The sequence below is a fragment of the Ruditapes philippinarum genome, unplaced genomic scaffold (assembly GCF_026571515.1).
Source record: "Ruditapes philippinarum isolate M1 unplaced genomic scaffold, ASM2657151v2 ctg753_1_1_1_1, whole genome shotgun sequence".
Taxonomy (NCBI): Eukaryota; Metazoa; Mollusca; class Bivalvia; order Venerida; family Veneridae; genus Ruditapes; species Ruditapes philippinarum.
In genome coordinates, this window is record NW_026854157.1 from 1,110 (window position 1) to 252,713 (window position 251,604).

General features: G+C 32.1%; 13 protein-coding genes across 28 annotated transcripts; 7 read left to right on the forward strand and 6 right to left on the reverse strand.

The window, feature by feature from the left end:
• Positions 1 to 782: 782 nt before the first annotated feature.
• LOC132739196 (zinc finger protein 227-like) lies at positions 783 to 1,211 on the reverse strand. Its single transcript, XM_060726864.1, has one exon. The coding sequence runs from the start codon at positions 1,209 to 1,211 to the stop codon at positions 783 to 785; it is 429 nt and encodes a 142-aa protein (XP_060582847.1).
• A 6,585-nt stretch (positions 1,212 to 7,796) lies between these two features.
• Positions 7,797 to 13,137, forward strand: LOC132739171 (uncharacterized). The gene is made up of 6 exons (XM_060726823.1): positions 7,797 to 7,942; positions 8,692 to 8,775; positions 9,481 to 9,535; positions 9,999 to 10,112; positions 10,705 to 10,737; positions 12,756 to 13,137. The coding sequence occupies exons 1-6, from the start codon at positions 7,901 to 7,903 to the stop codon at positions 13,025 to 13,027; spliced, it is 600 nt and encodes a 199-aa protein (XP_060582806.1). The 5' UTR covers positions 7,797 to 7,900; the 3' UTR covers positions 13,028 to 13,137.
• A 2,523-nt stretch (positions 13,138 to 15,660) lies between these two features.
• On the reverse strand, positions 15,661 to 20,379 carry LOC132739178 (uncharacterized). Its single transcript, XM_060726831.1, has 6 exons — positions 20,222 to 20,379; positions 18,178 to 18,249; positions 17,347 to 17,389; positions 16,997 to 17,113; positions 16,532 to 16,564; positions 15,661 to 16,030 (listed from the first exon to the last, which is right to left on the reverse strand). Exons 1-6 carry the CDS (start codon positions 20,252 to 20,254, stop codon positions 15,753 to 15,755), a joined length of 576 nt encoding a protein of 191 aa, XP_060582814.1. The 5' UTR covers positions 20,255 to 20,379; the 3' UTR covers positions 15,661 to 15,752.
• Positions 20,380 to 29,251: 8,872 nt separating this feature from the next.
• Positions 29,252 to 62,907, forward strand: LOC132739179 (prestin-like). 4 transcript variants are annotated; one of them, XM_060726832.1, is made up of 20 exons: positions 35,861 to 36,208; positions 39,449 to 39,586; positions 40,436 to 40,677; positions 41,894 to 42,004; positions 42,991 to 43,208; positions 45,701 to 45,865; positions 47,448 to 47,603; positions 48,092 to 48,174; positions 50,017 to 50,164; positions 51,320 to 51,433; positions 52,424 to 52,501; positions 53,015 to 53,110; positions 54,271 to 54,377; positions 54,757 to 54,826; positions 55,298 to 55,471; positions 55,825 to 56,043; positions 56,682 to 56,736; positions 57,233 to 57,363; positions 58,195 to 58,277; positions 60,721 to 62,907. In XM_060726832.1, exons 1-20 carry the CDS (start codon positions 36,162 to 36,164, stop codon positions 60,722 to 60,724), a joined length of 2,439 nt encoding a protein of 812 aa, XP_060582815.1. In that variant the 5' UTR covers positions 35,861 to 36,161; the 3' UTR covers positions 60,725 to 62,907. The 4 variants fall into 4 exon arrangements, with proteins under 4 accessions (XP_060582816.1, XP_060582815.1, XP_060582818.1 ...); XM_060726833.1 differs by lacking the exons at positions 35,861 to 36,208; positions 60,721 to 62,907 and adding an exon at positions 29,252 to 29,458 and having other exon boundaries at positions 58,195 to 59,420; XM_060726835.1 differs by lacking the exon at positions 58,195 to 58,277 and having other exon boundaries at positions 35,862 to 36,208.
• A 4,926-nt stretch (positions 62,908 to 67,833) lies between these two features.
• Positions 67,834 to 80,989, forward strand: LOC132739180 (prestin-like). Its single transcript, XM_060726837.1, has 18 exons — positions 67,834 to 67,966; positions 68,530 to 68,771; positions 69,067 to 69,177; positions 69,543 to 69,763; positions 70,265 to 70,429; positions 71,071 to 71,226; positions 71,627 to 71,709; positions 71,970 to 72,117; positions 72,723 to 72,836; positions 73,298 to 73,375; positions 73,707 to 73,802; positions 74,386 to 74,492; positions 74,999 to 75,068; positions 75,629 to 75,802; positions 77,632 to 77,814; positions 78,571 to 78,625; positions 80,270 to 80,394; positions 80,874 to 80,989. Exons 1-18 carry the CDS (start codon positions 67,851 to 67,853, stop codon positions 80,949 to 80,951), a joined length of 2,322 nt encoding a protein of 773 aa, XP_060582820.1. The 5' UTR covers positions 67,834 to 67,850; the 3' UTR covers positions 80,952 to 80,989.
• Positions 80,990 to 85,147: 4,158 nt separating this feature from the next.
• Positions 85,148 to 107,445, forward strand: LOC132739184 (prestin-like). Of its 3 annotated transcripts, XM_060726846.1 has the most exons (19): positions 85,148 to 85,361; positions 85,623 to 85,709; positions 94,574 to 94,880; positions 95,306 to 95,416; positions 95,780 to 95,997; positions 96,209 to 96,373; positions 96,936 to 97,091; positions 97,956 to 98,038; positions 99,318 to 99,465; positions 100,085 to 100,198; positions 100,399 to 100,476; positions 100,764 to 100,859; positions 101,299 to 101,405; positions 101,688 to 101,757; positions 102,354 to 102,569; positions 103,916 to 104,083; positions 104,628 to 104,682; positions 104,968 to 105,104; positions 107,318 to 107,445. In XM_060726846.1, the coding sequence occupies exons 2-19, from the start codon at positions 85,674 to 85,676 to the stop codon at positions 107,330 to 107,332; spliced, it is 2,280 nt and encodes a 759-aa protein (XP_060582829.1). In that variant the 5' UTR covers positions 85,148 to 85,361; positions 85,623 to 85,673; the 3' UTR covers positions 107,333 to 107,445. The 3 variants fall into 3 exon arrangements, with proteins under 3 accessions (XP_060582829.1, XP_060582830.1, XP_060582832.1); XM_060726847.1 differs by lacking the exon at positions 85,623 to 85,709 and having other exon boundaries at positions 85,150 to 85,361; XM_060726849.1 differs by lacking the exons at positions 85,148 to 85,361; positions 85,623 to 85,709 and adding an exon at positions 90,763 to 90,862.
• An 11,311-nt stretch (positions 107,446 to 118,756) lies between these two features.
• LOC132739181 (probable G-protein coupled receptor 139) lies at positions 118,757 to 123,398 on the reverse strand. The gene has a single exon (XM_060726838.1). It carries the CDS (start codon positions 122,946 to 122,948, stop codon positions 121,848 to 121,850), a length of 1,101 nt encoding a protein of 366 aa, XP_060582821.1. The 5' UTR covers positions 122,949 to 123,398; the 3' UTR covers positions 118,757 to 121,847.
• Positions 123,399 to 145,097: 21,699 nt separating this feature from the next.
• On the reverse strand, positions 145,098 to 170,917 carry LOC132739182 (prestin-like). Of its 7 annotated transcripts, none has more exons than XM_060726843.1 (19): positions 170,699 to 170,917; positions 168,097 to 168,209; positions 166,145 to 166,450; positions 165,648 to 165,758; positions 165,073 to 165,290; positions 164,475 to 164,639; positions 163,671 to 163,826; positions 161,553 to 161,635; positions 160,243 to 160,390; positions 157,442 to 157,555; positions 157,155 to 157,232; positions 156,721 to 156,816; positions 155,147 to 155,253; positions 154,437 to 154,506; positions 153,138 to 153,353; positions 152,199 to 152,366; positions 151,616 to 151,670; positions 147,114 to 147,254; positions 145,099 to 145,280 (listed from the first exon to the last, which is right to left on the reverse strand). In XM_060726843.1, the coding sequence occupies exons 3-19, from the start codon at positions 166,359 to 166,361 to the stop codon at positions 145,255 to 145,257; spliced, it is 2,169 nt and encodes a 722-aa protein (XP_060582826.1). In that variant the 5' UTR covers positions 166,362 to 166,450; positions 168,097 to 168,209; positions 170,699 to 170,917; the 3' UTR covers positions 145,099 to 145,254. The 7 variants fall into 7 exon arrangements, with proteins under 7 accessions (XP_060582827.1, XP_060582826.1, XP_060582823.1 ...); XM_060726840.1 differs by having other exon boundaries at positions 168,097 to 168,219; XM_060726839.1 differs by lacking the exon at positions 170,699 to 170,917 and adding an exon at positions 168,545 to 168,660 and having other exon boundaries at positions 168,097 to 168,219.
• A 3,031-nt stretch (positions 170,918 to 173,948) lies between these two features.
• On the forward strand, positions 173,949 to 185,374 carry LOC132739172 (probable G-protein coupled receptor 139). 3 transcript variants are annotated; one of them, XM_060726824.1, is made up of 2 exons: positions 173,949 to 174,081; positions 184,209 to 185,374. In XM_060726824.1, the coding sequence occupies exon 2, from the start codon at positions 184,265 to 184,267 to the stop codon at positions 185,282 to 185,284; it is 1,020 nt and encodes a 339-aa protein (XP_060582807.1). In that variant the 5' UTR covers positions 173,949 to 174,081; positions 184,209 to 184,264; the 3' UTR covers positions 185,285 to 185,374. The 3 variants fall into 3 exon arrangements, with proteins under 3 accessions (XP_060582807.1, XP_060582809.1, XP_060582808.1); XM_060726826.1 differs by lacking the exon at positions 173,949 to 174,081 and adding an exon at positions 183,896 to 183,978; XM_060726825.1 differs by lacking the exon at positions 173,949 to 174,081 and adding an exon at positions 183,905 to 183,987.
• An 11,514-nt stretch (positions 185,375 to 196,888) lies between these two features.
• Positions 196,889 to 201,303, forward strand: LOC132739173 (uncharacterized). Of its 2 annotated transcripts, XM_060726827.1 has the most exons (7): positions 196,889 to 197,170; positions 197,716 to 197,879; positions 198,002 to 198,215; positions 198,360 to 198,440; positions 198,867 to 198,956; positions 199,344 to 199,448; positions 200,063 to 201,303. In XM_060726827.1, the coding sequence occupies exons 3-7, from the start codon at positions 198,045 to 198,047 to the stop codon at positions 200,426 to 200,428; spliced, it is 813 nt and encodes a 270-aa protein (XP_060582810.1). In that variant the 5' UTR covers positions 196,889 to 197,170; positions 197,716 to 197,879; positions 198,002 to 198,044; the 3' UTR covers positions 200,429 to 201,303. The 2 variants fall into 2 exon arrangements, with proteins under 2 accessions (XP_060582810.1, XP_060582811.1); XM_060726828.1 differs by lacking the exon at positions 199,344 to 199,448.
• A 1,187-nt stretch (positions 201,304 to 202,490) lies between these two features.
• Positions 202,491 to 208,976, reverse strand: LOC132739185 (uveal autoantigen with coiled-coil domains and ankyrin repeats-like). Of its 2 annotated transcripts, none has more exons than XM_060726850.1 (8): positions 208,563 to 208,976; positions 207,939 to 208,149; positions 205,932 to 207,463; positions 205,404 to 205,602; positions 205,109 to 205,189; positions 204,779 to 204,868; positions 204,147 to 204,251; positions 202,491 to 203,816 (listed from the first exon to the last, which is right to left on the reverse strand). In XM_060726850.1, exons 2-8 carry the CDS (start codon positions 208,062 to 208,064, stop codon positions 203,622 to 203,624), a joined length of 2,328 nt encoding a protein of 775 aa, XP_060582833.1. In that variant the 5' UTR covers positions 208,065 to 208,149; positions 208,563 to 208,976; the 3' UTR covers positions 202,491 to 203,621. The 2 variants fall into 2 exon arrangements, with proteins under 2 accessions (XP_060582833.1, XP_060582834.1); XM_060726851.1 differs by lacking the exon at positions 208,563 to 208,976 and adding an exon at positions 208,435 to 208,532.
• A 4,835-nt stretch (positions 208,977 to 213,811) lies between these two features.
• LOC132739197 (putative leucine-rich repeat-containing protein DDB_G0290503) lies at positions 213,812 to 230,750 on the reverse strand. Its single transcript, XM_060726865.1, has 13 exons — positions 230,658 to 230,750; positions 228,813 to 229,605; positions 228,231 to 228,429; positions 227,888 to 227,968; positions 227,021 to 227,110; positions 226,596 to 226,700; positions 225,730 to 225,918; positions 217,686 to 219,589; positions 217,040 to 217,238; positions 216,691 to 216,771; positions 216,404 to 216,487; positions 215,837 to 215,941; positions 213,812 to 215,506 (listed from the first exon to the last, which is right to left on the reverse strand). The coding sequence occupies exons 1-13, from the start codon at positions 230,680 to 230,682 to the stop codon at positions 215,312 to 215,314; spliced, it is 4,050 nt and encodes a 1,349-aa protein (XP_060582848.1). The 5' UTR covers positions 230,683 to 230,750; the 3' UTR covers positions 213,812 to 215,311.
• A 2,572-nt stretch (positions 230,751 to 233,322) lies between these two features.
• LOC132739186 (putative leucine-rich repeat-containing protein DDB_G0290503) lies at positions 233,323 to 247,449 on the forward strand. Its single transcript, XM_060726852.1, has 9 exons — positions 233,323 to 233,607; positions 234,376 to 234,520; positions 236,120 to 236,263; positions 237,396 to 243,024; positions 243,198 to 243,396; positions 244,600 to 244,680; positions 245,042 to 245,131; positions 245,700 to 245,804; positions 246,222 to 247,449. Exons 4-9 carry the CDS (start codon positions 237,422 to 237,424, stop codon positions 246,405 to 246,407), a joined length of 6,264 nt encoding a protein of 2,087 aa, XP_060582835.1. The 5' UTR covers positions 233,323 to 233,607; positions 234,376 to 234,520; positions 236,120 to 236,263; positions 237,396 to 237,421; the 3' UTR covers positions 246,408 to 247,449.
• Positions 247,450 to 251,604: the final 4,155 nt, after the last annotated feature.

Sequence of the window (251,604 nt, forward strand, 5' to 3'; positions counted from 1 at the left end):
CAGTGTGTCATTTTACAACCTTAGTTTCACATTTACTACAAAATGAATAAAAAAGTCATGGTATTATTATCAAAATAGTTTATTATTATTTAGGATTATTAAAGACATTAGAAAATGGTCAAAATAAATAAATAAATGAATCACAGAAAATCAGATATGATCACAGTATTAAAATAATGTCGAGTGTACCTGCTCAGCAATAATAAAATAAAATAAAAATATAACAATAACTGTACATGTATATACACGATACAGAGATGAACTTTTATAAAAATAAGTTTAAACAGGCAATATCCAAGCTATATTTAAGTGTAACATTGATTGGTATGTTGTATCTTTTCAAATTCACATTGTCGTATTCTTAAATTGTCACAAATGTATATTTATATTGTGTACCCGAGTCCTACATGTATATTTAATATCAAAATGCAACTTCTATTTAAGATAAGTAATTATTAATCTTCACGATTGATGACCAAATATTTATTAAGTGAGTTCAGATGCCTAAAACACAACTTCTTGTTGTGTAAAATTCAAATGTCTAAAATAATTGTGATGATAATAACAAATAACACATTTATTAAAACCAGTAATGTATACGCCGGTAAAGAGATGCTATATGTTTTATATGCTCTTTGAAAATCAAAATAATTCTTCAATTGTGTGCAGTTTTCTTATGATGATTAAGGCCTGACATCCATTTATAACACTTGTCACACTTATCACATTGAAGCTTTCGGCCACAGTGAACGACTTTCTTGTGATCTTTGAGGTGACTTTTGTTAGTGGTGTTGCTCACATTCAGCGCAATCATATTTGACGTCATCATGTATAGTCTTTTTGTGGCGATCTAAACTGCTTTTATGTTTAAAAGTCAGGTTACATTTCTCACATTTCTGTTTGGTGTGTTTAACATGCGATGATACGTGTCCCTTATATGGAAGCAACTGGTTAAATCCTTTCTTGCAAATCTGGCATTCATATTTGAATTGTTTTAAATGCTCATTTTTTGTGTGCAAGGCCATTCCAAATTTAGACAAGAACTGCATTCCGCATACATCGCACATCAATGTAGTTTTACTTGCACTTTCGTCTGTATCAACATGAACCTTTATATGTCTTTCTAGATTGTATTTCTTCCCAGTGTCATACTCACATATTTCACACGTAAACTGCTTTCTGTCATCTTTCTTTTTACCATTCGTACACATATATGTGTCGCGTTAAATTACCTTTCTTGTCGGTGCAATAATCACAGATTGAACATTTATACTCTGGCATGATCGTCGTTTCAACTTCATTTTCTTGAAAGATTTCGTCAAGCCCGTTTAAAACCAACGTAAGATTTGTTGGTGAGAAGTTGTTCATAGATGGAGAAGAATATATTCCGGAAGTGAGTTCTCAACATTAGAAAGGTCAAGAAGAAGAACATTTAACCATCATATCATGGAACATTAACGGATTAAAGCGTAAATTAATAGATTGTGACTTTTTGGAATATATATCTGGATATGACATTATTTTTCTTAATGAAACATGGATATCAATGAATGACACTTCAAATTTAAATATAAATGATTATTGTGTAGAACATATCTTTGGTAATAAGTCCTCAAACACTAAAAAAGGGAGATTTAGCGGAGGTATTTCATTTTATTATAAATCAAATATCAAGAAATTTATTAAAGTAATAGAAAAAAATAATCATGGAATTATTTGGGTTAAGATAAGCGCTGGTTTGTTTAACTTTGAAGACGATGTTTATATATGTCATGTTTATATACCGCCTGTTGACTCAAAAGTATCAATGTATGTAAACTTTGATTTTTTCGAACAATTAGAAATAGACATCTTGAAATATAGCGATCTAGGTAAAGTCTTTGTCTGTGGTTGAAATCACTTTTCTCATCTGAAGGCATGCAACTTTAATATGATGATACATTAATTACATTCTATGAAAATGTTTAAAGATATAAAATATCTCATGACATGTTTGTTCATTTTACATTACACCTAGCTTTAATGCAGCAAACATAAAAAGTCTTCACAAAAAGTAGTATGCAATCGTACCTATATTACATACGAATGTATGTAATATTTTTCTTGTTTATTTGGTGCTACGATAATATATCTTCAACACTTAAGTGGATTTGGTCGTATATTACATGGTAAGCTTTAAAATCGTTGTTTGATGTCAACAAAAAGGGCATTTCTGGAAAATTTTGGTGAGAAATCGCATTTGTTAACGGAAAAAGATATTTTTACTGCAGGATATAGACTGGAAAAAAGTTCATATCATCTAACTCTTACTTACAAAAGTAGAATTTCTTCTCTGGTTATTCTGTATTGAAATATTGTACCTGTTTTTCTCTCTACGGTGGCGTTTACCGTGTACAGCTCGCTCGCAAGCGGAAGTTACAGCGGACGATGGAGTGTACGCTGTGACTTCAAATTAAGAGGATACCCCCCCCCCCCCCCCCCCCCCATTTCCATTGTTCAATATTCTGCTGCACAGGATGACATATACTCTTTATAAACTCACAAATTATCATAAATGCAGAAATGCCTTTAAATGGGTTCTTATCGCAAGCATACACACGGTGATACATGTACATGTAGGCTCCAGCAGCGCAGTTAGACTGACCCAATCGACGGTGATATATATGCCTTTAAGAACGTTCTTAATTATAGCGAATTCACCCACAGTGATAGCGTCACGTTTCTATGCTGTAGAAATATAGTTAAAGTACTGAAAATCTGTCATAAATTGCTTGAAACATTATTATCAGAATCTTTTAACTTTTCTTAAAATATTTTCATTATTTTATTTGATAAGGCAAACTTTGATAGAAATGTGTATACATTGTTTTGTTCTTTAATATTTGTACATGTTTTCTTAGTTTCATTTATGTCATTGCTTTTGTAATACTTTTTGTTTTGTAATTAACTTAATATTTTATGTTTTATTTTGTTTAATTTATGAAAATTATTTAACCTTGCAGAATTTACTAAAATTGCATATATATCAGCTTAACATTGCAACTTTTATTTTAAATTAAAAGAGCATGAAACATATTTTTGCTTTTAGTTTTCTGTTATACATTTCATTTAAGGGAAAGTTACTTAATAGAATGAGTTAAATTAAATTCGATCAAATCAGGATTAGCCAGAAAATATTTATGACGTGGTGAAACAAAAAAGATTAGGGGAATGATAAGATGAAGGTCAAAAAAATATCAGATTTAGGGCAGAAAAGGGTTAATATTTAGGTCGGAAAATGGTCAGATTGAGGTCGGAAAATGGTTAGAAACTGGTTAGATTTAGGTCGGAAAATGGTCAGATTGAGGTCGGAAAATGGTTAGAAACTGGTTAGATTTAGGTCGGAAAATGGTCAGATTGAGGTCGGAAAATGGTCAGATTGAGGTCGGAAAATGGTTAGATAATGGTCAGATTTTGGTCAGAAAAAGGTTACATAATGGTTAGATTCTGACGTCTACCTGACGTCAGATTATTACGTCAAAAAACTTTCAAATCCAACCGTTTTTCCGACCGTCATCCGACGTCAGAACCTGACTTAAATCTGACGTCAGTATGGCGTCTTGTGTTTGCTGGGATAGCGGTGATAGGAGTTTTAGAGGGCTCTTACCGCAAACTGATCTAATTAAGCTGATAGCTTCAGACAATGCAGTAAAAGTGACACAACCCGCGGTCATAATCCTTTTACAGGCTTCTTGACGCAAGTTGACTCACGGTGATAGCCTCAGTCAATGCAGTAAAGTTAAACAACACGATGATAACTTCAGGAAATGAAGTTAAGCTGACACACCTCGCGATGATATAGGCTTTCTAAAAAGTTCTTTTCGCAAAGTGACACACGGTGATAGCCTCAGGCAACGGAGTAGAGCTTTCATTACTCAAGGGTTTTATCGCAATTTGACACACTTTGATAGCCTCACAAAATGCTTTAACGGTGACACAACCCAATGCGATTAGCCTATTACAGAGTTTTTACCGCAAGTTGACCCAAGGTAATAGCCCAAGGTAATGCAGTAAAACACACACAACCCACGGGGATATTGCTTTTAAAGGGTTCGTATCGCAAGTTGACTCACGGTGATAGCCCCAGGAATTGCAGTACCGCTGACACAACCCGCGGCGATAGGCCTTTTATAGGGGTCTTAGCGCAAGAATTCCCACAGTGATGGGCTCAGACAATGCAGTAAAACACAGACGACCCACGGTAATAGGCCTTTTAGAGGAGACTTACAGCGAATTCATCCAAGGTATATAGCCTCAGGGAATGCTGCAAGGCTGACGTAATTCACGATTACAGGCCGTTTAAAAGGTTCTTATCGCCTCAAGAAATTCAGTAAGGCTGGCTGAATCCACGGTGATAGGCCTTTTAGAGGGTTCTTGTTGCAAACATTCCCACATTGAAAAACTTATGGAGTGCAGTTAAAATCACACGACCCACGGGGACGTCGACATGCCTTAAATTGTAGTGGGTTCTTCTAGCGAATTCACCAACGGTGCTAGTCTCAAGGAATGAAATAAGGCTTACCCAACCCACGGTAGTATGTCCTTATCGCAATCATATCTGCAGTGACAGACAATGCACTTAAGCTTACACGACCCACGGTGATAGGCCTTTTGAATGGTTTCTTATTGCGGATTCACCCACGGTGACATTCTAAACTAAGGGGAAAAAACTGAATCTTCAGTGGAGTCAGACAAATGGTGTATTAAAGTTCGCTATAGAAAGTTAGATTTTTTACCAAATTTCGATGACTTTATCTATTGAAAGAACTAATCGACGTTCCAAAAAGCGACAATGTTAAGCGGCCCTCTTGCTATCCTTTTCCTTGTGTCGTCAGAGGTTGTAGCCTTATATTGCTGTGAGGACGATCCTCTAGACTAATACAATCTACTTGATCATTACTTTTCTTCTCCTTAAAGTACGTATCATTCATTTTAATGTTTGTGCATGCCGTCAATTCATGTAAGAACGTGCTCTAAAGCGTGTTTTTGTCACACACCACTTAATAACTTTCTTATTATGTTGTGATGGATCAAAATTATGAAAAACGAAATTAAAGAAGGGCTCTGACGTGTCTATGACGTTGCTTTTGAAAATCTCAACCAATCTACGGTTATAGAGAAAACAGCAAATTGCCGGGCAAAAAACCGACCAAGCCACGAAAAGAATCAGACAAATGGTGCTTTATCTATTTGCTCTAGAAAATGGTGTTTTTTACGAGATTGATATAAAGAAAGAACAAAGCGCCGGTCCAAAAAACGACCATGCCACGCAGAAAACTTTCGGACATATAGCTTGTGTTAGGGCTTTGGTTCTCATATTGTGCAAAGAAGACCTTCCAAAGTTGTACAAAAACGAATCTGCAAAAGAATCAGACAAATGGTGTTTAACAGTTGCCTCTAGAATATGGTGTTTTTTTACGAGATTTATATACAGAAAGAACAAATTGCCGGTCCAAAAAACGACCATGCCACGCGCCAATCTCTCGGACATAATGTTTGTGTTACTGCTTTCGTCCTCATATTGTGCAATTAAGACCCTCCAAAGTTGTACAAAAACGAATCGTGTTTAGTACGAATTTTTTTTAACGTTATATATATAGAAGGAATAGAAAGCCGGTTATAAAATACGACGCTGCTACGCGGAAATCTCCCGGATATATAACTTGTGTTAACCATGTTGAGAGGCTCATTGAATGCAATAAGACTGACCCAGTCCACGGCCTTTTAGATGGTCTTTATCGCAAGAATATCCACTGTGATAGCCTTCGGCAACGCAGCCACGGTGATAACACATCAGGAATGACAACCCTTTAGAAGGCCTATCACCGTGGGGTTGTATATACCAAAGGTGAAAAGGTGAAACTTATCCTTTCATTAGCGAAGCATGTTAGTACATCCGGATCTATTGTACAGATATCTTTATCGTGTAAGGTTCTACATTACAACTAAATATGAAATTAAAACGAGTCGTCCAATCAGGATTGCTTGTAGAAAAGTCGGGATCTGGGATCGTATTATAGTAATATATAGGGAATTGACCACCGGCCATAGGTATCATTAATAAATTATCGATTACATCTAAGTCCTGCATTTTGTTACTGTAACAAATGTGTTTCGGTACGTAAGAATTTTTCAGAAAATTAGAAAATAGACTTTTTCTAACGAAGTTACTTCATGGTTTTCGCGTGTAAAAGATACCCGACCTAAAGTATTTGTACAAAACAATTTAAGACATGACGGTCATAGCGAAATACGTTATGAAATGAAATATTTTGTTTTAGTATTTAAAATAGATAATACATTTTGTCATAAATGGTAAGAAAAATTGAATCGTATTAGATATATAGAGATCCCGCTAATTACCTACTGTCATATAATGTTAAGAAAAGCCGGGGTAGTTTTTGAAATAGAGAGATTCCAGAAATAGACCATCACCATCTGCCACATGTTTCAAAAGGTTGTTTATCATTAACTTTGTTAGGCATGATATGTTATGATCTTAATTAAAAATAAATGATATTATATATAAAAAACATTAGCTGAAACTTAAGCTATATCGTGTATAAAACAAACTTATTTTAAAGGATAAATCTTTTGTAAGTGCATGTATTGTTATTCCCGCATTTCAAGTATAACTCTATCTTACGTTTAAATCTACTTTCGATATAATCAAATATTTTACGTTTCATCACCATTAATACCACAAATATCAACACAATACTGTGTACAGTAATTAGTTTATTATTTTTCCTTATAGAAAAGAATAGAACAAAATATTTACTTTTACTTAAGCATATACAGCTTATCATCAATCATGAAAATATAATACATGTACATTCAATCGCATGCAAATAATTTCCGGATCCCGGAATCCCGCACACCCACCCAACATTCGCTCCGTTCCGTAACTACTCGCCCCACATTAACAACAATTTGCACCACTTTATCAACAATCGCATGAAAGGCGTGTTCAAAAGTTTGCTATATTGTCGATTTGAACTTAGTAGTTTTTTATTTACGTTATTTCACTGTTAAATAATCGCTGGCATAATTTTAAATCCATTGCAACTTCTTGGCCGTTTCCGTCAAACTTCGGATTTGTTTGTTTGTTAAGCACACCGACACAGTATAGGTCATGTGGCGACGTTCCAGCTTTACTGGTGAAAGAAGACTTCAGGTGCCTTTGCGTGCACGAACAGGCACCTGAATAGAACCACCTAGCTTGATAGCTTCCTCATATGAAAGAATCCAAAGTCCATGTCGGTTTTCGAACCCTAAATGGTGAGGGGCAAGTAGTTCGAAGTTCGACCTTAACCACTCGGCCACGGACGCCCCCAAACATCCGATAAAAACGTTATTATTAGTAAAAAGCGTTAATGTTCTAACTATTCATCTTTTACGGGAATTTAGATAACATTATAGATCGGGGCTTATTAAACTTTATTTGTGGTTGTTGTTGTTGTTGTTGTTGATGACGACCAGCCCTACATGCAAATGCACATTCAAAACCAACAATAAAATTGACGTGTCTATTTTTGTATCTTTATTTTGATATCGATTATGTATACGTGCTAATATCTGTTCTGTTCTGTTAGATATTCATGCTAGAAATATGTTATTAAATTCAATCACGGTACCTAGACTTTATTTGACACTCCATGATTGATTTTTTAGAATATATTGTTTGTAATTAAAAGTTGTCAGATAGGAAATTAGATAAGAAACTTTTTGAAGTGAGAAGATGATTAAAATCATGTAACATATGTCATTGTGTATCGGCATGTAGCTTTCTATTTTAACATTTAACATGATCATTCTCTTGTAGGAAGTCTTTCAGGAAAGGTTGCATAAAATATAAGATATGCTTAGCATACACAAGCTCGATCTTCATGTCTTGGCAATAGTAAGTAACAAGTTTAACATTTGTTTTGTTTTGAAAACTTCTATTTTGTTAATGAAACAATTATGAATATAAATGTCATGTGATGATGATGATGATGATAATAGAATTTTTATTTACTTATTATAAAAGAGACAAAAAGTTGCTTGAGGGTTCGGTAATTTGATTGGTTGGTTTATTGGTTATTTTGAAGATGAACTGCTTTTCAATATTTATTATTAATTTTGCTTGGTTAATTGGTTTGTTAGTTTTCATATTAGTTATTGAACTGGTTTGTAGGTTAGTTTGCTAATTTGTGAACTTGTTATTTCGAAAGTTTGTTTAATGTTAGATTCTTTTTACTTGACTTGGATGACTTGTTCAGTTGGTTTTGGTTTGGTTGGATTAACGGGTTAGCCGGTAGGTTCGTGCATTGAGAAGTTATTTTTTTAGATAAGTTGTGTGGTTTAAACAAACGATAAACTTTTTTGAAATTCATTCCGTTCAGTAAATTCATTTTAAATCAATGAGCACATAAACAGGCAAAATAACAAACAATGTATGACAATAATTTTTTATATGTAAAAATAAAAACGATCTTGAGAAAATAAAGTTTGAATGATAAACAATTGAAATAAGGTTTCAGTTCAATCCACTTTATCATGATATTGTAAAAAATTTCTGTATGTTGTAATTGTATTGTAACATGATATAAATAGATATATTTAAACCAAATTACAATGTCACATTCACTTCATCATCTTTTCTTCCAGCTATTTCTAGTCTCGGTTGTTTTCATACAACAATCAAACGCAGAATGTCACAAACCAATACAAGCCTGTTCTTTGGATTCTGACGTAAGTTATTTCTTTTTAAAATAGTTCCTGATATTTAAGCCCGAAACCTGCTAATTTGTACCATGTATTTATCCTCGGTTTTGGATTTGGAACAGTCCATTAATGATGAAAAAATTTCAGCATCAGAATACAAAATGGTATACAGCTTGTCACAGACTGCACAGATGTTGATTGATATATGGCTTTATACTGGTGGCAAAGGCTATTCACTTTCGGTTCCAGATTGTTAAGGGCGACTGATATATTTTACTACTTTAAATGTTTCTGTAGCTGCTGCTGACGATGATGAAGATAACGATGATAGTTATGATTATGATGATGATAATGATGATGATGAAGAAGAAGAAGTAAAAGTTAATGATGACTGCAACGAAAAATATGATGATGATTGCTATGATGATGATGAATATGGCGGTGATGATGATGACGATGATGATGATGATGAAGTTGACGATGATTGTATTGATGATGATAATGATGGCTGTAATGATGATAATGATGATGATTATGATGATGATGATTATGATGATGATTGTTTTAATGATTATAATGACAGTGACGATGACCATGACGATCATGATGGTGATATTGAAACTGTTGATAATAATAATAATAATAATAATAATAATAAAAATATAATATTATGATAATGATTAATTATGATAACAAGTATTATATTGTTTAAATGAATAATTTACTTTTCAGTGTCCCGGAGCAAAATATTGTTTAGGACCTACGGGCGACAAAATATGCTTATATTGTAAGTACATATGCATGTAGCGGCTTGGGTTATAACTAATATGTTATTCAGGCTATATTCTGCAGTACATTATGTCACCAACTTATATATCTAAAAATATAAACGTTCGATATGAATTAAATTTTGCACGATTCACATAATTTTACGCATCCCATAGAAGGCTACTTTTCTGACACATCTTTGTAATCTCTGCATCTCTTTTCGCGTTGAACCTAACTTAACAAACATGTGTATGCTCCAGTATAGAATTCAGTAATTGCTTTAGCATGCTAGCTGGTACACACATAAGACCTGTGCAGGCCAAGATCTGCAGCCATATTAATGCTATCTGATCATGGTCTGCACTGTTCGATATTCTACCGGTACATATTTTTATTTTGCCCCCTAAAATAATGAATGGTTTAGTTCAAAAATGAATGATGGGCAAGTCCGTTAAAGATATTGTGTGTGTTACTTATTTCAGGCGCATGTAACCACAGGGACGAGTGCTACAGGGTCGGTAACAGTGCGGCCTGCAATTGCTCAAACTCGGCCGGCTACTATGGCGATTATTGTGAATGTGCACCTGAATCTACCGGTAATTTCTAACTTTCAAAATTAACAGTTTTACGAGTTTCTAAAAGAATGACTAAATGAATGAATGAATGAGTGATTTGATGAATGAATGAATGAATGAATGAATGATTGATTGAATAAATAAAATAAATAGAACTGAAACGTTGATTTAGTGTTTGATTGAATGAATAAAAAAGTTGAATCAATGATAAAATGATATAGAATTTGATTGATAGATTGATTGATTGAATGAATGAATGATTGAATGAATGATTGATTGATTGATTGATTGAATGAATGAATGAATGAATGGTTGAATGAATGAATGAATGAATGAATGAACGATTAATTGATTGGTTGATTAAATGAATGAACTATTGAATGAATAAATGAATGAATGAATGAATGAATGAATGAATGAATGAATGAATGAATGAATGAATGAATGAATGAATGAATGAATGAATGAATGAATGAATGAACGAACGAACGTTGACTGACTATTAAGATAACAGACTGATTGATTAATTGATTAAATAATCTAGTTTTCAAAATTGGCAAATCAAATAAACAACATGGTGTGTTAAAATGTGTGTTTTGCTTTAACTTTCAAGATTGTGGCGTTGACAATTGGGCGCTCTATAAAGGTGAGCATTTATTCATTTATTTATTTATCTTTTTAACTTCCAATAAATTTATTTCAAAATGTTTTTGGACAGGGACTGTACATAATGACTCGTGCGTTATATAAATTCACTAGCGATTCAGGCTCTAATAACGGCGGAAGATTTAAATTCTGTTTTTTTTTTTTAAATATTATTGTTGCTATGCGCTGAAATAATTTGACTTTTTACTTCGTCATTGATGTCAACGAAATATGACGCAGTACCAACTCCTCGCAGCTTTTAATGATTTCTTTTTTTATATAGAATTGTACATGTACGTTGTTTCCTGTTGAAAAGCACACAGCTTAAAACACAATCATAAAAGTGTTCTTGAATATAACCATGTGAACAATGTACATTTGATATTTTACATAATAATAATGATAATAATAATAATGAGTGAGCATGCGCACTTGCAAATATGTCTCATTGGCCTATTCGCTTACAGACCTACTGCGCATACAAGTGTTTTGTAAACAATTGTTGTCACGTTAACCTGTTTAATCGACTTTTTATATTAATCCGACTAGCACAGTTGTTTAAAATAAATGGCGAGTTAAGCATAATAAAGTTAGAGATAGCCGATCTATTCTTAAGTACGAGGAGCGTTCAATATTTAGTGACGGGCCTCATTTTTCTCTAAGTATATTTAGTGAATCACGTGCAAAGTTACATTATGATACGCTTCGACTTTTATCTTTCCAACGGTGTATCATACAGGTATCCCAATTCACACATGTTTTAAGAAAGTTAGTGTTGAATGTTGAATATTCGATCAACTGCGTATAAAAATGGCTGGAAAAGATTCAGTAAATAATGTTGAAATTCGAGCTTACATCAAAGCGCGTATGACATTTCGGTTAAGTGGTGCAGCCATTCATAAAGAACTTTGTCGTATTTATGGACCATCTGTGGCTAGTAAACGGACAATTCAAAGAAGGATTGTTAAGTTTAAAAGTGGAACGGAGTCACTAAACGATGCTAGTGGTAGGGGAAGAAAGCACACAGTGGTCACCAAAAACAACATTAAAAAAGTGCAAGGACTCGTTAACAAAGAAGCTCGATATACAGTTTCTGAAATAGCTAAGTATACTGACATTTCAACGGGAAGTACATTTACGATTCTAAAGAAGCACCTCAAAGTTAAGAAGATTACAGCCAGATGGATACCACATTTATTGACTGAAAAGCAAATGCAAGAGCGCGTAATATGTGCCAAGAAATTATTGAAAATGTTTCCCAAATATAACGATCGTAAATTTTCTAACATTGTAACTGGAGACGAAAGCTGGTTCCACTTTTTTGAGCCCACACGGAAGGTAAATAATAAGATATGGGCCACCAAACATACCCGTAGGCCCTGTTTAGCTAAAAGAATGACTAGCACAAAGAAGGTTATGTATGCCATGTTCTTTGGTATACATGGTGTAGTGACACAAGTTCCTATTCCAAAAGGTCGTACCGTTACTGCAAAGTTTTACAAACGAATAGTGTTAAACAAAGTTGACAAATATTATAGCAAACGTCGTCCAAACACTAGTATGAGAGGTCTGTTTCTACTCCAGGACAACGCTACTCCACACAAGGCATACATTGTAAAGAAATTCTTGGAGAGCAAATGTGTAACTGTGCTTAATCACCCACCATACTCGCCAGATTTGGCACCCTGCGATTTCTTCCTGTTTCCAAGATTAAAGAAATACCTTCAGGGTCGCCGTTACAGCACAAGAAATGGACCTGGTTCAGCATTACATCAGTTGTGTAGGGGTATACCTCAAAAAGACTATAAAAAAGCATTTCAAAATTGGATCAAACGTTTGAAACTCTGTATTTTGTTCAAATGCGATTACTTTGAAGGTTTAAAAAAATAAAAATGGTAGTTGCTTCAAAAGTTTTCATTTTACTATAGGCCCGACACTAATTATTGAATACTCCTCGTAACTTGTTTTCATCTGAAATTGCTATGTGACCTTAATTTTTGATAATTGAATTTGTTGCAGACTGCAGTGAATTCTACCAGAACGAGTTTGACACAATTGAAAATCTGGACGCCGTCGTCGGAAATGAGCTTGTGATTGCGTATAATATGGAAACCCAATATGACGATTGTAAAGGGCAATGTCAGGCGCGCAGCTGTCGATTCTTTTCGTTTGGAAATTACATGTGTAAAGTTTTTAGTGAAACTAGTGAATTTGATGCATCTTCGTTAATGAAAAATGTTAAATATGCCGCTGACGTTAATTTTTATATTAGGCAGTGTGCCGTGTGTTGAGTAACGAACGCGCACGTGACTTTAAAAAATGGAAACAAAGAATCGCAACAATTATGAAGAATATATTATGAGTACAATTACATAATATATTGAAAAATAAACTATTCAAATACATCTTTTACTTTTGTTAGATTTTTACCATTCCGTTCTCACCTCATCATATGTGACGTCTCAAGGCAGACGACAAAATTCAAATAATTTGAGACTCAACATTTAAACCGATAAATTTGATAATGTACGGGGCCGTGCCAGATAATTGTCTTGAGAATTTGCACAAGTTTTACAGACCTTTGAAAAACAAAAATGAATGAACTAAAAATAAACATTTAATTAATTAATTAATAAATAAATAAATAAAAAAAAAAAAATAAATAAATAAATAAGAAAAGAAATTCAATTATCCCATCACAAAAAAAACATCAAAAGAAAATATTTTTCAATTACCTGTATTTATTGAGTGAGACTAAAAAAGGATTGGAGCACCACACTAAATACCGTATTCCGGTATATACCGGACACGGCGCTTGAATGATAAAATGCTAAAATCTTGTTTTCTAACCCATCGGAATGAAAAAGGTCTAAAAAGGCTAATTCATCTTTTCACACCGATTTATGTATGATAATTATGAAAAATTTGAAAATCGGCGAAAATAAATTTGTCTATTTCTGATAATGATTTCTGCAAGCGTCTAGAGGTACTGCTCCAATCCTGTATTGAGTTAAATCCGTATTTATTTCTTAAGGTTTGCCGATATTTTTGTCAATGGCTGTTCATCAAGAACATATGGTATTTTGTAATAAAGTTCCATAAATGTCCCGATATTGATCACATAAGTTATGATAGATTATGCCATAAAAATTATTGAAGTCACTACAGTAACAATGCTTCAAGACACAAAACGCATATTAAGCTCCGATAACGGTAGTCAATTAATGTTTTTACTTTGTGTCCATTTACAGAAGCTCTCTATTTTTATTAAGATTTGTACATTGTACATATGCCATCTATAATACAATAATATTTACAAGCATAACGTCAATATAATGGTAATAGAAATCATTAATATTTGAGGCCCACATGGAAGATTGGGAAACCAAATGTGTAGCCTCAGTAAATAAAGACTTTACTTACTTATTTACAAACTTACTAACGTTCAACATTTAACAATTTGTTTCTCAAAGCAAGTGCTTCTTTAACAAATTTGGATAACTGAATTAATTCATATTTATACACTACACACAAAAATATCTTCTTTTGTATTGATAAAAATACGATCAAGTTTAAGCCAAATGATTGTATTATGGTGATCTTTTATAATTTGTATACCTTCTTTTAAATGCTCTTTAAAATACAAAAAAACCACCACTGCATCTTCGCGCACCCCTATTTTGAAATTTTCTATAAAAGTTAAATGAAATATACCATTTAAAGAAATATTACTACTAAACTTTGTCCAAGATTCATACAAAAACGTATATCTACAAAGTCTTTATGAGCCTTTTTGTCAGATGTTAACCCATGCACGTTTCATGACAAGATAGCTAGCTCACCTCCGGCGCACCCCTACTCCCGGACAGGTTTACCGTCGATGAACAGCCTATCATATGCAAGCCATGATCTTTCCACTTCTCCCTGACGGTCTTCATTCTACGTTTTTCGATCACCTCCCGTGGAAATTGCATTATTCTATGTATATAACAGAATTACATGTATTTTAATTTTGCAAAACATGAACGTTTCAGAAACGTTTTATATGCTTTTAATATTGGAGATATATTTCACACTCTTTGTCTGTGGGCATTTTTGCCAAAGTACAGAGCGTACTGTCCCAGGACGATAACTTGAGCCTTTGTTTGCATAAAGATTAATATAACAGTCGAACGCTAGGTAAGACAGACTGAATCCTAATAAATGAAACACAAAGTAAAACGTCATAATTATTTTCATGTGCCTTGATGCTTGAATTATTGTTAGAAGAACAAACTATATTCGAATAATCATACTAAAGACAAAGTAATATGCTTTTCCTTAAAAGATTTGAATGTTTTTTAAATTTGAGTAACGTCATCAGCCGTTCGATTCTATTTAATGATAACATCGACATACACTCATCAGCAAGAAGGAATAACGCTAAGAACCGTTCAGCGAAACAATTTTAAGGGTTTTTGTGCTATAGTAACTAGTAAAACTTTTTTGTTTATTTAGAATATAAATTAGAATTAACTTATGGTACTTTTTAATGGACATCATGCTTACGAAATCCATCTACGCTTCAATTCAAATGTGGTTTCTCTCACAATGAATTACATAATTTAAGCTCAATCGCTAATAAGGATCTTGTTCTGAAAAGTATACTTAAAGGATTCTTTTTCTTATTTCAGTATCGACGTTAGGAACAAATTACCTAATTCTATCAAACAATGTTCGACTTTACAAAGACATTTTGAAACAAAGTTATGACATCAACCGTCTCCAAAAGCTACATTATAATTGTGTCTTAATTAGTAAACATAAGCTCCCTTATAAATGGGATATAAATGTGGTAATCAGAATAGAAAAATTCGGTCAAATTCGTCCTAAAAAATGCTGAAAACCGCACAGGTCGGGAATATTCAAACAAGTCATAAACTGCTCACATAATGATACTTTATTAGATTTATTTTTAGAAATTTTTAAATCATCTACAGGCGTGCAACTTTAAGTCCATTCAGCTTCTTTTACAGTTTAGCAAACATTACATTCTCTAACATATATCGAATAATCGCCCGCCTCCCTAAATCTGAACATGATATGATCGAGCGGCATGGAGTGGTCCTTGTCAATAATCACGCAGTCGTCTGCCCCGTACACATGTAAATGGCAATCATATTGTAAACATAAATTTCTGCAATTGTCGTAGCTGGTTTCGTACCCGTCATACACGACCGGAAGTCCGTCTCCTGTTTCTATATGTAGTCTACGACCAGGTAGTTCCGTGAACGAACCAGAGAACTCTTGGCAAGCTATTATATAACAGAATAGACAAATGATTGCTTTACAGAAGAGACAATGTACAGTTGTAATACATGTATTTACTAAAGTATTTTTCTAATATTGTGGTGCTACCAAAACCTACACATGTAATGTATATTCTAACGATTTTTTTCTTTACATATAGATTAAAACTTAAAAACACAAAAGTGTTTTTTCATTCAATTTTTACATCTCTTAAATTATGTCCCAGGTTTCATCAAAATTTATGTGTCGTATGAGTTTTTTTCTAGCCAAACAATCTTTTCATTTAGTTAACAAACGTATTTTGGACAAAGATCGACAACGGAACCTACATTAATTTGTATCTTATAAAAAATGACAAACTTCTTTTAATTGCCAGGCAAAATTGCCCTCTATTTACAAAATATTCTTCAAAAATGACATCCGACTCCGTGCAGCGCTTACTACCAAGGTTTAAAACAAAAATAACAATAGACGGGTTTTGATAATTAATGTAATTTAATACGTACTACTGTACATAGAATATCTGTCTGTACATGGTTCTGAAATGAAAACAGAGGAAATGTTTTGGAAATGAATGATCGTATATCGATGTAGATTTATAAAACATACCTGTAAACTAATGAAAAGATACGCCGGATAACCTACCCTTGACACAACCCGAAATAACCAAAATATTTTGTGCAGAGTGCCAAGCTTTTGTAAAGTTGTAAGGATTTAAGTCACAGTTGCACTATGGTCAGTAAGTAAAGTATACACACGTCTTACTACTAGTTCCGGAAATGCGAATCCGCTGGTTACATGCGTATTATTATAATATTGATTATTTATAATTATTAAAAGTTACAGAACCGACAACATTTAGGTAAATTATAAACGTTAATTGTGGAAACTTTTATACGAGTATGGCCAATTCAAGTTATGACGCACTGTAAAAGAGTGACGCAATCAGAATGATATGTGCAAATATTTACCTGTGCTTTCAGGTGGACACTTACAGTCGGTTCCATAATAGCCACCTGTACCAGTACAGTTACATGCCCAGCTGTTGCCGTCAAGGTAGCATTGAGTTGCATTGTTCTGGCACCCACCTGTAATATTGAGGCTTTAATGCGAAGTCAAAGCATATGTCATTTACAGCATTTCGTGGTGTTAGGAATAGCTATATCTTTGATAAGATAATCAAGGAATTGAAAAATAAATTATCATTTTTGAAAGCTAAATCTATTTAATCAGTTATTTGGGGAACATCGTCAGTTTGAATTGCTTTCTTGCTTCAGACAGACCATAACAGACAGTGTGATCAAGCAAATTATGTACTTACATTTATAACAATAGCCACCAAGACAAGTCCACTTGGAAGGACACTGAAAAGATACATTGCCCTAGTGATTGCTTCATCAGTGTAAACGTTATGTGAAAATTAAGTTGATTTAATTAATTCTTACTGCAAAGCAAAATTTAACGGTCTGTTTGGATCTATTTTGGTAGGGACGGGTGTGTAATGGTTGGGTGTAGAGATTCAGGCGGAGTTGTTGCTGAAGTGCGGGTATGGTTGCCGACGTGATAAATTTGTCAAACAAGTGACCAACCTAAAATTGCACCATCTCCTTTGGCATCAGTTTATAATTGTGTATGTTTGTCATATATAATCATGTAGATATCTTTTTCTATACGATATCTTACGAGGTGTCACCGAATTTGCCTTTACCTTAAAGAAGGAGAGATTTCAGTTCGTTCAAAGGGATAAGAGGGTAGTTCAGAAAGGCCTCAATTTTCATTGAAAGCGTTATCACAACATGGTATGTAGGAGATAATATTTCAGTTAGTCAGTGCTGTAAAAATATTCTCAACGTTCTCTTTGAAGGGTTCTTTAAGTCAAACTTTTAATCATGTATCAATTGAAATAAATAAGATTGGTAATATAAAACTCATCTCAAAGAAAAACACGTTTGTAATGTGTTATAATATATAAATGAAACGATCAAAGACTTAATTAATCCTAATCTTTAATATGATATTAATTAGAATGATTAATTTGTTAATTATTTATCCATTATGTAACTCTCCAATGCTATTTATTTAAAATTATTAATTTCAAAAATACCTTTTGTTTTTGATAGTGGAAAAAATCCTATGATCCGAATGAACTTACTTGACTATCCGATGTACATGTTTTCCGGGGTCCACATCCATTGTCAGAAACAGCTACCGCCACAAACGTCATCTTTAAATAATTTGACAAAGGCTTAATCATAATCATATGAAATCATATGAAATCATACAACCAGATCAGACCAGACAGGCCAACCGAACCGGACCAGATCGGACAAGCCTAGTACAGGTCAGACATTACCAGTACAGAACAAAACTTAGAAGAACAGACTAGAGAGAACAGGAGAGCAAAGAACAGAACAAATTGGAACAGGCCTATCTGTTTATATTAAAGAATCATTTATCTTCTTGAAAACTAAAACTTGTTCACATTAAAAATTTTGTTAAAATTATGTCATGTATAAACAAATTTCACGTAATGTTATATACACAGAAATTACACATAATATTTCAAGAAAATCAAACTTGGTGAAGGAAGACCTCAGACGTAGTTCCGTGCATTATTTCAGGCACAAATTGGCACCTTAGTGGAACCACTGACGTTCAATGAGCTAGCTGGATAGCTCCTTGTCGGGATTGCGATGAGGGTCAACAACCTTTACCACTCGGCCAAGGACGCCCCTTAGTAGCTTTATTAATATACAATCTTTTAAACTAGGTCTTATACATATATTACACGCCAAGGGTGGCGAAAGGCCTAGCTGTTTTACGCGTAACTAGGGCCGACCGTTATTTTCTTGAGTAAGAAACTTTGCACTCATTGCTATAAGTACTGACTGGTTCTAAGTTCCAGGAACGGATTAAAGATTCAAAAGTCATTGTTTAAAAAAGCTTAAAACATCAAACTCAATCGAACTTAAATTCTGTACAAACTTAAACGAATTGAACAAATACAATTACATGTATATTTATTTAGAAACGGTTCATTCAGTTGTTTAAAGCATCTTCTGATGTTATATGAAAAAAGATTTCTGGTGAGTTCTACCTAAACATGTTGCATGTGAACCAATCAATTTACAGCTATAAGATTTATGACAATTCATTGTTTTTAAATATAAATACTTCAATGTGATGACATGTAAATGTTGTAAGTGATAGGAACTATTAAGGACATATGGTTTTGTTGTTTTGGGAATGCTCCATTAGTTTCTAGCTTGGCTCAGCAAAATTCGATATTTTATATGCATGATAGTTAATAGTTGGCTCAAACCGGTACCATGTTCAGAAATACATGTACTAGTTTATTGGTGAACTTTAATTCAATAGTTCATATAATTTGACATTAAAGTACTATTTACTTTTTGTACTTAATTTAAGGATAAACTATACGTACAATATCAAAGGATTAACATAATTTGGTGAGCAACAAAAATGACCGCGTGTTGACGCAGCTGACTTTTTAATTGCTAAGTAATTAAGTAATGTTTTTGTAGCTAAAAATATTTTTGTAGCTACGGAATACTAGACCCCAGAGTGTGAAGGGGAAAAAAAGATGTGCAAACACTAAGAACTGTAAACTGTTATTCAAAAACAGGTTCGTGAATTGCAAACTTAGTTTTGTAAACCGAGACTTGTAATTTGTTGACTTTGATAGAAGACTAAGGTAAGTAGACCGATCATTATAGGCAGTAAAGCGGTGTTCGTAGACCAAAAAGTTTATTACCATTTGACCAGTTAAACAAGAGAGCAGCGAAATTGGCAGACTCACGTGACCACATCACAGTCCGACTAGCCTTCAAATCCTTGAAATGTATTTACTAAACTAGACATTTGTCTACTAATAAACTGTTCCTAAGTTCAATACGCACAATAAACAATATCTTACCAGAACTACCTATTGTTGTTGGTCGAAATGTGAGGACATAAATTGATTAACAAAATGAGGACATGATTCGACTGAAAAGTGGGGACTTGTAACATTCAACAACAATAACGGTTATAAATATTCGATAAATATAACGATTTGCAACAAACAAGAATTTAAATTGATTTAAAATTATCAAAAACAGTTTCGAAATTATCAAGATAAGAATCATTAAGATATTTAAACCAAAAATTTCATTAGAAATAAAGAGTTTACTCACAATCGCCAACAAAGTCAAAAGTAATCTGTCCATTCTTTGCAGAGATTTATGTTGATCTTATCAAAGGAGATACAATTGTAACACTGTTTCACAAGAGCCGCTTTCATGCGAATCTTCTTAAATAACAAGCGAAATTGGTTTCCAGAATTAAAACTTGATATTTGTCATTGACAGATGTTACCATATTTGAAATACATTGAATATATCATAAAACAAGTTTTGGTCAGAAAGATTTTAATTACATATCACCTTTCTGTCAAGAATTTCAAATATATTTTTTGATATAATTACATGTATATGTTTATAGTCCATTAAAAAGAATTAAATTGTGAAAATGAGGCAGCGTTTTAGATGCTATTAATCTTAAAGAGACCACGTATTATGGTCTGACTGAAAGAAGCACATATGTGTTTGACATAATGTGTTATATGAGTCATGCGTTAAGTAATGGACTGGGGAAAAATGAAGAAAGCTAAAATGTTTACAAAAATGAACATCATTTCTATAGACATATTTTAATTAAGTAAATTTAGATACATCAAAACTTGGATGGCAGTTTTGGGAAATGAATATTGATGTCAAAATAACATACGTGACACGTTCAAAGATCAGCGGCAACAGACGGCTGTTAGCAAAACTTATGAATTTTGGCAGGAGTTGTCCTTCATGTTGTAATATTTGCGAAAACTGTCAAGAATGATTTCTTAAGTTATTTTTCTCAGTATAATCCTTGATTGTTAAAAGCACACACAAAATACCAGCTACCTTAAATAGATATTGAATCAAATAAAGATAAAGGAATAGAGACGTCTTTACAGCATATGCATTTAAAAATATAACATTTAAAACAAATACTTTTGTTTGCTTTTGAGGGACATCCATAACTAGTTTTGAAAGTACCATGTGTAGGTTGGGTGATCATGTGACATTTGTTTACGGTAACATTTGGTCACCGTTAATGATCACGCCCATTACTTACCAGCTCACCTGATGGAGCAAATATATGCATTCGAACCCTTTTGTAGGCTATTTCAACTTCACGAATTCCCGATTTCATCTTCATAAATTGACAATTTTAACTTCGTAAATTCACGTTTTCAACATTCGGAATTCACGATTTCAACTTCATAAATTCACGGTTTCAACTTCACAAACTCAACTTAGTGAATTCAGGATTTCAACATCCCAAATTCTCGATTTCAACTTCCTAAATTCCCGATTTTAACTTCAAGAATTTATGATTTTAACATCGCGAATTCACGATTTCAATTTCATTGATTCAACTTCGTGAATTTTCGTGAGGTTGAAGTTAAAATCGTGAATTCATGAAGTTGAAATCGTGAATTCGTGAAGTTGAAATCGTGAATTCACGAAGTTGAATTCGTGAAGTTTAAATCGTGAATTCGTGAAGTTGTAATCGTTAATTCATAAAGTTGAAATCGTGAATTCGTTAAGTTAAAATCGGGAATTCATGAAGATAAAATCGGGATTTCATGAAGTTGAAATGTCCCTACAGATCTTCCGTACTTTTGACGCCTCTCAGGATTATGTATAGGGTTAAACGGTGCTCGGGTCCGTAAGCCACAAGGGACTCGGTGTTTGAATAATTAACATATACATGTATCATGTTTCGGGAAAATGCGTTGGTCCTTGTATTTTGTCTGGAGAGGATATGGGATAAATGTTAAACCTGATAAATATTACTGTCAAAGAAAACTACTTGTCTATGTGTATTTATTAATGGCGTAATAGCGATAATGTCATTTATTGAAGAAAAGCATTGTTCTCAAAATGTTTAAAAAAGGGACTTTTAAAACGTCAGGTACTTTTTGGGTTAAAACTCCAGGATTTTTACCTGATGAAAATAAATATATAAACTGAAACAAATCGGTACCCCCCCCACCATTGAGCATTTGTAGATTTCCCTGTTTGCGTGAAAAAAATCACTCAAATGTTTTAGTTGGGGCGAGTGCATTGGTTGGGAAATTCTTAGATTCAATCTGGCCTATTTTTACTTTACAAATTGAAGAAAAAACCTTTTTACTTTTGGCCGACTTTTTTAGATTTGAAGATGCGTTTGGTGAAACTTGGTGACAATTTTTTTTTAAAGGGGGGGTAGGATCGGGAAATAAAAATTTTTGGTGGCCGAGTTAAGTTACAAAAACTTGTTAATTCCCAAATTTTAAAAAATTAAAGACCCAAACCCACAAAGTTCAATTCTTTGGTGTTTCCGTATGTTAATTAGTATCAAATAATACAGAAATATATCATGGCCTTAAATTTGTGAATGAATGAATAAATGAAAAAAAAATAAATGAATGAATGAATGAATGAATGAATGAATGAATGAATGAAAGTGAGTGAGTGAGTGAGTGAGTGAGTGAGTGAGTGATTGAGTGAGTGAGTGAGTGAGTGAGTGAGTGAGTGAGTGAGTGAGTGAGTGAGTGAGTGAGTGAATGAGAGAATGAATGAAAATGAATGAATGAAAGTGAGTCAGTGAATGAATGAATGAATGAATGAATGAATGAATGAATGAATGAATGAATGAATGAATGAATGAATAGTTGTCCAATTTAATTCCGTGATTAAATAACCAAGAACAGCTACTCTACTGACTTTTGTTTGTTGGCGATAAGACTTAGTGATCTCCCTTTGACACATTTGAACTCCCGTTATTCATTTTAAAGCAAGTCACTATTTAATTTGATAGATCCCTTCTCTAACCTTTAATTTGAATGACAATAGATTAAATTACACACATTGAATATACATCTTTTGTTAAGTGAGTAGAGTATTTTATCATAGTGTGTATGACTATTTACAAATAACGACAATAAATAATATAGGGTTAACGCACGTTTTTCCGTGTTATAACGTCTGCAGAGTCCCGAGGAACGGTTGGTGCCCGAGCCCGGTAGGGCGAGGGCTCCAACAGTTCCGAGGGACTCTGCAGACTTTATAACACGAAATAAACGTGCGTTGACGCTATTATAGCATAACATTTTCAAACAAATTCGTGATATATAGTTTAACAAAACACAATTACATTAAATTCTTGTGCTTGGACGGTATTTATCCAATTCTATGTTTTTACGTATCCGTTTCATTTTTCCGGGGCCAACAACTTGGAAAATTCTCGGAACCAAACGAAATTTTGAATTTTAATTGATTTAACAAAGCTTGGCCTTTGGAGATTTACGTTATCTCAAGAAGAAAATAAAACGTTACGTTACTCTACCCTCTACCCAAGACAAAACATGACCCTCAGAAATTCTTAGAATGATTTCAGATTGACGGTAGAAAAAAGATCAGTGACATCAGAATCGGGTTTTTTTTCAAGCAAACAAGTTTATAAAAAAAATCAGGCACTAAGCATTATTCTCTTAAAGAAATATAATGAGCATTTATCAACATTAACATAAATAAAAAACAGTTTCTCATATTAATTTTGTGTTATCTAGTTTTTTTTGTAAGTTAATCGGAGTGTTTAAACTGAATGACAGGTAGATTCTACTGTATTTGTTTACATTGACAACTAGAAAGGGCGACAACCAAGATTAGCACCTATGTCTATACGCGCGTTTTTCCGGCATAGTTACTTGAATATGCGACTGAGGCCCTCGAATCAATACATTTCAATATAACAAGAGCGGCAATGACTCTTTGGCAAAACAGGCCAAATCGTCATTTTTGTTTGTTTGTTTACTGGGCCCTGTATGTATTGCGCATAGATGAAACCGGGCTATAACAAGAGCGCGTGACTATGTTAACACATGGTTTTGGTCCCGTTATAACATGGGCAAAAGAGGGGAAAATAGCCGATTTTATGCTATAATATAACATAACACCCGGACCAATGGACCTATATACTAGTATATACAGAAATAATATTCTGAGGCAGACTCATGAAATTTTATTATACTCATCATCAATATTATGTTGTAAAAAAAACAAAAAAACAAAAAAAAAACAACAACAACAACAACAAATAATAATGTACCCGTACTTTGACTGGAATTTAAATCAAAATTTGAGTCTTTTGTACGTGACAGTATGAAACTATCTATCTGATCAGTCGTGATGATGAAACATGCCGGCATGTTGCTGATGAGACAAGCATGTTTTATGTCAATAAGCAGTTTTGTATAAATTTATGAACCGATATATAACATTTTCATTAGCATATAGTACTGTTTTGCAATAAACTTTATATGTTACTTATAAACAGGCCCTCAGCCTAGTAAATGTTTTGATAGATAATCTGAACTTTATTTCTTGACAGTATTACTTTTCACCTTTATCCAACCTGTAGTCTGACCGACCTAGCTGCAACTTAAACAAATTAAACAGGCGAAATGACCATATAAACACGAATCATTAATTTTATATAATTCATAACGTCCCTTTAACATTTCTTTCTTTTTCTTTTCATTTCTATCATTTAATCATTGTTGTATTAAGTGTCTTAAGTCTATACCGACGTTTAAAATGTGATATTGTTCTTACTTATAATTCTAAAACATTATTTTTATTCTTATTTTTATTCTTGTATCATTTGACATCTTAAATAAAACATTGCAAATGTTGATATAATAAACAAGAACTAAGCAGAAGACTGAAACAACGGCAGTCTCCAGGTGTCCAAGGTTTTTTACTAAAACACACTTTTGCTGTTAGACCAATCCACCAATGTTAGAACATGCTTTGCGTATAAGTTCAAAGAATATGATGAGACAACCGTTTGCCCTCCTTAACCCAAACCCCGCACCGAAGGATCGTGCTAGTCGTAGAAAGGTTTAATTGACATTAGCTGAAGATCTTCAGAACGTCGGGCGGATAAGTTTGTAGAAAACACATCTAACTTGTATGTTGATCTTCCACTCATCACTCAGCAATCCTAAATATCAGCTGCTGAAAAAAGCTAGGACTTCGAGAAAGGGAACTAGGGTGTGTGAGCTCCTAGTAAAAAGAAACAGATTAAAAGCTAGATAACTAGGTCATTAGCTGTAAGTATGACAGCTCTTATCTAGGACCTAACATTTACATTATTGTCACATGTGATTGTACGTTTTTGTTTCACAATATTAACCTGGTTACTGTATAGTGACCCTACATTTCGGTACGATATGCATTCCTGTGGAAATTATCACCACTTAACCATATACGGGCGCAATGACGACTCTTTGTACATTACTATTTGCAGCTGGACCTTCCTTAAGGTAAAACAAAATGCAAGTGGTATTGACATGTATGAAGGTCGAGTTATTATTATGAGATGGGTATTTGTGTTTCTTTGCAATGAAACTAAAAAGGGTGATATCAACAACATTTTTCTTTTATTTGTCTACTATGGGAATTGTATATTAAATAACTGTTAGTGGTAAATATCATTGTAGTTTTGATGCTTGACCTTACGGGGTCAATTTAAACTGCTCGGGGACATTTTATTATTTAATTAAAATTAAATGCGATAGTATTTCATAATAGTAATTTGTCATTGATAAAATGATAAAAGTAAATCATTTAACCATTTTAAGCTAGAGGCGAAATAGTATAGATGTAGATATTTTACAGGTTTACATGTATACATATTTAGAATTCTACATATTTATTTGTCCTTCTATGCTATAACTCCTATATATATAGAGACACATATACATTATTCCAAATCTTATATGTGCAGATAACTTTCCCGTCATTACCTATTTATACAGGTCTAATAGGCAATTTTTCATGCCAAAAATCTAACTTCTAGCCTTTGTAGACTTGGAGAACTCTAACCTATGTAGATTTGGATGGCAACCAGATTTCTGCATGGAATTAAACTCTTTATACAACTTAGGGAGAGCTTTATGCAAGGGAATTCCTGCAAAGTTTAGACAAGATTGGCCTTATGTGTATCAGATGATGTTGGTTTAAAGTAAATTGTTAACGACGACGGGCGTCGGAAAACTGCCCACCGCAATAGCTCACCATGAGCTAATAGGCGTCAGTACAAGTGTAAACATTTTCATCCGAATCTAAGGATTGTTGGTTGTGTGGGTTCAAGTCCTGTCAGGGGCATGTCAGGGGCATGGCATGTTTCATTAAGGCAGAAACTTTATACTCATAGCTTACATGTAGTTCCCGCTCGATATCCTATACGAAATATCCTTTTTTATTCAATGCTAGGTATATTGCTTTATATATTTCATACTTTTCCGTTTCAAATGCACAAACCGATCAATTTAAGATTGGCAGAGTCTATGTTTTTAGTCTTTTTCGACCTCACTGGAGCTCTTTTCAGCTGATGAAATAAACTCGACGCTCCGAAACGAAACTGCTATGAAATTCATCACAGAAAACTCCCCAAAGATGAATTTGATGAAACATTCATTTTGATTAAATTAACGACATGGCAAAATAACCACACATTAATGGCAATTGTCCTTGTCCTTATTTATTCATTTTCCGAGGACAATTTGGTCACCAGGTCACTATAATTTGTGTTCAAGGTCACTGCTACATTTATATAGACATAATTTATATAGAACAGATAGAGTACTAATTTTCCATGTATTCTTTCCTTTCTACGCAAATTCTAGTTTAATGGTGAAGTTTGAATGACGATTTATGTTTAAAATAACAAAATATGTAAGGAATTACTTGTACATTGTATAAGAAAATGAACTTGTTACAGTTTAATTCTGAAACAGTTTTTTAACATAACTCAGAAATTATTCCTTCACTAATAAATGCACATGGCATTTAATAATTAACCGATCGATCGATCGATCGATCGATCGATCGATCACTCAATCAATCAATCAATCAATCAATCAATCAATCAATCAATCAATCAACCAATCAATCAATCAATCAATCAATCCGCAAAACGCTCTTATTGCATTCCTTCTGAGCTTTCTATAGATACTATCTATCCGAAATTTGAGGATCAATTTCTACAATAAGCAGCTTGTTTGTATTTCAATATTGTAGTAAACTAAGTTCAGCTTCCAAGATATTCACAACTTCAAACTATATGTCCCCTCTTCTCGGTAAAAGATTAAATCATCCATTATACAGGACTGGTGTTCCGAATTTTGACGCCAGTGCATATTTGATTAAAAGAAAAAAGATTTTTGTAGGATTTTATTAAGGTTAAAAGATAGAACTATCGAAGTACGTGACTTTATATTTTAACAAACGAGTTAAAAAATGTTATCTTTCATGTTTCTTGTCAAGGTTAAAAAATAGGATAGAACTATCGAAGTTTGTGAACAGGCAATGTCACAATTAAATTTCGAATAATTGCATAAAATAAAACTTTAGAGTTGATTAAACTCAAATAAATTTTGAAATGTATGCAATGGAATAATTGGAAATGACTGATGGGCTCTATAGCCAATGTTATCAAACAATGTTTCTTTAATCAGAAATGTCCGTATGTAATAAGCAAAACATCCTAAATTTTATGCAAATTTACATCTCCCAATGTTATGCACTGTATGTAATTCAAGAAGTCACTTACTGGTATTTAAGGTATTTAAATTGTCTTTTATATGTCAGTGGTAACGTTAGTTCAAGAAAGAAAGAAACAGAAAATACGCAACATTTTCAATTATTTTCTTACTTATTTCAAATGTTCCGTTCTGAAATATCAAACTCTCTATAAAGAAAATTAGTCTTTCTTTTCCATTTTAAATACTTGCCGCTGACTATAAACTGCTAAACACATACAGACAAACAAGAAAAATGCTTAAAATTTATCTTAAAGAAATGACAATTTGACAATGCCAAAGGAGAAAGGAAATAGTTATTTTCTGCATCATATTCCCGTACACTATTTGAACCTTTCAACATTTTTCTTTTCTTTTAGAATTGCTGAATCAGCTTTTTGAAACATAAACAAACAATTCGTGAAGGGTTAAAAGGAAGGACACTGGCATAGTGTGAACCGAACATATCTTGTATTCATATACTGAACCTTTGAGTTAAAAGACAAATTTAACGAAGGCGTAGAAAGTTTGTTGACATTTGAAAAGTTCGGGTAACTTACGTAACGTCAATTGTTGAACGTATCAAAGGTACATTCGTAGGAGCATCTGGAACATTTCAATGATCAATAATTTTAATGTTCTTATCCGAAGTTCGACGGAAAAGGTCGAACATTTGCGACTGACGTGGGACCTTAAGTTTAATAATACTAAAGTTTACAAAAATAAAGATATCACAGTATTAACATTGTCAGTATTTCAATTTATGAACTAAACAAACATCTAGATACATCATGACTGTAAAAAGATAAAATAAATAAATTTATTAAATATCGACCCAATCTACATATGAGCCGCGTCACGACAAAACCAACATATTGGGTTTGCGACCAGCATGGATCCAGACCAGCCTGCGCATCCGCGCAGTCTGGTCAGGATCCATGCTGTTCGCTATCAGTTTCTCTACTTTTTATAGGGTTTGTAAGCGAACAGCATGGATGATCAGACTGCGCGGATGCGCAGGCTGGTCTGGATCCATGCTGGTCGCAAACGCATTATATATATGTTGGGTTTTGTCGTGACGCGGCTCATATATATGTATTTGTACATATAATGTTTTTTACCTACGTATGTATTTGCGTCTGTTCCACGCCCTATTGAATAACTTAATAGTGAAATAAACATAGTTTACTCGTTAGCATCTTAATCATGGAATAAAATAACGAACTATTGAATTTCTATAATTAGATCTACATGTAATTTCAGCGTTCTTATTTTTCATTCCAATCTATTACAATGCATGTTTTATCTATATCTCAACAGCAAACAGCAACAAAAATATGAATAAAACAAATGATTTTGACCCCATAAGGCAGCGGTTGATAATTAGATTCTATCAATATAATTAATTTTTGAAGATAAAGTACACAAATATAACCCCCAGGCCAGCTACGCATGTGCGTAAACAAATTACATGTATAGGAAATACCCAATAATGTTCTAAAAATAGAACTCTCCACGCAATATAAAATCCAATATAAGTACAAACATACACACAAAGTTAATAGGCCGATTTGCTCGTTCAATACACACAATAAAGAAAGAAAAATACATGTTTGTAACATGTGGCAAGGATTAAACTACCCATTGTAAGAATAATGCGATATATAAGATGATTTTGTGGATTTTACAATAAAATCGCGATAAATCTAAAATATACATTGAGTGCTTTGAAGTAAACGTGGATGATGGACCAATTGGGGTATGTATGGTTATGAATGCTGCATTTTGTCTATCTTTCTGTATTGTTTAGTATTAATATGTACAAGTTTCTGTTATTGACAATACTAAATGCCGGGTACCAGTTCATTCCGTGCAGTTAGATCATTTGTGAAACAAATGCCACGTATATAGGTATTTTATGTCTTAAAAGAATAACCAATATACTTTTTATGTGTACATGTATATAGAGACGAGGGTACTAAATTTACTAAGAATTGATATTATGTCGCGTTCTAGACCAAATTATTACCGAAATAGGTTAATGTGTTTTAATTACGATACACGTGTTCTCGTACTTTGCATGTATACTTTAATTAAGGTATAAAAGCTAGATATCATGAAATATTTCTGTAAAATGAATGAACAGTACAATTATGTTGTTTCCATTTATAAACTTACGATGGAGTCTCGAAAGAGAATGTAATGAACAAGACCTAACTTAATTCTAAGTCGTTAATGAATTCAGATGCCTACCCAGATAGCAGACAGTAGTTGGCCCAACGTTGGGCCAATTACATTTGCTTTGTTGGCCCAACACATAATGCCAACGTTGGCCCAATGTCAATTTGCTAATTGGGGCAACGTTGGGCCAACGGTTGGTATATGGTTGGCCCAACGACTGCTTTCCTACTCTTATTGTTGGCCCTCCATTGGCCCAATGACTGGTTTTCCTTCCTATCGTTGGCCCTCTGTTGGCCCAACAACTGATTTCCCTTCTTATTGTTGGCCCCCGTTGGCCCACTGACTGGTTTCCTATAATAAACATTGGCCCTTCGTTGGCCAATGCCTTATTTTCTACTATCTAAGTTGGCTCTCAGTTGGCCTATCACTTTGTTTCCTACTCTTATTGTTGGCCCTCCATTGGACCAATTACTTGTTTCTTACTACTAACGCTGGCCCTCAGATGACAAGACCAAAACAGCATGTCTGAGACCGTAAAATAAAAGAACATAAAATATTCTAATTAACTACAATTTATTTCTAAATGTTGTTCACATATCATTTTCATTTTCTCTCTTTGTTGTTGCAACTTTTTAGTCAGTCTCTTCCTCTCTGCCCGCCTCCCCTATTCTTTTGGCATATCTTAGCCACTCCTTCATTGTCTTCTCGATTTCTTTATGAGTAGACCCCTGTCTACTTCCTCTTACAGCATCTGAAATTTATACAGTTTACTGATTTTATTTAAATATACACTACTAATTAGAATTTACTAGTTTAAAGGCAAATAAAACTGAAAAACTGCAAACAGAGCTAATGGATAAGACTTTGATAGTAAAGCAATATTTTAAATTACAAGTCAAAAGATTTAATAGTAACAGAGATATTTGACATAATTAAAAATTTTAACCTAAAACTTTCAAGTTAAAAAGAGGCATAATTCTGTCAAAATGCAAAAAGAGTCATGATGATCATTTACAACACAAGAGTCATATCTTACACCCACGGTGTAAAATAAATTTTTTAGCACCGTGGTGAAATCAACTTTGAAAAAAGTAAAAATACAAACCTAATATGACTGTTTTAAGTCTAAGTTTTTCGAATGGTTTTTTCGAGCCTTTTCAAACCCAGTTGTATTCTAGGGCAACTTCCTGAGACAAAGTGTGAGACATAACACGGCGAACATTGCTCTCCACACTATCTCCTCCAATTAGACATAAATTTGCTGTCTGAAATGAAATAAAAACAATTTTGCAGTCGGGTAAAGTAATTTGTGTTTAATGCGAAGTTACACTTTAAATTAAAATTACACAAAGTTTCGTATACCACTACCAAACATATTAATATAAATCACCTATTTATTACTCAGAGCAGATTGTATGAGCTTAACAGTGCTAATTGTAGTACTAACTTGCAACTTAATCAAAGATTTTTTGCAGTTATCACAATAAATTCAGATGTAAAATTATGCACATATCATATTTTAAGCTGATTAACACTGATATAATTAAATGGTTTTAATTTCATTACAAAAATCAAATTCATTCTGGCTTGTTTACCTGAAAACAATTACCAATCCGCCATTTTGTATTAATCACATGACCTGGTCACGTGGAAAGTGTAACAGGTTTTAAAACACTAATTCCGTGCATGTTTAAATACATTAATATATTAGAAGGGTTTATTTTAAAGATTAAAGTAAAAAAAACTCTAGATCTACTTACATTTTTCAGTGTTGAGAAATTGCAGTCTAATTCAAATTTATTTAAATATATCTGTAAACACGTCCACGCAGAGGGAACGGATGGGTAGTGCCAAAATGATCCTATTTCAATTCATTACATAACCAGAGGTTAATTAGAGTTTAGAGTGGAAGATTCCGGAGGTTTATTGTAAACATTTAGGATGGTTAATCTGTTTCAGCACATGTATAATTGCCTTAGATTATACATCAGATCTTCAAGATTTTTATAGATACATCCCCTACTACTGCATATAGCCTGGGCTTTGGTCATTTCTAGACTCACAAAGTAATTATTTCTTACGTACATTTCTGATTTAAATTATATGAGTATTTCTTGAATGTGACAATATTGAAACATGGCTTCAAAAAAAAACTTTATAAATTTTAGTCTTTACTCATTGTAGTGTACTGTTTATATACAGTAAAATATCTACATGTATCTATATGTGTTTAAAAAAAAATTTGGGTCAGGTGCAGTAATATATTTGACGGAAATGTATCGTTGGTCAAACGTTGGCCCAACATCTGTTTTAAAGTACATATTTATCGTTATTGGGCCAATGCAGAAATGTCGCTGGCGTTAACTTATGGTTGGTTCGAAGTTGGGCCAACAACTGCATTTATAGTACATGTTAACTAGTGTTGGGCCAACCATGGCCCAACAACGATTTTCCTTTGACGATTTTCCGTGGTTGGCCCAACCACTGCATGTTTACAGGGTATTTGAACAGACCTGCATGTATAATTCAATCAATTCTTAAATCACGCCTGTTTTGAAGTAATTGGACCTGAACTTTACATTTTGTGCATTTTGATCGATATTCACTCGAGAAGAACGATACATACATTAGCTGTTAAATTACACTATTAACTATACTTAGTCTATATAATTATAAAGATTTGGTAATTAAATAATAAGCCTGGCCCATTTCAACTGTTTTATTAACACGTGCATTCATTTCTCAACTTAACTCTCACATTTGATATACTTTAATGTGCTTAAAAGATTCGAGCGTTATTTTAAAAATACAACATACAAACCTAATCGAAAACGCACATTTAAAACAGATATAATCTTTGTGTGGATGTAAATTTATAACCGAATCATATGTTATAAGTATAATGTGATTTTCACTGGAACGAACTTCAAAGTGAGTCTTAAATGCGAAAACAATTTACTTTTAAAAATATATATCAATATATGGGTTACGTGGAAGAATTTTGCTACTAATGGTTAACTCTACCCAACCATCCATGCAAAAACTCACATTCAGAAGAAATAGGATGGTGGCCCTCAAGTATTAAGCAAACATAAATTTGTGTCAATTATGATTCCCATACAGCATGCAAAATGAAGAAAATGTGTTCTTAAGTTTAAATTTTCTTCATTGTCTTTGAGAAACAAAAAGAAACTACTGGAGTATGACTTTTTAAGTTTTCTTTATGAAAATGTTGCTGTTATTTTTTTATAGTTTTACGCCGACAATTTTTTGTTGATACTGAAAGTAATGTTTTGGAAATAATTTTAAAGGCACATTAAGTCTTAGAATGATTTTTTTTTCATTCTGTAGAAAGAGCAAACGTGATTTTTATAACATTATTATAGTGGATTTAGATGTATGAAATGCTTAGAACTTGAAGAAAATAGTGCTGAAAGCAAACATATTTTTTTTATAAAGAAAGCAAAATGAAAACGTAGTGGTCTTTTAACTTCCAATCAAAATACTCAGTATTACTATATTAATTAAAAAAATAATAAAAAAATGCATCAGAAACAGACGATGGTTCAGCTATATACAGGTATATAATTAACGAGTAATCATTTTGAGACAGCAACAGGACACGTAAAATTATATAAAAAAAGCTTTTTTTTTAAGAAATAGAAATAATAATATTTTTAGGCTTTCTGGACCTGTATAACTAAGGAGGTTATCCTTTATTTTTCGTATATAATAGTGAGGAAATTTTATGAGGAAATATTTATTATAATTATTTTATTTTTTTATATTAGGTCTATAATTGAATCATCATATCTTATTCTTTGACTTGGCTCAAAATTACGGAGAAATTTACAAATTTGCACAATCACTATTTTCTAAACGGTCACACACGCAAGTAATATTCCCGTCGGGACTGTGTTTGGATCAGAAGAACTGTACATGAAACAAGTGAGGTAATTATGCTGCAATAATCAGACTTCACGTGAGCAAGAACAAATGTCATAAATCGGTCACTAATATAAACGATAAACTTATGTCATATAGCATTATTATTATATAATAATAAGTATAAATTTATGCGCATTATTGATATAAAATAAAAATGAATATAAACATCGCATTGATAACTTAACTGTGTAGCAGGAAATGCTATCCTGTTCTATATATGAGTATGACGCACCCCACCCCCTCCCCTCCCAATGAAAAAAAAATTACCCGGTGTAACAATCAAAATTATTTGCTATTGAATTGAATTGAATATAACAATAAATAAAAGATAAATGAAAACTACAACAACAAAAACATTGACCAGTGCCGTTGTATTATTGAAATGTGATTTATCTTTTTTTTCTGTTAAAACATTACGTTCAGTCGTTCACACACCATACCACGCGTTGGTCACCTATTACTATTGAAACAATAGTAATTAAATAAATGTTGTGTAAATATTACATCGAATTGGTATCCATCTTAATCAGCCCGCCGGCATTTTATCGACATATTTACTTTAAAGACCCTCGTCGACATATAATGAAAGTTTTCTGGAGGAGGTTAATCGCATTTATAACATGGTTCAATACTAAATGTTAAAAAAATTGGTTGAATTTTGATTTAAATACTAAGTTGAGCCTAAATACGTACTAAACTATACGAAAGTACCTCCTTAATTGTCAACGTAAAGAATTGTTATTGGACAACGCCACACCCCCGCCATCACCACCAAAAAATAATAAAATAAATAAATAAATAAATAAACAAAAAAACAAAATAACAACAACAACAGCAACATCAACAACATATATTATTACAATAAATTGGTTCTTACTTAGAGAATAAACGACTTTCTTTGAATTTCCAAACCATGATTTTGGCCCTTTATTTATTCCAATGAATATTTGTAGTTCAACTGAAAGAACAATGGAGCATAAAACTCCTACCAGTGACCTCAAATGTATAGGTTGTCAGTGTGACCACGTGACAATAAATAAATATTTAGTCCCTAAACAGATATATGATCAATACCGTTCACTAACACATGCAGTTCATTTACATTTTATTTAAATTATGGATGCTGATAATGCGTTTGTTGTTGATGATTATGTATATGATAATAATGTTGATGCTGATGATGATGCTGCTGCTGATGATGATGATAATGATGTTGGTTTTGTTGTTGTTGTTGTTGATGATGATGATGATGATGATGACTATGATGATGATGTTTTTATTGTGTGTTGTTGCTGTTATTAATGATGACGATGATATTGTTTTCGTTGTTGTTGTTGTTATTGTTGTTGTTATTGATGATGATGATGATGGTGATAATAATTTTACTGTTGATTTTGATATTGTTGCTGACTGCAACGACAGCGACCACGACGATAATGATGATAATAATGATGATAATAATAATGATAATGATAGTGACGATTAAAATACAGAAAAGAGAGAAGAAAAAACGGAATGGACAATGTTTACAATAGGCCTTTAACGGACCATCTTTAATTTTATTAATTCACGACAAATTCATGTAAATAGACAATCGCAATTTATTGCTTTTCGTTACGTATCTTGCAATGTATCATACATTAGAGAAAGCAACGTTCAGTTCAGATCGATAGAACAAAATGAAATGTTACGGAGAGAAAATATTAGATAGCTTTATACCAGCGAAAACATGCTACTGACAAAGTTGTGCAACAGATTGGTTTACTAACATCGTAATCTGCGTGTTGTGTTTTTTTTTCTTTTGGATATTTATGTGATATCATGGCTATGGTGTTGACAACAGCTTGTGGCTAGGATAATCTGAAATTCCATGGATCATGATTGTGTAATAGAATTGTGATAAGATTGACAAAGCACCGTTTGATTAAATGCGTAGTAGAATCTCTCTTGGAAAATGATGTTGCATGTGAACGATTTATAGAAAATTAAGTGGTGTTGCTGTCAGTATTTATTGTGTCTCCGTTCAGGAAAATGATTTTTATATTTACGCATATTAAATTTTTTTTTAATTGTATTTGATTGGACTAGTTTCAAATGTTCTTGGACGGTACCATTGGAATAAGGTCGATATGCGTATAAGTAACGGCGAAGTGAAATAACACGTAATTCGTGTGCATTATTGAGAAAAATGAAATGCACGAGTACTGCAAAACCTTGGATATTGAATTAATTAGCTGATATGTATCAAACTTTGACATTATTATCGGTTTTAAAGCTCTAAGTGACTATGGTATACTGGAGATGTGTGATCTGGAAATATCTCTACGTGAAACATGACAAAAAATATGTCTTTATTAATAAAAGAAGCATGGAAACGCCGGTAAGTGCCAGAATTCGGTTTGTGCGTCTGTGTGTGTCAAAGGGCGGGTTGGGGGTCGAGGTTAGGGTTGAATAAAGAGCGGACGAGTGGAAACGGGGATGGGGATTGTTTCGCTTTGATACTTTTTGTCTCACGAGGGCATCTCTCTACAGAGGTGCTTGTCTGAAGATTTATGTACAAAACTTTATGTTTTATATTATTTTATACTTTATTTAATAGTTTGACGAGCTGCGAAGTTGATACTTAAGTCTCTATATCTTGTAATGATAACCACACTCTGCGTATTGTTGTTACCTATTTTTTGTTTATCCTCAATATTTCAAAGGTATTTTACTTTTGATTATGATAACGTCAACGACAACGTAAACGTTTATTAGAAATGACGTAAGGGTACGTTGTATCATGTATACAACAATAATAACAACAACACCGTCACCATTTGATATGGTTAATAGTTTGACATGACATCCCACTTTTGTGAAAACCATTTTCGTAAACTTTTTTTTTCTTCTGTTCAATGTATGCGTCATAATTTAGAAAAGTTGTTTACCAAAAGGCTGCATGTTTACTAAAAACTACTGGTATTTGATATATGACCTGCAAATGTTCGAATCAGGTAACTTCTCATTTACAAAAACAGATTTACTTCAATTTTGTAAACAAGAGCAATGGAAAACAACGCATTTAATATTCATCTGTGCATTATATACGTAATGTTAATACATAAAATGATAAAATGTTGAATAATTAACTTAAAAAAGCTAAATAAATTTTTAAAACAAACTAAAAACCGAAATACGACAATTAACAAATAAACATTTTAAAAAAAAAAAAAAAAAAAAAAATATAAAAAAAAACTATTTCAATTATCAATAATTTAAGCGTATTTCTTAATTCTAAAAACTTAGTCTGAAATGAATTTACTGAATAACATTTCAGAGGTACCTTTATGGATATAGATATTAACAAAAAAATAAAATAAAAAATAAACCACAACTAAAGAAAAGAAAAAAGAAAAGAATAATTATGACGTTAAAGGCGCTGACATTATTTTTGATGCAATGACCGTTACTAGACCGCTCTGACCTTTGACCTCAAGGTTAATGTAGTCTGTACCATTCCTCGTTACCATTCTTCGCCGGCAAGGTCATTTTAAAACAAGGTTTACAGATACAGTATAATATATATATTGCTTAAGCGTATATTATTGTGATTTAAAGTGTTTTGAATAAAGAATGACTGTAACGGAAGGATTTCATGCGTAAGTGATCACCTCATATTATCATCATCATCAATCATCATCCTCATCATCACCATCCTCATATTCAACAGCAGCAGCAGCAGCAGCAGCAGCAGCAGAAGCAACAACAACAACAAATACAACAACAACAGTTTCATCATCATCATCATCATCAACATCAACATCAAAACAACAATATTTTTATTATCACATCATAACGATCAATCAATATTTCAATTCTGAGGTAGATTTTAAATAAAAGAACAAGAAATTAACAAATGGGACTAATAGTACTAGTATATGCTGAAAAATAGTCAAATTTCGAATGTTCTAAGAAGCGGTGTTTTTTAAATATCGCGTCCTCATCAGGATGTAAGCGGTCGTATTGTACTTCATCTCAGTCCTGTCTGGACCTTTCGGATAATACATGGTTGACATGATTTTGTTTATGAAATATATATCAATTCTGAGTGCATTGTTGTAGAATAATGCACGGTTTGAGTTCAAATGCGTAGTAATATAATCACGAAGGCCGAAAATTTGAACGTTGATAAAACTTTGTTTGTTTATTTTATTTCACTCTATAATTTTTCAAGCGAAATACAAATTATTAAAAATGAATTCTATCACTCCACGTCATTTTGTCACTATAGACAAAGAAGAAAAAAACCGGTGTTAAACTGCCAATAAACACTGGTTAGGGACTACTTGTATATGCGGCTTTTATGTTTTCACCCTCGATTATATAGTTTACAAAGCCTTTTAAAGCAACAATAAAAGCATTTTTATTTATATTTTCAGTTCTTACAATGTTTTCTTTTCATACAATACCGAAATAATATCTCACATACACTAATGCCACATATTTGATCCATATCAGTTAATAAATATTTTGACAAAACGGCGCCAATCCGTAAGCGGCGTAATGACGTCATCGTAAGTAAACAACTCATTCATAAACAAGCTGACGTTATTTCATACATACAAGAATGATAAATGGGGCACTGATGTAAACACAATACGACGTAAGTTTTTATTGTTGAAAACTTGATAAAATAACGTTTTTCCTTATTATTTATTTTGTTTAATAATTTCTATATCTTTGCAACATAGGGTGCGAAAATCGAACAGCGTTATACGAAAATCGGCACCGGAAGTTATTTCATCTTGAAAAAAATAACATTAGTGATCTTCCTTATTTTATCGTGATAGAATCGAAATAACATCGGCCTGAGAGGTGTATATCGGCTATTTAACACCGGTTTTGTCGTTTTGATGCGAAAAAATTAACCACTCAGGCCTACGGCCTTCGTGGTCAATTCCTACGCATCAAAACTCCAAACCGGTGTTAAATAGCCGATATACACCTCTCATGCCGATGTTATTTCTTAAATAAATGTAAAACTTAACTGTTTGCGATATTGAAATAGCGTACTTGAGTTGATTGTTTTGCACGTGCTGTTTGGCGCTACATTGTGACGTCACGTAAACAACAGTTTAAAAACGTCTGTACAGCGTTAACGACTGAATTAAAGATATTGGTGTTCGGATTCATTTTCTTACTAGTAAGACCATTTTCTTTCATTCTAGTTTTCACAACAAAATTCAACAAAAAATGTTTTTTATTTATCAGATTATCAAACAAAATGGCGCCCTCAATGTGAAAATACACAGGGAGATAATAAGAACGGCGAGTGCATTGTTGTAAAATAATGCACGCTTCGGGCCTTCTTTGTTTAACTCTTTTAATCTTTTGTATGCATTGGGTGAAATTTACTAAAATGGAATTTATTTGGAACTCAACAAGTTTGAGGCACTCCTCAAGTATCTGTGCATTTGTCATTTAAAATCTTGTTTGAATTAGAAACTGAACAGGGACAATATTGCTATCATTCCTTGATACCAAATGTTGTCATAGTAAAGAAAAGGTAACACAAAACGATACGGTTAACATAAAACATATTTTACATTACAATATTTTTAATCGTATTTTATTTCAGGCAAGAGAGGAACACAACACGTTCAAACATGAATCAAAACCCACATTTTCACGTGGTTCTTGACCTGGATGGTACCACGCCTCCAATAACAGTCGTCTCCGGGGCCGAGAGCGAGTATTATGATGCCATCAAAAACAGGTAACTATGATAAATAAATCGTGATGAGGATAACGTGATTGATAATGATGATGATGATAATGATGATAATGGTGATGATGATGATGATGATGATGATAATAATATTACTGTTATTGTTGCATGATGATGTTGTTGTTGTTGTGGGTATTGTTAATGAAGATGGTTGCGATTAATATAATGATGATAAAAATAATACATTGTATATAAAGTCTGCAAAATAAGGGCGTTACCATTAGATATGAATATTAAAAATGGAGCATAAAATTGTAAATTCAAAACGCTAAATGACATAATTGTGAATGAATCAAACCCAGTATAACTTTATTCTGCAAACGTAACAGAAACTCTGAGAAAGTAGATCAAGCATTGCTTGCTTATTGATATTTGCTATAATCTTTTACGCATATCTTTATTTTGATACATTTTCATATTTCTTAGACTTAAAAACCCTAGCAAGACCTGACCATTAAAGATACAATATCGTCGAATCATTCATTCGAAGTCTAGTTTGTAATTAAATATCTTGTGTATTTACAGTTCACATTTGTTTATTGATTGAATATTTCTTTTTTAAAATTATACTATGATAAGATCTTTATTAAAATTTTTGTTGAACTCTTGACGATTGTTTTGTACATCATGTACACAGAATCAATAATAACTGAATAATAATCTCACAGTTCAAATTGCATCCTTGCTTCACTGCTAACCGGATTTTTCCGTTAAAGTAACTGCCGTCTGCTTGAAATTATTTCCTCGTTTAATCCTGATGCATTTGAATGTCTAAACAAGAAATGATATCGATCGAATCGCTGTTACTTGACCGTCCCTGACCTCTTGTTATTGCAGATGCAAGAAAACTGTGGACTTCCGGAATGATTACAGACGCCCGGATGACCCATCTCTAAGTCTTCCAGCCGCTTGTAAGAAACAAATGAACAGCGTTTGTCCTTGTGACAAAAACTCGCAAAAGAAGTTTTTGACGAAAAGATTTCCAATTTGGAGAATTATGCGGAAGTATAAATGGAGGGATGACCTGCCAAATGATATAATATCTGGCCTGACTGTTGGTATAATGCAGCTTCCCCAAGGTATTTTGTTTTTTCCTTCAAGTTTCTTGAAAAAAAAAAGGCATAAATTATATAACTAATAGACTGTTACAATTAAGTGATATTTACGAACATCAGAATAACAATATGACCTTCCGTTATGCACCTGCTACTTAGGGACGGTGGTATTAATTTGCACTTGTCCGTCCGTCTGTCCGTCGCGCTGTTCGTCCGAAGACTTCCAGAAAAGTGGCTTGTTGGGGCATCCGTATCATTTGGACTTATTTTTAGTTTTTTTTTATTTACGAAACGAAATAGTGTCATTCATTTCTTGCATTTTTTACAAAAAAATGACGAATGTTTGGTTTGTGTTACATTCGACCACGCACGGTATGAAACTAAGGCAAGAACACTGTAATATTTTTAAGTCTTTCATGGATTCTGTTTGGAAGACTTACATATGTAATATTCAATGTATATCATCTCTAACCACTTGTTTATTAAATTCATAATCGTAGACTCGCTGCCAATTTCGCGATTATGAGTCATATTCGTTACCGAGGAAAAACAAAACAAACCTCAATGCCGTAAAAGATTAATAAAGCTCTATAATAGATGTTATTGTTTTAAGTGTATGGTGCCTCGGCATATGGTTCTTGATAGCTTTTCATTATCTAAACATTTTTATTCGTCTCTCCGGAGTAATAAAATCTCAAATAAATGTTGCATTATTCAAATATGGTACAAGCATATCAATCATAAAAAGCCTAACCTTTTATTGAAACACCTCAGCAAAAAAACAACAACAAAAAACAACAACAACAAGAGAAAAAACGATGGGAACATATTAAGAACAATTGCAGTATGAGTAATGGTGAGTTGTAATGGTTTTGCCATTGCTTTGAACAGGCCATTTAAAATTAAAGTGATTTCAATATCAGAGTACCAAAATGAGTTACCAACAGTGTACAGCCTGGCCAGACTGCACGTGTATGTGCCGTGGTTGCAAAGGGAAATCACTCCCCGTTCCGATCAAACACTTATCCGAAGACTGACGGAATGGGCCGAATAGTTTGCAACGGATTACGGGTTAATAAGGGGAATAATTCCAATTGTGGCTAGATAACGTATACATTCTTGGAATTCTTGAACAAAGGATGGGTCGTAACTTTGTGTGATGCAATGATCGGAATTTCGTCTTATCATTTTGTTTAAACAAATCTTGGCGTGGCCTTTAATGTATTAATTTTGTTTTCAGGCATGGCGTACTCACTTTTGGCAGAACTACCTCCGGTTGTAGGTCTCTACATGGCGTTCTTCCCGGTTCTTATCTACTTTATCTTCGGCACATCCAAACATATCTCTATGGGTAAGTTTCTACTCAACCTTTCGATATACAGTATAACCCCTGCAGAGCGGCCCTCTAGACAACATCTACCTCTTTAGAACAATGGAATTATTTATTCCTTAAGCAACACTTCGCAATAAATTTTACCTCTCTACAGCGACATCTCTCAGAAACAAGTAAAATCTCTGTCTCCCAAAAGCACGGACTGTACAACCGTTGAAGCTAAACAATCCAAGACAATTTGGGTACCAAATTCTTTGCCGATATAAATATTTATTATAAAATTACATTCTCTTTGCCCATCACAGTCAGTACACTATTTTGTTCACTTATGTTTGTAAATACCTTTGATACAATAAAATATAGATGTTCAAAAATGGGGCTTCATACTTAACTGGAAAATGGAAAATTGCTACATGCATTATTATTGCAAACGGCAAAAGTGTTTATTTTTATGTGTTTCGTTTATTCCCAACTCAAGGGCGTCCGTAGCCGGATGGTTAAGGTCAAGTTAACAACCTGCCCCTCACCGCTGTGGGTTCGTGTCCCCGATAGTGACTTTTGTTTCTTTTATGGGATAAAGCTATCCAGCCAGCTTTCAGAGCGTTGCTGGTTATACTCAGGTGCCCGTGCATGCCTGAAATAATGCACGAAAGCGCACTTGAGGTCTCCCTCCACCAGTAAAGCTGGAAAGTCGCCATATGACCTATACTGTAGTGGTTTAACAACAACAACAAAAACTCCCAATACATCATAAACATCAACATGTAATTTATTGTTTCCACTAAGCAGGCAGACGGTGTTTATTTTTTATAGCGTGTTGCTTTATTATATGTAGAAACATTTTGAGCTTACAGCATCTGTAGACTGATGAACATAGGTACTTTAATGGACTTTATTATCATTCTGATCATGCTATATTTACATTGTAAAATGCATGTATTACGTTATATATTGCCAAATATTATATATTGCCAAATGCGTTATTTTTCAATTTGGAAATTCAGGTACCGTGGCATTATGCAGTCTCCTCACAGGCTCAGTTATCTCCCGTTTCTACAACCCGGAATTAGCGAAATCTGTACTAGGACAAAATGTAACCAACGCCCTAGTGCAAGAAGCCAATTCCACTTTCGATCCCGTTGATCCAATAGAAATAGAGCTTCCTAATCACGTGAAAATTGCGATTGCGTCATCTTTGTGCCTTCTTGTCGGATTAGTTCAGGTTTGTCAGTAATTCTACTTTCATACTACCCACCAACATTTCGTGAACGTATAATATCCTTATTACTTACAATTATCCAGAAAGCGTTTGGAGACAGGATTTGCTTTGTTTTTCTCCGGGTCATATCGACGCTTATTTAATCTTTATATTCAACGGAAAATGCCGAATTGTACCGAGTATTTACGAACTTATTCCGACGTCTGCAATTAAATCATTTATGCCAATGAAAACACAAAAGTTTGATGATTTAATTTATTGTCTATGAATTGACGATACATTACAAGTAGTGTGCAAATACTACAGATTCATTTTAGCATTATATTACTATACCGATATGTCGGAATTATTGTGCGGAAGCTTTTCATTGGCCGTTGTTGTTCATTTATAATGTAATATAACCCGAACTGTTAAGCTTGTACATTAAAGGGACGACACTGAAGTTTTTTGACATGACGGGACTGGAAATATATTTTCCTGATTATTGTTTCATGGCTGTTCATTTAGATAGGACAATAATAGCACAAACATACATTTTTCGATTTATTTCTGAGTATATTTAAAATTACTATTGCAAATCCTTCTATTTAAGTGCTCCAGCATGTCCAGCTGATCTGTGTAATAAATTCAAACTTTATGTTTAAGAATGTTGGACGTCAGTGGAGTTCCTTTAAGATTAAGGCTATAGAAATGTTATTCTCCAGCCAAGTATTAATTAGATTAAATTAGACTTAATTTCTTAATTAAAGAACGTGATGACTTGTAAAATTTTCTTGTACTCAGATAAACATTTTAGTGCCAGTTATAGTGCAACCATTAGAAGAGAAATAGGCTTATGTTGTAAGGCCTAAAAATAGCACATAAATACGATTTTCAATTTATTTCTGTGTCTTTTTCTTATTTATATTTGCTTATACATGTATTTCTGTTTTAAGTATTGCAATTGATCTATAATATAAGAAAATCATATGTTAATATTTAAGCTTTTAGACCTCAGTCAAGTTCCTTTAAGAATTCAGAGTAAAGTACGCCTGCTTGATTTGTCTGCTTGATTTTGCTTTACGCATTTTTAGCTCGACTATTCGATAAGAATAAGTAGAGCTATTGCAGTCACCCGAGCGTCGGCGTCGGCGTCGGCGTAACCACTTATGTTAAAGTTTTTGTAATAGTTCAAATATTTTCAAAGTCCATTGACATATGGCTTTGAAACTTTGCACACTTGTTCACCATCATGACCCCAACCTGTAGACAGGAGGAGGTAACTCTATCAAGCATTTTGACAGAATTATGCCCCTTTTTCGACTTAGAATTTACGTTAAAGTTTTTGTAATAGTTCAAATATTTTCAAAGTCCATAGACATATGGCTTTGAAACTTTGCACACTTGTTCACCATCATGACCCCAACCTGTAGACAGGAGGAGGTAACTCTAACAAGCATTTTGACAGAATAATGCCCCTTTTTCGACTTAGAATTTACGTTAAAGCTTTTGTAATAGTTTCAAATATTTTCAAACTCCATAGACATATGGCTTTGAAACTTTGCACACTTGTTCACCATCATGACCCCAACCTGTAGACAGGAGGAGGTAACTCTATCAAGCATTTTGACAGAATTATGCCCCTTTTTCGACTTAGAATTTACGTTAAAGTTTTTGTAATAGTTCAAATATTTTCAAAGTCCATAGACATATGGCTTTGAAACTTTGCACACTTGTTCACCATCATGACCCCAACCTGTAGACAGGAGGAGGTAACTCTATCAAGCATTTTGACAGAATTATGCCCCTTTTTCGACTTAGAAATTACGTTAAAGTTTTTGTAATAGTTCAAATATTTTCAAAGTCCATAGACATATGGCTTTGAAACTTTGCACACTTGTTCACCATCATGACCCCAACCTGTAGACAGGAGGAGGTAACTCTATCAAGCATTTTGACAGAATTATGCCCCTTTTTCGACTTAGAATTTACGTTAAAGTTATGTAATAGTTCAAATATTTTCAAAGTTCATTGACATATGGCTTTGAAACTTTGCACACTTGTTCAACGTCATGACCCCAACCTGTAAACAAGAGGAGGTAACTCTATCAAGCATTTTGACAGAATTATGCCCCTTTTTCGACTTAGAATTTACTTTAAAGTTTATGTAATAGTTCAAATATTTTCAAAGTCCATTGACATATGGCTTTGAAACTTTGCACACTTGTTCACCATCATGACCCCAACCTGTAAACAGGAGGAGGTAACTGTATCAAGCATTTTTTTTTACTATCAAGCACTAAGAATAGTCGAGCGTTGCTGTCCTACCGACAGCTCTTGTTATCTTATTTTGTAAATATCAAATTCTTGGGTATTCACATACTAGGGCATACTTACATATTCTTACTTACGGACATGCTCTTTGAAACCATTGATAACGTTTTTAATAAATAAATAAAGGTGTTTTTTATGTACGTTATAATATTAATATTTTGATTTCATTTCGTGCTTTGTAGCTGGTAATGGGAGTGTTCCGTATGGGTTTTATCACCACGTATATGTCGGACCCTATGATTGGTGGATTCACAACCGGTGCTGCGGTGCATGTTGGGACCAGTCAAGTAAAATATGTGTTCGGACTTCACATTCCTCGATCTGACGGTTTATTTCAGATTATTAAGGTATGATTACAAATTCTATTAATATGGGACATTTTTAACTCTCAGTGACATAATTTTGGAGTTATTGCTCTTTGTAATTGTTCCTTCTTACTAACTAAACAGTATGAAATATATCAATTTATTACATGCTTTTCGGTGGTTTATAGAAATATATCAGTGATATAAAACTGGTAATTTCACTGTTTGAAACAGTGAAATTACCACTTTGATAATTTCACTGTTTTGAATTTAAGCCCCTTACGTTGTTTCAGTGAAATACCAGCGTGCACAGTACTGGGTACCAACTTAATGACGTGACGTCGTAAATGACGTCACATTGTATTATTATTTGGCGCGTTTTTCATTCAGTATTAGGTTTAAATGTCTTTTTACAACGTTTTTGCATATAATAAAAAGAAAATTTGTTTAGTTAAGTGTAAGATTGAAATATATTTCACCTTGTGAACACCAAAAGCTCATATTTCACTCGTGGCTGCGCCACTCGTGAAATATACCTTTTGGTGCTCACTCGGTGAAATATATCCCGATCTTACACTGAACTAAACAAATATCCTCTATTTAAACTTCACAGATGAAAAGATCACAATGAGGACAAGTGCAGTGTACAAGGACAATAACTTTCTTTTCCATAATTTGTATCTGTTTACTTATTTTGTCTATTTGGCATTGAATGAAATATGTCAAAATGATATTTTAGTAGTATCTAAAGATAAAACATATGATTGCCCCAAAAGGACACCATAGATTTCCTTTAAAACACGGGAATTGTCGGTGTTGACAAAGCGATGTAATCTATTATTTGTCTAGTCACAATGCACAGGAAAATAGAGAAACATATTAATTTCGCTGCTAAAGCTTTTACTGTTTGGACAATGCCAATATTGAACGAAAATTAAACAAGTATGGGAAATGATGGCATTGTATGTAGACGAAAATATTGCTCAAATATAGTAGTTTTATGATTGTGATATAATATGTTGCTTCTAAGGGCTATAAATGTCGAATTCCCTTACATTCCTTTCTCTTAAACAGCTTCATACAGATATACCATCTTCATTGTGTTTTATTATTTGGCGAGGTGTCTGTTGGTGTCTGTTAATTAATTGGCGAGGTGTATGTTAATTAATTGGTGAGGTGTATGTTAATTAATTGGCGAGGTGTATGTTAATTAATTGGCGAGGTGTATGTTAATTAATTGACGAGGAGTCTGAATGGCCCAACTGGTATAACGTTCTTATACACTTTAGTTTGTGGTATTTTAGCCCTGACAAGTTTCTAACTAGAAAAAAAATATTTAAAGACCCGTTTTCACTTTTATTTGGCTTACGTTAGAATTTTGATGTAACATGACGTAAAATTGATGACGTCATCACATTGACCAAAGACATTTGGTCGCGAGTCCGAGCATGACTTTTTACTTATTTCCAACTTAAAACAATCGGTACATGGTGATAGATGTTTATGTAACTTTCATTGATAGTCAAAAGTAGACCACCAATCTGAAACCACGTGGTTGTTCCACTGATCAGTTTGCAAACTATAAATTGACATGTACATAAATTTCATTTGCTTTTGTTTGCAGACGTACGCGCTAATAGTGCACCATATAGCGGAGACGAATTACCCGACCCTGATAATGTCAGTGATATGTATGACAATTATTTATATTGTTAAAGTACAGATCAACATGAGGTTCAAAGCCAAAATGAAGTTTCCAGTTCCAATAGAATTATTTGTTGTGAGTATATATATTATGTTTTGTATTTTCTTCCTTTGGAACAAAACAATATTGGTGAAATGCATGTATGAGGAATTAGACCCAATATATCTCGAATCCAATACACATGGGTTAGAGACACACACCTTTATCTCTTGGCCACCGGTTGTGCGTTTGGTAGTTTTCCCGCCGGATCACAGCAGTAACCCACTTTGAGTTCACCGAGCACAGTTCAGTCTCGCATCATTCCTGGGCATGCTGATAAGCCGTTGAGCTGTATAAGATTCCTTCAATTTAACAATAAACTGTTATTACTTTTGGTACATGACAAAAAAGATCCGTAATTAAAAAACACAAAGAAAACAACAACAACAACAACAAAAAAACAAAAACAAGGAAAGAAACACAAGATCAACAAAAACAGACAACCAAAAACTCTCAGTTACACTCAGTTTAGACGATCTTGCCATGGAAGATTTTATTAATGTTTTTAACGGTTCTATTTTTAGGTCGTGGCCGGAACAATGCTGTCATACTTCCTGAAATTCTCCGAGAAATACAAGATGACCATTGTAGGAGAAATACCGGCTGGGTGAGAACATTTTTTTTCTTTATTAAGTTAGTAGACATAATAATTATATATTTTTATGTGATTTGTTCACAATGACATTTCGAAAACATTTTATCACAAATCGCTGATCTATTAAAGGCAGTATGCTTTATGTGTTATGGAATATACAGGTTTTATTTTGTGGTCATTCCTACTATTTTATCAACAAGCAATTAACAACTGTCCAACTACTTGCCTCTGAGGATTCAAGTACATTTGTGACACTGAAGAAATTAAACAGAAGAAAGTATCTCTTTATGACACTGAATCCCGCTATCCAGCTATCTTACAGGGACGGTGCTTCTACCCGGCTGCCACTTATGAATAACACGATGTACAGAGGGGCATCTGAGATCTTCATCCATCTTTAAAGATGGAAAGTCGCTATTAAACCTTTAAAGTGCCGGTGAGACTTAATCATATGGTTGGTTGCCTTATTATGTTTACAATGGCGACGATATTTAAAATCTACAATCACTAGAGTTGGAATCTGCAGTCCACTACCTAAAGTTGTATAGTTTCAATCACCTTGGCTTATTGATATTCCCGAATTGTCAGTCGGCCAACCAATCACAACATTCCGGCCCTTATTGGCGATCTCCGGATAAGGACTGTATATTAAGCGAATTGTTCCGAATGGTCAATCGGTCAACTTTTCGGTTTGTTTTCATTTTCGTTGTTGTTTATTGTAGAGGTGTCTGAATGGGCAAATGGGCATAATGTTGTTATACACTTTACCTCGTAGTCTATCTGTCAACTGTAGGAAGCTTTTATCGACATGATGTGCCATTATAATAATAAGTACTATCTGTAAGAATTCGTCACGCAAGTTACTAATTTGTAATCACAGACCACTTTCTCCGATGGAATCAGGCGTTATTCGATATGTTCACAGAATCATTATAGCATTTATCCGGCCAGACATTTCATTTAAAAGCAAAAAAGTATATAATCTTAGACCGAGCATAATAGTATCGCTTGGTGACATTTAAAGGTTGAAAAACCCAGAAATATTTTACATTTATTTAACTTATACACATACATCACCATTTACTATGATATTGAATTTTCGCTTTGATATAATTTTAACAAAGAGAGTGCTAATTAACAAGAACATGTTCGTATTAATTTTTTTGTAATGCCATTAATAAGCGTGTATAGACAATATTTTAAAGGAAAATAAATATAAAAAGGACTCTACTCAACATTATTTGGCACAATGGTTTGGCATTAACGGAATTTTAGGGTAAATTCGATTTGTTCGTCTGGTTCAGTAATGTTCTGATTGAACCAACATGCTTATGGTTTATTACGGAAAGAAATAGGAGAAGTACAGAGGCCTTGTTTTAGTCATACATTGTAAATATACATGTATATGAATTAAAATTCTGTAAATCTTTGAAGCGACAAACTCTCTTTTTATATTATGATATTATACATTATGTGTCCAATTTATGCAACTCGTTACAAATATAGTTTGTCTATTTATCGTTCTATACATAGTTTATCTATTTTTGTTAGGCCTTTAGTCACACCAAAACTTTTAAAGCGATTATGTTGACTTAAAAAGTTTCACTCGTGTAGGAAGATATCCGGTGATCGTCCGTACACCTGTACATGTACAGTCGGGCATCCGAATAGAAACATCGACCTTCAGTGAACTACCCTAATAACTTTCTCACATAAATTCATCTATATTTCCTTGTGGGATTCGGATCCACAGTGATAATGAGCAACCGGTTCAACGTCAGCGACTTAACCCACAAGAGGCACCATCTATAAATTTGATATGATTGAAGTTAAAAAAGCGTATTTCCTTTTCAGGTTACCTCAGCCGTCAATCCCTAGTTTGCCTTCTACCAGTGTTTATACAGCAGATGTGTTTATTATAGCTATAGTGGCCTTCTCTCAATGTGTAGGTCTAGCTGCACTGATGGCGAAAAAACATGGCTACAGTTATGATGCTAATCAGGTATGATAACTTTTTTCCGTCTTACGTGAGTGACAGGTACGATTTATCTCCCTTGAATATCATATAGACATTATGTCAAGCAGATTTTGTAAGGAGTCAATCAAAATTAAACAAAACAGTCTTAGTTATGACTACCTGTTTAAAACAACCTTCAATAAATAACCGCATTGCAACAGATATTAAATATGAAGATTTGTAAATAAAGATCATATGTATGCAAAATTATTCAAGATAAATTATTATTTTTTATGGTAACATGCTTGATTCTACGGAAGCGTCCTGGTGCCAATTTAACATGTTCCATAAAAAAAGATAACTCCTACGTAGGACTTTGCAACTCCTACGTAGGACTTTATAAGTCCTACGTAGGACTTTATAAATCCTACGTAGGAGCTAAAAAGCCTAATTAGGAGTTTATAACTCCTACGTAGGACTTTATAAGTGTTCCTCTAAGTAGGAGTTTTAAAGTCCTACGTAGGAGTTATAAACTCCTAATTAGGCTTTTTTATCTCCTACGTAGGAGTTATAAAGTCCTACGTAGGACTTATAAAGTCCTACGTAGGAGTTATAAAGTCCTACGTAGGACTTATAAAGTCCTACGTAGGAGTTATAAACTCCTAATTAGGCTTTTTTAACTCCTACGTAGGAGTTTTAAAGTCCTGCGTAGGAGTTTGTAAGTCCTACGTAGGACTTTAAAACTCCTGATTAGGTTTTAATATCTCCTACGTAGGAGTTATAAAGTCCTACGTATGACTAATAAAGTCATACGTAGGACTTACAAACTCCTACGTAGGAGTTATAAACTCCTAATTAGGCTTTTTATCTCCTACGTAGGAGTTATAAAGTCCTACGTAGGAGTTGCAAAGTCCTACGTAGGAGATATCTTTTTTTATAGAACATGTTAAATTGGCATCAGGACGCTTCCGTATGATTCTTATTTTAACCGCATTTAAAATTATTTACTTATCACCTTTTTAGCAATTTGTACATGATGTAAACTACAAAAGTTAAAAATGCTAAAACTAATTTTAAAAGAAAAAATAAAAACGAAAAGATTACCCCTTCTGAAGTTATTTGTACCTTATACTACCTAGTGAAAGACCATTTTATGCAAAAAAAATTTACAATGCTTTTTTTTACCCAATTGTACAACAGGAGTTGATTGCTTATGGAGCTGGTAATATTTTTGGCTCGTTTTTCTCGTGCTACCCATACGCCGCCTCGGTATCGAGAAGTTCCGTGCAGGAATCGGCTGGCGGGAGAACGCAGGTTTGTAACTTTGTCTAATCTTTGTCTATTGCTTGTGAACTATGTTCAGATTAAAAATGTACTTAAAGGTCCAATTTGCCCCGAAATGTTATTGTTTTCGTTTATTCAAATTTTTGAGTTTTGGTGAACTGTTACAAATTACAGAATAAGTATTCATTGGACATATAGATGAACGTTTACTGTTTGGAAGTTAGTACGTGCACGGTTTGTAGTGGATAAGTATTTTGTATAGGAGTCAAAATATCACTTTGTTTACAGTTTGCTACTTTTATGACCAATTATTTAACATTTTCAGCGCTTCTTACTTCCGGTGATGAGCCTCGTATATACATTGTATGTCAAAGCTTTTAAACACACGTTTGTACTTTCTAAAAAAAAAGAATTATTTCTGTGGCATAATGTGCCTTTAATTCCAATCCTTAGTCTGATTGCCTATTTTATAGGTTTGTGGGGATATTTTATCTATTATTATTATTTCATTAATTAGACCACTGAAATATAACCATCATCAAATACGTGTTCGGTAGATAAAGCAAAAACAGAAGGTGTAACCTGAAAGCAGGAAACTTCCTTAAAACACTAATAATCACAATCATTTTACTTGGCTTAAATCAAATGGCATTTCATTAAAAAAAATAGATGTTTCTCTTTTTCTGTCAGGAAAAGAAAATAATTAGTTTTTGATAAGTTCAAACCATTTTACTGGTATTCGAGCATAAAAGAAGTAATTTTAAAGGATAAATTTGCCGTCTGCGTTAATAGATAAGTTTGTCACTATAATCACGTAGGCGCTTTATTTTACAATTACACAAATTTTCCGGCTTCGTGATTAGTTTTTGCTTTTAGCAGACGTGAGATATGATATTCTTGAGATTATATCATTTCCAGGAATAGGCAAAAAATGGATGTTCAACTGATACTGTTTTTAAAAAAGATTTTAGATTGCTTTTTATTAGAGCTAACGTAAAAAAAAGACATTTGTATTTTCAGCTTGCCAGTGTGTTTTCAGCTATTTTGGTGCTCATCGTCATCGTCTCCATTGGTCCATTATTCCAGTCATTACCAAATGTAAGTTAATTAGTCATTGCCCCTCGAATTCAGGGGAAATAATCCAATATATGGATAAATTGATAGTATAACACCAGTTACCCATCTTGATTTCACTCCGTATGTTATTTATGGGACAATAACACGTGCTGATTGCAGTAATATTTGTAATCGAAATGTAACTATCCATTTTAAGTAATTGATGTATTCTATGCATTGATGGCTCGCATAATTATAATCGGACATCTTCGCCATTTTCCGTATGTAGTTAATGATAATTTAATACAGATACATTAAGTTCAATTTAATTTATTTTCTGGTTATGATATTAGAATATAATAAACCAAGAACTTTTAAAACACTAATGTTTGACCTTTGTTATTGCTGTAATTCATCAAATTGAATGTTTCTTGCTCAATCATTAAAAGATGAATGGCAGTCGGAATATTTCGGCTCTTTCTGTTATAATTCGGTGAAGTATTCCGAATGGTATAGGGAAATGCTTTATATATGTATATATTGTTTTTATTTCAGTGTGTTCTTGCCTCTATCATCATGGTTGCCTTACGAAGTTTATTTCTACAGTTTCTTGAACTGCCAAAAATATTTAGAACTTCATCCTATGATTTTGTAAGTGGATTTTCTTTCTAAATACAATTGACTTCTACGCTGGTCTCGTGTCTACTTCGTCTCAAGTTAAAGTGAAGTAAGCGCATACTATTATGCAATGTTTTTTTAATAGTTTAACGTTGTTGAATCCTTTTTTACAAGCAATGCACAATTTTACTGCGTCTGTTCACCTCAAAGACTTCCGGTAGGATATTCTCCGGTAAACCGTACCTGACCGTACCTAGTGCAAAGTCACTATATCTGAATGAGGAATGTCGCCTTCTTATGATGGTTGATATATAGGTTTATCCTTGAAAAGCGATATCGCATACCTTATTAAACAGCTCATTGTTTTATTATTGTAATGTTTGTTTATTATGTTGTCACGTTCTCTTGCATCGGTTCTGTGTCATTCATTTTCTCACCTGCATATTGTCGGCTGCTTGTTATTAAAATTCTTGAGTTGAAAGGGACGATGTTTTTGTCCAATGTATTTACATAATGTAAAATTAAGAATATAAAGTGCATTTAACGATACTGGCCGGTATAGAGTTTAATTATTATCCTGAATTATTAGCGGAATATTATGTTATACCGAATTTATTTTAATTTCAATTGTGTTGGAAACTATAAACTTATTGAATCACTCTCGAATCCATGGATACAAAGCGATGAGTATAAAGCTTTGTGGTCATTGGAACAACGGCTTGCCACTCACAGGTTTAAACCCACACGGCCAGCAAAAATTAGGACTCGTTCACACTGACAATGCTGAACTTATACAAAATGGTCTCTCCCTGTTTTACTTTGAGAGGTTTGTCTGTAAACTTGGGTCGCTGGTTTGATCCTCAGGAGATCCAAAATTTCTCTCAAATTGATGCCGTACATTGACATTGGGTCTAATGCTTTTTGGCCTAGCATCGCTGATTCAGAAATCCTGTGGTTTTTGTAGCCGGTGACTTGCCGAAAAAACTAGTTAGCTATCCAGAAAGCATGTTAAATGGACCGACTCGCCAGAAAAAAAAACCACATTAAACATGTTCAAATCGGCGTAAAAACTAGATAAACTTCTTGACTGCTTTATATAGAACATTAAAACTGATCAGACAGTCACTATACTTTGCCGGACCGCTTATGTCATCTTGAATAGGTATAATATAATGTTTGGCTTTTTATTTCAGTTTATTTGGATCGTTACATTCCTGTCGGTGGTCATCCTTCACGTGGACTACGGAATCTTGTTGGGAATTCTTTTCTCTTTCTTCACCGTCGTTATTCGCTCACAAAGGTACGTTCATCACTTCCTTAGAAGCATGTAAGCGCTGATTAACACAAAAATGAATTCATATGGAGCTGTTTATGACTTTTGACCGAAATAGTACGCCATAGTTTATGTCTCTTTAAATTCTTTGGATAATGATTGTGTTTAACCTGATACCCTCTACATGTCTGAACCGCCCCGTATATGGTTCACATTTTCAGCTTTGTTTCAGCGTTTAGCGGCTTTTTAATGAAAGATTCTAAATTTCTTTTTTTCTTTGTGCATTTTAACCTGTAACTGCTCAGTTATTTGTTATTTTTGTCCGTATGTAATATTACAGCACGATGAAATATGTACTTAGGTTTATTTAGATAAATAATAACATTTAACCGTAATTTTCTTACAGGACCAAAGCAGAAAATTTACAGAAAATAAATGCTGTCCACTTGTACGAAAATAGCTCACAATATAGACAGGTATGTTCCCTATAGTGACTTAACAAAAGTCAATCTTGTTTTTAATCCTGTACGCATATTTTATTAACCTTTAAATAGAAAAACCTTTCAAACTGGTATAAAACTTTTGGTCATGGTCTATTTCTAAATGTGAAGTTACTTGATAAATTACAAATTGTTTCACTTAAACAACTGTACATGAATAAAAAGTAAGATGACGTCATTGTAAATCATATGTTACTGAAGGCCAATATGAATAAAATGATTCAGACATATGAAAAAAGACGAAGTAATTAAACATATAAAGAAAATAATGCTTACATTTCACATGTATGTCCTGGCTCTGTAACCGAGCAGTGGGTTCGAATCACTGCCATCGTTTCGGACCTTTCGTTTAAAGTAGCTACTTTGCAAATTAACAAACGAAACTTCTTTGATTTCATCCCCTGTCTTGTTTGAACTTACTGTAACCTGTTTCTCACTCTCTTGCAGACTGAATCGTTATCCGGAATCAAGGTGATCGGATATTCCTCTCCATTGTATTACGCCAATGGCTCACTATTTGTTAAACAAGTGTACACTCTATCAGGAGTGATTCCGGAGAAACGAAAAAAGCTTATGAAGAGAATGCAGAAAGCTCATAAAAAGACAGCAGGTGTTCAAAATGTAAGATATTGACATATTAGCTGTATGCTTTGATGTGTAAAAACATGAACATGATCTTTTGATTATAGACCATAATGAGCTTGATGCGTGCCGCCATATTGATATTCTCTCAAATAGTGACGTCATAGAGGAAAACACCCTCTCACATGACAAAATTGTAGATTTAACGAAAACTGTCGAAAAAAATACATGTATGAGAGCAGATTCGGGTTAACTATACCAGACTGATATGTGTGCTTGAATAACTGATATTCTGTACCTATTTGATTACTCTTGTCAAAAGTTCCACATTAAGTTTTGCATGAACTAGATTAAAACAGAATTGTTGCATTACCTCTGTTCTTCTCTTTCAGAGCACGATGCAACTTGTTACCGAGTCTAATGAAATGGGGTCCACGCCTAGTTTAAACTTTTCGTCCGACGCTTATGATCAAGTTAGTAAATGGAATGGAACCAGTAAACAAGCTAATATACTGACCGCATTGGGAGACGGGAACCAGTTACAACATATCATCCTTGACCTTTCTGGTGTCATCTTCATCGACTCCGTTGGCGCGAAAATCTTAAGACAGGTAAGGACTTTTTAACTTTCAATCTTATATACGATAACTTTGCTAGAAGCGAAACTGTTCAGCCTTTGCCACCAGTATAGAGCCAAGCCTGCCTGTAGTTGGACTAGGCCTTTGATTGATGACAACCCAATTTTTGTATTTTGAAAGCAGATCTTGTATATACCTCCGTGTATTGCTATTTAAGCTGGTTGGATAGCCTTTTCCCCCGCACTAATTAATCTTTAAAGTACATTGTACATGTTCTAGTATTAAAAATCATATAGAAAGGTAAAAATTAGTATTTGGATGACATATTATCAGTTTTAAAAATTTTGATAGGTTATATGGCCCGGCTGTTTGTAAATATTATTCGATACGCTAGGCAAGGATTTAATTTTAAAAAAAAAAGACTTTGTATATACGGCTGTATAAACTGTCAAAAATCTTTAAAACGAATTTACATTACAAAACCTTTTTCTATAGGAAAACATGAACTACTTTATAATTTCACAGATATGTAGATTATATAAACATCACTGTCATTCAATGAAAAGTGTGAATTACAAACGTGCAGTGTAATAAATTTATTTATGCAAGTCCAAACCAGGGAATAATCAGTCAGTTTAACATTGAAAATACATTGTATTATTCTATTCCAGCTTGTTGAAGATTATGACGCTGTTGAAATTAAAGTTTGGCTTTGCAACGTCAACGGTAATTCTATATTAATTTAGATCCTTAAAAACCTATTTATGAAACGTCGTTTAAAAAATGTGTGTGCAAATTTGTGTTACTTCATACAATCTATCTGAAACCTATTAATTGCATGCTATTAATGTAATATGTTTTCATATGTAAAGGATCGTGGGTTCGAGCCCTATTGGAGTAACATCTGTTATTTCTCACATGGAACTAGTACCAGTCAGTTTCTTTAGTACCTAGAGATCTATTTTACTCACCCAGGCGTCGGCGTTACATTTTAGTTAAGTTTTTGTTTTTTCGTGCAAGTTGGACTCTCCAAAATGATTGACGGGGAAGGGTTTTAACTTCACACCCTTGTTCACTTTGATTATTTAACACAATGGGCGCAGGTACCATAACTCTAATTTACCTTATGTACAGAGTTATGCTCTTTTATTTTAATGACAAGCACTGCTCAAGAATAACCTGAATTCAGCTGTTCTTAATGTTCATTTCTTTCTTCTTCAAGACGAGGTGTGGAGAGTTTTAGAACAAACAAAGTTTCTGAAGACATACACGGACCGGCTGTATCTGACAGTTGACGACGCCGTCCACGCAATACACATTAAAACGCAGATAAAACAAGCAGCCGACTTAAAGGTAATCATGTCATATATCTGTTCGTAACATTCGTTAAGTACTACAGTCAAACCTGTGAACAAAGGCAATCCAAGGGAGAACCAAACACATGGTCTTAAAGACAAGTGATCTTTATTTAGAGGTTACTCTATTCCAATTAATGAAAATTGGCGTTAATTAACTGGGTTATTTTGATTCCCATGTGGTCTTTAACACAGGTTTGATGGTATTTAATTAATAGTTAAAAATATTTTTATTGCAATCCATTTTGTTTACTTTACTATTTCACTCATGCAGTTTATTACAACAAGTACTAGTAATTCCTCAGAATTTCACTCATTTACTTTGATTGATTATGATGCAGGTATACAAACTGCGTCATTGTAAAATATCTAAGGAAAGTTACGGCGTCGGCGACCTTTTTGATGGGTTTTACGTCGCACCAACACTGTAAAGGTAATATGGAAACTTCCAAGATTTACTGGTGGAGGAAGACCTCATGTGCCTCTCCATGCATTATTTTAGGCAGGAACGAACATCTGAGTTTAATTGTTATTACATTTATATGATAATTCGGGATCAATGTATCCAATATATTTAATGGTAAAGAGTGTAGACTTAAATACTGCATAAGACGGTGATAGGGGGGGGGGGTGGCATGGTATAATTTCCTTTTTCCGTTATCTCTCATGAACAGACTCTCAATAAAACCGAGTCGGTGGTTTTTCAACTACTTTGTGTGCATTGCTGTCGGGGGATACTAGTATACCTTTTCCAGAATTTTTTAATTATTTTTTTTTATAAATTTGTCAAGAATAATTTTATTAATAACCCATTTCGGATTATTGTTAGTACCCTCAAAGAATGATGTATCGAGAAAACAACAATCCGGACGCCGCCGAGGATGAGGCTTTACTGACTTTAGAGTCATCTTTGTGAGTCTTATGTGGCACCCCCATGCTGTACACCTCTTTGTTGTCAATTCCCTTGCCTTTGCACTGCTTGCTATTGCACTCATTGTTTTGCTTCTTTTATTTTTTACCACTACTAGTATATTTTACCATTGTTTTCTACAACTGCTTTACGCTCACTAGCTAAGGCTTTGGCACATCATGTATGGTACTTTAGTTCTAGGCCTCTCCCAGTTCACATTTTGTATTACACTTAGTCTTATTACAAATCGTTTGCCTGTTTTCCTTTTATATCAACTCTTTCATGATTCAGTATTTTCTTTTTAGTTTACTTTCATTATTCACTGTTTTCCCTAACTGTATTTATCAAGCATAACTTTTCTTAAGTTTCGGTTTAAATTAAGCCAAAACAACATCGCAAAATAGTGCATTGCACATAGAAGGTTTAATTTAACACATGACTGTATGTTTGTACTTTTTGGGGCTTCTGAATAATTGTATATATGCTTTGCAGTTTATTTCATTCATTGTTTGCTAATCTGCTATATGTTAAGTTAGGATACCTCTTTAAGCTTAATGTATGATCTGTACTTGAGTCCGTCCTAGAACTATCCAGTATTGATGTCAGTATAAGAAAATATGGTCATGACTGCAGTGTTGCTCCTTAACACCGCACTTTGGGGTCATTGAAACCTTGTAACACCACGCTTTGGAGACAAACAACATAATTAATATGTAAGATTTCATTGATTCAGAAAATAAAATGTCCCGTGTTGAACATGAACGTTAACATTGAACTTCCATCGTGTCATTCTATTTTTAGTCTCAAGATGGCGTCCAAAATGGACACAAATTGAAAATTAGTAATTGCTGGTATATTAATGTATTATTAAGCATACTTTAGATTTGCTTTTATAACTACATATTCAGTAGCAATTCCCTTTGTTTATTTATATGAGCAGTTTGAAATGTTTTACTATACCATTTTCAGATACTTTTCCTTTATATTTCCGCATGATTTTCAGATTAGCAATACATTTGGTGTAATGTGCCTTTGTCACTTTTACAATTGTGCAAAATACATGTGCATAGACACATTGCCATAGTGTGACAGTTTAACAGTTTATTAACTCTAGTTTTTGATGCAGTGCAAGAAAATTAGCTCTATTGCTTATTTATGTAGATACAAAGTTTCACACTCTTTTCTTTTTTCTTCTTCTTAATAACAATAATTTGTAGAATTCTTTTTCTAACCTTGTTGTTTTAATCTAAATAACTTCACATGTTAGCATTTTTAGGATTATTTAACTAAACAACTTTGTTGGTTAGGATTTTTTTGCCTTGTTATTTTTATTTGAACAACATTTTTATGTTAGAACTTTTTAATATAATTTATCTTAACAACTTCAAAGGTTAGCATTTTCTTTACTTTGTTATTTGTATTTGAACAGCTTCACACGTTAGCACTTCTCTCATCTTATTATCTTTAAAACTGCACATTTTCATTATTATTATTCTGAACAGCAAACATTTACTAGAATCACTTTATAATTCTATAATCTTGTTGTTGCAGGTGCGCTTATGGCATTATAATTAAAATGCTATTCCTGCATACATTTTAAAATTCATGCGCACTACATTAAAGCAACTATTTTTTTGTCATAGTAATTTTGTTATAGTTTGTTGTTGTTGTCTCAGATAGTTTTATCAAAGCATAAATTGAATATTCATATTCAACGATCTGATTTGTTTTTATTTCAAAATATGCATAATGTTTCATTTAACGCAGCTTACGTACGCGTTAACGCTTCTTGCGTAAGCGTTTTCATTTTCAATTCATCATTTATGTAAATTAAAAGTAATACGTCAATATTATAAGAAAATGCAATTACGTTAATACATTTAATTTACTTTGTGTGAAATTGAGTATATAAAAAATTCTACTATTATATTACCTCTTTTTAGCGATTCATTTCAATTGAAATGAATTATTTTCTCAAAATATGACATAATTATGAGAATTTGTCATAAAAATACGGAAAAAACAAAAATATTTTAATGAATCTAAATTTCGCTTAATATGTATATTTAGTGATAAAGTGGTGTTTCAAAACCGCATGCATTATTTTAAACATTATTTTAAGTAATGCGTTTTTGTTTTGTTTTTTTACTTCATTTAAGTAACTAAGCCTTCTACTTTAGCTCAAAACTTTTAGGCGTCAATCATTTTATGAAATAAATAATGATATATATAATATATGTTAGAGGTTTTTCATTATTTTCGTTTGTTATTACATGCATGTCTTTAAAAAGCAATTTGAAGATAACTGTGACGCAGCTCTGTCGTAAATATCATAATATTATATGATACTCTATTAAATTATTTGCTATGTTATTTATTTTGTTATACCGTTTTGGCTATCATAATACTTTCTGCATTATAATTTTTATTTTATTTCTTTTTTAGTTGATACACATGTGACTTAACATGTGACCTGTCTTGTGACCTATCACGTGACCCAAGATACAGATTGACAGACGAATCAATATACACTAGTCAACGCGGATATACGCCGTTCCTACAATACCGACGAAACGAACTCTTCACTTAAATATTGGGCATTGTTGTATATTTGTACATGCACTTGTGTTTTTATTTATTATCTATGTTATAATATATTCAATCATATGTTATGTTCTAATAAGCAATACTTAGGCTTTACTGTAATTGTTCTACAAAATGTGATCTTTTTGATTGAATCTCTTAAAAATCCATTTGAGGATATACTTTACAAAATTGATTACCTGTATATTTTTCTTTCTTTCGTCACAAATATGAAAAAATCGGTTTCAGGCGACAGTTAATTGATTATCATTATTATTTCATCGAAAAGTAGTTCCTACGCACACGCTTTCCTTTCTCATAATTGTGATACGGTTTTAAAAAGCTCGGATATGGCTGGTTTGAACGCTGAATTTATATTCGGGACTTCTCGCCCGATAATCTGAAGTTTTACGGAAATAACCGGAATGTTTCGATTAGGAGATAAAGACGAAATTAACATATATTCATTTCGTTTTTGATAATAAATGAAGGCAAAATCTATCATGAAGTCTTAGTTTTGGAAGATTTGAAACTGCTGTTGTAAAAAGGGTGTTTCTATGCAGAGGGTCGCTCTGCAGAGGTTGATGTACTTGACAAAATATTATGACAAGAAAAAACGCAGCCAGTTGTTATCAATTTGTACATGACAAACAGAGAAGCCAACAAGGAATGTTGACTGAACTTTGCCAGTGTTTTGGTTTCTGTTTAATTAATGGCTTAAATCTATTAAAAGGGAAGGGATTCCGGTCTTAGTGAATACAATCTGTAATTTTCTTTAAAATTATGTTCATGTTTGAAATCATTTGTCATTAATATTTGTACATATTCATACAGGTTCAGACATTATTTATTGCCTACGAAGTGCTTATTTACATATTTGTGTCTTCACTATAGATTTTTACAACCTATTACAATGTATATACATTTCATATCTTTCTGTACATGAGACATACCTGTGTGTTTATAGAAAGCCTATCTTGCTGATTGATTACAAATTATGACAATTTTAAAAACCATTTACAGTACAGATGTAAAAGCACTGACATTTACGTTTATGCTCTTTTGTATTAATGTATGCTTTACGGTTGTTTAGCTCATTTAGGTACATTTTTTTGATCCCCAAATTTTTCAATTGGAACGTTATCGGCTATTATCTATAATAACCTTAACCGAAGATTTATGGCCGAAAAGTTGCGATTGCAAATTTGGGGGAATTTGTTATATTTGATAAAAGCATTGCTGTACATAGTTGTCAGATTTTTTTATCGTTACTTAACGCCCAAAATACAATGACTTTCATAACGTGTAAGTAGACCTTCAGTAAAAGATTAAAATATCTGCATATTTGGATATTAAAGGCATAAATTAACGCACGAGTTAACAAAAATCGGAATTCTGTTTTAATGGATTTTAAAGCGATATTAATATCAATGGACTACTTTAAAAAAAACGATTGTTTGAAGATAGTATATCTAAATCAATATAATGAACATAATGAAGAAACAAAAAGGGACCCCTGCGACTGAAATATAAAACTATGTACATGTATATATAAAGTCTGGAGATGACTTGATATAGCCTTTGTTCTGAAAGCATGTATATGAAATATATGTACCTTTAGTAAATGCCGTCACACGCCGTCTTAAAAGGGACGGTTTAAGACGTTGCTTATTTATTCTAGTTTATTCAATTCTAGTATGATGCGGCCGACGAGCTTGGCAATAGTTAAATTGACAATAGACACTATTCTATTTGAAACTGACTTTAACTTTGTCTACATATATTTGAAAATTGACTTTAATTAGATATAGGTTGTATGGCCACGTTGACACGGGAGCTGCCTGTATCGACGGCGATTGAAAAATTCTGTGAATTATTTCCGTGTCTGTTATTACTTCTATTATATTGTTATAAAAAGTAAATGAAATTTTATTTTGTTATTTTTGTAAATTATTTGATCTGTAAATGAAATTATGTTTCATGTTATTGTTATATAAACACTATGAGGACCAAAGGGTACTGTAATAATAAATAAAACTAATACGTAAATGTTTGTTCATTCATTTATTTTTGATACACTACTCTTACCCCTAAGTCTTTAAATTTGAACATTTTATAAGTTGGATTGTTCAAGAAAAAATCTTTCCGCTTAATTTAAACTCTCCCGAGTCCGCTTTCTGGAACTTTTCATTTATCAGTATTGATTTTATATGAGAAAACTTAGTCCTGTCCCAGTACGGCTCGGACCAGTAATGTTGATTAGAAGACCGATAAACCACATTCTCACCACTACCCAACAATAGTCTTTCATACCCAGAGTTCCAAACTAATTGTCCACCATTTTAAATCTGTTTTCACTGCAAGTTCAAATATCTGAATTATGAGAATTTATATATTATATGGAGACTGCCACACAGTCTGAGCTGTAAAGCGGAGCTTTGTAACACCGCACTTTGGGGTCAAACGCACTTTGGGGTCCAATTTTGACCCCAAAGTGAGTTAAACAGGTACATATGCATTTTTTAACATCAGACAAGCAACCGTACTTTGGGGTCATAAAAATTCAATCAATAAAATGAATTCTCATGGTGTTTCAAATAATATATTGCAGTCAAAGCCAATGGTAAACAAAAATCTAGGTATTGAATAAAGCAAAACATGTGTCCTGAATTATAGTAGAATCAATAGGGATTTTAAAAGAGTGAAGAACTTTCATCAAATAAAGAATTTGTAACAATTAATATGCTGAAATATATTTTTCTCACATTTTACATTTATTTCAAAAGAATTTCAAAAGAATGTACATGTACATGTATGCCTTAAGCATTTTCCTGTATACGTTTATTTTTATATACTATAATTCATCTTGCAGGGCACCGAGATGCAGCGACTGCGTTTAGATTTTTTACTGTAACAGTTTGAGTTTGATACATACGGACTTTTGCATGACCAGAGTTGCATCAAAAATTATTTATGTTATTTTTTCATGACAGCCACACTTTATCCTTGCATATCGTGGCTTAAAAAGACACTTAAAAAATAGTTGCCTCGATGGGATTTGAAACCCAGACCACTCGCACCTTGAGCATGTCACCCCTGCACCATGGGGAAGTTATACGAAGAAAACTGAATATATAGAATTTTAGGGTTTGTAATCCTTATTAATTTCGAGGTATTTTGTTCACGATAAACCTGTTGTTTAACACTGATGTAAATAATTTAGCAAAAATCTTCTCGCCAAACCAGTCTGGCATGTATATATTCCACTACTCGACAGACGGGATGGTGGGGTCCCGATCTTTTTCATCTGTTGCTTTTTGGCAATGAGTACAGTTATAGTGAATTAGTATTTTATATGGAAGTCAAATACTACATTGTTTACATTTTGCTACTTTTATGACAATTCTTTTCACATTTATCGCTACTTTATTCAAGTAACAAGTATCTTAAATTTTCTGATACTATTATTTAAACATTAAAAAATCATGTTTGCCATTTCTAAAGAAGTATGTAAGATTTCCCATTGAAAAGCCTGAGGAGAACGGTTGTTACGGAGCTTACAAAAAACTTAAGTTTGTTGATAAACTTAATAACGTATTTGTAAAAATCACTATTCATAGTCTGATCTAGAAACTGGATATTCCACCAGAACATTGCAATAGAGTATTTTATAGTTTTTAGGAAAAATATTAACTGCATTTTATTTCATCCCCATCATATTTAAAATGGGGCTTAATATGGCACAAAAAATTATCAAGTAAATGACTGACAGCTCATGATATTTTTTTCGCAGCATCTTTAATTTTAGGATACATTAATAATTTTTATCACACACCCATGCCGATTTTGCGACTCCGTAAATATGGTATTGCACGGCCGTGCATATATTTTGACGTGACGTCATTAGCGTTAAACAAACATAGTGTAAAGACGCGCTAAATGTTAGCGTTATCCTAAAGACGCGTCAATGAAAAATGACTCTTATTTCACTTTAAACGGTCTTTATTTTGGGTATGTGATAAATAGAATATTAAATTCGTGTAAGTTCATTACTGAATTTATTGCACTCGTTGAATAAAATAATATTATGCTCGCCAGAGGCTCGCATAATATAATTTTATTCAACTCGTGCAATAAATTCAGTATTGAACTTACACTCATTCAATATCCTCTATATGTACTAGAGTACTTCGTTATATGGACACAATTTTAGATATGTCAAGTGGTAAAATTAATGAAAATTTTATCACTTAAGCATCAAACCACCATCTTGAACTCCACCTCAAATATTTCAATGTCGCAGATCGAAAATAAGTCAGAACTCAGTATTTAAGCAGAACTCAGTTGACACCTTCAGAACTTTTGGACCTAAAGTGCGTTGATATGTAGCATAATCACGCACTTTGGGGTCAACTTCTCGATTTTGACCCCAAAGTGCGTTGGACCCCAAAGTGCGTTTGACCCCAAAGTGCGGTGTTACAGAGCTTGCAAGACGTTGGAAGAGTCGAACTGAGTTCGCAATGAAATCATTTCAATAATAATTATTGGCGTTTTGCTTCGGGCGAAAGATAATGTATTTTGCTATGCACGTAATTACAAGAAGTATTAAATATATAGAACAAAAATATATACACTTTCGTTCATACATAGCGTATATTGTAGAAAAAGGGCTCGATGAATTGCTTCAAGCCTTCTATATAGGGCAATGTAAGTCATTTGAGCCTGACCCTGCCTATAAGAGTCCGTGGCCGAGTGCTTCTGGTCGTTGACTTCTAACCTCTTCCCCCTCACCTCTTTGGGTTTGAATCCCGCCAGAGACAGACATTGGATTCTTTCATATTAGGAAACTATCAAGTTAGCGGAACGTCGGTGGTTCTACTCAGGTGCCCACCTAAAATAATGATTTCTCCCTCCACCAGTTACTGTCTTGGTGCGACAAAAACAATAAAAAAATGAACAGGCTTTACAATAAATTTAACACGTTTATGTTGGAACTATTTTTATATTGAAACCAAACTATTACTTCACTAATCACCGACAACCAGTTACAATGACTTTATACTATTTTAATACTACAAATTTATCTATGAGAATTTTAACGCGTTGACAGTATTATATTGCGATTAAACACACATACACACATACTATAGTCACTACCCAAGATAACTCCTTGATCACACAGGTATGTACTTGAGTATTGTTACATCTCTAGGACACTATAGTAGCACTGTAATTTATCATAGTAATTTTAAATCATGTAAAAATTAGGAACGGTTATGAAAAGAAGGAATGTATACAGTCAAAATTCCTATAAAAAGCGTTTTCATTATCATAAATTACAGATGCATATGAATCTTTTCTAAACTGCGGTTGTAAGTTCGAATTCCGTCGGTGATGTTTTATTCGTTCACGTGAGGAAATTATCCAGCAATGTTATAAAAGTTTAGTGGTTGTACTCACAGGCGTTTGCCAAGTTTGTCTTGCCAATAATGGTCGAATCATCTTTAATATCATCATGAACAACATTACTATCTAGCACCCGTTTACTATATACAGTATATATTATGTATTGTAAACCGGTGCCTGATAGTTATTTTGTTCATGATGAACAAGGGGGACGATACATATTATAATTATTTAGCCATTATTGACGAGACAAATGACTCGAACCCCTGTGGTTCTACTCCATTTTACATAGAAAAGATTTAAAAAATCGGCATAATATTGCCAGTGTGACCTGATATATATGCAGTAATTTGAAGAAAAAAAAGCAACAACAAAAAAAAGCAATAAAAAACGTTCAACGTTAAAAGAATTTAAAAAATCTTGTTTTGACTTTCTTTTTTTTTTAACTTGTGAAATATATAACTGTCATATATGGGATACTATCGATTAAAACATTCATTAAACCATTAATGTAAATGTTCAGTATCATACTTTTATAAATGAATCATTCTTTTAAACAAATTGTTTTCAATAATTTTATTAACCAACCCTCTAACATCCCTCATTACTATGTTGCCAGACAGGCACGTACTAATATACCCTGCATACTATCATAGGCTTAGTCTGTTAGTACTTGGCCTTACTGATATAATTTTGGAGTGGCCTTTTTAAGTATTCTAGGCCCAAAAAATAATTTCAGTTTCTTATGACATTAATATAAAAAGTGAAATAACAATATAAAGTTGTAAACTTGATATTTTTAAATGATTTTAAGCAATGCTGTGTTTTAAATATTGTTACAATCTCATTTTATTGAAAATAAGCAGTCTCATTCAAATTTATACGTAAATTTTTCATATCTCGAGTCCTTTTTAAATGGCCTAACATTTCTACAGAAACAAACATGGAACTATTTAGCCTTAAAGATTTAGGGCGACCTATATATTGAATAATATCTCATCATTTATTCCAATTTATAATTATCATGAATTTTGGTAAGTCATATAATCAGGAATAACACAACATCCAACACTAACAGGATGTCTAATCTACTGAAGGATGCTCTAAACAAAAGGTAAGACATTTTGTTTTTATTTATTCTCAAATCAAACTAAATGTCGCAAAAATCCTCTAAGGGTCAAAATAATCAGTGTCGCAAAATTCTATTTCGGGTAAAAATAGAGCGCAAAAATTCTGTTTTTAAATTACATAAAACATACAATACCACGGTATTGCAAAATTTTATATCGGATAAAAAAGTGTCGCAAAATTCTTTTACGGGTAAGCAAAAGTATTACATTGTCCTTAACGGTTTTAAAAACATTTGCTCTACATTGTTTAGGGAGGAGTCTATTTCACGAAAAAGAACATGAATTACCGTGTTGAACGGCTATTCCTGTCAATTTAAGAAATGCTAATTCTAGTATTTTTTTATCTTCCTATTGAAATCCTTTTGACTTCGGACAGATTATTTCAAATTGCCCCTAAAATGTCAGCAGATTAAGGTATTGTTAACTTTATACAGGAGGGAACAGAAAGAGTCCCGAATGAACGCATTCCAAGAACCGAAGTTTACTTTGGTATTAGACCATGACTGTACTACATCGCCGGTCACCTTGGTTACAGGAACGGAAAGAGAATGTCAACGTGTCATTAAAGAAAGGTATGATGTTTTAAACAGGTATAGGTATATTAGGATGTTTTATTCTTTATAATCTTCGGTTGTGTCCTAATACCATAACAAAGGTAGCTAAATTGAAAAAGAATGCTGCGCGAAATGAATACCAAACCTCCAAAAATAGCATTTGAATATTTTATTATTCTAATTGCGGTAATAACTTATGTCAGTAGAAACAAAAAGACAAATTAGCTGGACTCTTATAAAGAGTCTATCATATGAGTACAGTAACCGTTGTTTTAATGCAATGCTCGCTAGGTATAGATTAATATCCAAGGTTTGCCTGAAATTGTGGCCTTAACAGACATTTGGGATAGGATACCGTGGTCTTCTTACTTTGCAACCACTCCGTTAATAGGCCTGTCCACAAATATATAGTACAATAAATTCAAAACAGGATAGAAGATTGTACCGTATATTCTTAAACACACAATTTTGACAATAATCATTAAATAAGTACACTACTTTCGTTATTATATAAATTCTATAGATACTCCCGGGTTGCAATCTACCTAAAGAAGATAAAATATTTCTATTTGGTATTTCAGTGTTAATAAGACGGCAGATTTCAGAAGTATATACAGACGACCGGACAAACCGTCACCTGGTATATCAGAGACAATTAAAGAACAAATGCATAATATGTGTCCATGTGACGCTCGATCTCTAAAGAAAAGTTTGACAAAACGATTTCCGGTCTGGAAGATAATGAAAAAATACAAATGGAGAACCGATCTGCCAAGTGATATTGTGTCGGGTTTGACCGTCGGTATCATGCAGCTTCCGCAAGGTAAAATAACACTTCTCCATGCTTTCCACGGTTTTCATATAGTCTTTTGTGCATTTTGTTTAACATTGTAAACGACATGTAAGTTTGTCCGATTTGTAAGACTTAAACTATAAAAGAAATTTGACATGAATTTAAACAGTAGCCAATGTAATGCAGTGGATGAGTCATTTGTTTCTTGGACTGCGAATTGTGAATAACATTCATTTTAAAGAGAAAGTCTAGTACAGACCTTACAGTAAAATATATCAATTCTTTTTGCAATACTTGTTTATGTCATGTTTTGTGTCTGTATCAGGTATGGCGTACGCTCTTTTAGCAGAACTACCACCAGTTGTCGGTCTGTACATGGCGTTCTTCCCCGTCCTTGTTTACTTCATCTTCGGCACCTCCAAACATATTTCTATGGGTATGTTAATAGTTGTGTTTGTTTCTTTACAAATTGTACACAATAACACAGAGACATCGTGACAAAGTTTGTTCATAAATGCTAACCTTTCGCATAACATTTCAACTTTGGTTATACAGAATTTATTAAGTTTGATTGTGTAGGAAATTATAAGCTTATAGACACTTCCTGGAACCAACCAGCACTGAGTAATGAGTGTATAGTTTCTTGCTCAAGGAAACAACGGTTTGTCTCTAATGGGATTTGATCCATGCGGCCGGCGATCGTTACTAGTCCGACGCGTTAGACTCTCGTCCATGATGGCACTAACTTTGTAAACTGCAATTCCTATTCAAATTGTCATGTTGATTACATCCATGTTTTAGGAACTGTTGCCATATGCAGTCTGCTGACAGGCTCTGTGATATCAAGATTCTATGACCCGGCCCTAGCGTCCACAGTTTTGGGTGTGAACCTCACTAATACTTTGTCAGAAGAAGAGAAAAATATAAGTACGGACCCTAGTGATCCGATAGAAGTAGAACTACCGAACCATGTGAAATTTGACATAGCAGCATCGGTCTGTCTCCTAGTCGGTTTTGCACAGGTAAAGTATATTAAAAACACGATAAAATTACATTTGATGGACGTATTCAATATACACGGGGAGAGATGAAAATTACCATTTTTGACGAGTGTTCCTTTATTATAAACAACAGTTTTCCGTCGAACTCCGAAACAGTTATCACAAGAACTCCTGACAAGTTATCATTAAATCTCCTTCCCTCGTGTAATAGTTCCTCGCCGTGATATAAGGATTTTAGAGCAAAAAAGGTAGATGGCTGATTTTTCTATAACTGAAATTATCATCGTCTTAGTTTTGTATCTTAAATTGTTTTCATTGTACTTTGCTGATATAAATGAAAAAGATCTACACATGAATTATTAAACAATTCATATTATGTACAACAATAATACTCGTATATGATATATATGACAATGATTAAACCTCTCAATACAAAAAAAAGTATAAAATTTTACCAATAACTGACTAACTAAATGTACATTAATTCAACAGTTATATGCATTTCAATGGTGATTTTCTCAGCTTTTTATGGGCATGTTCCGAATGGGGTTCATTACCACATATATGTCGGACCCGCTGATTGGTGGTTTTACAACCGGTTGTGCAGTACATGTTGGTACAAGTCAGGTCAAATATGTGTTTGGTCTTCATATACCACGGTCTGACGGGATCTTTCAAATCATAAAGGTAAGTAAATAAATCAATTTGTCGTACATGACTGTATGTATCAAAATGTATTATTTGATACCAATGCAAACGGTAGGGTTCACTTTATATTATTGATGCTATAAGCTGCACAGGTTTGTGTGGTCGAACACGTTAAGCTAGCTTGCATTTGAGCTAATTCTTTGTGAGAGGCTGTGAAAAGGATAATGCGCATAATATGTTGTTCACTGTATATTTAGCATATTTGATAAAATCGAATCAGTCCTACTAACTATTCGTAAAATAGGAAAAACAAACGGGCCTTGTAATAATTGTTTTAAGATTTCCATTTTATAATACTCAGTCAAAGAGGGTTCTGTGTTAGATACTTCACGCCTGTTTATAATAAAGTATGTCAGTTATTTGTTGTCACATGGAATCAAACAAATGACATAGTTTAAACATGGCGCCAGAGCAGATCCAGAGCAACCTACCCATCACTTTTCTACTGGTAGTCTGACATAACCTCTTGCTGTTAGGAAATGTGGACTACTCGATATGGTAACTTTTTATTCTGAAATACCTAAAACTTGTAATGGAAAGCTCCAGTTTCAAAGCTGGTTTCGTCTATTACAAAGATTTGGTAGGTTAGGACTAATATTTTCACTTATTTTCAATTTCAGACATACGTCCTGATATTTCATCATATAGGAGAAACGAATGTGCCTACTTTGATCATGTCTCTGGTGTGTATGGTGTTTATTTACATCATAAAAGTACAGATAAATATCAGGTTCAAAGACAGACTCAAGTTTCCGGTTCCAGTCGAACTTATCGTGGTAAGCATGGTTTTGAAAGACATGAAACTGATAATTTATGTTCATTATTAAACTTTTACGAACTATATGAAATGGTTCTTACGTTTAATTCCAGTATCATTAGTTATTCTATTTAGTAGGTATACATGTTTTCATATTATCTTAGATTAAATCCTAAAATTCTTTAAAATTTGATAATCCTACAATGTGTTTTTCATTGTAATGAGGGTTCGTTATAGAACCCAAATCAGACGAAAGTAATGATCTATCAATACATGTAAATGCTTGTTATTCTTTCAATGAAATTTAATTAGAATTGTAAAATTTTAATTTCATTATTCTGTACAATTTGTGTGCAATAAAATCACACACTTATAAAAAAGCAGACGACATTTAAATTTACGGTAAATCATTTTTGCAGGTTGTCGTCGGTACGATGACGTCATATTTTCTGAATTTCTCCGAGAAGTATGGGATGAAAATTGTCGGTGAAATACCGAGAGGGTAACTGAAAAGAAAAGTATTTGCTATACAAAAACACATTTCAGCAAAATAAAATAAATTGTTGTACTCTTTTGGTCAATTATTTATTTAAAAGAAGTATGCTTTATGAAATATTCTTTATCTCCTTTATTCACTTTAAAACAAGGCTAAATTTATTTGAAAACAAGGTCTTCTTATTAATTTTCTTCAAAACGTATGGTTTTTGCTTATATAAAAAAGGATGAAAAATTTACTCTGTAATTTCCATTTGCATGTTTCAGTTTACCCGAGCCGTCTTTCCCAAGTTTGCCTTCTACCAGTGTATATACAGCAGATGTGTTTATTATAGCGATAGTGGCCTTCTCACAATGTGTAGGTCTAGCTGCGCTGATGGCGAAAAAACATGGCTACAGTTATGATGCAAATCAGGTTCGACATATATCTTTAAATAAAAAAGAAACAGAAATTTGGTAAATGAACTGGTATCACAGCGATCCTTTCGGGCCATCGTATGTGGTTTCGTCATATGAATACGTCATGTATGGAGAAAGACAAAAAATCGAAGATTCAAAAGATTGATAAATACACACGAAATAGCGAAAAGTTTATGCTATTGAGTGAAAAGTTGACGATAGATGGCTACATAACATTTGCAACCTTCTTTCTCGTTTTGGCATTGTTGTAATTGGCCTTCAATAATGTCATAGTAAATGAAAACTTGTGATAAAAGAACAACAAAAGCAACAACAAAGAAAAACAACAAAAATAACAGCAAATTTTTAATTCTGCGAAAGTACAATATTCATAACACTTTCGCGCGTTGCAATCTTTCTCTTACACACAGATTTTCGCATTATTGCAATTTATCTTATCCATCCTAATTAAAACACAGAAACAACAATAGATCGATGGCTCTAACGGAACACTATATGATTAATAAGTCTAATAAGAATTTTACAATGATAATTAACGTTTTCTCAGAACTCAATGGGCTGAAGGTTTGTTTTGTTTTATTGTTTATTTCACACCAACAGGAGTTGATAGCGTATGGTGCTGGTAATATTTTTGGCTCGTGTTTCTCGTGCTACCCTTACGCCGCCTCGGTATCGAGAAGTTCCGTGCAGGAATCGGCTGGTGGTAAAACGCAGGTAAATATTTGAACGACTATAATTTTTAGAAACAGATTCAAAGCACAAAGTATTGATTATGAAATAAAATGACATGAAGGTAGCAAAATGTAAACAAAGTTATAGTTTAACTTACATTCAAAATACCAAATCACTATCATACTAACAATATAAAAGATTGTTCAGCTGTATGGTTAATGACTTTGATTTTGACACAAAATTTAAAAATATTATTTTATAGAGAAAAGAGAAAAGGCAATTTTAGACCTCCTGGATGGTCCTTTAAAATAGAAGATTTATGTAATTGAATATCAGAGCAATACATTACAACGGAATAAAATTGTCAAAATATTTATTATATACATTTACTTGCACAAGCTTTCATTTACTTTTAGTTTAACATAGAATTGTGTAATAAAACGTAATCATGCATTCATTGTATTATTAGTCTATGTCATATGGCGTTTATTTTTATATTTTAGCTGGCCAGTGTATTTTCGGCAATACTGGTTCTTATTGTAATTGTTTCCATTGGACCATTGTTTCAAACTTTACCTAACGTAAGTTCTTTAGTGTCTAATCTAAGAGTTTTAGTCCACTTTTTATATTTAGTTGAAATATAACTCCTTTATATACTAGTTCACGTTGATCATTTTATCTCCATCTTTAACTTCAGCAATTGCCATCATATTATTTATTCATAATTCTTAGTATGTCTTTATCCTTTGAACGATCTTTTATTTAAGGGTATTTTTCATTCATTTTTCCCCAAAATAATTCACCTTTATCATGGAATTTCTTAATAGTGTGTCCCTGAATTTATTTTTGTAATATTCTCAAAGCTTTTATTTGCTTGTTATTAGTTATTGGTTTTTTGGTGTTTCTTTTCAGTGCGTTCTTGCGTCTATCATCACAGTAGCCTTACGAAGTTTATTTCTACAATTTCTAGACCTTCCAAAAATTTACAGAACGTCTGTTTACGACTGTGTATGTATATATCAAAATATGTTCTTTTCTTTTATTTTTAGGTACTCGAGGTTTCATTATATGATGTATTCTATAGCTTAGTGATAAAATCCTTGACCGCTATGACGTAAACAAGCAACAACAATGAACAACATGTGATAAAAAATAAACAAATATATAGCCTTTCAAATCTTTATACATATCCTTATCACTCTAGATATCTTGAATGGACTTGTCCATCTTTCAATAATGACAAAACCATTGATCATTTTGAGGGGATATTTCAAAATATGTTCTGGCTGAATAGGCAAAAGTCCGTGTCATGATTAGATGGCCTGGATGTGCTGGCTGATCTTGGTCTGCATTGGTCGGATGGGTAGAATCGGTTTAGAATTACCAAAGGACTAGTTCTTCTTTCTGAACAAGAAAATCATTAATTATCTTTGCATATCCACCAAAATGACTATATTTATGAATGCTTGATAAACCGCCAATCATTGTTTCACCTTTGGTGACTAAGATGCAAAAAAGGCTATCTTTAACTTGTATGAAGATAGAAATTGTATATGTTTGGTCATTCTTACTTGTGTTTACTGTATTACAGATGATCTGGATTGTGACGTTCCTGGCAGTTGTTGTTTTACATGTAGATTATGGTATTTTACTTGGCATGCTCTTTTCGTTCTTTACCGTCGTAATTCGCTCACAGAGGTATAGCCTCTTTCTTTTAAACAATTTACCCAAAAACTTTCGTACTTTTGTTATTACGCGCTTTCGCCCCATTACACGAAAGGAAGGAAGTACAATGTGCAACATGAAAAACATGGAAGCCTTGCCTCATTTCCGTTTATCTGGCTTTAGACTTCTCGTTTCATCGCAAAGCAAATTCACCAAAACTACTAAAAATAGAAAGGCGAAGGTACGAAAAACGCATTGACGATGAATCTGTAGCAATTTCGTACTTCGTCAATACGACCACTCATTCATCTAATTGGCTTATAAGTTAAAAAGTATCTATTAATATTTTTTCTCTTGATAATTGTTTTACAGTTACTGTAATTCAACTTAATATCATCAATAAATTTGAAATGATATCAAAATGCATTTGCTTCAGGTGTAAAGAAAAAATATATTAATTATTGCATAGTCACTAACTTACATAATTACTTACATAATTTAGGTCGAAACTAGAGTAATTCTATAGCGTCATATTTTAGGGCAAAAGTGAATAACCTGGAGAGGATTGAGGCCGTCCAACTTTATCAAGACAGTACGAAATACGTTCAGGTATGTTTAAAATCTTATAAGCACAATGTATTTAATTAGCGTTATAACTGTTTTCGAGTAGCAAATTGTCCCTTTCCTGTCATTTGATGATCATGATGAAGATGATGATGGTGATAATGATAGTGGTTATGCTGGTGGTGGTGATGATGAGAATGATGATGATGATAGTTGTGGTGGTGGTGGTGGTGGTGGTGATGATGATTATGATGGTGATGATGATAATAATGATGACGATGATGATAATAATATGATGATGATGATGATGATGATGATAAAAATGATGATGATGATAATGATGATGATAATTGTGATGATGATAATAATGATGATGATGAGGATTATGAGGATAATGAAACGCACAGACCTCCAAGGATCTTGGGTTCAAATCCATTTGAGGGTCATATCCAAGCTTTCTTGTTTGTTTAAAGTACAGTCTAATTCCAGCTAGCTGTAACAAAAAATGTTCAAAATTGGCTCTCAATTTTCTATCACCAGCGAGCTTAAATAATATAAATAAATATAAATAAATAAATAAATACATGCAGTTATTTCTGTTTTAGACAGGGTCGGTTTCAGGAGTAGCTATAGTTGGGTATACGTCGCCGCTGTATTACGCCAATGGTTCGTTATTTGTAAAGCAAGTCTATGCATTAACTGGTGTGGTACCGGAGAAAAAGAAGCGGCAAGTTAAGAGACAATTAAAAGCGGAAAGAATAAGGATGAGTCAGAAAAATGTAAGTTAATTGTTTGTTAGTCTGTTTTTACGCCGATTTCAGCGCATTTTGGTCTCATCTCAGCGAGTGGTTCACCAAACCGGCTTTCCTGGATAATCAACCAGTAATCATCAGTTTCTTCCAAGGCGACCTATGACTTATGTACAATCGATTTTCATTGACTTATTGTGGCGCTCATATTATCAACCTACATCGATGTTGCAAACTTTTTTATATGCCCCCAGGTTAATATTTGAAAACAAAGTGTGAAATATATCATATTTAATTACAACGTTTATGTTTTGCAAAATTAAAACAATTTCCTAAAATGCATAGAATGAAAAGTAGAAGAAAACTTATCTCATATTTTTTCCAAGAAATTATTTATGACATTTTTTTTTAAATTTCATAGCTGACTTGAAAGGACATAAACTGATACCCCGCTTGTTTACCTTACTATTGTTGCATATAGAACATCTGGTAAGCCTCCTTATCAGTGACAATAAGGTATGGCATACCTTTGAAGTCTATACTTAATGGTATAAAAGGACAGACAGCAATTCGTCCCTTTCTCATACGAATCCTATGATGCGTATATGTGGTATGTGTATTAATTTCCTTTCATGTCCTCAATATGTATGTGGTCGCATTGTCGAAAATCTCTTAAAAAATGACGAGGTTTTCAAAAGCGTATTGGAACGGAACCTTTTGGTGCTAAATTTTAATGTTCTTAAAACACTGTTGGAATCGTAAAAAAGGAGTTTAAAAGCAATTGAAACATAAAAAAATCCTTGTTTAAAACTACTTAGGACTATACATGTCAAAGAATATTAAAAGAAATATTAAAAGTTAAAGTTAAAGTTAAAAATTAAAAGAAATATTCGACCATGCGACCACATACATGCATCGAGGACATATTAGGAAAGTGACCCTGCGACCACATACACGCATCACAGAATTCCCTTTCTCGTTCGAGAAAGGGACAAAGAATTGTCCGCCCCCTTTAAGAGGCAGACTTTGAAATTTCCCATATTCCTATCGTAAATGACAAGTAGGGTAAATTTAACAAAAATGTCTAAAACTGGTTTATATACGACAAAAGTAACGCAAACCAAGCGGGTTTCGGGTAACGTCCTTTTTAGTTCGCTTTGAAATTTTAGAAAGAGCATATTTAATTTCTTGGAAAATTTTGAGTTTAAAGTTTTTTTCTACTTTTCATTTTATGTATATGACAGAATTATTCTAATTTTGCAAAACATGAACGTTTCAAAAACGTTTTATATGCATCAGATATTGGAGATAAATTTCACACTTTATTTTCAAATATTAACGGTTTAACCCGGGGGCATATTTGCAAGTATGCAAGTAATTATTCTGTTTGTTATAGGAAAGGAAACGTAAAAAAATAGATGGAACTTGAGCAGCCGACAATTCTGATACTGGTAACAATGGGTCATATAACCTGTTAAACAATAGGGCTAATTAACAAACACTCTCTATATATGTATTCTTACCAAATAAAACTAATAATTGGCTTACAAATGATTTAATTGAAAGCCATATTCTCAAGATTTGTTTTAATACGTTGGCCAAATTATGTCACATTCATGTTTTCATTTTTATGTGTAGCTATGTGCAATTAAAATGTGTACAATATAAATTGATAAACAAAATGAAGTATTTTGTAATGTATTTGTAACTTAATTGTTACTGAGATTAAAGAAAAGTGGGGTTTTCGGTGTTCCAACTACTAAAATGTTTTGTTTCTGATTTAAAGGTTATTTTCGTCTATTGTCATAATCAAGGTGTCAAGGAATTAAGTTATCTAATTTTTTTATTCTCTTATTAAGAGTTCTGCGGCTCTTCTTCCAAACATGATGGCAATGGATGATAGCAGTACGGATCCTGGTGACCTAATAAGACAAACGATTGCGTGTGCATCTCTGATGGAAGACAATATGTTACACCACATCATACTTGACCTTTCAGGCGTGGCGTTCATTGATTCTGTTGGCGCGAAAGTTTTAAGACAGGTAAGTCATGTCAAGAGAAACGTGCTGGATAAGCTATCAAAACTATGATGTATGTTTGTCTGGTTTTATGGTGCACCAACACAGTATAAGGCCCATAGCGCGCCGAAACAGGAAATATTATTTTGACTAACCTCGGATGTTACAAACTTAAAAGCAACACCAAGGGTCAAAACCACCTCATTGCTGGAGGTGAGACTCCAGTTATTCGAACCAATTCAGTCGGCTCTTACGATCACGCAGGGATAAACGGTGGATTCTGTAATTAAAAACAACCCCTCAGCCACAAGGGGCAATATGTTGGTAGAGGTTTTATTTTCGTATGACGGGCAAAAAGAAAGCAAGAAAACGTTGCCGTTTGGCGAGTTTTCAATCTTTACATTTTTCCCCATCCATTGTAAAACCTTTCAAAGGAAGCATTATTGTACGGCCCAAATATATCACACAATACAACAATATTATTTGAATGTTCCAAAACCACGAATAAGTAATACAGTACGAAGTACAATATTAAGAGTCTCGTTTGGTAAGTATGTCACTCGAGTATATTAAGATACATGTCACGCAAACATTTATAGATCGAAAGCAATAACAACACATGATATGTATATAAACAACGCTCATAAAAAGCTATTAATGAAGTCCTTACTATAATTGTACTAAAAAAAATGAAAACAACTTTTTTGCAATTATTTATACAGTGCATGTTTGTGACTTTTATTGTGTCATATTGACCTATATGTTAAATATTATTTACAGCTTGTAGAGGACTACCAGTCTGTCGATGTCGAAGTTTTGTTCAGTAATATTAACGGTCAGTATTAAAGTTATAAAAAAGTATGATAACATGATGTGATAAAAATATAAACATTATAAAATATAATAAATGTCATATATTTTTTATAAAATTTAACATATAATGGTACCACAGAATTATAACATAAAATGTGTTTATTAAATAATAACAATAAATGAGCACAGCATTATCAATAACATAATTTGATTATAAAATATGATAATGTAGCATGATAACATAGCATGATAACATATTATGATATCATAGAATGGTAATTTAGTATGATAACATAGAATGATACAATAGAATGATAATCTAGAGTGATAATACAGAATGATAATATAGTATAACCACATAATGATAACATATTATGATAACATAGAATGATAACATATTATGATAACATAGAATGATAACATATTATGATAACATAGAATGATAACATATTATGATAACATAGAATGGTAACATAGAATGATAACGTAGAATGATACCATAGTATTTTCACATAATGCTAACATAATATGATAGAAAAGAATGATAACTTAGTTCGATAACATAAAATGGTAACATAGAATGATAACATATAATGATAACATAGTATAACCACATAATGATAATATATAATGATAGCATAAAACGATAACTTAGTATGATAACATAAAATGATAGCATAGAAAGATTAGATATAATGATAGCATAGTATAACAATATATAATGAACAAAGTATGAAAGCACGGTATGATAAGGTAAACATAGAAACATAAAATGGTAGCAGAGTATGATTACATTGAATGATAACATAGCATTATAACTTAGCATGATATCATACTCTATGTTTGATAATATAGTATGATAACATAGTATTGTTGTCGTTTCATGATATTTAACTACATGAAAGTAATGTGTTTGATCCTGACACGAAATAAGGATTTTAACATATTTAATTATCTCAGACTGTTTTCTTTTTTCGGAATTTGTTTTCTTTATTTTTTTTTTTGTTTTACAGACTCATGGAGCTGATCTTTTGAATGATATCATTCGTCATAATGTGTCCGTTATGCTTACGTTCAACTAGCCACTCGTTTCAAGATATTGAAATTAATGTAGTAGCCACTTTAAACATGAATAATGATCGCTACAATACAACAACAACAGTAACAACAACATCATCAAACCACCAGCAGTCAAACATATTTAGTTTGACTGTATTTCATTATTAAGAATAACGTAAATGTGATACCATATCATCCTGTTACGACGGCATACTATCATCTGATTTCTTTCATAATAATGATATGCATATTTTTCTGAGATCAAACCATGACCTTTTCTGAATCAATCTACCGTTGTAAACAACATTCTAAATGAGTATATGCGTATGTATAAAATGTAATAAATGTACACGTATATCTAAACTCATCAGGAACACATTTTTAAGATAAAGTATGGAGGGTAACGGGGACAATATATTTTATTAAGTATATTTCAAATAAGTATGGAGGGTAATGAAAACAAAATATTTTATTAACTTAAAGGGTATTTCAGATAAAGCTCGGAGGGTAATGGAGACAAATATTTCTATAAAAAAGTATATGTCTGATGTAGTATGGAGGGTAATGGAGACAAAAGATTTAAACTTATTAATAATGTATATTTCAGATGAAGTATGGAGGGTAATGGAGACAACAGATTTTATCAAGTCATATGAAGAACGAATGTATTTGACAACTGACGACGCCCTCGATGCCATAAATCGGAAGATGCAGCGAGCAAATGAACTAGGGGTATTAGTTATCTATGTTTTAATCGAAGTCATATTAACCGTGCTTACTAAATATAGTAATTAGATATTGAAATCAGGAGCAAGATCAAACATAAAGTTTTTTTAAAAATATTTTCTTTGGCATATACATGTATATAAGAATACTTCACTATCAGTTATTATAAGTAAATAAAAATGAAAATAATAACGGAATAAATTTGTCTCACCTTAAAATAGTCAAGACAATGTTCATTTTCAACTGATTTCAAATGTGCGGTATCCATTGACCTAAATAAAGTGCTTTTTAAACATATTTAAAAAAAAACATTTTTCTTCACCCAGTCTGTTAAAAATACCCGAATCGTAATTGTTATACTTTCAATCAAATTTTATATGAAGAAAATGAAAAGTCTTTTCAATGACCCTTAAACGCGACGGACGACATAACAAATGGCACGATAAGGACACCGTATGAAACACTTTGACTTATACTTTTTTCAGCAAATTTTAAACAGAGGCAGACGCAACCGGGACGAGGATGACGACGAATTATTGACAAACAGAGTGTCTGTAATCTAAATTACATATTAAATAGAAGTGTAAGTTGAAAATATAACAGTTATAAAAAGTTAAAAATATTACAGTAACGTAAGTTACAATAAAAATATTACTGTACTAGTAACGTAAGTTACAAATATTAGAATAAAACATGCTACAAACATTACCTTAATGCATGTTTTGTAAACGTTACCGTAACGTAGATTACAAATGTTTCAAAGATATACACTACCGATACACTACGATGCACAACCGGAATATTTTTGGTTGCAGATGTAGCCTAAATATAGAATGTCATAATATGTTACATCAATATATACTGTAATTGGATAGTATCATAAATACAAATGCATCTTAAAGTATATTGGAAACGTTACTATATTGTATATTACAAGCGTAACTGTAATGTAATTTGCAAACGTTACCCTTTTTGTAAGTTATAAAAGTCATCATATAGTATGGTGCTGATATATAAGTATCGTGAATTGCGAACGTTACCTTAAAGTAAATTGGTCTACATGTATAATGGAATGTCTGTAATACAATAAATAATTACGTTGATATTATTAAGCATCAGACATACAACAAACCATGAAAGATTTATACATGGATGTTGTTGGCAATTATTAGACGCAAGATGCGATATTGCATGTATTTGTATAGCAGATAATAAAATGTTCTAGAACAAAATAATATTATTCATCATATAAATGTCATACTCAATCACTTAAGAGTTTTATTAACGTTTTGCTTTTCAAGCAATTTTCATAAGAATATAAAAGTATACATTTCTAATGTTTCATATCATCCTACGGAAAAAGTGGCCATTGTTGACCACTCCACTTTAATGTATGCTATCAAACGGTAACGAAATGTAAGTTACAAATGTTAACTGTAAGTTACGAGCGTAACCGTAAGGCATGTTACAAATGTTACGGTTATTTATGTTACATTTGTCCGTAGTGTACGTTACACACTTTAAAAGTAACATGTTTATGAACAAATGTAAACCTAGGTGTTTTATATATATATTTACTTTTGCAGATTAGATGTCAAAAGTTACGTACTTGCGGCTTACTTTGTGATCGTTATCATGAAATTTGAAGAACAAAACAACGTTGCAAGAAATAACACGGACAAAAGGAACATAGCGAATTTTCCTACCACAAAATCGTTTCTAATTAATAAACTAACTAGGATACGTGGTTTACTTCACGAAAGAGACTTTGAATCCAGCGTTTTTGTTTTCTGTTTAAACCATTTACGTATAGTTACGTGGTTTTAAATACAGCGTTTCACCATAGACCGGAAAATTTTGTGCTTTTAAAACCATTACTCTGCTATGGTTTTCTTCGGATCAAACTATTTAGAAGCATATAAAAATTAATCAGTTTTAGAGAAAAGTGATAAACCTGTAAGACATACTCAGATATTCAGAGCACCAAGTGCATTTTAGATGTATTATTTTTATATTATATACATGTACTTATTTGAAAAATAAATAAAATGTGCTTGTTTAAATGTATACTAGTCATAAGGCAGTTATTCAATCTTTATGTCATTTCTATTTTTATCATCTATAGCTGTTATTTCATGAGGTGAGCATACATAGTACGTACTTTGTTTTAGAAAGTGCCATCTCTGCAGATCAATACCTTTTTATTTAAAACAATTTAAATTCTCCCCGAAGAATGACTTTTCGAAAAATTTAATCCTAAAAGAGCAATTAGCCTATCAGCCTCAACCAAAACATTTTGCTTCGAAAGGGTGTTTCTCTGCTGAGATTGTACTGTAACCTATATTTACATCGACTATGCCATAAACGTGCATGCACCGGTAGTGTTAAGTGTTTGCCGTCACTATATAGAGCCAGGATAGCAATCAGACCAGGGTTTTATACTGTTAGTACACGTTCATTTATTTTAACTTTAATACCAAATTGAAATCCCTTTATTTTGCAATTGAACTTTTTCTAATTTAAGGACTGGCAAATCAGTAACAGAGATTTAGATTTTAGATTGCCACGGATCAGCTATACGAAATATACATTATTTGTTTTGCTAGTCTTTATTTTCATCCGTGTTTGACTGAATCATCTTCATATGAAGACGAGCGCGACCACAAAATAACCTTTTAGCGAAAAGTACACACATAACGTCACCGCGAATGTGTGTTTTAACCGCAAGTAACAAGAAGAAAATCAGAACGGGAAAGAAATTACCATGTAAACAAATTTAAGGTTGTTTTAAGGAAAGCAAACCTAAGCAAAAAAAAAAAAAATGAATTTGTGACCTTCGTGTTCATTTCTCTGACCCTTTATCGACCTTACTTACATGTTTTGCGAAGGTCATCGGGGGTGTTTTTTAGTTCTACGTTTAGCCAAAATTAACGATCATTATTATTCTGGTGACATTCCGCTTCATCAAAGCTTGAAAATCGCCGAAATGATACCTTATATTTATTTGAAATATCACTTCTCTCCGAAACAACAGGTATAACAATAAATATAAGATTTTACTTTTATGTACAAAGTTCAAGCGCTGTACATGTTATAAATAGATTCGAAATACAAATCTACATGTATGTTTAGGTGCTTTCGTTAAGAGTTCGATTTTGTTAAGATAAAGTTGAAAGGAAGTTTAGGTTTAATCACAGCGGCAATGGCGATGTGCTCCGAATAACTATTTTTGATCGATATTGTTAAAAAGCTTGAAACTTATTCTAAATTACACAGTACATGTATATATTTTACCATCTGAAAAGCCCACTGGGTAAGGGATTTTTACAATCATTGTTATAACTTACCCCCTGTGTTGCATCCGTGGGTTATAAAAATGAATGGTGTCTATGTACTTAGAATTAAAGAAAGAAACAGATATGTGTTTAGTTAATTACACTATACAAAACACACAATCAACGATAAAGATTAATATTTTTCTCCTGTTCTTCCTATTCCAACATTTTTTAAAATTTAATTTAATTAATTCTTAAAAAAGTTTTGATTATTTAAGATATTATATCTATGTTTTAAGTAATAAGAATGACCAAAAACTGTCATTTTAGTAAAAAAACATTGCGTTCTTAAAACCGCAGACATTTTGTATATTTAATAAAATCATGTGGAAGTTTCATTATAACTATGACAAAATATTGATGTTTTGACAGCATTAATTTAAACGAAGTTTAAGCCTATTTTACACCTAAGACAATTAAATTGTATAAGCCGAGGGTGTTGTTAACCGCAAGTTTAAAAATCAGTCAATGATTCACGTTTAATACCCACGGGGTCGGATGAGTAATTTCCGGTATCTTGTAACAGTATCTAAATAATCGATGTTATATTTATTTTTAGTTCTTTTATTTTAAGTGCTTGATAATTTTATGTGGATTTGCATACGGAATAAATAAATATTCAAAGTGAAGAACTGATTTTGGTTTAAACAAAATTTGAATATTTTTGTTAATGTACATAAATGAGAAAATGATGAAAAAGTCTTTAAAAATGAAAATAAAGTTTGATTATGATGGATGTAAATTTTGGTTTATTGACTGAACTTGATTAATGAAATTAGTGACGACAGTGTACTATCGAGTATTTCATCCAGATACTGCAAGTTTCATAGTCTTTTTTTCTGGGTAAATCGTTACATACATGAGTGTAGAGTTACGAAACAACAACTGTTTGCGACTCACACCCGTAACCACTTCTTTAAACAATCGTCTGTTTGAATCTGTTGGTCTAAAGAGAGTTGACGCGGCAAAAAATGGCAGGGAATGGTTTCTGTATACGTATAATGCTTAATATATAAATTATAATTATCATATAATCACCTTTATAGCATGGCCAATTTTAGTAACTTACATATTTTTATTGATGTATCATTACAGTAATATACAGTGCAAAGGAATATCGTATACGTGATATAAATTACAAACATATTAGAAAATAATCAACAGTTTTGTCTTTAAATCATACTATACTATTTGTCTAAATATACAGCTAGATAAGGCAGCGTTTCATAATCTATATCTTTTCATAATCACTCGCAGAATTAATCATGTGACCAAACAAACCTTAAGTAGCAAGATAAATTTTTGCGAACTTTTATAAAAACAAATAGTTTTCAAACTGTCTGTAAGTTTATCCATAGGAAAAAACATTGCACACTATTATGTTCTGAAGTATTGAAATGTTACTAATCCTTGAATCTATATTTAATCATCGCGTCGAAAATGAATCACCGCCGCGAAAAATCCCCTTTCTAAACCCTAAGCCATTTAACACCTAATATTGTAGTCTGTTGTGCTACGGACAACATTTGACGGACGGTTACACGTGGAACAAGACGTTTTTCGACAGTGTTGTGAAACTTGATACCCAAATCGTGCCCCCGATGACGTCTAAGCCGTCTTCACAAACAAGTTAAAAAGGTAAACAACATTTAATTGCTACAATAAAAAAGAAATAACAGAATGGCCTTATTCAATAATCTTCTTCACGTTGTGTTGAGTATCTGTAGTTGTTTGTCTTCATCCTTTAAAAAGGCAACAATAAATCAAACGCTTTTACTGGTTGCATGCATAAAGGATATTTTTAAACACATTTATAAATGAAATACAAAAAAAAAAAAAAATAAGTTTAATAAACAAATTGGAAAATACATTGATTGCTGTGCATTTTTATGGAATAAGAGAAAATCCTGTGTAGCTGGCGCCTGGAATAAAGAAAACAATTGAAAAGATATGAAGTTTATGCCATTGTTTGGGAAAATGTATAAGGTAGGTGCAACTTATATAAATGCTTGATTTATTCATTCTTAAACACAATGCAGCAGTTTTGGATAGCTTTAAATCTAATTTATGCTCAGGTACGATAAAAGAGACATTATTTTTCATTAAATACATCTTAGATCATTCGTTACTTAATAGAAAGTTCGTCCGTTTAGCTCACTAAGGAGATCATCAAATGCTGGTTCGAAACTCTAGCGAGGCGTAGTTTCTCCGCGATGATTGATCTCGGACTATCGGTCTAATGGTTATAGTGGCTCTTACAGCTAATTCAAACCCGCCCGGTTAGCTCAATATAGGTAAAACGTTGGACTTTGAATCGGGCCACCTCAGGTTCGATTCCCGGACGGCGCAGGTCACTTTCGTTGATAATTCCTGGTTAGTTATCCAGGAAAGCCGGTTAGGTTGTCCGATCGCCGACTGATGTCCAAATATGTGTTAAAATTGGCATTAAACAAAACTGATAAATAATTTAGGAAAGATAAAGTACAGAGCGAGCGATGAGCCTGTCATGTGCTTATGTTAAAAAAGAAAAAGTTTTTTTTCCAGAAATTATATTGATCTGGATTTGTTAAAACCACTTAGCTATATATTTAAGTTTAAAAATTCAAACTTTAATCATTTGCTTCAGTTTCAATTAATTTTATTGAAAATGAGTAAATTTGATAAAACTATTTTATACTTTAATTTTTTCTATCATACATTACATGACTGAACTTTGTGCAAATGTATTGATTTTATTGGAATATTAAAATGCTTGATAAAATTAATATCAGTAAAATTGTAGAGACATTTAAAGCTGCATGCCTTTCGATGAGCGAAAAAAAATCAGGAAAATTCACTTTGAGAAAAATATACTATAATTTTAAGTAAATACATTCACAATTCAAGTAATGATTTACATAATTATTATGTGCAATGAATTTTTTTGTTTTGTAGTATGAATCACCATATTTCTACTGCGTGACTAATGCAGTAAAGACTATTTTTGCATATTTTGACCATTATTTTTTTAATTTACGGGATTAAAAGTCCCTTTGAAAAGTATTTTCTTGCTTAAAATATTTTATTTAAATTTTTTCCCCAAAAAATTTTTGATGAAATTTAAGAAAAAAAATCGGGGACGTATATTGTTAAGCCCAAAAACCTTTGATTTCGAAAGTAAAAGTCCTAACAGCCTCCCATAAAGAAACGTGTTATGCAAATTTTACACATTTAAAAACATAGGCCATACAAAAAATTATGAACAGTTTTTTCTAATATTTCATGTTTTTTTTATAAAAGGGAAAATTGAAAAACCTTTTTAAACATTTTGGGTCAGAAGGGCGGTTTAAATTCATTTTATCTTGTATGCAGATCTTTATCTGTGTTTTATAAACCTTAAGGGTAACGTTTTATAACAATTAAAATTTGAATTAATTAAAACTGTCATTTAATGTTACAACGACAAATTATCGAGAGTGTAAATGCATGTTTGATGTCATTTTGATGTAATTAATTTTTGCTTTCATTCAGCTATTTGATAACTTTCAACTCAAGATAAATTTTTGGGACTGCCGTAAGAAACGTATATTTCATTTTAAGAATTATTTATAAGACGATCGCATATATTTTAGCGCAATATTTTACTGGAATTGAAACACGTGACTTACGGACTGTTTTGGAACATATATAACATCATTTTAAAAACGATGGACATTTTCTCACTACGTATACATTGGTCAAAAATACTTGAAAACATTTGTGTAAGAAGGTTGCGAAACGGTAATAGTTTAAGGTCGCTCAACGCGCAAATGACTTAGTTTTACTAAACCTGTTCATGGAGGACAGTATATAGCAAAATAGGGCAATGCCTCCCTTCGCCACCCCCGCTGCTAACACACATACTCGTACACGCAATCAAAAACATTTGAAAATAGAAAGCTATAAATTGGTATTATTAAAACTTTACTAAACACCCGCAGTAAATATGTCCAACGCAACACAATTCATGTTTAACTTAAGTGATTAGAAGCGTATTTATTTCAAACAAAATACAGCTTCAGAATTCCTAAAAAAAAAAATAATTAAAAAATCAATTTTCGGCATAAAAAAACCAATTAAAAAATCAACAACAACAAAAACAACGCATTTTGTCAAAATCAGCAAGTGCTGGTTTGCTTACCGAGGCTCAGTAATATGTACTTGATGATCTACATTTGGTCTGCATGTCAAAAGTTAGGCATGAGGGTTGTCCATTAACCAACGTGTAATATTTCTACATTCGGATATAAATTCTGCAACCGCTATTCATTAAAATACTTTTTACATAATAATTCGACAATGGTTCACTTTGGTCTATTATATAACTATTTTACATACACCGTATGAAAGTTTAAGTGAGTTCAATGAAAGATATTCCTGGAAGGAAACAACAAAATATGTAAAGAAATCTCTAGCACAGACTTTTTAGTTAAAGATCCTCATTTTAAAGAAGTTTTCATTCAAAATTAAAACAGTCCAATAGAATCTTTTTCAGGTTGGTATACAGAAATGTTTTAAGGTAGTACACCCCTAATGGGCACTATAAGGAACTGTAAAATTGACAACAAAGGACAGTTATATGCCTTAAATGTCACCTGTGTGCAAAATTTAAACAAAATTTACCGTGTGGTTTATGATTTATGGACATTTTTCTGAACTAAAACTTTGCCATTAGAAGGGCTTTTTTCAGAAATGAGGAAACTCTAAATAATCTGTAATATCATCATTATGAAAAATGTTTTCCTATTTCTAATTGTTAAGAAACAAATAATGACATTTAGGTAACAAATTAAACAAGCAAAATGATTGTTTTTAAACAAAATCTTTTTTAATATGTATAAAAATGTAACCCTACCCCACCCACTTTTAACACTTTTTTGACCATTTCCATGTGTAAAAAGCCTTTTTTAAAGTATCCCTAAAATTTTCCACAATGAGGGGCTGTTTTCAAAGTTTGCCTAAATTTTCTTAAATGTATATAGGTTGGTCTTGCAAAATATAAAATACTTTTACCGTGTAGTCTTTATTTTATTAAACTTTGAAAATCTCTGGTATCATATTTGCTATTAAATTTGGCATTATTTAGTAAATAAATACCTACAAAAATTATATAATTGAAATGAAACAATTTTTACTTCCATTAGGGATCTTAGAGATTAATAAAAAATGTTAAAAAGAAAAAAAAAGAAAGAAAAAAAAAGTTGCCCCTTGTGGGGTTTGAACCCACGCCCCTCAGTTTCAATACACTTTACAGTGATTCTAGCCTATTTGAATACTTTTCAAGGTGGAGATAGTGCATTAGGGGTGTACTACCTTAAGCGAATACTATAATTATATGAAAATTCTTGAAAACGTCTTCAATAGATTTTGATGCATGGATTATACAAAGGTTGTTTGAAATGGTTTATGTAACCAGAAAATATGATCAAGAAAGTTTTTTTTTCAGTATTGCGATCAGTTTTTTCCGCTGCTATTTTTGGAAGAACAATAGTTTTGGATTTACCAGACTGCGCATCTTGCAAATTAACTAAAAATAACTTTTTCACGTTGAATATTAAATGAAATAATTAACATTGCTATAATTTACATGATTTTTAAGATAACCACAAGATTGTTCGCTCATAACAATTTAACTCGAGATGTTAAATTATTACCAAACTACTTTTACATGAAACAACTATTAAAGGACCCTTTTTATTGGTCCTTATTCCAATGGACTTTTTCATGGTGTAATATTATCGAGGAATTTCTTTGCTCCGACCACTAAGCGTCTCAATTGTTGGTAAATAATTGTCTTGCATTATTTACTGAACGACCCTCATTAGATACCGTTAACTAATTTTGATAACTTTATTAACTTTTTTTCTGCCGTGGGTGTTTTAGAGCTTCCATGAATTCTTTTCGCACCAATTACTGTCAGCAATATCCACTTATATTGATACTACAAATTTTTTATTTTACGATTATAATTGTCAGTTTTTTGTCAATTTTATTGCCAGATGTACATGCATTGTCATGTGCAATTTCTTCAATCGCTTGCCATAAATATGCCTTGACCCATGTATATTTGTCATTTAAATGATTTAAATGATCTGTCAGAGGCAGTTTGGTGTCACGTGGTCAAATAAATGATATTTTTTACATTGTTTACTAATTAGCACAACGTGAATTAAGTAGACACAAGCTATTTTCATTCAACGGAGCTGACTTTCTTATCATCTAACATTTTGCTATTCCCCCTTCTCTTTAGTTAGGATATGGGGCGTCCGTGAGCGACTGGTTAAGGCCGTTGACTTCAAACCACTTGTCCGTCATCGCAATGGGTTCGAATTCCGTCATGGAATTTGATTTTCCTCATGTGAGGAAGCAAAAACGACAGTGGTTCTATTTAGATTCCAGTTCGTGACTAAAATAATTCACCTGAGGTCTTCTTCCACAAGAAAAGTTTGAACGTCGCCATATAACCTACACTGAGTTGGTGCAACGTAAAACCAAACAAAAACAAAAGTTATATTATACTAATAACAAGAAATTCTTTTTGGGAACTTAAATAGATCGAAAGATAAATAAATAAATAATTTTCTTTTATAAAAGTGTATGCAATTAATTTAATGATGCGCTGCATCAATTGAACCTTAGTGTGAATTATTAAAACACATACGAGCTAGACCTAAAAGTTAACCGAATTCTGTTGAAGAATATAGCACGCAGTACCCACTGTTTGCCAACATTTTGACATCCTTTTACGCATAAATTATTTTTTTAATACCATTTTTATTTCATTAAATAATTACTATCACACGACATTGCGTCGGTAACGAAAACGATACCCCTTAAAATTCACCCCTCTGTCAAACAAAAACTATTTTTGGGACATTTTTATTAATATTTTATTTTTGTGCATATGCCATGCATGTCAATAGCTCTTAGGATCAACTGGAGCATTTTTTATCATCCCCTGGGGTTTTGCTTACGTGAATGTATAAAAAATGTAAAACATGATAAATGATATGATTTCTATTTGGGAACGTTTTAACGGCTTAACGAAAAGCTACATATGAACGTAACGTTGTTAACGTTAACGTCAGTTTTGGAGCTACCGTCAGGCGGAGTAATACGAGGTAACATACTCAAGATATCATTTTTGTATCGAAGTTAAACATAGATATCTATAGTGCTAATAAAAAAAAAACATGAATATTTGTGGTTTGCTTGTTCGTGCAAAAAAAAATAATAAATAAAAAAATCGATTTTAAATTTATGTTCATGTTTTGAAAAAAAGGACAAAGTGCATTTTATTATTTAAACAAATCCATCCTGTGTTGGTCGAAGAAATTGTTATTGAATTAACAAGATATATTTTCAATAAATAAAATGTAACAAAATTTTAAAACGAAATATCTTTATAGCTTGTATAACAAAAATTTAAGATATGAAAATTTCCACTCGTCTATATCAAAATAATGGCAACTGTGATTTTTTTCAATTAAAAAAAAGAAGAAGAAAAAAATGAATAAAAAAGATACAAAACACTTACTTTTTTCTTCATTCATTTACCAAATAAATTCTACAATAATACCAAATTTAATATGTATTTTTCAAAATTTGATTTCTGATTACATTTTTCAGTGCACCTGAATGATAAACAGGTGCATATTATACATTGTAAGTAATCAATAACTTTTACAAAAGTTGGACAAGATATAAAAGTGTAATCCTTTTATTTATTGCCCTTTAGTTTTTTCAAGAAAGGAAAAAAAATCAGTAAACATATATTCAAAATATATAATTGTAACTATAAAATAAGTTAATACAAGAATATGCTTATTCGTGAAAATATAAATCACCAGGATTTTCGGAATACTGATATTAATCGGCAAAAGCTGAAATTGCTGGTATTAGAACCATTAATTCTCTTTTCTTTAAGTCAACTTTTCTTTTTCTTTTTAAAAAACAAAAGTTGCTACGGCTATTATTGCATTCATTTTTATTTTATGTTATTCTAGTTTTTTATCCAGGCATTATTCAATACAATGCATCAATGGAAAAACAATCGTGAATGCATCTTGAATTTATTGTTGTTTAAATTTTTGCTACATGTGTTTCGTACAAATCGTTTTCATAATAAAACATTTCGTAAGCGACGTGTAGGTATGAGCATATCTTCACCGTCCTTTATATTTTATGTAGATAGAAACGTTTTAATTTACGCAGGCTTTTCTGTTTTGCTTGCGATGTTTTGAACCGAATCGTGTTCGATTAAAAAAACAGAACAACCAAAACGTTGGATCTGAATTTAAATTTAATTAGTAACCTTTTGTGTATTTATTTTTGTATAGGGTTAGATTTTGGCTCTTTCCGCGAAAAAGGGTGCTTTTAGTAAATGATTATTATTTTATTGCTTTATTCAAATATATTCAGTAAACCAGTAACCCGTCTTCACGATTGTTTTGCTATTACTGTGATACTATATTTATTTTATATATTATATGTATAACACCGTGAACGCATAAACGTATACCTACTATGGAAGACCGTTGGTACATGATTTTTTTTAATTTAAGACTTCTCGGCAATCGTAAAGTCGTGACATCGTAAAATTGAATATGTTAAAGAGACACCACTGAGTTTTTTTGACATGACGGGACTAGAAATATGTTTTCATATACCATTTGAAGTTGGTGGGAACCGCGATAACTTGTGTGCAAATTTTCAGATCATTTCCTCACTATTTTTTTCAGAATCATCACTTTTATTGTGCAAAATTATCCTGTAACGAAAAGCGTTGCTTCATTTTTCATTTAAATCGGACTAAAATTGCAACAAAAGTCGGTTTAATATAATTCTGAGCACATTCCGTAGTTATCCTTAAAAACATATTTTGGAGTTTTCATTGGTGTATCGCGATATCCCCAAAGGTTCTTTTTATTAATTATTCGTTCTGTTAAACAGATAGCTGTCTAATTTCGTCTCCAAGTCAAAATGAAATGTTGCCCATCAAAAATTTACCAAACATATGCAAACTGTACAATACGCATATAGATGTTTCAAACAAAATGAATTAGAAAACAAGTTTGATTTTAAAGTGATTTTATCGTCACTTAAGTGTGCCGGGTCGACAATAAAATGGGGCGAGTCATAATGGGGGCGAATCATCAGAGGGGCCATCCTTTATATTGACAACACGGTGCCTCACTTTGTACTGTTTTCAAGAAAAGACATTTTAGTACAAAATCATGTCCTTTATGAAAAATATAGACACTTGGAGTGTTTCCCAAATTATAAAATTTCGCTCGTTGACTTTTGTTTCTGTATAGTTGTTTTTGTCGTTACGATGTGGTTAAAGGTATAATTATTTATCAAGGGTAATGATAGGGAAACATATGGTATGTTTATAAATCCATTCCCTCATTAATTGCATTTTAACAAATTATTATTATTTTTTGTCTTTAATGCATATTAAAGATATAATATCAAATATATTCATAATTATGACAGATTTTCAAAATTCTTTATTGTGATATAGAAGAATGAACCATATTAATATTAATAATTATAATGGATTGCGTTGTTGTTTTTTTTAATGAAAAGAGCAAATTGCAGAAATTGAGATTATTTAAATTTGTATGATATAATATCTTTTTTTTCGCATCAATTAAAGAAATTAAACTATTTAGTAGGATATGATACTAGATTCATTACAGTTATGATGAATTTTAAACGATTAAATAATAAATCCGTAATTCATCATTTATTTTGTCACGTATGATTATTTCACGTTTTATATATGACAATGCATCATAAATATTTTGTCATAAAGCAGAAATAATAAAAAAGATAATTGTTCATTAGGTTTATAGCTCAAGGCTTTTGACTTTTTTTTCAAGGTCATCTGCACCTTTTGATTTAAATTTAACTTCCTAGAACCGATTTGTGATTGGACTGTATCACCATTTAAGAGCTCAATCTGCAAATCCGGGCAGTTTGACCACGCGCTTCACTGTACAATTTGATTGCAGTCCGTTTTTTTTTTCAAATAAATTTTTAATTTTCATACTGTAAATATTTTAACTTTAATGAGAATGATTGAGCTTCAAAGCTGGGTAAATTCATGTCACTTCCAGCATGTTTAATGTTATTTGAACTGATCACCAAGAAAGATTTACTAGAGGTAGAATTTACAACTGAAATTTGAAACAGCAAACAAAAATATCTTGAACAAACATATACTTGACTATATGGGTTTATGCGTGATTATATGGATCTACCTATGCTTGACTAACAGAGTATATCCTTGACTTTATGGATTTATGCTTGACTATCTGGGTATATGCTTGACTATCTGGGTATTTGCTTGTCTATTTGGGTTTATGCTTGTCTTTATGGGTCTATGCTTCATTATCAGGGTCTATGCTTGAATATATGGTTCTATGCTTGACTAACTGGGTATATCCTTGACTTTTTTGATTAATGCTTGCCTATCAGGGTTTATGCTTGACTCTATTGGTCTATGCATGACTATCTGGGTATAGGCTGGTCTATAGGGTTCTATGCTTGACTATTTGGGTATAGGCTGGTCTATAGGGGTATATGATTGACTATCTGGGTATAGGCTGGTCTTTAGTGTTCTATGCTTGACTATCTGGGTATAGGCTGGTCTATAGGGGTCTTTGCTTGACTATCTGGGTATATGCTTGGATACATGGGTCTATGCCTCACTATCTGGGTATATGTTTGGATATCTGGATATATGCCTGACGATCTGGGTCTTTGCTTGACTATCTGAGTATATGCTTCATTTTATATACATTTTTTTTATTGTCTATTTCCAGCCAATACCCACCCGCCAAGGTAGAAGAACTCGCCGAACACCATTCGGGCATTGTCGTCAATCTTCCTTGAGAATGACGACGAACTGTGAATGCCGAAAACTGTCGGATTTCCGCGAACAGTTCCGAAAATTAGAAAAGGACGAAACTGCAAAGAAACCATGCTGCGTCTGCGACAAACAAAGTGCCAAAGCGAGGTTAAATCGCCTCGTTCCTATGATCAGGATAATGAAAAAATACAATTGGAAAACAGACTTTATTGCCGACATGATATGCGGTCTGACTGTCGGAATCATGCAGCTACCTCAAGGTATGGTATATCTAAAAAAGGAACATCAACACAAAATGATTCAAACCGAAAACCATTCATATTTATATAAGATTTGGTCACATGTGGTTTTCCTCAATTATGAAGTTATTACTTTAGTTCTTTCCGAATAATACCGGTATACTGACAACGTTTCTTGGTCTGTTTCCTGCTTTTGATCATTTCGATGAATATAACAAAAATGAAAAATAATGGTAGTGAATCGAACTTAGGATCCACTCAAAAAAGTTAAGAAAAAAGTTAACTACCAAGCCTTCTTGAACAGTTTTATGTATCTATTTCGGACTGCATTCGGATAGATTAGCCAATTTGAACATCAATCTTACAAATCGCATTATTATTTAGCGATACAGTTGTCTCCCCTGTATTCATTTCGCTGTACAGTTATCTAAATTGTTTTATTACAGGAATGGCGTACGCTATGTTGGCTGAAATGCCGCCGGTTGTCGGCCTTTACATGTCTTTCTTCCCTGTTCTAATATACTTTATATTTGGCTCGTCTAAACACATCTCAATGGGTTAGTATACGGCAATGTAACAATTTTCCTAATTTTATTTTGAAATTAGCAAAGATGGACATAGAAGATGGATTTCTTTTTTTTTGTACAAGTAATATTAAAAAAATGTTTCATAAATAATTATGTGTGATAGGGAATTTTCACATTCCGAGGTTCTCAGATATGACAAAACGTTATTTTTTTCAGACATGTATCAAATAAGTTATTCTTAGTATACAATATAAGACGGAATTGCACAATCGGAACGTCCTAGGCTATTATTCATAAAAAGCTTATCCGAAGACTGACGGAAAGGGCCGGAAAGTTGCGGTTGGGAATTTCAATATAACATTGTCGAATAAATGATATCATATACTATTACAGGAACTGTTGCGGTGGTTAGTCTTTTGACCGGTTCAGTAGTAGCAAAGTTTTACGTGGATGATAACGGAGGTAACAAGAACACGTTGCCTGGCAACTCGAGTCTCATCGGTAACGGCACATCAGATCCGTTTGAAGACTCAAACTCTGAACCCTTCCTGCCGGTCTCGACAAAACTAGGGATAGTGATGACGATCTCGCTGCTTGTTGGATTTACACAGGTCTGCACATTAATTAGTTTGATTTGCATTTTTTCACTGTAAATCCCCCCCCCCAAAAAAAAATGATAAAATGGACAAAAGACGTCATTTTACGATGCAGTGGATAGACCGTGCTCTGGTAAATTCAATGTGGCTTACTGCTGTGATCCGCAGTGAAAACTACCACAGCCACCATTTTAATTTTAAGATTAAAGTTTGTGTTGTATTTCAGATAATCATGGGTGTATTAAGGCTAGGATTTGTCACCACATACATGTCTGATCCTCTTATTGCCGGGTTCACAACTGGAACAGCTGTTCATGTGGGTACCAGTCAAGTCAAATATATTCTCGGTCTTAAAATCCCTCGTACAGACGGACTCTTTCAAGTTGTCAAGGTATGTAGAAAAATCAAAATCGAACAATGTAAAGTATTTAAAAAACAACAAAAAAAAATAGAAAAACACAACACAACAAAAAAAAAAAAAACAAGTTGAAGATAACTAATACCTGCACTCCATTAAACGCACTGTGCATGTCATGTATATTTATACGATTTAACTGTGACACATTTTCAACAGAAAGGTGCCCAAGCTATAACACAATTAATACTATGATTACAGGGAAAGGGATAACGAAATTCATATTCAGATGCTCGTACATTTGTTTTTATTTTCTCTAGGGTGTGATGACAGGGAATGTGATTTTAATTTTGCCAATGATACAAAAGAGAAGGAACATCAAAACACTCGGCAATCTGGCATCGCTCTCTCGCACAAACCAGATAGTCCTGTGTTTCGGTGCTCTTTCTATAATTATAACTAGTATATTAAAACTGATTAATATTACGTTTATTATATCTAATGTATGTTTTTGTTGTTTACATATTGTTAATAATTCATCAAATGCAAATAACGTTTCGTTTCAACTAACTGAAAAGTATTATGTTCTTTTTACAAGACATACAAGTTTATCTTTGAGAGGATCACACACACGAATGTGGCGACCCTGATAGTCTCGTTAATCTGTATTGTCATCCTATACCTGGTGAAAGTCCAGATAAACCAGAGGTTCAAGGCCAAACTGAAGATACCTGTACCCATTGAACTATTTGTGGTGAGTTACTTTTATATATTGTCATTCATAATTTAAACAATTTTTGGCTATAGATACCTGTCCCCAATTGAGGACTGTTAATAAGAAATCTGTCCTAACTAAACTGATCGTAGTAAGGTAACCAACACCTAAAAATTTACAATTCAAAGGACTGTTAACATACTGAACCGTTTTTAGTGAACTGATTTTACATTAAGTCTTTAAAATTGGTGGTCCCGTACTTCACTTCAGTGTTGTTATATTTTTCTGGTCCTTGCCAGCACTATAAAGTGTTGAGAATTGAGTACCGCTCAAGCCGGTGCTAGGGAGCGTGAGGGATGTTGCACGTATTCATTATCCCTCATGTACAGACTCAATCAAACCGAGTCTGCAATTCTCTTGTAATTTTGTTGTGATTAATGCTTCCGAGGGATCACATTGTTTCCAGATTTTTATATATTCGTTACCATCTGATTGCTTATTTCTTTAGTCAGTAAAACAATACACTGGACAGTCAGTCCTGTTATCAGGTGAGTGACTTGTTTACTGGAAGTTTTGTCGTGGTTACGTCGTCCTGGCCAAGTATTGTTGAAGCTGGCCATAGATAATTGTCTTAGACCATTTCAAAGTCGCATCAGCTCTCTGCAAAGTGTGTGACGCCGTGGATTATATTTCCAACACGTCATAATCAACGTCATCGTTTATACAGACGTACATTATATTCGTTCTTAATTCTTGCGATAAACATTTACAATCAAATTTTACTTCTTCCATTGCCTCGCATGGGAAATTTTATACGACGATACTAATATTGGTAAGATGCACTAAAGTATGTATATATACATGTATACGTACGTTAATGGTGTTTTCAATATTGTGTTCCAGGTAATAATCGGAACTGTGACATCATACTTTTCCCATTTTCATGAAAACTACCATATCAAGGTCGTTGGCAATGTGCCAGCAGGGTAAGACATTTCTAAATTTAGTTACATAAGATGTGCGAGATTAATTAATTGATTCTTAATACAATATGTTTTTACGACTGTTTATCAGAAGACATAAACCGGTTTCACTTCTTTCAGGCAGGATTCTCATGAAAATACATTTATGTATCAAGTATAATTATTACTTGTGTAAGTTTTTTTTCTCACAGGAACTTGAAATTCTATCAAATAACCAATATTAATGACAATATCCAAAATATTATCAACAAAAACTTATACTATATAGAGTGTATATTTTGGAAATTATCATTAATATTGGTTATTTGATAGAATTTAAGTTCCTGTATGTGGTGTTTTTCTATGTTTGTGACATAAACGGTTTTGCTTTGCGCAGATAAAAGCAGCGAAAGAAAAAACTGCAAAGACCTTACAAAACCCCAATCAAATAAACAAACAAACCAACAAACAAACAAGGAGCGAATGAAGGAAAGAAACGAAAACATTCATGTCAAATATAGTAAAAAAAAAAATACAAAAAATACCTGCACGTAGGGCAACTCGTACCAGTTACCACCACGAAAACAATGCCATTAATTAAAATGATAATGAGATCTGTTTTTTGTGCGACCAAAGGTCACAAGACACCTAGGTCAATATAGTAATACCTTAACACGTTAATGTTTTTTGTTTCAAATTTGTCACAGAAACCGCGACATTAAGACAAGTTTAAACCCAATATGATTAACATAAACTTTCAGACGACTTTGATACCTCTATCAAATACAACTTTCTAATGGCGTGTCATATGTGACCTGTGTACATAACTTGTTACAATGTCACCTGAACAATGTGTAAACACAGTGTACAATACAAAGGTTATCTTATGTAATGAAAATAAATAAAAAATGTAATGGCTTAATAAGCTGTAATTAATTGCATTTTTGTCTGAGTATACTTTGGTATGTTATTATTTTAGTCTCTGCCCTGAATGATGATATTTGATACGTATGACTCCCATTAAATTGTTTATGTGCCAATACATACAAAGCAGTGTGCGCAAAATATATTTTATAAATATAAAGTAATATAAATGAATATGAATGAAAACATTATTTTTTGTTTGAAAACTGTTGTATTATTGTAAATAAAACTCTGATAGTTTTGCCAAAATTTTACTTTGTTTGAAAATAAATTTAATTGACACTCTCTTGTTGGCATTCGTGCCTTCATCTATTCCATATTCCGCATCTGCCCGTATAGCTTGATCACCTATCCCAAAATGCTCACGATTTTCTTTTAGACTTCCAGAACCTGCGCTGCCATCATTTGAAGGTGTGGATAAATATATTGCCGATATTCCAATCATCGCTATCATCTCCTTTGCTCAATCTGTGTCGCTGGCTGCGATGATGGCGAAGAAAAATAAATATGCCATCGATGCAAACCAGGTGAGGGTCTCTCGCAACACTTAAATGAAATGACATTATGCTCATTATTTCACTGTTAAAGTATAATTAGTAATATATTTCAAAAGTTTGGCTATGATACTAGTGATTGATCAATAATTGGTAATGAAAAATTCTGATAATGCAATATAAAACTACCTATATTATAAAAAAAACACCCGCTTTTTTTAGGAATTGAACGATATTGATACATTCTGAATGATATTTAAAGACATTTTTGTTGGTTACGAGGATACATGCTTTTTTGTCATTGTAAAATATGAAACTGAACACAATTATGACAAAATATTATTTTTATGTTAACTTGTTCAATGACCATTAACACTTGCATGGGCATAACGTCACTTTGAATTACGAGTATTCTTTATGATATCATAGAGTGTTGATTTCCGATTTACCTTTTAAACCAGGCATGTGAGCTTGTTTTGAAAAACTGGAAGACCTTGCTAAAAGCAGAAATATATTGTATAGCTATAACTTTCAATGCATACATGTGTCTATATCTCTGTTAAGTCAAAACACATATGACTGATAAAGTTATGAAAAAAACTATATTTTACATTTGTTTTATCATTTAATATGTTTATTAATATTGTTCCAGGAGTTGATAGCGTACGGGGCTGGAAATGTATTCGGATCATTTTTCTCGTGCTACCCTTACGCTGCCTCCGTGTCGAGAAGTTCCGTGCAGGATTCTGCCGGTGGTAAATCTCAGGTTCGTTCCATTACTACAATGTTTGAACCCCTTTCTCCACAGTAAAAGTTTGAGAACTTTACTTTGATGTTGATATGTGATATCAGAAAATGAGTAGATTTGATTATCGTCTTTAACCGTACATTGATTTATGTCGTCATAATCAACGTCATCTTTTATGCAAATGTATATCATAATTAAATCTTTTTTGTTTGTTTCAGATTGCAAGTTTATTTTCCGCCAGTATGGTACTCATCGTGATACTCTGGCTTGGACCTTTGTTTGAATCTCTACCGAATGTGAGTATGGATGGAATGAAGTTAAATATACGCCCACAAAGCCAAACATGTCCTTTCCGTTACAAGGAAAAAGTAACCGTGATGTTTTCAGTAAAGTTTCTATCAGAGCTTATTATTTTAGAGCTAAAGTGATAAATATTGACGTCATCTCTTCAGAAGGATAGTATTTATGTACTAGGTCTAAATTTAATGATTAACCTTAATTTAATTCAAATACATATGATTCAATGCCTCGGCTATGACATCAATGTAAACGTCAGTTACATTTTATTATATAATTATTTCAGTGCGTTTTGTCCGCGATTATTGTGGTTGCATTACGTAGCCTTATCCTGCAAGTGCTGGAATTACCCAAAATATGGAGAACTTCGAAATATGACTTTGTGAGTATTATTTCAAGACCATTTTTAAAACCGACGAATGAAGCATAACCATAATATACGAAGTTCGCCAAGAAGCAGACCAAATATGACGGCAAGAATGCTTCGAAAATTATTTTATCATAGATTTTATGTTACAGCACAATTTCTTTTAAACAAAAAAGAAAGAAAGACTTGTAGTTCAGCATAGGAGTTCAATTTTGGTTAAAACACTACGTAAAGGTACATGTTACAATGAAAACACATATCTTTCGATTGTTAGTTGAATTTATATCGATAGACTATTAGTCTTATTAACAATGTTTCTATTCATATTTACCGCTTTAAAATATATTGTAGAAAACGGCTTATTCCATATTATCGTGTGTTAATAGAATATTATATAGAAAACCGAAACAGTTCTCATTTCTAATACACTTTTTTCTATCTTTATCTCTGTCAGTACATTTGGGTGGTCACATGTCTAAGTGCTACGCTATTACACGTGGATTACGGGCTAATGATTGGACTCGTGTTTTCTTTCTTCACAGTGGTGCTACGGACACAAATGTAAGTTCACAATAAATGCTCGTTTTTTCATAATATGGACAAGAGCAAAGCATTTCTTCAAGATTGCAACTGTTGACGCTTTTATCATTCTGTTTGTAAGAAGGAACATATTAATACAAATATTATGATACTCTTAAATTAAAAGTCGACACGTTTTAAATACATGTAATATAAATTATATCATGTATGGCATATTTGATTAAACTAGGAACATTTAGTTAAGTAATTGAACATATAAATACCATGTTTATAACACAAAGGATATTTTATTTAATATTTTAGGGCAAGACCAACCAGACTGGGTAAGATTACCGACCAGAACGTGTATAAAGATCCAAAGAAGTACTTGAAGGTATAAGATTTTATGTATAATATACATGCATATTGGTATGTTCTTTGAATGCATGTTTAAAGTAAATCATTATTGTTTATCATCTATGAAGAAAGCTGTCAAATAATAAAAATTAAGGTATGTATTACTTCAAGGTAACTTGAGAAAACATAGAGGATATTAATATTAATTCAGCTTTCGTTTTTAGATAAGTAAAATTATGAAAACGAGCCTCTTTAAATATAACATTTAGTTAATTGGTAAGTATATTTTGACTACAAATTACTTTTTGCAATACAGTCACTTGATTATAATACAGTTTTCGAAGTTGGAATACAATCACATAGATTGAATACAATATCGTAATTAGAATACAGTTATGTGGTTGGAATGCTATATCATGGCTGGATTACAATCACTTGATTGGAACACAATCTCGTGTTTGAAAACAAACACAGAGATGAGGTCTTTGGAACACATCCTAGTTTTTTGAATTCATCTTTGGCGTTTACAACTACGAGTATACTCACTATATGTGATGATTCAAATTACACGTGAAAGTCAATTCTCTTAATTTCGCACGATCCATCCATGAATTATTTTTTTAACATTTCCAGACCTCTCAGTTAACCAATGAAATCAAGGTGATTGGTTACAACTACCCAATATACTTTGCCAATGGAGACCTCTTTGTCCGAGAGGTGTATCGCCTAGCAACCATCAAACCGGAAGTGCTCAGAAAGCAAATTCGTAGGGCGTCTCAAATGAGTGAGAGTTTAGGACGCAGTACGACGTCAATGAGCACCATGGGGACCGACATGGGGAGTAACAATGTACGTATAATTGTATAGATTAATGTGGAGTAAATATATTTGATACATGTAAGAAAGAACTAGGTATTCTATTTTTATTTTGCAACAAAGGGGTAATAGACTGTAAAGCTTTCTTCAAGTTTTACAGAGATTTACTTAATGATTAGTATTAAATAAGAAGAGGTTCTACCTGGTATTTTTTTTATAAAATTGTAAATTCTTGGTTTCAAATTTTCTCGTTGCATTTTCTCGTTGTATTCTAAAATATCAATTTTGATAATGACAAATATTGCGAACACGTGCTTTTACCCATTGTTGATTTAAGTTTGTATCACAAAACAATTTTATGAGATAAATACTTCCGATTGTAAAGCAGTATTGTTGCCGAAGACCTTGCTCTGTAAGGAATCTATTTATTACTATGCTGTATTTGAATTATTTATAAATCTCAATACGCATTAAACCATCTTACACACCGAGACGATTGCAAAAAATCTAGATCCTCGAAACGCTTAATCATACATTATTTTTGTATTGGTAGCACTCCACACTAAATTTCAAGTTTCTGCCGTTAATGTCCTACAAGCAATATGTCTGATAAATCTGATCCCAAACTACACAACCTGGAAAGAGAAAACACATTTTGTTAAGAACATATATGTCATACCATTGCAAATCTGTAATGAAATCATCCCATGTGCAACAGTCAGGCAGTTCAAAAATTCCAATTCATTCCGTTAAAGCCAAAAATCTATAGTGGTCCGAGACCCAAAACAACATTTTTCGTCCCTCCGGCAAAAAATACCTGCAAATATACGGTCTACAAAAACTCTGTCACTGCTTTAGCAACTCCCTGTGCATGCAAAATATCACAAAGAAATAGGTGCTTGGCCTTGTAGATTTTTTGCTATTGCTGAAAGTTTGTACCCCCCTGTAAAATTACTTTTTTTCACCGAGCATGCTGTTTAAAGGCAATGTTTACAAACAATGGCGACCTTGACATCAATAATTATCAGCATGTGATTTATAACCATGTTTTCGAATTTGTCAATGATCATATTACATGTCACAAAAACAAATTTCATGCTGAAAATGCATTTTAAAGACAACCAGTCATTTAAATCCACAATAGTCACTATATCCATGAAATCCCTGGCCATTCGAAGCTGCGGCTTCATTTAGTGTGGTGTGCTGCCATTGGAAATAAAAATACTCATGACAATACACTTGTTGATTGTATCTGTGCAACCAGAAAAATAATGATGATATAATAATATAATAATAATAAACATACAGGGTTCTTGTGATTTTTATTCTAATCTTATTCCTATAAACGCCTGTTTTCAACCAAACACTTTTATATACAGACGATTGTTAAGATGCAGAGACAGGACAGTATAGCGTCGACAAATGGTCAATTACCCGAGATATATGATATCAACCCATTCGAATTTGAGATACCTGTCACCCATATCATCATAGATTTCTCTGCAGTGTCTTTTGTTGATAGTGTAGGCTGCAAAGTGATCAAAACTGTAAGTACAGATGAATATTTATACTAGTGTCGCGAAAATTGATATCAAATAATATAAAAAAAATTTATATAATAATCGCCGTGGGCGAATTAAATAAATTAAACAAAACTGGAGTAAGTTTTGATGTGCACTTTAGTTGACTTCATATCCAGGGGCTAAGAGTTCAATTAATACCTACTTTAACGAAAAGAAAGAGAGAAGAATCTTATTTATGATCATAAGGATGAGACTCTTGACCGACTTATATACAATAAAACGCCCATATGGGTTTTCTACGGAAATTATGAATTAGAGTTTACCTCACAAATGTAATCGTGCGTCAATGTTTGCTGCATTTTTTATGCCAAAATATCACTTTGTTTGATGATTTAAATATAAAGAGAACCATAAATATTCTTACGGATCATATTATTTAGTATTTTAGTATTAAAGCATATCATTTTCATCATTTTTAAACGATTGTTTTAGCCATATTTTAGGTAGTATACGAGTAGTAGTATACATTTAAGTTTGATTCATAGATGGAACTGTCTATAACTTTCAGCTGATTCAAGATTACGAGAATGTACACGTGAGGGTATACCTAACTAACATTTCAGGTATGTCAAACTTTGACAATGATAATGCACAAAAAGTGCCTTTGAATACAGATATTAAAAAGCCATTCAAATTGTAATGGTCTTTAAAGTCAGAAATCAAAGTTCATAAAACAAAAAATATGCTCATGTAAGAAATTGAAATATAGACTTTACATTATAACTCAAAAGCTAAGAGCATTCTAATATGTGTTACCACTTTGCGTTTTGATGTTCTTTTATAATATTAAAACAAGTTACTTCCCTTAATACCAATAATAACGAACGGATCGGTATTTCTTTTTTCAGATGAAATCTGGAATGTATTTGAAGCGACAGAAATCATTCCGGCGCGGAAGGATATCATGTTTGTATCCCTGGATGACGCTATAGAAGCTGCCAGAACCGACAGTAAACCGGATATAAGAGAAAACGGATTAAGTAAGGTAGGTAATCAAGTTGACTTAAGAAATATTGTCTAAACACAGTACGTTCCCTTGAAGTTGTAAGGCACTGCTATTATTTCTTACTTATGCATAGAAATAATCATCATCATCATCATCATCGACAACAACAACAACATCTTCATCATCATCACCTAACAGCAACAACATCTACATCATCATTATCATCTTTATCATAATCATCTTTATCATCATTATCGTTGTCGTCATCATCATCAACAAAATCATCATCATCATCACAACAACAACAACAACAACATCATCATCATGATCATCATCAGCAACAACAACAACAACATCATCATCATCATAAAAACAACAACAACAACAATCACCACAACAACAGCAACATCATTATCATCATCATCATCAACAACAGCACTAATATCATCATCATCATCATCGTCATCATCATCATCAACAACATCAACAACAACATTATCATCTTTATAAAAAACAACAACAACAACCACCACAACAACAGCAATATCATTATTATCATCATCATCATCATCATCATCATCAATTTAACCAAAAACAACAACAAAGTTCAACAAGTTATAAAAAGTAACGAACTTTTCTTTAATTATTATAAACTTTGCAGACAGAATTTTTATTTTTGAACTTTTATGACAAAATAGGTACTCTATTCATGAATAGAATAACAACAGTTTATTTAATCTAAAGTTGAGGGGAAAAGTCAGTTCTTCTTGTATTGTACATGGATGATCTCAAAGATTAAATGAAGATCATATGTTTTGTGAATATATATATATTATAATATCCAGTTAAGAGCTTGTGCAAGAAATGTTAATACATTATCAAATCTTTTATTTAGAAGATCAATGATAAAACAAATAACGCCTCTACCTAGGAAACTCTCAAGTTAAACGTAGAGAATGTTTTAGATCAGAAATATTTTACAAACATTTAGAATAACATGCATATGAAAAAAGAAAATACTTTTGTAGCACATACATAGTACTTTTGAAACCATAAACGAGGAGGAGACAGTCACGTGATTGGAGCATATAAAAAGGATATACCATTGTGAGCTGGTTTGATATCACCCATATTGACCTGTCCTCTGTTAGACTATAGTGTAGTAACATTAGTATCGAACTTGCTTTTGTAAAGTTTTGTAAATTTGTTGCGTACGTTGTTGTTAAATCTTTATTCTTTAAAAGGTTAAGTTAAACCAAATATTTGAAAACAGAACTGATCGACAGTACCCCTTAATATCGCCAACGCGAACAACACAAAAACAGGTTAGCACTAGTAAAATCAAGTGTCAATTGTGCAAAAACTTAACTTCTGACCGATGTGCGATTGATTTTTTTGTTCAAATTTGCGCTATGCTTTTACATGGTGAAATAATGGCACAAAGTAGAGTAATACTGTGTTCCCCCCCCCCCCCCCCACTTGCATGTCCAAAGAACACTTTTATTTTTCCAATCGTTCTCGTTTTAATTTAAATATTGACCTCTTTAATACAAATATTGACCTCTTTAATACAACATAAATGTTTGATAAAATTATGTTTGATATGTGATAATATCCATTCGGATGTTTAGTTTTGTATTATTCTTTATATGCCCATTGTATCTTAGAACAGAGATGTAACACTAGATGTTATATAAGACTTCATCGTCGGATACCCACGGCCGAACCATAACATTTTATGTGACATGTTTATCAATCGTGGGTATCCGACGATGATAAGACTTCAGTGTTTGCATGCTTTTAATTTGGCTGGACAATGTATAGACAAAATCATCATAGTAAATAAAGCACGCTTTTATTGTTCATGTACAAAGTTTCATTTAGCATAATAGGGGCCATATTCAATAACATATTAGAGTTTGAAATTTAAGCTTTGATTTATAAATATTATGTTTGCTTTTTATCTAGTGAATATGCTGATCTTTTAAACAATTATCTGTACATGTACTCATGACTTCTTACCTTTACCGCCAAACAACTTTTTAAATCTTTTATTGACTCCTATTTGATCATAACATTCAAGAAGGAATGATAAGTTTTGCATTAAATTTATGGATCTTTGACTATGTGGTAAAGTGCCCGTATTATTTACAGTGGTCCAGCAAACCAGGTACTCTCTGAGTTTGGATGCTAAACATATCTGTGTTCTTAACTGAAAGTCAGAAGTTGACATGAAATTATTTTCTTTTCAGATCTCGTTCATGTAAAGCAGACATGATAATAACATGTAATCGTTTCGTAGATGATTAACATGCAATTCAACCGGTGACTGTGCGACCAGAACTTACAGAACATTTTTTATACGATACATTTTTCCCGCATGGAATTTCTTTTTTAGGAATTTTAATTTCCCTTAAAAAACTTTTAAAAAAAAAACAATCTGAAACTTTCATTTTGTAAAAAAAAAAAAAACCAAATTACTTGAAATTTTAACGGGGCCTTTATTTTTCCCTTGGAAAAAAAAAAACAGAAAGGTTTATTCCGAAAACTCAAAATTATTTTAAACGTTGGTTTAATGTAAAAAACCCTCTCTATTTCTGAAAATAAACCTGGAGGTTTTTTAAAAGGCATTTTTTAAAGTTTGGTTCCATAATTTTATAAACAGTTTTTTTTAAAATTTTACATTTCAATTTACCAAAAACCAAGGGTTATTAAAAAATTCTTGTTAAAACAAAATCTAAATAAAAATTGTTTGTTTTCAATTATTTTGAAAAAAAACCAAAAGCTGCCTTAAAATTGCCCCTATAAAAATTGGACCTCCTTTTACATTAATTATTTTTTGACCGATTAAAAAAGAGTTTTGATAATTTATAAAAACCCTAATTATTTTTTAACATCTTTGGGCAAAATAAAAAAAAATTATAGGGGAGATTTGCGGCCCCCCTTAAAAAAAATTTTGCATTGCTTATTTTAAACTTTATTGTTTCGAAAATCGATGGGATTTTGATTATGGACCATGGTAAAAAATGTTTCTAAAGGAAATTTTCGCTAATTTTTTTTTTGCGAGTGTTCGGGCGAATTACGGCATGATTGATAATTTAAATTTTTTTCATTTTAAATTCATTAAATAATTATTTTTTCTTTGTATTTTTGAACCACCAGGAAAAAACATATTATTTTTTCATAATTTTTTTATTGTTTTTAAATGGTTTTTACAAATGTATGGTATATATATTTTAAATTCATTTAAATTTCATTTGGTGGAATATTCATAAAAGGCGTTTTTTTGCTTGGTTTTTTAAATTTCACTTTTAAAGCAAAAAAAAATTTTTTTTTATTTTCCCCTTAATTTCCAAAAAATTTTTATTTTAAAAAATTTAAAAAATTTCAAATTTTTTTGTTGTTTTAATTTTCCCAAAACAAAAAAAAATGTTTTCCCCCGTTATTAAAATTTGGGTGAAATTTTTGGGAAAGCCTTTCTTTCCCCCTCCGCGGAGGGGACCGGAGAAAAAAACCAATTTTCCCCTTGGTTTTTTTAAAGGAATTTTTTTTACGGGTTTTTGTTTTTTAAATGTACGAAAGAACTTTTTTTATCCAATTTCGTTTTTAAACTTTTTTTCAAAGGGAGTGAAAAAAAGGGCCAAAAACAACCCCCAAAATTTACCCTTTTCATGAAAAAAGTAGTTAAAATTTTCAACGTATACACAAATTTTTTTAAAAAAAATTTTTTTCAAAAATTTTCAAAAAGGGGGGAATTTTTTACTATTTAAAAACAAAATTTTTTTATTGAAAAAAAGGGTCTGTTTTAGGGGTTTTTTTTTTCGTTTTTTTTGGGGGGGTTTTTTGTTTTTGGTTTTTTTTTACGTTTTGCAAAACCGTTGGGTTTAAATGGGCAATTTTTTGGGGGACTTTTTTCCAAAACTTTTAAATTTATGGAAAAAAAGGGGGCCTCGGGTGCCCCCCGGTTTCCCTTTTAAAGGTAGGGGAAAAAAATTTTGGCCCCCAACGAGTTTAAAAAAACCACTGTCCCTTTTTTTTGGGGGGCTTTGCGCTGGAATAAGGGTTTTTTAAAAAAGGTTTTGGCCCGGGGGTTTGGGGGGTTTTTTAAAAAAAAAACCCCGCCAAAGGGGTTTTTTGGGAAATCAAATGATTTTTTAAAACCACTAAGGGGGGCGGGGGCGCCCCCCCAAAAATTAAATTTAAAAAAGGGTTTTGGGTTTTTAAACTTTGGGGAAATTTTTTTTAAAAAAAGTTTCAAAAAAATTATGGGAAAAAACAATTTTCCCCAAATTTTTCAAAAAAAAAGTTTTTTTCCGAAAAACCCAAAATTTTTTTTAAAAATTTTGGGAAAAAAAAAAAAAAACTTTCTTTTTTGGGGCTTTTTTTTTTATTTTGTTTAAAAAAATCTTTTGTCTGGGGGTTCCGTTTTTGGTTTTTTTGTTTAAAAAAATTTTTTGCTGTTTGCCCAAAATTAAATTTTTTTTCGACGTTTGGATTAAACCCAAAGGAAAAAAAAGGGGGGTTTAAGGGGAAAAAAAATTTTCTCCCCCTCAAAAAATTTCAAACCATTTTTTCAAAAAAAAGGTTGGGTTTTTTTTGGGGGGTTTTTAAAAAAAAATTTTAAAATTTTTTTAAAAAATAAAAAAATTTACTTTTCCCCCGTTTTTGAAAAAATTTCCCTGAATTCGAAAGTTTTCAAAGGAAAATTTCCTTTTTTGGGAAATTTTTGGGAAAAAAACTTAAAAAAGAAGAATTTTTTCAAAGTAAACAGGGAAAAAATTTTTTCGTTTTAAATTCATCAAAAAACAGTTTGAAAAAAAATTTTTTGGGGTTTGGGTTTTTTTTTAAAAAAAAAAAAGTTTTTGGGGCCTTTCCCCCCCGGTTTTTTCTTCAATTAAAAAAAAAAAGGTTTTTTTACTTGCCCCCACTTAAAATTAAAAAAAAATTAAAAAAAACAAAATTTCAAATTTTTTAAAAAATCTTTAAAATTTCCCTTTTAAAAAAATTCATTAAAAAACAAGGGGGAAAAGGGGGGTTTGGGAAAAAGCTGCAAAAAAAAAATTTTTCATTTTAAAAATTTTTTACTCGGGCAACATTTTTTTAAAAAAAAACTTTTTTTAACCGGGTTTTTTACCCCCCCCTTGTCATGTTTTTTTTTTCCCAAAACCCCGGGGTTTTTTTTAAAAAACCCCGCTTTTTTTAAATTTTTCCCCCCAAAAACACAAACTTTTTTATTTGCGGAGGAAAAAAAGAAATTGATGTCATAACCCCTTTTAATTAAAAAAAAACCCCATTTTTTTCCATTTTCAGGGGCTTTTTTTTCCAATCTTTTTAAATTTTTTAAAATTTTTTATCCCCCCTTTTCCCCTTTTTTTATTTAGTTTTTTTATAGGGGAGTGGGTTAAAAAAATTTTCGAGAAAAAAAAATTTTCCCCCCTTTTTTACCCTTTCCCAACTTTTTTTTGGGCGGCTTTTCCTTGTTTAAAAAATTAAATTCCTTTTCTTTTTCCCGGGAAAAAAAATTGGGTTTTTCTTTTCCTGTAAAAAAACAAAAAAACCTATTTTTTCCCGGGGGGCCAAAAATTCCCATTCCTTTTTCCCGGGTTTCCCTTTAAATTTTTTTAATTTAAAATTTTTCCCGTTCCCCAATATTTTATGAAACCCCCTTTGCCCAAAAAATTGTTTAAATTTTCCTTTTTCCCCGGAATTCTTTTTCCCTTTTTCCAGTTTTAAAAAATTTGAAAAACCCCCCGTTTTTTCCTTTTTTTAAGGGGGCCCGGGGCCCCTTTTTTTTCAAAAAAATTGATATTTTTCCCCTTTAAAGGCAAAAATTTTTTTTTCCCAAAATTAATTTTTCTTTTTTTTCCCTTTTTTAAACCCCTTTTTTGCCAAAAAAATTTAGGCTTACTTTTTTTAAAATTTTGGAGGGTTTTCCCATTTTTTTTCCGGGGAAAAAAAAAAAACTTTTTTCTTTTAAATTTTTTTTCTTTTTATGTTTTTGCAAAAAAAAAAATTTTCCCAAAGGTTGTTTTTTGTTTAGGGGACAAAAAAAAAAAAAAACCGTTTTCCGTTTTGGTTGATTTTTTGTTTTGGGGAACCCCCTCGCCAAAAAAAAAAATTTCCCCCCGTGAAAAAATTTTTTGGGCCTGAAAGAAAACCAAAAAAACCAATTTTTTTCCCAATTTTCCCCCCCAAAATTTTTTGGGAAACCCCAAACCCATTTTTAAAAGTTTAAAGAAAAAAAAATTTCCCCCGGGGCTTTAAGTTCACATTACACCAAAAAAATATTTTTTTACGATAAGGCCCAAAAAAAAAACCAAAGGGGATGCTTTAAATTTTTTTGCTACAAAAAAACCTTCTTTTTATTTCTTGTTAAAGGGAAAAAAAACCAAACCTGGGCCACCCGAGTGGTAATATTTGCCAATTAAAATAATGTAAAAACAGTTTTAATTTTTGGGCAAAAAAAAAAAAACAAACCCATATTGGGGAACAAAAAAAAAAAAACGGGCACTAAAGTTTGTATAAAAAAAACTAACAAAAAGCGGTTAAAGGGGAAAAATATAGCGGGAAAAAATTTTGTGGTCTTTTGGGGGCCGGAAAACTTCTCGGGGCTATATTCCGGGGCAAAAAACTCTTTTTCACGTCGCCAAAATTGTTCTTTGCTTTATTTGGCGTTTAACTTCGTATAAGCATTTAAAAATTTTAGGGGGGAGGCATTTTGCCGACTATTGAGGAAACAAAATGGGCATAAGAAACAAACAATGAAAGATCAATCCAGGGCCATATCCTATCTATGAAATAGATATAACTTGCACTGAAACCTGGCTGACATGTTGTAATTGTTGAATTGGAGTCTTTTAGGACGTTTACTGTGCTTAGTTCAAAACCAACTAACATATGTAAATTTATTAAAATACACGTTAATACTGTCACAATAGTAACAATTAAAGCCACTTTGTTACTTCTTCCAATGCGCATTTTTATTGGCAACCAAACACAAACTACACGTTCAACAGTTACTCCAACTATAAGCCATGATGAAATATGTGTTGATGTGTAAACTATAAACACATGTAGCTTACACACCACCGTGCTTATGTCACGAATGTCTACTTTTAGATATCCAGATATTATAACTCTCAAAAGTCCACTCCATAGTGCTATGAAATCTACTATTGTCAAAGCAATAAAAAACACGGCCGTAGATAAGCACCTTGTCTTAGGCCGTGTAAGCACACAAAGTGACAAGATATTGCCAATTGTACCAACACACAGAATAACAATAGGCACAGTTTTCTGCAAATTTTCCGTAATTTCACGTATATTCTCAGCCATTCTTTGTTTATTTTAGCCACTCATTCATTTTATAAAAAAAATGTCACATCTATTTATCAATATTTTAATACTACCCCCTTTGCCATTTTACAGTGAATATTTTTGTTATACATTATTTCAATCTTTTGTCGGATAATTAGTACGAAAGGCCTTGGGGGGAAAACAATTCGATGATAACAGGAGATACCATCGTAACATCAAATTAATTTTTCTTAACTAATAACACATACTAATTAGGTGAGTCGGTAAATTAGAATCTTAGTCATTATAGGTATGTCTATATATTTCAACAAATCCTAGATATTTTCTTTAAATTAAATTGAAATTTCATTCACAATTTGATCGATAAATACATATATATATATTCTTACCATTTTACAAAATGAGTTGAAAATATCACCGAGCAGGGTTTAGTCTTCACTTATGTTGCAAGAACTTGACACCCAATCATTTTTTGGTGAATTCTTATTATTTCTAAATATTTGATTTAACCTTTAGAGAGCTTGTGGGATTTGGTTCGTTCCATGTGAACCAGTGCAGGCCAAATGCGGCCGGGATATCCTTGATGACTGAATAAAGTATTACACTGTTTGCTGTTCAATCATAATTTAGACACCTTTTCAAACAATGATGAATGGTTTTGGTCAGATTGAACGAAAAACATGTCTGTTTAGATATATAAGGTTTATTGTGACAGTATGTTTCTAAACCATTTATCTTTCTCTTGTGTTTGAGTAAGGGAGATCTGAAATTTTCTGAAAAAATATTGAAAACTGTACTACTTGATATTTTCGATAACGCTATAAGAGGTACAAAAATTTAAAATATAAATAAATAGATAAATAAATAAATAAATAAATAATAATTATAATAATGATAATAATAATAATAATAATAATAATAATAATAATAATAATAATAATAATAATAATAATAATAATAATGATTATAATAATATTTCTAATAAAAATAAACAAAATCGTAAACGTATTCTTCTCCAGTGTAACACTTTCATATGCAGTCAAACTTGCTTTAAACTAGGGCTATAGAAATGGCGTTATCTGTAAAGCTAAGGTGTATGTGCGTATTTGGTAAAAATATACTTTATTTGTATTCGAGAGGAGATGGATTTTTTTATATTAAATAATTAAGATATTTTTATCTTTTTCTTATTAAATGATACGCTAGTATCATATTTCATGAAAGGTGTCGTTGAACATGCATTTACTATCAGGAATATGGTTATGCTTTTTATTTGTAAGATATTCCTTCAACCTACAGTATATCTATTTAAGATCACGCACACTCAATGTAATCGCTGCGTCAGTAGGCGTAAAATTTCATTTTTTTTAGAATTATTATAAATTTTAAGCTGGGCTTGAAAGCAGGGTCATGAAAATAATATATGAATGCGATTTGTATTACAACATGTTTAAAATTTCACATCGCAAAATAATGTCACAACATAAATGATATGAAATAAATGATTTAGAAAATACAACAATACTGTTTCAATTATAAAGGATCAATAACCGCACAGTTCTGAATTAAAAGTTTGCTCTCCCAAGATAAAACAAATGGTTGCAAGAGGTAATTTTCAATAAAAGTATTTGTCCATTTCCCATTATTCAATTCAATATTGGCATTATAAAACAATTGTTATTTAATATTCATGTTTTGTTTGCAGATCAAACCTTTTTTATGTTATGTTTTTTTTAATCAGTGCAAAGAAATAGTAGTCTTTAACTGCCTGTTAATACCGTACTTAAAGAAAATCAAACATGTTAAAGAAATGAGATGCTGTATGGTTTTCTCGGTGACATGAGTTTCCTCTGATTTTCCGCCCGTCATGTGGGGTCATGGCATTTGCTTTACAGAACATTTGACTCGATTTTGTTTGTGTAAAATCTTAATGATGCCGAATAAAAACACTTAAACATGGATTGCAGTCCATGTCCAATATTTATATATATGAAATCTTCATGGTCGCTTATTACTACACAGCCAAATGATTCATATAAATATTATAAACATGCTCTTATCTATAAATAAATTAGATGAACATTAAAACCACATAGCAAAAGCATAGCATCATTCTTATTATGTCTAAAATAAAAAAAATAAAAACACCCCCCCCCCCCAGAAAAAAAAGAAAAAAAGAAAAAAGATAAAACAACAAGAAAAACAACAAAACAAAAAACAGAACAAAAAACAAACAAACAAGAAAAAAAGAACAACAACAACAACAAAAAAAAATCAAACATCAAACAAACAAAACGAAACAAAACAGAACCTGTAGGATCCTCATTTTCGTATAGTATTATGATATTACAATTTGTTTACAATTTTTGTAAATCCTTTTTCTCGTTTACTTCCAAAGGTAATGTGTTATATTATATCATATAGTATATACATTCCACCTTTAAGGTGCATAAACTTCTCCACGCTGAGTATCAAATTTACGAATACTCTTTAACGCTGTAAAGAATTCAACGTTATTAAAGAACTCGACACCATCAAATACCGAAGATTGTATCTTTCATCATCAGATATTGTATCATAGTATCTTACAAAAAGTCATGCACTATGAAGATTTAAGTTAAAAGATATATAAAAGCGGTATCTATTAACAATTTTTATTTGACTTAACTTTATTTGATTGCCTGTGTTTAAAATGATTTGAATAAATGTGTATAATATACGCTAGTGGTAAAGATAATCTGATGATATTCATTATTATGTAGTTATCAAAATTAAGTAAAATTCGTTCTATTATTTGTTGTTTATTTTACTTGTCAGGATCCTTTTGATAAACAGTCTGAAATATTCGTAAATTACGGTTAGAATTCAGAGATGTCAAATGTTTGAGACAAAACTTATTCTGGTACTGGCCATAAAATGAATAAGATTGAAACAGCACCGTTTTCACATGAACATGATTATAACAGCATACTTTTAACATCGATATGCTTGTAACTGCACAATTTTAACAAGAACATGATTGTAACAGCACAATCTTAACAAGAACATGATTGTAACAGCACAATTTTAACAAGAACATGATTGTTACAGCACAATCTTAACAAGAACATGATTGTAACAGCACAATTTTAACAAGAACATGATTGCAACAGCACATTCTTTACATGGATATGATTGTAACAGCACAATCTTTAATTGGATATGATTGTTACAGCACACTCTTTACATGGATATGACTATAACAGCACAATCGTTGCATGGATATGATTGTAACGGCACAATCTTTAATTGGATATGATTGTTACAGCACACTCTTTACATGGATATGACTATAACAGCACAATCTTTACATGGATATGAATGTAACAGAACAATCTTTACATGAATAAAATTTTAACAGCACAATCTTTAGATAGATATGCTTGTAACAGCACAATTTTTACATGGATATGATTTGACAGCACAATCTTTATATTGATATGATTTTAACAGCACAATCTTAATATTGATATGATAATTGTAACAGCACCATCTTAATTTTGATATGATATTTGTAACAGCACAATCTTTACATGGATATGATTGTAAAAACACCTTTTTCACAAGGTTTTATTTAATCTTTATTGAAATTATATTAACACTTAGGAATTCGTTCGTGGCTGGATCAGTTTTTTTTTATATACATTGAAGTATACACGTATCTAAATAAGAATTGTATTTGTCAGGTTGTCGCTGCATCATTAAACTTAACTTCAAATATGAAGTATATTCCCTTTCAGATGGCATCAATGAAATAAAAGTATGTCGACGATTGAATTGTTAATAACTGATTTAGAGCATCCACATACTTTTATCATATAAATAGACTTGTAACAACTGTTTTTAATTTCCATATTTTCAAAAATGAAAAAAAAAAAAAAAAAAAAAAAAAAAAAAAAATAAAAATGGTTCTTAAATGTGCCTTCGATAAACAATGTAAATGCAATAATGTAACAGCGGCGAGTAATGACGTTGAAAAATGAAAATTCGTAAATCGAAAAATAAATGGATCAACGTTGTGTATCAGCAGTTTTCTAGTTATAATCACCTTTCAATAATAAATGTTGCCACAATTTTAGATTACCCGTAACGTCATTTGTGTGTAACAGAATACGTTTATTAACCTTTACAAAAGGCAAGCTGTCACAAAATATCACAGAACAATCTGCTCTTCAAACAGCAGCACTGTTCCTTATTTTATCTTCTATATATGTATGTAATATCTAAACATGCGTGTCATATTCGTTATCGCAATCATACCTTTATGTCACGAAAGCAGGATCAATTGTGATTTTTTTATTTCTATGTAACAACAGTTCTATCATTAAATGAGGCATTCATTTATCAGGGTAACGGAACATATTTCAGATAAATCTTACATATATTATCATTAAATAAATCAACAAAAATAGGTGTTTTTTTCACCGAATCAACCCTATTAAGGGCTTTCCAGCTTTACTTGTGTAAAACGACCTTAGGTACTTACCCATCCGTTATTGCTGGTACGAACTGGCACCTGGATAGAATCACTGACGTGCCGATCAGTGGTTGAATAGCCTCATCACATGTCAATGACGTGACCATAAAATTGTCTTATGAACAAACTTATGAATAAGCCTTGTTTCATTAGAAGATGTGGACACATGTGAAAGAAGCTAGGATCTTTTATTCATATATTTAGCATTTATTTACCCTTAGTTTTACCTAAGGCCTTAACTTAAAAGTTATTGCTTGGAGGTTTCTTTTATGTTCTGAGATGTCTTCACGGACATTCTTTCGGGAAAGATTGATATACTTCACTGACATGAAGGTCCAAGGATATAATGCAATACATAGTCCATATATTGCTCGAATGACCAAGTCATCAAACAGGGGTATGAAAGCAAGTTTCGTATATTTGGTTATGATTCTAACTTCCATTAATTGTATTATTATCCATTTCGTCACGGTTATATTGTAATTTAAACAGTATATTTGGCATTTATTTACCCTTAGTTTTACTTAAGACATTAACTTAAAAGTTATTGCTTGGAAGTTTCTTTTATGTTCTGACATGTCTTCAAGGACAGTTTTTCATGCGGAAATGTTAAAATACTTCGCTCCCATGAAGGTCCAAGGATATAATGCCATACATAGTCCATGTATTCAGCAAACAGGGGTATGAAAGTAAGTTTCGTATATTTGTTATGTTTCTAACTTCCATTAATAGTATTATTATCCATTTCATCACTGTTATGTTGTAATTTAAAACATGTGTTAGACATTATGAATTTACAGATTATCTTTAATTGCAAAATATCACGATACACCAAAAGGTACATTTTTTAAAGTAGATTTTTAAAAGTTAGGTTGAAGATAACTTATAGTAATTTTACAGTAAGATTATCAAATACAATGTTTATGTCCATGTGTACTTAAAAACCATGTGTTGTAATTAGCAATATTGAATATTCAACATTGACAGGCATAAACAGTGCAAAGTTTTAGTACATTGTAACATATCAACACACATTGTGCGTTTTTACGTAATCATGTTGAAGAATCATGCTCTGGGTGATACCTATTTACATATTCATTAAATGTGTTAAATGAAAGCATGAATTACGCATTCCCCATAGTGCTGATCACGGACAAAGTTTTTTGATTTATGCTAATTGCATGCGGTATCAGACTTTGTTTTATTGTGGGCTTGTTTTTTCTATGACAATTAAATATGCTTCATTATCAGTGCTAAATAATATCGTTCTGGGACAGTTAATTTTCAGCATTTTACTTCAAACGTTTTTATAGTGTTTTGTTACTTCTAGTAATCAAATATATTAGGCAAGAAAAAGAAGAAAAGTAAAGGAAATTTTCAAAAATGCGAAAAGGGCAATTGACAAAATAGAAGAAATATATTATATAAAGCCTTTCTTGTACTAGGAGACAGTTTGAGTCAGCAACGCATACCGTTGTATATTATACAAAAATGAATGGACTTTTTAGCTGGTTAATATGATGTGATATGTAATGGAAGAAATATTGACCTATGTTTTTGATAAATAAATAATATACTTGTAAGCAAATCATAAAAACGCATTTTTTATATAATATAGTACATTATTATACAATAATCTGAACTCATGGTAGCTTTAGCAAAATGTATTAATTTTGATTAACCTTCAAAATGACATACTGTAAATTTATTATTTTTGCTATTGATTTTCCCACAAGATGCCGATCATTCGAAGTGAAAATGAGTTACATTTAAATGGTTCGCTAAAAATAATGGCTACCTCAAAAACTTTTTGTTATTTAACTTTTAGATGGAAAAAATATTGATAACATAAGTGTCGTGGATGTAAATAACTTTATTAATGTAGTACAATAAGATACAGGAGTGACAGCTTGAATTAAAAAACAACAACAACATATTGGTGCCGTCTCGCCTTCAAAGCTTATGCATGCCATGTTGCTATGCTTACAAGTATTCAGAACCGATAATCTATTATATCAAGTCTAAGAAATAAAAATGTACTCTTATTCGAGTAAATGTACGGACAGAGAATAAAATGAAGGTTTAGTTACTATGCTAAATAATAGTAAGATCAGCTTCCAAAATTGTTGCATGGTGATCTGTCAACAATAGATTATGGAAAACCTTTGCTGACTGAAAAGGAAACTAATAGGGCAGGATGTAAAATACCTGTCAAGTCTCAAGGTCAAATAAGTGAAATGTTAAGTAAAGGGGTCAGGTCTGCCAAATCTGACACTAACACTTCACATGAATGTCTAACAGGTTCGTTCAATAATTAAAAGATAGTCATATCTGCTTGAACAAAAATAAAGATAGCTCACACACAAACCTTGATAAACCATCAACAAGCACCAAACAATCAGACAAAAAAACTGAGCGTAATATTGTAATACTCATTTTTCATAATGGCATGACAGATTATAGTTTTAACATTTGTTTTGATTTCGAGACATATTGCCCATTTATTCTCCGGAATGTAAACAAAAAAACACTGCCTGAAAATTGTGCATGTCATTGCAAAACTTCTATAGTCTCATCAGATTTGTTGATCACTATATAGCTACCATTCATTTATATTTAACTTAATATTTAGATACTGCTGATCAGAATATCGCACTTAATACTTTGTTAAATTTTGCTTTCCTTTTCAATTTACACATATCATTAAAATATATTTATTTGCTATAAAATGATTCAAAGATAATGTACAATCCAATCCGTTGTAAAACCATGACATATTTCTCCAATATATTTTTATCTGTACGCACGTAAATAAAAGAAAAAAAATATTTGTTTTAAATTCAGGTTTGTCTATTAGCATCGCATGTATGTCGCCCGTATTTGTGGAGAAACAATAAACACTTTAAAGTTGTTTGTGAATAATTCAATTGCACAGTAATTACAGTCTTACAGGATAACCTTGACCTCGTATATCATATATTGTCCCGTTTTGATCGGTGCTCTGCATGTTATTACTATGTAAGTATGTATCAGTTTGACATAACGAGAGCATTGTGTATTTAAATGTTCAAGTAAAAACGCATAAAATTCTCAAATGGATGCTGTAATTTACAGTTCAGAAACAATAAAAGAAAAATAGTTCAGTTATAAATCTATACCTTAAGGGCTTTAGCAAGATCTTTTTTCATCATGAATTTTGTTTGTTTTGCTTTACCGGATATCACTTTGATATTTTACATTTAAATATTTTTTAAATTAGTATATTTGTTCGTTGGAATCCTACCAACTTCAATCACGATCAAATATTTTAGCCTGAAGATCAGCGAATAAAATGCTGGATATTATCAGTGATGAAAACGGTTTCTTAAGTAGTTTACATTAACATATACTTTGGCATCAACTTGGCAGATATTAATAAAATCAACTAATTTAAAGTATCTTGTAAACATTGTTTCTTCTTTTTTAGTTACAATTTATCTTTTGGAATAAAAATAACCGACAGTTACAGGATGTAAAGCTATATCTCATTAATATTGTTCATTTGATATAAAAACGGTGAATAATCCAGTTTCCGATTTAAGTAAGTGTTATTATATAGAACGTTACTATTATGTAACAGACATGAAAATTGTACGTTATCAATATAAAATATGTAGTAGGATTATTACCGTTTAGCTATACTTTGCGCCTTTTCTACAGTTACTTTTCAAATATTCTGTTACGAAATTCAAACTGAAGGCAGCAAAGATAACATCTTACACTTTAATGTTTGTCCTTTGAAGATGCAACCATGCGATATAAAGTCCCCGCCCTTTAAAATAGCCCATACAATAATAATATAAAATAACTTTATACAACCATTGTGTTTAGCACAATTTTCATAAAATGACAACGAATGTAGTATTCTCTATATAGAGTCAGCAAACGTACAAAAAGAAGACAAAATTACAGTTAGACGAATCATTTTTATATAAGTGATATCAGGAAATAATGACTATGTTACATTGAGAGCAAACAAATTATTAGACTAAGCTTACATAAGACGATATCTTTGGTCACTTCGCTTAATACTGGCCATACATATGTATGTATTATTTTCTATTTTTTCTTCATTTTTCTCATTCTTCACAGTTTTCCATTATATATGTTTGTATCTTCTTAATTAAGTAATTACTGTGTACAATGGGATATCTAATTTGTTGAATTTTTAAGTTTTTAGTACACTTTAAGCAGGACTTACATGTAAAGCATGGAAAAATGTATGAATAAGCCATGAACTGTAATGCATATTAACTTATTGGCGTAATTGCCATTCACATGATACTGAAACAAAAAGAAACGAAATGAATTAATTATAACATTTTGTAAATAAAACACTCCCCTTACAATTACAATTACACATGATCAATAAGCACTCATTTCTGAACAAAGAGTAATGAAAGGTGATAGGATAAATCAAACTTAAACTCATGGTAACATGAGGTAAATTTCAATAAAACCTTTGTTCTTTTCAGTCGTTACGCTATTCAACATTGGTGGTAAAAATAATTGTCATATAATATTCATGATTTGTTTGCAGAACATTCCCTTTTTTGCTTTGCTTTTCGAAATCAATACATACAGAAAACAGTCTTTGAACTAGCTTCTGACACTAACGGTCATGTTTTTAAAAGTATCAAACGTTTTATAAGGTAGGACATATCAGTCAATCCTGAATCTGTAAAACAGGACCAACACTAAAAAATTCAGTCCAAAACTATTATTTGCCAAGTATTTAACAAGCACTGGCTTTTTGTAGATTGTTCAGTTAGAATACCCAACACGCTGAAATTGAAATATGTTAATATTCATATAAACGTGCATTAAAAATGTCATTTTGGAAAAAATGTTATTATAGACGTTCTCATTATTTCATTTATTAACCAAACAATATGCACATTGCATTTGCGTTATAATCGCATGAACGTCTCTCCTTCAGAACTTACGGTGCTCACAGATTGTGTATGAAAGTTCCGCGTATTATGCATTGATTCTGAGATAGTTCTTCTCCGCTTGCAGAAAAGGTTCTTCAAATCTCTACGAAACTTTGATCCACAAAAGATATATAGCACAAAATTAATTGCACTGTTTGTATGCAACAACATCAGAAATATTGTCCCAGTAAGCATCAAGTTTGCAATGCGTTCTGGTGTTATTGTTTCCACTGGAAACCAATATGGCTGTCCTATTGCGAAGATGGAAAAGGGAGAGACCAAGGAGGAGAATGTTATGTTTAAAACGACTGCTGTACTTGTGAAATGAGACGCCGTACGGTTTTCACGGCGATATAAGTGGCCTCTAAGTTCCTGTCCGCTATGCGTAGTCACTGTACTTGCTTTTCGGAAATTTTGACTCGATTGTAATGTGTGTATAACCATTACGTTGCCACAAAGAAGCACACTAAATGGAACAGCGAATGCAAGAACAAAGTCAATCCAAGTCCAGTATTTAAACATGAAATCTTCATGCTTGCTAATCACCATGCAGTCAAGTGATTGATATAAATCATTATATACATGTTCATATCCATAAATAAGATGAGCATTCAAACCAGCTATAACTAAGACAAGGACGAGTAGGCTCAGAATAACCTTCCTTCTTGTAAAAACATCCCTCACTCTATGCGGATATCTCACACTGAACACCCGCTCGACTGTTACAAGCACAAGAATCCACGGCGACAGTTGAAACAGAAAATATGACATGAAAACATGAAATTTGCACGCACCATTTGAAGAAGTCCTTAAATTTATCTCAAACATATGACTGAGCCATTTCACCAGTACGGAATTCATGAGAATCAATGTGTCGGTAACTGTGAGGAATATCAACATAAAACCTGTCGAAGTTTTTCTAGTACTTGCCTGTGCCAAAACGATCACAGATAAAATGTTTCCTGTAAGTCCAATGCTTAATAATATCGGTGGGTATATTGTCAGTATTTTATCAATAATTTCAAACTTTAAATCCTCCGACATAATTGCCAAAAAGCAAAACAAAATTGTTAACATTAAACAGCAAATTATTACCACATAATAATAAATACGCGGCTGATAAACTGAAGAAAATTATGAACGTTTTTGATAGCACACACGATACAAGTTATTGTAATAAATATTAATTAAAATATTAACGCCAAATAATTTTCATTGCACTTATCCTGTTTGTACAACTTTATCATTTACAGCCAACAAATAGACCTGTACGATGTGCAATTTTGTAAACATCTATCACAAGAAGATCGCAAGTTGTTTATCAATTTTGTAAATCCTTGTTATTAAGCTTGCAGTGTGTTATATTAAAATGTACAACATCTAGGATACACGGATAGTTTTTATCTCTGCTCTCAGTCCCTTTTATACTCGCTGTATCGAATTTACGATTGCTTACAAATGGCTTTTTTATTCAGCGCTATTCAACAGTACGACACTTTAAAACTTCGTATAATAATAACTAACGCAAACCTATTTATTTTGAAATTTTGAATATACGCTTATTTATATCTAGAGAAAACTTAAAAAAGTGAAAAGCCTAGTATGCTTTAAAAATAACCAAATGTGTTAAGTATTTGAGAAATAGTGACAGCAATGAGGGTCTCACTGTATTAAATTAGTCAGCTCACAAACATCTAACAGGCAGAAAATGGAAAGACTCACAACACATTTCTAGAATGTGATGGTAAATGTTCAACGCTCAGGCCCTAATTTGTTTTTATCTGATCGCTGACGTCTTCGCAGATATTTAATTATCCTGATATCAACTAATACTAATATAAATAGAGAAGGAAGGCTTTTATTTTAGTTAATCATTGGATAAGCATAATTGATTAATTATCACAATCAAGTAAAATGTATTCAATTTTATTGTTGTTTATCATACTTGTTTGGGTTCTTCAATTATACAGTCTGAAACATTTGTTATGTAATATCAAATGATTTGGATAAAACGTTTTTTTCTCGCATTGTAGATAAAATAACCATTATTGTAACAAAACCTTTCCGACTGATTGTGATGTAATTTTATTGCAAATTTTAGCAATCTGCCTGTAATATTTCGTGTCCTCCTCTCTTGAATATCAATTCATGAAATAAACTATTATATTCATTTCGTCAGTAAATTATTAATTTAAGTATAAAACAGGTCTTTCAAGATATGAGTGTAGAATGTTTAAGAAGATTTTAGGTTTACAAACATTTCGTTGATTGTGTGAACGTGATTATTTGTAAATATAACAATTTGTTGAATAGTACAGTCTCATTTTTTATCGATCATGTTAAACATTATATTCTGAGTAGGAAGTTTGCTACTTATTCAGTTGATAAAATAAAATATGTACGTATTCAGGACGAGCTAAATAACCTCAGCTCCCCCAAAACATCAAAATGTCATTTTAGTTAGTTCCGTCCATTGTTTTCTCGTTTATTTGGTGATTCCAGGAATTACCCTACAGTGTTACATTGAAGGTTTCAGTACCGTATATGAACAGGCCCAATCAAACCGATTCTGCAACATTTTCAATTTTGCTGTGTTGGGCTTTGGTTTAAACAGTATTTATTTCATATAATACAAACATATGCAATTATGAGACAACAATATTGTATTATTAAACAGTATTAAAAAGGAAGTCAAAGACTTATGTAGAATTTTTTCCTGTAAATTGTAAAAAATAAAGCAAATCATAATGTAACAACATGTACTTGGGTTTTCTTTAGGGATTCTGGCCGATTTGGCTTTCTTTAGGGATTCTGGCCGGTGAAACAGAGCCTGCAACATTTTCAATTTTGCTGTGTTGGGCTTTCTTTTTTAGGGATTCTGGCCAATCAAACCGAGCCTGCAACATTTTAAATTTTGATATGTTGCGCTGTCTTTGGGGATTCTGTTTTTCTCTATTTTGTATGCATATCTAAAATACATCCACACAAAGATACAACGGAAACATTTCAATCGCCATTTCTTCAAAGATCTTGTTGAACATTATACTTATCTTCTGTTAAATTGAATTTTCTTATTGACTTTTTAACCCTACAGTAAGGATTTTAAATGTGCATGTATTAACTAAGTGCTCTGTTTATTTAATTTAATATATATCTTATAAAGAAATGGCAATGCACAATTATGGTTGCCGCTGCATCACTTAACAAAATGAAATATAATTCAGATGCAATCAGTGCATTTTATAGATGAGTAATGAAAAATGATTTTTTTGAAGAATACATTGACTGATTTAGAACATTGACGATATAAACAGCACCAGTATTTCCAAAAATGCTTGAATTGGCCCCCTCAGTGGTATAAAACGTAAAAGGTTTCATTTAACTCTCTTTATCCCCCATCCCTCTCCAAGGATGTTTAAGTATTGTATACAGCGTTTTCATAAATATGGTTGCATGTATTAGTGAAAAATGTAATGTTACAATATCTAAATGTTTGCATATTGATCAGACAGAATATGAAATATATCTCTAGAAAATGCAAGCTGTGACAAAATGTTTTATTATTTAGTAATAAAATTTGTAAGATATCACACCCTATCAAACCATACCTATGTTTACCATTTGTATACTCGGTCTATTAACAAACGTGTCGTTTGCAAGATCTATATCAATACAACTAATATGTAAGGATATATGATTTGCTATAAATAAAAAACCAAATTCGGCATAAGATACTACATAAACGACATATCATAATTTATTATACTTGATTATTGGTCTTATTCTCACATTCGGTAGGCGTCAACACGAGTTGATATTTGATAAAATTTCTAGTTCATTTTGAAGATATTGTTTTCATCTTTAGAAAACAATAAATAATCAATCAAAGCAGCATGACATTAATGTTTTATCAACCTTTCCCCCACGAGCATATTGCAAAAAATGGCCATTTTCATTGAAAAGCCTCCTGTTACAAATTCAAACAGCTATGCAACTATGAAAACTGCTTCCATACTGATGAAACTTGGCACAATTGTTGACCAGACCAAAGTCTCTGTAAAAGCATGCTCAATCGTAAATTTCCTTTTACCGTGGCAACGGGGGCTATCTCAAAATTGCCAAAAAACACTATCTTGCATTGTTTTTTCCATCAACACTGATTTCAAAGTGCTGCAACTTCTCAATGAATTGAGATGGAGTAAAAGGCTTTACTAGTTACCTTTAAAATCGACCTGAGGTCATTTTAAGCCTGTCATATATCCAAAATTTTCTTGGCGATAGGGGGACTGCCGCCCCTTAAACCCCCCCCCATATCAGTAGGGACACCACTCCCTTCTGGCCACCTGATTTAACATTTGGATGGGGGACGGCGCCGAAACATTTCTCAAACGAAGAACAGTTTTTGGGGCCTAAATATGGCATTTTTCACTGTTTGATGCCTCTAAAGGGGGGGGGGGGGGTGGGGAACGCAAAAAGCCGTCAAAACACGCTTATGTGAGGGAAAAGGTTAACAAAAATGATGAGAAACCTTGAAATTACCCAAAAACTATTTTTTCCATGTCAACACGTTCCCTTACACCTAATTTTGGTGAAAATTGTTGTTTTTTGACATTTTTTTATTTTTTTAATTAACCTTTTACCCAATGAGCATATTGCGAAAAATGGCCGTTTTCATTGAAAAGCCTCCTGTAACAAGTTCAAACTGCTATGAAACTATGAAAAATGCTTCAATACTGATGAAACTTGGCACAAATGTTGACTAGACCATACCCACTGTAACAGCATGCTCAATCGTAAATTTTCTGTTACATGTTCCATGGCAACGATAGACGTCTCAAATTTGCCAAAAATCACTATTTTGCATTGTCTTTTTCCCATTAAAACTTATGATAAAGTGCTGCAACTTCTCTCAATTCCAGTAAAAGACTTTTCAGCATTGGTTACTAGTTACCCTAACATCGACTTGAGGCCAATTTAGCCTGTCACATGTCGAAAATTTATTGGCGATAAGAGGGACTGCCGCCCCCTTCAAACCCCGAACAGAAGGGAGCACAATCCCCTTCTGGCCATCCCTTGATGTAACATTTGGATTGGGGACGGCGCCGAAAAAGTGGTCACTGTTTTAATAACATTTCTCAAACGAAGAACAGTGTTTGGGGCCTAAATAGAGCATTTTTTTCACTGTTTGATGCCTCAAAAAATGGGAGGGGGCAAAAGTCTTTAAAACACGCTAATTTGAGGGAGAAGGTTAATGAATGTTTTATATTCATGCCTGGATATAAGGCCCCTTTTACCAAGCCTTTATATAGGTCAAACTGAACATTGACTGTTAATGGCATATTATTGAACTTTGCTAAAATTTGGCATAATTGTTGTTTTCAATTATGGATGAATTTGTTTCGTGAAAAACACGTAACATAAAACTCTTATGTTTGGTAAAATACTTTGACCTTAAATTTAAATTACCTTTACCATTTAAGGGAAATTGTTGATGTTTTCTTAAACTGATCGTTATTGTGTAATTAACAAACTGAATTAATTCAAACTTAGATAAACAACTTTTAGTATTTATCCTCATGTTGAGGGACCCAAGCTTGACCTTGACCGTAAAACACCATTGACCTGATAGGATCTTTTTAAAAACTGACTAAAACTTTGAATATTAGACATAACAACCCTTTTCAATAACTTAAAGTAGGTCAAACTGAATTTGTCCAAATATAATTATAATTCAGCCCCATTTACATGCTGAAGAAGAGTGCCTTCACTATACTTAATGTTGGACCGCTGACGTGATACTAACAGTATTCTAAGATCAGCTAATACTTATACATGTATAAATGAAGAAGGAATACATTTATGTAAGGTATAATACATGTTTACGTAATTTGTTAAGTAAGTTTGAAGATAAGAATTATTGTAAAATTATCACAATCAAGTAAAATACTTTCTATTTTATTGTTGTTATCATACTTGTGTTGGTTCTATAGAGTCTGAAACATTTGGATAAGTCATAACAAATGCTTTAGATAAAAATTGTTTTTTGCATTGCAAATAACATTACCATTATTGTAACAACAACCTTTCTGATTGATTGTGAAGTTATTTTATTGCAAATTTAAGCAATATGCAGTAAATATTTCGTGTGTTTCTCTCTTGAATAAACAAAAGCCTTATCATATCTTTTTGTCAGTAATTTATTGAATATAAAACATGTCTATCATGATATGAGTGTGGAATGTTCTAGTTATATGATTGTAAATTCTATGATAACCAACATTTCGCTGATTGTGTGAACGCGATTATTGGTAAATATTACCGGACAACTAAAGTTTGACATTGACCTTTAAATCACATGTCAAGTTATATACCTGAAATTGGCCATAACATTGTTATTCTTGGATATTTTGTATTCGTTATTGAGCATAACAACTTTTTTTGTAAATACTCTCAAGTAGGTAAAGTTCTTGACCTTTATCTATTAACTAGCGCAAACGGTTAACTTCAACTATTATTGTTTAACAAGTTTATTTAACAAACGCTCAATTAATTTTAATACACAGTTAGATAGACGCTGTTGAAGACATAATTAGATAGTAATATAATCATCCAAGAGTTGTCACCTAAAATATACTACCGATAAGAAAATCAGTTTGCTTTTGTCTTAACTATTCGGTATAAGTTTACCTTTGTTTACGATTATTTCAGGTTGTATAATTATCAACATAAACTAACACACACGCACACACGCACCATCGCACACACGCACACACGCACACACACACACACACACACACTGTCTGATAGTAACTAATGAATTATAGGACTCCTTTTCTCAAGAGATCTTTTATATTTAGAGAACGTAGATGCTTTATTCAATACGGAATTACGGAAAAGTTAACAACTAGTATATTTGTCATTTGAAATACATTTTGAATTAATGGCCCTTTTTTACAAACCCTTAGCTTAATTATATTTCCTACATTATAACACCTTGATGATTTTTTTTCTTCGAAATATGACCAGAAGAGTCAGCAACAGTCATTGTAAGGCATTCATTCATAAAATGGAGAGCATAATATTTGGATTGTTCTGCAAACACACCATTATTAAATTGATTGTCATTTTCATTTCTATCACACTTGGAAATAATGGATAATCGACCTCAAAAGATAAACAATTATTTGAAAACATTAATGCTGAGCTCATATTCTCATTTGTTCTATGTAAGAATTCATATATACTTTTTGTTAAGAGTTAAGTGATAATTGATCATTTGGAAAGAGAATTGATGGCGATTGTAAACCAAGTAAAAACTTTAATCTAACGTAACTGTTTTGTGTTTTTCGAACACTCGTAAAAGTCATTAGTAATATTTATACTCAAAAAAATGCTTCATTTCAACTCAACATTTTATCCGCTTTTAAATAGAACGTTAAAAATATCGGTACATATTTAAGTTGTACAAAAAGAGTTGTACATTTGGACAAATATAGGGGTTCTTTATAAAACTGTCGGACCGCTTAAAAATTAATTGTCAAAAAGGTATTTTATTCAAAGGTCTGCTTTTAGTTATTTTAAAGCATCGTATCTTAGTATAGCCCCTTTGTCAGTCATTGAGGGAAGCTGATAATCCCCTGATAATTAAGTTATTCCCTGAGAGCTTGAGAAGGAATGGTATTCGAGTATATTTTGTTTTGAAATATTACGAGTGGTGTATCTAGATAAAATGCATCGGCCTTAAAAAAAGATTGGATGGGGTTCATCTTGACTAATGAATTTTTAATAATGTAATTGAGAGACAACTGCATGATTTAAGAGAACTTTCCTGAATGGAAGCTTCCCTTAAAACTGCCCCTACTGTAGGAGGTAAAAGATCCTAGGTGCCTAAAATATCTATGCATGGCACCTGAATTCTTTCTCCTTCTCCATCAGTTGTATAGTCGCCATTTTACTTTTATAGTGTTGGTGCAACTGACACAATTCCTCTCCCACTTCACTTCTTCGGCTATTCCTTTATAAAAATGATCACATTTGTATTGTGATATATCATTAAAGATTCTCAAGAGATACGTAAACAATTAACTAATGCAAGGCAGTAACTAAAACTGGACAGTGTACATTAACACACAAAAACCAATTCTAGAAAAAGCTCGAAAAGTATATTAACTGAATTTCAAAATATTCATTCTGTTTCACTATCGCCCATTACATTTAATGCACTTCAAAATACTTGTAACATAAACTTTAACTAATGGACAAACCTGGTTTGAATTTGAATAAACTGTAATATAATAGAATGCTGTCAATTAAAAAAAAGTAAGTGAAATAAGTGAAGTGGTGTCATTAACTGGGTCCGACAATACGAAATGTTACACACACCTTCGTGACAGCTATTTTTTTCTGATATCAAACTGGCAATTTGATTAAGTAACCAAGTGAAAACTCTAAATTGCTATGTATATAGCCGTTTTGCTTAGACATTCAACCTTAAAGTTTGCATATTTACTAATTATTGGACAGGTATATTTTACTGGCAAATATCAAAATTCATTTAAACGTAAGGGATACGTATACCTGAAACTTCTAAACACTATCATTTTCTTTAGAAAAAAAAATCGGAAATACGCTGCTCCAGAAACTATATTATTCAGCCTTCATAGTAACAAACATCGTCTAATACCACATGCAATTCAAATAATATTATACTTAATGTCTATGACCATCTGCAGTATTGTCAAAATAGATCGTGCTTACATTAAAACATTAGGTAAAAAGGTGAATAATTAGCACTCTCAAAAGCCATTTTCTTCTCTTTTTTACATTGCGTAACAAACGTTCTGTTTAATTCATGTGCTACGAGAGAAATAAATGCACTGTCGATACCTGTTGGTATTAAAATGATAGATCATTGCAAATTGCGGCATTTAGATATAATTAGAAAAATAAAATCATTTTTACTAGTTCGGTGCTTCTATGTAGGCGAACAGCTTTTGTATTATTATGTTTTTATTGTAGATTTTCATTGAGTTCACACAAAGTAGAACAACACATTTTTACAAATAGTTAAATACACCATCCCGAAAAAAGGAATTTGAAAACAAGATGTGTCATTGGAAGTAAGGAGCTAATTTTATTAAGTTAATAGTATTACCTTGTACAAATAAATGAGATTTTTAAAATACGTTATGTAGAATTTATGTTTTATTTATATTTTTTGTCTAATTAATTAATAAAATTGAACGATACTGATCTAGAATATGACACGCTTCTTTATAAGAATGCAATTAGTCTAGTATAATTAAATTACAAAGCTGTTGATTTTTACACCGATATTGTTGGTATAAAAATGTGATATACATGTTCTTACGTTTGCAAGTTGTTATCTGTATTGACAATTTGAAAATATTGAAATAATGAAACGCTGTTTCGATCAAAACCTGCATGACATGTATTGATATATTTAATATCTAATTAAGAATTGCTTTAAAGTTGTAGATCAGGGGAGATAAAGTGAGGGCAACAGAACATTATGGTATAAAGGAGAAAATTGCAGACTCATGTTAAATATGTGGGGGATAATGAACATCGCAAAATATCCCATGTCTGTCTCCCAACCCCGGCTTCAGCTTAAACAGAAATGAATTATTGGGGCAACTATTACAGCTGCCACCAGCACATGTTTCTGATAAATGTAGAACCCTCGGGATAGTGGATAACAAATATTTTAAAGTAAGATATTTATTTCATGCTTTCCAGTGTTTTATTGTAATATATCAGATGATTATATTCTGATAAACCACTAGTGAAATTTATAAAATATAATTTTCACTGTAGCCGGACTACATCTGAATGCGGATGAAAAGAAAATCATAACTAAATGGAATAACAGGCAGAAATTAATGCCGTCGTGCGTAAATTTTGCTTCTTTAGGAAAAGAAAGTCGATGTCATCATCATACATCATGTTAAAAACGTAACAAAATTAAAGAAATTTAACAGACCTATATTTCAAAATTGATTATGTGACGTCATGATGTGATGACGTCACAGAGGAGAATGCGTGACGTTACGCGGCAAAACCAGTAAAAAAATACTTAAAATCACTTAAAAAGCATGAAATAAAAAGAAAATTTATTTGTTTTACATATAAGATTGAAAAATATTTCATTCGTGAACACCAGCTATTATATTTTCACTCGTGGCTACGCCACTCGTGAAAATATTGCTTCTGGTGTTCACTCAGTGAAATTATATTTCAATCTTACATGCAAAACAAACAAATATCCTCTATGTATCTAAAAAAAATAACAGAAAATTACCAAGAATATAATTATGCACGTCATAAATTTGATGGAGAAAAAAAGTACATTAAAGGGGAAAAAAGCTTCAATACTGTACGTCCTCGATGAATCAGACCATGCGGTCTTAAGTTTAGAAACAGTGGGTTATCGGTGGTCAATTATGAAATGTTACAAACCGAAATATGATGTTTACCTTAAACATTTCAAAATTTGTAATTATGTTTCATGTTTTAGGTATCAACAATTATGCTGGATAAAATGCTAATAATGTTATATGTAAATAATGTAATTTTGTTGCATAACTCTATAGCTTTATAATAGCTTTGTTTATTGTATGAAAAGCACATCCGTAAGCGCTCGTGAATTCAATACAGAGTGTATAAAAGGGATGGAGTGAACAGGCAAATATTAATCGTGCAACCTAGATGCTGAACGTTATATAAATGTCACAACACACTACAAGTTATAAATGGCTTATATTCAAACAATGGATTTTCAGAACTGACTTTGAGTATACGAATACAAAAGGGAAGATAATACAGTTTTTATTGTTGTTATAAGCGTCATTTGAATTCTTTTTCTCTCAATTCTTAAATTTCATGTTCACGTTTAGAAGCAACAACTGGAATATTTATGACAAACAAAAGTAGTTCTTTCAATTATGACGGAGGAATTTAAGCTCAACATCGTTGATAAGATACTAACAATATACCCGCCGATATTATTAAGCGTTGGACTTACAGGAAACATTTTATCCGTGATCGTTTTAGCACAGGCAAGCACTAGAAAAACTTCGACTGGTTTTATGTTGATATTCCTGACAGTTACCGACACATTGATTCTCATATATTCTGTTCTTGCACGATGGCTGAACCATATGTTTGAGATAAATTTAAAGACATCATCAAATGGTGCGTGCAAATTTCATATGTTTATTTCATATTTTCTGTTTCAACTGTCACCGTGGATTCTTGTGCTTGTAACAGTCGAACGAGTGTTCAGTGTGAAATATCCGCACAGAGTGAGGGATGTTTTTACAAGAAGAAGGGTAATAATTAGTCTGTTCATCCTTGTTTTGGTTCTTGGTAGTGTGAATGCTCATCTTATTTATGGATATGAACATGTTTATAAAGATAAATATGAAGCATACTACTGTACAGCGAGTAGCAATTATGAAAATTTCATGTTTAAATACTGGACATGGATTGATTTTGTCCTTGCATTCGTCATTCCATTTTGCGTGCTTCTTTGTGGTAACATAATGGTTATAACACAAGCTCAAATTGAGTGAGAGGTTTTCAAAAAGCAAGCCACGATTACAACACAAAAGCGGACAAGGAACTCAGAGGCAACTTAAATCGGCGAGGAAAACAATACGGCGTCTAATTTCACAATAACCGCAGTCATATTGAATATAACATTCTCATGTTTTGGTCTCCCCTTTTCAATCTTTTGCAATAGGACAGCCATATTGGTTTCCACAAGAAACACTATCATCAGAAGAAATCGTAAATTTAACACTTATTGGGACAATATTACTTATGTTACTACATACAAATAGTGCAATTAATTTTGTACTCTACATTTTTTGTGGGTCAAAGTTTAGGAGTGATTTTATAAATTTATTTTGTAAGCGACAAAGATCAATGTCTGAAACTATGTTGAGCACGCAGAGCTTTCGCTCGCAATCTCTGAGCACAATAAACTATTAAAGCGTGGCATTCCTTCGATAACGATAACACACAATTTAATGCTCTCTTTATATTTGAAATATCAATAACTAAAACAATCTGATAATTTCATAAATGTGCTAAAATTTATGAATATCTTTTATTTTGGCTTGTTGAACGTTCTAACTATTCAATGAAGAAGGTGAGGACTTGAGAGTCTGATACCTACTACAATTCAAGGACGCAATGGAAATATAAAGACTTAATATTTCACGGTTTTTGAATCACACAAAGACTTGAGACAACGAAGACTTAAATTTGAGGCCTGTTTAGTTGGATTTGTTGATGTTTCCTACCTTATAACAACCGGTATTCCTTTCAAAAAGTAATCAAATGAGTTTATAGCCATATCAAAGACATTTCCTATACGTATAAATATCATATGGTATCTCTCGAGTTATTATTGCAGAGGAAGACCTAAGAACAGTATTCCAGGCACAAGTCGGCATCTAAGTAAAAACACCGACCTTCTGTAATATAGCTAGTTGGCTTTATAGCTAGGGATCACTTTGTTTCCAGAATTCTTAACCAAAAAGAATCCAAAATCAGTGATGTAATTTGAAGCCACATTTTCTAATTTTGTAACGCATTGTACTTGAACAAAATGGAAAGATTTTTTCGGGAACCATTTTGCTATAAAAATTCAAGTACATGTATATTGTAAACAGTAACATTTATAGTAATTATCTTGTATATTGTATGTTTAATAAAATTATCTTCAAGGTTACGCACCGCTTTATTTTAGTTGTCGTAAAAAATAGTGCATTAAGTGTATTGTAGGACTGCTTCATCGTGAACATTTTATTTTCTTAATGCCAGCTGAGAATCATTTTATCAATTATAAAGCTTTACGGAAAGTTTTATTTCTGGTAAAGAAAGTCAGTTTTTATTTCTAATTTGGAGGATGAGGTGGGTTATGGTGAATATTCCATTTTACTTCTTTGAAATGTTCTTGTTTTTTTGACTTTGTAATCTTTGTCTTATAAGTATGAGAGTATTAATATAACTCACCAAACTTTGTTGAATTTTATAAACGAATGCTTTTACTTCTTGCCTGATAAATATGTTTGAGCTGTTATCATTTTTTACACTTGAAGGAACTTGAAGTATGCCACCCAAGAAACGCATAATAGAGTGTGTTAAGGAATTCTTCAAAATGTTTAGTGGTTTTAAATGTTCTAAAATAAAATAATGAATTTATACTGTTTCGTGCTACTTGATTTAATTGTAATTTCATTTTTAAACATATTCAAATGCATTGGACTTTCAACAAAATATAAAATAACTAAAACGCAGCTTTTTCTTTTGTATATCATGTCCCTCCCCTACGTTTATAACGGACCTCAATGACAACACATAATTTTTAAAAAAGTGTGAGAAATATTATTCAATTACCTTTGGAGTTTTTCTTTTAGGGCATGTAGTGTTTGCGGAAGGGGTCCATTATTTTGAGCACATCATTACAGCTCCGCATAGACATTCCATATAACTATTTGAGTATTTTCATTGCTGTAAAATATTTATATTTAATGCAAAACTTATAGCAAAGGAGCTTCTGATCATGCATACAATTGTCTTACAATTAAATAATTAAATGGAATACTAAAAGAACGCCATAAAATGCAAAATTGAAAATGTTTCAAACTTGCGTATAGTGGGCCTGTTGATTAAGTCATGCTGCGAGAGAAAACCTAATCAAAAGGTGAATAATTGTCATTCGGAGCAGTCATGTTGATTTCCTTTATCACAAGTTTGTTATTTAAGCATTCTGTATTATATTGATCCTATACTATAATAAAACGCACTATCCGTTAATACTGAATATTCATCACAAATTAATGCAATTAGGAAAATAGAAACACTCGCGCGGAAAATTATTAAGATTGCAAGTGTGACAGCTTTGCTGTTGTTTATTTGATATTCAAAACATGGTAATTTCCCCTAAACAACAAGGCACCGAGGAAATATCGATGAGCATTGGTTGAAATACGAGTATGTTACATAACATACTGTTATTATTTTAATATGCCCCACTTCAATGTTGCTCCTTTATGTAATCAATGACACGGGCCTCATAGGTCACATGTAGGTTCACGATAGGTATACCTGGAATTCTAAAATAATTTGCCAAACGGATTGCAACGTAATTACTGGTAGAATAAACTGAATTTCGCTCTTCAGTAGTTAAAAGAAAGAGATATACAAAACGTAAATAATCTAAAGCTTGTATCATTTTTTACCAATCTGCTGGAAACAAAATTAATGCAATTACCTCCAGTACAGTACCTGATTAGATAACACCTTCATGCAGTCTGATCAGGATCTCTGCTGTTTGCAGGGCAAGTTCCGTATTCATCAATTTTCTAAATTTACATTTCAAAAGCTTTTGCAGGACAAACTTCTAAACTCATTTATTAGGGTGTGGGTAAAACCAAAGAAAGATGTCATCAAAGATAACATGATTGCAGAAAACTGTGAGCCATGTAAAAGTAAAGGAACCTTTTTCTATTGTGGGACATAAATTCACTATACAAATATATTCACCGGAGTAATTTTATTCAAAATTAGACATTACACAATTCGTAGACAGTTTATAGCTGATAGTCTAAATCCTTAAATTTAGATAAATAAAAGCGAAACACAATACAATACAATAAAATGCAATGCAAAATTGAAAATAAAACTTGACTAAACTTGACATTGTCCGTGACAAAAATTCATCTCGGAAAATAAGTCTAATGGTTATTTGTCTCTCACCGCTGACTATGAAGTCTATTTGGATAACATGTCGATCGGAGTAAATGGTTTCTGTAAATGGAACACATCTGCGGATGTTTCTAAATTCAAAATTTTACCATTTCATGTTTAAATGTTGAATTCTGCTTAAGCCGGTGCTAGGGGGCGTGGACGGTAGTTTGCACATTACAGTACCGTCCATGAACAGGCTTAATCAAACCGAGCCTGCAACATTTTCAATTATGTTGTGTTGGACTTTCTTGAGGGATTCTTATTTTCTCTATATTATCGCCACATCAGCGTTGTTTGTGCCGTGTGGAGGCTGTAAAAAGTCGCCCCGTACATTCAATCAGAGATGTTATATTTTCGATCCTTAAAGATCGTTAAGCACGACATTTTTGTTGTGCTTGTGGTATTTTTAGTTTTAACCTTCGGCATTTTCTAGTTGGATGGTTCCAATATTTCTACTTGAATAATGTTGAATCCCCCTTAGAATATGTGGCCTGCTTTTCAAATTTGTCTTGTGACGTCTTATCTGTGATATGCAGGCTTCATAACCTCTGATCCCCTTTCAAAATTCTATTTTATTTAGTTCCGCCCATTGTTTTCTCGTTTAGGGCACACGCTTTTTATTACTAGGGGACAATACGCCGCTTTTCATGGAATAGCACGCAAGTGTCACGTTGAAGGTTCCATGAAAACCGCCGTATGAACACATCTGCGGATGTTTCTGAATTCAAAATTTTACCATTTCATGTTTAAATGTTGAATTCTGCTTAAGCCGGTTCAAGGGAACGTGAACGGTAGTTTGCACATTACAGTACCGTCCATGAACAGGCTTAATCAAACCGAGCATGCAACATTTCAATTATGTTGTGTTGGGCATTCTTAAGGGATTCTTATTTTCTCTATTCTACTGGTGATGTATCATGGAACACTTTTAAGGCTGAATCACCGACGAGATATTTTTTACTGGTAATGTATCATGTAACACTGTAAAGGCTGATTCACCGATGAGATATTTTCTACTGGTAATGTATCATGGAACACTTTTAAGGTTGATTCACCGACGAGATATTTTCTACTGGTAATGGATCATGAAACACTTTTAATGCTGATTCACCGACGAGATATTTTCTTCTTGTAATGTATCATGGAACACTTTTAATGTTGATTCACCGACGAGATGTCTTCTACTGGTAATGTATCATGGAACACATTTAAGGATGATTCACCGACGAGATATGACTAAAACGTATGTCCAAATCGGAGTGAAAACAAGACAAACAAACAAATATTAATTGAAAACTGAGTACGGCCAAACACGTTGCACGGGGGGATCCCTAATGTAAAGATTCAATCAAACCGAGTCTGCAATTTTCATGTAATTTTGTCGTGATTAATGCTTCCGATGGATCCCCCTTAATCCAGATTTTAATATTAAGTCAATAAATATATCAAGTTAACCATAAACTATGAAAAACTTTCGATCATTGGGCTCTTTTAATGATAAAGTTCTTGTCATATTTTCATTAATGCAATTCGAATAACCATTAATTCAAACCTAAAGTAAAAACATGTTTTAAATTACTACTTTACGTTATTAAACACTTCATCCATTACGAGTGATGTGAACTTTTAAATTGTACGGAATTATAATAAATGCATTGATACAAATCGTTTAAAGAAATGTGATACTAAATTTGACACAAGACAAATTTAAAAAAAAACAACAAACAGAAAACAAATTTCATTACAAATGTTTCAGTGGTTGTTTGGCAATAATGACTGATCCGAGATAGTATAATAGATCGCCTATAATAAAACAGATTTGTACAAATAAATGAGAGTTTTCTAATACGTTATTTGAGTTAACGTTATTTGAGTTAATGTTTTATGTGTTGTTGTTTTTCTAAAATGTTAATGCTATAATAAATGATAATGATCTCGAATATGACCCGGCACCTAATAGAATAAGTGATTAAGACTATTAGACAAGTACCATTTAATGACACAACTTATGTTATGTTATATGCATTTTATTCATTGTATTATGTCCTTGCAAACAAATGTTAGTTATATCGATCTAGGCAAAAAGATTGGTCTTTTTAGTGAATGGTTGTTTATGTGAACAGATCTATTAACAAATGGTTTGATAGCATTGCTGTGTTTTACAAAGAAGAAGAACAAAATATGTCTATGATAAAAGGATAGTTCGTCACAGCTTGTCTTTCATAATGATCCATTTGCAAATTCTGTATCAACAATATGCATACACGTAAATGGCATAACATTATTAATTAAAAGACAATTACTGAAAAGCTGTTTGAATTGTTATAATTCCCCTTTGCGGCTAAGGTCCTGTCTTTAAGGGTTAGTGCACCAGAAATGGAGTCGCCGTTAGTCCCTACGTGACAGTTCATATAACATTAGTAATAATGTCCGTTCACCCAACAGCTGCTACACAGTCATCCATACGAAGGCTATTAGAAACATGGCTTATAGGATAGGTGCTTAAAGTGAGCTGCTTTCACGCCAAATAGGTAAAAAAAAGCAGAAAGGTGAGTTACTTTCACTTTAATAGTTCCATGCACTTTCTGAAAATCTACTATTTATTTGATAGCGGACTTTATGATTCTAGCATTCAGTTCAATAGGATTGCAATGGACTATTTATGCCTTGTTATCATAAGGTAAAAATCACAAACTAACACAGTTTGTAAAAACATATTCGCTTCAATTAGCTCCATTAATTGACATGCCATAAATTATAAATATGAATTTAATGCAAGTTGAAAAAAAAATAAGTGGTATTGAATAAACTATTCACGATGCATGCATGAATAATAATAGTGGTGTATTATTCTGATAATCGCATGGACACATTTTACAATATCAACTTAAATTCAGTTAATCTCTTATCTATGACAAAAGTTACTTTTAGCAAATCAGCCAATCCATTGTAGGAATAAATAATTGAATGGAATTTCAAGATTTTATTTGATCTAGGTTATAAATAATGCAGCGAAATATGATAGGCTACCTCCTCGGAAATACATGCGTATCCCTTACGTATATAAATGTAGTTCAAGGAAATCAGTACACGTTGGTTCCGACGGTGGATAGAGTAACAAACAGTTTTAATATAATTATGACAATGGAATGCTTATTCAAAGATGAAATAACCATTACCTGTAAAATCAATTTTTTTTTTCATTTGCTTCCCAGTGTTCTTTTTTGTGAGAAGGATACACAGTCGAGTTATCTCTTCTGTGAAGGTACTGTTAACTATGGTTGCTGATTTGTGCTATTCGTGTTTTCGCCCCGCGACCCCGCCAAGCGAAAAGTCGAAAATAAACAAGTTAAATTGGCGGGGCGCGGGGCGAAAACACGTTTATTATCGAGGGCGCAGTGAGAAGTTTAATAAATAAAACTTCGCCCGCGGGGGGCGCGGAGCGAAATCTAAGAAATGAAACGGTGGGGTCGCGGGACGAAAACACGCTAATTAGCGGGGGCGCGGGGCGAAGTTTAATAAATAAAGTTAACCCCGCCAAGCGAAATGTCGATAATTAACTAGTTAAAATAGCCGAGGTGCTGAGCGAAAACATGCTTTTTAGCGGGGGCGCGCGGTGAAGTTTAATTACTTAAATCTCGCTCCGCACCCCCGCGGGACGAAGTTTTATTTATTAAACTTCGCCCCACGCACCCGCTTATTAGCGTGTTTTCGTCCCGCGACCCCGCGTTTTTAACTTGTTAATTCTCGAGTTTTCTTTCGCTTGGCGGGGTCGCGGAGCGAAAACACGAATGGCACAAATCAGCCACCATAGTTAACACTGAAATTATCGCATCTTTTTAGACAATCTAGAACAATATTTAATCTTTGAATATCATATTAAAGGAGCATCACTGATGTCCAAAAGCCTAAAACTATAGAAATTTAAAATCTTACATATATCAAACGGGGCACATAAAACGGAAATATATGAAATGGTAGTATAGAAATTTAATATATACTAATGAATGAAATATCAAGAAATATTGATGAAATAAAATGCGTATTTCTTTCTCCGTATTTTCACTGTAAAATGTTGTTTTTTTACTAAAGTCCATCATATCTTATGTATTTTCACTTTTGTCTATCTGGACTACAGTTTAAATTCAGTCAAAACACAAATTTAAAAGGTTCAAATCATAAGATACAAAAAGAGAAAAGCATATAATGAACAGAAAATTCAAGTTTTTTGTTATTTTTTGAATCCTTGTGGTATGAAAATGATCATATTCATTTTCATACCACACGCGAACGATGAAAATAAATCCTGTATTCATCGAAACAAACTTGAATATCCACTATTACGAGTATGTGTTAATATCAGTTTACTAAATTACAAATCTGAAATGTATGTGTGTCTCTCATATGGTTACCGCAAACATGTTTTAAATTACTAAAACATTTCAATTTACAAAGATCTTGTAATTCTATCAAACTGGTATTTAAAAGATACCCTGGAAAACGTCAAATTGAATCAAAACAGGACGGACAATGAACGCGGTTAAAGCGATCCTGCAAAAGCTTTAAAAGTGTAATGTAATTTCTGAAAATTTGATCAGTTTATAAACGGCTATGAAGTTTATTTAGAATCTGTAATTTAATATTGATGCTTATTGATAAACTTGATTTATCTGAAAAAGACATGTCGTGATTAAAATAAATAATTTGTTATTTCATGACATGCTTACAATCATTCAACGAATCGCAGAATTTTTGTTTTCATTTTACATTAAAGAGACATTTTAAATGTTGGTGATTGGATAGTAACAAAATAAATACTTCATTGATACGGTAAAGCTTTAAAAGAATACATGACAAATGTATGGTATATGTTTTTCAAGCAGTTGCTGAGTAGGATTTAAGATGAATTCTTTCCGCAGCTCCAACACTGTCAATGTGAAATGATTTATTGTAAATGTTAGAATTTGAACTGATTATGATTTAGTTATTTTAATCAATGTGTAAGTAATAATTGTTGATGTTTAACTGATGTTTATTGTAGACACAACAGAGGAGAAGGTATTGTTAAACCATCCAATATATGTTTCGACTGATTTCGTCCTATTGAATAATAAAGCGAACGCAACTTTCTTGTATCTTTTGTAGTTTGTTTTCCCTTCTCAGAAATAGTTGCTGTACTGTCGAAATGTCTATCGGAATATTTGCAATGTACATTTAATGTAAACATTGACCGCCATATTCCTTTTTGTGATTTTATAAAGTAATATAGGCGGCACAACTCCGGAGAAGCAAACTATAAACAAACAAAAAATCAATTAAATTTCTAAGTGTAAAAACAAATTTAATTTGGGAATATTAATTTTCAGAAGAAAACACGTTTGAACATGCGGGCTGTTTTAGCGCATTTTCGCATTGCTTGTCCTAATTCTAACTGTTCTAAGATGATGTTAACTTGCGAAACGAAACGGTTATGCCTGTTAAAACTCATGAAACAAGTCATTAAAGCTGTTTCAAATTTCGGTTTCGGTAACCGTTTGACATTGAGGGTGATTTCATAACTTTGTATATGTAAACATTTTCCCAGATGAATCAAAGCTTTAATTTAATATTAGGGGCGCCGTGGCCGCCTAGTGGTTAAGATCGTTGACTTCAAACCATCCGCCCCTAACATGTGGGTTTGAAAGCCACTCCGGGTCTTTTGAAGCTATGCAGCAAGCTACGGTCGGTGGTTCTACTCAAGTGCCAGATCCTACCTAAAATATTGCACGGAGAGCACCCCGAGGTCTTCTTCCATTAAATGAAGCTGGAATGTTGTCATATGTTATTGACCTCTATTGGGTTGATACGAGTAAAACCCAACACAAAGAGCCAAATAAAACAAAAATCTACAGACAGTTTCAATGTATTTTGATGCCTTATTTGAATTTGTATGATTTATAATTGTGTACGTGTACTTAACTATCTTCTAATGTATATTGTGCTGTCTTTATTTCACCACAGTGATAAAGCAATACGTATGTCATTCAGATGTCATCGTACAATGAATATAATTATGTATATAATCGTTGAAAACATGGGAAGTAGTGGTGACTTGATCTTATTATAGTATGTTCACCATGCGACTCGGGGAGCGAAAATATGACAAAATGTTGACTTTATCGTATTTTATTTTTCGTCCGGTGCTCCGCGAATCAAAAGTACGACATGGCACTAATCATCCACCATAATATCTGGTCCACTATTTATTTGCTACAATATGAAAACAAACAATGTAGGCTATGTCTTCATAATATTTTATATAATATTGAATAACGGTATAATAAAATGTATTGACATAAAGTACAAGAGCACAAAACGTGCATGATATTCGCCGATGAAAAAAAAAGAATTGTATACATACACTGTAACCATTCAATCATAAAATATGAAGATAATATATTTCTTAAGTGCAATACAAAGCAAAGTTAGCGGTACCTTGCGAAAGTGAGAGATATTGTTACTGTTTAACTGCTTGGCCGACTGTCCAGGAACGGTACGGTGGCTGAACTGTGCTCTGGTATGTATATTCAAGTTGGCTTACTGTCATAGTCATCAGGGTAAATCATAAATACCACCATCAGTCTCTCATTAGCCAGCGTGCAGAGCTGAATCGGTTAAATCGCTATGCTTGTAATCTCGACATTGTGGTTTCGATTCCCTGGATGACCAACTGAAATTACAAGGAATCTTTCGGACATGACTTTCAAGCAAAGTCTCGTGTATAAGTGCTTAAACACTTGGATAGGTAAAGAAGAAGGAGAAGATTGTTTGGTGTACTGCTTGGCTCCTTGACGGTGGTCATCTAGTGTTGCTGGATAGTGTCGTTGTTGCGTTCATTGAACGCCGCCTTCCTTTTTTATCTTGTTTATTTTATATTTTTCTGAAATTATGGCATCTTGCTATCTGTATCTTGCGCTGTTCTCCAAAATCTAAAACGACTAATACTCTTCTGGAGGTCTCGCCTATACGGGCAACCTATGGCGAGTATTAAGAAACTCAGTTACACACACATATTCTCTCAGTTATCACACACGTCAGAGGTTCCTTAAAGTTTCAAAGTTTCATTTACAATCTTTATGGAAAACTTTGATTTCAGAGTGTAATATACTATCCAAAACAGAACACCAAGAAGGGGTGGGGGGGGGAATCAGAGGGGAAAGAGGCAATGAAAAATGCACACAAAAGTGGGCCTGTGAATAACGGCCCAAAAATGGGATAGCATGCCATACGAAATACCGTCCGACAGCCGACCAGATATCGGACATATACTTTACCGTCACCATAATACGATTGTTGCAAACAGGCCAGATAACGGAAGGCAATTGGACATTTATCGTACGGTAGTCTGCCGGTTACCTTTAGAATATCGACCGGTGTCCAGAAAGAACTGCCAAGGGTTTTCACTGGATGACCGGGCGAGTACCCTTCGGAAACCGTCCGAATACCTATGGACAACATAAGGGAAATGACCGCCAACTTCTTCCCGCACATGATTGAAATGTTTCTCTCCGAATCTCAAATTATCAAAGGTGTCCCATCGATCCCTCTATATCGGCCGGTCCCCGCTTGTAATGTGACGTAGGCATAAGTAAACAACTCATTCATAAACAAGCTGACGTTATTTCATACATACAAGACTGATAAATGGGGCACTGATGTAAACGCAATACGATGTAAGTTTTTATTGTTGAAAACTTGATAAAATAAAATAATAATTTCTATATCTTCGCAACAGTAGGGTGCGAAAATCGGCCAGCGTTATACGAAAATCGGCACCGGAAGTAATTTTCGCTTGGAAAAATAACAATAATGATCTTCCTTATTTTATCGTGTTAGAATCGAAATAATATCGGTCTATTTAACACCGGTTTTGTCGTTTTGATGCGAAAGAATTAACCACTCAGGCCTACTGTCTTCGTGGTCAATTTATACGCATCAAAACTCCAAACCGGTGTTAAATAGCCGATAAACACCGCTAAGACCGATATTCTTTCTTAAATGAGAATCTATAGCATCAATTCGTTATTCGATTCTCTAAAAAAAAAAAAAATTTTTTAGCGAAAACCTAATGTCAGTCCATCGATTCGAAAGTAACATGCAAAATATTATAAAGGTCGCAACTCATCTAGTTAATGCCAATTGATATAATACATGTTATAAATTATGTTCAAGGCAGCTGAACACGTTATTTTAGATTTAGTTAGAAGAATTTATAACTAGTTTGTATTGAATGAAATTAGGAATAACTGTTATTTATTATGAACCACGTAAACATGCTTAAAATCCCGAGGTATTTCAGATAGAGAGGTTACATTACCTACGTTTGGTAATGAAGTTCGAATAAACTTTCTGTTTCAAAGGAATACAGCGTAAATTGTTAAAAAAAAGTATTGTTTTACAAATGAAGTTCACATATTTTATAGTTTTGGAGAATAAAATCTAAAATAGAATTCCCGACGGGAAAAAAATGTATCGTAAAAAAATGTTCTGTAAGGTCTGGTCGCACAGTCACAGGTTGAATTGCATGTGAATCATCTACGTAATGATTACAGTCATGTTATTATTACTTCGGCTTTACATGAACGAGATCTGAAAAGGAAAAAATATTGTTTTTATTGACATTGATCATAAATTCAAACAAAATACAAAAAACTGTGATTATGTTTAATGTTATCTTCAGTTTATGTCAACTTCTCACAGTAAGTAAAGAACACGGATATGTTCAGCAAAGAATAATAAATTTTATAGATACTGTTCTCAAATAAAAGATAATGAAATGTGTTTAAGTAGTCAAAGCTAAAATTTCAGATTCAAATATGTTCTTGAATATGGCTCCTAGTATTCTAAATTCTACATAATGCAATAAAAGCGTGTTTCATTCACTGAGATGACCCTGTACATATACCTTGTAACCCTAATAAAATTTTAAGTTTATATATTATTAGTCCATATTTTTCACATGAATCAGTAGCCCCATTTAATGAGCAAATTTTCATTTAAATACACAAGGTTTAACAATCATTTTCATGTTATATTTGGTTGACATGGATTTAAATTAAAGTCAATGTTGTTTATAAAGTATATTTTTTCTTTTCATACTTTTCATAGCTTGCCCTTTCCGCGGTAACTTAACAGATCTTGTAACTCAATTTTAACGGTATAATATCAAAAAATATAATGCTCAAATGAAGAATTATCAATATTGTAAGTTCCAAAAAGCATCATTTGTAAAGATATTACCAAATCTACATTTTCTTGTCAATAAAAGGAAGTAATCAGATTTATTTTCTATAAAGTCTATGTCAAATTTTCAATAAAAAATAAATGCAAATATATCTTAATGAAAACATATATAATGTGGAGCAAATATTTTCAGTACATATTTGAAATACGAATATTCTTCGATGTTTGAAACTTGTTTTTTGAAGCATAATTATTGCATATATAAAATTTCTCTTAATTACAACATAACAGGATCTTTAAAGTTAAATTGTAACTATAAATCACGCCTAGTTACAGGTTCGCAAATAAGAAGCATTTGCAAATTGAACACTGAAGTCTAATATAACATCCTACTGCTACATCTCTGGACTTACGATACAATAAAAGGGGCGTCCGTGGCCGAGTGGTTTAAGGGTCGTTTTACTTCAAACCCCGTCCCCCCACCGCTGGGTTCAAATCCCCAGGGGTTGATTTTTTTCATGTGAGGAAGTATCCAGCTAGCTTACGGAAGTGGTGGTTATACTAGGTGCCCGTTCGTGCCCAAAAAAATGCACGGAAGGGGGACCTGAGGCTTTCCCCCATCAGTAAAAATTGGAAAAAGTCGCGATATGACCTAAACTGTGTCGATGTACGTAAACCCAAAAAAACAAAATACAAAAACAATGAAATTTAAGAAAATACAAAAAAATAAACTTATAAATAGAAATTTTAATATAGCCAAAAAATGCACCAAAAACGTGGTCTTCTCCTGTTTATGGTTTCAAAAAATGCATGTATGTGTTACAAAAAAGCATTGTCTTTTTTTATATGCTGTTATTTTTAAAATGTTTTGAATATTTCGGATCTAAAATATTCTACGTTTTCACATGTGAGCTTCTTATGAAGCGGCGTTATTTTTTTATTTTATTTTTTTTAATTATTTATCGTTAAAATTAAAAGATTTGATAAAAGTATTTTATTTGTTGCAATAGCCTATTACCGGATATTGAAATATATAAATATTAACAAAACATAATATATGATTCTTATTTACATATTTTAGATCATCCATGCACAATGCAAGTAGAACAGATGATGATGATTTTGTTGTTGTGTTTGTTATTATTATTATTATTGTTGTTAGATGATAATGATGATAATGATGTTGTTGCTGTCATTTAGCAGTGTCTTACAATTTTTTTCTAAAGTCAACTCATTTACCTACTTTACTTAATCCGTTTTCTCTTATATCCGGTTTACTGTCGGTTCTTGCAGCTTCTATAGCGTCATCCAGGGATACAAACATGATATCCTTCCGCGCCGGAATAATTTCTGTTGCTTCAAATACATTCCAGATTTCATCTGAAAGAAGAAATACCGGTCCGCATTAAACTGTTATAAGCCGTATACTATTGTTTTTAACAATTTATTATTATTATTATATACCACATTTATATAGCACTCTTTTCATAAATAATAAATGTTCAAGAGTGCTTTACATAAATCCGATAAAACATAATCATATATATATAAGACATAATGATTACAACATAAACTGAGTAAACCTATTAAACAATAATGATAATCTAAAACCAAGTAAAGAATGGTAAGAAATAACAGACACATTTAGTTTAAAATCAAGGCAAAATTAAAATTAACACTGATAATAAATAGCAGAAGTAGTCTAACTTGATTTAGGAATAACGTCCATAGAACTTTATGAAATAATGTGTTTTTGAGAGCTCTCTTAAAAATGGCAAGGTATTACAGTCTCTAATGTCAGGTGGTAACCGCGTTCCATAATTTCGCTGCGGCTGTCTGGAAGCACCTGTCACCATATCGTTACTGTCCGAGAATTTAGGCACAACTAATGTCATTGAGTTATTCTGAAGGACCTCAGATTTCTGACTGGGATGTACACGTCTATCATGTCTTTTATATAGGCTGGTGATTGAATCGATGAGGGATTTATATGTATGGAGTCAAAATTTTATATTCGACCCGATACTCTTACCGGAAGCCAGTGAAGTTCACGTAAGATAGGTGTTATGTGGTCATATATTGAGTGTTTTGGTCACAATTTCTAGCTGCTGTATTTTTGAACATGTTGTAACTTGGTCATTGACTGCTTAGAGACTCCATATAACAGAGTGCATTACAGTAGTCTAACCTAGAAGTAACAAGTGAATTTACTTGAGATTTGGTTGCTTTAACAGTAAAGATAGGGTCTGATGTGACCGATTTGTCTTAATTGTGCATAACAGTTCCTACAGACATTATTTACATGTTGTTCCATCCTCATGTTCGAGTCAAGAAATGCACCAAGATTGCGCACACTAGATGATTGGCTTATTTTCGAACCGTCTACTGTTACTGTAACATCTGAAAACAGGTTGTGCGTTATGTTTCAGATGAGAAGATGATCAACTCTGTTTTATCGCCGTTTAGCTTCAGCATGTTGGCATTCATCCAACTTACAATATCTTCAAAACATCTTTCAAACGGTTTATATTCTCTTGAATTGAAATATTAGTCACTGGTTTGAAGGATAGATAGAGTTGTGAGTCATCTGCGAAGAAATGGTTGTTTAGATCATGTTTACGGCAGATTTCACATAGCTCTTGGGTCCCAGGACATACCCTTGAGGTACACTGTACTCCATGTGGACCGGCTGTGATAGTTTGTTGTTTATGCATACAGTCTGGTATCGGTCGGTCAGGTATGACGTCATCCATGCGAGTGGCTTGCCTGTAATTCCAAAGTGTTCGTTCAAGGCGGCGAAGGAGCGTTCCGTGATCAATTGTATCAAAAGCAGCAGACAAATCAAGCATCACGAGAATAGTCGCATTGTTATTATCCAAAGACCGTAGAATGTCATTTTGAACTTTTAACAATGCAGTCTCGGGCGAATGGAACTTGCGATAAGCAGATTGGTTGACCTCGTGTAGATCATTTGTCTTCAGATGGCTCTCAAGTCGTACGTCAACGACCTTTTCCAAGATTTTAGACAGGAATGGTAAGTTAGACACAGGCCTATAGTTTTTCAGTTCGTTAGGATCTAAATTTGGTTTCTTTAGAAGTGGTCTTATTCGTGAGTGTTTGAACATTTTTGGTACATAAGCAGCATCCAAGGACACGTTTATAAAACTGGTTATCACTGGTGTTAGTTCATCTAGGCATTCTTTTAACAGCCATGTTGGAATGGGATCTAACTCACAGGATTTGGTGGCTGATTTTTTAATCAAATGCTTTCACTTCTTGCTCTGTGGTTTGGAGCAAACACAGTATATTTGACACCCGTATATTCAGATTCCATATCTACATTATCCGGTACCGATTGTGTTTGAGAACGTATGTTATTCCTTATTGTTTCAAATCTTTCCGATAAAGAAGTCACTGAATTTCTGGGCAAGGCGCTCTGAAGATGAATCAAATGGTAGAATCACTTCATTTGTATCTCAAGTAGACCTTTGGTAATCTTAGATAGACTTTTATGATCATTGCCACAAGACTCTATTTTACTTGTATAGTATGTCTGCACGAGCTTGTTTTAACATCTTGTTCACACTAGAACAGTGTGTTCTGTAGATCTGATTGGTCTATTGTAAGTTTAGTTTCACGCCATTTCCGTTCCAGTTTACGTTTTTCATGTTGGCTTCGTGGAGTTGCTCTGTATACCACGGACAAGCAGGTCCTCAATGTAATGTCTTGTTAATGATCGGAGCATGTTTATCCAAATAGAGGTTAGACTGTCTTGAATACTCCATCATAAAACCATCTATGTTAGAAGGGATACACTCTTTGTTGAAGAATCCATTTTCGTATGTCATCTCGAAAAGAAAATCAAATGTCAATTGCGCGAAGTTTTCTGTAAGAAACCAATTTTCCGTACCGGTGCAGGTTTTGAGGCTTTGACATCAAAATGTAACAGCAAAATGGTCACGTAAGATATTTCCACTAGAATCAGAGAGTCCAGGATCTACGACCTCTATGTTTGATACAATGTTGTCTGTTTCCCTTGATATCACTACGTCCAATGTATGACCTGCAACATGGGTTGGTTCTTGTACATGCTGATGCATACCACATGCATCAATGTTACTTGTAAATTTTCTCGTATCGTTGTTGTCTGGTATATCTAGATGAAGGTTCAGATCGCCTACTATGATTGCAGATTTGTCAACTGTAGCGTACTTAGTTAAGAAAACGGGCCACTCATGATCAAGGAAAGTGTTTGTATTCAAGCCGTTCTGTTTAGAAGGAGGTGGTCTGTATATTACGCTAGCCTCATAGAGTACCGCCCAATAACTACATTTACAGTCCATGAACTCAAATTGTGGAATTCCTTGCTTTGACTTGACGACTCAGTGGTGACTTGTATAGAAGCTTTATGTATGATAGCTACACCACCACCTCGCCTACCAACACGCGGGACATGTTTCATTTTGTAGCCAGGAGGTACAAGTTCACTGATACACACCTTATCAACGAACTACCAGCCATACATTTTCAGTTATGGCGCATATATCAAACTCATTGGAGAGAATAAAGTCACATATGGATAGGGTTTTGTTTTTCACTGAGCGTGTGTTCATTAAACATATTTTTATATTTGTTTGGCCTTTTACTGTTGTATTGTGTTCAAGATTTACCCGGATTAAGTTTTTCACATTGCACATGCTGAGTGATTTTTCTATACGTCTTCGCTGATTAACTTTTGTTATTTCTTGGGGAAGTAACTGTAAATTGTCAACATTCACACCATTGTTAGTACCCCAGGCTCGTCTGATCCCATATTGCCCACCTCTATTTTAACCACAAGTAAAAGAAACCGCACAGAAAGTAGAAACAAAGATGCAAACAGTTTTTCTTCCTTTTATGGACAAGAGTTTCCTTAATGTGTTTTGCTGCATAATATTCGAAATAAATGCCGAATTTAAATGCTTAGGGAACTTTGAATTTTAGCTTCATGCATTTTCATGTTAAACAATTGGTTTAGGTCAAAATCTAGATACAACTGTAATATACATTAATGTTTTGAATATGATTTCGGGATAATTGGTAATAAAGGGAAGTAACTCGTCTTAATATCTAAAAGATCATCATTACGTAACGTTGTTTTTCTTCCAATTTTTATGGTATCAATAGGGGTCAAACATATTAGAATGCTATTAGCTTTTAGGTTATGTATATATATTATATTTCCATTTTTTAGAAAGTTATAAGTATTTTTTTTTGCTTTATGAACTTTTTTTCTGACTTTAAAAATCATTACAATGGTTTGCTTTAATATTTGTATTCGTTCATGTTTTGATGGTTTGTGCAATATCAGTGTTTATCACATAAACCGCGGCGCAGGAGTGTAATAAAGCCATTTAATAAAAACGATATTACACTAGACGATATTACACTAGTGTAATAACACTTTGACGTCACGTCATTTGCACTATAAACATAGCGTTAAAGCGCGCTAATGTTAGCGTTACACTATAGGCGCGTCAAAGAAAAATGACTCTTGTTAACAGTTTACCGTTCTTATTTTATATATGTGATAAATAGAATATTATATTCGTGTAGATTCAATACTAAATTTATTGAACTCGTTGAATAAAACAATATTATGCTCGCCAGAGGCTCGCATAATACGATTTTATTCAACTCGTTCAATAAATTTAGTATTAAACCTACACTCATTCAATATCCTCTATGTAAGGTTCACATACCCGAAATGTTAGTTAGGTATACCCTCACGTGTACATTCTCGTAATCTTCAATCAGCTGAAAATTATTAAAAAAAACATTTCAATATATTAACCGGACTTGCATGTGTTATAGTATATGTATACTACAAAAAATGGCTAAAACGATCGTTTAAAAATAATATGCCAATATGCTAAAAATTAATGATATTAGTCATAAGAATTATATATGGTGCTGTTTATATTTAAATCATCAAACAAAGTGATATTTTGGCATTAAAAATGAAGCAAACATTGAAACACGATTACATTTTTGAGGTATACTCTAATTCATAAGTTCCATAGTATACTCATATGGGCGTTTTATTTCAGATGAGTCGGTTAAAAGTCTCATCCTTAAGTAAGGTTCTTTTCTCTTTTTCTCGTTAACGTAGCTATAGATTGAACTCTTAGCTTCTCGATATGAAGTCAACTATAGGCACATCAAACCTTACTCCAGTTTAGTTTAATTTATTCAATTCGTCCACGGCGATCAATATATAATTATTTTTTTGTATTATTTGATATCAATTTTCGCGACACTAGTATTAAATTCATTTGAACTTACAGTTTTGATCACTTTGCAGCCTACACTATCAACAAAAGACACCGCCAAGAGATCAATAATGATATGGGTGAGAGGTATCTCAAATTCGAACGGGTTGATGTCATATATCTCGGGTAATTGACCATTTGTCGACGCTATACTGTCATGCCTTTGAATCTCAACAATCGCCTGTGTGTACAAATATTTTGTTTCAAAAGGCGTTTACAGGAATATAATTAAAATAAGATATCATAAGGATCACATGTGATAATTAGCAAGCAGTATCCTGGTACATAATCAATTAGCAACACATGTCTTGTAAGGCGCATTTTAATTTCTGAATCATAATATAACAACCTTGAAATAAGCATTGTACTAAATAAGTTCCTTAAAGAGCAAAGTCTTGGGCATTGTTTTTTTGTTTGTTTTGAGTTAAACGTCACATCGACACAGTATAGGTCATATCGCGACATTCCAGCTTTACTGATGGAGGAAGACCTCAGGTGCCCTTCCGTGCATTATTTCAGGCACGAACGGGCACCTGAGTAGAACCACCGACGTTCGATAAGCTAACTGGATAGCTTCCTCACATGAAATGATCCAAAGTCCCTGTCGGCATTCGAACCCACAGCGGTGAGGGGCATGCGGTTTGAAGTCAACAACCTTAACCACTCGGCCACGGACGCCCCAACTTGGGCATTGTGATACAAACTTAAATCAACAAGGTGTAACAGCACATGTTTGCTATTGTTAATCTTAACATTATTGATATTTTAGAATCCATTCGTTCTATCCAATTACGCTTGACTATCTAACACAGATCATTAAGTACATCTCTGTAAGGAAAGCTTAACAGTATATTACCAACATTGTTGCCAATATAAAAAATATAATGCCTTGTTCTTTGTAGCATGCATAATACAAATGAACTTCACATTGATCAATACAACTAATACGTACATTATTACTCCCTATGTTAGTTCCCATGTTGCTTATTGACGTCGTACTACGTCCTAAACTCTCACGCTTTAGAGACGCTCTAAGAACTTGTTTCCTGAGCACTTCTGGTTTGATGGTTGATAGGCGATACACTTCTCGGACAAAGAGGTCTCCGTTGGCAAAGTAGATTGGGAAGTTGTAACCAATCAACTTGACTTCGTTGCTTAACTGAGAGGTCTGGAATTGTTTAAGAATTATTTCATGGATGGATCGTACAAGATAAAGAGAATTAACTTTCACATGTTATTAAACCCATTACTTCATGAGCATGTTGTAAACAATGTCTGTTTTCATTGGAAAGTCTTCCGGTACCAGTTCAAATTGCTATAAAACTATAAAAAAAAACTGCCTCAATACTTATCAAACTTGGCACAAATGTTAACTGGAACATTGCCTTTGTAACAACATGCCCAGGCTTAAATTTCAAAGTGCTGCAACATCTCAATGGATTGAGATAGAGTCAAATGCTTTTCAGCGTTGGTTACACGTTACCCTATGATCGATCTTGGGTCATTTATAGCCTCTCACAAGTCCAAAATTTTCTTGGCGATGTGTTTTGGCGACTGCCGCCCCCTTCAACCCCCCAAACAGAAGGGGGCAAATCCCCCTTCTGGCAACCCCTTGATGTATCTTTTGGTTGGGGGCCCGCGCCGAAAAAGTGGACACTTTTTGCAACTACATTTCTCAAACAAAAACAAGTGTTGGGGCCTAAAAAACGGCATTTTTTCACCATTTGTGACAACAAAAAGGGACGGAGGGGGATGGGGGTTGAAAAAGGCGTTAAAAGGTGTGTATATCGTGTAATGGGATAACAAAAAAATGACGAAAATACCTGAAATTACCCAAAATCGTGTTTTTCCATGTTTAAACATGGCCTTACATATAAGTTTGAAGAAAAATTGCTGTTTTGTAGAATTATTTATTTTTTTCATTAAATCAACCAAATTCATACACATACAATTGAACGCCGAAAATTTATAAGTAAATTATTGTTGTATTCTAACCACGTGTTTGTATTCAAACAGCGGAATTATATTTCGGCGACCACGTAACTGTGTTCCAACTTTGTTTGACACCGCTTAACAAAACAAGTTCAAAATAATAAGTTATTTAAAATAATAGCTGAATTAATAAACGTAAATGAAAGTCCTTCTCAAGAAATAAAACCTTAAACTGAACTATTCTCTTCATAGAAAGTAAATAAACTTGATTTACTTTAAGCATGTATTCAAAATATATACCAATCTTTAAGTATATTACCTGTAAGTACTTCTTTGGGTCTTTGTACACGTTCTGATCGGTAATCTTACCCAGTCTGGTTGGTCTTGCCCTAAAAATAGTATAAAAGTAGTAATTATAAGAACAGATGTTCTTCGTATGATAAAAATGGATCAAAATACTCTTTATGCATAAAAGAATAATGTGGTCAAATTTGATATTTGTAAATGTTGATTATTGTGATAAAGTCTTTTTTTTAAAAACATTACTTTAAAGTTAACACAAAGTTTAAACTCTACATATTATAGGTAATAGTAATAGCATAACAGTATTAGAACATAGTGTCATTAAAAAATCTAGCAGTTTTTAAGTGTTTATTATTATTATTGTTTTTATTTTATTTATTTTTATCATTATTATTGTTGTTATTATTTTTTAAGACCAAATTATCTTCACAAATAACATTAAATGCAATTTCCAAAAAAGTGGATTTTTTTTATATTTAAATTATACTTATTCAGTAAGAATTTCCTTGAAATAAATAAATTTCTGCAATTAAAGTACTTTACCAGAAGAAGAGCATAGTGAATCTTTAAATTTGGCAACATCAAAGAGTATCAAAATATATAAATATATTCTTTCAAATAGGCAGAATAACAGAGGAATAAAAATATCATTTTAAGAGTTGCAATGTAGGAAATATACTTTGCTTTTGTTCATATGAAAAATACTAGCATTTATTGTGAGCTTACATTTGTGTCCGTAGCACCACTGTGAAGAAAGAAAACACGAGTCCAATCATAAGCCCGTAATCCACGTGTAATAGCGTAGCACTTAGACACGTGACCACCCAAATGTACTGACAGAGATAGAGAACGTGCCAAAGAAATTATTATTATTATTATTATTAATTTTTATTATACTGCTGCTGCTGCTACTGTTACTGCTACTGCTACTACTACTATTACTACTACTACTACTACTACTACTACTACTACTACTACTACTACTACTACTACTACTATTATTATAACTACTACTACTACTTCTACTACTACTACTACTACTACTACTACTACTATTATTATTATTATTATTATAATTATTATTATTAACATTATTATTATTATTATTATTATTATTATTATTATTATCATCATTATTATTATCATTACTGCTACTACTACTACTCTTACTCTTACTACGATAATTAATACTACTTTTATTATTATTATTATTATAATTATAAATATTATCATTATTATAATAATTATTATTATTATTTTTATAATTATTATTATTATTATTATTATTATCATTATTTTTATTATTATTATTATTATTATTATTCTATTATCAGTGACACGATTAAGTCAAAAGTTTTAAAATATTACACTAGTTTTGAAAAAGTACTAGCAGTTGTAATGAATAAAAATATTGTTTATAAGGCCAACCATCGACAGTCGATACATTGTACATATTTTAATACATGTTCCAATAGAAAGATGCGGTTTTATGGCAATATATACTTGTACACAATGGTTCCACGGGACAGTATCAAACACTTATGCTTTTTAATCTACTATTTCTTACTTTTTATCTTTAAAAAGGTGCTGTAATTTAACAGTTATGACAAAACGAAATACGCATTCTTGTTTCTTTTAAATGCAAAACGTCTTGCTTGGACAACTTCTAGTCGAACGTAAGTATATTAACGTGGTTTTATTAAATAACTATACGTTATAAGTCCTGTAAAAAAGCACCTGCCACGTTCAAAAACACGATGGCCTGCCTTAAAACAGAGCCAATATCTATATCACTTTTTCGGCCCCGTAATTTGATTGGCTAATAAAGCAGGGCCAAAAAATGATATAGATTTTTTCAAGAAACTGGGAAATGGCAGCCATTTTGTTTTAACCTGGTCTATGTTTAGACGCCGACAGGTTGCATAAGTGAAACAAAATATTCTCATTTTGATGTACATGTACAATATAAGTTACAAAATGTAGGTTTTCCGTACAAACTGATAAAATGTAGATATTTTTACAGTTGTTCTTTGTTATAATTAAAATATGTTACAATTAAAATTAGAAGAAATATCCGAGGATTAAATGTGAAATATTATAAGTACACGTAGTTATTTAATAAAATTGTCAATAAATAAATGAAATGATATTGGCCCTGTTATTTGTCCTCTGGTCAGTCGTATTGGCCCTTGGCCTTCGGCCATGGGCCAATACGACTGCCCTCGGACAAATAACAGGGCCAATATCAAATCACTTATTTATTAACATATATTATAGAAATGTATTCGAATAATACTCACAAAGTCATATTTTGAAGTTTTCCATATTTTGGGTAATTCCAGCACTTGCAGAATAAGGCTACGTAATGCAACCACAATAATCGCTGATAAAACGCACTGGAATAAATACGTCATAAAATGTAACTATGACGATAACATTGATTTCATAGCCGCAAACTGATTAAAACAAGCTCCTTAAGAAGGCAATACATTAAAAGAAATAAGAAGATGTGAACTTTAGTCAGACATTTCATAGCCAATGCATTAATCATATGAATTTAAATTATAAATTGATCCACGTTAGTCCCATTGCAAAGATGACATTATTATATTTGTTACAAGAATCTGACATCAAGTTTTCTGAAGTCGATGTGGTCAATATTGTTCTTTGTAAAGAAAAGAACATATGTATGACTATGCGGGTATATAATTTACTTCCTCTCATTCATACTTACATTCGGTAGAGATTCAAACAAAGGTCCGAGCCAGAGTATCACGATCAGTACCATACTGGCGGAAAATAAACTTGCAATCTAGAAACAAAAAATATTTAATTACTATATACATCCGTATGAAAAGATATCGTTGATTATGGCGACATCAAGCACGGTACGGTTAAAGACAATATTTTAAATAAAACTCACTCATTTTCTGCTATCACATATGAACATCAAAGTTAAGATCTTACACTTTTACTGTGGAAAATGGGGTTCAAACATTGTTATAATGGAATAGAACGAACCTGAGATTTACCCCCGGCAGAATCCTGTACGGAACTTCTCGACACGGAGGCAGCGTAAGGGTAGCACGAGAAAAATGATCCGAATACATTTCCAGCTCCGTACGCTATCAACTCCTGAAAATAGTAAATGATAAAACAAGTGTTATTTATATTTTATCATAATTTCGTATCTTTCACAATTATGTTTTTATAGCAGATATAAATTTCAAAATATATGCATTTTACGTAAGCTATACAATATATATTCCTGCTTTTAGTATGTTCTACTCAAGCTCGCAAGCCTGATTATAAAGATGAATTGGAGATCAAGTTTCTGAATAAGGTTCAATCAAAGATAAACTTGCTATAAGTTTGACATTTTTTATGAAAAAAAAAAAGGTTTCATTAATTAAATTTTATTTGATTAACGGTTACATGTATATAACATTAGCCTTAAATGGAAACAAATTTGATGTTATCTTGATTCATGTCAATGGCTTACATTTCTAAACGACAAAATAACATTTTTAGCATATATTGTAACGTGTACCGAGCGAATGTACAACAAATATATAATAAATTTTTCTTTGGGCCATCTGCCGTTTGATTACAAAATACAAATGATTGTTAAATGATCAAATATCAAAAACAATCAAGTTAAATTATTAATAAGGGTTTTCTCAAATAAACTCTAAAATACTAACTTAAGTGAGCAAGTATACAACAATTTCACAGCCTAATAAAACACTAATTTAACCAATTCAATATCGATATCAAGCCGCAACCCGATAGTTTCCTATAGTCAAGCAATTACCTATCTATCTATGAAGCGAGGCTTCTATTTAGATAGAAAGATAAGTTGCTGGTAGGGATTTACTACAAAGTTCCAGCTAGAATATATAGAATATTTATATTATTTTACATATGTCTGGATTTTTAATACTTATATGTAACGAATTCCCTGATAGCGAGGCTTTCAGAAAATGTAGAGGTCTATAAGTACCCAGAGTCAAATGCAATTTCACAAATTTTAATATAACGACACTATATCCATGGAGCGAGGCTTCAGATGGAAATATTTACTTTGGCCAATTATTATTTTATATAGGCTTCAATTAGATATACCTCTATGTCTGTTACATAGAATAACCTGGTCCCGATGAATTCCTCTGCAGACCGAGTAATTTCAGTCAGTCAGTTGTTTATGCTTAATGAGGGTCCATCCGCCCGTAAGGGCACAAAATGCAGCTTGCGCTGTCGAGTATGGACCCCAGGCATGTCACCAGTCATGTCCTTTAAGAGTTAATTTTGAAGCACAAAGTGGCGATAACTTACCTGCATGCAATTTCAATGGATTATTAGCCAAAGATATGAATTTTGAGCTAAAAGTAGGTCACTGTACGGCGGTCAATGAGAACCTAAATGTACAGTAACCTGTGACAATAGGAAAGGTGTTTAGCCCTGAAAAGGGTTGTTTGTGCCAGCTATAGGCCTGTCTTTCAAGCCGTCTAACCGTGCTAGGGGCTCACGCACTCTAGCACACCATCCTCGTCGACCCAAGCGCGCCTACTTTGTAGGGCCACTCCCCTCGGCATTCGTCAGGACACCGGCAGCTAACTTCACGTAGTCTGTCTAATTCGTGCTGGCTTAAACGTTACCCCGAGTAGAAGATAACATGCGAATTTGCCGGCTTAAACGATACACAATTCTTCAATCATCTGCCGATGCCCTGTGCCTTCTCAGCGACGTGCACGCTCCGAGGGGAAGTGAGAAGACCGAGTATTTTTTTTTTTTAAATGCGTTTATTTAAGGTCGCCGCCGGAAAGCCCATATGGTCGACCGTACACTCAAGTCGGGCCATCCTAGAGCGTCCCGCCGAGATTTTTTCGACGATTTTTTCCAGCTTTATTGGTGGAGGAAGACCCCAAGTTGCCTTCGGGCTTTATTTCAGGCACGAGCGAGCACCTGGGTAGAACCACCGACCTTCCGTAAGCCAGCTGGATGGCTTCCTCACATGAAAGATTTCGACCCGAGTGAGGATCGAACCTACAGCGGTGAGGGACCTGTGATCTCAAGTCAACGACCTTAACCACTCGGCCACGGAGGCCCCTTAGTAATTTTGCTCTAATCGCCGTATTTATACCTGCTGAGATGAGCGCTCAAGCATGACTTTATTTTCAGTGGCTGATTAGAATGATCACTATCTATGAGACGTTTATTACATTATATGATTTCAAACGTTCATTGAAAATACGTATACCAAACGTATATTGTAAAGTACCGTAACTTAAAATACATTGTCGCAATATAAACGAATAACATAATAGTTAAGTAACCCTAACATCATTCAGTAAACGATAATCGTTATTCAAAACTAGCTTATTATAAAAAATGCCGCAACGTTACAATATATCTATACACTTAAGAATACTTGTAATTCAAAGTGACATTATGCCCATGCAAGTGTAAATGGACAGTGAACAAAATAACATAAAAATAGTTTGACATTTTGCCAATATCGTGTTCAGTTTCATATTTTACAATGAATGAACAATTAATCATGAATCCGTGTTACCAAAAGAAATTTCTATTAATATTGTTCAGAACGTATCAATAACGCTCAATTCCTAAACAGAGTTGGGCAGTCTTTTTAAATTTAGGAAGTTTTATAGTGTATCATATGCATTTTTTATTACCAATTATTGATCAGTCATCATTATAAAAGCCAATCATTTTAAAAATATGTTACTAATTTTAGTCAACTTGAGAGTGAAATAATGAGCAAAATGTCACTTCAAATAATTGTTGCGAGAGACCCTCACCTGGTTTGCATCGATGGCATATTTATTTTTCTTCGCCATCATCGCAGCCAGCGACACAGATTGAGCAAAGGAGATGATAGCGATGATTGGAATATCGGCAATATATTTATCCACACCTTCAAATGATGGCAGCGCCGGTTCCGGAAGTCTGAAAGTGAATCATGAGCATTTTTGGGACAAGTGATCAAACTATACGGGCAGATGTAAAATAGGTGAAGGCATGAATGCAAACAAGTGAGTGTCAATCAAATTTATTTCTTAACAATTTTGGGAAAACTATCAGAGTTATTTTTTTACAATTATACAACAGTTTTCAAATGAAAAGTAATATTTTATATTTTATATTCATTTATATTCTTTTATGTCAATAATATTTGTTTTGCCCACTCTGTTTTATGTCTGTGCAAAAAAGAAAAAGTGATACGCTATCAAAATATCATCATTCAGGGCAGAGGCAAAACTAATAACATACCAAAGTATACTCAGACAAAAATGAAATTAATTACAACTCTTTAAGTCATCACATTTTTCATTTATTTTCATTACATAAGATAACCTTTGAATTGTACACTGTGTTTACACATTGTTCAGATGACATTGTAACAAGTTATCTACACAGGTCACATATGACACACCATTAGAAAGTTGTATTTGATAGAGGTATCAAAGTCGTCTGAAACTTTATGTTAATCAATGTCTTAATGTCGCGGTTTCTGTGACAAATTTGAAACAAAAACATTAACGTGTTACGGTATTACTATATTGACCTAGGTGTCTTGTGACCTAGTATTGTTTTCTTGGTGATAACTGTTACGAGTTGCCCTGCGTGCAGGTATTTTTTTGTATTAGTGTTTATTATAATTGACATGAATTTATTTGTTACTTTCTTTCTTTCGCACCTTGTTTGTTTGTTTGCGTTTGTCTTCATTTATTTGATTGGGGTTTTGTAAGGTCTTTCCTCGCCGCTTTTATCTGCGCATAGCAAATCTGCGCATAGCAAAACCTATTATGTCACAAAACATAGAAAAAAAAGAACTTGAAATTCTATCAAATAACCAATACCAATGGTAATATCCAATTTTTTACTTATACTATATAGTGTGTGTATTTTGGATGTCATCATTAATGTTGATTTTTTGATACAATTTAAGTTCCTGTGGAAAAAAAAACTTACACAGGTATTTTCATCCTGTCTCCTGTCTTTAAGAAGTGAAAGCGGTAATTAGGCGTAAAAGCATGATGTACTAAGAATCGATCAATAATTACATAATCTCGCACATCTCATGTAACTAAATTTAGCGGTGACTTACCCTGCTGGCACAATGCCAACGACCTTGATATAGTAGTTTTCGTTGAAATGGGCAAAGTATGATGTTACCGTTCCGACTATTACCTGGAACACAAATTTAATGTACATGTACATAAAAAGACTTCATTCTTAATAAATATTATCGTATAAAATTCATTTTCAATGTGAGGCTGGTGAAGAAGCAAGATTTCCTTGTATATGTTTATCGCAAGGATAAAGAATGAATATGATATACGATTGTATGAACAATGACGTTGATTATGACGTTGAAATTAAGTCACACATTTTGAAGAGAGCAGATGCAAGTTTAATATGATTTTTAGAGAAATGAGATCATCTATAGGCAGCTCAAACACACCTTGGCACAGACTGATTATCTTTGTCAACGTAACTTTGGAGAATGTCGTTGATCACGACAAAACAGCCAGTAAACAGGCCGCTCACCTGATCACAAGACTGACGCAACGAATAGCGTCCAGTCTACCGAGGTAATATAACAATTTTTATTGACCAAAGAAACCAATATTTGTATAAAAATAGAGCTGGTACTAACCATATAAACCGCCCATAGTAAAGTTTAAAAAATTGGCTCAACAAAAACGGTTCAGTATGTTACACGGGGGAGGAAGTGTTACACGAGGGATGGAGTTCCTATGATAACATGTCAAGGAGTTCTTGTGATAACTGTCACTGAGTTCGTCGGAAAAGTATAATGTATATACTGCAAAAACACTCGTCAAAAATCGTAATTTTCATCTTTAAAAAGTAAGTTTTAGGGGTTAAATTAAACTTTAATGATTAAGCTTGTCTTACATCATGTATTATGTGTGAAAATCTAATTCATAGTCCATTTTCATCGCCTCTTGCTTAAAATCTGGTAGTTTTGAGTAAAATTTCCAAATTATATGCCACTTCGCAAATATTGACCTGTTTATTTCGAGTTTTCATAATTACCTAATTATAATGCAAAATTGCAATCATTAAAGCCCGGCTTACAAATTTATACCCGATTTTTCAAATGTCCCGGAGTTCTTGTGATAACTCAAAACATGTCCTTTAGTTGTGCATCGCTTATCTAAGGGCTAAGTTATTTGTATCATATTCTATACCATAATAAACAAATATATATATAAAACCAGGATTATTTCTTCAAAGCTAGGTTTCCAAAAAGTACGACAATATGATAAAAACTCATCAACTGCAGTTGGTTCTATAACTACCGATCTCTCGGTCCCTCTGGGTTCGAGCGAAATAAGTTTCACTAAAATATATTTTTGTTATCAATCACATCAAAATTAACAAAATTTCCTCCAATAAGATTACATAGGTGAAATATCCATCAAACATCGGCAAAAAATTTACATAAAGACACCATACTTAAGCGCATTTTATCATGAAAGTAAATGCTCCAGTGTACGAAATCTGCGTCAGCAAAAATACCAAAAATAGAACCGGGGATAAGATATCTCAGTAAAATCTCTTTAACTAAAATATACTTAAAACCAACATTATTTATCCTCATTATTGTGCAAAATAATGAGCGTACTACATTTCATAATGATTAACAACCTAATTGAATAATAAAAAACGCTAAAGCGTGCCGTAAATAAGCACAAGAAACACATTGGCAGTAACAAAAGTTAGCATAAGAACTCCAGGACATTTTTCATTATTATAAGGGAATTATGTATGGCAAGGATGAAACTCGAAATAAACAGGTCAATATTTGCAAATTGGCAAATAATTTGGAATTTTTACTTACTCAGAACTACCAGATTTTAAGCAAGAGGCGATGAAAAATGGACTATGAATTACTTTTTGACACATAATACAATATGTCAGGCAAGCTTAATCTTTAACGATTAATTTAGGACCTAAAACTCACTTTTTAAAGACGACAAATACCATTTTAAACGAGTGTTTTTGCAGTATATACAATAGTTTTCGCAAGAACTTCTTGACAAGTTATCATTAGAACTCCATTTCCTCCCCCGTGTGTTAGCAGTCCTTTGAATTGTGAAATCTAAGGTGTAAACTACGATCAGTTAACAGACGTAAGGGGATGTCTATAGCTTAACGTTGTTTAAATTATGAATAACAATATATAAAAGTAACTCACCACAAATAGTTCAATGGGTACAGGTATCTTCAGCTTGGCCTTGAACCTCTGGTTTATCTGGACCTTCACCAGGTACAGGATGACAATACAGATCAACGAGACTATCAGGGTCGCCACATTAGTGTGTGTGATCCTCTCAAAGATAAACTTGTATGTCTTGTAAAAAAAAACATAATACTTTTCAGTTAGTTTAATCGAAACGTTATTTGCATTTGATGTATAATTTCAGTAGGAAAACAATATGAGATATTTATAATAAACGTTATATTAATCAGTTTTTAAATTAATATAATAAGTAATAGAAAGAGCATAAAATGAATAGATTATCTGATTTGTACGAGCGGGCGATTGCCGAGTGTTTTGACGTTAATTCTTTTTTGTATCAAAGCCAAAAATAAAAACATGTCCCCTGTCCGAAAAAAAATGTGCGGTACAGTGCGGTAACTGTAGTGTGTTTAACAAAAACCTGCACTCCAGGTATGTATAGGTAGTAAAAAGCGTTAAGATTTCACCAAAATTTATTTATACGTATTATATTACTATTACAATAGTGTCGTAGATTCTAAAATACAAATAAAAAGATTAGGATAGATATCATACTTGAAGGCGCGCACTTGTAAAATTTATGTTAATGTATTTATGATTTAATGATATAACTCTCTGTATATAAATCTACTTTAAGGCACTGGAAATTATGCAACTTCCATGAAATGCTAAAGGCGCGAATCTTCAAATCGATGCTTCTATTTTATTTTATTTTTTGCCTTGTTTTATATTATTTCTTCGTTCTCAATTGCTACATACCTTGACAACTTGAAAGAGGCCGTCTGTACGAGGGATGTTCAGACCGAGAATATACTTTACTTGACTAGTACCCACGTGAACAGCTGTTCCAGTTGTGAACCCGGCAATTAGAGGATCAGACATGTATGTTGTGACAAATCCGAGCCTCAATACACCCATGATTATCTGAAATACAACACAACCTTTAATCTTAAAATTATGTCTTTTGTTCATTTTATTTTCTTTCGGGCATCCAGTGTAACACTTTATTATTATTTTTTAAATAAGAATAGTAAACCACTCTTTCAATCTTAAAATAATGTATTTTCCCATTTATTTTCTCTCTGGCAAATATCCAGTTTACCGCATTATTATTTAAAACCAAACCATAAATAAGAAAAGAGAAATAACTCAATAACTCCTATGAGAGTTATCATACCTATATACAACTTATATAACAATTGCATGACTAGATAAAGACAATGCTTAGGTTGTAAGAAATCATATTTTATTCACTATAAAATGTAGAGAAAATAATTGCATGCAATCGAATTTATCTGGAATTCAATGGTAAGAATTCACATTGAAAACTAGAAATTTGACTAATTCATTTGCAGACCTGTGTGAATCCAACAAGCAGCGAGATCGTCATCGCTATCCCTAGTTTTTTCGAGTCCGACAGAAAAGGTTCAGAGTTTGAGTCTTCAAACGGATCTAATGTGCCGTTACCGATGAGACTCGAGTTGCCAATCAACGTGTCCCTGTTACCTCCGTTGTCATCCACATAAAACTTTGCCACTACAGAACCGGTCAGTAGACTGACCACCGCAACAGTTCCTGTAATAGTATATAGATATCATTTATTCGACAATGTTATTATTTGAATCAAGAATGCAATGCCAAATCGCAACTCTTCGGCCCTTTCCGTCAGTCTTCGTAAGCAATTATGTTCAAAGTTATTATGACAAGAACGTTCCTATTGTGTAATTCCGTTTTATATGGTTGGCTAAAAATATCTTATTTGATTCATGTCTAAAGAAATAACATTTCATAATAACTGAGTTCCTCAGTATGTGAAAGCTCCCTTCTACACATGATTATTAAACTTTTTTTGAATATTGTTTATACAAAAAATGATCTCTAACCTAAGTTCTTAATAAAGTTAGGGAAATTGTTAAATTGTCGTATACTAACCCATTGAGATGTGTCTAGACGAACCAAATATGAAGTATATTAGAACAGGGAAGAAAGAAATGTAAAGGCCGACAACCGGCGGCATTTCAGCCAACATAGCGTACGCCATTCCTGGAATATAAAAAGACAAGGGAGACAACTGTACCGGTACATACTTGCGATTTGTAAGATTGATAGTAGTTGTTGTTCAAATTGGCTTATCTATTCGAAAATAATCCGACAAAAAATGCATTAAACTATTCAAGATGGCTTGATAGTTATCTTTTTTTCTCAACTTACCAAGTTCGAGTTACTACCAATGTTTTTTTTTCATTTTGTCATAGTCATCAAAATGATCAAAAGCAGGAATCAGACTCAGAAACGTGATCAGTATACTGGTATTATTTGAAATACACTGAAGAAATAATTTCATAATAGAGGAAAACCAAATGTCCATGAATCTTAATAAAAAGTAACGCATTCCTGTTTGAATAATTCTCTTTTAAGATATACCATACCTTGAGGTAGCTGCATGATTCCGACGGTCAGACCGCATATCATGTCGGCAATAAAATCCGTGTTCCAATTGTATTTTTTCATTATCCTGATCATAGGAACAAGGCGTTTTAACCTCGCTTTGGCACTTTTTTGTCGCAGATGCAGCATGGTTTCTTTGCAGTTTCGTCCTTTTGTAATTTTCGGAACTGTTCGCGGAAATCCGACAGCTTTCGGCATTCACAGTTCGTCGTCATTCTCAAGGAAGATTCACGACAATGCGCGAATGATGTTCGGCGAGATCTTCTATCTTGGCGAGTGTGTATTGGCTGAAAATAGACAATAAAAATGTACACGGATGTGCAGACTGGCTAAGCTCTTTTAAATGGTAACACAGTCCAATCAAAAATCGGTTCTAGAAGGTTAAAGGTTAAATCAAAAGATGCAGATGACCTTGAAAACCTCGAAAACTTTGAGCTAGAGACCTTATGAACAATTATTTATTTTTTATTTTTTCTGCTTTTATGACAAAATATTAATGGTGTATTGTCATATATAAAACGTGAAATAATCATACGTGACGAAATTAATAATGAAATACGGATTTTATTATTCAGTCGTTAAAAATTCATCATAACTCTAATTCATCTAGTATCATATCCTACTAAATATTTTAATTTCTTTATTTGATGCGAAAAAAGATATTTGATCATACAAATTTAAATAATTTCTTCAATTTGTTCTTTTCATTAAAAAACAACAATCCATTACAATTATAAATATGAATATGAATAACGATGATATCCTACAGATGTTTGTCCACCAACTCTATCTGTAACGTTTCACTGGTTAAAAATTTAAATAATCCTTTGTTGCATGCTTTAATAGTCTGCATTTTCCAGTTTGACACAAAATTATTCACATTACAATTACTTCCGTTGAAAACGGATGTTTACTTTTTGACTATTCAACAAAAAGTTATTTTATACCCCAAAAGAACTCTAGGGTACAAAGAACTAAATTTTATGAGAGTCATAGGTACTTTGGTGATGCCCTAGACCCTATTGTTGAAAATAAGAATAAATTGAGAGAAAAATGGCGGCCATTTTATTTCATTTAATTTAGAAAATAGACCACGTGACTAAATTTTATATTGTTAAAAATACTGTAACCTATGTAACAGTACAAAATTTTTAGTCACGTGGTACATTTGTAGTAACAGTAAAAATAAATCCCAGAGGTCTATAGGAAACTTACGTTACGAAAAAAGTGAGGGGTAATAATTATATAATATCCCAGGTCAAATGAAGGTCAAGTTCAAATTTGGTTATGGTCCGATGATTGTTTGCAGAGTTATGCCCGTTGATGACATTTTCAGTTTCCGTTAATTATCTCCTCAACGGTAGTACACATTAAACTTAAATTTGACATATGGATACGTAAAAGAATGTGCAGGTCAAGTTCGAATTTGGATACGGTTCGGTGATTTTTGGCAAAAATAAGAAATTTTCAGTTTCCGTTCATTATCTCTCCAACAGAAGTACATAATTATTCAACTCAACGACAAAGGAATGCGCTGGTCACGTTCCAATTTTGACATGGCTCGATGATTTTTGACAGAGTTACGCTCACTAAGATTTTGGCTGCATGCGGGGCATCCGTTGCGTGACAACACCTTTCTAGTCTTTATACTGTAACTGATACAGAAAATATAATTATCTATACTGAACCAAAACAGAAACTTTCGCAAAGTATGTGCCAGTTGTTCAAGGGAACCACTTAGATGTACACACATATATACATGTAGTAGCTTGTAAAACTCGTTTTGTTTACAAAATCGGTCAGCTAATTCCCGTATAAAAGCCCGATATGTTTATTCAACGTAAAAATCGAGTTTCAAAGGGATTGAAAAACTGTACTAACATCTACATTCAAACTTGGAGAAAGTTTCTTTTTTGTCTCAGTATATATCTACCATAAATGATTATTTTTGGTTTGTTCTTCCGTTATTGTGTCCAGTATTTAATTAGTCCAGTGTGCTGTCTCTTCTGGCAGCTCTTGTTACTTTTAGTGTCCAGTTATGGTTTCCTGAAAATAACTTGAAATTCATCAAATTTAATTATTATCTGTTCTTTGGCAATTAGTATTGTTAAGTTGATTTAGTATTGTGTATGGAATTCAAAATACTACTTTGTTTTCATTTTGCTACCTTGTAACATTTTTTTTAACATTCAGCTCTAATTTTTACCAAATTGAATGATCAGCATCAATAATGCTTTGAATCCATTACATGTATTGTTATAAACATTAGTTTACCCCTTATCAAAAAGAAAAATAATATAAATCACTGAGGCACGATATGCTTTTAATATGAAAGAAATTTACACAAAATTTTTCATTGTGAGTTGTAAGTGATTAAAAACCTCTTTTTATTGTAATCCAATCTTTTCTCGTCGTTACCTCTTATCAAAAATTGTATGTATCTCGCAAAAGTTAAACTTAAAATGAAAATTTTAGTTTTTGTTACATCATACTTGTATAGTATATAGTTTAAACTGGTATATACTGGTATCCTCCAGCTAAAACTATACATTCTTGAAACATGATATGATCATAAAACATTCACGGGTGCAGCTATCAGGGATACTGTGACAAGCCATGTTACTATAATTAAATGTTAATCACTGACCAGAGATAGGAAGTTTTTGGGAAAAAATGGAAAGTTTGGGTTCAGTCCTACCCATTAACCCTTCCAGCCTGCTGATATCTCAGTAAGCGTTTATCAGCTGGTAATTCACTATTAACTGTATATCTCCCATTAACATGTCCACTGAGCTTAGGGTCTTGTCGTCATTAATTAGTCCTCTGTATTCTAATCGAACGGCCCTAACGTTGAAGGATCAAATTCTGTGGATGTAGGGTTTCATGATACACTCACTTTTATCAATGTTTTTCTCTCTGTCTAATCTTTTGTGAATGGGTCTGGAGCCCAATTGAATTTTGAAACTTAGCAATTATTTGAAAATTTACTTCATATCAGAAAATAAATTTTAGCTACTAAATTAATTATATGTATTACCTTTATAAGTGAAACTCATCTTCTAAATGAATAAAGTTCTATAGAAAAATGTTACTGTTACTCATGTAACTGAGTGACCCACAACCTCCAGAAAGCACTATTTACAGATGATTGTTTTCACTGCAAAGTGCAAGACTCTTACCTAAATTACCAAGTAAGTGATATTTTTATTATTAGCTCGACTATATTAAGTATATGGAGAGCTGTCATACTCATCTCACTTTTTAGTCAGCGTCTATACTTTAGATTAATGTTTATGTGCATTAGATATTTAATCTGTAACTTTTTTATTTCTTAAGGCATCAATTTCAAAAAATATATTTCTTATCATCGTCCACATCATTTGATAAGGTGCAAATCTCTTAAAGTTGATTTCCAGAATTATATCCCCTTATACTTTTAATTGTCCTTGAAATATTGTTATTTTTTACTCTTAACGTCTTTATTTCATATAAAGGGATATTGGCTTTAAACTTCAAATCTATGTTCTTATCATCAACTACATCATATGTGACAATGTTTTTAACTCTAGCTGTTTACTTTTAATGACATAATCACATTTACATTATGAGGTACAAAAATATTCAACATTTGAGTAATTTCTTGATACTAATACGGAAATAAATCTATATCTTATCATAATTGATTATTTTGTCACAGTTTGATACTGTTTTAGTCCAGCGTGCTAGCTCTTATTACTTTTGGTGTCCAGCTATGGTTTCCAAAAAAAACAAAAACAAAAAAAACAAACTTAAAGGTCATCAAATTTAACTTATTTCTGTTCTTTGGCAATTGGTATAGTTAAAGTGATTTGGTATTTTGTATGGTTTTTAAGTCAAAGTACTACTTTGTTTCAATTTGACTACCTTTTAAGATTTTTTTCCACATTCAGTTGTTTTTTGTCTATCAAAGTGAATGATATGCATCAATAATGCTTTGAATCCATTATTATTATTACTTAACATTATTTTGTCCCTTCTCAAAAAGAAAAATAATTTTAATCACTGAGGCATGATATGCCTTGAATATGAAAGTAATTAACACAAGTATTTGCATTGTCAGTTGTAGGTCACAGATTAAAAACCCTTTTTAATGTAATCCAATCGTTTTTTGTCTTTAACTCTTTTTATTAATAAGTGTATGTATCTCTTTAAACTAAAATGAAAATCTTAAATTTCGTTATATTTAAAATGTTTTCTATATCCTCCAGCTATTATACAGTCTTGAAACATGATAGGATCATTAAACATTCAAGCAGTGATACTGTGACAAGCCATGTTATTATAATTAAATGTTCACCAATGGCCAGAGATAAGACATTTTTAGGGAAAATTGGAAATCTTTGGTTTTATGCATAGGACTGTATATGTTGTATGTAAATACTGTTAAAAAGAAAACGTAAGTCACAGTTCAGTAATTGTTGATACATGTGTTCGGTAGAAACTATAAAACTAAAATAAAAGAAAATATCTTCACCAAAAAATTTTGATAAAATTACTTGTAGGTACTCAGAACATTCCTCGGCTTTGGTAGCGCATCATGCAAATAATTAATTGTTGTCAGAATCCTTTCGCATCCGATTTCTTTATCCATGATCAACTGCAATATAACACGGTATATCATGCCTACAATACTTTTCAGATACTAAAATTGCATTTTCTATATACACATTGCTTTATATTACATTTGCTGCTGAATAACAAAACGGTAAATGTACCCTATAATAGTAAACCGAAGATCCGTGTCTCACATATTACTTTTATATTGTAAATATAATATCTAAGTTGTTAAGATGTACCTTGAACAGCTACACTACTTATAAGTATATTAAGAGAACAATCTGATTAAAATCAGCTCTAAATAACGCTCGGCTTTATTGGATGGATGCCATAGGCCTCGGTTGTTGCCTTCTCCCCATGACATGCAGCAGGAAGATCCTCATATTACCAGCAGTGATTGAAATATTATATTTTACAACCAAACAATGCCTTTATCTCGATTAATCACGACGTCTTGCAATTGGCATAATATATGTTGTAGGTAAGAAAACTCCTGTTGGATTCGTAGGAGTTATTTCCCTTCTCTTATTTTTTTATATCCAAAATTTACCCCCTATAAAGTATAAAAAACACTATATCGAGGGTATATTTTGGATATTATCATTGATTTTAGTTATTATTAATAGAATTTCAAGTTCCTGTCTGTGGTTTTTCTATGTTTGTGACATAAAAGGTTTTGTCATGCGCAGATTAAAGCAGCGAAAGAACAAATTAACAAGGAGCAAACGAACGAAAGTAACGAAACAATTCATGTCAAATATAGTTAACAAAATACAAAACATATCTGCACGCAAGGCAACTCACCACGAAAACAATACCATTAATTAAAAAGATAATGAAATCTGTTGTTTATGCAACCAAATGTCACAAGACACCTAAGTCAATATTGTAATATCTTAAGTTAGGCTTAACACGTTAATGTTTTTTGTTTCAAATTGTCACAGAAACCGCGACATTCAGACTAGTTTAAACCCAATATGATTAACATAAACTTTCAGACGACTTTGATACCTCTATCAAATACAACTTTCTCATATGTGACCTGTGTACATAACTTGTCACAGTGTCACCTGAACATACAGTGTACAATACAAACGTTATCTTATGTAATGAAAATAAATGAAAAATGTGATGACTTAATAAGCTGTAATTAATTTCATTTTTGTCTGAGTATACTTTGGTATGTTATTATTTTAGTCTCTGTCCTGAAGGATGATATTTTGATGACGTTTCACTCAATCCCTTTGTTTATTTGCCATAACATAAAAACAGTGTGCGCAATTTTTTTTTTGATATAAAAAGAATATAAATGATTATAAAATATAAAACATTATTTTTCATTTGAAAACTGTTGTATAATTGTAAATAAAACTATGATAATTTTGCCAAAATTTTACTTTGTTTAAAAATAAATTAGATCGACACTCTCTTGTTTGCATCCATTCCCTAATCTATTCTACATCTATTCTATTCTGCCCGTATAGTTTGATCACCCAAAATGTTCATGATTTTCTTTTAGACTTCCGGAACCTGCACTGCCATCTTTTGAAGGTGTGGATAAATATATTGCCGATATTCCAATCATCGCTTGAATCTTTTTTGCTCAATCTGTATCGCTTGCGTCGATGATGGCGAAGAAAAATAAATATGCCATCTATGCAAACCAGGTAAGGAAACGCTGTCAACACTTGTGAAGTGACATTATGCTCATTATTCCACTGTCAAGTTGAGTATAATTAGCAATATAATTAAAAAAGATTGACTTTTATAATGGTGATTGATCAATAATTGGTAGCGAAAAATGTTATTGATACAATAATTATAAAACTACCTAAATTCACAGATATATAGCTAAATTATATAAAAAAACTTCCCCACTCTTTTTATGAATTGAGCATTATTGATACATTCTGAACAATATTTATTTAAATTTCTGTTGGTTATGAGGATTCATGCTTTTTTGTCATTGATTATTATAAAAGTATAACACAATTATGACAAAATGTCAAATTATTTTTATGTTAATTTGTTCAATGACCATTTACACTTGCATGGTCATAATGTCACTTTGAATCACATGTATAAGTATTCTTAATGATAATGTTATGTAAGGTTAAAACAGTCATGTTATCCTTTAGAATTTTTAGCAAATGGCATTGATCTAGATGGCATAGAATTTGTTCTAATTTAATATAGATGCTAAGTACAAGTCACGGTTAATCAAAATTAATTCATGTAAAGAAACCAATGTTTTATTTTTTTATCATCAGAAAATGTAAAAACCTTATTGCACCGACCCTTATTCAGAGTGTTGATATCCAATTTACCTTTAAATCAGGCAAGAGAGCTTGTTTTGAAAAACTGGAAGACCTTGCTTTAAGCAGGAATATATTGTATAGATATAACCTTTAATGCAAACATGTGTCTATATCTCTGTAAATTTAAAACACATATGACTGATAAAGTTATGAAAAACTATATTTTACATTTGTTTTTTTTTATCATTTACTATTTTTATTAATTTTGTTTCAGGAGTTGATAGCGTACGAAGCTGGAAATGTATTCGGATCATTTTTCTCGTGCTACCCTTACGCTGCCTCCGTGTCGAGAAGTTCTGCACATGATTCTGCCGGTGGAAAAGCACAGGTTCGTTCCATTCCATTATAACAATGTTTGAACCCCATTTTCCACAGTTAAAGTTTATGATCTTAACTTTGATGTTGATGTGTGTTATCAGAAAATGTGTATTTTTTATGTATCGTCTTTAACCGTAGCGTGCTTGTAGTCATAATCAACGTAATCTTTTATACAAATGCATATCATAATTAGATATTTTTTGTTATGTTTTCAGATTGCAAGTTTTTTTCCGCCAGTATGGTAATCATCGTGATACTCTGGCTCGGACCTTTGCTTGAATCTCTACCGAATGTGAAATATATCCCCACAAAGCCAAAGATATGTTCTTTTCTTTACACAGAAAAATATTGACCGCATCGACTTCAAAAAACTTGATATCAGATTGCCGTTACAAAAAATGAATAGTCATCTTTGCAGTGGGACTAAATTTACCTATTTATTTAAAATTCAAATTCATATGATTAATGACTTGGCTATGAACAATCTGAATAAAGTTCAGATCTACTTATTTTCTTATAATTTGAATCGGATTGCGGTTATAAAAGCAATGTAAACGTCATAGTGACATTTTATTATTCAATTATTTCAGTGCGTTTTATCAGCGATTATTGTGGCTGCATTACGTAGCCTTATTCTGCAAGTGCTGGAATTACCCAAAATATGGAGAACTTCAAAATATGACTTTGTGAGTATTATTTCAAGACCATTTGTAAAACCGACGAAGAAACATTACTTTAATATACTATTATAATTGTTTATCAATGACTGCAACATACATAAGTAAACTATTTCAGAACCGAGTATTTCAAACAGGGATATGTTGAGTGAGTTCTCCAGTTTTCAGCAAAATAAAATTTTAAGTGTGCATTCCTTAATATCTTCATAGCATTACGACAAAAAGACGACAATGGTATAATTATGGCACATTATTCGCTTATATACAGAGAAATATGAATTGAATGAGATCTTTGTTTATTATCAATTATTAGTGATATTAAAACATCGGAAAAGATACTTTTGACTGTACTTTTTTCATTAACATACGTAACACAATGATAAAATTGCAAGCAATTGTATAATAATAGCCATTTATTTTAAAACAAAAATAGCGGTAAACATCTTCCGAAAATAAATAAGATACAAGGCACTATATTCTAGTATTATTTAATAATGGGAATAGATACCATTTGTGTGCATTTTGTAGAAAAATGCACTGTGCGAGTTCCTGATAGGCCTGTCGGTGTTATTAATAACAAGGCATTTGAACAATAAACCGTGCTTTTATTCTACAATGCAAGCAAAGGTAATTAATTAACGAGAGTCAAAACAAGCTCACATGCAGTAGCTAAGAGACTCCAGTTATTCATGTTATTCGAACCTTTATAGTCGCCTCGTACGATCACACAGAGATAAACGGTGTCTGCAATTATTATGCCTTGACCATTAAAGGTAACCCTCATCGAAATGTTAAGCTCCTGTAGAAAATCGTTTCAATAACAGAGATGGCATCAAGTTGCAATATACAATTACTCAAATTTAATCACAGTTATAACTATCTTTATCATGATTTAACTGTTTAAAATTTTAGAATATGTGCTACTAGATAAAAGCGACACATCGTCCGCAACAAAATAATATATAACTGACTCTATGACGAATGGAACATGGGGAGGGGATAATATAATAATAATAGTAGTAATAATTATTATAATAATAATTTATTTCCAAAGGGTAACACAATAAGATATACCATCGTGAAACACACATAACTTATTGGCCCTCTTTACAGTATATAAACACACACGCGCCCGCAAGCACGCACACGCAAGCACACCAACACACGCAAGCACGCGCACGCGCACACGCACACACACACACTCACAAGACAACATTATTAAACACTCTTCTTGTCAATTAAAATTTGGCCCCTAAACAAACATTACTTGATTGTTTTTTGAAGATATCAGCATCACCATTTTCTTTAAATTATTACACTAATATAAAAAATCAGTACTTTTTATATTTCAATATAATCAACATATATAAGTATCATTTGAATATATATAGCAAGTGGAAATACACTGATGTCCTATAAGTTCTTACAAAGTTTCAAAACAATTAAGATTCATGAAATAATTCATGAGTTCTTTATCTTTGAATATTGATTTAACAAGTTCAATTTAGTAGATACTGGTAACATTTGAATTTGCGATGTTGTCTTTGACAAAATGTAAGAAGAACCTGAAATGGACCAACATTTACATGTAAAGACCATTTCTTTTAGGTCCGAGCGAAAGTTTGTTCCACTGAAACAGTAAATCAGAAAGTTCTGATTGTTTAATATCGAAAATGCTACAGAAATAGGAAAGAAAGCCGCTATGATATTCAAAACATTATAAAGGTCGTATCCATTGTAAACAGCTCAAAATGACTATAAGCCATACATTTAAACGATAACAGGAAATGTCACCCTGATAATTACATCAAACTGATATTTTCCTGAAGTAGCATCCACATTATGACTGGCATGTAATAACTTATTTGACATTTGCAACAGCTTACTCTCATAACGAGTGAAACGATGCAAATTAACCTTAATGATAAATGATAACTTATTTTCTCTATGTTTCCTTCTGACTGAACCAATCGTTGCCAAAGTTTGTTAAACGGTATCGTTACTGCATTATGTACAAAAATTCCTGTTTGATTCATGAAGAAGTGTCCATTGTAATGCAAAAAGTATCAACGAAACACAATAAGATATAAAATGAAAAATAAAATAACTATGAATTAAAGGATAAGACACATGCAAGAAATAATGAAAATTATCTTTTATAATCTTTAGCAAAACTTATCAAGTCAATATTGCGAAAAAAGCCAATCATTAAACTTTTACAGATATCATGCTTGTCATCACCTTGTATATTATTCGATACCAGTTCAATATGATGACGGTTTGACCATCGCGTCACCTTATTGTTATCCTAATTGTGCAGTATTGTTTGGAAATACTGACCCGATACTCGTTAATTTTCGGAAGCGTGTTTGTTAGTTTCTGTAATTTATTACGATTTACTAATTTATTTAAATGATAGGAAAGTTCTCGATACTTTGTCTTATACTTATGTCCCGTTTACCTAGTCGAAAGTATGGTAGCATAGCGATCGCGAAGTTGCTAGTACAAATCCTCAATAAACTATATTTTTCATATTTCTTTAATCATCTTAAATTATGTGAAGAATTAGTGGATGAATCATTATTTTTGATTTTCTGTGCCTTTTCTTTTCAAAAATCATAACTTGATAATATATACATGTAGATAGAAATTTTCATAATTTCAATTTGTACAGTCGTACAATTGGCGAGTATATGCACAAAAACTCAGAAGTCAATTTTCCAAAAAAATAAAAGAATAAGATTCAATGAAAGCTTTCATTAAGATACGAACCTACAACCTTCAATATGAAACTAAAAGTATTTACTACTTATCACATAGGTTAGTCAGGCACGAGTTGTTTCGGTATTAATGACATTAAGTTATACATAAACCATGTTTACCTTTATGCCATACTTAAAAAATCCGTATGATTAACTTCGGAATCCGACAATTACCGACAAAAGGACATTGAATATTCAAAAGTCTAAGGTCAATATTGCAAAAAAACATATTCTTATATAATTATATTGTACTGAATTACTGCACGATAGTCAAACACCTGTGTATCACTGTGTAAATTAAGCTGCTCTATTTCTTATTTCTGTTTTGTTGTTGAATAAATTCGTAAGATGCAGAATATAAAGCAGATAACACTTTATAATTATACAAACTGCAATTTTTGCAAATGTATGAATCTATTATAACAGCCAAATGAACACAAATACGTTCACACTGTCTCTGACTTACATACTCATAAATATTTATTTCTTGGTTTACGGCGCACAAACACAGTATACGTCATATGGCGCCGCAACGTGAAAGATGTTGTCGGCTAACTTCGGGTGTTACAAGCATCAAGCACCACCAGGGGTCAAAACAACCTCACATGCAGGAGTTAAGAAATGCATAGACTCTAGTTATTCGAACCCTTATAGTCGCCTCGTGCGAACATGCAGGGATAAACGTGGCTGCAATTCTTGACCATTAAAGGCAACCCTCATCGAAATGTCAAGTTCCTGTAGAAAATCTTTACAAAAACATGGATAGTTAAGCGATATCTGCAGTTATCAGCAAATAATCATTTTACCACAAAAAGCCAATGGTGGTTACAATATTGTTTCTCTGATATAATGAAGAATATGACATAAATGAGATAATGGATATTATTTACTTTCAAATTGGTATTAAAACCTCGAAAAAGATGTGTGCGACCGGAATGCTTTCAAATACATATGTAACACAATGATTTAGTTGCAAGCAATTTTGTTGTTTACTTTAAAACGAAAATATGGATAATCATCTTCCCAAAAGACACTATTTTGCTGTATTCAAATTAGGGAATAGATATCAATTTTGAGTGCATTGTTGTAGAAAAACGAACATAACAAACGGTATAAACGGCATTTATAATCAAAATAGCGTTACAGAGAATTAAATTTCGAGACAATGAAATTTCTCTTTGACATGTACAATGTATTAATTTTTACAATTTTACGATGTAAAATGATATTTTGGTAAATCCATAGCAGTTATACAACTAATACATTATGACATGTCCATCTAGGGGTATAGAGTGAGTGAGCGAGTGAAAGTCAAAATAAGTTTCCATTTGTCTTAATTCCTTTCAGTTTTATAATTTGCCTTAATTTCTGTTAACATCCAGCATCGATTTATGAAAATAGAGAGGTAGTCTTTTTATATTTTCGGTAGATTTGTATTAAAATCCCCTAACCATATTCCAATCATTTGCTGGTCAATCACCATAATAACAGTCAATCTTTAGAAATATATTGTTAATAAAGCCCAACTTGACAACGAAAAAGTGTGCTTAATGCCAAATCATGAATTTGTTGTTGATGCAATCTTGTGTTATTGCGTTTTTAATTACCATTTATAAATATCTCAAAATAACATAATAATCGTTGCAAAATGTTTTGTTGATAAGATAGTTAGAAGCGAACCTGAATGGTTGGCGAAATGTATGTAGAATGCACAGAAACCAAACAATGGACACTTGTCCAAAACCTGCACTGCTTTCATCAATACATGTACACATACTGATGCTGAACACTTTTTCCATAGCAAAATTTCTACAGATATATTCATCATAATTTAGTCCTAAAAGCACAACAATGATTACAATGCAAGATAACCATGCCCTCCGTCATAAGCCCTCCCTACGAAACCTAAATGGAAAGCATATGCTTAGCATGCGCTCTAGTGCAATGCTAAAGATAACCCATGCCGAGAGTTGTGGAGCAAAAGGTATCAGACCAGCAGAAATACGCCCCATTATGCTACAATAACTCGTGTCGGAGATATCAAAGAAATGTGGAATGACGATTCCGATCTGGAAACTTATGATTGTAAGTAAATCTCTTGAAGCTAGTATTTTGAAGTATATAGAGCACGCCATCTTGCAGCACTCTCTCCCTCGATTCCATACAATCAGAGACAAAATATTTCCGAAGAATCCAATTACAATTTCTACGATCATAATATTTACCGCTAAAATCCACCAAGAATTAAAGTTTTGTTCAAATTTCATTTCAGTAGTAATCAATAATGTTTCAATTAGTTTATCCTGTACACTATCATAAAAGGTATCCCAAACGGAAGTATTTCCTTCGGAATAGTTTGTGAAAGTATCCTCAACATCAAACGTGAAATTCATGTTTCTCCCTTTGTAAGTTCTAACAACGCATTGAGAAATATAATTGTATTGCGATGAAACGTTATCCCGAGGTTTTTTTTTTATAGTTTCAGAGTTAGCATAATCCTGGCTTAAATGGCATTGCTTTCTGAAGTTTTCATGTCTTCATAGCTGTATTTCTCAAGTTAGAACCTTACGACAGCACTTGCAGTAAAGTGTTTACTTTCTTAATCTTAAGTTTGAAGGAGATGCTTCATTGGAACGGGAAGCCTTAATGTCCGTATGTGTGTACTTTAAATGTGTTCGTGGGTTGACCTATAGAACATGCAAAACACGTCTCGTGTACAAGAAACATAAACACACCTTGGTTATTTGTAATATCCTTAAAGTTTGTTATCATAGATGTATACCTTATAAGAATAATATCTTTCGGTTGTTTCGGACACCGTATTTGATGTTCTTCTTATCGTCTATATATTTCGATTCTAAAAGGAGGTCACTAGTAAGTCAGTAACTGTAAACATGAGCATGGGTTATGGACACAATAAACCTCTCTTGTGATGATTTCAAAGATAATATTTCAATGTTTGTCACATTTTTATTATTGCCACAATAATGCCAATCACGATAGTTAAATGGGTAAGTCACAACACGAACTTCCGTTTTTGTATCACGTAGTCTAACTTGTACGTAAACATGTTCATCTCGCGTTTGGTTAGATAACGTTCCTGATCGAAGGAAACTTAATAAGTTGTTCATAATTATATTGTTTCCTGAAATTTCGAAATTTTGTTTAACTTTAACTGATTACTCTGATTTGTAATATACAGTTTTTGTCTGAGAATTGTGAATCCAAAATTTATATAACATATTAGTTTTTCTGTTACTTTAACAATTGTAGGGAAAATTTTCTTTCATGCTCGATGATATTTTTGAAGAGTGGAGCGTAAAAATTAACATATTGAATATTTACATGTATAAAGCAGGCATCTGTTTTTTTATTAACAATAACCTAATTAAAGCTGTACTAACATAATTCTTACTTATAATCCAAGTGAATATAAAAACTGGCGTATGTATTTCCTTTGATTTTCTCCATCAATTTATATACCTCGTATTTTAGAGAATTGTTCCAACAGGAAATATCACCCTGTTAATTACATCAAATTAATATTCCACTTTGAAAAATGCATAAATATGTTTTATAAGTTTAACAAAAAAAACACAATTTAAAAATTATAAGACAAAAATTGCGAAAAAACCCGGGAAAGTTTTCATTTTTTCAGATAACATGTTGCCATCACGGTATAGAAAATTTATAATTTTCGCTATTGAACTTAAAGTATTATTATGCAACAAAGTCACTGTTGACGTTCTATATTTAGATATATGACGTAATCATTATACATGTGACGTAACCATTAAAAAATGCGACGCGCTGAAAATAAGTACGGATTAGACAAATCAGGAACAATTTAGCTTAATGTCAGTTACAGCAGCATCTATTTGTTGATGTCGTTTTAGAATCGAAATAATATATCCTAATCGGTGATTTTATCGCTTGATAACATCACTTTTGGTTGTTCGGATGCGCATCATTATATCACTCGGGCTACGCCCTCGTGATATAATTCTTCGCATCCGAACTCCAAACAGTGATGTTATTGAGCGATAAAATCACTGTTTGGGATATATTATATCTTAAATATTCTCTTTAATCCAGTGAAATAGTATATGAAATCAGTTCTTATATCATGTACATTTCATTCTGCAACTTTTAAATGTTGATAAATGTTAACATTTCTAAATAATGTTTTATTCAAAAAGTAGGAATAGTAGGAATATTTGTATAAACTGCAGGAGTATGGTAAAAAAGTAGTAAAGTAGGCAAAAGTAGGCCTTTTGAAATTTAAGTTCCATTGCAAAAAAAACAAAACAAAAAAAAAAAAAAAACAATTTATTACATGTTTTTCCCAAGGTACTCAATGAACATTAGAACGGTTGGGAGGCGTTTTTCCGACCAGAGCATGCAATACAATAGATGACCCCCTTCTCATATGTTGCTGTTTTAATTAAAGTTTTTTTTTCTGACAACATAAATATATAATAAGAAAACATATTATTAAATGATAAAACCTTTTACTGAATGAATGGAATAAACAAAACGAATAGTATCGTAACAATTGGTTATTTGATAGAATTTCAAGTTTCTGTGCTATAACTTATCTTATTTTAATATTTAACCTTTGTGAGAAAAGAATATTAAAATTAACTATATCATAATATAATACATTAATTGACATTGTTGTTTTAATTGACACTGTGATTTACATAAGATTAACATTAGAACAAAAAACTTGATATTTCATCAATATTTAATAAGAATGTACTGTAACGAGGAAGTCCCTGTCGCTACAGAAAAATACACCAAAGTTTGTCCGCACAGTTGGTTTATCGGACCAAAAATTAGGTAAGAAAACTGGAAATAATGTATATATTTTCGGATACATATGGAAAACTACTCTTGTATATCGTTTTGTTATCAAAAATAAACATGTTGGGACTTAAACTAATCGAATATTTAAAACAACTGATACATTATTTGTTTGCATGTGCAAATAAAGTTGACGGTTGAATTTGCAGCAACAAATACCTCGATAACGTCCTAAATACTATAAAATGTAGTACTTTATTTTGACGATCATGCACAATTAAAAGTTCTGATCAGCATGCGCAATTCTATTCTTCAAGAAATTACAATAGACAACAAATATTTGGAAATGAAAACATGCTCATACCCACTTTGGTTTTCGCTTTCGTCGGCCATTAGTCCGTATCGCATGATTTCACCTCGCTTAAAGTATCGCACCGCTCTACGTTCGACCCCCTGTGAAGATTTATCGATATTGTATATTCCAAAAAGCATTATTTGTAAAGATATTACCGAATTTACATTTCATGTAAATAAAGGGAGGTAATTAGAAATTTATTTTCGATAAAGTCTAAGCCAAATGTTTCAATAAGAAATGAATGCATTTTTTATGATTACTTATAATGCGTATAAGCATTTTCAGTACATACTTAACATATTATTGAATGTTTGGAAATTGTTTGAGAATAATAATAATAATTATACCTATAAAATTTTTCACTTAAGTGTTGTTACATCTTAATTACAACCTTTGGGATCTTTAAGGTAAAGAATTAAAATTATGATAGAATATGGTAAAATATGCAAGTAAAATATCTGATATCGTCAAAATATCCGTCCAACGGGAATCCGCCTATGCAAGCCTCGTTATCGCCTAATGGCCGAGTACCCTTGGGACGGTATTCCGATCCAGACCCCGCAACATAAGACAAATATAATTATTATTCTGGTAAAGGAGATGGAATTTTTTCTGGTAAACATATATCTTAACATATATATATATTGATTTTTTTCAAAACCAGGAAACGCCACACGTCTTATTATATTATATGGATATTTACATGAAATAATAATAATTGATCAATTACAAATACGACACACTGATCTTTATATGAATAGTGTATAATTCCGTCTAACTAATGTTTAGAGCAAACACAAATAAGCCACGTTTTCATGAATTTGTTATGTGGGGATAATAAGGATTAATTATATTATGTTAATAATATCAACATGTACACATAATTATGTTTTTGTTATACTTTATGAAGAATTGATGTTCTATTTATACTTTTTTCTGATTAATTAATAAAATTCAATGATACTGATCTAGAATATGACACGCTATCTTAAAGGATTACTTTATATTAAAACAAATAGTCGAGTATAATTTTATGACATAGCTGGGTTCTTTTTTCTAAAAGTTTTGTAACATCAATATAGTTTGTATCAAAGGTGACATACTAAAGTTTGATAGAAGTGCTGTGGTTTACAAACTGTGCTTGACACAACTGTCACTTTGTAAAGATCTATAGTCGTAATCTGTATCAGGAATTTGAAAATATTAAAATAATGATGTATAATAATTTTTCTATCAAAACCTACAATACAATCTATTATAAAAATTCTATGAACTAAAGTTGTAGATAAAAGGAGGTATATTGAGGGCAACGAAACTTTATGATAGAAAGGGGGAAATTGCAGACACAGCTTATATATGTATATGGGGAATAATAAACGGTGCAATTTCTCCCGTGTCGTCCTCCCAGTTTACACTAAAATGAATTATAGGGACAACTTTTTCAGCTGCAACCAGCACATTTCTCTAATAAATGTAGAACCCTCGGGATAGTGGATAACAAATATATAACAGTAAAATGTGTATGGCTAGAATATAAAACGAGTAACAGCAAAACAACCAAAATAGTATTAATGTACGTAATAAATATGGGACAAAAAAAAAAGAAAGAAAAGTAAATTATATGCAGTAAAGCTTCAATAATTTACGTCCTCGATGGATCCGAGCCTGCAGTCTTAAATTGAGGTTATTGATAGTCAATTATCGAATGTAACAAATGGAAATATGATATAACGTGAACCATTCCAAAATAGTTGTACACGTAAATATGTTTAAGTTATCCAGATGTTTATGTTGGACAAAACTTTATTAATGTAATAAGCTAATAATGTAATTTTGTTGCATAACTCAGCTTTCTCTATTGTTTTAAACTCCCATTTGTAAGCGCTCGTAAATTTAATACAGAGAGTATAAAAGGGACGGAGTGAACAGGCAAATATTAATCGTGCAACCTAGATTCTGAATATTATAATTGTATAACATACTGTAAGTTATGTAAGTTTTAAATAAAACAGGATTTACAAAACTTATAAACAGTTTCTGCAATTGTGTATACGAATACAAATGTGAAGATTATACAGTTTTTATCGTTGATTTAAATAAATATATACAATCTCTTTAAACTGTTACAAAAATGTTTGGTATGGCATAGATACTATTTAATTTATTCGCTTCATTTGAATTCATTTTTCTCAAGTTTTAAATTTTATTTTCAGGTTGAGTGACAACAAATGGAATATATTTATGAGAAACAAAAGTTATTATTTTAATTATGACGGAGGAATTTAAGCTCAAAATCGTTGATAAGATACTAACAATATACCCGCCGATATTATTAAGCATTGGACTTACAGGAAACATTTTATCCGTGATCGTTTTAGCACAGGCAAGTACTAGAAAAACTTCAACTGGTTTTACGTTGATATTTCTGACAGTTACCGACACATTGATTCTCATAAATTCTGTTCTTGTGCGATGGCTGAGCCATATGTTTGAGATAAATTTAAGGTCTTCTTCAAATGGTGCGTGCAAATTTCATGTTTTCATGTCATATGTTCTGTTTCAACTGTCACCGTGGATTCTTGTCTTTGTTACAGTCGAACGAGTATTCAGTGTGAAATATCCGCACAGAGTGAGGGATGTTTTCACAAGAAAAAGGGTAATTCGAGGCCTACTTATCCTTGTTTTGGTCCTTAGTAGTGCGAATGCCCATCTTATTTATGGATACGAGCATGTTTATAAAGAAGCATACTACTGTACAGCGAGAAGCAATCACGAAGATTTCATGTTTAAATACTGGACATGGATTGATTTTGCCCTTGCATTCGTCATTCCATTTTGCGTGCTTCTTTGCGGCAACATAATTGTTATACACAAACTCAAATTGAGTGAAAGGTTTCAAAAATCAACTTCAATTACAACACAAAGTGGACAAGAACTCAGAGGCAACTTAAATCGGCGAGGAAACAATACGGCGTCTCATTTCACAATGACGGCAGTCATACTTAACATAACATTCTCCTGTTTGGTTTCTCCCTTTTCAATCTTTGCAATTGGACAGCCATATTGGTTTCCACACGAAACACTATCATCAGAAGAAATAGTAAACTTAACGCTTATTGGGACAATATTACTTATGTTACTACATACAAATAGTGCAATTAATTTTGTACTCTACATTTTTTGTGGGTCAAAGTTTAGGAGAGATTTTATGAATATATTTTGTAAGCGACAAAGGTCATTGTCTGTGCAGAGCTTTTGTTCGCAATCTCTGAGCACTTTAAACTATTAAGACGTGGCATTTTGTCGATTATAACACAAAATTTAATGCTCTCTTAACATTTGAAATATCAATAACTACAAATAAAGATTCAGATAACTTTATTAGTTCATGGATTTGTTCATGTTTTCTAGCTTATAGTAATAAGGTTTTCTTTTCAAAAAGTGATCAGATGAGTCAATAGCCAGGTCAAAGACATTAATTTACGTATAAATATCATATGGTGACTTTCAAGTTTATCTGTCAGGGGAAGACATAAGAGCATTATTCCAGGCACAAGCCGACATCTCAGTGGAACCACCGACCTTCTGTAATCTAGCTGGGTGGCTTCTTAACCAGAGAGAATCCAAAGTTACTGATGGAATTTGAAGCTTCACAGATAAGGGGCAAGTTATTTAAAGTTAGTGATCTTGACCACTTGGCGAAGGAGGACCCTTTCACTACAATTACCCATGAGTCAGCATGCAAGCATCAAGCGTTCAATGTTTGGGACTGACTGCGAAGACTGCTTTGTTTTAATGCTACAAGATCCATAGAACTTTTAATTATTTCTAATATTTTAACTCATTACAAATGGAAAAGACTTTTACGCGAAAAGAAATCATTTTGCTATAACATGTAAAGTATATTGTAAGCATTAACACATTTAGAAATTAGGTTGACTGTATATTGTATGTTAAATCAAATTATCTTCACGCTTACACACCGCTAAAGTTTAGCTGTCGTAAAAAATAGTGTCTGTTCAAGCATTCTTTCTAAAGGCCAGCTGACAATCATTTTGGCAATCATAAAGCTTTACGGAAAGTTTTATTTCTGGTAAAGGAAGTCAGCTGTAATTTGGGAGATGAGGTGTGAGATGGTGAATCTTTGAAATATTCATGTTTTTTACGTTGTAATCTTCTGTCTTATAAGAAGTTTTTACAGAACACACCAAACTTTCTAAAAACAACTGACGAATGCTCAAACATTTTGCACAAAAGTATTGTTGAGATATTATTATTATTATTTACACTTGAAGGAACTTGAAGTGTGCCACCAAATAAAAGCAATATTAGAATGTGTTATGGTATTCTTCAAAATTTTAGTGGTTGTAAAATACAACAATAAGCTAATATTGTATTGTACTGCTTGATTTGATTGTAATTTCATTTTGAAATATATTAAATTGCATTGAACAAAATATAAAAATAGCATAAAACGCAGCTTTTCTTTTGTATAACATGTTCTCCACCTGCGTTTATAACAGAAATGCACCTGAACCTCATTGCCAACACGTGATTTTGACAGAAAGAAATGAAGGGAATTTTTGTTTATTCTCTCCAGATTTTAGTTTTAAGGAACTGTAGTGTTTGTGGAATGGGTCCATTAATTTGAGCATTAAGAAGTAATTAAATTGAATCCTAAAAGAACTTTATAAACTGCAAACTTGAAAATGTTGCAGACTTGCGTTAAGTGGGCCTGTTGATTAAGTCATGTTGTGAGAGTGTTGATTTCCTAATCATAAATTTTCCCTAAACAATAAGCCAACGAGAATAATATCGATGAGCACTGTTGCCGATAATTATGTTACATAACAGTGAGTTACGCCTGGATATTTCCCAATTACAAAGTGCTCCGCTTTGTTTTAAATGAAACGTGCCTTATAGGTACGTCATAGGTACATTATAGGTACATCTGAAATTTTAAAATAATTTGCCAAACGGTCTAACAACGAAATCACTGGTAAAACCTACTGTAGTAATTTTTTTCTTAAAAAAACTGGAAACAAAGTGATTCTGCGGAAGCATTAATCACAACAAAATTACATAAGAATTGCAGACTCGGTTTGATTGAGTCTGTACATGAGGGATAATGAATAAGTGCGACATCCTTCACGCCCCTTAGCATCGGCTTGAGCGGTACTCAATTCTCAACACTTAATAGTGCTGGCATCAATGATCCCAAAGGACCAGAAAAATATAACAACACTGAAGTGAAGTACGGGGCAACTTTTTACAGCTGCCACACAGCACTTGACATCTGCTGTTGTGAAGTATAAAAATCTGGAAACAAAGTGATCCCTCGGAAGCATTAATCACAACAAAATTACATTAGAATTGCAGACTCTGTTTGATTGAGTCTGTACATGAGGGATAATGAATATGTGCAACATCCCTCACGGTCCCTAGCACCGGCTTGAGCGGTACTCAATTCTCAACACTTAATAGTGCTGGCATCAATAATCTCAAAGGACCACAAAATATAAAAACGCTGAAGTGAAGTACGGGGCAACTGTTTACAGCTGCCACACAGCACTTGACACCTGCTGTTGTGAAGCATGAAAATCTGGAAACAAAGTGATCCCTCGGAAACATTAATCACAACAAAATTACATAAGAATTGCACACTCGGTTTGATTGAGTCTGTACATGAGGGATAATGAGCACTGTTGCCGATAATTATGTTACATAACAGTGAGTTACGCCTGGATATTTCCCAATTACAAAGTGCTCCGCTTTGTTTTAAATGAAACGTGCCTTATAGGTACGTCATAGGTACATTATAGGTACATCTGAAATTTTAAAATAATTTGCCAAACCGTCTAATAACGAAATTACTGGTAAAACCTACTGTAGTAATTTTGTTCTTTAAAAAAAATGGAAACAAAGTGATCCCGCGGAAGCATTAATCACAACAAAATTACATAAGAATGGCAGACTCGGTTTGATTGAGTCTGTACATGAGGGATAATGAATAAGTGCATCATCCCTCACGCCCCTTAGCACCGGCTTGAGCGGTACTAAAACTTAATAGTGCTGGCAACAATGCTCCCGAAGGACCAGAAAAACAACACTGAAGTGAAGAACGGGGCAACTTTTTACAGCTGCCACGCAGCACTTGACACCTTCATACAGATAACATCTTCATAAGTCTGATCAGGATCTCTTCAGTATGTAGCCCAAGTTTTGTATTCTTCAATTTTCAAATTAACTGTTTGAAAGCCTATACATAACAAACTATTTACGCTCAAGATGTCATCAAAGATAACGTTATAGAATACTGTAAATCATAATAAGTAAGAAAACCCCTGGATGTAAATTCACAAAAGAATAAGCGAAGCAATTTCATTACAAAACTTGACATTACACACTCCTAAAATTAAAGATAAATAAAAGCTTAATACAATACGATACAATAAAATAAAATACTATAAAAAAATGAAATGCAACACAATACAATACAAAACAATGCATTTGAATACTGAAAATTCAACTTGACTAAGCTTTAATTGCCTTCAAGTTCGTCTTCTGCCTTGCTTCGTCGGGCCCTTGCAGGTGATTTTTTGTTGTTCTGTCTTTCTTTAAGACATAAAGTACTTTTGTTATGATCATTGGGTTTTCTTTTATATGTTTCTGCATGATCATTTTGGTGTTTTACTTATTTCACCTTTGTAACCATAACAACTGTTAAAATTTCACTTGGCCAGGATTCATTTTATTTACACTGTTTCGTTTAAAGGAACATGTGACAGCTGTGAAAAGATGCCCCGTACTTCACTTCAGTATTTTTTTTTCTCTGTTTCGTTGGGATCATTGACTTTAACACCTGTAAGTGTTTAATATTGGGTACCGCCCAAGCCGGTGCTAGGTGGCGTGATCCCTAATATATAGATTCAATTGAACCGAGTCTGAAATGTTCATGTAATTTTGTTATGATTAATGCACACTTTATCCAGACTTTTATATAAAGGAAAAACTTAAGTCACTTAACATATCTAGTTAACGGTTAAAAACTAGAAAACTGTCGACCATAGAGCTCTTTTAATGATAAAATTTCAAGAACTTTAATTTCTTTACGAATGTTTCAGTGGTTGTTTGGCGCTTATGACTGATCCGGGATAATTTGATAGATCGACTATAATAATACAGCTTTGTACAAATAAACGAGATGTTTGTTATATGTTATTTGGGTTTATGTTTTATTTGTTGCTGTTTTTCTTAAGTGTTAATGCTTTGTTTTTTTCAATTGTTTTTTTTTCTTATTTTTTTAATTGGATTGTCTTCAATGGGGCATTTTTTCCAAATTTATTTCAGATATTGATAAAAACAATAATAGCAATGTATCGTTCTGTTTTTATATATAATTTCTGGACAAGAAATGCTGATTAGTTCTCTGTGCTTTAGTGTGAACATTTATATGGTAGAATTATAATATTATGTTCTAGATTTTATTTTCTGTTTATATAGTATCATGTAACTCGCACTTGCTAACAGAACCTATTTAACATTCTTTCGTAGTTTGTTGTTACGTATGTAATACTAAATTCTATTAAGTTATTAACGTAAGTATTTATTGTAATACCGACCGTCCTTTATAAGCCTATTAACTTTAATATGTAATATGCTTTATTATTTATATTATTTCCTTGCAAACAAATGGCATTGATATCATGCTAGAAAAAAAAACTCGCTTAAGTTATGTGAATCAGTCTATTAAAATATGGTTTGAAAGCAGTGCTTTGTGTACAAAGGGGAAAAACAAAATATGTCTATAATAAAAGGATAGCTCGTCACAGCTTGTCTTTCATAATGATCCATTGGCGAATTCTGTATCAAGAATATGTATACACGTTAATGACATAGCATTATAAGTTATAAGACAATTATTCAAAAGCTGTATGAAGTGTTTTAATTCTAAGGCTAAGGGACTGCCTTTAAGGGTTGATGCATCAGAATCGGAGCCGCTGTTTATCCATGCGTGATCGTAAGAGGCAACTAAATTTATAATCGGAGTCTATGGATCCTTTAGATCTAGCAGTTTAGGTGATTTTACCATTAATGTTTATTGAGTTAAGTTTTTACACCTGAGATAAGCCAAACTCATCTTTTCTGTTTCGACGCCATAGAGTGACCTAAATTTTGTTGGTGCGCTGTAAAACAAACCAAAACACAAAAAATATGTTGAATTAGGTTTTAGACATTAAATAGAGAGAAACACTTAAGTACAAAAGTGAATATTTGACAATTGGAGACTTGGTTTAAAAATGTTTGTTTATGTGTCCTTGAGAGACGAAAAATGGTGCTCCCTAGCACTGACTTAAACAGTCTTCAACTGAATTAAGTTTTAAAATAAATGAGAGAAGAACAATAGATTAAAACGACTAAAGCTGCCACACAGTCATCTATACGAAGGTTATTCATGTCATGGCTCATAGATACATATACAAGCTTAAGGTGAGCTGCTTTTATGCCAAGTGGATATCATTAAAATCAGAATGGCGAGATACTTTCCCTTTAACAGTTCCATGTTCTTTCTAAAAAGATTTTTTGATTTGTTAGCAGTTTTTATGCTTCGATAACCCATTTTAATTGAAATGCAACCGAATATTAATGACTTGTTATCATAGGATAAAATATCACAAACAAAAACATGTTTCGCTTGATATGTTCTCATGAAATTAATGCAGTTTGAAAAATGGAAATAATTGTAAGTGATATTGCATAAACAATGCATGATGCATGCATGTATAATAGTAGAAAAGCATTATTATGATAATCGCAAGAACACATTATACATTTTCAACTTTAAATTGGTTATTCTCTAAAGCAGACATGCGTATCCCTAACGTATGCAAATGTAGATCAGGGAAATCAGTACCCATGGGTTCCGACGATGGATAAAGTAACAAATAGTTTAAATATTTGACAACGGAATGCTTATTCAAAGTTGAAATAACCATTACCTGTTGAATCAATATTTTTTTATTTGCTTCCCACTGTGCTCTCTTTTTTGAAAAGGATACAAATTCGAGTTATATCTTCTATGAAGGTATTGTAAACACCGAATTTATTGCATATTGTCAGACAATCTAGAAAGAACAATTTAATCTTTGAATGTCATATACCACAAAATCGAATAAAGATCATCATGTAAATAAAGGTCACTCTTAAAACAACACTTCATTAAATAGATAGAACATAGTTACTTTCAAATAAAGACCACTTAAAATTAATGGTCATGTTTAGTTTCCCCTATAGGTTGCCGTTGTTCACAGGTTTAATTGTCTTTATAAGTAAAACCGATTATGTAAGTCACGACATTCATAAACTAATGTCATTAAAGAAATTCCATTGGTAATAATTCATAAAACAGGGTAAACTTCCTGTTTACAAAACTATGACTTTGTGTCCTCTATTTCAATGTGCTTAAAATTGTTTTGTATATTTCCGAATTCAATCAAAGTCAAGGCTGATAATATGTTCAATTAATATACGTGAGTAAATAGATATTTTACCCAACGTTTAAGAAGTGATAGCATATTATTTCTTAACTGATGACTACTTGAATTAATATTGCATGTTCTTTTAATGCTATTAAACCTTGTTTATATCTCAATATCGGTTTACTAATCTAAAATAAATGTGTGTATTTGATATTTTTACTGCAAACAAGTTTACTAAAAATGTTAGAACATAATTTGATCTTTTAATATCAAACTGGCATTTAAATGAAACCCGAGAAACAGGAAAATGAACGCGGTGAAAGCGATCCTGCAAAAGCATTTAAAGTTTTATGAAATCACTGAAAAATGATGATCAATTTATAAACGTCTATTAAGTTTATTTCGATTCTCTAATCTCTGGTTACTTAATCTTGATGCTTATTTATCTAAAATAACCTGATTAAAATAAATGATTTGTTATTTCTATTTCATGACATGCTTACAATCATAAAACAAATCACAGAATGGTTTTCATTTTACATTTAAAGAGACATTTTAAATGTTGGTAATTGGATAATAAAATAATACTTCATTGATACGGTAATGTTTTAATAGAAAACAAAATGTAACGAAATGAGATGTTAAAATTTGTTTTAAAAGATCAAATTGAATGGGTATATTGATTTCGCTTTATTAATATGAACATTTACTTGACAATAACGCTTTTTTAATTAATAACGGAATGTGATTGCATAACAAGATAACATCTAGGCACTTGTTTTGTCTAAAAATAATATTTCTCATGCTAAATGTTTTGAAGTATCGACCTTGCGTATTTTAAACATATCGATGTAACATTTCTAAGGTCTTGCGAGGAAACGCCGACACATGCACCTACAACTTATGCCTTCAATATTATTGGTTAAAAACTCTGTAAGCAGATGATGCATTGACAAAGTTATCAGTTTCACTTAAATTATTTGACTCTTTTTTACGTTGAAAAACAACAAAGACAACAATCTGTAATGTTTTGCTCAATTATTCACCAACATGCGTTTATTATTATAATTATTATTGGTCTGACGCACTTGACCATACAATTTGCAAAAACCTGAGAGAACTTTTACATTCCTATTCTTCTTATTTTGAAGAGTGATTATGAAGGAATATACATATGTTAATATGTATTAACGTCTGGAATTGACCTAACCAACAAAGTTACTATTCTACTGGAAAATCAAAGTTTTATATGCTTTGGTAATTAATAATGCACAAATTTGTAATAAGGAAATACATAATTAAACTTTACATAATTTTATAGTACTCAACTGTTGCTAAACACCATGAATTAATTGTTATATTATCACAAGTGTGAAACAGATTTCCTTCCAATATTTGAAAATTCTTATTCAGCAAATGTTTTGAGATAGTCCACTGACATGAATCCGTGTTGACTAATCTGTTACAACTCGTCCAGGTAGCAAGGAAAGCATGCACCCCAATATCTCTATATTTTTAGTGGGTAGTACAAATCACATGTCTTTTGTTATTCGGTGACATCATCGACTTATTTTCACCAAGTGGATAACATTTCTTATATCTGTCACTACGATATGACGAATGTTGACACTAGGCATCATTTCAGAGGATCAGATTTATGGAGGGCTGATGATGCAGCAGCTAGGGGATGGGGGCACCTTCCGCCAGGTTGGTGCGACGCTTGATGTACACCACATCGTCATTACGAGAGCCTGGGGTAGATACCGGTTACATGGTACACCCGCCAGGAGGCATGCTAAAGGTCGGCAAAGGATCACAACACCAGCTCAGGATCGGTTTATATTCGTTCAGGCGCATCTTACAAGGTTTTCGACAGCAATTTCTCTTTGAAATGACCATGTTAATGCTGCGGGCGTCCTAATTTCCACGCAGACAGTATGTAGAAGGTTGCATGAAGGTAATTTGCGGTCGAGAAGAACTTGCATATGTATCCCAAGGACGTGTCGACATCGCCAGGCCCGTTTGAGATGGACCATAGAGCATACACGGTTGACCATGCAACACTTGAGACATGTTCTGTTCACTGATGAGTAGACTTCACAGATCGGCGTGCTAGACTCGTGAACGGTTAAAAGCTGCAAATATTGCTGAGCATGATCGCTACGGAGGTGGGTCAGTTATGGTGTGGGGAGGTATGGGATGGACAATCCGACCTCGTTGTGCGGAATAAAGACACAATGACAGGTCACCGATACATATATTCAGGTTAGGTTATATGCTGGAGCAGTCGGCAATTAGTTCATTGTAATGGACGATAATGCTCGCCCAAATAGGACCAGGGTGGTCCAAGACTACCTAGAGAGGGAGTCTATTGAGCGCATGAACTGGCCAGCTCGCTCACTTGACTGAAATCCAATAGAACATATGTGGAATGAGCTGCAGTTTAAAATTTCAGCTTGTCATCTGCACCCCAGAACCATCCAGGAGCTTTAAGTCATTTTGGTCTAAGAAAAGGCAGCAATACCCGTTTGAACTATCAGAACCCTAATAGGGAGTATGAGAGAGAAGACGATGCCAAGCTGACATTGACAGTAACAGGTCACACACATGGTATTAAAATTAAAACTCTAAAAAATCGTATTTTACAATTTTGGAAAACACGCTGCATGTTCTGAAATCTTCAAAGAGGGGTTGGGGTTATCCTCTTCTCTACAACAAAATCAATGCAAAAATTTATCCTTCGGCTTAATTGATAAAACAGTAAATCAGCATTAAAATTTGTTCGCAAGGCGTTAATAAAATTACCCTAGAAAATATTCACACTCAAACATAAGGTGTTTAGCAAAAATTGAGCACTATATTTTAAATATGTAGTATAATTATATTTAACATGCAAATTTGAAATGCTTGTTAAATTGAAATATTTCCGTTTGTTTTCCAACGTGTTCTTTATTTCGATTTCGAAATACAGTTTGTTTGTTATTACGCAATTTATGAATAATCGCTAATTTAAACCATCTAGATACATCATTTGAAACTTATCATAATGAAACTTATCTTTACGAAAAAAGAATATAGTTACAAAAGATGCAATGCGCTGTTCAGTAGCAAACATAAAATTGAAATGCTCTATGATCAGTTAACGACAATCGGTAGCATTGCTCCATTATAGCTATATAATCATTATTACATGTATAACCTTACATCAAATTCATTATTTCAGTATGAAGTTGTTTTTGCTGCTTTTTTATTTCCAATTTACAACATTAACAAAGTGCCTAGTCCTGGCCAATACTGTCGACATTAATGTGAAAAAATAGCAAGATATTTTAGTTATTTCAATAAGTGGACTATTGCATTTGCAATGTAAATATATTGAATTATGTCTGTGTGCATGATACATCATTTTTACAAGAGGTTTTATTGAGACACGTACAGAAAAGATGATAAATAATTTTAAGAAAAGGTGACAGTTTCCACACACTTAGCGTCATGTTGAGAGCCTCCGATTTGTTATACAGAGATCGCAAGCACAATCATCGGACGAGGCCTAATTTATCCGTAATAATGTGTATCATTGTCATTTGTTTCTTGCCGCTCATTCAGAAATCTTTTAAAATAAGTAATTGGTCACTTACGTAAAAATTGGTAATCAAAGGTTAGTTGTCCAGGATTAGCGGTAAGATTGATATACCACCGAGTTGCAACCAAAAGCATTTGTTGAAAGTGACATAATAATAATAATAATGATAATAATAATAGTAATAATATTAATACTTCTACTAATAATAATACTAATCATCATCATCATCATCATCATCATCATCATAATAATAATTATTATAAGAATAATTATAAGAATTGTAATTAATGAGAAATGAGACGTAAAAAAGGTAAAAATTGCATTATGTCTACCCTAATATTCTACCATGAATTAAACATTTAATTTTGATAAAACATCTAATTATCAAGTAGTTAATCAGGGTTAATTTCCATAGCAACGCAATGTATTTTGATACAACGTAACATCACTCTTATTATGTACATACATTTTACTACTCCAGTCCAATCTCTGCTTTTGAATCAGTTGAATCTGACCGTTTTATATATTTATTGCGTTTGACACTGTATCCAATAAATCACATATTTTGAATATGACCTTTCGGAAGTTTATTCAAAGATAAAAGACTGACAAAAGTTCAGATATACTTATTTCTTTTCTGTAGATCTGATGACGACCGTATATGTTTCGCTTTCTTTATTATTCGGATTCCCCGAGAAAGCTATTTTTAGCCATGCGAACAAACGGGTTTTACATAGGCATTAGAAGTAGCAACAAAATACCGTTATATGTGGTACTTAAACTAATTGTTAATTTTTGTTAGAAAAAACAATGTTTGAAGTACTAGTAATTCTTAACAAATTTGCTTGAAAAAATAGAGTCAATTTTTAATAGGGAAGATTGTTTTGCCAGTTTACATGTCGGCCATACGGACAACGCCATGTTTGTCCTCGAAATCGTGAAAATTACCTTCTCATTATTGGTTTAACCAGGGTTAACATTAGAAACTACATCGTTTTCAAAATAATGAAAGCACGCCGATGATTGGCTGTGTGAAAGCGTACCAGAAATTATTTAGTATTTGGTCACGGTAAGATCTAAAAGCGGAGCGTTATTTAGGGCTGATTTTAATCAGATTGAGATAAAAGGTAAAAATTTACAAAAGTCTAATTAAAAAACTTGAGATTAAAATTATCAGCATCCATAATTATTCATAAAAATATCAACTTCCAACTCAACGTTTGAAAGAGAAAGAGGAAGAAAAAAACCTATTATCTTAACATACTTACAAATAGTGTAGCTGTTAAAGGGAGACACAGGCAAAATTTTCATTTCTTAGTTTTGAATGTTTCATTCATTATTCTGTAAATGTCCTCAAAATTAGTACACTAGACAGTCAAAGGAACAAAACTTTTCTAAATATAAAGAATAAAATGGTGTTTTCCTAACTTGACCCGCGTGGGTCAGGTTAGAGCACTAAGATTTCACATTAGTTGCAACAGTGAACTCTGGAAACGTTAAAGAGCATGTCAAATGTATGACTTAGACTTGTTTCAATCATACAATATCCACAATATCTGTTATTGTATTTTCCAGGGTTTGTTCAAGTCACATGACTTGTTTTAAAACTTTTCGGTGACTCTGTTGGCGTCTAAATTTCGTTTAACATATTTAGATATATTTACACTTCAAACCAAAAATATATATAATTTATAACGAAATTTATGTTGGGACTTTAGAAAAAAGTAATTTTAGTGTGATTTGAATACATAAGATCATTTTAATATTTTTGTCATTATTTTGCCTGAGTATCCCTTTAAGGTACATCTTAACAACTTAGATATTAGATTACAATATAAAATTAATATGTGAGACACGGATCTTCGGTTTATTATTATAGGGTCATTTACCGATTTGTTATTCAGCAGCAAATGTAATATAAAACAATGTGTATATCGAAAATGCAATTTTAGTTTCTTAAAAGTATTGTAGGCATGATATACCGTGTTGTATTGTAGTTGATCATTCATTTTTCAAAATGGAGAAAGAAATCGGGAGCGAAAGGATTCTGACAACAATAAATGCTTTACATGATGCCGCTACCAAAGCCGAGGAATGTTCTCAGTACCTACAGGTAATTTTATCACAATTTTTGGTAACGATATTTCTTTAATTTTACTTCTATAGTAGTGTGTGTGGCGCCGTTATATGTCGAAACGCCGCTAAATGTCGCATTTTCGCTACATGTCGTACCATAGCCGTTAAATATCGCAACAACCGCTAAATCTCGCAAAATCATTTACTGTTTAATGTTCCAATTATAACGTTAAATGTTGCACGATATTTTCATATTTCGCAACATTTGCCGGTTAAATGATTTAATGATTTTTACTTTCTTAAAAAGTTATTGTTCCCGGACTACTTCTCTTATTCTATTAATGCCAATTTAATGAAACTTTACAGGATTGATCGGTAACTCAAGTTCTTGCGCATATAAAACGGCCTATTTTGACCGTGTTGATGTCCTTTGAATAAAAACGTGTTCTCCATGGTAATTATTTAAATCCTGATACAAAGTAGTTGACTTTTATCAGGCGAGAAATGTGATCACTCAAAGCCCTTGGTATGGTTTATGTACATTGTTCTTTAGCAAGAATGAAGAATTGTCTTTTTTTGCAGAATACATCCACGACAATAAAGAAATTGAAGAGTGAAAACGAGCATTTGAGATATCATTTAAGAACAGCTCAATATGAACTTATAACAAAAGAAAGACAATTTCAAGATGCACTCAAAACGGAAAGAGATGCTTTCAACGATATGCAGACACGCCTTTTATAAAGGTAAAAACATCTTTCTCTCATAATATTTCTTTTGCATAACAAATTAAAACAAAAGATTTTCGTGTCAAAATTATTTGCTTGGTTCAATGAATTTACAAGTATCAACAAATTTATTATTCCAGGCAAAAAGAGCTTGAGAAAACAATTAAAGACGTTCAAGATGATATGAAACAAAAAATACAAGTAGATGACATAAGCGATGATAAACGGCCAACAAAAGTCGCAGAAAGATACCTGGATTTGTATGACATTGAATGGACAGATGCATATGAAGAAATTGAAAAGGACTTTAAAACGGAAGAAAAAATAACGCAAGAGTTATTGCGCATTCTGAAGGTATCAACCTTTGTCAAATATTAAAGTACATTCCTAATTTGATATTATTTCAATTCAATATTCTATTTCCTTCAAAATATATAAGAATACAGTCAAAGTTTTATGTAGTCATAAGCCTTGGGGACACAATAATTCTATTTACAGAAAATCATGGAGTTCTGTACATATGTGGCAAAGCAACAAGACGTCAACGTACATAACGCATTGCTTATGAACAACAAAGAGGTAGGTCGTTGTAAAGATTTATTGACTGTTCCTTATACTATTTTTATTTAGTTAGTCCTCTTTAAAATTAATCTGAAGCGAACACGTTTGCATGTTAATGTTTATTGTTTCATAGTTTAAAAACACCATAAAATATGCAATGTGTTTTAACATTATCTTGATCGTAAATTTGAAGTTTATTAAAGAATACAACTGTTGTCTTTTAAAATAATAATAAGGTTGAAAATATATGCAAATAAAATATTGGGATAGTTTTTAAATAAGAAGAACAATAATTTATTGCTTAAAAGCGACTTTTTAAATATTTTTGCAGACTTTGATGAAATATACGTGCAGCCAATACAAATAAATAAAACTGGAAGCTACACATTAAATATTTAATACATTTTCCGTTATTAGTAAGCCTTTTTATATGTTTCATATAAGACTGATAATGGTCTATTAAAAGAAGCACGCAAACAACTTTCTTCTTGCAAGAAACGCATTTCCCAAGGAATATGTGAGGACATTTACAAGGTAATAGTTATTTTGCATCACAACTTTGATTTCGTAACGACCAAACAAGCTTTGAATCTATGTGATGTATCACAGATACGTATTGTGTTTATAAAATATCATTTTAACATTGCATATTAAGAAAAAAATGTTTAAGAGTTTAAAGATAGTGTTACAATAAAAGTTATTTGTTAGTTATTATCCCTGTAAAATAGGCATCCGGCCAAAAATGCAACAAAATACAACAAACATGAACATTCAAATGAAATACAATCAGGTGGTCATACATATACAGGCACTATTATAATATAAGCATTAACAGTAAGTTACATTGTAAGAGATATATCGAAATTTATGAAAATTGTAATAAAACACAAATGTTTGAATAGCACTTTTTATTTTGGTCAGCTTTACATTTCGAAACTTCAACAATCAACCTCATCAGGCTGTATCCGAGAACTTAGGATAACAACCTTTATTAAAGCATGTATTTCTGTCTGTTGGATGTGCCTGGTAAGAATTTTCAACATGATTTTAATGATCTATCACTGACAGTTTTTACTTGTTGTGGCTGCAAAAGGAAAAACAGATTTGCATATCATTTACACTTAAATACAACTGGTATATCGTATTTCATCGCATATGTACCTAGCATATTCTTTACACTTGCTATGCCAAATTTGCAAAATACTGAAGAATTTCTGTTTCTTTTTAATTATCAGTGCATAAAACATGAACTGGTTTTTCTGATAAAAAAAGCCAAAGAACAATTCCTCCGCCTTACTTATTTAACTTTCGTTTTCATCCGAGCTCCGACCATATTATAATAACAGTAACTGAACATGAATTGACACAAGCCCATCATAAATTATATCTATTCTTCAATTAAATTAAATGGATAAAATGATTTAAAACTGCTTAAGATGTAATTGTTGCTTTCTTAGTGTTATACCATGATAGTTTCCATCGTCAAAAATAAATTGCTTTCTGATCTTACAATGCCAGTTTGGTCGTTATCCTGCCAGGTCGCTCATTTAAGATAACTTATCGAAACTTACCTATTTAAATTTGTATTGAAGATAGTTGTGTTGCCGGTGTCAGGATCAAGTAGAATATTATTATTTCAGATTCAATTTCCGCCAATGAAGATGGAGTTTGATGTAAAAGCTCACAGAAAAGAATTCAAGGAAGACATGTATATACCATACACCATGTGTGGCAAAAAAATGGATTTTATTGTTTGGCCTGTACTTCTTCTTTATGAAAATGGACCGGTAGTTGCAAAAGGTATCGCTCAAGGCCTCAAAGAATGCAGAAATCGACGGTTTTATGAAATAGAGCATAGAAGGACCTCTTCGCCGCACAGAATGGGGGTAACTAAAAGCCAGAGCGACTTAGCCAAAGAACCAAAGAAGGGTATCAGACAATTGTTTCAAAAGTTTCATCCACAGCAAAGAAGTAGGAGCAATAGTATTGGTTCATTTTTTTCTTAATATACACAACGCACATCCATTTTTAATAATAATAATAATGATAATAATAATAATAATAATTATAATAATAATAAAAGATTAAATAATAATAAACAAATCATGTAAAATTCCTATATCAGATATATTTTAATATAGCTATTTGTTGTTTCTAGCAATTTTACCAATCAAATTATATCTGTGAAGGTAACTTATTTAGCCGCCTCCGTTGTCGAGGGGTTAGAGTCGATGACTTCTTATCCAGTTACCTCTCTGGCGTGGGTTCGATCTCCGGGAGATGCTTTGGTAGTTTAGCACGGAGGAAGGTAGTCTAGTACTGGTGTAACTCTCCAGGAACGATGGTTAGGAAACTACCCGCCTATATGACTGTAATACTGTTGGGAAAAGGCGTAAAATGAAACAAACAAACAAACAAAGCAAACTATATACACATATAAAATACAAATAACATTCTAGAAACTTTACCAACCATTGATTATAGTTTATTATTGTAAATACAAGTGAAATAAAGCATGTGTCAATTTTTATGACAGTATTTTTCTGTTTCCTAGTTGTTCAATATCAATATATTATTCACTGTTGAAATTACGTAGAACGGTGTTCGTCGTTTTAGACTCTGGAAATCACCATTCAGCAATTAATTTGTATAATCATTGGTCATAGGTAACCTTTATTTTTATAAATCCTTCTCAAGCAAAATATGTATTATTTGTTAGTTTATCAGTGTAATTAAACTTCCTGTTTTAATGATTTGAGAAAAATGTCTCGAATGTCCCTCTTAAATCGCCAAACGTAATGATCTTATCTGTTACTTAGTTATGCAAGAACTACATGTAAAGGTGAATTTACCGTCACCTTAATAATTCGAAAAATATGTGATCTGATGCCAAATTTGAGCTCGATCCATATTTCATTATGTCTATTTATGTGTACCAATGATAGGTACAATGAATTAACTTGTTAAAAGAGTAAAAACATCTGCTAATAATTATCTTGGTACAAAAAAGGGAATAAAAAAGGGAGATAACTAAGTAAAATTGTCTTCTGAAGCCATTTTGAATAAACAAGGACTGAATTACACCTAAACATAAAACACACAGTTGCTTTGTGATATTGCGGATATGATATTTTATTATAAAATCATAGTCCCCACCAAAATGAAAAAAAAACGAAACAAAAACAAAAAAACAACCAAATAAATAAATAAATACAGCATAAAGATGTTACCGTCCAAATGAATAAAATTGTTTAATATGGAGCTACCGATGACTGGCTTTAGAAATATTTGCTTTTCAGTACAATTATGTGTTGAAATCAACAAAACGCGTTACCTCCCTTTCACCATGATTCCGCCGTTAAAGTTCTCCTAATAGCTACTAAAAGCAACTGTTGTAAAGTCAAAATAATTAAAAACATATAATTAATTGATTTTCTACGTCCAAAGCAATGTTTCAAAAATTATTGATATCCCTCCATTCTTATTTGACCTCCTAACACACATACATTTTGAAAAAAATCTTATCACAACATTTTATACTGTCATCGTGTATGCAAAATAGTAACAAATGTTTGCCAGTAAAATTTAGTATTACAATCCAATGTAAATTATCAATTGTCTACTAGAAATTACATAGCTTGTTATACTATGTAAGGTTATGTAAGGTTATGTTGGTATAATTAACCTGTGAACTATTATATGCTGATGGAATGACTCTGTTTCATTACTTCAGTATACACGAATTGAATCTGTGTTACTAACAATGAGCTGTAGAGTGTCCCAAATTTATATCGGGCAATGTTTAAACCAACTTAAATAGTTTGTGATATTTACATGTATAAAGTTTAAGGTGTTCTTCGAGCAAACGAAATCAAAAACAAGTAGGAATCAATTGCTTAATTGTCTCCCGTTTCCTCCTGTTATAAAAGAAAAACACTCACTTTACAGTTTAGTATAAAAAATTACCAAAGAATACGTTTTTACCTTAAAACCAAGTATTACAAAGAAAAACATGACGTTAATGGTAACTGATATGAGTGTTGTTATTTACTAAGTATAAGCAACAACAACAACACAATTGCAGAAATCACGTTTTTATTGAAAATAACATACCTTTCAGTTAAATTGTAAAGAATAACAGGTTTCAATCATTCCATAAATGTTTCATAATAAACCTAATAGATACACAATATTGGGATACGCATTGATATAATGGTGTGATAAACAATACAAATCATAGCAAAATCTGCATCAGTAATACTAATATAGTTAATCAAATCTTATTTGTTCAATGGTTTCAATAAACAAAATATTTTTTGCCACTGTTTTGTAAGGTATTTTAGTATCGAACAAACACTATTTACGGCATTACTGCGAGAATGCGTGGATGCGACTTTTAACTTGAATAATTATGAACTAATTATATAGGGGTTATTCAACTCCATTAACCTTTGTAACAATAAAAACTATTAATGAAAAAGACAGATTATGTTTATGCACACGCAAATTATTCCGTTTAATAAATGAACAACACCTAAAAGGATAAAAAACTATAAGATGCAGGCTTAAATATAAGAACAATAGATACAAAATATAAAAAGACAATTCTTAAGACAAGTGGAATATATATTCCAACTATTACTTACTGTTACAAAACTGTAAACATTTATTAAAATACGCATACAATACGTTGCGCTTTTTCTCTTATTCTAATTAAGTCCAAAGATACCGGTATTAAAATAAATCTACATTAATTTTGTAGATAACTGACAGCGGATGTTCACTCTTCGACTTTAAAATTCTGCAATTCGACAAACCTAATCAACGCTTTTTTCTTTGATTTGTACAAATAACATAGTTTGTGTGATACTCGAAGCAATTTGTAAAATACACAATTATCCGATAATATGTGAGAAGGTATTCTCATATACGCATGGATAATAGATGTATAAATATGATAATTTATTTTTATAAAATAGATAAATAGATAAAAAACATACCGCAGAATATACCAAATATAAACGCTACAATAAAGAAAACGATGATGACTAACTATTCAGAAAAATAGAAATATAACCCCTCCATTGAGGTCATGAGTAGTACGATTGGCGATATTTGTGAATATCAAACATAACTAATAAAATATAAACGAAATACGAAAAAGATCTTTAAAAAAAACTGTTAAGCTGTCATACAAATTCATGAAGCAGCTTTCTTGCCACAACCCTGTGCCACACCTTTTGCAAGTATCGGACCACCTTCGTGTAATAAAAGGGGAGGCCACACAGCGTAATCAACTTTTGGTCCACTGATTGTGTACGGTTTGTAGTAGTCGTTGTTAAAATTTTCACCCCTACTAAGCAAAGGAGCAAAGACAACAGGTGGGTCTTGTATCTGTAGTTTTGAGAAAATAAAAAAAATAAAGATTATAATACAGAATTATGTCGTGCATATAGTATTTTTATTGCACCATCTAGATTTAATATCAAAACGAAAAGTGTACTCAAACTTCACATCTGATCAAATAAAAATCATGGCAAATATTAATATAAAATGAAATATTATTTATGTAGACAATAATTGTTTTCAAATTTTATGGTGTTTATGGAATTAAAAATTCAGTGTGTTACTGAGAAATCATTTGAAAGGACCTTTTAAATTCACGAATAATACAAATGCAAACAGTATTTTTCATTCTGGTTGTACAAATACATAATTACTTACCACCATAAACCAACATATCTCCACACATTCTGCTGTGAATTTACCGACTTTAAGAGCTGCCTTTACTTGTTTATTTGGACATTGTTCTAGATGCGACTGGTACATCTGATAAAATAATTGCCTCACATATAATTCTTTATTAAGAATTGACATAATAATCCGCTTCACAATTGTTTATTTTATACCTCTTTAGCAGAATATTTACTAATATACATGTACTTAACTTTCACTCACTACTAGTTTCATGACGACGGGTTTTTCAAATTCCGTGAGTACTATTGTTTATTGCTGATAGGAAAACTATAAAGCTAGGCCATGGACGAGTGGTGGATATACTCGAGTGCTCATCCGTGTCTTAAATAATGCAACGAGAGGAACCTTAAATGTAAACTAATGGAGCAGGATAATTCTCTTCTTACTGGCAATACTCGGTCGGATCAGAACCTTTAAACTACATCTAAATATAAAAATGATACAAGCAGTGCTTTTCAGTGATTTTCATTACATGAACATATTTATTTAGTGGTTGTTGAGTTGTGAGCAAATTCGTATGATTTAGATTTAAGCATTTGTTTCAAGAATATAAAACTGCAGGATAATAATTAAATGCAGATTAGTCTCTGCAACTTTACCCTTTGCAAATTTCCCACGGTAGTCAATCCAACGACCTTTCTACACTCCTTCAGAAGTTTTCGCACATCGACTGTTATATCTCCTTTGTCCTGGGGGAAAACAGTGTTTTTTTATTTTAAAATATATTGTAACTTAGTAATTATATAGACAAGTCGTTCTCGACACGAAATATGACTGTATAAGTGTAATCATAATTATGAAAGAGAACAACAACAACAACAACAACAACAACAAAAAAAGCATATTTTACAAAGTTTGTTAATAGCTATTAAATACGCATAAGAATGATAAATGGTATTATTTTCATATTTATTAAGATAATTACATACATCTCTGCCGGCCAGTTTGAGCTCTAAGCCCAAGTTCTTCATTTGTGTGTTTGCCTTTTCCCAACAAAATGTCATAATATCCTGTGGTAGACAAAAAATTGACATGTTTTAACAAATTAAAAGTGAAACATTTGAAAAATTCAATTTTAGAATCACATAACACAGTTACTTATAAATACTCATTCTGTAAACACAAAAGAAACATTATAATATTTATGATAAATGTTTTGAAGTATAATTATATCAACTCAAACTTTATTCACATGCCTATCCTTTACTATTTACTAATCGCTACCTGCAAAATCTGCAGCAATGCTTCAATAACATATTCTTCGTTTTGATAATGTTTTTCTAAAACGTCAAATGCATCTGTCCATTGATTGTCATACAGCTCAGCAAACTTCTCAGCCAGTTTTGTCGGCCGATTTCTGTCACTTAGATCGGCGATGTTGGGATTATTGTCTGTTAATCTATCGCCCATTGTTTTACTCAGTCTTTACAAAATAAAAAGCAGCAACAGAGTTATTGCCCTTGATTAGTTATGTAGTATACATGTAGAACAACAATCGTTTCCGCGCTACGTCTTTGCAACTACTGGCTATAATAATAATAATAATAATAATCATAATCATAATCATAATAATAATAGTAGTAATAAAAAAGAAATTCCGTCCAATTGTTGGATTGTTATTTAATAAAAGATATCGACATATGCAAATCAGAGCTGTTTTATCACGTAGAACTTATAAATAGACTTGCCTTTTCAATACACAATATCAATTTTATTTTATGTTTTTTAGATTTATTTTGCAAAACTGTTTACCTCGTTTTTGTTTCAGCGAGTTCAATTTCAGTTTCTTGTAGTTTTCGTAATGCATGTTCAAGTTCCTCCTTCAATCTTGCCATTTTCTTCCTCAGGTCCATTTCAGCCTTTTCTTCATCTGTAGTGTTCCCAATCTTCCTGCTTTGCCTATATTTTTCAGGATTAATAGTTTGTTCTTTCCTTAGGTGCTGTTCATTTTGTAACTGCTGAATCTTTTTCTTTTGCATTTCGTTTTCCTTAATTAGTTTACTTTCTCTTTTGCTTACTTGCCTTAAAACTCCTTGTTGTACCTCAGCCTGTTCATAGATTTGCATTTGCAGTTTTTCTCCATCTTTGATCTTTTTCTGTAATTTTTCACACCTTTTATTCAGTTCATTGTTTTTAATTTTGTAACTTTCAATATGTTTCTTAAATTGAGCCAACTCCGATTTTAAAGCCATTAAGTCGCTATTTTTATTTTCTAACGTCCGTGATGTTTCTTGCAGTCTTTGCTCAAGTTCAGATATTTGTGTAGTTTTTCCATGACACTCAGCCTTCTGTCTCAATGTGTAATTTACATTTTCACCCTCATTTCTATCTTTATATGCAGCTTTCAACGATTTTTTGTGTGCGTTGTCATTTACTAAAATGGCACGTGTCTTCCGTTTGTCAGTTGATGCAGACTTGTTACCAGGTGAAGTATTTTTATATCTATTAAATTTCCTTTCAAGAGCTTCATTTTTTTCAGTGTATACTCTGATACTATTTTCAAGATCGAGCTTTTCTTTTTTTAGTGATGACAAAGCTCTTTCATATTCAGTTTTCATCTTTTGTTGCTCTCTCCGAAAATTACAAACTTTCATTTTTTCTTGGGATAACTGGTTTTCTTTCACTCTACGGCGTTCAATTTCAGAATCAATTCTTTTTCTTAATAATATCTCCCTGTCAGATATGTTCATTTCTGTGTTATGATTTAATTGAGTTTTCCCTTTAATTGCCGAATGGGTATGAAAATCAAACCTACCTGCCACTTTTCTTTTAAGATTTGCATTTCTTTCCTTTAACTGATCCCTTTCATCAAGTGTTGCCCTTACTTGATCTTGGATTCTTTTGATTTTTAGCCGGAGATTTTCGTTTTTCAATTTTGATTTTTCTAAATCCCTCCCGATTATTTCGATATGACCATTTAAGTGACTTATCATTTTCTGTTTCTTGTCTTCCTCGCCTTTAAGAAGTGATATTTCTTCTTCATTACGTTTACACTGAGTTTTCAATTGGTGTAATAGCTCATATGTATCTACTTCAAATAGCTCAAATCCTAATGATAACCATTCATCAAAGTCCGACATCAAATTTCTTGGAGTTCTTTTACCATGATTATAAAAGCCGAACCCTTCGAATTCAAAGTCGTCATGACGAACTAATTTGTTCTCTTGGTGCGGATAGTATATATCGCTCTCAAATACTTCATTTTCAATATCCCTCACTTTTCGCTTCAGCAGTGGTATAAGCTCTTCACATTTTCGTCTCAGCAGAGTTATCTTTTCTTTGTACTATAATTCATAAAAATGTTTCACACATTATATTATTATATATAGTTTTTAAATGTTTTTCGGACTCAAGAAATTAATGGCCTTTGTTGCTGGAAAAACGGAGGTTCGGCGTTCGCGTTAATTGCCTATACATGTATTTAGTATCTGCTGTCTATGCTTATGAGTAAAAGATACATATTTGTAAGATTCCACTAAAGCAGATCAGACAAAAATGAAGCGCGCACTTACGTTGACAACTACACTTTCCAGGTTCATAAAACATCATCAACACTAAAAGAACATGTAAAACGACAAATAATCTACTAAAAGAAAATATTCATGATTAAATTACACAATAATTGAATTGATGATTATACTTATGATAATAATGAAATCTAATAATTATTTTGTTTAATCAGTTTAATTAATATGCAGTTTTAGACAAAAAAGACGAGCTACATTTAAGACAAAAATCAATCTACAAATCTACACGTACCTCTTTTACACCTCTTTCATAGTGGTGAACTGTATAAGAAATGCCTTGCTCTGTTAGCCCTTGACTTCTTCTAGAAACAGTTCTTATTCGCCCATTCCCATACTCAAGTGGTCTATGGAAATCCATATTAATTTTGACCAACAACTTATTCCCGTAAGCAAGTAGTATTGCTTAACTTATACAAGTTTGCTTTCGTTCATACCTCTATCGTCTGAAATATTAATCATATAACCAGAAATTAAAAGTAAATTATTCAAAATGTTTTACTATGCGTTAATAAATTGATTGAATATTAGTTCATTCCCTGAATACGATCCAGTCGACATACTAGTGTAGCGATTGTAATACCAAATTACCATTAAATCCATTGAATTCTAAATTCATTGTATAAGTAAACAATAAAATAACTGTTTAAAAGGCATTATCAAAAATTTGAAATGCATTGTAATCCAATAACAAACACAACGGAATAAATGTTAATTCAGCTTTAACGTACGTTGTTGCTTAAATATCCCAGATTTGATATATAACGCGGGCATATGTTTAAACGAACTAAATAAAGTTTATTTCTTAAAACATGGAAGAATATTTGAAATTTGCTGACATATGTTAAAATGTACTTACAATTTACATAATTGCACCTTGATATTTTTCGAAATTCACGGCAATGTTAATTAACTTCCTTTTCCAACTAATTTATTGATTGTAAGGTACTCGTTGTTTATGCAGACATTCACTGTGTATTTAATCGATTTAATCGATTTCTATACGGCGTTGGGTGTAATATCTGTCAAAGTTAACAAATTATAGGTGTCTTCTATAATTTTAGTAATCTATGTTTATAAGGTGTACAAGTAATGTAAGATACTTCAATAAACTGCTAATACACTAGCGAAGGAACTGTTCTGATAACCTGTCACATTCTTATAGTTACTTTTATTTTTACGTCGATATACCATTTTTATACTCATGTGGGTGATTGATCCACATATCCGACTTTCTTGGATAACTAATTGATAACATAACCAGTAATAACAAATATCACAGCAAGTGGCTGACTTCCTATCCCACATGAATTCTGAATCAGAGGCGAAAGACAAACGACCATAAAACTCAATGTCCGATAACAACTGTCATAGAAAACCAGCGACCCCTTGATTACAGATCCGATGACCATCCTATTGGCTGGTGGAATTCTATAATTTTGTCAAAAGGAATGTAATATCAAATTTACCTTTTATGATATGCATTGTTATAAAAGCCGAATTCTGTAACTCTACTTTAAAAGGTTATAAATTATTCAAAATGAAATTGTTTGCTTGCGAAGGATTTCCAAATATAAATGCATCTGGAACATTATATTGTACAATATGCGGAAACACGATGGAATGAAGGTTATATGGTAAATATACATGGTAGCTTTACATTGATACCGCATTCACTAAAATATATTCACTTTAGCTGTGTTCATAGCTCGCAAAGAGAGTAGAAGTGTATGTCATTGAAATACGGTCTTATATTAAGAATCGTTGTATCCTTGGAATAGGGTTTAAACACATTTTTGTATGAAATCTGTTATATATATGACCAAAATGAAATGTCGTTTACATCAATTATCCGTTGCTAAATAAACTTAAATACTGGAAATGCACCACAGGCCCGTCGGCCTAAAACATAAATAAAACATTTATAAAACATAAACGTAAATACTAATGCAAAATACACCATATTTGGAATCTCATTTGGAGCAGCTGATACCATTTTCAAACGTAATTTGAAATGAGAAAGATCCGTGCTAGTTGATTTCCCATTTGATGACATAAGAGCAGAAAAGGCTCATGTGCAATGCGCTAAGCTGTTGCTTTAACAGTATCAAAGTTACAATACACGGCCTACCTGGTGACGAAACATGTGCTCCTTTTTATAAGCCTAAACAAAGACACCAAAACAAGATTTGGCGTACAAAATTTGGCAAAAAATAATGCATTGAAAGAAGGACCTTCAATATAAAGAAGATAGTTAAGGGTCCCAACATTCCGTTTGCTGGTCCCAAAGGGAAATCTGTAAAAATGTATAATAATTGTGAATCTTTTCGAGACAAATGTGCTTGGGAAACTAAACACATTGGTCTATAGTACAATACTTTCTGAAGCAGAAAAAGTCGTTGTGCTTACAAAATCCTTCGTATCCACCTGACGTTCCATCTTTTGACTCTAAAAATATACCTTTAAGGCCGAAAATGTTCAGCGCGAACTCCTCGGTTCTGCAATATTCCACGGTATATAAATAAACTACATTTGTACTCAAAAATAAATTTTTATATGACATGAGACAACGATTTTTAATGCAAAGTCATATATTCATTTGATACCAATATTTATGTACGGTCAGTCTTTTTTACTTACTTACTATAAAGAGAAAATTGATAAGATGTAACGAATGGACCAGCAAATAATTTAGGTACTAATGCATCTTGTAAATAGACTAATTGCCAAAAGGATTTATTTGACAGTATTTATAACGACAGAGAAATTTTCTTTTATTCTAGTATACATTAAATGCAAAATGTATCCACAGAAAAGTACAGGAAATCGTCCAAGTATAACCCCAAGTATAAAATATATGCTTTACAGCTGTCAGCACATTGTCACGCGTGTGTTTTCTTTTTACCATAGCCTTTTCTTATTAGCTAAACAGAAAAAAGAAATAAAATAATCGAACTTGAACCTTTTCTTATTAATGAAGTAAATCAGCAAAAAAATATTTGTTCTAGTCTGAACTTACAGTATGTAAATAATTTGCTGGATGCTACAATAGAAGTTTGATTTGTAAATTTATAATTTGTAAAACAGCAGTTTTTAGTCGTACTCAACTTCCTTATGTAATTTGATGTTTTTTACACTCTTCGTAGCTTTCCATATAACAGCTTATTACCTCCCTTCCTTTAACTGCTTACCAAATAGTTATGGCAATGCAATGTATGCGTTAGTTTCCCATAATAATATAAGCCCATAATAATATAAGCCTCTTGAAAGCTCTTGTCTGAATAATCAACCTTTTTACTGGTACGTCCTTGTAAGCTCTTGATATATTATTCGATTCAATTAGGTAAACATAGGGCTTCGTTCACATGTTTATCTAAAACAACTGAAGGTACACCTATAACACATTTTGGAATAATTGTATTCAAGATTGGTCAAAAGTGGAATGTTTGGCGTATTGAAAATTAATGGTACACAATCTATTTTCTATACTCAAAGTTATCCGAGTTGTAAATAACTTCCACGTATCAATGACGAAAAATGGTTGAGATAACATTGTATCTACCACAATAGAGTAGACGTCTGTTTGTCTTAATTTAATATCAGTTGAAATAAACAGATCTAAGATTACGTTTAAACCGTTTAAATCCAAGTATTGTAAATTATTTGTAAAAGTCACAATTTACTATTCTGTCTATATTTGAATGTATTGATTTTGTCGCATTCCACTTTAATTGAGATATCTCTTTAATTGTTATATTTACTAACTGAGCTATGCATACGCTATTTATTTAATTTTCGTCAGCATTATTTAAGGTATGAGATGCCTAATGCAGAATCTCCTTTCTGAAGAGTATTTATTTTCAGAGAGGACACATAGTTTCGATAGGACGCAAGTTCAAACCCCAGAAGAGGCTATTTTTCAATTTTTGTCTTTTGTTCTTATTTTTGCTTGGCAAGATTTTGATTGTTTTTCTTATTTTTTACATAAAATCTGAAATTAAGAAAAAAAGTTTTATGCACGATTTTTACAATGAGTTGTGTGAAATTGGATAAAGATATAATTTAAAATGATCATTATGATTTGAAATCGGCATGGTAAAATTTCTGTATATTTCTACAAATATTTAGATTTGTATCAAGGTAATTATTTATTTATTAAATAATAATTTGATGCCCCAATTTTATTACAAAATCGAACAGGTTTTTTTTTTACCCAACCCTCTTTTTTTTTATGTTAAACAACAAGTACCTCAATGTACCAAAAACCTTTTCATAGACATTTGTCATTGGTTTTATTTGTAGTTATTACAAAACTATGATTCTTATTTATTTCTTTTCAACTAAGAAAATATGAAACTAGCAAAACTTTTCTTCAGATAATGAAAACATATTCTTTGTTATTGTTTTGCAAAATTTATACTTCAATTTTCAATATTTTTCAAAGAAAATGGTAAACTTTTGTAATTTTTTTTTGTATTAATATCCAGAATATAGTACAGATTAATCAATATAGAGTTTAAAATGTCTCTTGAAAAAGGTTGATTATACTTCCATTTATCTTAAACGCAACAACAACAAAGAAACTATCAAAATATCACTTAAAAATTGCCGATTTTTATCATGTACCTTACACGATGCTGCGACAAATGTGTTCAAAACTACTGCCAATTTTAGATTTTCCTTTCTTTCTATAAGATCTTTTAAACGAAAACAACGATACAAATCAGATACTTTCTTGTCTTGAACGTCGTGAATTCGCTAATAATTAAAAAAAAATAAAGGAAAGCATACGTCCACATATATTTGTTTATATCTTCACAAAGCTGAAAACTTCGATATTGTCGGCAGCTATATGATTCGTTTAATACATAACTATGAGGTTTTCGCCTTTCTTCATTATTTGCTTAGCAAGCGTAAGTTCCTTTGTAACAGACTTTTCTCTATCATTAGCAATGACTATGTTTGTATAAATATTTTACATTTTGTTTAGTAATACGACATTTATCGAAAATTAGAAATAATTGCTTTATTGTGTCGTTGTTTGGTAAATCAGCCGAATCCAGTGTCCGTATTTCATACCATTTTAGATGTCGAATAGTATCAGGAGAAGGAATTTGTCATTAATTTTATGATCTAGTGGGGTTGTACGTGATTATAAGTAGATGACCCCGATAAAATTTAGGTAATATAGACAAAGGTCGTGGTGACTGTCACATTAAGTCCACAGACAAAATGACAACCTTCATGTTTGGCCAAGAGGTTAGTGATGTCTCGGAGACTATACTTTTGGTTTTTAGATCAGTTGATCAAAGGTTCATGTAAATTTAATCATAATCTTGAAATACAGTCTTCAAATATTGTTTATACATACAGTAGTTGAATTGTGTTGGAAGTTTTAAGCTTAGAGAATCACTTAGAGTTCGGCACTGGAACCAACCCGTACCAAGAAATCAATATAATGTTTCTTGTCTGCGGAGACAAAGGCTTACCCTTTCTTCACGATGGGATTTAATAACACGCTAACAATCGGTATATTACTATTGTTGTGTTTTTAAACTGCTGGTCCAGGGCGCCACATAAATTCGTCAAGATTTTTGCATAACAAAACATTTTGATTTACTTTTTGATTACCATTCGGGAGGCATATTTGTTTTACGCATATCTTCCATTTAATTGTGTGGTTGTGATAACTACAAGCTTATACTCAATTTAAACATAATCTAGTAAAGGGGTGATTACTATGAAAGAATAAATACATCAATTATAGATCAAGATTGCAGACTCGGTTTAATTGAATCTGTTCATAATCACATAATCACAAAATCCCAGTAAAGCATGGTTGGCAAATTGAATATATTTTACATTTTGACTGTCATATTTAAATCATAATACATCAATAGGGTTTGTTATTATTTGAATGCATTGTCAAAGTAATCCATTTCCATTTAATATGAAACAAGTACTGCAATGGTCAATGTGCACCAAGAGGTTTCCTCGAAAAGTATAAAAAAATACTCTTCATTTGCAAACTTTTACAGTACAAAATAGATGAGAATAAATATATGAAATAAAATAAAATTACTAAGCATAAATAAAAAACAAGCTGCATAAATAGCACTTTTAATGAGAAAAAACACTGCAAAAACATAACGTTTAACAACAATTTCGTGTATGCGCTATTCATTTAAAGGCAATTTACTGTAATACTGTGGAAGTATTTTTTTTAATTCAAACAATAAGTTTTGCTGCAGATACGTAACTTTATTCACGTTAAGAAACAAATTAAAACGTTCAGCTTATGCACCAAACAATCTTTATGATTGTTTTAGTCAAATGTTTGAAATGTGTATTAAAATGTTAAACAAACAAACTAAACACTCTGTTGACGATTCTTCTGCTAAGAGTGCCTAAAATTACAAATATAACTATTAACTAACCAATATTTCCAAGAACTGCAATACTTTACCATATCAAATATAAGATCCTTTTACTATTAGTTTTAACATTATCAAGCGACACTATATCTTAGACTATCTAAATTTAGCCTTATTTTCCGATTAATACCTATACTAATTATGTTATTGAAATCTAATTTTTTATTCTATAAAGGATCTGAGATATACAAAAAAATGCAAAAAAAAGGAATAAATAAAAAATAAATTAAAAGAAAATAAAAGGAAAACATGTTTTCAATGTCAATGCAGTTGAGAGTAATTCTAGCCTATTTAGATACTCAAAATGATGGTAACGCATCAAATTACCTTTACCCAAAATAAATCCTAAAGGTTACATATTAAGAGCTATGATACCTTGAAGTTCATAAAGAATGATAGTAATAAAAAACAAGAATAGGTATAAAGCAATAAAACTAAGGGACATGATAAATGTAGAGTTTTCAAAAATAGATACAACCATAAAATGTTTTCTTCATATATGTCATAGTTATAAGATCTATACCTCCTTTAACATAGCGAAATCTATTCTACGTATCGGAGACGTTGCCTCCAGTCTGAATAACAATCACCTTTAGAAGATATAAAATCAACACTTCATTCGCAAACTTCTTCAGTGAAAACCGTATAGACTTAAAGTTTTTATTATACAGTATTTTTGTCTCATTTTCTGGTAGAATGGGTCTTTTGTCTCAACAAATTTGTAAAACAATTCACAAACTCATAAAAAAATCATATCCTGTCTAGTACTTGTGCAATGAATCAATAAACTAGTATAAACAAAGAGTTGCATCTAAATGACAGCATAGATTTAAATGACAGCATAAATGTTAATGACAGCATACATGTAAATAAGTGCATAGATTTAAACATGTTAAACACATGTGCAGTATGTCATGTGAGTTGGTCCACTTACACCAAGTGCAATAATTGTTTGTTTATAGAATGAATAATATAATGATTTGCAATGTAACACTAAATAATAGCAATAATTATAAAAAACATCAGATGTCTATGATTTCTATTATAACTTGTGCATTTTGATCATTCTTAAAACTCTATTCAAAAGTTAAACACCTTTTAAAGAGTTATAATAATGAGAAAGGAATACAAACTTTTACTAATAAAGTTATCAGTTTGTAGCCGAGAAAGTCACTTATGAAGCTGTTTTCTTGCCACAACCCTGCGCCACGCCTTTTGCCAGAATTGGACCGCCCTCATGTAATAAGAGAGGCGGCCATACGACGAAATCAACCTTTGCTCCACTGATGGTGTACGGTTTGTAGAAATCGGTGTCAAAACTTGAGCCTTTACTGAGTAGAGGAGCGAAGGCAACAGGTGGGTCTTGGATCTGTAAAATGTAAGTACTATAATCGTTAAAGGTACACTAAGACATTTGCCATCTCGTGCATTAAGTATTTGTAGAGCCTATTTATGTCATAATGAGCAACCAATGATATATCATAAAGTGTGACATCTTATCTTTACAAACTTGCACACTTAATATAATGCCATATAAGGTAAATGACGAATATCATTACATTTTATTTATCTAAACCATTTTAAATCTTACACTGTATATTTGATTAAAACATAACAAAGAAATCATCTTCTCATTCCCACGTTAATATTATAAGTATATCATATTTTGTCTTTGACGTAAATTTAAATTATTACTTACCACCATAAACCAACACATTTCCAAACATTCCGCTGTGAATGCACGGACTTTTAGAGCTGTTTTAGTCCTGTCATTTGTAGACTGTTCTAGATACGACTGATACATCTGACAAAATATTATTGTAATATTAGATTTGACATAATATAGAAACACTTCACTTTGCTTCGGGGTTGTTCTTAACACACCTCTATAACAGAATTGTTTAAATTTATAGACTTCTCTCCCTTGCCCTTCATCTTTGTTAGTTAGAAATAATATCTACCATAAAATGATGATCAAATACCAACATTTACTCTTTTTGAAATAAGAATTACTTGTATATTTATACATTTAGTTATAAGGATAATAATATTATAATTAATTCAATTATATTGTAAATATGTAACATTTGAGTTTTATAGAATTAATTTTAATCCTGTCGCATCAAATCTTATGAAACGATAAATTTAAAAAATCGCTTTGCATTTCATATGTATAGTTGGCAATTTGTAAATGAGTTAACATAATTTCCCTCTTAGCATTGAAGAGTACAATGAATTCAACGATCATAAATATTAGCTGCTGTACCTTTGGTAAGTTTTCTGTGAATCCCACGGCCTTCCTGCACTCTTTTAAAAGTTTTCGCACATCGACAGTGACATCTCCTTTGTCCTTGAAAGAAAATAGATCTTTATTATAAAACAAGATGAAATGATAAGATACATAATACGTTCGTACTCAACATTGAACTTGTCCGGTTTGCAGCATGAAAGGGATCAAAACTGGAGATTCTGATATATTTTCTTGGTCAAGTTTAAAAAAAAATATCTGTCTAGGAACAAAACGGTTTGAAATTACTTAAACTAAATACGCACCTCTCTGTCGGCAAATTTGAGTTCCTGTCCTAAGTTCTTCATTTGTGCTTTTGCCTTCTTCAAACAAAATGTAAATACATCCTAAGGAAAATTGAAAATACGAATAAGTATAAAAGTAATGTAATAAAATATTTGATATTAATATCAGCTCGAGAACATTTTTAAAACAAAGGACGCCAATGGATATATAAGTATAATCGTTTGAAATTTGTTTGGTCGAAAAAATAGAGGAAAAATTGTTACTAAACCGTTTACATTATCTATGCATACAAACGAATCTGTATGATAAATAAAAGGTATATTAACAATAATATTCACTTATATTTGATAAAAAATATTCCTTAATTACCTGTAAAATATGTAAAAGAGTTTCAATAACATATTCTTCTCTATGGTAGCTTTTTTCTAGAACGTCAAACGCATCTGTCCATTGATTATCATACAGCTCAGCATATTTTTCAGCCAGTTTAGTCGGACGATTTCTATCACTCAAATCAGTGATGTTCGGGTTGTTGTCAGTCAGCCTATTACCCATAACTTTGCTTAGTCTACAAAGATGTAAAATATTCGTAAGAAATAGAATATTTTGATAAATCAGATGTTTTAATACTTATCATATTAGTGTTAGGTTGTCAGCGTTCGATTTGTCATGCAATTTCTAAAATGACGTTATGCTACATACAAGGTAATTGATAAATTTAGAGGTATTTTATATTAAATTCAAATTTGTATAATTTGAAAATGTAATTGTTGCTGGTCTTGCATATTAACCATAATATTTTTAATCTTTTTCTTGATTAACATTATTCAGCGTCGAACTATCTGCTCCATACATTTCAGAATGTTTATCAAATAGAAACAATTCACCATATTTATGGTATTCCTGCTACAATGAATATACATTTCAAATTGATGATTTTATTATGAAATGTTAAAGATTTAACTTGAGGTGAATTTGAACGAAACTTTATAAAAGAAATATCTTAGTCACTTGCCTTGATTTAGTTTCAGCGAGTTCAGTCTCGGTGTCATGAAGCTTTGTACGCGCCTCTTGAAGTTGTTTTGTCAATTCTGCTATTTTCTTTCTTTGGTCAGTGTCAGCTTTAACTTCGTTTGTGTTTTTCTCAAGAGTCTTGCTTTGCATTGATTTTTCAAGATGACTTAAGGCGTTTTTGCTCCTATGCAAATCATCTTTAAGACGTAGAATTTCTTTCTTTTGCAAATCGATTCTCATTACTAATTCCTTTTCTCTTTCTTGCATCTGTTTCAAATCCTCTTGGTGTTGTTCCCTTTGTTGACGGACTTGCTTTTCCTTATCTTCTATCATCTTATGGAGACTTTTATTCGTTTCGGTCAATTCAATGCATGTAAGTTCATGAGACGAAATAGTCCTTTGTTGGGACTTGGATTTGGTCTCCAGACGAGTGTAGTCTACATTGATATTGCTGACTTCGTTTTTATGTGAAGGTTCTTTGGCTCTAAACTCTTCCTCCTTATTATTTAGCTTTTGTAATGCTTCATTAAGCTGCCTTTCAAGATCAGAGATCTTTTTCTCAAGAGTCTTGCTTTGCATTGATTTTTCAAGATGACTTAAGGCGTTTTTGCTCCTATGCAAATCATCTTTAAGACGTAGAATTTCTTTCTTTTGCAAATCGATTCTCATTACTAATTCCTTTTCTCTTTCTTGCATCTGTTTCAAAGCCTCTTGTTGCTGTTCCCTTTGTTGACGGACTTGCTTTTCATTATCTTCTATCATCTTATGGAGACTTTTATTCGCTTCGGTCAATTCAATGCATGTAAGTTCATGAGACGAAATTGACCTTTGTTGGACCTTGGATTGGGTCTTAAGACGAGTATAGTCCGCATTGACATTGCTCATCTCGTTTCTATGTAAAGTTGCATTAGCTCTTAGCTCTTCCGTCTTGTAAGTTAGTTTTTGTAATGCTTCATTAAGCTGCCTTTCAAGATCAGAGATCTTTTGCGATTTGTCTTTGCACTCTGAACGCAATTTTGTGAGGCTTTCGTGGTGCTCTTTTTCTTGTCCAGGATTTATCATTTCTTGGTCCGAAAGTTTAATTTTGCATTTAATCTCAGTGCTACTCCTCTCTGTGTGCTCAAAGCGTTCAATGTTACTTCCGCTTGAAATGCCTTTATATTTCTTTAATTGGTCTTCAAGATCTTTGAGTGTGCCATCACGAAGAGCTAGATCGCGCTGACATGAAGATAATGATTTCCTTAAATCTGATTCCATCTTTTGTTGTTCTCTTGAACAGGCATTGTATTGATTCCTCACAGCAGACAATTGAACTTCTTTTTCTTTATTACTTTTCTCTAGAAGTTTAATTTCTCTCTCATATTCGTCTATTTTCAATTTCATCTTAACCAAGTTATTTTTGTTCTCTCTTGTATATTCCGATTCGGCGTTTAAGTTACATCTGAGGTTTGCCTTGTTTGTAAATCCCGAAACATGTGTTTGTGCTACACTGAGCTTGCGTTTCAGATCTTCAATGTCCCCCTCAAGTTTATCAATTTTCGTTCTATCTTCAATTTTGATCGTTATGATTTTAGATTCGCTATCGTTTAGCTGTTTTTGTACAATCAGAAGCTGCTTTTCTAATCGGGATATGTTGTCATGATTTTCATGACATTGACGTTCTTTCTTCATAAGCTTGTCAGTCAAATCTTTAATTTCTTTATCACGTTCTTGTAATACCTTAAACCCCGACTGTTTTGATGTTGATCGATTTCGGGTTTCGACGATCGATTCCCAGCTGTCATCCATGAAAATACCTGAATCATCATAATCCTCAGGTATCTGGCATCGATCATAACGATCTTCAATAAAGTCTTTATTTGGATACAAAAATGCGTTATATTTGCGTAAATCATGTTGAATATGTGCAAGCCACGCATTTTATACGACATAGTCTATTGCACAACGCTCAAGAATTTTAATTACGTCTTTAAGGCTTTGTTTATCCGATTGTAAGTGACATGTATATGGATCCGGCAAAAACATTGTCTAAAAAAGTAGATTCATATTCATTAAGACTTTGCTATTAGTTATAGAAGTTGCTGACGGTATATAAGGGATAATATAGCCTGAATGAGATAAATATGACCCGGGACGTTAACAAATTTTTAATAAGTAACTGCTAATCATGTTTGATAATGGTTTATAATGGTTTATAAAAGACTCAGCAACTTAAGAAAATAGTAATTCCAGTATAAAGTAAAAATGGTGGAGTAGCCTTTATCTATGTATTATATTTTTGAAGTAATGACATTTGAATCGAATAATAAACTATAACAAATAAAGCGTAAGACGATACAAATATATGGTTCGATGTGCGTGCTTCGGTTCTCACGGGACGAACAGTGTATAATACAAAATATTTCAGCCACTCTGAATCTGAGAAATGTTTTAACATTATTATTCTATCATATCATATTATTCAACATAAATGTCCTTTCTCACGAGGATGGAATTCACGGATAATTACTCTTCAAATGAAGGTCAAGTTGAATAATATTCGAATAAGTGTTTAAATTTCGGCTATAAGCAAATAATGAGTAAATAATACAGAATAGATATTTCTAAATGTTCAAAAGGAGACCGGTTCAAAAGAATAAGAGGTCGTTTAGACAACATCACATAAAGGATTACTCCAAGCATTAGTACGACAGCATTGATGATAATTCTGCGCGCGTTACCCCACCCCTTTGTGGTATAGTGACGAAAGTGCGTCGCGACTTGATTACTGGCAGACAACTGGGCAAAGAAGTTTAAAATGATATATTTTAAAAGTGTTGAATAAAAAAACAAAATTAACATCTAAGAAATGTTCCGAATTTCATTATTTTCTTTGTAAATTTCTGAATACTTGCTTACTGTTGGGGTATGTTAGTGGAGTGAAACAAATAATATGGCCCTAGATATGTTTTAGAAAGATATTCAGTATCATTTACTTAATATAACATCAAAAGAAAAAGAAATTTTTATTACAACATGTTTTTGTTGTATATTTGACAATACATTTAGTGTAACACTGATATTTCTTAAGAAAGCGTGGTAATTTTGACAGTTGGCATATGCGGTAACCATGGAAACTGCCAGTTTACAAAAAACTAACACGTCAACATATATATTTTATTTCTATTTTTGAGTCCACCATCAAATGTTACTTGATATATCAATAATGTAGAAAAATTCTATGAAAGAAATTTCTTGATAGCTTTAAATTTTTTACAGAATTCATGTTTATTTTTCTCAATTTTTTGTTTAGTTAAAAAGCATAAAAAACTCATTTTTAAAGAAAATATGTTCTAATTATCGTTTGTTTTATACAGAACCTCTAAAGATAAAGCAAGCTTTGTATAAAATCATGTTTATTGTGAGTGTAATAAGCTATTTTATACATTATTATAACACAGTTTGGCTATTTTGACAATTTTGAGATTTACGGTTACCATGGAAACTGCCATTTTTCAAAAAATCCAACTGGCCAACATATATTTTTTTTTTCTTTTGGATTTGTCATTAAATTTTACACAACATAAAAAAAAATAGAAAATCCTATGAAACACTTTTTTCAATATCTCTAATTATTCTCAGAATTCATGTTTATTTTTCTCATTTTTTGTTTGGTTGAGGAACATGGAAAACTCATTTTTTAAAGAAATATGTTCAGATTATCATTTGTTTCATACATAATCATTAGATAATGTTATCTTTGCATAAAACAATGCTCGTTGTGTGTTTTTAAGCTATCTTATACATTTTCTATTCATTATAACACAGTTTAGTCTATTTTGACAGTTTTTAATATACGGTTACCATGGAAACTGCATTTTATAAGAAATCAACACGTCAACATATATTTTTTCTTTTTATTTTTAAATTCGTCATTAAATTTTACTCATCATACAAAAAATTTAGAAAATTTTATGAAAGGATTAATTTTTCATAAAACTGTAGAAAATGTCTTTAAAGCCACAGTTTGATTGCCGTAAGGACAACAAACACACCAAAGATGTAAAATCAGCGCCACAAAAAAACCACAAAGGTCTGATGTATTCTTCGCGCTTGCACCGATAATTTAGATGTCACTGCGTTTTAATCGCGCTAACAGTATGCATCCACTGTGTGTTAATCCTTGTTTGTTTTGCTTGAACCGGAAGCAGTAAGCGTGTATATTTAGTAAAGACCAGTACCAGCGCGCGCATCCGAGCGGTGTGACAAGGTTCAAACTGTTGGCTGACTAAATAGAACGTTTTATCTTTATATAACACCAGTTGAAAATAGACATTTTGGATGAGAAACAGCGCCATGCCACATTGCTTCTTCCTGTATCCAGAGATTTAGCGGATACATCTCGACTCAGTTAGATGCAGACGACAGAGAAGGAAAGGAATAGCGATTGATACTGGCTGCTCGGGTATGGTTTTATTGTTTTGAAAAAATCTTATTTTCAAAATCAGTTATAAACACTTTGTGTGTTGAAACGTGATTTTACAAAGGTTTTATAGTGTAATAATGAGCATAATATATTTGCATTTTTAATGCCTTTGGAGATCGACAACCCAAGTTGTTGTGGCACATGTATCTAAAGTATAAAGCTCTTCCACTACACACTTTCCAAACTATCTACAAAATTTACGTTGGTCTTTTGATGTAATTATTTAAAACAATAATGTACATGAAAATGTAAGATATTTTTTGCGATTTTCTGTCACCTTTTGAAATGAAACAATGACACATCAACCTAGTAAAATGTAGTAAAGTGTAACAGGGGGCTTTAACGACCGAGTACAATTGTCAATTTTATTTAGCTTTATGGTTGCATTCAAAATTGGTTCAGTATTGTATACGAACTTAAGCTGACTTAGTGATGATTATATAAATTCACAGTATACATGTATTAATTATTACATATATATAATATTGTTAAAAATACTAACAATTATAAAACTACGCCAATTTTGTTTAATCAATTACTAGTATTGTTTATAATATAAGACAACAAAATTGGACCTATGACTTAATCCATTAAATATCAAATGTATAGGATAATATTTAAGATAATTTTAGAATTATATAATTGTGACCTACATTTTCTTCTCCCAAAGATTGTAAGAATAGTTGATCGTCATACAATTCATCTTCTCGCGACCATTTTCTGAATGATCCTGTCCTGTATGTTCCACCATACTTGTATATCATTGAATGGTCCATGGTTATTAAGCCAGCAGTAGAAAACTCCGATTTTGTTTTATAAATTCATCTAAATAAATTTAAAAAAGAAACAACGTATATGTTATATACATTCAATTATCGAATGTAACATTATGTACATACTTCATGACTATATATATATATATATATATATATATATATATATATATATATATATATATATATATATATATATATATATATATATAATATTACTAGATGCAAAATTTGATTGCTTAACTTGTTCATTTATAAGTAGGACGATTAACACGAATCCGTTGCTTGCTTTATTTGATAGTTATATACATGGTTTCTTTGAAAAGAAATGATAGAAAGGGATAATTTTTTAAATTATTACTTACATTTGATAGAGCCATGAAATTATATTTTCCGAAATTTCAAAAGCTAAACTTCATGTATCAGCATTTTAATTTACTTCCTTTTCAGAGAATTACCTTACGTGCTTAGATCACTTAACCTACACAATTGATGTATACGATACCTTGATTTCGCATTCATAGCTAATCAGCTATAACATGGGGTAGAAAACCAATCAATACTTTAACTGTGTATGTCTTATATAGAGATATCCTATATTTTGTAATTTTTAAATAAGATTTGGTTAACTTAGTTAATTGGAATGTTGACAAATCTACACATTCAGGTTCTATTTTTAATAAATCAAATATACATACTCACTTCTAACATTGGCCACGAGTATAAGTGATGGCTTCAATCATTACCTTAATTTTATTTCGATTCTAACGTACCTGATATTAACCTATATTGTGCCTGATTTTTTTCCGTACTTATTTTCAGCGCGTTAAATTTTTAGTGGTAACGTCATGTGTATAATGATTACATCACATGCCTAAATATAGAACGACAAACTTTGATTTTATTGCATAATAACACACACTTTCGGTTCTTCTATGTTCAATAGGGAAAAAATGTGGGTCATGTTAGAATAATAAATATTTCAACTTACTACAAATGCCTTTGATTGAAGTGTCAGTAAAACGTGAAAGGTGCAAGCCTACAGATACATGAAAAATATTATGAAAAATTAAAATATGTTTTAAAAGTAATAATGGTGAAGTGAGCTAAAGCAACAGTCTGACATGTAAATTTTATTTTTTGAATCATGTATCTTTTTGCTTTTCTTTAAATCTTTTTCATTCAGTTTGTTCCTTCATGTTCTTAAAAAATGCCTCATGTGTAGACATGCACTTTAAACAGTTTCATATTAACTTCGAAAAAACGACGCTTGAAACATTTTAAAATAAAAATAAAACGTCTTTAACGATGAACCATTTTGCATTGTATACGGTAATAATATTTCTTTATTCTAGGGTCAAAAACGACGATGGTGTATGTAGCTCACGCTTCGTGCGTCTTTTCGTATGTCACGTACGAGTATACATTAAATGGGAAATGGTAAGTTGACAATATGATGTATATTCCGTAAAAATCATATTTATAGATTGAGTTAATATGTATTGTAAGCTAAATTTATTGTGGTGATAGTCATGTTTTACAGATCAAAAATAGAATAAAAAGATAAACAAAACGGAATTATGTTAACATCACGTTAGAACGTCTGTTCTTCCATATTTTGCGCATTGTCTTCAGCAGCCATTTACTTGCCTTTTCATGTTTACTTTGAAAAAGAGTTGTGCATTTAAACAGATTTTTTTCGGAAAATAATATTTGACAACGTTATAGGCTATTAATGTATCTATCCGCATGTCACATTGAATATTTATAATACCGAACTTATATTTGAATATTGGTCGACTGTCTTCCTTTCTTATTTAAACACATTCTTAATGTTTAATCATTGTCTTTTAACTGCTCCATCTCTCAACACACTCCTAAGGTAAGCATGAAACTTAGTCACAAGTGTAACGGTCAAGGTCATCGACTGTTTCTGATGAGAAAGTGGTTCAAATTTTTATCAGATATTTAAAAGCAAGAAAATTGTAATTTATGACAAAATAAAGGAAAAAGCAATTCTGAAAACTTATAAAACATGTCTGTCTGAAATGTTCACATGTGTAGAATGTATGAATGAATGTAGGTAATACAGATGAATATCTGCGAGTGATGCTGCTTTGGGTTTGGATATTTTCTATAACCGAGCACTATGTTAAAGTAATAGATAAAATCCTCCATTGAAAATCAAGATAATTAGAATTAATACATTATAATAGCAAAACGTAAGCCCAAATTTTTATTCGTTTTTAATCGCAAGATACAAAATTATCATTTGATTTAATAAAATAATTTCAATGCGGTATTTCATTTCACACAATTTGTCTGCTTTATATCAATCTTAAAAGTATGCATTTCAAAATACATGTATTTCACGTTTAAAAGCCCTTAAAATATTATCTATGTACATTATCTTCTGAAAACGCAACAAAATATGTTGAGATATTTACCTGTATTTCAATATCACCTTTAATAAATCAAAATATAACCATTTTGGTTGTAAAAGAGTTTATATAAAATTAATATAAACAAAATCTATCTTACATTACGATATTAAAGCACAATCATAATAAGTTCTTTGACAATGAATAAAAACCATTACTATGTTAATTGATTTAACTTTTCAATAAATTGTTTGTAGTGTTATGCATTACAGTTATTCAAAATGTCGTTTGTTGTTTTTCCGCACGAAATTTTAAAGTTTTTTATGCAAGCATCAATTTCGGTCACGCACTGAGCCAAATATTTGTTTCTTTAAAAATATCTAACAGCTTTGTCTTTCTTGAACCCGCTCCTCAATTGTTGTTTTCGTTTCTAATCTGCTGATATCCTTGGGCAACACCTTTCATCAATACAGGACCATTTTCGTATAAAAGAAGCGGTGGCCAGACAACATATTCAACGTGTGTGCCACTTCTTGTGTATGCTTTGTATAAGTCCGGGTTGAATATCGAACCCTTTTCAGCCACTTGAGCCAACGAAACAGGTGGATCCTGGACCTTGATTTATACAATGTTTGACATTTTAGCTTACATTAGCACATGCAAGAACAATTCATCTTGTTTCTGTAATTCAGTTTCTCAAGGTCATTACTAGATAAATACGCATATTATGTGTATTCAAAACTATTTTCCTGTCAATTTGATTCTTATGTTCAAAATGCGATTGTAGAGTATAAATAAATTTTACATGTGTGACTCCTCCAGAAAGATGAAAAAGTATCGCTCACTAACTATTTAACGCATCATTAAGACATCTCAATAATATTTGAGCCGCGTCATAACAAAACCAACATAATTCGTTTGCGACTAGCCTGGATCCAGACCAGCCTGCGCAACCGCGTAGTCTGATCAGGATCCATGCTGCTACTTGTTAAAGGGTTTGTAAGCGAACAGTATAGATCGTGATCAGACTGCGCGGATGCGCAGGCTAGTCTGGATACATGCTGGTCGCAAACGCACTATGTCGGTTTAGTCATGACGCGGCTCATGTGTTGTACGTATTAAAGGAACGCACTTCTTAAAGTAGTAAAGTGATCGTCACTGGTGATACCTGTAAATTAGTTAATGTAATATTTCGCTTTTGGAAACAAGTTTATTAAATAATCAGACAGGAGATTGGGTCCGGATAATAATGTATTCAACATGTTCATCTTGTTACTTTCAAGAATACATACCACCATATACCAGCAAATTGTAAGACATTCCATTGTAAAGTCTTGAACATTTAAAGCTGACCTTCCTGTTTTGTCTGTTGACCCCTTTAGATAGGACACATACATCTGAAATTTAAAACAACCCTGCCAAATTAGGTTTCCAAACCAGGAAGGACCAATTTAGCATGAAAAGGGTGCAAAACAGTTAGGTTTTCGTTTTTAAACAACGCCTGGAATTTTGTAACATGGTACAAAAATGAACAGTGAAGCTTTCGGACCTTAACTTATCTATGTTGATAATTCAAATTAGACAATTAGATACATTGGTGTAATTACATTAGTCATAATTGTATATAGTACAAAGTCATGAACTTTTTATACTTTCAATTATATGAAAAAATGTGACCTTTCTATTATATTTTTTCCATGAACTTAGTCATGGTTACCTGATAAAGGTTGTCTATAGAAGAGCTGGACATAGCTTTTCGACAATCTTTCAAAATCCTTTGTTCGTTTGGTGCAATGTCTCGTTCTATCTGTATACATTATATAGAAACGATCAGTCTTCAATATACTTCTCACATTTCTTATGTAGAATCATTAGTATTCAAAGTAAGTATTAAATACTGCGAGAATGCTACCAAGTGTTTTGTGATAATGTAAGACAAATATTGTTGTAAGGAATTGATAATACATGTACGCTATTCATTAATCTAACAAATATGTCTTCAATTCTGAATTTACAACTTTCATTTATACAGTTGTATTGCATTGAAATGGTATTGAGTTGTGCTCTGTTTTTGATTACGAAACCATGGAAACAGAGTAAACTAATGACATGAATGACACCATGCCTTATTATTCGGTGAAACTACGCATGGTACATATAATCTCTCAAACCTTTCAAATATAACTGCAGAACAATTCTCTAAAGCTCATTTAGGAAAAATGAAATAAATAATTTACAAAATTGGATTATTTCCTTAAGATATTTTGTAACATTTTGTATATGTAGTGACTTGACGAAATATTTGTCACATTCATTCTTCCTAAAGACCTATTTATAATTGTAAGTACATTCTTATCGTATCATGATTGGATTTTTGCGCTACTCTATAAACGATTTTAAAGCTAATGTTATTTACCTTGAAAGTGTACATACACATGCTTTTTGTGGAATATTAAAACAATGTTACATTATTACAGAGTGTCAAATCTCAAAGCGTTCTGCAATTTACAGGGTCATTCTTTAAACAGCTTGATAGAGAAATTTTGTAATGCTAAATGTTATTTTGTTATAATGCTGAACTTACATGAGTGTCGGAAAATTCCAGCACACGTCTCAATTTTTCAATTTGTTCCCGTGCTTTGGTTTTGCAGAAACTTTCGACATCCTGATAATATATTTTAAACGTTCACTTAATTTTTTATAAAGAAAACATGTTTGATAAAATCTCAAGAATAAAACTATATGATATTTAACATATATTTACCCTACATATAATGTTTGCAATAATAATTTTGATAAGACATAAACACATAATCGTAATAAATGACGAATCTAAAAACAAGTAATGTAATCATGAAATAATGCCTGGTAATGTAAGGAAATATGTCTACGATTTAAAGGAAGTGTACTTAGATAAAGCCTTTGACCTGAAGAAATTTTAGCAGTGTTTCGATGGTGTCTTGCTCATCGTTTTGTTCTTTTAGCATAACGTCAAATGCCTCAGTCCATTGATTGTCATACAGTTCCGCATATCTTTCTGCAAGTTTTGTAGGACGATTTCTGTCGTTGAGATCAGCTATATTAGGATTGTTGTCCGTCAGTCTTTCTCCCATTGCTTTACTAAGTCTTTAAAATTATAAAAACGAATAATGTTATGAAATACGTACGTAGAATATTTTCATGCAGGTACGGTTATTACTTTTTTTAAATGATTAAGACTATTGACATCGTTTTTATTTATATAAGTTATCATTTATTAAATGTTTAACATGGCTGTTTTCAGCTTTATAAATGACAACACCACTTATTCATAGACATTTGTTAATAATAATCAGTGAAAACCAGATATCTTCAACTTTTCCATTCTTTTCCATTTGTTTTGACACTTCCTTTTTAAAATAAAATGCAATACTGAAATAACAAAAATGAGCGGCTTAAAGTCTACATGATAGTAATCTTACAATATTTACAATAAGAAATTTCTAGTTGAATTGCAGAGTTTCATTTACCTGGTTTTTGTTTCACTAAGCTCAACCTCTGTATCTTTTAATGTTGTATACATCTGCTGTAGTCTAACATTCAGTCTATTTATTTCGTCTTGAAGTTCAGTTGCTCTTTTGACATTCTGATGATTCTTTCGTTCATTTTGAGTTGCAATGCCTTTCTTCAACAATATTTCGTTCCTTGCTTCAGTCAGTTGTTTCTCTCTTTCATCTATTTTCTTTTCAAGCCGTTTGATTTTCTGAGTACACTGTTCAAGTTCAATCTCTAACGCCTGAATAAATGTGGTTAACCTAACTTCTACATCATTTTTTTCACTTTTCATTGCTTCTATTTTGATAACAGAGTTCTCCAATTCATTCTGTAAGTAAGAAATACGCTTACTGGATTCCTGAAACCAAACCTCTTTTTCGTCATCTGTTTCATTATTTTTGTTGTTCAGCATTTTTTCCAGCTCATAATTTTTCCGTTCAAAATTACGTTTCTCGGTCTCTAACTTCTGAATCTCATTTGTCTGTAATTCGATGATATCCTTACTGAGCGTTTCTAAAAGCCTGATTTCTTTAGCATGTTTATCAGTCTGCCTCCATAGATATTCTTTCAAGAACTTGATTTCATCTTTAAGCTTTTGATTTTCGTCATAAACGTACGGTGGTTTATAACTCGAATAGTGAGCATCCTGTCCTTTATTTCTATAAGAATTATTGTCAATTTTTGGAAGTCGTAGTGCATTTTCCTCTGATCTGTGAGATTTGAAGTTATGTCTCCCATTCTGCAAGTGTGTCATTTTGCATAAACCTGCTGATTATGAATAAAAAATACGGTATTATCAGGAGTGAATATACGAATAAAAGAACTGTAAAGGAGCTGCTTAGTTCTATAAAGTCACACAGACTTTATCTTGCATAAAACACATTATCGAGTAGATTTAAGAGGCATTGAAAGGGATACTCAGGCAAATCAATGAAAAAAATATTAAAAAAAATCACGCAAAAACATAATTTTTAAATCCCCCCAAAATTTCCTTAAATTTCTATTTTAAATTTGGGTTTTAAATGTTAAAAAATATTTATATTCAAATGAAAAATTTTAAAGCCACTGAATCACCCATTTTTAAAAAAAGGATGTACTGAACAAAACCGGAAAATTTTAAAAAAAATATTTATGATTTTTATATATACAATTTTCTTAAATTAATATTCCTTTTATTTCAAGTTTCACTTACAACTATTTGGAAAAACTAAACCCCTAAAACCCACCAAATGGGTCAAAAAAAAGTAGGATGGGACCCCAATGTTTTTTCTTTGTGTCAATTTTACTTAAAACATGCACATTTAAGAAATTTGACCGTTCAACAAAACCCAAAATAAATTGGTTTGCGCCAGATGATCCAGACCCGTCAACCCCAGTCTAATCAGATCATGATGCTCGCTTACAAATCCTATAGCAAGTAGAGAAACTGATAGCGAACTGCATGGATCTTGATCAGACTGCGCGGATGCGCAGGCTGGTCTAGAGCCATGCTGGTCGCAAACCCACTATGTTGATTTTGTCATGATACGGCTCATTTCTGCTCTGCTTCTGTAAAAATATACTAAAATTTCTAATTAAGGGCTTATTAGCTTAAGTCAACATTTTTCATGTAACAAGCAAAAATAACGTGTTATTATTTAGTTTATTACATTATGGGTAATTCTCTTTTTTTAACAGCTATTTATATGTTCTATAGTTTCATGATATCTTACTATGTATTTAGGTTATAAAGGTCTGTACATCTTGTTCGAACCTTGAATATTTTATCTTATGATAACATGAAACTATGAAAGTATAGTACATAAACAATTAATACTTACATGATGTTGTCACATTTTCTGTCATAAAACAAGAAATTGTTAAAATACTCGTACAATTTAATTTGAAATAGTAAAGCAAAACCCACCTTTTAATCTACTTCCCTTTTCATTTAATCGCTTGTATATTCAAAGAATACGTTATGTGAATTGTTGACTAAAGTCATGGTTGAACGTGCAATTTCTATTTATTCACATTTGCCAATTCTTTATTCACATTTGCCCATTCAATTCAATTTGCTCGTTGCTAACATAAACATATATATGTAACGCGGTGTCAGATGATGAATAGCATTTTTAACTAATTGTATATTATATAAACATTTGACTTTCACTTCCAATTTGAATGTTTCGCTAGTTGTGAGTATAATTCCTAACATGTAAGTAAATAATATTTTAAATGTATACATCTATCTTTAACATCTATCTAGATGCAGTGTACATTCAGCGCATAAATATACATGAGCCGCGTCACGACAAAACCAACATAGTGCGTTTGCGACCAGCATGGATCCAGACCAGCCTGCGCATCCGCGCAGTCTGATCAGGATCCATGCTGTTCGCTATCAGTTTCTCTACTTGTAATAGGGTTGTTAAGCGAACAGCATGGATCCTGATCAGACTGCGCGGATGCGCAGGCTGGTCTGGATCCATGCTGGTCGCAAACGCACTACGTTGGTTTTGTCGTGACGCGGCCCATATAATAGATAAAGTCAGTTTGGAGGTTTACATATTCAATGCATAAAAAATCATATAACAAACTACAAGCTGTATGATATGCTAAAATTGTCATACTGTGTTATATTTTCCATTCAATAATGAAGGGACGAGAACATCAGATACATAGCATGATGAGCTATGATCAAATGGAACATTGATTTACATAATACCCGTAATCTGTCATTAGATTGACTTAGTTAAATAGTTTAAATTGATTTAAAAGAAATAGATATATATATTTCTATATGACTTTTTTGTCATTCATATTTATGATTATTTTTCAACTAATTATTACAAAAAAATAAACTGAATAATAAGCTCGTGTTTCTAGAAAAATATGGCCATCGACTCGAACCATTACCTATGTTATCATTAAAAAGATATGTGTTGATTAATTTATTTTACAGAAAAGAAAAACAGTCAAAAAAGAAAGAAAATTGTCTGTGTCTCATGCAATTTTACAAAGAGTTATTTAGATAATTGTTGCCATCTTTGAATTGATTAAAACAAAAAGAAAAAAAAACATGAGTAAAAGATATGTTCAGATATTTGACCTATGGGTTACTTCATGGAAATTTTATCAGGATGCAAAAAAACAACAACAATAATATAAAATTTGTTGATAAATAATCGCTTTTTGGATATAAAAACAAAAAACATTTCAATGACATTATGGGTCTTTAAATAGAAGACAAGTTCTATCAATATAGCATAGATCTATATTACTTCTCTGTTTTAAATATTTTAAAACTTAAACGCAAGCAATATATCTTTTCATGAAAGGAGAGGTTTGAAATACGATCTGCTTCGTAAATTTGTATCTGTTCCAACTTTAAAGATCTATATATCTTCAAGGTTATATCTGCATTATAAAATTTATTTGACAGTTGACCTGTAGACGTTAGTGGAATTCTTTACTTCATATCATAGTTTCAATAGATATATTTGAAACACAATTTTTAAAAGGCATTTTTTAATTTTTTGTTTCGGAAAGGGAAAAAATTTTTTCGTTTTTTACATTATTTACATTTGCCTAAAAACATGTAAAATGTTCGGGGGGACCAAAATGGGACGGGAAACTTTTTTAAGTAAATTTTGTTAAAAAAGTTTTTTTTACATATTTTTAAAATTAAACGTTAAAAAAAGTATAGAACCATTTACTTTTATTTTTCTTTTCAGCCAATATTCAAAATTTTTATCATATCTTTTTTCGCTTTAAAAAAGCCCAATAAATTTTTTTATGATTAAAAAAACTCATACATTTAATCATCATTTAAACTTTTAACTAACTTTCTAAAGGTATAAAAAATTTAAAAGGGAAAAAATTGACATCTTTTTGTTTCGGGGGTACCATAAGAAGAAGAAAAAAAAAATTTATTTATTTTACTAAATAAAATCATAGTTCAATTTTTAAAATAGCCCCATTATTATTTTATTACTCTAAATTACTTTCGAAAAAAAGTTAATTTTTTTAACCTCAATTTTAAATTGAAATAAAAAAAAACATATTTTTTCACCATACCCTAACCCAAACCCTGGTACCATACAAAACCAACATTGCAAAAAGATCAGGGCAGGTACACCCTCTTTTTATCAAACCCAATTTTAAACTCATTTTTTTTCTTTTTTTTTATTTGAAACATAACTCTTTAAAAAAATTTAAAAAATAAAATTGCATTTTTGTTCAAAAACTTTTTATTTTTATTTCTCAAACCGCCATTCATCTTTTATAATCATCAACGTTTTTTTCAAACCCCAAAGTACCCTTTTTAAATCGAAAGTACTTGTAATTAAAACATAAAAGTGAGGTCTCGCAAATTTTTAAACAATATCTGTTCTATTCATAATTTATTAAGTGACTAATGTTGGAATATAAAAAAAACTGTAAGTACTTGTAAGTCATATACAGATTTATTTCCAGGAATATAGAATAAAGTTCATATAATATCTAAAAGGATTCGTCTACGAAAGGATTGTAAATATAAAGTAAATTATTATGTACATGAAATATCTATAAATGGAATACGGTTTAAACTTATATCTATAAAGCGTTTTACTCGATCGAGTTATACACTATAATTACGTCAGGGTTGACCTAAATTTTTAAGTAAACACAGCGACAATATTAAATCGCTATGGTTCTTGATAACTTACACCGGAAAAGGAAGTAAACTCATACAGATATTTGAAATAACAGTACAGCCTAGATTTATCTATGGCGGAGGTCAACATCGTGAGTACTAGTTTATGATTATGTACATAATACATTTCATTTTATTCTGCACTTGTTTTTGAACTTACTTTTTATGTATAATTTGCCACAAAGATTAACTATGTCTTGATTACTATCGTTAGCATAGCATAACGTAGCCAGGTCAGTAAATAGTAAATAGACCTCTCTACACATCAATATTTGACTACATAATTAATGTCATTAGATATCACAATCAATAAAGAAATTCGATCTTACTGGTTATCGATAAAAATATACAATAACTAGGTCTATATTATGACAATGTATCCAATGTTTTCGTGTGTTACCCCTTGAAAATGTGCATTCCTCTTGCTTTAATATCCTTCTTCTTTTTCTTATCACGGTGCGACCATCTTGTTGCATTGTTGTTGTTAGAAATGCAACCATTGAACACCAGCCCTATAATTTCTAATAAAAATGTCATATAAAAGTATATGAACATTAAGAAAAATCCGAATGTAAGAAACTCAGCATGTTTCGCTTACATATTTACTTTTTTCGATTTGGATATGCACTAATTACTGGCTTGGCTGCGAGCCGTTTACCTGTAATTGTATCATATGCATTGATATATCATTAATTGTTGATAAGATTTCATTTTGACAAAAATGATGATTAATGCATTAGAAACAGTGACATAGTTACATACCTATGTATAGATGTATGTAAACATGTGAAAGACACAAAACCTGCTCTTCATTCTTTATCGTTCGCAGTGTTATACTCTTGTTTTATCTTTTTCTTAAGAAGTGTCGCCAATAAAGCATGGCGTTTTACAGCTGAGAGCAGCAAAGGAAACCCACCGTTCGGAAAATATTGGAGATGTTAAATGATTACAAATACTTAAATGAGGAGGATAGACAAAAAGGCTGAAATAAGACGACTTAACGAGGTAAAGTGACCCCATCCCCTAGGTGTATGCACCCCCTGTCTTTATCTGTTAAAGAATATTAACTCTCCGGTCATATTATGACTCACGGTCAAAGTATTATGATTTCCCCATATGTACAAAGTAGCCCGCGCAAGGAATGGTGACCCATTTTGAATAATGCCACCCACACCATCAGTATACAAGCAGATTATGAAATTTTGTTGTATGGCGATTAATCTTAAAACGATACTCATTTTCACGCTTTATATGCACGATTTCCTGCTAAAAATGTTTGGTTTATTACCACTATTTGCAAATGTCTATACATAATTCTAATATTATTTGTAGAGCGATATATATTTATCAATATTTCATAAGCATAAAAGAGTAATATGGCGTATGTAACATATTTCTAACCAGGAAGTAGATATTTAAATCAACAACAGTGGACCACTCTTCGGCCCGAAATATATATTATGTAGCATAATCATAAATGCCAACCACTTGGTATGAAACTTGCAAATATCATTCAAAATTGTTATCTGATTTTGACGTGTTCGTTTATACTATAATAAAGATCACACAGCCAGGCGTAAACTTAAAATATTTATACCCATTTGAAAGTGATGCTTTGAAGCAAACTATGATTCATAATATATTCTTATTAATGAGCGAAAGTACAACGATGGGTATTAAAATAAAATAAAATAATTTAAACAATTTCATGACTATTTCACTATATAGACACACACTTGAAATAAAATCGGTGATGTCAAGTAATAAGAATGAAAAGAAAAACAATGATGTTTATATGTTTCATTTAAGATAATAATTATTGACAAATTTCAAGTGTGAGGAATAGCCTCACTTTAGTTATTATATTACTATATTTAGTCCGTAAATAGTGCTTTCGAAAGAAAGTAATTTATTGTTAACCAGCTCAAGTGTACAGGTATTGAAAGGGTAAAAAAAGCATATTTCATTACACCATATCTTAACTCTTAACATGTTGAGACTTGACCGAAAGTGATAATCATTTGCAACCAGTATTGAGCTTGGTCAGCATGTACATCCGTTTGTCTGGTGTTCCTTCACCTTACACTACATTAAAGGCAGGGAACCAGACTTGCACATCCGTCTCATTAGACTCTATCATTAAACTGTTCGTAGCTCATTCTTTGATTCGTTAAGGGCATATAATCTTTGCAAGGAGTGTTCAAAATTCAAAATAGGAAATTCGGCAGGTTTGTGATCAAACACTTCCATCGTAATGGCTCAAACACATTTGACATTTCGATCTCATGATATTCATCAGTACGTTATTTTCAAACCGAAAGAAGCCGTTATGAAATCGAAAATAGCTGGCTTGCTGCAAATAACTTACACATGATATTAAGTATATTATTTATCAAGTGACTAATGTTTGGATATAACAACTTTAAGTACTAAGTAATGTTACATATTTATGTTTAAGGTTTAACTATCTTATATGATTCCTCTACGAAATGATTGTAAATATAAGGCGTATTATCATGTACATGAAATATCTATAAATAGAATATTGTTTACTCTCAAATCAGTGTTATACTTGAGTAATACAGTATAATTTTGTTACTACAGGATTGACCTAAATTGTTAATGTTTTCTCATCGAAAATGTTACACAATTGATATGGGTCTTGATAACTTACACCGGAAAAGAAGTAAATTCATGAAGATATTTGAACAGGACAGCCAATATTTAACTATGGTGTGCAACTGTATCGTAAGTACAAGTTGATGTCTAATTCTATTTTGTTGTGTGCATGATGTTTTCGTTTAACTATGAATGATGTTTTGTAGAATAAGCTTGTTACTATCAATTAGTTGCATGCGCTATCAGTTCTAGTTATTTAAAATGTATTCAGGAATGATAATTTATCTGACTTATACATTTAACTGAATTAAAACATAATTGATAGTATTGAGAAAAAAACACTATCAAAATGATATATGTTAGAAACGGTGATACTGTCATGACTGTTACACTCAAATGTTTACACTTTATGAACAACGAGTATACGCCTCCTTCGATCATTCGCTTTGGTTTCGTACAATGTACATATCTTTGAATTCCCGTCTTCAATATTAGACTCTTTCCTGACAAGAATACGGATATATGTGTTATTAAAATATTTTAAGTGCATGTTCTTATAATGATCAAATTATCACGAATGCTATCTTTTTCTAAAATTAACTATGTTCCCTAATTAAAACGTTTTTTTTTTTTTTAAAAAAACAAATTAGTGTCCCTTTGATTAATAACTGAAACTTTTGTTTTGTAGAATCTTATAATCTTTGTAGACCACATATGACAATCAATTTATTTAAGTATATTTGTGATTATCTTTCTTGAATGTTTGATAACATGTGACGTCACAACTTAATCAGCCTAAGACTGTGATTATTTTTTTACATTTTGTTCCTGTTTAAAATATTGGTGGATAATTTCTTGTATGATTTATGATTACAAGAACTGCTACGAATAGGCCATACATGTACCAAAAAAGTTAAATTTCAATAATACCGAAATGCGTTGAAACTGATTTTTTTAAGGTAAGGTAAGGTTAGGTATCATTATGCTATATTTGGATGATATGCAATACAGTTTCAGCGACATCTTTCGTTGTTAATATACGAATGTATGTATCATTATTGTGCTAGTAATATATGTTTGCCTGGCTGAAATTTTAGTTTGAAAGCAAGTGAAAAAGTATTAACATCTTCGATGATGTATTATAAGAATAACTAAAAGCATGAGAACAATTTCAGTATTTTATATACTGAACTATCATTGAGTTATTTGTATAATGGCAAAGATGTCACGATTTTTATATAACAGAATAATAACATTTCAGGATAAAGTATATTGCCACTGTTATGAATGAACACAAATGACATGACTCAGGTTTGTCACAGAAATACTTACCTCTCTCCTGATATCGAGGGAAAGTTGGAACAATATGACATAAAGATTGACCAACATAGTGAAAACATTGAAGATCGTGAGAAGTTATTGATTATAAAGTTAAAAAGGTTTAGCATCGATTTGAAAAATGCGCAATACAAATTGTGTGAACAGGAGAGAGAGATAAAATTATTACGCGTTCAATTAAAAAAGGAAGGCGGCTGTGATTATGTAATACCAGGAGTATGTGATTCAGAAACATTATATGATATTGAGAGGAATAATGTTTGTCAATATACGAGTTCTGCAAAGGAAGATACTGAAATGACAAAAATGGAAATGCACAAAATAATTGATAATCTGATAGAAGAAACGGAATCATTGAAACGTCAAATGAGTACCAAGGATATTGAAATTAGGCAACTTGGATTCAGATATAAACTATCAGATGACATCCTGAAAGAAAGTAAGTTAGGGAAGAGAACAAAATTCTGCAACGTTCTTTATGAAAAAGCTTATCTACAAGAACACATGGAATTTCTGCAGGAGGACAATCTAAAAAAGGATGAAGAACTCTTAAAAGCAAGACGTGAACTAAAAAGGGCACAGGAATGGAAAATGGATATGTCAGACAAGTGCACCATTAAAGCAAGACTTACAGCACACAAGCAAGAGATCAGAAGTCTTCAGGAAACAATTAAGCGTGTAGTATTCCTCAAAGATGAGATTCAAGTAGAATTGAATAAGTCACTACAAAAAGAGGCTGAGTTGCAGATAACTGTGTCACAGCTTGAAGATGAGAATAAGGAAAAAGAAAAAAAGATAAATATAATGACATACCGGCTGAATAGGAATATTGGAATCATTCATGATAACAAAGATGAAAGACATGCATTGAAAGAACTGAAACAGAGCAAACGTGAGATTGAATACGAAAGGGAAAAGACATTCACTAAACAAATGCAAATGAGTAAAATATTTGAAGAAAATGAACATTTAAAAAAAGAAATATTGAGAAAAGATAGAGACATACAAGAACTTACTGATTTCTCTAAAAGTACTGAGACACTGAAAAAAGAAACAGAAGCAAAAATGAGTGACATGCGAAGTGAAGCAAACAAGCAAACTGTATATCTTCAAGAACAATTAAAGCAATCACGTAATGAAATAGCTTCGCTCCGTGTAAATTGCAATAAACTTAAATATAGTAATCAGCAAAAAGATTTTCAGATATCTGAACTGAAGCATGAAACTGAACGGAATACCAAAACATTGCAGGAAAGAGAATCTGAAATGCAGAGGCTACTGAAAGATGCAAAATGTGAGCTTGAAACCTGTAAAAAAGAGATTGAAATGGAAAAAAATCAGTCTAAAATCGAAATGACTAAATTAGGTAGTGAAATTGAATACTGTTATTTGAAGATAAAGGAAAAAGAATCCGATTTAGTAAGACTGGGTGTCGAGTATAGAAATCGAGTTGAACTAAAAGAGCAAGAAGAACATAAACTTCGTGACATTATAAGCAGACACTTCAGGGATATAAAGAATCTTGAAAAAGAATTAGAGAAACGAAATGTTGAAATTTTTGCAAAAGAGAAAATGACACAACAAAAAGATGAATTGAAACAAGCGTTAAATCAGTCGCACGAGGTTGCTGTAAAAAAAGATTCTCTCAAACAGGCATTGGATAGGTCAGCTCAAATGGAAGAAGCATTACGTAAAACAGTAAATGAACTACGGATCGTTGGTCATTCATTGCAAATGCAAAAGGAAAACGCAGAGGAAAGATTGAAACATTTCGAAGAACAGATGGAATATGACAAAGAAAAGGTGTATACAATTAAACGTCAGATGTGTAAGGAAATTGAAGATTTGAAAAAAGAATTGACGGAAAAGGAAACAGCATTACAAGATATTCATATTCAGTATCACGACTCTGTGAAACTGCAGGAAGAAATGGAGATGAAACTAAATGGAGTAATCAGTCAAAAGGAGCTTGAAATTAAAGAAAAAAAATGTCAGATTACAGAATTAAAATGTCAGTTAAAGGAAATAACAGAAACATCACAGCAAAGGGAGTCTGAATTAAGAAAAATAAATAGTTCTTTGAAGTTGCAACTTAAGACTATGGAGAGAGATTTGAAGAAACTTACTCTGGATATTACATATGGAAACGAAAGAGCAAGAACAAATAAAAAGCGTATGGAGAAAATGAATGACGAAATTAAAAGCCTTCAACTAACATTGAAGGAAAAAGAAAGTAACAATAAAAATTTAAAAGATGATATTCATCAGATGAAAAAAGAAGAAACAAAATTAAATTCCATTGCTCACAAACAGAGGAATGAAATTAAAGATCTTAAAGGAAAAATAGAGGAAAAAGATTTAGAAGTTACACATGTTGATCAAAGTAAAGAACTTGAACTGTTTCAACAAGAATTAAATAAATCAAAAGAAGAAGAGCTTGACCTGCGAGAAATTAACCAAGTTCTACGGAATAGAAATGCTGAAATTGAAATGGAAGTTACTGATTTAAAAAAACAGGTGGATGAAATTTCAAAAACATCAAATCAGACAGAACATGAATTAAGAAATATCAATCTTTCTTTGGAACAGCAAGTTAAAAATTCAGAAATTAGATTGGAACAGCAACAGCTTGAAATCTCACATGAAAAAGAATTGACACTAACAAATCAAACACGTATCGAACAATTGAGCGAAGAAATAGAATGTTTAAAACTAACAATGAAGGAAAAAGATAAGACTTTGCAAAAATATCATGAACGATTTGAAGATGCCAATCAATGTAAGGAAGAAGCAGTTTCAAAACTGAATATAGTCGTCAACAAGCAGAAGAAAGAAATTCAACATCTTCAAGAAGAAGTTGAAAATAGGGATATGAAACTAGCTAGCGTTGATCAAGTTAATAAACGTAGTTATCATGTGCAACAAGCTTTAAATGAGTCACACGGAAAGGAGTCTGAATTAAGTAAAACTATCAATGCCCTACAAAGAGGTTATCAAGAAAAAGAAGATCAAATAAGTAACTTAAAGAGTCAAGTAAATGAATTGACAGATACATTCAACAAAAGAGAAGCAGAATTGAACATTATGAATCGTTCTTTGCAAACACAACTAAACACTACAAAAGAAGAACTAAGACAGCTACACAAAGATGTATCACACGACAAAGCATTAGTAAGCACAAATCAAAAGCATATGGTAGAAATGGGTAAAGAAATTAAAAAATTAAAACAAGATTTGGAGCAAAAAGAAATAACTTTGCAAGAACATAATGTTCAGTATGAGGCTTGTATTAAAATTAAGCAAGGGGAAGAATCGAAACTGAATGCAATTATCGAAGAACAAAAATGCAAAATTCAATCTTTAAAAGAAGACATTAGGGAAAAAAATATGGAAGTAAATAGTATAGAAAAAATTAAGAAACAAAAGGATCAGATTCAGGAAGCGTTTGATGCGCTTCGGGTAAAAGAAACTTCCCTTTGTAAAAGTAGCCGAGTTCTTGAAATCAAAAATAAAGAGAAAGACGAAGAAGTCACCGAATTAAAGCAACAGCTTGATGACCTGAGGAAAACATCGAATCAAAAGGAAAATGAATTAAAAAATAGCATTTCTTCTTTGAAACAGGAATTAAACATTAAAGAAACAGAATTGGGGCGAAAAGAGGTAGAACATTCAAATGTAAAAGCATTGATAAGCACGAAAGACAAGCATGATGCGACAATGGCTGGGGAAATCGATCGCTTAAAGGTAGAAGTGAAGCTTAAAGAAACACTGTTGCAAGAATTTAATGGCAAGTTAAAAGATGCTGTAAAAGTTAAAGAAGGAACAGAATCAAACCTGAAAGAAATCATTATTAAACAAAATGAAGATATTAATCATTTAAAAGCCAAAATTGAAATGCAAAATAATCAAAATGTCACCATTGATGAAGTAGAAAATCGTAGCAAACAAATTCAACAAGCATTAAATGAATCACACAAGAAAGAGGCTGAATTAGGTAGAACAATCGATATTCTACAAAGAAGAGACAAAGAAAACGAAGGTCAGATAAGAGAACTGAAAGATCAGATGAACGAATTGTCGAATACGTCTAAACGAAAGGAAAATCAATTACAAAGTATGATTTCCTCTTTGCAAACACAACTCAAAAATACAGAATCAAAATTGAAGGAGCTGCACCAAGAAAAGTTGCATGAAAAAGAATCATTAAGCACATATAAAAAACAAATGGTGGGATTAAATAAAGAAATCGAAAGTTTGAAACAGGAAGTAAAACTAAAAGACGCAAGAATACATGAGTATGATATCCAGTGTAAAGATGCTCTTAAAACTAAACAAGAAGCTGAATGGAAACTGAAAGAAATCATCAACAAACAAAACAATGAAATTCAACATCTGCAAAAACAAATTGAGAAAAAAGATATAGAAGCAAATGATATTGCGGAACTTAAGAAACATAATGAGGAAGTTCAACGAGCATTTAATGACCTATGTGAAAAAGAGGCTGATCTTCGTAAAAGTAACAAAGATCTACATTGTAGAAACAGGGAAAAAGAAGATGAAGTCAGAGAATTAAAGAAGCAACTGAGTGAAATGTTAAAAACAGTAAGTCAGAAGGAAAATGAATCACAAAATATTATCCATTCTATTAAACAGCAACTTAAGAATACAGAGGCAATCATGAGGCAACAACAGTTAGATATATCACAAGAAAAGAAATTGATGAGCACTAAAGACAAAGATATGGTAAAAATGACAGAAGAAATTAAAAGTTTGAAATTACAAGTGAAGCAAAAAGAATCAACGTTGCAAAAATGTAGCGAACAATATACAGATGCTGTTAAATTGAAGCAAGAAGCAGAATCGAAATTGAACGAAATTATCCACAATCACAAGACAGAAATTCGACATCTTCAAAGAGACATTGAGAGAAAAGATAATGAAATAGCAAGAATCGAACAAATAAATATACGTTACGAAAAGGTCAAGAACACATTAAATGAGTCACAAGAAAAGGAAGTAACATTTCGTGAAACTATAAAAGCACTTGAGAATAAAAATCAGGAAAATGAAAATAGAATTGCTGAATTGAAACGCAAACTTGACAAAACATCAGAAGAGTCTCATAAAATGGAAATTGAATTGAAAGAAACGAAACATTTATTGAATGGAAAAATTAAAAGTATAGAAACAGAAAAAGATCAATATAAACAAGATATTGCAAATGCAAAACAACTTTCAAAGGCTGCGCAGATAAAGATGTCTGAAATGGATACAAGAATTAACGATTTAACGAATAAATTGAAAAAGAAGGAAGAGGACCTACAAAAAGGAAAAGAAAACCTAAGCGGCATAATTGATTCACAAAAAGAGCAAATTCAACATCTTGAAAGGGAAGTTCAGAAGCGAGAAAGGAAGATGAAGTCTGTACAAATAGAAAAAGATAATGAACTGCAGGAAATGGAAAAAAATATGGTCGAATTGGAAAATCAAATGAAACATATGCTATCAAAATTACGTGACACGGAGGCTGAGTTAGATGAAACAAAATCAAGGTGATTAATTATGTTAATTCATTAGTTCAATCGTTTACATTATACTTTGAATATCCTTTGTTATAAAACAGGAAGTAATACAATTAAAACCAAACGGGTGAAATGAATTTTTTTATGATTACGAAAAGTTTCTGATTATGTTTAAATATACATTTTTTTACACTTTTTTGAAGGCTGAGTCGCGTAATGGGAGACAGATTGACTGACAACAACCCAAATATAACCGATTTAAGTGACAGAAATCGTCCTACAAAAATAGCCGAGAAATGTGCTGAGTTGTACGATAATGAATGGACAGATGCCTTTGATGTTTTAGAAAAGCTATTCCGGACCGAGGAGGCTGCGATTGAAGCACTTTTGCTTATTTTACAAGTAGATTATTTTTTTATTTTTATTTTTATTTTCATTTGTATCCTTCAATATGCTTTACTTCAATGCACTTTATTACATGTATAAACATTATCAAATAAAATATGATAAACAAGATCAACAAGGAAAGGCGGCGTTCAATGAACGCAACCCCCACACGACCCAGCAACAAGAACCAATGGCAAGGAGCCCAGGAGGACCCCAAACAAAAACAGGACAGGGCAAAGACAGAGCACGGACAGGTTAATGATTAAATGATAATTAATTTAATTAACTGATCAGGAATTCAAAGAAAACAAAAATAGGCCCACAAAGGGGAAGGGGACAGGAGACCGGGGGGAAGGGGGTGGGGAGTAACCAAAGAAATAAAAACTAGAAGCAATGGGGAAGATACTTACCGTAGACGAGAAAACAACAAGGGACACAAGCAAAAGTGTCACCAAAACAGTATGAAACAACATAAGACATACATCTGAGGAACATAGTGGGGCGCCGCCTTGGAACGGTCAGCAGCATAATAATGACTGCTGGGGAGTTTAAACCGGTTAATGGTGCACCCAAACCTCGCTTCTTAGCCCCACCAATGATCCTATAAACGAGACAGTGTAAATAAAATGAATCCCGCCAAGTGAAATTCTAAACAGTTGTCATGGTTACAAAAAGGTTAAATAAGTAAAACACTAAAATGATCATGTAGAAACATATAAAAGTAAACCCAACGACCATAACAAAAGTACTCAATGTCCTAAAGGAAGACAGAGCAACAAGAAAATCACCTACAAGGGCCCGACGAAGCAAGGCAGAAGACGAACATTAAGACAATTCAGTCCCAAAGGGCTTTACGAACTATACTGCTTACAATGTAGTCGAAATTATCAAAATATATATGATATGAACATACACTTTGTAATTGCAAGAACCTGTTTATTGATTGCAATGGATACAATATGTAGAAAAAGATGCACCATATGAAGATATTGTTTTAGTTGATACTTTTTACTCTATTTTAAGCGTATGAAGACACACATTTGTCATGTTGCTTCACTCTCAATTGATTTTTTAAACGAGCTGAGTAAATCAATATTAAAATACAAGTTCATACTATTAAATATTATACTGAATTTTACTGTGGTATTACATTTTGTTATACTTAAGTACATCATTCATAGTAAACTTGCATTAAACATTTTCTACTTAACATTTCAGAACGCCATGCATTTCTGTAAGACAATGGCACAGCGTCAGATAGAGTTTATAGAGCGAGAAATGTATTTCGCAGATGAAAAAGTATGTTTATTAATTGACAATATTTAGTTGTAAAATTGTTAAAAGTTACCATACGTGTTCTAGAGTTAAGTCTTAATAAGTAATCATAAAATTGTATGACAGCAATAACAATTGAATGCACGCGGTTGTATTGGCTCTGTGTTAGGTAGGTGCAATTTAACGTTGAGCGAAAATATTTTCAGATAATAAGGACCAAAAAGTCATTTTTTCACGTTATTATGAATTATATATTTAATCTAATATTACAGATTATATAAGTTTTTTATGTTTAACTTGATTATCAGTTGAAGATTTAATGAGTATCTTTAAAAGATAATTACACGATTTCTTTGTCTAAATGTAAGTACCATTAATATTTTAGGAAAAAATTGCAGTATCATCAGATATTCAAAAATTGATTAAAGACAGACGTAAAGCTACGGCAACTGCTGTTGTTGGAAATCTTAAAAAGGTAATGTAATAGTTTTGCAATTTGATTGCGTCGATGTTATAATCATCGGCTAGTATAGTCCACAATATTTTAGGTCAGTATGATATAGGATGTTTTTAAACACAGCAAGACGTGGGGCGTCCGTGACGTCGTAAAAAAACCTTTATCTCCCTCTAACTGCTGTAGGTTCGAACCGCGCCAGCGCCTTTAGCTTTTTTTATGTGAGAAAGCCATCTAGCTAGCTTACGGAACGTATGTGGTTCTCCTGAGGCGGCCGTTAGTGCCTGAAATAATGCACGGAGGGGCATCTGAAGTCTTCATCAACCATCAAAACCAGAAAAGTTGCCATATGCCTAATTCTGTTACCCCCCCCCCACCCCCCACCAAAAAAAAAAAAAAATAAATAAATAAATAAAAAATGACGGACCTTATTACATGTTTTACCTATGATTGCTTGTAAATCTTCATAAACATTGCAAAATTAAGTGAATTCGACCAGAAATCAGTTTTAGCTCCCTTTACTAAGAATTTCCATAATAAACCCAGGATTTTATCATTGTGTCCTTTTTATCATGTTCGTTTCTTGTAGATATATTTTGCTGAACTGAAGCAATCGAAAGATAAAATAATGAGAGCTGCCTTAGACGTTGAACCGTATACATCAGAATGTATCGAAATCTGCTGGTTTATGCTGGTTTGTATATTTTCACATGGATTCGTTTTCCTCTCTCAGAATTTTACAGAATGTACGAAAAAGGTTTATTAGAAATATGATTTATTTCATAGATTAAAATGGAAATTGATGTTACGGTTAAGTTGTGCAGGTGTATATTAATGTCAAAAGGAACCTTTATATTTGTATTGTAACATGAAACTATATTTTACACGATACGACGTCGATTGCTTTGGTCGACATGACAAAACACTGAAAATATGTATTATTACCCTAGTCGTTATATATTTTAATGTATTTAATCAATTTTGTTTACCAAATAATATCGAGTCGAATATCTATGTACCATATTATATTAATTATTGTAGCAAACCATATTTAGTTGATTTGGAATTATCAACACTAATTTATATTATCATCCATATATATATTTTACAGATACAGGATCCTCCTGTTGTTTTCGCTCCTTTGCCAATTAAAGGATCGAGTTTCGACACTAACTTTTACAAACCCTATACCAAAAGCGGGACTCATGTCGACTTCGCTGTATGGCCTGCCTTATTACTGCATGACGGAGGTCCAATCCTAGCAAAAGGAGTGGCCCAAGGGTACGGAAACAAATAAGTTATGACTGTAATGTAGGAATGAATCGCAAAATATTAAAATCTTGTGTATATACACAAATGTATGTCAAACGTGTCTATAGAACGATTCTATTACAGTAACTTTAGAATTGCACAATATATCATTACTTACTATAATGATGGATATATCCGCAGATCAACAAATTAACTACTGTTTAACTTAAATTTACTTTGTTTATTGATGTGTTGTTGTTTTTTGTTTGAAATTATCATTAATTTCACATCCATGGAATTATTTTTTCTTGAATTGTTGTTGAATTATATTGTGTATTGGAAGGATAGACATATTTACTAATTTTGTATGCTGAAATAGAATTCATTTCTGAAACACAAATTGTATATACTTTGTTTATTGATGTGTTGTTGTTTTTTGTTTGAAATTATCATTAATTTCACATCCATGCAATTATTTTTCTTGAAACATTCATCTTCATCTTTAGATTTAGATAGATACCTTTTGTTTTTAATATTGAGAATTTTTCCCATGTTTAAAGGCTTTTTCTTATGTTTGGTAGGAATAGTTATTGTGAATTGGAAAGATAAACATATTTACTAATTTTGTATGCTGAAATAGAATTCATTTCTCAAACATATATTGTATATTAATTTGTCATAGTGGTGATGTAGCTACTGTTAGTAGAAATATAATACATGCATATTAAACAGTTTTTATGATACCTCAAGTTATGTTATTGTTATACATTTTATGTCTCTATGAAGAAATGCTTTGCATTGATGTCAGTGAAAGTATTATTATTGTTTACCTGTTCCGATTTTCCAAATGGAATATTCATCCTCAGCGGTTATTGTGTGTCTCATACTGAGTATTTTAATGTTTTACTGATATATACTTTTTATATGACCATTTTTGTTACGCAAAGAACTTTTTGACTATCATATTTGTTATACATTTAAAGAGAAGTACGTCGATCGTTTTGTTGCCAACACCTTTAGAAGCATTTGGCTACAATTGTATTGTTTATTTATTGTTTAATTTTTGTGTATTGAACAGACCAATCTTTTGTTTTCTTTTCTTTTGTTCATAATTGCATACAGAGTAAAAGAGATGAAGTATCATCACAGAAACTTCAGAGAGTAATAGTAATCCAACAATAATATATAAAATCTATGGTTTAAGTAAAAAGGAAACACATCTATAATTATCTAATTTGCGTTATATTGTTTTGTCATTGTATATACACGTTTTTGTTGTTTAAGGAATACATTGAATAGTTATTTGTAAAGTAGGACCTACAATTCTCTATACAAAATAAACTTAAACAAATGTGATATACCTTATCAGTTGACTTGTAAAAGAATACACCTATGTCACTATCTCGGTCGAATTATCACTTTTATTTTGTAATCAAAATATACCTTAAATAAATACACTTTTGTTATTTATTTATGACATTATAGTGCTACAATTGTAATATTTTTAATCAATATAGGATCTAGAATTCTCCACATACACACTCAAGTAAAGATATACAAGATTTTTAACAGCTTTATATTTTACTTCTTATAAAGACGTCGGTTAGAGAAACCCGTAAGTGTGTTATCTAGATAATCATAAATAAGATCAACTGATATTTATTTCATGTGACAAGTGACTGACATTCTGATAAACCCAGTTTCTGATAACCCAATTTTAAATACAAATTGTCAAGTACCAGATAAAATCAGCTTTGCTCTCTATATCTGTTTCAAGTTCTTATTGTTATATAACAATGAATTATTAGTTATTTCTACGTTTGTTATCAAATGAGCATGATCAAAATTGTGTCTATCTGTTTATAATGAAAAGTGGAGCGTGTACACAATGTTTGCACTATACCCAGAAAATACTCTACACTTTGAAGAATAGAATAAATTATGCATATTAAATGATGTGTTTGTTATACGTATGCACACATGTATCTTACTATGATTTTTGATGGGCGTTTTACTAAATAAACCTACTTGGTCTGGATCAGTAGGTATCTTGGTGTGTTTGAGCACTTCCGAACAAAAGAGAAAGAGAATGAACTATCACATCTATAAAACTACAAAGAGGACCGAAAGGCGAAAACCGTCAAATTGATACAAATATGCATTCTCAAGCGAACATTAATCTTTGAGAAAATTTTAGAAACTTCCGGGGTTCCAACGGTTGATAATGAAGGGAGTAATACAGATATAGAGTTGGTTAAATATCTCAGGTACGGCTGCTATAGAATATATAATTACTCCAAAAACAGTGGTAGAAATGCGCTAGCCAAAGTCGTTTAACTGTAAGAAGTTTCTTACTTTGTTTAAGCATATCGTCTTAAAGCTCATATGTCAACATTTACCAAAATAGCAAAATTACAACAAAACCTCGGGTCAATGTTAATAGTAGCAATTAAGATTAAATTGTAAATATGTTATTACTTCATTACATTATCATGACATTATAAAGCATAGAATGTATGTTGTAAAGCACAAAGTTATGTGTTTTTTTGTATAATATTATAAAGTTATAGATACCTTTTGATAGTTTAATGTGTAAAAGGTCATAAATCTTGGGCTTTCTTTTTTATTTAAATTAAACTGTTTTATTTGATTCTTAAAACAAACGTACCTTCAAATTCTCTTTACTTGTTTAGACTATTAAGTTTGTATATTTTTACAAAAGATAAATGAAATCGTTGTACGTATGATGTGCTTTGATATCGTCTGAAATACATGTATGGTTCTGATGAAAGTGAAGTGAATGCTGATGTTAGAGACCTCTGAAAAGGTTTACCCTTGCTGTAGTTGCTGCATTTTACTAGTTTCATAAAATCAATTGAAAAGTCTCTCTTTATCTGTTTAAAATCAATTGCATTATTTATTGTAAGTATTTGGCCTAAGTTATTATGCTAGCATAGCAAGGCATATACATGTTGTCTTTTGCAGTTATACGCAAACTTATTTCTGCAATTTTGTCACCTCTTACGACGTAATTCTTATAACACTTTTATAACAACGATCGCAAAGTATTTTTGCCGTGTTTAATACTGAATGCAACAATTAATAAGCCCCTGCCATATAGGGGTGAGGCCTCATTCATGACTTGAAATCGTTTAACTTTGTGAATTTACTTTTGTCATATTAAATATATTACTGTGTAAACGTATTCTTGTAGTTCTACTGGAAACACGTTTTCTTTAACTCTATTTTCTGTATTCTAGTTTACAATTTCAGTTGTATATACAATTGTCTCGTCTCAGATATATAAGTGTGCCAATCTGTTTATTCAATTTGTAAATGAGAGATAACCCCAATAAGGTAATAGCAGACGACAGGTTCATAATGATCCGAATGATTCGACAAACTTGATAAAGTAATAGCAGCCGACATATTAAACATGCACGAAATAGTTTGAACAAATCTCGTTAATTAATAGCAGTCGACAGGTTGAGTTTCAGTTTTTATTAAACCAAGGCATATAATATGCAACTGGTTATAACAACAAACAAACAGAAAAATAACAGTCAAAAATCACTAATATCACAATATACAAATACCATTATGAGTAGCTTAATAAACAAAAAGGAGATCATAGTGTTCATTTCAAGTTCTGAATTCAATACAACATAAATTTTATATTGTAACAAATGAGAACGGAGAATGAGAAGTATTACTTATCTAAATTTTAACATAATGTTTTTAGAAAATAAAGATAATTTTAGAAGAATATTTTTATCACAACTATTCATTAATGTGTCAAGTTTAAAAATATTGGGATGAGTGTAAAACCTGGGAAGAAGAGATTTACGTCTTATGTCATTAAAGTACGAACATTCAAATAAGTAGTGAAATTCATCACCAATAGCTTGATACGGACATAAGGAACAGACCCTATTATTATGATCAATTGCAAATGTCTGCCTTTTTCGATTGGTAATAGGTGATTCATTGTTCTAAATTTACAGAAATATTTGCCTATGTCAAAAGGAAGTACATCTAGATATTTTTTCAAAACAATGAGTATTTTTATATGTACGATACACTAAACACTTAGAGGATGTATCAATAGTACAATGCCAATCTTGTAAAAATTGATCTTGTAGTCTAAGCTTCACAACATTTTTAAAGTGATTAATATTATCTACCTTCTGTAAATGAAAATATTCTGACATGCCAAGATTACTAAGTGTTTCTTTCACAAAATTTATCCATTTAGAATTAACAATATTCCTAGAGGACAAAGACAACATTGTTTTTATAAAGAAGTTTACATATCTTATTTTCCTTAGCATTTATAATTTTACTCCAGAAAACACAAAACTCTTGCTTTCACTTGTAAGGCTAATGGGAATATGCCTAACTCACCATAAACCATACAATTAGGTGTAGAAGCTTTTAAATTCAAAATAAATTTACAAAAATACAACTGAAATTTCTCTAGAATTTGAAACTTGTTCGAATCCCAAAACTTCACTTCCATAAAGAAGAATAGGTACAACCATAGAGTTAAATAAATGTAGTTGCAAAGAAATTGGTAAACACAATTTACGTGACTTTTGGATCACAGAAAACATTGCTCTTCTAGCATTATCAACAAGAATTTTCTTTGATTTCAAACATTTACCATTATAATTTAAAAGTACTCCAAGGTAAGTAAGGTTATCTACCAAATCAAGCTTTTTACCATTGTACATGAAATCAAAGTCATCCTTAGGTTTTGACTTACTAAAAACCACTACTTTAGTCTTAGCTTCATTAACAACAAGATTCCATATATTACAGTACTCACTCATAGCATTTAAGGCATCTTGCAAATCAGTTTTGCTTTCTGCTAAAAGCACTGTATCATCAGCATATAAGAAAAGAAAAAAAATGACATAAACATCAATGACATCGTCACTAAGACATTCCCGAGTTGCGTTAGAGATATTTACAAGTCCTGTATATTTATTAGATACAAATTCTGACAAATCGTTCAAAAAGATAGAAAACAAGATTGGTGAAAGATTTTCACCTTGACGTACACCGGTAAAACTACTTAAGAAACTAGTCAACTCACGACGATAAGTAAATTGGTTCTAACAGAAGCAGACGACATTTTGGTAATGATCAAAATGGTTCGAATAAACTTCGTCAATTATAAGCAGGCGATATTTGGTTATAATTAAAATGGTTCAAATAAACTTCAAGTATTAGCAGACGAC

Excerpts from the sequence above, each read along its gene's own strand:
- LOC132739184 (XM_060726846.1), top strand. The coding sequence starts at position 85,674 with ATGAAGTTTATGCCATTGTTTGGGAAAATGTATAAG. Across the intron at positions 100,860-101,298 it reads GAACTTCGAAATATGACTTT|TACATTTGGGTGGTCACATG; the intron begins GTGAGTATTATT and ends TATCTCTGTCAG. Across the intron at positions 101,758-102,353 it reads ATCCAAAGAAGTACTTGAAG|ACCTCTCAGTTAACCAATGA; the intron begins GTATAAGATTTT and ends TAACATTTCCAG.
- LOC132739197 (XM_060726865.1), bottom strand. The coding sequence starts at position 230,682 with ATGACAGAAAATGTGACAACATCAT. Across the intron at positions 229,606-230,657 it reads AGAAAATGTGACAACATCAT|CAGGTTTATGCAAAATGACA; the intron begins GTAAGTATTAAT and ends ATTCATAATCAG. Across the intron at positions 217,239-217,685 it reads CTCGCTGAAACTAAATCAAG|ACTAAGCAAAGTTATGGGTA; the intron begins GCAAGTGACTAA and ends ACATCTTTGTAG.
- LOC132739186 (XM_060726852.1), top strand. The coding sequence starts at position 237,422 with ATGAACACAAATGACATGACTCAGGTTTGTCACAGAAATACTTACCTC. Across the intron at positions 244,681-245,041 it reads TGTATTTCGCAGATGAAAAA|GAAAAAATTGCAGTATCATC; the intron begins GTATGTTTATTA and ends TTAATATTTTAG. Across the intron at positions 245,132-245,699 it reads TTGTTGGAAATCTTAAAAAG|ATATATTTTGCTGAACTGAA; the intron begins GTAATGTAATAG and ends CGTTTCTTGTAG.
- LOC132739181 (XM_060726838.1), bottom strand. The coding sequence starts at position 122,948 with ATGTTAACAATTTTGTTTTGCTTTTTGGCAATTATGTCGGAGGATTTA.
- LOC132739182 (XM_060726844.1), bottom strand. The coding sequence starts at position 166,361 with ATGCCGAAAGCTGTCGGATTTCCGCGAACAGTTCCGAAAATTACAAAA. Across the intron at positions 163,827-164,474 it reads GCCTCTTTCAAGTTGTCAAG|ACATACAAGTTTATCTTTGA; the intron begins GTATGTAGCAAT and ends TTTTTTTACAAG. Across the intron at positions 151,671-152,198 it reads GCTGCAAAGTGATCAAAACT|CTGATTGAAGATTACGAGAA; the intron begins GTAAGTTCAAAT and ends AATAATTTTCAG.
- LOC132739172 (XM_060726824.1), top strand. The coding sequence starts at position 184,265 with ATGACGGAGGAATTTAAGCTCAAAATCGTTGATAAGATACTAACAATA.
- LOC132739180 (XM_060726837.1), top strand. The coding sequence starts at position 67,851 with ATGAACGCATTCCAAGAACCGAAGTTTACTTTGGTATTAGACCATGAC. Across the intron at positions 69,178-69,542 it reads CTCCAAACATATTTCTATGG|GAACTGTTGCCATATGCAGT; the intron begins GTATGTTAATAG and ends TCCATGTTTTAG. Across the intron at positions 70,430-71,070 it reads GGATCTTTCAAATCATAAAG|ACATACGTCCTGATATTTCA; the intron begins GTAAGTAAATAA and ends TTTCAATTTCAG.
- LOC132739185 (XM_060726850.1), bottom strand. The coding sequence starts at position 208,064 with ATGGATTTCCATAGACCACTTGAGTATGGGAATGGGCGAATAAGAACT. Across the intron at positions 205,190-205,403 it reads CATTGCTGCAGATTTTGCAG|GATATTATGACATTTTGTTG; the intron begins GTAGCGATTAGT and ends TGTCTACCACAG. Across the intron at positions 204,869-205,108 it reads TCAAACTGGCCGGCAGAGAT|GACAAAGGAGATATAACAGT; the intron begins GTATGTAATTAT and ends GTTTTCCCCCAG.
- LOC132739178 (XM_060726831.1), bottom strand. The coding sequence starts at position 20,254 with ATGGACAGATTACTTTTGACTTTGTTGGCGATT. Across the intron at positions 18,250-20,221 it reads TTTTGACTTTGTTGGCGATT|ATGACGTTTGTGGCGGTAGC; the intron begins GTGAGTAAACTC and ends AATTATTTAAAG. Across the intron at positions 16,031-16,531 it reads CAGATATTCTATGTACAGTA|CTTGCCAAGAGTTCTCTGGT; the intron begins GTACGTATTAAA and ends GTTATATAATAG.
- LOC132739196 (XM_060726864.1), bottom strand. The coding sequence starts at position 1,211 with ATGTGTACGAATGGTAAAAAGAAAGATGACAGAAAGCAGTTTACGTGT.
- LOC132739173 (XM_060726827.1), top strand. The coding sequence starts at position 198,045 with ATGAAACAAAAAATACAAGTAGATGACATAAGCGATGATAAACGGCCA. Across the intron at positions 198,216-198,359 it reads AGTTATTGCGCATTCTGAAG|AAAATCATGGAGTTCTGTAC; the intron begins GTATCAACCTTT and ends TTCTATTTACAG. Across the intron at positions 199,449-200,062 it reads CTGTCTGTTGGATGTGCCTG|ATTCAATTTCCGCCAATGAA; the intron begins GTAAGAATTTTC and ends TTATTATTTCAG.
- LOC132739179 (XM_060726832.1), top strand. The coding sequence starts at position 36,162 with ATGACAAAAAATATGTCTTTATTAATAAAAGAAGCATGGAAACGCCG. Across the intron at positions 42,005-42,990 it reads ATCCAAACATATCTCTATGG|GTACCGTGGCATTATGCAGT; the intron begins GTAAGTTTCTAC and ends TTGGAAATTCAG. Across the intron at positions 54,378-54,756 it reads GTCGTTATTCGCTCACAAAG|GACCAAAGCAGAAAATTTAC; the intron begins GTACGTTCATCA and ends ATTTTCTTACAG.
- LOC132739171 (XM_060726823.1), top strand. The coding sequence starts at position 7,901 with ATGCTTAGCATACACAAGCTCGATCTTCATGTCTTGGCAATA. Across the intron at positions 8,776-9,480 it reads CCTGTTCTTTGGATTCTGAC|TGTCCCGGAGCAAAATATTG; the intron begins GTAAGTTATTTC and ends TTTACTTTTCAG. Across the intron at positions 10,113-10,704 it reads ATGTGCACCTGAATCTACCG|ATTGTGGCGTTGACAATTGG; the intron begins GTAATTTCTAAC and ends TTAACTTTCAAG.